This window comes from Ornithorhynchus anatinus, chromosome 6 (assembly GCF_004115215.2).
Source record: "Ornithorhynchus anatinus isolate Pmale09 chromosome 6, mOrnAna1.pri.v4, whole genome shotgun sequence".
NCBI lineage: Eukaryota > Metazoa > Chordata > Mammalia > Monotremata > Ornithorhynchidae > Ornithorhynchus > Ornithorhynchus anatinus.
In genome coordinates this window covers 41,382,133-41,670,490 of record NC_041733.1, presented here as the reverse complement: position 1 = coordinate 41,670,490, position 288,358 = coordinate 41,382,133, and the positions used below count along the sequence as shown (strand labels likewise).

At 47.8% G+C, this 288,358-nt stretch overlaps 2 protein-coding genes and 3 non-coding genes across 6 annotated transcripts; 2 read left to right on the top strand and 3 right to left on the bottom strand.

Annotated features, from left to right (window-relative positions):
• Positions 1-7,310: 7,310 nt before the first annotated feature.
• Positions 7,311-7,447, bottom strand: LOC114813116. The gene has a single exon (XR_003760727.1). It is a non-coding gene; the product is annotated as a small nucleolar RNA SNORA7 (small nucleolar RNA).
• A 33,871-nt stretch (positions 7,448-41,318) lies between these two features.
• LOC114813040 lies at positions 41,319-41,456 on the bottom strand. The gene has a single exon (XR_003760651.1). It is a non-coding gene; the product is annotated as a small nucleolar RNA SNORA7 (small nucleolar RNA).
• A 221-nt stretch (positions 41,457-41,677) lies between these two features.
• LOC114813021 lies at positions 41,678-41,815 on the top strand. Its single transcript, XR_003760632.1, has one exon. It is a non-coding gene; the product is annotated as a small nucleolar RNA SNORA7 (small nucleolar RNA).
• Positions 41,816-96,044: 54,229 nt separating this feature from the next.
• On the top strand, positions 96,045-212,927 carry AMMECR1 (AMMECR nuclear protein 1). Of its 2 annotated transcripts, XM_029067393.2 has the most exons (6): positions 96,045-96,587; positions 151,177-151,287; positions 194,321-194,435; positions 204,464-204,554; positions 206,370-206,466; positions 208,556-212,927. In XM_029067393.2, exons 1-6 carry the CDS (start codon positions 96,049-96,051, stop codon positions 208,668-208,670), a joined length of 1,068 nt encoding a protein of 355 aa, XP_028923226.2. In that variant the 5' UTR covers positions 96,045-96,048; the 3' UTR covers positions 208,671-212,927. The 2 variants fall into 2 exon arrangements, with proteins under 2 accessions (XP_028923226.2, XP_028923227.2); XM_029067394.2 differs by lacking the exon at positions 151,177-151,287.
• A 3,200-nt stretch (positions 212,928-216,127) lies between these two features.
• On the bottom strand, positions 216,128-287,814 carry TMEM164 (transmembrane protein 164). The gene is made up of 6 exons (XM_029067967.1): positions 286,943-287,814; positions 242,862-242,911; positions 232,520-232,586; positions 224,485-224,563; positions 220,062-220,162; positions 216,128-219,005 (listed from the first exon to the last, which is right to left on the bottom strand). Exons 1-6 carry the CDS (start codon positions 287,324-287,326, stop codon positions 218,799-218,801), a joined length of 888 nt encoding a protein of 295 aa, XP_028923800.1. The 5' UTR covers positions 287,327-287,814; the 3' UTR covers positions 216,128-218,798.
• Positions 287,815-288,358: the final 544 nt, after the last annotated feature.

Here is a 288,358-nt window from a genome sequence, read left to right as displayed (position 1 = left end):
ACCCATTTGTACATTCCAAGCGCTTAGTACAGTGCTCTGCACATAGTAAGCGCTCAATAAATAAATACTATTGAATGAATGAGCTTACAGTCTAGAGGGGGAGACAGATATTAACATACATAGCTTATAATATATACTTTAAAGATATATATGTGTGTCCTGTGGGGTTGAGGGTGGGGCAGATGTCAAATGCCCAAAGGTCACAGGTCTAAGTGCATAGATGATGCAGAAAAGAGAAGGAGCCTGGGAAAAGAGGGCTTAACTAGGGAAGGCCTCTTGGAGGAGATGTGACCTTAATAATATTTTGAAGGTGGGGAGTGTGGTGGTCCAGTGTATATAGAGAGGGAGGGAGTTCCAGACTAGAGGGAGGATGTGGAAAAGGGGTCAGTCAATCAGTAGTATTTACTGAGATACCTGTTTTGTGTGAGCACTGTTTTGAGCACTTGGGAGAGTACAATATAGTTAGAAGACATGCACTCCATGCCTTTAAGAAGCCTACAATCCTGTTTACAGAGTGGAAGAAAAAGAGATTGTAAGGTTGGATATATGGACGAGTAAGTGCTTGAAGTTAGAGTGTGGGAATTGATAGAAACAGAAAAGTGCTACCAGTATCTGAGTGCAAAAATGTTGAGGCAGCATTTGGGAGATATGACTTGGGGGAGAGAATTTAATCAGGGAGGGTCTCCTGTGTTTGAGAAGGGCTTTGACATTGAGTAAAGCGATGATATTGTAGATTTGAAGGGACGGGGGGTTCTGGGAAGGAAGAGTGACTTGGGCAAAGGGCCATAGGTGGGAGAAATGAATACAGTAAGTAGGTTGACTTGAAAGGAATGAAGAGTGCAAGCTGGGATGTAGTGAGAGAAAGGAGTGGGTGAGAGAGACAGATAGACCAAAGGACTTTAGAAAGATCCAACATAGGACTTTGGTCACCTCAGTTGGTTGGTGTGAATGAAAACAAGCTGGTGACCAATTCCTGGAGTTCACTGGGGTTACCAGGCCACTTTAGATATACCCCGCGGGTGTACCGATGGAGAATTCAAGCCTAAGCCAGAGGCTACTCGCTGGGGCAGTAATAAGCTAGTCAATCAGGAGAGAAATTCAAAAGCTTTGCCGTGAAAGAAATTGATCGTAAAAGACTCCTGGAGTGAGGAGCTTTATGTGCCAGGCCTGGCCTATGTTAAGAAAATTAAAACTGGGGTTCCAACATGAAAGGATCCAAGTGTCAAGTCACTAAAAACAGAAAACTCCATTTCCAATGCAGCTGCCCTTTCCCAGACTGCTTTATGGCACGGGGACGTGAAGATTTATACTTTGCTTTGGAAAAAGTCCCGACCAGTCCATGAGGTAGAGTGTGGAGGGGAAGACAGAGCAGAGGCACTGTTGAACTACACGGGGAAGAGGGTAAATACCAGGGAGAACTTCACACCATCTCCAGCGCTTAGACTAGAGAAGCTGGTCTGAACCGAAGGAAGAAAGGCCCAATTCCCTCTGTATGTAGGTGCCTCCACCCTGGACTTTTAGTTCGGGTACCTTGCATGACAGGCCACGGTGGAGGTCCCCTTCAGAAGCACACAGCTGGGCTGAGGGCGGCCCGGCTGAACCAGCGGGCTTGATCCCTGTACTCTGGAAACTGACAGTCTTAGCACCGGCAGCACCAGCATCATGAGAAGCAGCATGACCTAGTGGATAGAGGACGGGCCCGGGCATCAGGAGGACCGGGGTTCTGATCCCGGCTCTGCCACTTGTCTGCTGGGTGACCTTGAGCAAGTCACTTAGCTTCTATGTGCCTCCATTACCTCATCTGTACAATGGGGGTTAGGTTTGTGAGCCCCATGTGGGACAGGAACTGTATCCAATCTCTTTAGCTATCCCAGGGCCTAGTAATAACAGTAATAATAATAATTGTGGTATTTGTTAAGCGCTTACTGTGTGCCAGGCACTGTACTAAGCACTGGGGTGGATGTGAGCAAATCAGGTTGGACATAGTCCCTGTCCCACTTGGGGCTCACAGACTCAATCCTCATTTTATAGATGAAGTAACTGATGCCCAGAGAAGTGAAGTGAATTGCTCAAGGTCACACAGCAGACAAGTAGAAGAGCTGAGATTAGAACCCAGGTCTTTGTGACTCCCTCTTGGCTTTTCTTAGAGAATCTGAAGCGAATATAGGCTGAGTCCTCTTGCCCTTCCCATCCCCCATGAGAAACTCTCTTAACTCTCTGCTTCACCCAGGCCAGAGAACCAGCCCAGGGAGAAGGCTGTTCTTCCAGGAAAAAGCCCATAAACTGAGTGTGGCCTGCGGATCAATCAGCCCCCTGCTTCCAGATAATGAGGTCCTTTTCTTTATTACATTTTTTATAGGCTTATCAGGCCGGTTTGGGGTGGACTGCCCAGGCTGTCTGTCTACTCTGTCTGTCTGTCAGGAGGTAAATGGGTATTTAACAACGGGGATTAGAAACCGATGGAGTATAAAACTAATTGAGAAACTGCGCTCCAGCCCAACCCAAGGCCATAAAGGGGATTGTAAAATCAGAAAGGGTCAGCAGGAGTCTTTTCCGCTAATCCTAGACCTTGGAAATCAGTCAGATCTGTGCCGCTTCCTCAACTAGAACTATGTTTAATCTCAAAATGCCCTGTTCATTCATCGAGCCTGTTTACTGAGCGCTTACTGTGTGCAAGACACTGTACTAAATGCTTGGGAGAGTACAGTACGAAAACATGCAGACATATTCCCTGCCCACAACGAGCGTGGGTTGGTATCGTGTGATCCTTTCCAAAGCACCGTCCCCTGTATCATCAGTATCTCATCTTCACAGATTTCCTGGGAGGCAGAAAGGGACAGAGATTTTTTTCCTCCTTGTTTTAAAGATGTTTACCCTGAGGCCCAGAGAGGTTGAGTGACCTGCCCAAAGTCACACAGCAAGCTAGTGGAGGGCTGAAGTTTCAACCCAGCTGACTTTCTAACTCAGGGCTTCGACCATCTGAAACTGCAACCTGATGCAGTAAAGAAAAGAGCAAAGCTAAACCTAGTAGGAGTGGATTTGCCATTCATTCAAAAGTTTAGTACTGGGAAATTTACTATCCCTAAGCATCAAGACTCAATGTCGATTTGGTGGGCTCTGCCCTGTAAGTGGGGTGGGGGAAGGAGAGGGAGTGAGGGAATATGTACCCCTGGGTGGTGTTTTATCATTATACTCAACAGGAGTGAAAGCACTCTGATAAAATGCTCCTAAGGAGTTCCATAAAGCAGCACCCCTTTAAAGTCTTAATTCCTATTAAAATGAGTTATCCGGATTCTCTCCAGAAGGGTGTGTTTGGGCAAAAGCTTCCGCAGAAGATCAAATGTTGTTGATTATAAATTCATTAACAGCAGAGCTGCTAACATTCTGTAAATTAACTGGGCCCCTTTATTACATCCGACCAAGCTCTCGTTAAAGATAACAGCGTCTTTCTTTTCGGTCTTCAGATTTGGATCCCAGTCCTTTCTCTGGAACTCATCAGAGCCAGTTGGGAATGGAAGCCAAAGCACTTTTAGCAGTTTTCTTGGTTGGGATCGTGTTGAAATGCCGATTGCATTAAAATATTCCAAGCTCCGGGCTGGGCGTCCTATAGAATCTGGCAGCTGCTCTGCAATCTGCAGAGATGATCCTGCTTATCGCGTTGCCCTTAAAAGGATGAATTTTTCATGCTTTATTTCATTCTGTGAGGCTGGGGCAGGGTGGGGGGTGGGGAGAGGACCTTCACGTCCTCTTTCAGCAATGGGATTGTAAAACAGTGCTGACTCTCTGAGCAGCAGGATTTCACAGAAAAGTCGGAAAAACGGTTTCATACGATTTCCCAAAAATGATTAAATGAAGCACCTTCCTTTTTAACAGTAAACAATGGGCCCTGGAAGGTTTTACTTTAGCCTCTTTAAATAGAGCACGTTAGGCCAGGAAAGAGTTTTTAACCTGTTGCTCCAGACAGACATTTTAAGGGGCAGATTTACCAGCATCTATTAGATTGCCCCATGTTTTAAGTTAATTTCCAAATAAATATTTGTCTCCCTTCTGAAATCCAGAGTGACCCATAAGAAAGAAATTGTCTGGCAGTTGTCTTGGACAAGAGCTGTGACTTCTTTTTTTCCCTTTTGGGTAGGATGGGATTTGAATGAAGCAATTGACCTGGCGCCTAGTACAGTGGGTGGGTGCTCAGTGAACGCTCTGCTGACGACCATGAGGCCTGAAGGGTGAGGCTGGCTTGGTTTTCAAATCACAAGAGCAGCTGGTTGTGGGCAGGGAATGTTTGCTTTTTCTTGTATTGTACTCTCCCAAGTGCGGTATTGTGCCGTTCACTCAGTAAGCGCTCAGTAAATATGATTGACTCAGATGAGAGAGGGAGAGACAGGCAGGGTTTCTCTCCTAGGAGTAATGAGCCCGGAGAACAGCAGATCAAAGGGCAGTCTTCAACCTCCAGATTATTGATTTTTTTTTAAATTTCCCCCCACCCCTCCCACTTTTCCCCTTCTTTTAAGGGACAGAACTTATCCTATAGTCCAGGAAGACTAGAGGACACAAATTTGTATCCTTTTATAGGGATCATTCTAAACAAGGCCTCCCTGGAAAGCTCTTCCTTGTCCATTAACTTATTGGAGTCATTCATTCATTCATTCAGTCATATTTAGTGAGCACTTACTGTGTGTGGAGCATTGTACTAAGCACTTGGGAGAGTACAATACAGCAATAACAGTCACATTCCCTGCCCACAACCAGTTTACAGTCTAGAGTGGCGGAAACAGACATCAATACAAATAAATGAAGTTACAGATATGTACATAAGTGCTGTTGGTCTGGGAGGGGAGAGGAGCAAAGGGAGCCAGTCAGGGTGACTCAGAAGAGAATGGGAGATGAGGAAAAGTGGGGCTTAGTCTTGGAAGGTCTCTTGGAGGAGATGTAGTGGACTTTTGTGGGTAATGAGGACCGGCAGGAACAGGGCTGAAGGCTGGCAGACCATGGTGGAGTTCTGGGGCTCCGCTTCCTCACCTGTAAAATGGGGATAATCATCCCAGGGACAGGGAAAAGAGATAATTATGGAAAATTGTTTTGAATTGAACAGAAGAAAGGCCCTCTGGAAATTCTGGAAGTAATCCTCAAGGAACTGGATTTGGTGTCCATTTGTCGACCGAGCAGCTGACAGTATCCCAACCAGTCTCTCCTGAGTTTTCATTGCAATCGGAATGTTTTTTTAAAAAAGTGGCTCTTCCAAATTGAGACTGATGTTGACATAAGGGTTAGCGGTCTCCCACGGCAGCGGTTTGCCTTGTTCGTCCTTTCTGCAACCACACGGACCTCACTATAATGCTTAATTCATTCAGGATCTCATGAGAGCATTTCTGGTAGAGGAGTCTATTTCTTCTAGAATTTGGATTCCTGGCCCCAAACTACAACCCTTTCTCAGTGTAATGAGAGCCCTTCATGCTGCACACTGAGCACATTTTGCCTGTGTCTGCCCTAGCCAGGGGAACTGGAGAATTTACAGATCTCTGAAGGTCATACTGTTTTCTCTCCAGCACCACAGGTGACTCTCAGAAATCCTTCTCTGATCCCCAGTGAGTGCATCAACAATTCCTTCATTCATTCAGTCGTGTTTTTTGAATGTTTACTCTATGCAAAACACTGTACTAAGCACTTGTGAGAGTACAATATAACAATACTTTTCCCCTTATCAGGGCACCCCCACCTTTAGCGTTTGCTGCGTCCAAGGACCTCCTAGACTGTAAGCTTGTTGTGGGCAGGAATTGTGTCTGCCAACTCTGTAATAATGTTATGTTGTACTCTCACAAGTGCTTAGTACAATTGTCTACGCACAATAAGAGCTCAAGAAATACAGCTGATTGATTCCGCGAGCCTCTTGAGTAGAAAAATCCAGTCTGAGAGAGCCAAGTTTGTTCTCTGGAGCTGGTGGTCCAGTTCTCAACTTTCATCCTGCACCTCTGGAAGGTTATAAAGAGAGCTGGAGAAGGACCACTGAACCAGGCGGATAGAGAAGCTGGCACGTGGTGCCAGGTGGTGGGATACTGACCGGGAAGGAAACCTGGGCCTCTGAGATGTTTGCCTCACTCTGAACAATAATAATAATAATAATAGTACTTGTTAAGCACTTACTCTATGCCAAACACTGTTCTAAATGCTGGGGTAGATACAAGTTAATCAGGTTGGGCATAACCCCTGTCTCACATAGAGCTCAGACTCTTAATCCCCACTTTACAGATAACGTAACTGAGGTCCAGGGAAGTGAAGTGACTTGACCAAGGTCACACAGCAGACATGTGTTGGGGCCAAGATTAGAACCCAAATCCTTCTGAAGGAAACAGTCTGGAGGACAGAATTGAGCATCCTTGAAAAGGAGCAACAGGTTCTTCTAGCCCTCTTCACCTGAACTAAGGGAGCCCAGAGCTCTATTTAGGTTCTTATGGGGGAATCCACCACCTGCAAGACTCTAGACTGTAATCTCATTGTGGGCAGGGAATTTGTTTATTATTGTTGTATGATACTCTCCCAAGTGCTTAGTACAGTGCTCTGCACACAGTAAGCACTCAATAAATACTATTGAATGGAAGCGGTAAACCAACAGTTGGGTCTCTGAGATATGCCTTTCTCTCAAGAGCTGTGCATTCATTTCCAAAGCTCTCCAGTACCTACCCTCATCTAATCCTTCAGCAGGCTTTGATCTTGCTGGGGTAGATCATTTGGGAACAACTTCAGAGTTAACCATTTCTACCTTGAGTGTGGACTGAAATCAGTGTTTCATGTTTGAGGTTTTGCCCTTTCTCCTTTTCTTCTGGCAGTACTCCTAGAGGAAATTCAGTCAATTCTTGAGAAGCTTCAAGTGGATTAACCATCTTGTGGAGTATTTGCTGCATTATTAAGCCCTCAAAAGTCTTGAGCCTGTCTTCTCTGACCTCCTAGCTCAAAACTCTGGTTTTGAATAGCGTGCCTTTACCAGCCCAATTTGGGGTTACCCTGCTATGATCTAAGCTGCCTTTTTCTGTTTTGAATGATGTGTTGTCTTCTATTCTTGTCTTATGCCTTCGAGTCATATGTGTTGTCTTCTATTCTTGTCTTATGCCGTCGAGTCGTCTCCAATCCATAGCAACTCTATGGACACATCTCTCCCAGAACGCCCTTCTGCAATTGCACTGGAGGTGTATCCACAGAGTTTTCTTGGTAAAAATACAGAAGTGGTTTACCATTGCCTTCTTCCATGCAGTCAACTTGAGTCTCTGCCCTTGACTCTCTCCCATACCGCCACTGCCCAGCACAGGTGAGTTTTGACTTGTAGCAAATTGCCTTCCACTCGCTAGCCACTGCCCAAGCTAAGAATGGAATTGGTAGGCTCTGCTTGACACTCCCTCCCATAGTCAAGACTGGTAGAGTACTGGAAACTCTCCAGGTGTGACCCTGAAAGGGGATGTTTTCTATTAGCTACTAGTATTTCACCCCTCTTTCGGAGTGGATGAGTCCCCTGTTGGCGAAGCTCCCTGGTTTTGTCGGTCAGTCAATCATTTTTACTGAGTGCTTACTCTGGGCAGACCACTTGTACTAAGTGCTTGGGAGAGAGTACAATATAACAGATACATTCTCTGGCCACAGTGAGTTTACAGTCAATAGGAAGAGCCAGACATGAATATAAATAAATTACAACTATGTACAGGTATGTCGACAGGGGGCGGGGCCAAGATTAGAATCCAGGTCTACGAGTCCTCAATTCCTCCAACATCTTGAGGCACCCTTGGAGATGTATGGAAGATGCTCAAACCTTTGGGCTACCCTTATTTCTCGAGGCAAGTCAGGAAGGGGCTGCCTCCTCCCAAATGGCCCTGCCTGGGTTTTCCAAGGAGGAGCTGCCTCCAGGATTTCCTTGGGCCCACAAACCGTAGAAACCAGGATTGCATTCCCAACTCTTACAGCTGCCTGGTACTGACTGGTTTCTGCGGCAGTGGGATGTGGTTGCCTCAGGCTGCTTCAGACCTGGCTGTCACTGAGCACTGGTGGTCTCTGTTTTGGAAGTTGTCAGCCTTCGTTTTTATCATTTTTGAAGCTGGAATCCACAGCCTGCAGCCTGTTCATGCAACAAGAAAACGTTTAGGCGTTTCCCCTCCTGGGGCGTTGAGAAGAATGGTCTCCTGACTCCCAGACCTAAACCAAGCTATCTCTCGACACTGGTCTGAGCTTTGTGGCAAAATATTTACGCTGACCCACTTCAGAATGAATGGTTTTCTTCTACGGGAAAGTAACTCAAGAACCAACTGTTTCATCTGGATTTCGTAATGAGCACATAACTATAAAGCCTGGCTTTCCCTCCTTCTCTGGTTGTGCTCCATGTCCATCCAATTCTGGGGCTCTGTTCAAACACCAACAAACAAAAAAAAATGGTTTGAATGGTTGACTTACTGTCTGAAACCTGGTGGTAAACTGGGGAGAGAAGACAAGACTCATCAAATTTGGCCCCAGAAGCCACAACTGGAGGTCTCTGACTAGCTACTTGTGGTGGCCGGGGTGGAGGGATGCTTGGAAGAGTCTCAATCAATCAATCAGTGGTATTTATTGAGCATTTACTAATAAACTAAGTGATTAGGAGAATACAGTAGAATTAGCAGTCACATTCCCTGCCCATAATGAGCTTACAGTCTAGAATCTCCTTCCCTCTTCTGAACATTCCTTGTCTAAGGGTTTGCTCTTTATTTGTGCCTTCTGGTTTTCATCAAGCACCTGATGAGTGGCTTTTTCCTTTCCCACTACCGGAAGCAGCAGAATTCCACTGAGGAATGTCCCACCGGCTCCCTCCAGCACAGCCTCCCACTAGAGACTTGGGCCTGGTCTTCTCTGGATTCTAGCCTGCCTCCCATGCTCAGCTGTGCCTTGGATAAAGCAGGTGAAATCCTCCAGGCTCTTGTGAGCAAAGATGAATAGTGCTGACGTCAGCAGACAGTCAGTCAATCGTATTTATTGAGCGCTTACTGTGTGCAGAGCACTGTACTAAGTGCTTGGGAGAGTACAATGTAACTGGCAACTGTGTACTCATAGGGCAGACAAATAAAGTAGTTGTATGATGTTCAAGCTTGCCTTCAGCTTGCTCTCCCCAGTGGGAGGGGGGTCACAGTGGCAAAAGGCTTGTTCATAATGGGGTTAGCCGTCTTCCCCCGTCGCCTCAGGTGGACAATCACCCCGCTGAAACAGTTCCAATGCGCAGAGATAGAAAGACCGTCGTTTTCACGTGGTGGAGCTGAGCAGAGATCACATTATTCAGCATGGAGGCGGGTGGACTGTATTTTATCAGTTGACAGCTATTCCCTGGTTAGACAATCAAAATGCAGCTGTTCAGTGCAATTATGGGAAAATTCCACTAGCCGGAATATAAGGTGGGTCATCCTCAGATGAAAGGACTCAAAACTGGGGCAGATCCAGGCTGCAAATAAACACTGGATCCCTGACTCCTAAACAAGCTTTTCTCGCCTGCTTAAAGAGTCCAAAGCTAGATAACAGAGAGGGCTGGGGGTGAGGAGAGAGGTAGAGAAAGGAAGGACTTGCCTGTACCTTTCCACCGGTAAGGCCTCTGGACAAGGCTACAGGCTGTTCATCCTCTGTGGTTTTGGTGTGCGACTGATCTTCTGTCCGATCAGGTAGAATCTGGACTGTGGATTTTTAAGCAAACTCTAACCTGAATAGGACTTTGGCTAATAAGCATTAGGTGAACAGGTCCTTTTGGACTGAAATTTAGTTCATTCCAGCAGTGTTTATTTCTGGCATTGTTTTTTCATTCAGTCATATTTATTGAGCATTTACTGTTTGTAGAGCACTGTGATAAGCACTTGGGAGAGTACCATATAACAATAAACAGATGCATTCCCTCCCTTCAACAAGCTTATTGTCTAAAGTTTCCGGAGTTTGTGTTGTGATCCATATTGCCTCTGCTCATTTCAGTCCCAAACTGTTATTTCGGGAGAGGAAGTGCCTCTGCTCTACCTAATTGTACTTCCCAAGCGCTTAATACGGTGCCCTGCACACAGTAAGTGCTCAATAAATACGATTGAATGAATGGATGAATGCTCTTCTGGTGCACACTCAAGCTCAGCAGAGGTGGTATTGTCACTGGAGCAGTTGGATAGACTGCTCCAGGACACTAAGGGGTGGGGGCAGGGAGTCCTCCCCCCACCCCCTGTTTCAGGGGAGGAGGCCCTCCCACATCCCTTGGGGTGAAGATTACCATGAAGATTGGGGTCCCTAGATTAGCCCACCCAAAGGAGCACCTGGACTGCTGGGATTGTGATTTGGAAGAGGCGCTTGGCAATTAGTCTGTGCCTGGGAGTCCCTTATCTACTTGGAATTCTCCCCGTCTCCACAGAGGTCAGCATTGTAGCAGCAGCGAAGGGCCACTGATGTTGGAGGTAGTCATTTGTTGAGTGCTTTCTCTGAGCAGAGCACTAAACTCAGTGTTTGAGAGAGTACAATATAATAATATAACAGACATATTCCCTGCCCACAATGAGCTTACAGTCTAGAGGGGGAGACGGACAGTAATATAAATAAATTACAGATGCGGACATAAGTACTGTGGGGCTGGAAGAGGGAATGAATCAAGGGAGCTAGTTGGGGTGACTCAGAAGGGAGTGGAAGAAAAGCGAAACCTTAAGTAAGATCTCTTACAGGAGATGTGCCCTCAATAAGGCCTGGAAGGAGGGAAGAATAATTGTCTGTCAAACATGAAGAGGGAGGGCATTTCAGACCAGAGATGGGATGTGGGCGAGAGGTCACCGGCGAGATTGATGATATTGAGGGACAGTGAGAAGGGCAGCATTAGAGGAGCAAAATGAGTGGACTGGGTTGAAGTAGGAGAGTAGCAAGGTGAGGTAGGAGGGGGCAAGGGGATTGACTACTTTAAAGCCAATTTTGAGGAGTTTCAGTTTGAAGCTTGCCCCAGGGCCCGGGCAGGGTGAAGTCTGCCCCTGCTGTGCAGACACAGTGTCTCCCCGAGCCACATCTAGGTGGGGGAACCAGAAGTTGTCATTCACCATTTGGAATTGGAACAGTGGCTCAGCCTGTGGAGCTGGTCTCTGGGAAGAGGTAAACCTCAATAAACTGCACCTCCGCCTGTATCACCGGTGAGAATGAACAAAAGCCAATCATTGAGCACAGAGGGCTTGGGGCAGCAGGCGGTCCAGTCGCTTGGTTGTGTGTGTTGTAAACCTTTACGGGACTCATAAATCAACTCAGGTGACCTACCCATAACACCCTGTACCTAATTAGGGGCCCAGTGTGGCACACAGGCAGAGAGAAGGGGTGTCCTTTCTCTAGAGATTGTTTCAAAAGCCCTGAGAGGTGTTGGTAATTCCCAATTTAGATTTCGGCCCCCAGCAATACAGAGAGGTGAAGCCTCCAGCCCTGCATGAAATCCGTCAGTCAATCAAATTTATTAAGCGCTTACTATGTGGAGAGCACTGTACTAAGCTCTGGGAGAGTACCATATAACTACAGCCAGGCATTCCCAGCCCACAACAAGCTTATTCTAGAGGGAGAGACTCTCATTAATATAAATAAATGACAGATATGTACTTAAGTATTGTGGGGCTGGGGGGGGGGCGGGGGATTTGAGGCTTTAGAGTCATTGTTCATTTTGAGATGCCATACACTTTGTAGTTCTGATTTGGGGATGCTTTTGAAGGAAAACCTTGTAGTTCTCCTTTTATGGGATGCCCGAGAGGAAAACTGTTCCCCACACCCAGCATTTCTGCATCTTTATACATTGAGGTCATTTCACTTAAACTTTGGGGTAAAACTGCACTTCCATGTTTTATGGCACAGGCTTGACACTGCTTTTGTGAGAAAACCTGGTATACTTTTATGGTGTTTGGTAAGCACATACTATATGTGTCAAACACTGTTCAAAGCTCTAGGGTAGGTACAATTAATTAGGCTGGACATAGGCCCTGTCCTGCATGAGACTCACAGTCTAAGTAGAAGGGAAAACAGGTATCCCCATTGTACACTGAGGAAGCTGAGGCACAGAGAAGTTACATGACTTGCCCAAGCTTACCCAACAAGCAATTGGCAGAGCTGGGATTAGAACCCAGGTCTTTCTGTCTCCTAGGCCATGCTGCCTCTCCATTTGAAACCTGGAAGAAATGGCAAATATCTTTCTGGACTATAGTTTATAAGCCTATTACATCTAGGTCTTTCCACTGTATCAGTAACCAATCCAAAGAGCTTCAGCAAAGGAGGGGGGAGCACACTATCTCAAGGCCTTCTAATTTGGCCTTGTCCTCTCAGGATTCTTCTGCCTTCTCCTCATCCTGGAAAGGTGGGAAACCATCCAGGTGACCATGGGCCTATTATTCCACCTGAATCACAGCCACATTCCGGGGTGGGGAAAGAGCTGCGCCCTCTCCCCGCATTCTCCTAGGAGACGGGCTCTCCTGCCACTGACCAGATCACCTCCCCCGAGGAGAAGCCGAGGTCACAAGAGGAGATGTGCCCATACATCAGAAGCACCAGACAAAAACAGGAGAGAGAGACACACAGAGAGCGAGAAATCAAAAGGGTACCAAGAATGTAAACAGGAGAGAACAAAAATAGCCATGAAAATTCTATTACTCAGCACCAAAAAGGTCAGATTAGTCAAGTTTTCCAGTACCTTTCACAGAATATCCAGGCCTCCGTCATGAAACTGCTTTGTTCCCCGTTCTGGGAGCCTCTACTACCTGATGTTGCTCCAAGGCTGACTGGCTGTGCAGGCGATCTGGTGGTGCAGCGTAGTGGAAAGAGCAGAGACTGAGAGATGGGAGACCAGGATCCTAGTCCCTTCTCTGTTGCTCGCCTGCCAGTGGCCTTGGGAAATCATTAAACTGCTTGGTGCCTCAGTTTCCTCATCTGTAAATTGGGTATAGAATACCTGCTCTCCCACTTAGACTCTGAGTCCTGTGTGAAACAGGGAATGTGTCCGATATGGGTTGTCTTGCATCTATCTCAGTGCTTAGGATGGTGCTTGGCCCACAGTAAGAGCTTAATAAAAACAATTATTAGTATTATTTTTAAAATCATGTCTATTATTACTAGGCACCAGGTGAAAAAAGGAAGGTTTTGTTCTTCTGGACCTCCAAACATTCAATAGTATTTATTGAGCACTTATTAGCTGCAGAGCACTGTACTAAGCTCTTGAAGGAAACACTAAAAGAAGAGTCACTGTCTTTGAGTGGAGTAGTTGCAACTCAGCCTGAATAAAGGGGGATGGACAAGATGTTCTTTCCCAAGCCCTTTGCAACAGTTCAGCAGCAGTTCAGAGAGGTGAAAGCTAGAAACCTACTACCTAAAGAGCTGTAGGCACTAGTGACCTAATAAATTTTGAAGTAGCATATGTTTCGGGATACTCTTTGGAGGAATACCTTTGAAATTTCCTCTGATGAGCCCCTCTGAAATCTGCCTCGGGATTTTGTAAATGTGGAAGTCATCATAATAATCGTGTTTGTTAAGCACTTAATATGGGCCAACCACTGTAGGTACAAAATAATCAGTCCCTCTCTCACATGGGGCTCACAGTCTAAGGGAGATCAGGTCGATTGCTGTTGAATAATTTCCGGTTCATAATGACTCTTTGGACCCACTTTCTCCAGAACATCGTACCTACGCCTCATTCCGGCACAGGTATCCAAGAGCTTTCTTGGTAAAAATACAGAAGTGGTTTACCATTGCCTTATTCCTAAGAATGAGGGAGAATGGGCATTGAATCTCCATTTTACAGATGAAAAAACTGAAGCACAGAGAAAGGAAGTGACTTGTCAAGGTCACCCAGCTGCCAAGTGATGGAGCCTGATTGAGAATCCAGGTCATCTGACTCTCAGACCCATATTATTTCCACTAAGTCGTATTAGAGTTGGCAGTAATCGGGGCAGGATGGGCCAGAGGTTTTTTCCTGGGCTGTATAAGGACTGTAGTGGGTCTGGGGTAATGCTAGCCCTAGAGCCAAAGTCTGCCCTCTCCTCAACATCTCCATGCCCTCTTTCCCCTTTGGCAGGACTGTTGGAGAGGTGTTTGGCTCATTTTTCAACCAAAGCATTCAGTCTAAGTCTCCCCACACCTCAAGAGCCTCCAGAGGCTGCCCATCCACCTCTACATTAAACAGAAACTCCTTACCGTTGGCTTTAAAGGACTCAATTAGTTTGCCCCATCATACTTCACCTCACCTGTCTCCTAACCTTGCCTCATACTTTGCCTTTAGTGCCAGCTTACTCACTGTGCCCTGATCTCATCTCTCTCACCACCATATATGCCCAACAACCACTCTCTTCATCGTCATTTCACTTCTCTGTGGCTCATTTCCATCATCTGTAAAATGGGATTTAAGACTCTGAGCCCCATGCGGGACAGGGACTGTGTCCAACCTGATTTACAGTAACACTGTGGTGTCGGTAACTCTGTGGTCTTAAAAACCATTCTCATCTCTTTCCTCAGCCTGACAGGAAACTCTCTTCTCTCCTTTCGTGGTTGCTGATTGTGTTTTGGATCTCCATTATATGCTGACCACCTCCCCCTCGATCCGAGGCACCGAAGGCCACCCCTGACCTTTCCTGCAGAAAAATGGGCCCTCATCTCAAGTCCTGTAGGCTTTCTTTTCCCTTGCTCTGAGGCAGAGGACAGACCTTTAGGATAGGGGTGGGATGTGCTGGGCCTGATGTCCTTGTAGACTTGTTCAGTGAAGTTTAAAGGTGTATAAACAGAACCTGGTCCTCTTAGGCAGGTGCCATATGAAACGGGACCAGGAATGGGCCAGGGGAAGGGCAGACCAAAGGGGAAAGGGGAGCAAGGGGGAGAAAAGGCTACATCTTCTGCCTTCACTGCCTCCATGTCTCTGCCAGGCCTGATGGGCTGGCTTCAGCAGCCACAGTTTCATTCACTTTTTCAGTTGAATTTACTGGGCACTTGTTGTTTGCATAGCATGGTACCAAACAGTTGGGAGAGTACAATATAACAATAAACAGGCACATTCCCTGCCCACAACAAGCTTACAGTCTAGAAATGGGGAGACAGACATTAAATACCCTGAAGCTTTTGTATCCCCTCTAGATGGTAAGATCACTGTGGGCAGGGAACTTATTTACCAACTCTCATACTATACTCTCTCAAGCACTTAATACAGTGCTCTGCATATAGCAAGCACTCAATAAATATGAGCGATCTGTTGTGTCCCCAGACCTGCAGGCCTGGGCCTCTCCCAGCAGGCTCAGTCCATGGAGCCCTGGACCTTTAACCTGGAACCGCTGCTTTCTTTCCATCAACCAAGGTTGCCCCTGATTTCTTGGCTAGCTCACTACCACGTGGGATGAGGGATGCATGCCAGCATCCCAGGTGGCCCACTCCTTTCCCAGGTGGCCCAGTCCATTGGCTAAGGTGGGTGCTGCATCGAATCATTTATGTCGGATATTTCAGGACATCACTGTGCTCCAAAGAACATAAAGCAGGAAGCAAGGCAAATCCTGAAATATCGAGACATCTGGTCACCTTGTCCTTGGTTCTGCTCCTCTCCCTGGCTCTGTCCTTGTCAGTGTGTCAGTTCATTCATTCATTCAATTGTATTTCATTCAATTGTATTTATTGAGTGCTTACTGTGTGCAGAGCACTGTACTAAACACTCAGAAAGTACAGTACAGCAATAAAGAGAAACAATCCCTGCCCAGTGCAGGCTAACAGTCTAGAGGAGTCTACAGTCTCTCTCCCTTCTAAGGCACAACCCTCCTTAACACACAGAGCACTCGATGCTGATCCTGGTGGAGACAGGTTTTCCCCTGAATGGATGAGTGCGTGAGAGATCTTAGCCTCAGATTCCATTCACCTTCCCTGTAGGGGGAAAAAAGAGTGTTTAATTCTCATGTTTAACTTTATGTGTGAGGGGGAAAAACTTCTTTCGGATGTTATTCAGTGGAAAATACGCCTCTTTGTTGTTACTAATAAAGTTAGAGTAAGAGGAAATGAATGAGCTTAGGTTACAGTGCAAGAGATTTGGGTAGAACTTCCCAGTGGTTTAAGAAGTGGAGCCCAGAGTGGATTACTGAAAGAAGAGGAAGGATTCAGTCCTGCTAGAGGGTTAGCCTAAGTCACATCTGGAGGTCCCTTCCAATCAAAATGATTCCTTTATTCAGCAGTAAATCTCAATTGTTATTATTGTGTCATCATTATGTTGGATTTGACCCCTGACTGAACACAAAATTGTCTCCCTCAGACTGCAGCCATTTAATCCAGCTAAATAGCAGGTATAGTACGCACTCCCATCATAGAGAAGCAGCGTGGCTCAGTGGAAAGACCCCGGGCTTGGGGGTCAGAGGTCATAGGTTTGAATTCTGGATCTGCCACTTGTCAGCTGTGTGACTGTGGGCATTTCACTTAACTTCTCTGTGCCTCAGTTATCTCATCTGTAAAGTGGGGAATAAGACTGTGAGCCTCATGTGGGACAACCTGATTACCCTGTATCTACCTCAGCTCTTAGAACAGTGCTCTGCACATAGTAAGCGCTTAACGAGTACCAACATTATTATTACTGTATGCTTCTGAAACAGGGGAAAAATCTGTACTTAGCCCCCCAAAGTGCTCTCTTTTGGTTTTTGATGGCTAAGCTATTTCTCCCCCCCCTCCCCACCACCATTTTCTCTTTCCACTGAGGATCCCCTGAAAGGAACACTTGGTTCTTTTCTCGCTCTCTTTTTTGCACAAATCATGCTCCATGGGCAGTGACATCCAGGTCAAGTTTGTGTTGTGAAAGTCAAAAGCTGGTCTGCAAGACAATTAGCAACAGGGCTGTGAGAAGGCCGAGAGCTGCAAAATAGAGACAAACAGCTCCATTCCTGGCATACCAGGCTCAACTTTCTGCCGGGGGGACTGAAATTCACACTACTAATGATGGGAGACCACCAAGTAGAACCCCACTGGGAGCAGGGTTGTGGTTCAACATGGAGTAGAGGTGAGGATAGATTCCCGATCCCACTTAGTTTTCCCAGAAGGTTTGTTTTCACTACATGTTTCGGAGACCTGGTGGTCAATTCTGGATGTGGCACAACATGGTGTCAGAAGAAACAGTTGGCACTGGAGCCAGGCTGGTTGAGTATTGTCGTGGGAGTTTTCCTCATTGATAATAATAATAATTATGGCATTTGGTAAGTGCTTACTATGTGCCAAACACTGTTCTAAACCCTGGGGTAGATACGAGGTAATCAGGTTGTCCCACATGGGGCTAACAATCTTAATCTCTGTTCTCGGGGTTCTATAAGAAAATCATCCCTGGGTTAGAGGAGAACCATCTGTACCCATTTCTAGGGGGAAGAGAAGGTGAATTCTCCTGATTAACCTCAACTCCATTAGTATCAACCTCCCAGTCCAACTCACCTTTGCCTGGGGGGAGCATGGTTGATTTCATTCATTCATTTCATCGTATTTATTGAGCGCTTACTGTGTGCAGAGCACTTGGGAGAGTACAGTATAACAGTAAACAGACACATTTCCTGATTTGAAACTGTAGCCCCTTCCCTCTTCCCCTCCGCCACTGGGGGTGACAAGGAAGGGATAACACATTTCCTAATTTGAAACTGTAACCCCTTCCCTCTTCCCCTCCCACCTTTGAGGGTGACAGGCAAGGGATAAATCAACAGCAGGGCCCCGAAATGGGCCTCAAATGTGCGTCGAAAGCTGAGGGGCCAGCTGTCCCATGGATGGATTTCCACACGTGGGACAACGGTCCTCTCGGTCGTGAACCTCCCAGAACCGCCTGAACCTCCCAGTTGAAGATACAGAATTGCAGCACCTTTGAGAGCCGGCCTGTTTAAATTCCAAATGACCAGCTTCATCAAGTGGTTCTTCAGATTCTAGGTTCTTTCCCCAAATCTGCTGTACCCTCAGGCCTCCCAGAGGCTTCATGCGTTTGGACATAGACAAGATGGCAATAATAATAATAATGTTGATATTTGTTAAGCGCTTACTATGTGCAGAGCACTGTTCTAAGCGCTGGTGGGGATACAGGGTCATCAAGTGGTCCCACATGGAGCTCACAGTCTTAATCCCCTTTTTCCAGATCAGGTCACTGAGGCCCAGAGAAGTGAAGTGACTTGCCCACAGTCACCCAGCTGACAAGTGGCAGAGCTGGGATTCGAACCCATGACCTCTGTCTCCCAAGCCCAGGCTCTTTCCACTGAACCACTGTACTAAGAATAGCCAACCCCCAGTCCACCAATGCCATAAATGAGTGCTCAAGTGAGTAATTGGGTAATGAGCCTGATTAGCAGTAGTGGCCCAAAAGGAACCCAGGACATTTGACAGAATGAACGTCTGGGTTCTAATCAGATCAAAATCTGAGCTTTAATCCCAGTTTCACCATTTGTTTGCTGTGTGACTTTAAGCAAGTCGCTTCACTTCCCTGTACCTCAGTTCCCTCATCTGTAAAATGGTGATTAAATCCTATTCTCTCCTTCATAATTGGTGAGCCCCATGTGGAACAGGGATTGTGTCCAACCTGATTATCTTGTATCTACCCCAGTGATTAATAGTGCAGTGGCTGGCACATAGTTAAGTACCATAAAAAAGTACATTTCCTAATCAGGAGGCACTGACTGATTCCCTGCTTCAGGAAAGTCATGACACAAAGTTGGAGGGATTGGGGAAGTGAAGGGAGAGGATTTTGGCATGACATCAGTGTGTCATTCCATTCTTTGTGTCCATTCTCCCTCTCAGAAGCCTTTTGGTGCATGCACATGGTAAGTGCGTAATAAATCAGATTGAATGAATGAATGAAAAAAGGTGTTTTCCCGACTTTTCACAGGCAGAATGTCCAACAGCTCTCCCCTGTGACATTCGCTGTCATGGATGCCGCCTCTCTGTTACCAGCGTGGTCCGTCAACCGAAGAACTGGGCTCTAGAAGTTCGTCCAGTGTCAGGAACAGATTTCATCCGTGGATGGATCAGAGGTCTTTTCAAGTGCTTTAAAGATGAGAAGCCTTATGTAAGTGTGCTTGGTGTGATGATTATCTTCCTAATAACACTAGTTATTTCTGAAAACCAGTAATCTACTTGAAATTTTGCCGATTTCCCGTCCCCCTCCCTCCATCCTAAAAGCTTGAATTACACTCAAGATCATAAAACCTTTCTTACTATACAACCGTTAAGTATTTTATTTGGCTTCCCTTGTTTCTGTTAATTCATTTTGGTTGCTTTGAGTTACTCCCACCACAAGAATGCAGCCTAATTGGACTTATTCAGGACTTTGTGTCTTTGGTTGCATTGGGTTTCCAGGAAAATCAGTCTTCTTTTTTCTTTTTAACTGAGATCTAAAAGTGTTTTTCTGTTCTGCTGTCATGAAACCAAAAAATAGTGGTGTTTTTGAAAACCTATGCAAATAACTGAAGCTCTTTTACACGGGGGTGGTGGGGAGGAGGGGAGGATAAATGAAAGGAAACAAGGTTTTTTTCTGTTCCATTTACAACTGGGGTCGTCCCAACTGACAGCTCCAAATGGCCTCCGAGGAGGCTTTAAAACAAAAAAAAAGGGGCTTGTTGCATATCCACAGCACAGCCCCTCTTGATCCCTCTTCCCGAGACATGGAAGTTAGCTTTTGGCCTTTTCCTCGCATGTCTTAGCCTCTCTGTAGACTGAGGAATTGCTAGGGTTAGTGTTCTTTAAGAACCCACTTCACTGGGCTTGGGCCTGCAAACATGGTTCAGTGCTATCAGCATTTGAAGGCACTTCCTGCAGGCTCTGGAAGGTTTTACAAAGAGGATTGGTCCCTGGAAGCTTTGGATAAGCTTAAGGATAGCTTCGCCTAAACTAGGTGATTTTTCTCTCGGTGTCTTCAACCTCTAATGGTTAAGGCATAATCTTCTGGGATCATTCCCGAGTTTTTCATCCATAAGGATAAATTGGCTTCGGCTAGTGTGGCTAACCAGGCCCCAAAAGAGACTTGAGACTGAATCTCAGTGGTACAGTAATTGGCTATTGGAATTTCAGCCCTCACCAGGCAGGTGTGAGACAGTCATTGGGTTAAAGGAAGATCTCAGCCAAATTGAGTATGTGAGTTGGCTGGCTGACTTTACATGATTTTGGTATCAGACGCCAGCCGACAAGATTAAGGACTAACTGCTCAGTAACTTTCTTACTTCATTTTTTTTTTAATTTCCACCCGAACCTTTGGTGGAACTCTGAGGGTATCAAAACAAACAACCAAGCAAACTTAAACACCCAAAGCATTCAAGCTGGGTAAACTGATTTTGTAACTCAATTAAAAAAAATCTATAAATAGACTTGTTTTGGAGTTGACTGAAAACTAATTTGTTTCCCGAACTGACACCTTATAGTCTAAATTTCAGCCCAAAGTCTAGTTTCAAAGCCAACTAGTAAACTCATTAAGATATAAGTAAAGAATGGAAATATTGACACAGTCTTCCCTCCATGGATCCAAATCCATAGGGAGCCATAACTGCTGAGCAGAGAACAGAATCCAAAACTGATGCTATTTGAAGCCCAAGTTTCCATAAATCTTTTGCATATTTGTAATGCTGCTAAAAAGGAATTAAAAAGTAGGATCCAAGAGGAGAGAGAGAGATAGAGAGAGAGCACACTCGGTGTGGAATTCTAATTCTGGCCAACTTGGCTGATACGGAACAGTGCCAGATCTATAGACTTCAAGATTAGGTTGCAAACTAATTATTGCTTTCTGCTAACAAACAGCAAACCAACTGGAGAAAAACAAACAGCCTGTGTCCTGTAGCATTTCCTTCAGGGTATCCAAAACATTTCAGTGTCCCTTTTTAGGTTAATCCCACTTAAACCTTCCCTGCTTCCAATACATCAGTACTACCGTGTCTTGAAGCCGAAGCTAAATTGGCTTGGGCCTTGCTGTGTCTCAAGCGTGGCTGGAGGGAGACGATACGTGTGAAGGATCAGAGCACATGCACCACAGACTTCTTGGCTTTTAAACTCATGTAGACTCTCTCTGTAGGGCTGCGGGCTGCCCCTACATCACCCACAGCGTGATTCTTGGATTTAGAAATACCTTCCCTCTCTAGACCCTAGGCTCACTGTTGGCAAGGAATGTGTCTGTTTTACTGTTATAATGTACTCTCTCAAGCACTCAGTAAAGTAAGCGCTCAACAGATATGATTGATCGATTTACGGGGCATCCAAAATCAGGTTGGCTTCCCTGAGTAGCATTTGGATTGAGGAGAGGTACAGCACGGTGCTGAACCTGAAAGCCCTTGAAGCTGCAACAAAAATGACCTTCCTCCCTCTTCCTTTTTTGCCCCCCAAAGCAGAGCTTTGATCAGAGTAGAAACTGGAAGGGGATTCCTGGAGAGCAGGGATTTGTGGGGTTTGTGTAGACCTCCTCTGTGTGACATCCTCAACACGAAGCTCTCTGGATTCTCTGCATCTTCCAGATGGGTAGAGGGGACACCTCCCATATTCCAGGCCATTAAATATTCCAGAGTTACGGTTGTGGTGATCCCTAATAATAATAATAGTAATAATAATAATAATTGCCTAGAATCAGTCCTCGAGGCAGTGCTTGTTCTAGTCCAGAAACTACCACTCAAAGTTGGCCGGTATCAGACCTATAAACGTGGACCTTGCTCCCATCCAAGGAGCAGTGGCTAAGATGTACCTATTTGGTCAGGAGCTTTCACTGAGCTTTCTCGGCTGAGTCGAGAACATAACGTGGCTCCGTTTCAGACTCATTTGGCACCGTTTGTCTCTGCTCCGGTGTCTCTGAGGCGCCCGGTTGCAAGGCAGCGGGGCGCCCTTTTCTAAATAAATCCAGACCCCGGTAATTTACAAGAGGAAGAATCTGGCAGGGTGCGGGATGGAGGAGGTGTGACTCCTGGACCCAGCCTGAGCTGCAGAGGAAACGGCCTGCAGCTCCCAGCTGTGCCCGGGGAAGGGACAGTTCAGAACCCCACAGCTCACAAGATGTTGAGGGAAGACAGGAGAGCCCTCCAGTGAGCAGCCTGCCGGGACCATGATGGAACTGCTTAAATGGTGGAGAGACCCTCGCCCCACCTGGCACCCATCAATGTCTGCAAGTTCATCCCAGCAGCTTCACATAAGTTAAAACATGGAAGTCACGTGATCCTCCCCACCTTGTGGATGGGGCAGAACCCATGGGCCGCTCCGGTAGCTACTGCTGCCTCCTGTAGAAGTAACAGCCTGAACCTTGCTGGGGTATAATGTTCCCCAAAGGTATTTATTGAGCATTTACTAGGTACAGAGCACTGGACTAAGCACTTGGGAGAGTAAAATCCAACAGAATTAGCAGATGTGTTCCCTACTCATAGTAAATTTATAGTCTAGAGGAGACAGAGGTAGAAGCAGCATGGCTTAGTGGAAAGAGACTGGGCTTGGGAGTCAGAGGTCATGGATTCTAATCCCAGCTCCACCGCTTATCTGCTGTGTGACCTTGGACAAGTCACTTAACTTCTCTATGCCTCAGGTCCCTCATCTGTAAAAACAGGGATTAAGAGTGTGAGCCGCATGTGGGTAACCTGATTAGCTTGAATCTATTCTAGTGCTTAGAGCAGTGCTTGGCACCTAATAAGCGCTTAACAAATACCATCATTATTATAAGGCAACGCCTCAGAGATAGGGTTTTCTAGTGACTAGAGGCACTAAGGAAAACTGTCCCCTCTTTGCCTCAGACTTCTCACCCTTAGAAAGGGTGTAACAATACTTGCTTGCTTCCTCCTGAAGAGACTTGGGAAGGCACTTTCTGACCGCCAGAGGTGTTAGGCACTTGGAAAATTGACTTAGGGCCATGAGACGTCTCTGAGTGCTCACCTGCCCTCTCTGCCATTTTCCCCATTTTTCCTCTCCCTCCCATTGGTCTGGAAAGATTTAGGTGGTGATTCACTTGGAGTTGTGGGGATGGAGTAGACGGGTCTGGGTTGAAGGTGTGGAGGCTCCAGTGGAGAGCCCTAACCAGGAACCCCCCCCCGATCCCTGGTGTTGCAGTAATGGAGAATATGCTTGAGGAGGGGAATTAGGGGTGTCCCCCAAAGCCCCTGCTTCCATAGCTTCCCCACCACACTTCTGTTTTTCTCACCACTGCTCTCTAGTCAGCAAGGTTTAGGAAGCAGGTTGGCCTAACAGAAAGAGCATGGGCCTGGGAGTCAGAGGATCTGGGTTCTAATTTAGGCTCTGCCACTTGTCTGCTGTGTGACCTTGGGCAAGGCGCTTCACTTCTCTGTGCCTCAGCTACCTCATCTGTAAAATGGGTTAAAAGATTGTGAACCCCACGTGGGACATGGACTGTGTCCAACCTTATTAGCTTGTATCTACCCCAACGCTCAGTACAGTGCTTGCCACAAAGTAAGGACTTAACAAATACCATTAAGAAAAGTGGGGGAAATGGGGAAGGGGGATAGGGCGAGGGAACTGCTGGAGGGAAAGAGAGAAGTGGTGAGAAAGAAGGGCAGTTGTGTCACTAACCTAACCCTGATTTAAATAAAAGAGAATGACACTCAATGATTTACCCTCCCGGGAGTGTCAGAAAAGACATCAGCAGTGAAGATGGTACTCACTGTTCTGAACAGTTCATGCTGCTTTACAGCCCCATAAACTGTGTGTTATAAAGTCAAATGGCTGTAAATAAATAACACAAAGCAGTTGTTCTGTGAGCAAGAGTGTCTCTCTGGCTCCACATGTTGGAAGTCTGCTGCAGCCCAATCTCCCTTTCAGCGCCATTTCCGCCTTGGAGAGAATTGCTTTCCCCTGTTGAATTTGGGAGCCCGATCTGCTCAGCTAGGCTGCATGGTCCCAGTGGAAAGCAACAGCTGGCGAATTACCTCTCTTCCTCCCAAATATCCAGATTCCTTTAGCACCCTCTTCTTTGTTGGTTTCCTCCAAGGGTGTAGGAGTATCTCACTTTGGCAAGTCGGTGGTGTTACAGGGGCATCATTCAGAGGAATCGCTGCTTCAGGCAGCATCAAGAAAAAGAACAGTATTCGGGAGGTGACTTTCTGTTCTTGTGTAGCAACGGCCTTCCCCATATCTAGTAATTGGTCCTTGCCGTGGCCCCAGTGGATCAGTAATCAATCAGTTATATTTATTGAGCACATACTATGTACAGAGCACTGTACTGAGCACTTGGGAGAGGACAATATAACAGAATTAGCAGACAAGTTCCCTGACCGTAATGCGCTTACAATCTGGAGGGGGAGACAGACATTGATATGAATAAATAAGTGAATTATAGCATTTAAAGATATATACATAAGTGGTGTGGGGTTGGCGGTAGGGCAAATATCAAGTGTCCAAAGGTCACAGATGAAAGTGCAGAGAAGTTGCAGAAGGGAGAGGGAGGTGGGGAAAAGAGGGCTTAGAAGGGAAAGGCTTCTTGGAGGAGATATGACCTTAGTAATGCTCTGAAGGTGGAGAGAGTAGTGGTCTGGTGCATATGGAGAGGGAGGGAGTTCCCGTCTAGGGGAGGCCGTGGGAAGGGGGTCAGTGGCGAGATGAGAAGCAGCATAGCATAGTGACTAAAACTTGGGCCTGGGATTCTTGAGGTCATGATCATTCCAGCTTTGCCACTTGTCTACTGTGGGACCTTGGGCAAGTCACTTCATGTCTCTGTGCCTTGGTTCCCTTATCTGTGAAATGGGAATTGAGACTGTGAATCCCATGTGGGACAGGGACCATGTCCAACCCGATTTGCTTGTGTCCACTCCAGTGCTTAATACAGTGTCTGGCACATAATAAGCTCTTAAATACCATTGTTATTTTTATTATTATTATAAAAGACGAGATTGGAGTACAGTGAGTAAGCTGATGCTAAAGGAGCTGGGTATGCAGACTGGGCTGTTGTAGAAGACTAGTGAAGGGAGGTAGAATGGGGTGATCTGATTGAATGCTTTAAAGTAAGCGGCTTCAATCCCTGGGAAAGCTGCTGTGGTAAGTGGAGTGGGAGCCAAGGCCAGATGTGGAGTTCTCGGTCATTCTGCAAGCCCGTTTGGTGGCCGGTCCCCTCCCTCCCTCAGATCCCCTCCAAGAGATCCTCTTCACTTGTCTCTCTACACCCCCATCCACTGCAGATGCCCCAGCAGAAGACTTAACTCAGAAAGATGGCTTTCCTGTCATCAAAGAGACCTCTGGGGAAGAGTCGAAAGGAGAGGACCTATAGGATTGAAGTGGGAGTCAGAAGGACCTGGGTTCTAATCCCAGCTTCACCACTTGACTGCTGTGTGACCTTGGGCAAGCCACTTTAACTTCTTTGGGCTTCAGTTACCTCATCTGTAAAATGGGGATGAAGACTGTAAGCCCCATGTGGGACAGGGACTGTGTCCAAGTGATTTGCTTGTGTCTAACCCAGCGCTTAGTATAGTGCCTGGCACATAGCAAATACTTAACAAATACCACAATTATTATTATTATTACTCACAATATTTCTTCTCTTGGATCACTCTACAAATCAGTATCAGAGAAGGTAATTATCTCGAAGATCTGCGTGATTTTGATCTGGCCATTCCATCTCACCAGCACTTCCTTCCTCGAGGATCCTTTTCTTTGAGGAGCTCCCAGACCCTTCTACTAGATTTATGGATTATTTTTAGGGAGGATTTTGTGGTATTCTGGTCAGATTTTCTAGATCCCACCATCTTTCAGCAGTGGTGACCTAGGGGAAAGAGATTGGAATTCCGACTGAGAGAATTTGGCAAAGCTATCAAACATTCTCCATTCTTCGTTAATGTTAGATGAAAGATTTGAAATTTTCAATGTTTGTAGAGAATCCATAGTTGAATGAAAACAGGAATGGTGTTCAGTCAGTTTCCCTCTAATGCCGGAGTTGCATATTTGAAAAACCTCTGGTTAAGGAGAAATGACAAGGTAGTATGCCTTGACCCAAACTGCAGCTCCTTCTGACCACATCGTTTTCTATCCAGACAAGCATCTGTTGTCAGAAGAACATTCCCTAATTCCTCAACGGCATTCAGTCCAAAATGCCTTGTAAAAACATTGCTTATGGCAGAACTGTCTAATGAAGAATCTACTACAGTTTCATTGAAATTTTCACTTATTTTACGGAACAAGATTACGGAAACTCATGGTGGCCTTAAGACACTGCAAATGGTCTAAAACATATGAGGTTACTTTTTTAAAAGGGTATTTGTTAAATGCTTACTGTGTGCCAAGCTCTGCTCTAAGTGTTTGGATAGATACAAGGTTATTGGGTTGGACACAGTCTGTGTCCCTCACGGTCTAAGTTGAAGGGAGTAGAATTGCATCCTGGTTTTATAGATGAAGAAAGTGAAGCACATAGAAGTGAAGTGACTTGCCCAAGGTCACACAGGAGAGAAGTGGCCGAGCCGGGGTTAGAACCCAGGTCTTCTGTCTCCCAGGCTTGTGCTCTTTCCATTATACCAAGCTGATTCTTTGAAACTATTTTTCTATAGATCTTCCCAAACTATGCTAAATTGCAGGTGAAAATCCGGGAGGCAAAATAATGGAAAGGAATAAAAGACCTAATCAGGAATAGCCACCTCATCTCTGTAAATCAAAAGTGAGGGAAAAGACTGTAAACTAATCTGTACATTTCCCTGCTTTGTCGGTCAAGGATTTTGAAAAATGACCTGCATGTGCGCGTTTGCCAAATGAAACAAAGAAAGTGGGATCCAATTTTTATTGGCAATTAAAATTCAAAATATTCTTTTGTAATCATGTAGATGGCAGTCAGAAATTAAATTTGGTGCAGTCTAGTGTCTCTCTGAGCCTTTTTTATCTTAATAAATTAAACTGATTTTGTAATTGGGCTCCTCAGTGACCGAGCCACTATTAAGATAGGAAAATCCATGCTATAGTAGCCCTAAATTGTAAGTGTTTTATGGAAATTAAGGCCTCACCTCCAATATCTCATCTGTTGGTTATACAATGCTGCCCTCTAGCCCTCTAGTCTAGCATAATGAGCAGTTGGACTAACACCTTTTAATCCAAGCTAACGTCTTCCTCCTCTTGAGATGGCTTGACTTCTTCATTTGAATGCTTCGTGCAGGTCTTGTTCGATTTTGAAATCACTTGCAGGGTGAGGGAAAGGAAAAATCTCTTCAGGATACAGACAGCACTCCAGCTGTTTTGGGAAAGCTAATGAGGGGAAACCTAGAGCCGTGTTTTTTCTCTCCCTTTCCTCGGAATACAGAGATTTCCGCAATCCAGCATGAGCAGTCAAGGGGTAGCAAGACTCCTTCATGGGGAGAACAGTGGTGGGAACAGGTGAGAAGGGAAACTGAGAAGCAGTGTGTCTTAGAGGGTAGAGCGTGGGTCTAGGAGTCAATCCATCAATCGATTTATGTACTTACTGAGCGCTTTCTGTGTGCAGATCACTATACTAAGCAAATGGAGAGTACAGAACAACACTATAACTGACACTTTTCCTGCCCACAAAGAGTTTACAGTCTAGATTGTGGGAAGGCAGACATTAATATAAATAAGTAAATTACAGATATATATATATATAAGTGCTGTGGGGCTGGGGGTGGGGTGGTGGTGAGTTAAAGGAGCAAGTCAGGGTGATGTAGAAGGGAGAGGGAAAAAAGGAAATGGGAGCTTAGGGAAGGCCTCTTGAGGGAGATGTGCCTTCAATAAGGCTCTGAAGCAGGGGAAATAATTGTCAGATATGAAAAGCGAGGGTGTTCCAAGACCAGAGACAGGACAAGGGGGAAAGGTCTGAGATGAGATAGACAAAAATTGAGGAACAGTGTAGAGGTTGGCCCTAGAGGAGCAAAGTGTATGGGCCGGGTTGTAGTAAGAGGGTAGTGAGGCGAGGAAGGAGGAGGCAAGACAATTGAGGGCTTTAAAGTAGATGGTAAGGAGTTTCTATTTGATATGGAGGTGGATGGGCAACCACTGGAGGTTCTTGAGGAGTGGGTATATGTGGACTGAGTGTTTTTGTGGAAAAATGACCCAAGCAGAAGAGTTAAGTGTGGCTTGGAGTGGGGAGCAGAGGCAGGGAGGTCAGCAAGGAGGCTGATACAGTTATCAAGGTGGGATAGGATAAATAAATGCTTGGATTAGCGTAGTAGCAGTTTGGCTGGAGAGAAAAGGGCATATTTTAGCGATGTTGTGAAGATTGAACCGACAGGATTTAGTGATAGGTTGAATATATGGGTTGAATGAGTCAAAGATTACACCAAGGTTAGGGGTTTGGGTGACAGAAAAGATGGTGATGCTGTCTACAGTGTTGGGAAAGTTATGGGGAAGAAAGGGTTTGTGTGGAAAAATAAGGAGTTCTGTTTTGAACATGTTAAGTTTGAGGTGACGGCTGGACATCCAAATAGAGAAGTTTTGAAGGCAGGATACTGAATGCGAGACTGAAGAGAGGGAGAGAGATCAGGGAAGGAGATGTACGTTTGTGAATCATCCACATAGATGTCGTAGTTGAAGCCATGGGAGCTGTCAGTCCTTTCTTAGCTTTGCAAAGGGAGACTTTCAAGTATTTAAAATTCATCATTTTTAGAAACCAGTTTTAAGCAACGCAAATTGGTTCCCCTGTGACATGCTAATGACCACTGACAAATGTCAGACAAATGTCAGACAAATGTCAGAGAATAAGGGAGGTACAAGTTTTTGCAGGCCAGCATTTTTTCATCTTTCATGACTGAAGTATTGGGCTATTTCAGTTGTTTTCCAACTATCTGTCCCTTGATCTGCTGTTTCCCATGGAAACAATGGTTGAAAAAACATGATTTTTGAATATTGTGGAGACTTGCCAGCAAGCAACTCTGGGGTTGTAGGAAGAATGCCTGCATTATCCTCTCAAACATCTTGTTTTGTGTCATAAGAACCTTTATTTATGAAAGATACTGAGGGAGTTTGTTGTCAGTTGCTGTTTTGTGATCTCATTAAGTGACTTAAGGTGCGGGAAAGCTCACTGTTGGCAAGTAACATGTCTACCATCTCTGTTGAACTCTCCCAGACGGCTTAATACAGTGCTTTGCATACAATTAAGTGCTTAATAAATACTTTTAATTGATTGTTTGGAATGGGTGGGAGTCTAGGGTAGCTGACTGCCCCTGGCCCTGGCAGAATTCTGGGGGAAGGGCTTCTGGAGATATGAGAACTGGGATCCAGGATGAGCTGGAAGAGGAGAGGATCAGAAACTGGTAGTAGTATTTATTAAGTCCTTACTGTGTACAGGGTGCTCTATTGAGTGGTGGGAATTAGACACAGTCACTTCCTTCAGGGTGGAAGGGGAATCACAATCAAAGAATAAAAGTAGAGAGAAGGGTCTGGTGACAGTTCATTGGGAATGCTGACACAAAACACTTAGATGACATAAAGACATGGACAGGCTCCCTGATAAGCACAAAGATCAGTAGCGTACAGTGGTTAGGAAAACAGAATCTCAGGCTCCTAATGGCTCCAAGTCCACAATCACAACCGTAGCCACAGTGACCACTGTGGTAGCCACTCTCCTGCAGCTTTCCCAAGGTTTTGTGGAAGTGGTGCCGAGCTGCAGCTGCTTTTCTCTGCTTCGCCTGTGTTGGGTAGGGCAGACCAGGACAGACGATCCTTGGTGACCAGGAGGAGAGCCGGTATGGGATCCTTGGAGGTAGAGGGGTGGTCCACTAGGGGAGGAGGAGGATGCCGCGGTCCCTGAATGCACTGGAAATAGCCTGGGCCTGATAGAGGACTTGGCTTCTAGTCCCTGCACTAGCCCGTCTGCTGTGGGACCTTGGGCAAGTCACTTCACTTCTCTGTGCCTCAATTTTCTCAACTGCAAAATGGGAATTCAGTACCTATTCTCCCTCTGAGGGGGAGGGAGGCCCAGGGGTGTATGCTGCACCATCTTAGATGCTCACAGGCTGGGGCACATTGGAAGCAGGGCCCCTGGGACCTGCGATGAGAGGGCAGTGGGATTTTTTAATGGCATTTGCTAAGCACTTTTTATGTACCAGACACTGAACTAAGAACTAGGATAGATACAAGCTGATCAGGTTCGATACAGTCCCTGTCTCATATAGGGCTTAAAATCTTAATCCCCATTTTGCAGCTGAAGTAATGAGGCACTGAGAAATGAAGGGACTTTCCCAAGGTCCCAAGGTAGACATATGGTGGAGCCAGAATTAGGACTCAGGTACTTCGGACTCCCAGGACCCCAAATTCCACAGGATTTGCTCGGCCGCCGTGTGGAGAGAGAGGTCCAGGAGGTGCTTGACAGCAGTTTAGCTCTTTGTGATCTGGTATGCCCAGAGCATGTCGAAAGCAGAAAGCTCAGTGGAGGAACTACTGCAATCAATCAGTCAATCAGTGGTTTTAATTGAGCATTTAACTGTGTACAGGGAACTGTGCTAAGTACAATACAATAGACTTGGTAGATATACTCCCTGCCCACAAAGAGCTTATGGTCTAGAGCTTACGGCGGGATCCAGTCCGAGATGAAAGTCCATGAGAAAGTCCCTGTCACCTGAGACTGTAGCTTGTTGAATTTGGGCACTGGTCAGTGAATTTTGGGAGGGCTCTTGCAGGATAAATGCTTGATGGTCTGTAAGAAGAATTCACAAGGCTGTTCATCCCCCTCTAGGCTGCAAGCTAAATGTGGGCAGGGATTGTGTCCACCACCTCTGTTGTATTGCATTCTCCTGAGCGCTTAATACAGTGCTCTACACACAGTAAACGTTCACTAAATGATTTGACTGGTCGGTTCTGGGAAGAGTGAACAGACCAGATTCCATTTTCTTGCAGCATTTGATGACTCATGGACTACAGTACTTCTTTGAAAGAATAGCAGACTTGGAGGTCGTATGTGAGTTGGTCAATCGTATTTATTGAGCACTTACTGTGTGCAGAGCACTGTATAAAGCGCTTGGGAGAGTACAATAAAACAATAAACAGATACATTCCCTGCTCACAGTGAGCTGGAGGCCTCTTTGGAGTCATCAATGGTCCAACAGCCACACTCTCTGGTGGTGGTCGGTCACGTCAGTTAGGTTCCGTGGACTCGCTGGGAAACCTTTCACTGGGAAAACCCTGGAGAGAAGCTGGACAAGCCTTCCAGTCCATTCCCCTGCTTCCAGAAAGGACTACAGCTAAGCATCCATCTGTCGGCCTCCAGGAGAGGAAGCTCCACGTGGTCTGTGAATCATATTCTCTCACCCCTTTCCAAGAGGAGCGTCACACGGGCAGGAGAGGTCAGAGCACCTCTGCATTAATTTCACTTCCACCAAAAGGTCACAGGCAGGGCCTGGGTGGCTTTTGCGTTTTCTGTTGGGTGAAAAGTGTAGGCTTGGCCAGCGTACATAATAAATAATAATGGCAAGGACATCTGTGTTTTGATCAGCTGCCTTTTCAGATTCTTTATGTTTTTTGAACTGCAGAGCTCACTCCCTGGACTCCAGTCAAATCATTATAAGCTTCAGAGACTGCTTAATTTTACTGTCCTGCTCCTGACCCGGACTTTATCTTGGCGGCACTTTGGGGGAAATCAGATGATCAGGGTCCCGGGCTTTAACTCCTTACAAGGCCTTTCAGAGTCCAGGAAAGGCCCAGAAGCAGCATGACCTAGCGGAACGAGAACAAGCCTGGGAGTCAGAGGACCTGGGGGCTAATCCTGTCTCTGCCAATTGCTTTCTGTGTGGCCTTGGACAAGTCACTTAACTTCTGTGCCTCAGTTCTCCTGTTCTCCCTCCCACTTAGACTGTGAGCCCCATGTGCGACAGGGACTTTCAACCTAATTAACTTGTATCTACCCCACCACTTAGAACAGCGTTTGACACATAGCACTTAACAAGGACCATAAAAAAAGTTTGTGCCTAAAGTTTTGGCTTTTTGATCTAGGGCTTTTAGGGCTGGGTCAGAGGCAAAGGGGAGAAGGAAGGGAACTGAACGGTGTAAAACAGTCAGACCTCTGAGATTTGATTAGAGAGCCAGGAGAGTCCCTTCCCCTTTGGGCAAAGATGGGGAAATCTAGACCTCCCCTTGGACTCTTTTCCTCCTGAATGCAGTCAGCATAAGTTCCAGCTGAGCACCAGGACAGTGGAAGTTCTGAAGGTCTGCCTTTCCCTCCATCCTCCCTCCCTGTCCCAACAAAAGTTTTGGCTACTTATCTGGTAGCCACCTGCTCAGCCAGGTTCCAAGCCTGGAAGTTCATTCATTTAATTCATTCAGTTGTATTTACTGAGTGCTTACTGTGTGCACAACACAGTACTAAGTGTTTGGAAAGTGCAATTCGGCAACAAATAGAGACAGTCCCTATCCAACAAAGGGGTCACACTCTAAAAGTGGGGAGATAGACAACAAAACAAAACAAGTAGACAGGCATCAATAGCATCAATATAAATAGGATTATAGATATAGACATATCATTAATAAAATAAATAGAATAATAAATATCTGCATTACACAAGTGCTGTGGGACAGGGAGGGAGTCGGGGCGATGGAGAGGGAAGGAGGAACAGAGGAAAAGGGGGCCTTGTCTGGGATGGCCTCCCAGAGGAGATGAGCTTTCCCAGAGGAGATGAAGGGGGGAAGTGTGCTAGTTTGGCAGATTTGAGGAGGGAGGGCATTCCAGGCCAGAGGCAGGACGTGGGCCAGGGGTCGATGGAACAGCCGAGAATGAGGTCCAGCTAGGAGGTTAGCGGCAGGAGAGAAGCGGAGTGTACGGGCTGGGCTGGAGAAGGAGAGAAGAGAGGCGAAGTAGGAGGGGGCAAGGTGATGGAGAGCTTTGAAGCCAGTAGTAAGGACTTTTTGCTTGAGGTTCAGGCTTTCAGAGAAGAACCAAGCACATTTGTTGTGGCAGGGGTCTAACCGCAGCTCTCTGTGGGACATAAAACCCTCAAAGAATTCTGGATGGGTCCCTATCCAGGAGAAGGGACCCTAGTGGCCTCCCCAGGCCTTAAAGCAGCGATATTAGCTGGACCCGTGGGACTTGTACTCCTGCTACCATTTCAATCAATCGTATCTCCTCCTGCCTCCAGGACGTCTCCACCTGGATGTCGGCCCGCCACCTAAAACTCAACGTGAGCAAGACTGAGCTCCTCATCTTCCCTCCCAAACCCGGTCCTCTCCCAGACTTCTCTATCACCGTGGATGGCACGACCATCCCTCCCGTCTCTCGGGCCCGCAATCTCGGTGTCATCCTTGACTCGTCTCTCTCGTTCACCCCACGCATCCTATCCGTTACCAAGACCTGCCGGTTTCACCTCTACAATATCGCCAAGATCCGCCCTTTCCTCTCCACCCAGACGGCTACCTTACTGTTACGGGCTCTCGTTATATCCCGGCTAGACTACTGTGTCAGCCTTCTCTCTGACCTCCCTTCCTCCTCTCTCGCCCCGCTCCAGTCTATTCTTCACTCCGCTGCCCGGCTCATCTTCCTGCAGAAACGATCTGGGCATGTCACTCCCCTTCTTATACAACTCCAGTGGTTGCCTATCAACCTCCGCTCCAAACAAAAACTCTTCACTCTAGGCTTCAAGGCTCTCCATCACCTTGCCCCTTCCTACCTCTCCTCCCTTCTCTCTTTCTACCACCCACCCCGCACGCTCCGCTCCTCCGCCGCCCACCTCCTCACCGTCCCTCGGTCTCGCCTATCCCGCCGTCGACCCCCGGGTCACGTCCTCCCGCGGTCCCGGAACGCCCTCCCTCCTCACCTCCGCAAAACTGATTCTCTTTCCCTCTTCAAAAGCCTACTTAAAACTCACCTCCTCCAAGAGGCGTTCCCAGACTGAGCTCCTCTTCTCCCTCTACTCCCTCTGCCATCCCCCCTTTACCTCTCCGCAGCTTAACCCTCTTTTTCCCCTTTTCCCTCTGCTCCTCCACCTCTCCCTTCCCATCCCCACAGCACTGTACTCGTCCGCTCAACTGTATATATTTTCGTTACCCTATTTATTTTGTTAATGAATTGTACATCGCCTCGATTCTATTTAGTTGCCATTGTTTTTACGAGATGTTCTTCCCCTCGACTCTATTTATTGCCATTGTTCTTGTCTGTCCGTCTCCCCCGATTAGACCGTAAGCCCGTCAAACGGCAGGGACTGTCTCTATCTGTTGCCGACTTGTTCATCCCAAGCGCTTAGTACAGTGCTCTGCACATAGTAAGCGCTCAATAAATACTATTGAATGAATGAATGAATGAGTAAATACAGTATGCAATGTAATGAGTAATTACAGTAAATACTGTATGCAGAGCACTGTACTAAGCACTTGGGGGAGTACAACACAACAGTATAACAGACACATTACCTCCCCACATTCCACATTTCAGAGCAGAGCTAGGATTAGAAGCCAGATCCTTCTGACTCCCAGGTGTGTGCTCCATCCACTAAGCCATGCCATTTCCTCATTTCTTCTACAGTAGAATAGGCTACATGGCGAAAGGCATAAACAAGACAGTGTCCTCGCAAGATCAGAGCTGGGGGCTACTTCGAGTCCGCCGCCCCTATGGTTTTGCCTCTTGGTTCACACCCCATCCAAGAGCCTGGGGCATTAAGCAACATCCCACTTCAGAGAGCACAATTTTATTAATAATCATCATTATTATTATTATCACCATTATTGTATTTAACTTCTTACTCTGTGTCAAGTACTATTCTAAGCCCTGGAGTGGATACAAACTAAACAGGTTGGGCACAGTATCCCTCATGGGGCTCACAGTCTAAAATGGAGGATTTAATCTCCATTTTACAGATGAGGAAACTGAGGCACAGAGCAGTTACACAGCAAAGAGGTAGAGCTGATATTAGAACCCACATCTCCTACTTCCAGGCCCTTGCTCTTTCCACTAGGATACCCTGCTTCTTGAAGTTACCCTTTAAGCCCCAGTCCCGGTAGCTGGGCAACCCCATGGCTACCAGATGTTCATGCCCCTGGATAAAAGCAGTGGCTTCCTGGCAGGTGGCAAAAATCCCACCAGCGGTCACTGCAGCTGTAGCAAGTCTCCCTCAAGCATCATTGATTTGGGAGTCATCAAAGGGAGAACTCACTACTAGTTCAGGAAGAACTCTCTACTCATTCATTGCCACAGTTAACACGAACTCCCCCTGGATTGTTCTAGATCCTAGGTGATCAATTCATTCAATCGTGTTAATCAATGGCTTACTATGTGCAGAGCACTGTACTGAGAGCTTGAGAGAGTACAATACCGCAAAATTATATAATAATGTTGGTATTTGTTAAGCACTTACTATGTGCAGAGCACTGTTCTAAGCGCTGGGGGAGATACAGGGTAATCAGGTTGTCCCACATGAGGCTCACAGTTAATCCCCATTTTACAGATGAGGGAACTGAGGCAAAGAGAAGTTAAGTGACTTGCCCCCAGTCACACAGCTGACAAATGGCAGAGCCGGAATTTGAACTCAGGACCACTGACTACCAAGCCTGGCTCTTTCCACTAAGCCACGCTCCTTCTCTTATAATAATAAGGATAGTACTTGTTAAGCTAATGTTAACTCCTGTGTTAAGTTAACATGTGCCAAGCACTGTTCTGAGATCTGGGATAGATACAAGGTTATCAGGTTGTCCCACGTGGGGCTCACAGTCTTACTCCCCATTTTAGAGATGAGGTCACTGAGGCACAGCGAAGCTAAGGGACTTGACCAAAGTCACAAGCTGACAAGTGGCGGAGCCAATGGTGAGGAGTTTCTATTTGATGCGGTGGTGGAGGGGCAACCACTGGAGGGTCTTGAGTGGGGAAGCATGACCAAAATGCTTTTGTAGAAAATGATCTGGGCGGCAGAGTGAAGTTTGGACTGAAGTGGGGAGAGACGGGAGGCAGGGAGGTCAGCAAGGAGGCTGATATAGTAATCAAGTAGGAATTAGATAAGTGATTGGATTAATATGGTAGATAATTATATCAGCACTTGAGAAAAACCCTGATTTGTTTGTGGAGACATCAGCTTCCATTTTCTTCCATTTCCTCCCTCAAAAGTATTCACTGAGGGTCCAAGTGGGGCACCGCCTGGACTGGGAGTCAGAAGACCCAGGTTCTAATCCCGGCTCTGCCACTTTTAAAGGACTAGAGTAGATACAGTACCTCAACCTCTAAAGAAAAATGGTCCTGCAAGTGTTAAGTTGGATGGGTGCATGCACCCTGGGGGCACTTAAATCTTATCAGTCAATAATATTCATCAGGTGCTTACTCTGCACAGAGCACTAAACTAACTGCTTAGGAGAGTAGGTAGACACAATCTCTGCCTTCCAGGAGCTTACAATGTAGCAGAGGAGCAGCATGACACTAGTAGAATGGCCAGAAGCAGCACGTTGTAGTTGATAGAGCACAGGACCAGGAGTCAGAAGGTCTTGGGTTCTAATCCCAGCTCCAGCACTTGTCTCCTGTGTGACCTGGGGCAAGTCACTTCACTTCTTTGTGCTGCAGATACCTCATCTGTAGAATGGGGTTTGAGACTGTGAGCCCCATGTGAGACAGGGCCTGGATCCAACCCAATATGTACCCACCCCAGCACTTAATAAAGTGTCTGGCACATAGTAAGCTCTTAACAAATGCCGTAATTATTATTATTATTCCTAAAATACCTTAGAGGTTGGGAAAAGAAACAGAGTTTAAAGATATGGACATAAGTGCTATGAGGGTAAGTGCCCAAATGACACTTGGGGGAGTGGGGAATAAAGACAGGGAGACAAGATAAGCCATTATTGCACCTACGGGAAGCAGTGTGGCTTAGTGGAAAGAACACAGTCTTGGGAGTCAGAGGTTGTGGGTTCTAATCCTAGCTTGCCACTTTATCATCTGTCTGACTTTGGGCAAGTCACTTAACTTCTCGGTGCTTCAGTTACCTCATCTGCAAAATGGGGATGAAGACTGTGAGCCCCACATGGAGCAACCTGATAACCTTGTATCTATCCCAGCACTTAGAACAGTGCTTGGCACATAGTAAGTGCTTAACAAACACCAATATTATTATTATTATTATTAAGGATTTACTTTTGAGTCAAGAGGTGCTCACAGCCTTAATTCCTCAACAGCATTTTGTCCAAAGAATGTGTTGAAATAATGTTTTCCCACTGCATGTGTGTTGTTTGAAAGAAGGGCAAGGTTGTTTTGGGTTAAGTGTTTAATAAGAAGAATATCTACTTTGGTGGTGGAGGATAGGGGGACCCATGCTCAGATAGAACAGCTGCCCTTTGAATTCATTAGCTCTATTTATGCCCCTCCCTTTCAAATGGTGAATTCAGATTTGACTTTATTTCAACGTTCCAAGCTTTCTTAATCACCAGACTTGGATGGCAGCGACAGTCTGGAGGTGGGGTGGTAGGGAAACAATCCACTGGCTCTTGGTCTTGACTAGAAGATAATCAATCACTCCGATTTCATTTCGAAAACCCTACTCTTCTTTCGCTCAGCAGAACAGCTCAGCTCATGAATTTTGGACCATATTTTTTTTTAGTGGATAGATAGCATCAGTGCTCTTTCAAGTCCACAGAAAATCCCCCTCACTTACACAACACCCCTTCCCTCCCCTGCTCCTCAAATCTTGCCAGGGACACTTGCCATAAAACTGAATGTTGCAAAGAGTCATGAATTAATGTCTCCAGGGTGAAGGGCAGGCTTGAGGTTTCAAGGGTGGTCTTTGCCTCCTCCTAGGAGTAACTCTTCTACTCATGGTATTTGTTAAGCACTTACTATGTGCCAGGCACCGTACTAAGCGCTGGAGTAGATACAAGATAATCTGGTTGGACCCAGCCCCTGTAAAATTCCCATTTTACAGAAGAGGTAACTGAGGCACAGAGATGTGAAGCAAGTAAACAAGAAGCTGAGAAGTGACAGAGCTAGGACTAGAACCAGGTCCTCTGACTCCCAGGCCCGTGCTCTTTTCACTAGGTCATGCTGCTTCTGTTTATCTCTTCTAACTTGCTGAAATGCTTCGTCTTCAACAGCCCCAGCCCCCTCTGCAGAGGGTTGTCAGTCTTATCCAGATTGGGAGGGGTCCCAGCTCAACTCCCATTCCTGGGTTGTTTTTCATGGACTCCTTTTCACTCTTCCTAGAATTCTGTCTGAGCCGTCTTACTCCTGCCTGTCACAAGGCAGCTTGTTCCAGGAGAACCTCCAAAGAGACAACCCCCTGAACCTCAGGGTTCCAGCCTCAGTTCCCACCTCGCCAGTGGTCTCCGGCTGCACGATCAGGGCATAATCCTGCCAGATTTGCAGAGGGCGAAAGGGGCCAAACCAAAGTATTTCTATCATCAATCAATGGCTTTTACTGAGTGCTTACTGTGAGCAGAGCAACCTACTAAGCACGTGGGAGAGTACAGTATAACAGAGTTGGTAGACACGTTCGCTGCCCACAGCGAGCTTAAGGTCTAGAGTGGGAAGACAGGCATTAATATAAAAAAAATTACTATCGTGATGATATTCATTCATTCAGTTACATTTACTGAGCACTTTTTGTGTGCAGAGCACTGTACTAAGCACTTGGGAGATTAGAATATAACAATAAACAGATCAATTGTGTTTAATGAGCACTTACTATGTGCTGAGCACTGTATTAAATGCTTGGGAGACTACCGTATAACAATAAACAGACACATTCCTGTCCACAACAAGTCTGTGCTCTCCCCATCAATCACTCTCAGGTCTGCACCCGGGAAGATGGGGCCCCACAATGAACTTACAGTCTAGAGGAGGGAGACAGACATAAATCTAAATAAGTAAACTACTTTGATGTGAAGGTATTCACTGTCCCCTGTCTGTGCTTTCACCAAGGGTCACTCTCAAGGTAGGTAGGGGAAACCATTTTTCCCTTCATCCCCTGAGAAAATAACCATATAGCATGGCCAGAATTGCCTTTCAATTAGTGATTTAAAAGTGATTGACAGATGGGAAAAATGCAAGGATTCTTGGGCTTGCTTTCAGCTTGCTTGCACCCAGACCAGTTCCCTTCCAAAGGTGCAACGAGGGTCTCGGCTAAGCCTCTGGGAAAAACAGAAGAGAAGCAGCAAGGCCTAGTGGATAGAGCACGGGCCTGGGAATCAGAGGGACCTGGGTTCTAATCCTGATTCCACCACTTGTCTGTTGAGTGAACTTGGGCAAATCACGTAACCTATGAGCCTCAGTTACGTCATCTGTAGAATGGGGACTAAGACAGTGAGCCCCATGTGGGACATGGACTGTGTCCAATGTGATTAGCTTATGTCTAATTTGACATTTAGAAGATTGCCTGGCATACAGTAAGCAGGTAGTCTAGCCTGTAAGCCCCCTCTAGACTGTAAAGTTGTGGAAGCCTGGGAATGTGCCTGCGAAATTGTTGTGGTGTACCTTTCCAAGTGCTAAATAGTGCCCTATACACAGTAAGTGCTCAATAAATATGACTGATCGATGTGAGCTTTGTAGGCTTGCACGATCTTAGCAGTTCCTAAAGATTGCCAGCCTCAGGATAGCAACATCAACGTTGCTTATCAGAGCTCTGACTCAAATAGGCAATTCCCTGACCCTATAGGAACTTCAGAATGATTGGAACCTTCAACCCCTATAAGCAATCCTGCTTAACATCATAATTAGACTAATTAGTTCTAATCCGGGCTCTGCCACTTGTCTGTTGTGTGACCTAGGGCAAGTCACTTGACTTCTCTGGGTCTCATTTGCCTCATCCGTAAAATTGGGATTAAGACTGTAAGCCCCATGTGGGACAGGGACTGTGTCCAACCTGATTAGCTCGTATCTACCCCAGCACTTAGTACAGTGCCTGGCACAGAGTAAGTGCTTAGCAAATGCCATTTGAAAAAAAAATAGCCCCATGATGCTTTGTGTCTTCAGAGCCATGTTAGCCAGTGGATTTTGTCTTAGCGTTTACTATGAGGCAATTGCTGTTGTAAGCCCTGGGGTAAATACAAGTTAAGCAGGTCGGACACAGTCCCTTGTCTCACATGGGGTTCGCAGTCTAAGTAGGTTGGAGAATGAGCATTAGATACCCATTCGACGGATGAGGAAATTGAGGCCCAGAGAAGTGAAGTGAGTTGCCCAGGGTCACACAGCATGGAACAGACAGAGCTGCAATTAGAACCTGGGTTCTCTGACTCCCAGGCCCACCTGTTTCCACTAGGCCACACTGCTCTTCAATTCCCCTCAGACTGAAGTAGATTGATCCTGAGTTGGGTTGGGGCCCAATCCTCTGGAAAGGGAAGTTGAGCCCAGCTAGTTGAGAAACTAAAATAGGCGGTGAAGAAAGTTTAACCTTTACCCTTTATGAGTAAGTTGGGTTTGAGAGGGCCTGTTCCGACTTCGGCATTTCCCTGTGCCCTGTAATGACGCTGCCAATATGAAATGTTTTGCAAGTGACCCTAAGGAAGGGCGTCTGAAGAGGCTTTGCAAAACGCATTTGGAGACAAAGCAGAGCCACTGACACTGAGCGGTTTGGGTGGGAGCCCTTTGGTAAACCCTCTTTCGTTTGTTGTCGTTTGGACATGAATGCTATTATTATGTGGAGTCAGTGTTTGTTTAAAGAGGCCTGTCCAGATAAGTTTGGGAATACCAAAGAAGCTCCCCATGGACTGCTGACTTTTGGTTCTCATTTTTATTCCAATGATGCAACGCTTCCCCCCAAACAGCTTCAATTTTAACAGACATTGGCTGCTGACCCTCTCTGCCCGGGATTGATGCTCGTACATTGCCTGCCGCTATCACCGAGTTCACTGCCACCACAGACCCCTCTTTAGAGCGGTCTAGTCCCCCGAGAGCCGAGCGTTTGGATCAAGCTGCTTACCAGGGGACTGTTAGCACAGTGACTGGGGATCGTCAAAATGTAGAGGGGAAGGGAGATTTGGGGTTATTCCAGGAGAATTTCCCAAGGCCTTCTTTGTTGTCAAGACAAACTAGAAGCAGCGAGGCCTAGTGGAATGAGCACATGAATGGGAGTCAGAGGACCTGAGTTCTAATCCCAGCTCTGCCACTTGTCCCATATGGGTAGGAGGGAGAACAGGTTTTGAATCCCCATGATGCAGATGAGGGAACAGAGGCACAGAGAATTAAGTGACTTGCCTAAGATCACACAGCAGGTGAGTGGCAGAGCCAGGATTAGAACCCAGGCCCTCTGACTCCCAGGCCCGTGCTCTTTCCCACTGTTTCTCTAAAGAAATACAGTTGAGTGCTCTGTGTAGAGTGTTGCCTTATGCTGGTGAATCATCTCCAATCCATAGCAACACCAGGGACACACATCTTCCAGAACTCCCCATCTCCATCTGCAATCGTTCTGATAGTGTATCCATAGAATTTTCTTAGTAAAAATACGGAAGTGGTTTACCAGTGCCTTCTTTCACTCAGTAGACTTGAGTCTTCATCTTCGACTCTCTCACCGGCCACTGCTGCCCAGCACAGGTGAGTTTTGACTTGCAGCAGATTGCCTTGCACTTGCTAGCCATTGCCCATGCTAGAAATGGAATGACTATGCCTCTGCTTGACTCTCCCTCCTGTAGTCAAGACTGGTAGAGTACTGGAAACTCTCCAGGTGCCATCCTGAGAGGGGCTTGGTAGAATAAGCGCTCAATAAATATTATTTGATTGACTGATCCTGCCAACTTGAATAATGCCCCTCAGCCTCCACCTTGTCAGACTGAAGAGTCCTACCTGGTCTTTTCCATCTGACCTCTCGTGTTACCTGCAACTCTATTCCGTCCTTAAGATGTGGCAACTTGAATGGCCTCAATCAATTGATCAGTGGAGTTACTAAGCAGTAACTCTTGTGGTCCCCTCTCAGAGTCATACCTGGAGAGTTTCCAGTACTCTACCAATCTTGACTACGAGAGGGAGAGCCAAACAGAGGCATACTCATTCCATTCCTAGCTTGGGCAGTGGCTCGCTAGTGGAAGGCATTCTGTTGCAAGTCAAAACTCCCCTGTGCTGGTCATCAGCAGCATGGGAGAGAATCGAGGTGGAGACTCAAGTTGACTACGCGGAAGGAACCACGCCTGTATTTTTACCAAGAAAACTCTATGGAGACACTACCAGAACAATTGCAGGTGGAGGTGGGGCATTCTGGGAGAGATACATCCATGGTGTCGCTATGGGTCGGAGACGACTCGACAGAATAAGACAAGAAAACTCTTGTGGAGAGAAAACTACTGTGCTTGGAAGAGAACAGTAGAGTTAGTAGACCTGAACTCTGTCCTGAAGGAGCTTTAAATTGAGATGGGGAGACCGACATTAAAATAAATTGTATGTAGAGAAAGTGACCAAGTTGGAAGTCCATTAGAAGCAGCATGGTGTAGTGGATAGAGCTTGGGACTGGGAGTCAGAGGACCTGGGTTCTAATCCCAACTCTGCCACTTTTCTGTTGTATGACCTTGGGCAAGCCACTTCACTTCTCTTTGCCTCAGTTACCTCATCTGTAGAATGGGGATTAAGACTGTGAGCCCCACGTGGGACAGAGACTGTGTCCAACCTGGTAACCTTCTGTCTACTGCAGCACTTATAATAGTGCTTGGCACATAGTAAGAGCTTAACAAATAAGTACCACCAGTACTGTGGGGCTGGGAGTTGCAGTGAGCTTCTAAGTTCTCAGAGAGTAGGGGTTAGGTGAGAGATAAATCCCATCCCAGCTCCGCCACTTTTCTCCAGTTTGCACTTGGGCAAGCCACTTCACTTCTCTGTACCTCAGTTACCTCATCTGTAAAATGGGGATTAAGACTGTGAGCTCCACATGGGACAGGGACTGACAATGTCCCAACTTTTTTTTTTCATCTTTTTGACAGCCATCGCTCCTGGGGCTGATGACTGGAGAGCAGCCAAAAGGGATGGCAAGATTTGTGTCCTGAGTTGGGGCTGATAACTCCAAGCTACTCAGGTAATTTGGAAATTTTTTTATTTAGGCCCACTACTTTGTGCTGGATGACCTTGGGCAAGTCACTTAACTCCTCTGGACCTCAGTTTCCTCATCTTTAAAGTGGGGATTAAAAATCTGTTCTCTCTCCTACTTCAGAGGAGACATTGACTGTGACTGACCCAATTACCTGGGGCCTACATCAGTGTTTAGTACAGTGCATGGCACAGAGTAAGCACTTAACATTGTCTTTTCCCCGCCATCACCAATCTTAAAGTTTCAAAATGGCCTAGTATTCTCAGGCACTCCCTTGGGAAGTTGTTTTTTGAAATTTTGAAATTTTGAAACTTCAAATTTTAAAAGACTCAGGGGAAAAATTGCTTCACAATCCCCAGTGATTCACGGAGCTCCAGCTGGTGATTGTTCCTCTGTGACGTTAATGAATTGACATTTCCCGATGTTGCCGACTGAAAGAGTCCCCCTTCTCCATCTCCCACCCCCAGCTGTCTGGACTCAGAATTTCTCAGGTCGCCAAGAGTTATCTGAAAGAAACCTTTGCATAACCCCTTGTCTCTGCTTGTTGGCAGTGGAGAAAATAGGATGCGGTTTGTTCTCGGTTCACCCAAATAGACATTAGGTCTGGACAGGTGTCGCCAAGGCCTATGAGCTGTCCTCTCTCCCCTCATCCGGTCCCCTGGATGACAGGGTTAAGAGTTAAGGGGTAGGGCGAGCAGAGCAGAGGTAGGGTTGTGGCCTGGTGAACTTTCAAGTTACTCCTAAGCGTGCAGTTGTAGCCTGGATTCCTCCTGCCAGCAATCCCTCACTTTAATCACACACCCACAGCGACCCAGATCTTTAAATTCAGCAATTCTTTCTCAGGTTTCAGCAGCATTGGCAGCGGGAGCTATTTTGGGACATTTTCTCTACTGCAGATGCAGCTCAGGAAAACGCAGGGAGCATGCTAAAGACCTGCAGCTCTCTGCCCTGTAAGATTTCCTTCATTCTCTTGATTTCTGTCTTTTCCTACACTGATGACTCGGAGGACAGTCGCTCTTGCAAGCAAAATCCCAGGAGGCTGATTACCCTGTTTAAAGGCGCTGAGCGGAGGCTTGCCTGCCGGCGACAGCACGGTAAGCGGCACGGACACTTGGGTCATGGCAGAGTTGTTGTTTTTTTCCTCCTTCTTCTTCTTCTTCTCCTTACTTTTCACATTTTCAGCTTTGCTGAGCATTCTATCTCTGTGTCCATCGTCTCCCAAACCAGCTCTGCTGGCATGGCAGGGAGCCCTCGGCTCTGATCTCCATTTTTGTTTCATAAAACCCCTCGGCACTCGTAAGTAGTTCGGCTCATGCTATCTTTCTGTTTTTTAGAAAGTGTTGGGGGCGGGAGGGTGGCGAAGAAGGGGATGCATTCTAGAGATCATCGTCTGCCCCTGAAAGGCTCGGGTTAGACCTTGGCTTTTCACTCATTCAAGGCCGTTTGGAAGGTCTATAAACGTTCATCTGTTCACAGCCAGCCCCTCAGACATGCTTCGTTTGGTAAACTGAATTGCATTATTGCTGCGTCCTGACTCTCCCCGATGCCAGAAGAAATGATTGCCATTTCTGTGGCTTGGCTCAAATGCCACACAAGCCCGATTTTTTGGGTCCCAGAAAGCCCGCTCCGGGAAATGGGGGGCTTGCCTAGCGGTAGGTCTGAATGACGAATGTGCCCCTCTTGGATGATCGACATCTGAATTTTAAAACCACAATTGCAGCTGCCATTATCTCTGGCGCTGCCTCCTCCCGAGACAGCCGATTTCAATCGCATGGATGGAGCCCCTCGGTGCTGATGGCCACCCTGCGGTGCCCTTGATCGGGAAACAGAGGAGCACTGTACCTTCCCTGTTTATTTTAGCTGCCTTTGTGGGGGTCAGCTACTCTCCAACAATCCCGGGGAGAAGCCCCGCTTCCGGCCAGGATGGGGAGACCCTCAGGAGGCCGCCGAAATTCCCCTTCTGCCAGCAAGCCTTGGAATCGAGAGCCGCCGAGATGGTTAACCCTTGCAAGGGGAAGAGGGATTTTGGATGCCTAGCCAGGTGAGGGAGAGCGGCCTCTGACTTGCTGAGCGCAGAGACCAAGTTGAGCCACTGCCACTACCAACGCAGACCAAACCCCCTCTCTGGGCCTTCGGGAGACATGAAGTTATTTAAGACTGTCCCTGGGCTACAGAAGTCACCTTCTCTGCCCTTCCCTATGCCCTAAAGAGCCACAGGGTACCTGGATAACGTTTAGGCCCAACTGCAGTCCCCGGGGCTGATTTTCTCTTTCTAAAAGAGAGAATGGAAAGCTCAGCCCAGTCCTGAACAGAGAGGCCTCCTGACGGTCGGCCCACCCCTAACTGACCAAGGAAGGTAGGAACGTTTTACTGACACGAGCCGCTACCTGTAAGATGCTTTTCCTCTGACCACGACGAGCTCAAATGTGCCACGCATAGCCGATGCTTCTCTTGAGACTTTCGAAGGTAACCTGCCCTCTGAAGGTGACGGTGGGGTGACCGGGTACAGAACCGAAGGATTTCATCCTTCGGTTTTTCTGCTGGCTCCGCTTTTAGGAAATCAAAAATGTTGGGGCAGAAGGGCTCCTCAAACTTGAGGCAGAGGCTTAAGGGAAAGGAAACTCAATACATTAATAGAATGTTAAAATGTTTTTAATATAGAAAAAATATTCTTCTCTGGGCCTTAGTGACCTCATATGTCAAGTGGAGATTTAGACTATGAGCCCCATGTGGGACATGGACTGTGTCCAACCTGATTAGCTTGCACCTACCCCAGCGCTTAGTACAGTGCCTGGCACATAGTGAGCACTTAAATACCAGAAAATAAATGAGATAGGGATTGTCGGGGGTAATGGGGAATATTTTTACTGCAGGAGTCACTTAAATGAGGTAGAAGAGTGTTTCCTCTTGCCTTGATCACTAACTGGTTGTGTGGCTTTGGCTTTTGGTAACTCACAAAACCTCTCTGTGTCTGTCTTCCCATGGGAAGGAAATAGTGTTAGTGTTAGGGGCAAATCTTATGTGTGTGTCATTTGTCTGGTTCGATAGAGGCTTTCAGGTCATTGGATGTGAAGGGGGAGGCCAAATACTGTGCTAAATCAAATTTACATTAATAAGATTTTTGCATACCAAATAAACTCCTATAGAATCTTAAGATTAGAAAAAGCTCAAAAGTTTGTCAAATCCATTCTCCAGCCTCCAGGAAGTACCACCCCTCGTTCCTCTAATCTAACTGCCTTTCCTGACCTTGGGAAATCCTTAAAAAGAAAGGAATTCTCATTGTTGTCATACTCCTGTAAGCAACAATAATAGCAGGTGCCAGGATCAGAAGAGACATAAGGTCAGAACATCCAGGATCCAGACTTGAGTTGGGAATTCCTTTTTTGAAACATGCACGGGTTCCAGGTAGGAAGAGGAGAAAGGCTGCAGAATGACCTTAATTCATTGCAATACTTGGGAGAGTTCAATAGAAGAAAATACCCTCTTACCTTTCTCCTCCTTTTCCTTTCTTCCTCCTTTTTGTCTTCCCCACTTTTTTATTTCTTGTTCCCTTTATTTCTAGACTTAATCCCCATGGAATAGGCCCCTCTCTTTTGGGTGGTAAACATTGTGCGAGTTAAGTACTTGGAAGGCTCCTTACCCTTGACTCCAAACTGCCACAGATTTCCCTGGGTCCTAAATGTGGCTACTGGCTTCTGGCCTGCCTTGGCCTGCTGGAGGGATAGGGTCCTGCCCACACCCTAACTTGGCTCCACTGGACCACAGGTGGTCAGGCCTCAGATTTCATCCTGAGAGGTGGCTCTCTTGGGCCCCATGAGCCACCATCTGTCTGTAAGCAGAAGGGAAAACTGAGGCCAAGAAGGAGATTGACTGTAAGCAGACACCCCACTCTCATCATCCAGTGAATCAGAAGCTGAGTCCGGTTGGACCGGTCCATTGAGGAGTATAATGGGCAGTCAGAGGAGGAGCTTAAATCCTCAGTGGGGGAAATCCCCACACTTTCCTGGGACACATCACTGCTGGTAGGGTTTACTCCCCAAACAGAGGCAACATCGCTTAGTCGATAGAGTCCAGGCCTGGGCGTCAGAAGGACCTGGGTTCTAGTCCTGGTTCCACCACTTGTGCTGTATGATCACTTCACTTATCTAGGCCTCAGTTACATCATCTGTAAAATGAGGATTATGACTGTGAGCCTCCTGTGGGACCTGGACTAGGTCCAACCTGATTATCTTGTATCTACCCTAGTGCTTAGAACCGTGTCTTGTGCATAATAAGCGCTTAACAAATACCATAAAAAAGTCCCATTCTGGCCATTCCAGAAGCAACTCTCAATTATTTGAAGACTGATGTCCACTCCAGGGATTATCAGGTTCATTACTACTACTTTTCCCCCACTGCCTTCTATGGTTCTGTTTATCTATTTTGCCTACTTGTTCTGTTTCGTTGTCTGTCTCCCCCCTTCTAGACTGTGAGCCTGTTGTTGGTAGGGATTGTCTCTATCTGTTCCTGAATTGTAATAATAACAATAATAATAATAATAATGTTGGTATTTGTTAAGCGCTTACTCTGTGCTGAGCACTGTTCTAAGTGCTGGGGGAATCAGTTTGTCCCACGCGGGGCTCACAGTCTTCATCCCCATTTTCCAGATGAGGTAACTGAGGCACAGAGAAGTTAAGTGACTTGCCCAAAGTCACACCACTGGCAAGCGGCGGAGTTGGGATTAGAACCCATGACCTCTGACTCCCAAGCCCAGACTCTTTCCACTGAGCCACACTGCTTTTACTTCCCAAGCGCTTAGTACAGTGCTCTGCACATAGCGCTCAGTAAATACGATTGAATGAATGAATGAATGATTCACTGCCCACTTTTTCTTTTCTGGTATTTGTTAAGCAAATTATGGTATTTGTTAAGTACAAACCAAGCTCTGTACTAAGCAATGGGGTACATACATAATAATCTAGACTGTGAGCTCGTTGTGAGCAGGGAATGTGTCTGATGTTATATTGTACTCTCCCAAGTGCTTAGTACTTTTTGCCACTGAATAAATGACTCAGGTTGGAGGCATTGCCCTGTCCAACTTGGGGCTTACAGTATAACTAGGAGGGAGGTCTGGATTGAATCCCCACTTTATAGATGGAGAAAATGAGGTAAAGATAAATGACTTGCCCAAGGTCACACAGCAGACAAGTGGCAGAGCCAGGATGAGAACCCAGGTCCTCTGATTCCCAGACCTAGGCTCTTTCCACTAGGTGATGTTACTTCTGCAAGGGAGTCAGATGGGCCCCTCATTAGCATGAAAGCTTGGGTGTGCAGAGAAGGTTGACATCCATCAATAGTATTTATTGAATTTCTCCTAAGTGCAGAGCTCTGGACTGAGTACATTGGAGAGGACAATTAAGTAAAAACACAGTCTAGCAGGGGAGACTAACAGAATCAAGCCATTCCCAAAGATCTGAAGGAAAAAAAGTAATATTCCAGTTGTTGAGAGCTGAGGTAGGGGAAGTTAAACACAAATAAGTATGTTAGCAAGTTGAGAATATTCATATATGTTCTCCATATATGAAGAAGACACCCCTGACACTGGAGTTCACCTCAAATGTGGGAGGCTGAGAAGGCTGATATGGGACCCACAGTCATGGGAAATTGTTCACACAAAAAAGCCATCCCTTTGAGAAGCAGCATGGCACAGCAGATAAGCTTGGGAGTCAGAGGTCGTGGGTTCTAATCCCGGATCTGCCACTTGTCAGCTGTGTGACTTTGGGCAAGCCACTTAACTACTCTGTGCCTCAGTTTGCCTCATCTGTAAAGTGGGGATTGAGACCGTGAGCCCCACATGGGACAAGGGACTGTGTCCAACCCGATTTGCTAGTATCCACCTCCATGCTCAGTACAGTACCTGACACATACTAAGTGCTTAACAGATACCATAATTATTGTTACTATTGTAGTGCTAATGTTTAATGTTTGTCATGCCTGGTGCTTGTTTTTTTTGTTTGTTTGTTTTTGCCTCCTTGCCTCTCATTCTTTACATTGTTTTTGCTCAAAATGAGCCGCTCAATAGCAGTATGCCACGCTCGTCTGCCCTCAGCAACTGACTAAGATTTCATCTGGGATCAGTCAGTCAATGGGTATTTGTTGAGCATTTACTGTGGGCTTTAATAAGTGCTTTGGGCAGTATAATATAACCAAGTTGGTAGACACATTCCCTGCTGGCATCTTCTGAGACTGTGTCCTACCACATCCTTAAAACTTGTCCTCTGCCTTCCGTGATTTTGGTTTCCCGCTCTCAGCTCCCTTACAGGAGTTTTTTGAGTGTTCTGCGGCCACTCCTTCTCTTCCTATACTCCCCACCCAGTATAGGTTTGTGAAGGTGGGCCTCACTTCTTCGATGCTAGGAAACTGACTACTTTCCCACACTTTGTTGTGTGTTATCCGGATCTCACAGCCAATCAATCAGTTTAATGTGTGTATTGAGCACTTACTCCACGCAGAGCATTATAGGAAGTGTTTGCGAAAGTACAGTAAATTTGGGAGCCTACAATCTAGTGGGAGATAGACATTCAAATAAATTACAGGTAAGAGAAGCAACAGGGTATAAGAATATCAACTTATGTTTTGGGTGAGTATCAGAGGGCTTGGAGGAATGTACTAAACCCCTGGGAGAGTACAGTATAACAGAGTTGGTAGCCAAGTTCCCTGCCCACAAAGAGCTTACAGTCTAGAAGGGGAGACAGGCAAATTAAAATAAAATGATGGATATGTTCCCAAGTGCTTTGGGGCTGAGAGTGAGGTGAGTAAAGGTTACAAATCCAAGGGCAAGGAAACGTGAGAAGATGAAGCTTCCTTCAGGGAAAGAGTGGTGTTGGGGAGGCCAATAATGGTGTCGGCAGTTTTCCCATTCATTCAGTCATACTTGTTGAGCACTTACTACAGGCAGAGCACTGTACTAAGCACTTGGGAGAGTATAATACAATAATAGACACATTCCCTACCACAGTGAGCTTAGGACGGGGGAGACAAAAATCAATACAAATAAATGACAGATATATACATAAGTGCTGTTAGGCTGGGAGGGCCTGGGGGGTGGGGAAGGGACCAAGTCAAGGTGACGCAGAAGAGGAAAGGAGGTGCTTAGTCTGGGAAGGCCTCTTGGAGTAGATGTGCCCTTAATGAGGCTTTGAAGGAGGGGAGAGTAATTGTCAGATTTGAGGAGGGAGGGCGTTCTAGACCAGAGGAAGGATGTGGGCGAGGGGTCAGCTTCTGCCTTCTTTGTCCCCACACACCTCCCCTCCACAGGGAGCAAGAAGTGGATGGGCCAGCTCAGGTCCCCTTCTGCTTCTTTCCAGCCCCACAGGGATAAAGTGAATGACTTCACCCTGTGCAGGTAATCAGCCCCCTCATTCATTATTCAAACATTATGGTATTTCTAAAGTGCTTACTGTGTGCCAGGGACTGTACTAAGTAAGATAATCGGGTTGGACCCAGTCCCTGTCCCACATGAGGCTCACAGTCTTCATCCCCATTTTCCAGATAAGGACACAGGCCCAGAGAAGTGTAGTGACTTGTCCAAGGTCACAAGGTAGACAAGTGGCGGAACTGAGATTAGAAGCCAGGTCCTTCTGACTTCCTGGCCCTTGTTCTATTCACTAGGCCACGCTGCTTCTCACTTCCACGCAGCCATCATCTGAGCTCAGGGAATCTTTTCCACTTTCTCGAGAAAGCCAGGGGCCCCTGACAGCCACTTATACCTTCGGACAGCCCAGGGAGGTCAGACCCCAGCAGCGGTCTGGCGGGAACACCAACCCTTCTGATGTGGAGAGACCCCATCCCACTGCCCTCAAAAATCAGTTGCTGCCACCACCTTTCCCTCTGAAGCATCAGGCCTCACCATTCCCAGACCAGGGATACCAACTCCACACCTATGCCAGGGCCCTTTCAGCAGGTAACGCTACCTATTTGGGATGATGACTGTTCTCAGTATCCCCCAGGGCCCTCATCTAAATACTTAGTACAGTGCTCTGCACACAGTAAGAGCTTAATAAATATGATTGAATGAATGAATCAGATGGGCTAAAGAGGTAGCAGTAACACTCAATGAAACAGTTGGACAGGCAAAGTTAAAAAAAATGAAGAGATCAAAATCCCACATTCTACATCACGCCTGCCAGAAATTTGGAACAGGGGAACCCAACTTCCCCAAAGCCCCGTTTCTGGGTCAAGACAGGCAACGAATACTTAAAGAAAAAAACAGAAAAAAGAAATGGCTAACCTTGTTTCCTGTCCTCCTTCCCGTTGCCCGGTTCTGCCTCTCCATCACTTTGGAGTGAAACTCTCATTCTCAATGTTCAAAGTTTTGGCAAGCAGGAGTAGTCTGGAAATGCCAGTTGGAGAGAGTGAAGGACTGGGAAAGAAACCAGTAAAATTAAAGCATGTGGAATCTGTGGGCTCTGACTCCACTTCTTATTAACCAGGAAACCTGAGAGAGGGGAAATAAAGTTCCCCAAATCCCTTCTTTTGTCGGAGGGACGAGGGGGTCGAAGAATAAAACAAACATGGAGGGAGGAAGCTTACTCACTTTAGAGAAGCAGGTTGGTCTAGTGAAAAGAACATGGGCTTGGGAGTCAAGGGACTTGGGTACTAATTCCAGTTTTGCCACTTACCTGCTGTGTGACCTGAGGCAAATTACTTAACTTCTCTGGGCATCAGTTTCCTCATCTGTAAAATGGGCATTCAATACGTGATCTCCTTCCTACTTAGGCTGTGAGCCCCACGTGGGGCAGGGACTGTGTCTGGCCTGATTATCTTGCATGTACCTCAGCGCTTAGTACAGTGTTTGACACATTAAGTACTTAAATACCATAATTAGTATTATCTTGTATGCTGTGCTCCCAGTTCTACTCTGCACATAGTAGGCGTTAAATAGTATTGATTTACTAGACTATAAACTCTTTGTGGGCATAATGTGTCTATCGACTCTGTTTTGTATTCTCCCAAGCACTTAGTACAGTGCTCAGCACACAATAGGCGCTCAATAAATACCATTGATGAAGATGATTATGATGGGTCTGTGTGAATAAGTAGCCACCAAACTGGAATAGTCTGTGATGTGAAAAGAATTGTTGAGTACTATTACACATCTGACATTTTTGATTTGTGAGATTTTGATAGCATGCAGGATTTAATATGCAAAGAGTTATTTGGTGTGAAAGGGCATCCTTCATTTCTGTTGGCAAATTAACTGAAACTAAATGCTCTTTAGCAACCGTAATTGGATGACCAGGTTGTTCTGAGTCGAATTTGAAGATTTAAATGCATCATCAAGAGCTCCACCCAGAAGGTAACTGTACCGGCAAAAATATATTTGCAGTGCATTAGAACACCCTGCTGGATGCTGAGGCAATCAAGTGTTGCTGTATTAAAGCGAGCAGTTGGAGGCAGCAGAACTTTGGGTGGGAGTGGATTATCCTACTGAGTAGAGAGAGCATATGACCAGGCATCCCGAGATGAGCAGAAGCGTCGGTGACTGCAGGTGTATTAGCTTCAGTTAATATGCCAACAGAAATGAAGGATGCCCTTTCACACTAAATAACTCATTGCATATTAAATCCTACATGCTATTAAAATCTCACAAATCAAAAGAGTCAAATGTGTAATCGTATTCATCAATCCTTTTGACATCACAAACTATTCCAGTTTGGTGGCTACTTATTCACACAGACCCACCATAATCATCCAGAAGGTGGAGGACCTTCTGGAGCCAGTGGAGTGGGTTCTGCTTTCTCCCCTAGTTGTCCACTGGGGATTTGGATAAATAAAAAAGGGGAAAGTGAGCCGCGAAACCAACAGTCAGCCTGCCAGAAAGTGAAGTTGGAAGTGGATGAGAAGAATAATGATTCAGCAGACCAGCAAAAGTTAAGTTACTGCTTGGAGAAGCAGCATGTGTAGGAAAAACCACGGTTTGGGTTCTAATTCCTCTCTGCTGTTTGCTTGCTGTGTGACCTTGAGTGAGCCACCTCTCTGTGCCAAAGTTACCTCACTTGTAAAATGGCGATTAAGTTCCATTGTCTCTCCCTACTAAAATCATGAGCCATTTGTGGGACAGGGACTTTGATCATCCCAATTATCTGGTATCTAACCCAGAGCTTAGTACAATACTTAGCATGTAATAATAATAATAATAATGTTGGTATTTGTTAAGCCCTTACTATGTGCAAAGCACTGTTCTAAGCTGTAGGTAGATACAAGGTAATCAGGTTGTCCCACGTGGGGCTCACAGTCTTAATCCTCATTTTACGGATGAGGTAACTGAGGCCCAGAGAAGTTAAGTGACTTGCCCAAGATCACAAAGCAGACAAGTGGCAAAGCCAGGATTAGAACCCAAGACCTCTGACTCCCAAGCCTATCTGCTCTTTCCACTGAGCCACGCTGCTTCTCTCACTTAGCAAATACCATAATTATTATTACTAGTACTGGTATTATTATTAGTAGTAATAATACTTATATTTTTTAAGTGCTTACTATGTTCCTGGCACTGTATTAAGTGCTGGAGTAATTGGGTTGGACAGTCAGTGTCCCACACGGGGCTCACAGTTTTAATCCTCATTTTCCGGGTGAGGTAACTGAGGCACCCAGAAGTGAAGTGAGTTGCCCAAGGTCACACAGCAAACAAGTGGCAGAGCCGGGATTAGAGCGAGGTCGTACTGGCTTCCAAGCCCATGCTCTATCCACTAGGCCATGAGGTGGTCCTTGGGGCAACTCCCGCGAATGGGGAAAGGGCTAGAGGGGGAGGGACAGGGCCCCTGGGGCTTCTACCCTCTCTCTAGTGTCCCCAGCTCTAGAGAAGTGGGTCTTAGCACCTAACTGGATCCAGTTTGGCACCCTATCTCCTGACTCCTCCCTCCTCCAGCCCCCTGTGGCCCCCTGGCCATGGCTCTCTGAAAGACAGCTTTTCCAGATCTGCCCTCAGGGGTTCTCTGAAACCATCCCAGTCTTACAAGGAGCAATTTCTAGGCCCGTGGCTTAAAACTCCCTTCCTCTACAGCAGCTACTTTTCTTTCCTGGAAAGAGGCGACTGGGTCGTGGGTACCTAGTTCCGTGGCTGCTGGGTGCACGATCGGCAGCATGGAGTTGGGAGGGGAGAGGGTTAACTGTAGCCTCAGGCCCCTAGCTCCAGCCTCACGGGCTGGATTCCCCCTCCCGCTCCTCCACTGACTGTGGGGTTTTGTGTCATGATCAATGCCCTCTAGAGCCCGACTTGGAGCGTTATGCCCCAGGGTACTTAGCAGGTCCATTGTACTTCAGGGGACGATGATTGACACACTATTATTCCTCAGGTCTAGATCATAGCTTAGTAGCTTGCCAAAACAAAATCACGTGGGTCGGCTGCTAGTTATGCGGCTGGGTTACTTCCGTGGGCTGGTTCTACCATCCGGGTGCCCTATCTCCCTGTTGCCCTTTCCCTGGTCCAGAAAGTCAGCGTTGGATGGATGCCTTGCCAGAAAAGATACCTAGAGTCCTCTCTCTCCCTTAGGAAAGCACCCACTAAAAAAACTGCCTGCTTCCCTGGCAAAGGGGCACCTCATGCCGGGACCCGGTGGCTTTTTCCTTGCCCGCTAGCCCACTTGGATTCTACAGAAAGGTCACAGGGTGAGCGATGGCAAAAGCTGAAGGGCAGAGAAGGGACTTAACAGGCTAACTGGTAGCTAGGAAAGACCTGGGCATAGGGCGATCCTGCAGTGCTGACGCAGCCTGCTGTCTGTGGGAATTCGTAGGCAGAGGCCCATGGATTAGTTGAATACCTTTGGTAACTGTCTAATTAGAGAAACCAGAGGTTGGAAGAGGGAAGGGAGGGAAGGTAGGAGAGAGAGGAAGAGAAGGAGAGGGAACATACACAAACACCTGGACTCCAGGACCTAGAGATCCTGCGTCCTTCTGGAAGGACATAAACCAATTCTGGTGTCCTTGGCCAAAGCCTCTTTTTCTCCCAGACAATCGCAAGGCATTATTCTGGCCTGTTTACATCCCTACCCGAGCACAGTATGTTTGCAGTCGCCAGTCTCGAAGGCCATTGCTATTGGTAGCTATTGCTATTGCTAGCGGCAGAGGAGAGGGAGAGTTTTGCCACCCTTTGTGAGGATTCAGCCTCAGAGGAATTTCTGGCTGGCATCAAGTCTGACAGCCACGGGCCACTGCAGGGCAGAGGGTGACTCCCACCCACAGGACCCTTTCAGTGCATTCAGCTTCCTTCAAGACCTATCAAGGAGCAACATCCAATTTAGTGAATCAGATTCCACAGGCATATTGCTTTGGTCTGAGAAGCAGGCAGCCCTCCAGAGGTTTGTGGAAACCCCATTAGAATTAGAATCATCCTTGGCCTGGTTAGAATCTGTTTGAACAATCCATCTGTCTGGAGGTGCATAATCTGATTTACCTCTTCCTCAGAGCAAAGTATAATCCAGGGGGAATGGACATATCTAGGAATATCACTTACTGCTACAAGCCTGGGAGGCAGAAGGACCTGGGTTCTAATCATAATAATAATAATAATGTTGGTATTTGTTAAGCGCTTACTATGTGCAGAGCACTGTTCTAAGCGCTGGGGTAAACACAGGGGAATCAGGTTGTCCCACGTGGGGCTCACAGTCTTAATCCCCATTTTACAGATGAGGGAACTGAGGCACAGAGAAGTTAAGTGACTTGCCCACAGTCACACAGCTGACAAGTGGCAGAGCTGGGATTTGAACTCATGAGCCCTGACTCCAAGGCCCGTGCTCTTTCCACTGCACCACGCTGCTTCTCCATGCTTCATCATGCTTCACCACTTGCCTGCTGTGTGAAGACACTTAACTTCTCTGGGTCTCAGTTATCTCTTTTGTAAAATGGGGATTTAAGCTGTGGGTCCCATGTGGGACAGGGACTTTGTCCAACCCAATTTACTTGTATCTACCCCAGAACTTAGTACAGTGCTTGGCACATAGTAAGCACTAAACGAATACCACAATTACAATTATTATTATGAACTGATAAATCTTTCTTCCTGAAATCTTTTTTTTTTCCTTTACATTTCCCTTCTAGGTTGGGATTCCCATTAATAATAGTAGTATTTGTTAAGTGCTTACTGTGTGCCTGTCCCACATGGGCTCCCATTCTCAATCCTCATTTTACAGATGAGGTAACTGAGGCCCAGAGAAGTGACTTGCCCTAGGTCACATAGCAGACAAGTGGCAGAGCAGGGATTAGAACCCATGACCTTTTGACTCCCAGGCCTGTGCTCCATCCACTATGCCCAGCTGCTTATGAGATTGACCCATTTCTGGCTTTGGGCCCAGAAATCAGGAGGGCTTGACTGGGAAAGGATGGGAAGCGGAGGAAGGAGGGAGAGGGCCAGACTTGGGTTCGAAGACCAGAATTAACAGAGTTTTCCCCACAAAGATATCAGCACTCAGAATGAGGTCCAGATAACGCAGAGTAGGCCAAGAGTGCTGAATCCTCAGAGGCAGCGGGGTCAGGTTTGACCGATAAGCTGGCAGAGCAACTTGGAGAAGATGATGAGTTTGGTGGAACCCTGCCAGACTGATCCTCCCGGGCCTGAGCTGGCATAAAGTGCCCAGGAAACAAGGTCAGCATGCGCTTCTTACTGTGGCCACATTTGGGCAGCGCTTAGTACAGCACCTGGCACATAGTAAGTGCTTAACAAATACCATAATTATTATTATTTTAGGAGATGTTGATGGCCCTGATGAAAGCCTGTTCCCTAGTGGATAGCAGTGGTGTGGCTTAATGGATAGGGCACGGGCCTGGACATCAGAAGGACCTGGGTTCTAATCCCGGTTCTACCACTCCTCTGCTGCGTGATTTAGGGTAGGTCACTTCAGTTCTCTGTGTCTCCACTATCTCATCTGGAAAATGGGGAATAATAATAATAATTATGGTATTTGTTAAGTGCTTACCGTGTGCCAGACACTGTACTAAACTCTGAGGTAGTTACAAGCAAATCAGGTTGAACACAGTCCCTGTCCCATGTGGGTCTCACAGTCTCAAGCCCCATTTTACAGATGAGGTCACTGAGGCACAGAGACGAAGCAGACAAGTGGCAGAGTGGGGATTAGTACCCATGACCTTCTGACTCCCAGGCCCAGGCTCTATCCATTACTCCATGCCGCCCCTTTGAGACCGTGAGCCCCATGTAGGACCAGGACTATATACAACCTGAATATCTTGTTTCTACCCCAGTGCTTATTAGTGTGCCTGGCACAGAGTAATTGCTTAACAAATACCATTTTTTTTAAAAAAGAAGAATCAGCCTGACCCTCTAGGGGCTAGGGCAATTTGCCCGGTAAACCCTTTCTGTAGTTTAAGGACCTTAACTGTTAGGGTGGATGCCCACAGGAGCCCGAGACCAAGAACTTCGGGATCGTACTATACGAGCTTCACTAACTTTTCTTTGAACGTTTCTTTCTTGGGATATTGTTAGAGTCAAATTTCTCATTTCCTGAAGGGTTCTTTTATGTACTTTTCCCCTCCTTTCCTATTTTCCATCCCCTGACCCCTTAGACTTATCTTCTTGAGGGCAGGGACCATGTTTTCTTCTTCGTGTGTAATGCCATCTAGCTTTTAAGACTAATTCTACACCCATTTGGAGCTTAACAACCGGCGGGATGATCAGAAAGTTTCCCATCCTGTTTTGACTAAGGCACCTTACCTTCCCCCCCCGGCTGAACTCCGTAAGCTGCTGCCAGATGCCAACTTAGCTGTTTTGTTTTCTTTTTTGTGTGATATTTGTTCTGCACTTACTATGTGTCAGACACTGTTCTAAGCACTTGGGTAGTTACAAAATAATCAGGTTGGACACAGTCCCTGTTCCATTTTCGGGCTCACAATCCTAACCCCCATTTTACAGATGAGGTAACTGAGTTGCAGAGAAGTGAAGTGATTATCCTTCTTCACTTGCCTGCTGTATGATCTTGGGCAACTTATTTAATTTCCCTGTGGCTCAGGTAGCTCAACTGTAAAAATAGAGCCAAGGTGCCCATCTGCTAACACTTTCTTTTAGGCTTATGTATATATCTGTAATTTTATTTGTATCGGTGCCTGTCTCCCCTCCCAGACAGTGAGCTCATTGTAGACAGGGATTGCCACTGTTTATTGTTGAATTGTACTTTCCCAAGTGCTTAGTACAGTGCTCTGCACACAGTAAACACTTAATAAATATATTTGAATGAGTGAATGAATGGTTGCCCATGTCAGGCAGGGACTGTGTTCGATCTGCTTACGACGACTCTACCAGCACGAAATAGAGTGCTTGATACCTGATAAATGCTTACCTGGTAAATACACCTCTATTTAAAAAATTATCATCACACAACTATTTCTGACCTATATTATTGTTAAAAATTATTATTCTTGTATTTATTAAGCTCCTACTATGTGTCATGCACTGTATTAAGTACTGGGGCTAGATCCAAGTTAATGAGGCCAGATACAGTACCACTCCCACATTGAGCTCCCAGGTTTTCCCCCCTTCTTTCTCATCCCTCTTTTCCTCTCTCTCCACTATCTGAAGCACACTCAGGATGGATAGCACAGAAATCCTATGATTTGCTGATTTTTTTGGCTTAGGACTCTCTCAACCTGGATTCTGGCCCTGGTCCTATCACTTATTGGGTGACTTTGGGCAACTTAACCTTTCAAAATCTCTTTCCCCATTCCATTAAATGGGTATAATAGTCCCTGTCCCTCTCTCACAAGGGTGTCGTGAAGCAAAAATGTGACAGGAATTTGAGATCTTAGGAAGAAAGACCCTATAGATACCCATGAGATGAACCTCAACATCATTATATTTAGGAAAAATAACAACTCACCTCCGCATCCATGCCTGTCAAGAAACAATGATCCAACCCCTTTCCTTCTTCCATGGGAATAAGGCCTCAGAACCTGATGTTGTGCCTTCCTGCCCAATTGAAACTTGTATGGAAATCCATATATTATCATTAAAGCACATCTCAGGTAGAATCCTGTTTGCCTCCCCCTCATCTCTATGAGGGTGGGAGGTCAGGTTCTCTTCTCCCTTGGAAAAACTTAGAGCCAAAGAGCTTAGGTGACATGCTCAGCTCACCCAGCGAGACCAACAAGCACCAGAGACCAGAACTCAGGTTTCTGTCTCCTAGCCAGAGATCTTTTCACCACACTACCTAGAGGGGTGAAAGTCCTTGGCCCAAGTCGCATCAAATGAGTCCTGGGTACCATTCTGTGCTTGGGGTGCTAACCTGATTCATCTCCCTAAAGCCCTTTCTCCAAAGCTCTGGTGGAGTGAGACTGAAAACAGGCTTCATTCTCAGCCTGTAACATCTAGTCTAAGAGAAGGAGTGTGGCTTAGTGGAGAGAGCACAGGCTTTGGAGTTAGAGGTTGTGGGTTCTAATCCTGGCTCCACCACCCATCAGCTATGTAACTTTGGGTAAGTCACTTGACTTCTCTTTGCCACAGTTACCTCATCTGTAAAATGCGGATTAAGACTGTGAGTCCCACGTGGGACAACCTGATTACCTTGTATCTATCCCAGCGCTTAGGACAATGCTTGGCACGTAATCAGCGCTTAACAAATAATAATAATAATGTTGGTATTTATTAAGTGCTTACTATGTGCAGAGCACTGTTCTAAGCACTGGGGTAGATACAGGGTAATCAGGTTGTCCCACTTGAGGCTCACAGTCTTATCCTCATTTTACAGCTGAGGTAACTGAGGCACAGAGAAGTTAAGTGGTTTGCCCACAGTCACACAGCTGCCAAGTGGCAGAGCCAGGATTCAAACCCATGACCTCTGACTCCCAAGCCTGTGCTCTTTCCACTGAGCTACACTGCTTCTCCAACAAATGCCATCATCATTATTACTATTGTTCCCGGGGGACTTTTATAATTGTGCTGTGGGAAATCTTGTCTGTTTATTGATCTATTATACTCTCCCAAGCGCTTAGTACAGAGCTCTGCACACAATGAGCATTCACTAAGTACAATTGAATGAATGAATAAATCCCATTCTTCCATCAGTGGCATTTATTGAGTGCTTACTAGGTGCAGAGCACTGTTCTAAGCACTTGGGAGTATAGAAGAGAATTAGCAGACACGTTCCTTGCCCATGGTGAGCTTACAGTCCTAAAGAGGGAGACAGACATTAATATGAATAAAGTCCAGACTTCTCTGAGAAGCAGCTCCTCTGTTCTCACTTAGAAAGAACAACAGGCCCCTCCCCACTGAGCAGATCACAAAATAATTATGGTATTTGTTAAGTGCTTACTATGTGTCAAGCACTGTTCTAAGCGCTGGGGTAGATACAGAGTAATCAGGTTGGACTGAATCCCACCCTGAATGAACGTGTGGTTGGGGTGGAAAGGAAGTGAAGGGAAAGAGAGCACTTCCCAGGATGAACATAAGCCTGCAAGACCAGCAAGAGCGTTGTAGTCTGGGATTCCCAGAATGATTCCATTTAAAATATTCATGCCGCCAGCTCTCTCCCAGGCCACATCATGATTAAGCATAAAATTAATCCCTGGCGACTCTGTGGCTGGAGGCTAGACTTCATTGATGAAATGAAGCTTGTTTTCAGTCTCACTCCCCCAGGGCCTTGGAGAAGGGGCTTTAGGGAAACGAATCAGATTAGCCCCCCAAGCACATAAAGGTATCAGTGACTCATTTGATGTGGCTTGGGCCGAGTCCCCCCCTTCAGACCGGAAGCTCAGTGTGGGTGGGGAACGTGTCTACTGACTCTCTTATATTGCACTCTCCCAAGTGCTTAGGACAGTGCTTGGCACACATTAAGCGCTCGATAAATATGATTGACTGATTTCTTGCATCCACCTATAAAAATCAACTTCCTGCTCTCCTCCATGTGCTCATCCCATCTCCCCAGGGCAGTGGCTTATCCAAGAGGGTTGCTGATAGGGCGCAGATTGGCGTCACCTCCAACTCAAACACTTCAGTTCCCTTGCAGCAGAGCGGCCTGGAGGAAAAGAGTACAAGCCTGGGGGTCAGATGACTTGGTTTCTAATCCCGGCTCTGCCATTGGCCTGTAGTGTGACCTTGAGCAAGTCACTTCACTTCTCTGGGTCTCAGTTTCCTCTCATACTGTACTTTCCCAAGGGTTTTGAGCAGTGTTTTGTACACAGTAATAGATACCGCTGATTGCTTATCTGTAAAATGAGGATGAAATGCCCATTCTCCCTCCCCCTTAGCATGTGAGCCCCATGTTGGGAAGGGACTGAGTCTGAACTGATGATCTTGTATATATCCCACCATTTAGTCCATTGCTTGGCACGTAGTGAGTGATGAACAGTCAAATGGATTAAGCACTTAGTACAGTGCTCTGCACATAGTAAGCACTCAATAAATACTATTGAATGAATGAAGTACTTACTGTGTGCAGAGCTCTGTACTAAGCATTTGGGAGAGTACAATACAGCAGAGTCTGTAGGCACGCTCTCTGTCCACAACAACCGTACAGTCCTGAGGGGGAGACAGACATTAATATAAATAAATTGCAGATGTGCACATAAGTGCTGTGGGGCTGAGGGAAGGATGAATAAAAGGAGCAAATCCAAGTACAAGGGTAGCACAGAAGGGAGTGAGAGAAGAGGCGGTGAGGGTTTAATCAGGGAAGGCCTCTTGGACGAGATGTGCCTCTAGTAAGGCTTTGAAGCAGGGGGTGGAAATCAAGAGGGAGGGCATTCCAGGCCAGAGGCAGGATTTAGGTGAGAGGATGGCAACAAGATAGACAAGATAGAGGTAGAATTGAGTAGCAAAGTGTACGAGTTAGGTTGTAGTAGGAGAGCAGCAAAGTAAGGTAGGAGTGGGCAAGGTGGTTGAGTGCTTTAAAGCCAGTGGTCAGGAGTTTCCGCTTGATGTGGAGGTGGATGGGCAACCACTGGAGGTTCTTGAGAAGCGGAGAAACGTCGACTGAATGTTTTGGTAATAAAGCGATCCGGGCAGCAAGTGAAGTTTGGACTGGAATGGACAGCTCAGGAGGCAGGGAAGTCAGCAAGTAAACTGATGTAGTAATCAAGGTAGGAGTGAATGAGTGCTTCTATTAACGTAGTAGGAATATGAATGGAGAGGAAAGGGCAGATTTCAGTGATGTTGTGAAGGTGGAACTGACGGGATTTGGTGATAGATTGAAAAGGTGGGTCTGAATGAGAGAGCGGAGTCCGGGATAATGCCAAGGTTATGGGCTTGTGAGAAAGGAAGGATGGTGGTGCTGTCTGCAGTGATGGGAAAGTCAGGAAGAGGGCAGGGTTTGGGTGGGAAGATAAGGACCAAATACCAGTCATTATTTTTAGGTGAGTGCTCTTGTTACTGCATTGTCTCAAGGGTGAGGCTGCCACACTTCCGCAGCCCTCTGCAAGGCAAGGAAATCATACTAAATAAGTGGGTAAGAATAATGATAATTATGGTATTAGTTAAGTGCTTACTATCAGGCACTATACTGAATGCTAAGGTAGATACAAGCAAATCAGGTTGGACACAATCCCTGTCTCACATGGGATTCACGATCTCTATCCCTCTTTAACAGATGAGGGAACTGAGGCCAAGAGAAGTGAAATGATTTGCACAAGGTCACGCAGCAAACATGTAGAAGATCTGGGATTAGAACCCAGGTTCTTCTGACTCCCAGCCCTGGGCTATATCCCCTAGGCCTTGCTGCTCCTCGGGGTTTCCTGTGTCCCTTGTTTTCCACATTACTGAACCTCTGGAAAGCCTTTTACAACTGTTGTTAATTTTGGCCTGAAATCTGGGGTGAAAATGAATGATAAATTCAGAACTTCAGTTTTAATTCCATTACCGGTGAGAAGAGCAATGGAAACTAATGATAAAGAAAAATGAGTGGAGCAAAGGGGAGCGTGTGATTTAATTTCCTTTCTCAGCTTTCATGAGAAGCAGTATGGCTTAGTAGATAGAACCCGGGCCTGGGAGTCAGAAGGACCTGGGTTCTAACCCTGGCTCTCCCACTTGTCTGCTGTGTGACCTTGGGCAAGCCACTTCACTTCTCTAGGCCTCAGTTACCTCATCTATAAAATGGGGGTTATTCATTCATTCAGTCGTATTTATTGAGTGCTTACTGAATGCAAAGTACTGCACTTAGCACTTAAGGGATTAAGCCTGTATGCCCCATGTGGACAGGGACTGTGTCCAACCTGATCATCTTATATTTGCCCCCGTGCTTGGCACATAGTAAGCGCTTAACAAATGCCTATTATTCCTATTATTACAACTTGTATCTACTCCAGAACTTAGTACAGTGCTTGGCGGATAAAACAAGCAAACACAGAAAACTTCGGGTTAATTCTTAATTCCTCCGATTAGGTTTCTGTCCCGCAGAGTCACCCTTGGTGGGTGTGATGATTGCTTTCCATTGCCCAGATATTGGATAATGCCACCTCCTGCCACTAGAGTGTAGAGATGTCCCGCACGTCGGAGACCAGTCCCTTCCGTGGGTATCAACCCTGGCAGAATGCTCCCCACTGTCACCGGCATGAATGGGGTTCGGCAAATAGCGTTTTGTGTCCCAAATGGCTGTGGCAAGTCTTAATGATCACAAAAATAGAAGACTGGAAGGGGTGTTCGAGCAGGTCAAGGGACTGTCAGCGAAGAATCACAAGGCAGTAACCTTCCAGCCCCAGATCCCTAGAGATCACGATTGCCTCGACTACTAAATCTCAATGAAATAAGCCTCTCTTGAAGGTAAAAAAGTGGGAACCCTATCGTTGCCTACTTCCAGGGCTGCATCTCTCTCTCTCTTTTTAAATTTTTTTTTTGAACACTTACTGTGTGCTAAGACTGTACTAAGAGCTGGAGTAGATACAAGGTAATCAGCCTGGACATCATCCGTGTCCCACATAATAATATTAATGATACTTGTTAAGCACTTTCTATGTGTCAAGTACTGGTCTGAGCACTAAGTTAATCAGGTTGGACACAATGCCTGTCCCATTTGGGGCTCACAGCCTCAATCTTTATTTTATAGATGAGGTAACTGAGGTCCAGAGAAGTGAAGTGAGTTGCCCAAGGTCACACAGCAAACAAGTGCCAGGGTAGGGATTAGAAATTCTGACTCCCAGGCCTGTGCTCTATCCACTAAACCAGCTCACAGTCTTAATCGTCATTTTACAGGTGAGGTAACTGAAGCCCAGAGAAATGAAGTGACTTTCCCAAGATCACACAGCAGACAAGTGGCAGAGTTGAGATTAGAACCCAGGTCCTTCTGACTCCCAAGCTTGTGCTCTATCCACTAGGCCATGCTACTTCTCATCTCTTCCCTAAATGTGCAAGTGCAGGGCCCTTGGAATGATGGATGGGATTTAGCAAGGAGCTATCTGGGAGAAGCCAGATTACTGCAACCTCCTTGCTGACCTCCCAGCCTCCTGTCTCTCCCCATTCCAGTCCATGCTTCACTCTGCTGCCTGGATCATTTTTCTACAAAAAACGTTCAGGACATATCACCCCCCTCTTCAAAAAACTCCAGTAGTTGCCCATCCACCTCCATATCAAACAAAAACTCCTCACCATTGGCTTTAAAGCTCTCCATCACCTTTCCCTCTCTTACCTCACTTCGCTTTTCTCCTTCTACAACCCAGCCCACACACTTAATAGCAATAGCATTTACTGAGTCCCCACTTGATACAGTCCACTGTAATAGACATCTAGGAAGGACAGGCTAAAGAAGTGACAGATATTCTTCCCTCAAAGAGATTGCACTCTACCATTCTGAGATGATCAATACAGTCTAGGTGATTGAGTAGTCACTGGCTGGATTTGAAAACCCATATTTGTATGCAAAATCTACGCTTATTAAAAAAAATACAAAATGCTGATGGTTTTCATTGATGCCTACTTGTTCACGTGGAAAAATGAATCAGCAAGTGGAAACCTTGCTCATTTAATTTCAGAATCAGGCTGTATCAATTGGTGGGATTGGATTACTTAATAATTATTGTTATTGTGTTATTTAAGCACTTAAGCACTTGTGTTATTTAAGTGCTTACTGAGTGCCAAGCACTGTACTGAAAGCTAATCATATTGGACACAGTCCCTGCCTAAGGTAATGCAGCACACAAGTGGCAGAGCTGGGATTAGAACCCAGGTCTTCTGACTTCCAGAACCGTGTCCTCCCCATTAAGCTGAGCTACTATCTCTACCTAGTTGGCCAAACAAGTTGGATGGGTGGAGAATGGCATTTCTGAAAGTTGGTGATCCCCTGAGTGACATCTTTAGGGGCAGAGATTGGGGCAGAACAAGAGTGCTCATGGTACCTTTTTAAAAATGATATTTGTTAGGTGCTTACTATGTGCCAGGCACTGTACTAAGCATTGGGGGTAGATAGAAGCTAATCAGGTTGGACACAGTCCCCCTCCCACGTAAGGCTCACAGTCTTAATCCCCATTTTACAGATGAGGTAACTAAGGCACAGATAAATGAAGTGATTTGCCCAAGTTCACGCAACAGACGAGTGGCAGAGCCGGGATTCCTTCCATTCTTTCCCTCTGGAAAAAGCACTGCTTTCACTACAGGCCACTAAATAAATGTCTTTTAGGATATTTGGACCCTGCCTGTTGGACTCAGGACAGGCGCACGTGGAGTTCTTGACCAGAAATGACATTCACCCTGTGAGAAGCAATGTGGCCTTGTGGATAGACTGTAAGTTCATCTCTAGATTCTAAACTCATTATGTGCAGGGAACGTATCGCTAATTCTGTTGGATTGCACTCTCCCAAGCACTTAATACAGTGATTTTTGCCCTGGGCATATTTGGGTCACAAGAGGAATTTTCCCCTGGAATAAAATCTCCCAGAAAGTACACTTTGCCCAGCGCAAGGTCAGCCTTTTCATTGTGTCCTTTACAGTAGCAATCATTCATTCATTCAGTCTTATTTATTGAGCACTTACTGTGTACAGAGCACTCTACTAAGTGCTTGAGAGAGTAAAATACAACAGTAAACAGTCACTTTCCCTGCCCACAATGGGCTTACACCAGTCTAGACTTACCTGCATTTTAAAAGTCGGCCTTTCACATTAAACTGACCACCCGTGGTGAGAAACATTTTTTACTTTTGTTAAATGCTTACTATGGGCCAGGCACTGTACTAAGTGTTGTTATAGATGCCCAACCTGATTTCCTTATTTCCACCCCAGTGCTTAGTACAGTGCTTGACAGATAGTAAGTGCTTAATAAATATGATTATTATCATCATCATCATGATGATGATTATTTTATAGGTGCATGATAATCAGGTTGGACACAATCTGTGTCCCATGGTCTTAAGCCGCATTTTACAGATGAGGTAATTGAGGCACAGAGAAATGAAGGGATTTGCCCAAGAAGCAGCATGGTCTAGTGGATAGAGCACAGGCCTGGGAGTCAGAAGGTCATGTGTTCTAATCCCCACTCCACCGCTTGTCTGCTGTGTGACCTTGGGTAAGTCACTTCACTTCTCTGTTCCTCAGTTATCTCATCTGTAAAATGGGAATTGAAGGACTGTGTCCAATTCGATTTGCTGTATCCACCTCAGTGCTTCGGAAAGTACCTGGCAAACTGCGCTTGCCATCATCATCATCACCATCATTATTATTATTATCATTATTATCATCACAGCAGGCAAATGGCAGAGCTGGGAATAGAGCCCAGGTCCCCTCATTCATTCAGGAAGTGGAAGAAACTGAGAGGGAGATGATTGTTTGGCTCATTCTTCTCACCTCTACTTTTCAGGAGACTTTTCAGACCCAAGTTTAGCAGTCGCCAGTTTAAAAGGCATGGAATTAAACGTATAACACTAGATGGAGCTCCATCCCCTTGGAGTGTCTGAAAACTAGGGAACATTCCCCTTCCGCAATCCTACACCCTTTCAGTGGGAAAACAGCTGCCCTTACCTGCGGCCTAGCTACCATTTCATCCATGGGTTAAGCCCTCTGACTTAGGTTTCCAAGACTAGAGAGGCAGCCGATGATCCACCGTGAATAAGCAGAGTTTCCATTCATTCAATAGTATTTATGGAGCGCTTACTATGTGCAGAGCACTGTACTAAGTGCTTGGAATGTACGATTCGGCAACAGATAGAGACAGTCCCTGCCCAGTGATGGCTACTGGAGTAGCCAGAAAGGAGAGGCTCTTTCAAAGGGACAGTGGATATGGAAGATAAAAGTTTGATGTTTAGCTGCCAAAAGTGGGAGTTGTCCCTTCATCATCATCAGTGGTATTTATGGAGCACTTACTTTGGGCTGAGTGCTGTACTAAGTGCTTGAGGGAATACAATGAAACAGCTTTTAGACCTGTACTCTGCCCACCATGAGGTTACAGTCTAGAGGGGGTGACAGACATTAATGTAAATTTCTAAATATGGGAAATTAGCCTATATATTGTCACATCGTCCTGCTAAGGGAGAAGCAGCATCTTTTAGAGCCTTCTGAATGAAGTCAAAGAACAATAGGTCTCAGGACTTCAATTCTCAGTGAATAGCAATTTGAAGCCCCTCTGCCCCATCCACCTGGAGGGTGTTAGCACTGTGCTAGGTGCTTGGAGCACATGTTCAAGAATAAGCTCTTCGTTGCACTCCAGGAGTTGGTAACAAATCGGGGAGACGGGTGTAAATATGTATTGACCTCATGGGTGTACTGGGGGTGTTGACCCCTCGCAGATTTTTGAGCTGGACTTCCAACCTTGCTCATCCTAGGACTCTGACAAGCCCTAAGTGGTCCCAGTCAGGGCTGAAAACACACTAAATGGTGGCTTTTTGACCCGGTAGCTCTCTGAAGCTTGCCTCTTCCCCGTCCCTTCTCCCCTAATCCTGGATATCCCTGCACTCAAATATGAATGAGTTGAAAAGAGAGGAGTGGTTCATGGGTTTTTGCTGGTTGGAAGGAGAAGAGGAAAGTGGGCCTTGAGCTACGATTTAAGGGAGGAAGGAGGTGGTATAGCAGATGGGAGCAGGGAAGTTGTCCTATGCATGCGGAGTTGCAGCTCGGACATTGATGCGGAGGTTAGCCGATAGCCTTGGCTTGAGGACTTACTTCCAACTGTGTCCGGCAAAATCATAAGATGACAGCCCTGGGGAGTAACTGAAATCATTGCCAAGGCCCCAGAGATAGATCCAAAAGGTTATCTTAAAGGTCAAGAGATAGAGCTGTCTGAGAGCAGGTTGACCTCATTTTATATTTGGTTTGTACTTTAGTGTCCAGTGCAGTGATGTTAGCTATCGAAGGCCAGAGGAGCCACCTTTAGGGGTAAACTGCTGAAGGGTTAGCTGGTCCAGCTTCACCAGGAAACATACCTCTGGGAGTTAGGTGAATTATTATTATTAATAATATCTCAGTGCTTACTATGTGCCATCCGTTGTGTTAAGCAGTGGAGCAGTTACAACACTATCAGGTTGGACACAGTTCCTGTTCCCCTTGTAGAACTCAAAATTTTAATAGGAGGGACAGCAGATATTGTATCCTTGTTTTATGGATGAGGAAACTGAATCATGGAGAAGTGAAGTGACTTGCCCAAGGTCACCCAACAGTCAAGTGGCAAAGCTGGGATTAGAACTCACGTCCACCTGGCCAGCTGGGTGGCGTGGTACAAAAAATGCTGGTGGGCCACTTCACATCAATGCCCCCATTTTGCCCCACTCCCCACCAGGTGTTGCATTGCTGAAAATTAAACTGGGCCATGCAGATTTTAGATAACATCCAAGTCAGATGCTGCTGTTTGGTTCTCTAGTGCAGCATGTGAGGAGGTGAGGGAAGAAGTTCATGCAGGAATGAGGGAATGGAGAGGACAGCTAGAAGATCTTCATTGGGGAACACCCCGATTACATGCATAACCCCTGAAACACTAGAGTATTGATATTTTATTACTACCAATAAACCATGCTGAGTCTCTCACAATCCATGGCCTGGTGGATAGAACACAGGCCAGGGAACCATAAGAATCATAAGGTCATGGGTTCTAACCCTGGCTCTGCCGCTTATCTGTTGTGTCACCTTGGGCAAGTCACTTCATTTCTCTGTACCTTGATTCCCTCATCTGGAAAATGGGGATTAAGACTGTGAGCTCTGTGTGGGACAGAGACTGTGTCCAACTGGATTATCTTCTTTCTACCCCAGCACTTAGAAGAGTGTCTGACACATAGTAAGTGCTTAACAAATACCATTGTTATTATCATTATTATAGTAAGCACTTAGTAAATATCATCATCATCACCATTACAGGCAGTCATCCCTGGGCTTTAATAAAGGATAAACACCGAACTAACCCAGAATTAAGAATTTGCATATAAGTCAGGAGAAGGATTACCTGGCTGATTAAGTGCAGCTGAAAGGACCTCTTTGTTTCTTGAAATTGTTCTATGCTGAGTTTTGTCTACTGCCTCGTGACAGCTGACACAGCCAGGCCAGTTGCTGTTGGTGCTTTTTCCTTGCACCTAGTAACTGGCTTGATGCCTGCCTTTCACAGGGGCTTCTAAAGAGTCTTGTAATATTTCCTCAGCCCAGCCCCTTGCTTGTAGGATCACCAGACCCTTCGATAGAGCTGGGGCCGAACCGGTCCGTGGAATGGACCAGTGACCGGGTTCCCAGAGGTGGGGCTGACCACCTTTTTGCCATTTTCCTTGGGAAAATGTTCAACTGGGAAACCTCCCAAGTATTTGCAGGCCTTTTTCTCAAACTGCCAACAGAAGGCCTTGTTGGACCTCGCCTTTGAAAGGAAAAAAAAATTAATAGCCCAAAGGAAAGATTTTTAGAAAGTTCCAAGAGGTAGAACTTGAACTTGAGCTAGAACTTGACTAGAACTTGAAGAGCATTTCCTGCTTAAAAGCCTTTTCCTTGGTTGTTTTGCAGGATTGAGAGACGGACAGGATGTCAACGGTGATGGGAGAGTTGGGGGGGAAGGGATAATTTGGGAGGGAAGGCCAGGAGTTCAGTTTTGTACTTGAGGGGTCCCTGGGGCATCCTTGTAGCGATGTTTAGGAGGCAGGAGGAGTGCAAGATGGCAGAGGAGAAGAGAGTTTGGGCTAGTCAGGTAAATTTGAGAGTCATCCATGTAGAGATGGCAGTTGAAGCCATGGAAGTGGTTGAGCTCCCCAAGTAAATGGGTATAGTTTGAGACTAGAAGGAGCTTCATTTATTCAATTGTATTTATTGAGCACTTACTGTGTACAGAGCACTGTACTAAGCACTTGGGAGAGCGCAGTGGGACAACAGACACATTCCCTGCTCACACATGCTCACAATCAAAAGGGGGAGACAGGCATTAGCATACACAAATAAAAAAATTACAGATATATGCAGATATATATATATGGGCTGGGGTGTTGGGAGGGAGGATGACATAAAAGGAAGTGGGAGGAGAGGAGGGATTAATCAGGGAGGGCTTCTTGGAGGAGATGGGCCTTCAATAAGGCTTTGAAGTCAGGAAGAGCAATTATCTGCCTGATATGAAGAGGGAGGGTGTTCAAGGCCAGAGGTAAGATGTGGGCAAGAGGTCGGCAGCGAGAAAGACAAGATAACAAGATCCCGAGATCCCCAATTGACCATTGAGGTGTACCACCATTTAGGGAGACAGAGCAACAATGGTAGCTTTCTCTATCAAAAGTATAAACTGAGGCTTGGTGATAGTTATTCGTACTGGAGAAATCACCTTTAAGGCAGTCCGAGTGGACTAACAGACGTAACATTTCAAGAGGTATGAAACACTTCCCCTCTAGCATCCTGAGCCTCACCATTTTTCAGGATGCGAGTTGGAAATGTCCCTTTTGTGAGTTATTAGCAACTCTGATTTGGTGTTCTATGGTTGAAAACCAATGAGACTTGCTCTTTAGTAGTAAAATAGCAGATTGAGGTCCCTTTGTCTACCATGGTGGTGATGAAGACTGCTGCCATTTTCATTGCCTGTCGACTTGACTTCCATCATTTATAGTGTTGTATGATTTAGCAGCTCTGAGTTTTCATTAAATAGTATTCATTAAGCACTTACTGTGTGCCCGTGGAACATTGTACTAAAAGCTGGGGAGAGTGCAGTACAACAGAGTTGGTAGGTACATTCCCGGCCAAAGAAGTTTACAGTCTGGAGGGCTTTATTTGATGTCGCCAGCCAACGCGTTAATGAGAGGCTGATTCATTCATTTTCAAGCTGGAGCTCTTGATCCTGGCAAAATGGCATTAATTAGACCAATTAAGCATGGTAATAAATGGGTTGCATCAGTGTAAGGGTTTGATGAACTGAAGATTCCAAGTTCTTTGAGCTGAGCGACACAACTTCAGAATAACATGAAGTGCTTGGAGAGGGTTGAGAAAAGAACGGCGATGGGGATGATTAAAGGATTGAATAGGCAGAGCTCTGAGACAAGGTTGAAGGCGTTGGCATTGTTTCGCCGGTTGAAGGGAAAGCTGAAATTGGAGTAACCCTTGAACAAGTCCAAATGATCAATGTCACCATATTCATTCAATCGTATTTATTGAGTGCTTATTTTGTGCAGAGCACTGTACTAAGCTCTTGGGAGAGTACAATATAACAAGGAAGTACCTCTTCCTTGGTACAGAGGAAGAGTGTTATTACAATGAGGGGGTTGAGGGCTGTTGTGCATCTCCAATGAGGATATAATGAGAGGGCAGAGACAAACTCCAGGGTGAATAATTAAGGCAAAATGAAAGGGAAGAGGAAATTAAATTATCAGTCTAATATGATAGAGGCAGCCAAAAACACCAGCAAAACACCGGATGTGATCTGGAAGGACACAGAAAACAAAATAAGACAGTTTTTAGCACGGTAAAAAACAGTGGGTCTCTTGTGCCCAGAATTCTACATACTACTGGGTTGCATCATATATAATAAAGTTGGAGAAGGGACAGAGAAGACCAGTCGTCAAATGATGGCAAGTGTACATGTGTTTCGGGGTAGTGGGTAAGTGAGCTATCCTTAGACACCAGTGGTTAAGAGGGTTCTGTTCTATTTATGTCATTTGTTACTTACTATGTGTCAGGAACTGTACTAAGTGCTGGATTATGAGAAGGAGTGTGGCCTAGTGAATAGACCACAGTCCTGGGAGTCAGAAGGATTTGGGATCTAATCCTGGCTTCACCCCCCATCTGCTGTGCCATCTTGGGCATGTCACTTCACTAAAAGGGTGTGTACATTAGTACTGTGGGGCCGACAGTGGGGTAAATAGCAGGGACTTAGATTTCAAATGCATAGGTCACTCCTAAGGGAGAGCGAGCAGAGAAAATGATTTTTGGCACTCTTCTTTGGACCCTCTTCAATTTCTCCACATCTCCTTTAAAGTGCGGGGACCAAAATTAGATGCAATACTCTTCTGACCCGATAAGATCTATATTAGAGTTAAGTTGCTAACTTTGTCAAGAGCTTCTAAGGCTTAGGAAAAGAAGGTGCAGCCTCCACGGCTTTTTACCTTCCTTCTCTATTTTAGCTCCTCTCTTCATTACACCTCTTCCATGTGTGCTGCCTGGTCCCTTTTTTTTCCTGTTCTCTTTTTTGGCTGTTTTTCTCCTGTCTTATTTCTCGAATACCCTCCCTTCCCTTTTTTCATATTCAGTCATATTTACTGAGTGCTTACTGTGAGCAAAGTACTGTACTAACCACTTGGGAGAGTACAGTCTAACAACAGAAACATTTCTTGCCCACAGAGAGCTCTTTTTTGAACCTAAAATGGCAAAAAGTGGACTAAGCTGTTGCCTGGGTAGCCTAGGAGAATGTTTGAGGGATTAGGTTTCATTTGGAACGAGTCCAAATGATCAATGCCACCACATTCATTCAATCGTATTTATTGAGCACTTATTTTGTGCAGAGCACTGTATTAAGCTCCTGGGAGAGTACAATATAACAATTAACAGACCGATTCCTTGTCCACAACTGACAGAGTCTAGAGAGGGAAATGGACATTAGATAAATAAATGACAGATATGTAAATAAGTGCTGTGGAGCTGGGAGGTGGGGATAAATATAGAAAGCAAGTCAGGGTGATTCCAAAGGGAGTGGGAGAAGAGGAAAGGAGGGCTTAGTCAGGAAAAGTCTTCTGGAGGAGATGTGTCTTCAATAAGGCTTTGAAGCAGGGGGAGTAATTGTCAGATTTGGGGAGGGAGGGTGTTCCAGTGTATTTAAATTGGTGTTTTTTTCCATGAAAAACCTCAAAACACTCAACTGCCATCTCTTCAGTCCTCCTAGGAGGCCTTGAAGGTCAACAGAGATCTAGTTGAAGCCCAGCCTCTCTAGGAGGTACTGAACAGTCTTGTCACAAGAGGGTTCGAAGATGAAGCTGCCACCACAATCTTTGAGACATGACCTCTTGTGCTCTTGAACATTTTGTCCAGGCAAATGCAGCAGAGCACATTTTCTGGCCCCTTTGTCGTTCTCGAGAGCATTGATCAGACACTGATGGTTAGAAAGGACAAATTAAGTCTTATTGTCAGTGGGAAATGCGCATTTGTTCTTTTGGCAGTCGTGGGGATGATTTGCATGGAGTCATCCACACTCTCTCACCCGCGACCAGCGGTTTGCATGGCAAGGTGGAAGAAAGGGTGAATTGGTGCAGTGTGGGCCTATAATAATAATGTTGGTAGTTGTTAAGTGCTTACTATGTGCAGAGCACTGTTCTAAGCATTGGGGTAGATACAGGGTAATCAGGTTGTCCCAGGGGGGGCTCACAGTTAATCCCCATTTTACAGATGAGGGAACTGAGGCAAAGAGAAGTTAAATGACTTGCCCACAATCACACAGCTGACAAGTGGCAGAGCCAGGAGTCGAACCCATGACCTCTGACTCTGAAGCCCAGGCTCTTTCCACTGAGCCATGCTGCTTCCCTAATTCCCTATTTGCTACTTCCCTATATTGTAAGCCCACTGTGCGCAGGGAATGTGTCTGTTAGATTGTTTTATTGTACTCTCCCAAGCGCTCCCAGTATTCTCCTAGTACTCTCCCAGTGCTCTGCACACAGTAAGCATTCAATAGATCAGATTGAATGAATGAATACAGAACAGAAGATGTCTGAGACCTTAATATTCATTCATTCATTCATTCAATAGTATTTATTGAGCGCTTACTATGTGCAGAGCACTGTACTAAGCGCTTGGAATGAACAAGTCGGCAACAGATAGAGACAGTCCCTGCTGTTTGACGGGCTTACAGTCTAATCGGGGGAGACGGACAGATGAGAACAATGGCAATAAATAGAGTCAAGCGGAAGAACATCTCGTAAAAACAATGGCAACTAAGTAGAATCAAGGCGATGTACATTTCATTAACAAAATAAATAGGGTAATAAATATATATAGTTGAGCGGACCAGTACAGTGCTGAGGGGATGGGAAGGGAGAGGAGGAGGAGCAGAGGGAAATGGGGGGAAAAGAGGGTTAAGCTGTGGAGAAGTGAACGGGGGGTGGTAGAGGGAGAAGAGGAGCTCAGTCTGGGAAGGCCTCTCGGAGGAGGTGAGTTTTAAGTAGGGTTTTGAAGAGGGGAAGAGAATCAGTTTGGCGGAGGTGAGGAGGGAGGGCGTTTCAGGACCACGGAAGGACATAGCTACACGCACCATGTTGTCCTCAGGCATTGCTTATTGTATACCTGGGCAATAAGTCATAGAAGCAGTAAATCACTCAGTGATATTTATTGAGCGCTTACTCTGCAATCAATCAAACAATGGTATTTATTGAGCACTTACTGTGTGCAGAGCACCGCACTAAGCACTTTGGAGAGTACAGTCCAACGGAATTAGTAGACATGTTCCCTGCCCATGGAGAGCTGACAGTGTGGTTTAATGGATAGAACACAGGCCTGAGTGTCAGAAGGACCTGGGTTCTAATCCTGACTCTGCCACTTGTCTGCCATGTGACCCTGGGCAGGTCATTTCACTTCGCAGGGCCTCGGTTACCTCATCCTTAAAATGGGGATTAAGACTGTGAGCTCTCTGAGACAGGGACTGTGTCTAAACTGATTAGCTTGTGTGTATCACAGTGCTTAGTACAATGTCTAGCGTATAGTAAGCACTTAACAAACACCAGGACATTTTCAGCTGAAATGAGCTAGAAATGGCATTTAGGTCTCCCCAACACCCCTACCACACCAGCTCAGACCATATTGATTCTTCCCGAGGTTCATTCATTCATTCAGTTGTATTTATTGAGCGCTTACTGTGTGCAGCACTCTATGCTAAGTGCTTGGAAAGTACAATTCGACAACAAATAGAGACAACCCCTACCCAACAACGGGTTCACAGTCTAGAAAGGGAGAGACAGACAACAAAACAAGTAATCAGGCGTCAGTAGCATTAATATAAACTAATTATATTAATTAATTATAGGTAATTATAGGTAATTACTAAATGTAATTATAGGTATATGCACATCATTAATAAAATAAATATAATAATAAACATGTATATAGATACACAAGTGCTGTGGGGCAGGGCCGGGATAGAGCAGAGGGAGGGAGTCGGGGCGATGGGGAGGGGAGGGAGAGCAGATGTTATCTTCCTGAACCAGGCCCAGGCGATATCCAAAACAGAACTAACTTGTACTGTGACTGGGTGTAGTTCCAATAAGCAACACCAGATATGAAAACCTTGTGGGTGGAGGGGAGTGGGGAGTGGGAGATAAAGGAAATGAAACTGTGATAGGTAATTTTGGAGCTCAAGAACCATACAAGTTTGATTAGTAAATGTAGGTTAGAATCAGAAGTCAAAGGCACAGGTCCTTGAATTTTCTATTCACATCAGTGGCCCTTTTCCTCCTCAAACCCACTTCTCGAGCCCTCACTTAGTCCTCCAGGGTAATCCTTTATTTTATGCTTCATACTCTAAAATCCACAGACATCTCCTGTAAACTACAGTCATAATAATTCCCGAACACATTCAGGTCAAAACAATGAAAGCAGGCCCGAGTCTTTATTAAGTGGGTAAACAATCGATTGAGATTTTGTGTCTGATGGCCAAGCACTTACTGACTCCTGTCCTCAGTTTTGTGGCCTGGCTGTCGTTTCCTTCGACTTATATCAGCACCTTGAAGGTGAATAACCACCAGGTATTGTACATTTTTAGATGGGTTATTTCAAATGTCTAATCATTACAAATTCATTTGCCTTTCTTTTTATGGGCACAGATCATAATGGATTCTGCTGTGATTCATGTGGTTGTCAAAAATGCTCTCGTGGGACTTTTAATTCAGCATTATTGGTCTTTCCAAATGAAATGCTGTGCCTTCCTTTTGAACCTATAGATACATCAGTTGGCAGTTGTTCAGTCAAGAGGGGTGAATTTTTCCTGGATTTTTCGATTAATTTTCTCGGTCCTTGATAAAAATTGGAGATTGAGTCCCAGCGTAGGCTGATCGGGCACACTTGTTTTTCAGCATTTCAAATGAGGGATGTTCTGGTCGTTATTAAGGGTAGAAAAAGGGCAGAGGTAGATCTAAAGGGAAGAACTGTGATCATCCAAGTATTTACTCTAAGCAAATAGTAAAATAATCTTTATGGCCTAAGCATGCCAGGGTGCCAGTGAAGATAATGGATTGGGAGACAATGCAAAGGCCCATGAATTCAGCACTTTCAGTAGCCACGTGGAAATCACATGTTCTCTAACACAGCTGGTCCATTGTGGCTTAGAATTCAGCCTGTGGACACTACTGTGAGACATTGTGACTATAGAAGAATGAGGACTGCAAACTAAGGGGAAAATTACCCCACAAAATAAGCTCCGAAGAAAGGGTGAAAGGATTCAGGGAAGATGCTTTTTCACTGAAGACTGAGTCCTGACAGAGCCGCCCCAGAGTGATGTTAGTAGGAATAATAGTAATAACGTTCATTAAGTGCTTACTGTACTAAGCTCCAGGAGAGACTACATAGGTGGGGATTAGACCTGGTCCCTGTCCCTTGGCAGGGCTTAGGATCTAAGGGTGAATCGGGACTTTGTGGGGTGGGGGAGACCATCCAGTGTGCTCAGATACATTTAATCAGTGGTATTTACTAAGTGCTTACTCTGTCCAGATTATTGTTCTAAACACTTAGGAGAGCACAGGACAGTTGGTAGAAAAGATCCGAGTTTTCAAAGATTTGTAATCTAATGAAATTGGGAAGCACGGTCGAAGGAAAAAGTGGAGCCAGATCTACGCGTCAGGATGGGGCTTAGAGATGCTGCTTCATGCAGCCTTGATTATGGGCTGTCTCTAGGGTATGGTAAATTGTCCAGGAAGCGGCCAGACAATGAAGGCTATTAATAAGTAATAATAATAATAATTGTGATATTCGTTGAACACTTACTATGTGCCAAGCACCTTTCTAAGAACTGGGGTAGATATAAGGTAATCTGGCCGGAAACAGTCCCTGTCCCACATGGGGCTCACAGTCTAAATCCCCATTTTACAGATGAGATAATTGAGGCCCAGAGAAGTGAAGGTCATTTCCCAAGATCATTCATTCATTCAGTTGCATTTATTGATCGCTTATTGTGTGCAGAACATTGTACTAAGCCCTTGGAAAGTACAATTGAGCAACAGAGACAATTCCTGCCCACAATTGGGCGCACAGTCTAGAAGTGGGGAGACAGTCATCAAAACAAGTAAACAGGTCTTCAGCAGACAAGCGGCAGAGCCGGAATTAGAACTCAGGTCCTTCTGACTCCCAGGCCTGGGCTCTGTCCACTAGGCCACGTTGTCCACTGTCCTATCCACTTGGATATCTTTGAGAAAGAGAAAGGCCCTAGGGAAAGATATTAGAAAAGAAACACATTGAGTAGAAACTGTAGCTTGCTTCAAATAGCTTTTGTTAATAAATGTTTGATAATTTGGGCATTAAAGATTACAAATTAAATTTTCAGCTGGATTCTAATTGGGGCCAGTGACCTCTCAATATTGGGACAGCCCTCTTTTGGATGTCCTTAGCAAAGACAGGAGCTTTCTGTTTCATCTATTAGTGGCTCTTCATTTCCTTTTTAGTTAAGACCAGTTTTTACAACTTCCCTGTGTTCTTGGTGGTTGTGTGACAAATATAAATGATTTGAATAGATCTGTAGGTTACAATGAATTGGTTCCATAGGATTCGTTGATTGGAACATCTCTTCTGTCCATCTCACAGACAATCATTTTTCATTCTACACTTGATTATGTGAGTTTCTCATTTCTGGCAAGCTTTGCTTTTTGTCCGACTCAGATCCGCAATAAGAAAATTCCTCACTAATGGCTTAGTGTTCAATCAGCTCGCTTTCACTCCCTGATTTCCTACTACAGCCCAGCCTGTGCTCTTCGCTCCTCTAGCTCCAACTTGTTCACTCTGTCCCAATCTCATCCATCTCACCGCCAACCCCCTTCCCGTGTCCCTCCTCTGGTCTGGAACTCCTTCGCCCTCCGTATATACCAGACCACCACTCCCGCTGCCTTCAAAGCCTTTTTAAGGTCACATCTCTCCAAGAGGCCTTCCCTGATGAAGCCCTCTTTCCCCAATTCACTCTCTTTTTTGCGTCATTTATGCACTTGGATATGTACTCTTTGGGCATTCAATATTTACCCCACCTTCAGTCCCACAACACTTACAACAACGATAATAATAATAATAATAATAATAATAATAATAATGGTATTTGTTAAGTGCTTAGTGTGTGTCAGGAACTGTTCTAAGCACTGGGGTAGAACAAGATAATGGGGTTAGACACGGTCCCTGTCCCACATAAGGCTCAGTCTTAATCCCCATTTGACAGATGAGGGAACTGAGACCTAGGAAGTAAAGTGACTTTACCAAGGTCACACAGCAGACAAGTGGTGGAGCTGGGATTAGAACCCATGACCTTCTGCCTCTCAGGTCCGGGCTCTATCCTCTAGGCCATGCTGCTTCTTTATGTAAATATATATAAACGTGTATATATTTATGTATTTTTCCATAAGGTATTTATATTAATGTCTAGTGCAGGGCTCTGCACCTAGTAAATGCTCAAATTCCATTGATTGGTTGATTGATATGGCTCGAACTCAGGTCTCATACAGTTACATGAAAAACGTGACTATTAAGGTCCTTACTAAAGTGAATTTTCTACCGAGATCACATCATGTAGCCTCAGCCCAGAAGTATTTTTGGCTGCTCTGCTTTCTTTGTGTTTGCTGTTAACTTTCAGGCTCTGGAACTCTTATTTGTTGAGGACCCTTTAAGAGGCGTTTGTGGGTGTTTTTATTTTTTAATCGAACTCTGTCATAAGCCTTCTCCACCCATCTTGGCCTACCATCTGTAAGGGGGATCAGTTTAATCTGGAGGAACAGAGAGTTTTAGTAAAGTCAAACACATTTCACCCAGGTCTCAGCTAATATGAATCATACTTTGTCCTTCTACGAGTGAGACGTGTGGAACTTGAAAGCACTCTGCAACATCAAACCTGTTTTTCAAGTCTCTCTGTTAATGGGAACTGGGAGGTGGATGAGGAACACGAAACACTGACACTGGAGGGTAAATGGGGAGCAGCGAGGCCTGGTAGATAGAGCCCAGACCTGGGAGTCAGAAAGACCTGGGTTCTAATTCCGCTTCTGCTGTGTGACCTTGTGGAAGTCATTTTACTTCTCCATACCTCAGTGTTCCCTTCTGTGAAGTGGGGAATAAGACTGTGAGCCCTACATAGGACAGGGACTGTGTCCAGCCTGATGAGCAAGTATCTACCCCAGAGCTTAGTACAGAGCCTGGCACATAGTAAGCACTTAACGAATACCATAAAAAGAAAATGGGGAGGCAGATAGCACCCTGCCCTCTGACCTCCAGAAGTTGGTTAGGTGCTCGGCTTAGGCCCAAGGTGCAGGTCTGGGCTAGGGTTATCCCGGGGGTAGGGAGAGTCTGGGTCATTGTTCTGGGCCCCGATACAAATAAATCCCTAGGAGCCCTTCAGCAGGTACAAACCATGTAAGGGAAGACACCATCATTCTGGGCAGGGAATGTGTCTACCAATTCTTGTTGTAGTGTACTCTCCCAAGCTCTTGGTGCTCTGAGAGAAGCTCTGCGAGAAGCATCATGGTGTAGTGGATAGAGCACAGGCCTGGGACTCAGAAGATCATGGGTCCTAATTCCAACTCCGCCACTTATCTGCAGTGTGACCTTGGGCAAGTCACTTCACTTCTCTGGGCCTCAGTTACCTCTTCTGTAAAATGAGGATTGAGACTGTGAGCCCCATGTGGGACAGGTACTGTGTCCAACCTGATTTACTTGTTGCCACCCTTGGTACAGCATCTGGCACATAGTAAGTGCTCAACAAACACTACAATTATTATTATTACTTCACTTCCCTGTGCCTCAGTTACCTCATCTGTAACTAAGGTAACTCCCAATTACTCCCGGCCTTGGAGTTAAAGGACCTGGGTTCTGATCCTGACTCTGCCCCTTGTCAGCTGTGTGACCTTGAGCCAGTCATTCAACTTCTCTGAACCTCGGTTCCCTAATGGGCAAAATAGGGATTCAATACTTGTTCTCCCTCCAACTTATTAGACTGGGAGCCCTATGTGGGGACCTGATTATCTTGTATCTACCTCAGAGCTTAGTACAGTGCTTGGCACATAGGAAGCACTTAACAAATAACAACACAATTTTTAGAAATGTAAAGATCGCTGTAGCTTGTGTCCAGGTATTATGCCAAGCCCAAGGGGTGGATTTTACCTTGTTCTCTGTATCTCAGCAAAAACTAGCTTCATGCTGGTCGTGTCCAATTACCGAGTGAGAAGTGTCTGGAGCACCGTCCTAGTTATCGTTCAGGTACGTGCTGGAGCCATGGAGATGAGGTTGCAGGTTTGCCAAGAACCGTAGTTGCCGCGCTTTGCTTTTGCTCTTCTCCCCCATTCCCTATTTCGGGTCCACCTCTCAGCTGGGAGAGAAGAATGTGCCTCATTCCTGGCAGGATTGGTCAGTTAACCAATCACTCGTATTCATCGAGCACTTAGTCTGTGCAGAGGACTGTACTAAGCACTTGGGAGAGGACATTAACAGACACATTCCTTGCCCACAACTAGCTTACAGTCTAGAGGGGGAGAAAAACATTAGTGGAAATAAATTACAGATGTGTATATAAGCACTGTGGGGCTGGGTTGGGGGATGAATAAAGGGAGCAAGTCAGGGCAATGCAGAAGGAAGTGGGAGTAGAGGAAAGGAGGGCTTGGGCTTTGAAAGCACTTCTTTCAGGCTCACTGTGACTTTCCTGCCACCCAGCTTGGAAATGGCGGGAGGGCAGAAGGTTCCGGAGGTGGGCAGGCTCTTTACCAGGGGTGCAAAAATGACTGTTCAGCTCCAAGACCAACCTCCAAACATCCAAGCCCATTGTAAGTTTGGAGGCTTGCAGGCTCCTCTGACCTTCCCGATCAGACCCTGTGACCTGGGAAAAATGAGTGCGAATGGAAAGGGGTAGGGGAAGATGGCTTAGCAGAAGCCATTCTACATGCTATGAGGGGGGTTGATTTCTCACCCTTTAGGCTGTCAGTCCACTTTGGGCAGGGAATGTGTCTACTCTCTCAAGCACTGTTATAGTGTTCTGCATACCGTAAACTCTCAGTAAATACCATTGATTGTTTCAGAATAACCTGCCACCTTTTCTCTTGCAGCTCAGATTAGAGGGTTCTGAGCACCAGTGTTTGGGAAGTGTGCCTTCAAAACATGAAGCAACATTCCTTTTTGCCATTCCTATTCGCTATTGCTTTAAGGAAAAAAAAAATATTTTGTCCCTCAGAGGCCAAATGGTGGTTTTAGCTGAGAGAAGACTGGGAAAAACAGGGAACAAGGACACTGAATGAATATAAGAAATGATCAGACCAATCCCCTGAGGAGAAAAAAGAAGGTTGTTCAGCTGCTCCCCGTTTCTGTTGAGATCCAGAGACAACAGGAGGTCATGGAAGGACAGCAGAGATGGAGAAAGCAGGTTGAAAGAGGGTTATGGGGCTTGAATTTGAAATGAAGACTTTGCCTTGCGATAACAAGGATAGATGGAAGGGAGATTCAGGGGCTTTTTTTTCCCCAAAAGAAGAAGAATAAATATCAAAAGGATACCAGGACCTTACCAGAGCAGTTCATTAGAAAAGGAGGACATGGAAAGATGGCCTCCAAACACTGTGCACACTGTGTCAGACATCTGAAGTGGTGAGAGATGAAGGGCCACCGGGGAGATATATTTAAACTTCAGAGGAAAGACTGGAAGAATAGGTGATCCAGAGAGCAGTAGCAGAACAAATCCATTTGGAAAGAGAAATGCTAGACTTGGAAGTTCAGTGTGAGCAGGGGGCAGGACACTGGAATCACACCCCCAGAGACCTGCGGGGGAGTATTCTGAAGGTACAATTAATTCATATGGTGCCCAAATCTGACAAATGGGTTTGAAGAGAGAACCCAAAGAAAGTTCCAGGTGGAGAGTAGCTGTCATTGTTTATGTGCGTATGACTCTTGGGACAATGGTACTGCTGGACACAAAAGAACCAGAGGCGTAGAGTGCTCTGCACACAATAAGTGCTCAATAAATATGAGTGATGAATGAATGAGTGAATGAACTGGAAAAGCAGTGTGGCCTAGTGGAAAGAACACAGGCCTGGGAGTCAGAGGTCCTGGGTTCTCATCTCAACTCAGCCACTTGTCTGCTGTGTGACTTTGGGCAGATCAACTTCTCTGGACCTCAGTTCTCTTATCTGTAAAATGGGAGCTTAGACTGTGAGCCCTATGTGGGACAGGGACTGTGTCCAGCCTGATTAGCTTGTATCTCTCTCTCTATGGCTCTATCCGCTAGGCCATGCTGTTTGTGCGTGGATAAATATTAAATTCTAGACTCCCTAAGTTGAGTAAAGATAAGTCCAGATGCACACAATTTTGGAAATCTACTGCTAAGAGAAGTGAGCCCCTGGAGATTCAGAGACTATGTCTCTCTCCTGGGGATTTTTTCCCAGCTCTTTATCCAGCGCTCTGCACACTTAAAAAGTCCTATTTTAATTACTGCTACAACTGATCTGGTGACAAAAAAATTACAATGAAAGGAAATAGTCCATCCGTCATCTATAAGAAGGTGATGGGCAGCACATTGATGCAGAATACACTTCAACCCTTAAGGAACAAAGGCTTGAGTAAAAAAGAAAAAGAAACAGGACTGTTCTGTGACTCCCTCCTCTCACACACATATTATTCTTTTGGCACTCAGAAAGAACTGTGAGCATCTCTGGACTATGGTGTGTTGCAAACAAGTTCACCGAAATTAGACGAGGTATCGCAGAGTGCAAGAGAAGAATACATGCTGTTTAAAATGGCTGAAGCACTCAGCTTGGCTGGCTTGGCTGGGAGGAGAGAAGAAGGGGGAGGTGGTGGGTAGCAATTGCTCTTCTAGGGAGGATGAGAGAAGAAGAGAGTGTACTGCTCACTCTTGAGAGGTAATTTAACTCTCCTAGGGATCCAGGGAGACTCTTTAGAGCCGTGGAAAAGATAATTTACTGAATGTTGCACTTGAGACCAGAAAACAATTCATTAATATATCTCACACGAGGGAGCAATTCACTGTTTGAGTGTTTTATGGCCATAGGGGCAAAATATGGCCCACCACAGGCTGGATCTGGGCTGCCAGTTAATTAATGGAAGGGAAGCAGCACGGCCTAATGGAAAGAATTTAGACCTGGGAGTCAGAGGACCTGGGTTCAACTCTCGGTTCCACCACTGGCCTGCTGCATGACCTTGGGTAAGTCCCTTCACATCTCTTTGCCTCAATTTCCTCATTTGTAAAATGTGGATACAAAACCCCATTCTCCATCCTACCTAGACTGTGAACTCCTTGTGGGACAGGGACTGTGCCCTATTAACTTATCTTGTATCTTCCTTAACGTTAGAACCATTATCCTCATCATCAAAGGTATTTATTGAATGCTTACTATGTGCTGAGGGCTGTAGAAAGGGGTTGCGAGAGTACAGTACAACAGAGTTGACAGACAAGTTCCCTGCCCTCCTCGAGCTTACAGTGTAGAGGGGGAGGCAGGCATTAATATAAATAAATAACTTATAGCTATGTATGTAAGTGGTGTGGAGTTGGGGGGTGGGGCGAATATCCAGGGCCCAAAGGTCACATATCAAAATGTACAGACAACCCAGAAGGGAGAGGGAACTGAAAAAAAGAGAGTTTCATCGGGGGAAGCCCTCTTGGAAGAGATGTGATCTTTATAAGGCTTTGAGCCTGTGAGCCCCAGTTAGGACAGAGACTGTGTCCAACCCAATTTGCTTGTATCCACCCCAGTGATTAGTACAGTGCCTGGCACACAGTAAGTGCTAAATAAATATGACAGTTATTATTATTATTTGATAATGAAGAGAATGGTTGTCTGGGGTTTATGGAGGGAGAGGGCTTGTGAAAGGGGCGATGGCGAGAAGCATGCTTGGCACATAGTAAACACTTTCATTCATTCAATTGTATTTACTGAGTGCTTACTATGTGCAGAGCAGTGTACGAGGTGCTTGGGAGAGTATAATATAATAATAATAATTATGGTATTTGTTAATGCTTACTATGTGCCAGGCATTGTACTAAGCGCTGGGGTGGATGGACACAAGAAAATTGCATTGAACACAGGCCCTATCCCACTTGGGTCTCACAGTCTTGATCCCCATTTTACAGATGAGGTAACTGAGGCACCAAGAAGTAAAGTGACTTTGCCTAAGGCCACACAGCAGACAAGTGGCAGAGCCAGGATTAGAACCCATGACCTTCTGACTCCCAGGTCCACGTTCTTATCCACTATGCTATCCTACTCCTCTATTGCCCTGCTGGGGCACTGTTTATGACAATAAGTAGGCGGATTGTGGTGTGCAGTCGAGGTGCTGAATGAGATCCAGGTTCCAGGGGTTGGCATGGAGGGGAGAGGAGCTGTCAGCCGGGCAGGGGCTGCAGGCGGGGGGCCTCAGGTGCACACAAGGGCCCGACTGGTGTGAGGGGAGGAAGTCGGGGTCAGGGGAAGTCTGTGTCATTCAGTCAATCGTATTTATTAAATGCTTTTCTATGTGCAGAGCACTGCACTAAGCACTTGGGAAAGTACAATACAATAATAAACAGTGAAAATCCCTGCCAACAACAAGCTCACAGTCTTGGGGGGGAGGCAGATATCAGTAAAAATAAAATCACAGATATGTACATAAGTGCTGTGGGGCTGGGGGTAGGGCTAGGCAGGAAGAGCAAAGGGAGCAAGTCAGGGTGTTGCAGAAAGGAGTGGGAGATGAGGAAAAGTGGGGCTTAGTCTGGGAAGGCCTCTTGGAGGAGATGTGCCATCAATAAGACTTTGAAGCAGTGGAGAATAATTGTCAGATTTGAGGAGGAAGACCATTCCAGGCCAGAGGCAGGACGTGGGCTAGGGGTCGGAGGCGAGACAGGCGAGATGAAGGCAGAGAAAGATAGCACTAGAGAAACGAAGCATGCAGGCTGGGTTCTAAAAGAAAAGTAGTGAGTTAAGGTAAGAGGGGGCAAGTTTCCCCTGTGCTCCAGAGTGACTCTGGGGGGATCGGGCAGTGAGATAGGCTAGACTCACCCTGGGGAGGGGGAGGTGGGTTGGTGTCTGCCCATTTCAGGAGCTGGATCCTGGCCAAGTTGTGGCTCTGTAGTGGCCAACCCTTTTGTCCCCTGGAACTGAGAGGAGAGGGGGAAGAGGGTAAGTTCTAGACTGTAAGCTCACTGTGAGCAGGGAATGTGTCTGTTTATTGTACTTGCCCAAGTGCTCAGTACAGTGCTCTGCACATAGTGAGTGCTCAATAAATACAATTAAACGAACGGCTTATGGGAGGCGCTGTCTGCGTGCTTGCCTGAGATGGGCAGGACCAGGGAGGTACCCTCTGTGGCTTTGGCTAGGGCAGTCTCCATCTTGGGAATGTCTGAATCTGTTCACTATGGGTCCTGGTCATTACCTTCCCAAAGGAGGCACCGGGGAAGAGAGTGGCAGGTGTCCCAAACGCTAGTTGTCCCAGCCCAGCTGCCCGTGTGCTGCGTGGCCGCAGGTAAGATTGAAGTCTCTGGCTTCATGGTCTCATCTTCTAATAGTACTTCCACCTGGACCTGCAGAAGTGGAGTGTGTTTTCCTAGCCGTGAAACTCATTAAGACAGATATCAGAAATTAATGGCATGCCCCTATGCTGGCAGGGTTACCGGCTGGCAAAAATGGTCCTGGAAAAATTACTACAGCAGTGGCCGACTGTACTAACAATAATAATTGTGGAATTAAGTGCTTCCAAGTGCCAAGCACTGTACCAGGTGTTGGGGTAGATACACATGATTGGGTTGGATGCAACCCCTGGCCCACATGGGGCTCACAGTCTTAATCCCCATTTTACAGATGAGGTAACTGAGGCATAGAGAAGTGAAGTGACTTGCTCAAGGTCACACAGCAGACGGGTGGCAGAGCTGGAATCAGAACCCAGCTCCTCTGACTCCCAGGTCCGTGGTCTTTCCACTGGGCCCACGCTGCTTCCCTTGCGACAGCATCACTGCAGAAATGTGTTGGGGATGCTAACTTGGCCACGGATAATTAAATTACTGTTGGATAATGTATAAATCAATCAATCATACTTATTGAGCACTAACTGTGTGCAGAGCACTGTACTAAGCACTTGGGAGAGTAAAACAGAGCTGGGAAACATGTTCCCTGCCCACAACGAGCTTACAGTCTAAAGGGGACGACAGACATTAATATAAATAAATAAATTATGGATATCTCCGTAAGTGCTGTGGGGCCGAGGGAGGGGTGAATGGAGGGGAGTAAATACAATTTCAAGCACAATGCAGAAGGGAGTGGGAGAAGAGGAAAGGAGGGCTTAGTCAGGGAAGACCTCTTGGAGGAGATGGGCCTTCAATAAGGCTTTGAGGTGGGGAGAGTGATCATTTGTCAGATATTAAGAGGGAAGATGTTTCTGGTCAGAGGTCATGGATAAGAAGTTGGCGGTGATATAGACGAAATCGAGGTACAGTGAGTAGATTGGCATTAGAGGAGCAAAGTGTGTGGGCTGGGTTGTAGTAGGAGAGCAGCGAGGTACGGTAAGAGGGGGCAAGGGGATTGAGAGCTTTAAAGCCGAAGCTAAGGAGTTTGATGCAGAGGTGGATGGGCAACCACTGGAGGTTCTTGAGGAGTGGGGGAACATGGACTGAATGTATAAAATCATTAAGCATCCAGTTTTGTACTTTTATACTATGTTAAATTACATCAGTAAAAACGTTCCAGCCAGTAATTTTTGTTCTCATTGTTTCGTAAAACCACTTTCAGCAGTTAGCAACCCGCAAAAGCCGCATAAAGGTTTTTTACACGTAAATTCATTCAGTCTTATTTAGTGAGCACTTACTGTATAAATAATCCCTGCTTTCTGGACAAGTCATCCCCAGAATGTTCTGAAATCAGCAATCAAATCTTTCATAAAATGTCATCTTTTGAATGATTGCCTATGTATGATGCAGACAGTCCTAAAGAACTGCCAGAGTCTTAGTCGAAGAAAAGGCCCTCTCTTGGAAGGAATTGGTTGGATGTGATTTGTTAAGAATCGTGAATGGTTCTTTAAATTGGCCCACACCAGAGTGTTAACCTCCGTTTAAAGAGGTGCAAAGGATCATGTGAGCTGCAGGTAGGGAGGGTGAGAGCCACTTTCTAGTCATCCTCTGTGATTCCACAGAGAAGCAGGGCTGAGGATTTGGAAGTTTTTTGGTTCCTTTTTTTTTTTTTCAAAACCCAAAGGAGCCCTCTGCCCCGGTTTTAATTTCTATTCTGTGGTGTGACTTTGGAAGCACGATTCATCTGTTTCACTTTCTGAGAATAGGAGGCAGAGCCTTCAGAGCCAGGTGTATCCCTTGCTGGGGTTTTCAAACTGGGCCTGTTGGATTTTAGAGGGACTGTCTTTGTTGGGAAATTCAGCTGGCTGAAGGATTGAACAGCTGCTTACGCTCAATATAAAAACACAAGGCATCTAGTTTTTCTTTCAGATATACCTTTATTTAATCCGATTGCATCTAGAAGGTGCCCACTCAATTTGTTCTGTTGTCCTATTTGCACGCAGAGGGGAGGGAAGAAATGGGGGAGACAATCAGTGTTTTTTTATTTAGTACTCACTGTGTGCTGAGCACTGCACTGAGTACTTGAGAGAGTACAATACAGAAGAGACTAATTCCTTAGGAGGGGTATAGGCTTCTCTGTCCATTTACTGTAGAATTTGCATTTCTTCAGGTCAAGCTGAATGAAAGCCTCTCTATCTGGACTTGCTTCTTTCCTAATCCAGTCCTGGAAGCAGAAGAGTTCATTTAAAAATCACAGAATCTCAAAGCTTGGCTTCAGTTACCTCATCTGTAAAATGGGGGTGAAGACTGTGAGCGCTGCACGGAACGGGGACTGTGTCCAACTTGATTTGCTCGTATTCTCCCCAGAGCGTAGCACAGTGCCTGACACAAAATAAGCGCTTAACAAATACCATAATTACTGTTATTATTTAAATTCACACATTGTCAAAATAGCACCATTTTTTCCCCCCAAGTATCCTAATTTTTTAGACACAACCTGTCCTGATTCCATGCCTTAAATCAGACAGAATCTTGGGTCTGTAATCCTTATAGTTATTATAGTATTTGTTAAGTGCTTACTATACGTCAAGCACGATTCTAAGCTCTGGGGAAGGTACAGATTAATCAGGTTGGTCACAATCCCTGTCCCACATGGGGCTCACGGTCCAAGTAGGGGAAGAGAATAGGCATTGGTATGGGGAGAAATAGCAGAACATTAGGCTGGCCTACAAGGTGGAAAATCTAGCAGTATTGTATTTTAGAGACTAGAAGCTTCCTCACCTCTGTATTTCAAAGCCATCATTTTCTCCTCTGGTCTGGCAGAAAGGAAAGGGAAACAAATACTAATCAGGTTTGCGACCGTTTCTATCAAACATATTTATTGAGTACTGACTAAGTGCAGAGCATTACGCTCTTGGGAAAGTGCAACACAACAATTGGTAGACATCTTCCCTGTCTACAACAGGTATAAAGTCTAAAGGGGGAGACTGAAATTAACAGACAGTAATAAATTGTAGATCAGTACCTAAGTGCTGTGGGGCTGAGGGACCGGTGAATAAAGGGAACAAATCCAAGTGCCAGGGTGACACAGAAGGGAATGGGTAAGGAGGAAATGAGAGCTTAGTCAGGAAAGGCCTTTTGCAGGGGATGTGCCTTCAGTAAGGCTTTGAAGGTGGGAAGAGGAATTTTCTCTCGATTATGAAAAGGGAGGGCATTCCAGGCCAGAGTCAGGACGTGGATGAGAGGTCAGTGGCGAGATAAGTGAGATTGAGGTATATTGAGGAGGTTGGGAGTATGCAGGATGGGTTGTAGTAGAACAGGGAGGTAAGGTAGGAAAGGGCAAGGTGATTACGTGCTTTAAAGCCGATGGTAGGGCGTTTCTGTTTGCTGTGGAGGTGGATGACAACCACTGGAGGTGCTTGACAAGGGGGGAAGTATGGACTGAACATTTTTTGTCGAAAAATGATCTGGGCAGCAGAGTGAAGTATGGACTGGAGCGAGGAGAGACAGGAGGCAGGGAGGTCAGCAAGGAGGCTGATATAGTAGTCACGGCAGGATAGGATAAATGCTCGGATTAACATAGTTGCAGGATATAAATCCCTAAAGTTATTTTTATTGCGGGAGGAAAATAAAACCCTAAAGTTCTTGTTCAAGAAAAGTAGTGTCTTCTGAACCTTTCCTTTCAGGGGAGAATGAATTGTGATTCAGCAAAATAGTGGCAGTGCTACTCGAAGGTCTTCTATCATCCTTCTATCATTCTATCATCCTTTCTTAAATCTGGACTGAGATTGGCTCACAAACCAAGGTCTATCTTAAAAAAAATTTTTTTTGGTATTTGTTAAGTGCTTACTATGTGCAAAGCACTGTTCTAAGCACTGGGGGGATACAAGGAGATCAGGTTGTCCAACCTGGGAGAAGCAGCGTGGTTCAGTGGAAAGAGCATGGGCTTTGGAGTCAGGGCTCATGAGTTCAAATCCCAGCTCTGCCACTTGTCAGCTGTGTGACTGTGGGCAAGTCACTTAACTTCTCTGTGCCTCAGTTCCCTCATCTGTAAAATGGGGATTAAGACTGTGAGCCCCACATGGGACAACCTGATTCCCGTATGTCTACCCCAGCGCTTAGAACAGTGCTCGGCACATAGTAAGCGCTTAACAAATACCAACATTATTATTAACCTGGGGCTCACAGTCTTCATTGCCATTTTGCAGATGAGGTAACTGAGGTTCATAATAATAATAATGTTGGTATTTGTTAAGCGCTTACTATGTGCAGAGCACTGTTCTAAGCGCTGGGGTATACATAGGGGAATCAGGTTGTCCCACGTGGGGCTCACAGTCTTAATCCCCATTTTACAGATGAGGGAACTGAGGCACAGAGAAGTTAAGTGACTTGCCCGTAGTCACACAGCCGACAAGTGGCAGAGCTGGGATTTGAACTCATGAGCCCTGACTCCAAAGCCCGTGCTCTTTCCACTGTCTCCTAAGTGAAGTGACTTGCCCAAAGTCACACAGCTGACAAGTGGGGGAGCAGGGATTAGAACCCATGACCTCTGTCTCCCAAGCTCAGGCTCTTTGCACTGAGCCACGCTACTTCTCTATCTTGGACATAGGGATGGGAGAAACAAAGTTTCAAGGGCAAACAATAGTTTAGCGGAACTTCTCTTGAATATTCGAAAAGAAAGGTATAGGAGAAAGAAGCAAGATGCTAAAAAAACTGCACCTAAGAAAAAAATGACCGCTATAAAATTTTTTTTCCAGACTTTGCAATTTTCATCAACTCTTTCCCAATGTACAAAGAGATAGAGGCAAGCATTAGTAGCCTATAAAAGAAGGAGTGTGACTTAATGGAAGGAAAGAACTCGGGCTTGGGAGTTAAAGGATCTGGGTTCTAATCATGGCTCTGCCACTTACCTGCTGGGTGACGTCGGACTAGTCACTTAGGTTCTCTGTGCTTCCGTTTCCTCATCTGCCGAATGGGGATTCAATGCCCGTTGTCCCTCCTTACTCTGTGAGTCCCATGTGGGACCTGATCTTATATTTACCCCAGCATTTGGATAGTGCTTGGCACATAGTAAACGCTTTACAAATATCAAAAAGATCATTATTATTACTACTAATACTATTATATTACTATTATATTATATTCTTATTATATTACTACTACTAATAAAAAAAGTCAGGTTTTGGAAGTATGTTGAACTTTCACAGGCTTTTTCGTTTTTCAAGTTTTTCTTGCCTGCAGACTGATTTCTTTCATGCTAGAGGGGCTGTATTATTTTATCCAGGAGAAGTAATCCCTGAACTCTTTGGTTATTTAGGCTACTTAACCCCTACAGTATTCCTGTGGGCCGAGGTTGGGGCTGTGTGGGAAGAATCTGTATTGTGCACAAGAAGGGGGAAGGGTGCTTTAAAAAAGAAAAAGGAATTATAGTGCTCATTTATCAAAGAATGAAAGGGGGTTCAACTCTACCAACCTATATGCACAGATTAAATGATGGTGAAGGTTTATAATTCAAAATTCCATCATTTTTTTTTAAAGCTGACATTTGAGAGAGTCTAATAGGAAGGGATAAAAATAACAACCATTCAAACATAAATGGCAATTTTTTCCTTTGAACTGTGGAAACTTTCCTCACCCAAACCTACGCCCCCAGAAACTGAAGAATCGCTGTCTGTAATAAAACATGTTCTCTCTGCTCCACTAAGAACACAATTATAATACTCATTGTCATCTGGGAAGAAAATAATAGCTAGTGTAAAGTTACCATCAGAATCATTTTGAGGAATTGGGTCAAAAGAAAAAAAGAAAAGTTGGACTGAGTACTTCTGACGACCGTACCCCAGTATTGGTAACTTGCATATCATTTGATCCGATAGACCATCTTTCACGTTTTCAAGGTAGCAAAATAATTTATGATGAGTGAGGAATTAGCAGGTGGCCGCGAAGCTTAAGCAGTAGGAAGTCCTCTTCTACCACCTTTATGACTGACCTGTTCACTTTCTCTGTTCAAAATGGACAGTGTTCTTAGTCTGGTAATTATCTGAAGTGAGCAGAAGGCACCTTGCTTGTGGTGAAGGATATGGCCTCTAACACTGCAGCACTGTACTGGCACACTGCAGTGCAGCAATAGTAAGAAGTCAGAGCCCACGTCCTGGGTCAGACCTTGGACATTTCTACTTCAGAGTCTAGAGGCTTGGAAGCTGAGACCCTTTCCCCAAACTCTGCACTTGCCCAGACTGTAAGAAAACCTTATTTCTTTTTCTTCTCCTGGATTTGGGTGTCCGAGTATATTTTTGTCCATATTAAAGCCGAAATATGACAACTTCCATCCCGGGGGCCTTTTCCAGGCTAGATGGAGGTTTACAATAATAATGATAAGAAGAATAATGGTATTAAGCACTCACTATACGCTGAGCATTGTACTGAGTGGCCGGGAGATACAAGGTAATCAGGTGGGGTACAGTTGGACCCAATTACGAAGGGGCTTGAGGCTTGTGTTTTGGGTGGGAGAGGGGCCAAGCCCAAGAAAAACTCAGCAGAGAGAAATAGGTGGGGGTAGTTGTAGGGCACAGTGAGAAGCAGTGTACTTCACCAGAGAGCCTTTGAGGTGGGCCGTGTACTCAGTGGATGAGTATCGATGATAATGAATTTGATTGCTTGCAATTGAAGTGCTTGCCTTTGTCCGTCTCCTTTAACCGAGGGCGTGTTAGTGTTCAAGTGGGAAGTCTTTAAAGAGAAGGTCCGCCCGTGGTGTCCTCCTCTTCGGGGTCACCATTGTAACAGTAACCCAAGCCAGCGTCAGGGGCGGCGCTGAAGGTTTCCTCTTTCAAACGGATTGTGGAATCGAGGACATGGCAACTGATGCTTTATTAAAGATTCCTTGCTGGTTTTCAAAAGAGTAGGACGGCGAAACGCTTGTCTTCTGGCCAAATTCTAAATTGGGAGGTTGCATTCTGGCTTTCCAGTTTCTCCCTGCAGTAGTAGCCATCTATGGTATTCGGTCTGGCTTCCTGTTGTAAACCATTGTGTGTTCGTTAAGTGACTTGGGTCCTTCACTCTGGACGGGACTGCTTGTTTTCTGGGAGGCGAATGAGGGCGTGTTGTCCGGCATTCTCTCCAACCAAGTTTTAAATAGCTCGGTGGGGTGGGATTCCCCTCATCTCCCTTGGGCAATCATTCATTCAGTCGTATTTGAGCTCTTACTGTGTGCAGAACCCTGTACTAAGAACCTGGGAGAGGACATTACAATAAACAGACACATTCCCTGCCCACAACGTGCTCACAGTCTAGAGACGCACCTGCAGGGCTAGCAGACTGCCTCAGGAGGGAAGAATGAAAGTGTAGTTTCCTGCCCCCCCTACAAAATACTTCAACCGGAGAATCTACAGATTCTCAGCCTGCAAAATAAATAAAAACAACAATGATTTTCCTACTTCCACTGGTCCGAGACCCATGACTGGTTGCCTCGCGTGCAGCACCTTTGCAAAGACGCTGATGTAGGCTGTGCAGAACCCATCAAACCCCAAACCACTGGCATGGCCATTTCAATATCCTGTTGACCCTGTACCAGTTTGGAAGGGGCGGCCTTGTCGGTGGGCAGGGAACGTGTCTACCAACTGCTATACTGTACTCTCCCAAGCGTTTAGTCCAGTGCTCTGCACACAGTAAGCGCTCAATATGATGCATTACTGCCTTTCCTTTACTTTCACTGGTGATTGGGTTCCCTTGGCTTTTACCCAGAAGCCCAGATGGTGCACGTGGATTTAATGTTGGCATTTGTTAAGTGCTTACTATGTGCAGAGCACTGTTCTAAGCGCTGGGGTAGATACAGAGTAATTAGGTTGCCCCATGTGGGGCTCATAGTCTTCATCCCCATTTTACAGATGAGGTAACTGAGGCACAGAGAAGTTAAGTGACTTGCCCATAGTCACACAGCTGCCAAGTGGCAGAGCCGGGATTCGAACCCATGACCTCTGACTCCCAAGGCTGGGCTCTTTCTGCTGAGCTGGGATTTCAGAGTATCAGGAGACCGTGGCTTTGGCAGAGTGTGTGTGCATGTTAGAGGGGTGTTTGCTGACCCTTCAAGCACTTAGTACAGTGCTTTGCACACAGTAAGTGCTTGATCAATACAATGGATCAATTGATTGCTGCATTGCTGCCTTTACTCTCACCCAAAAGTCCAGATGGTGCATGGGGAAGCACGCACACACGTGAGTGTGTGTGTGTGTGTGTGTGTGTTGGGGGGAGTGTTTTCTGGCCCTTCAAGTTCTTAGTACAGTGCTTTGCCCATAGTAATCGCTCAATAAGTTCAATTGATGGAATGAATGAAAGATGTTTAGTGACCTGTTGGTAATATAAGCTCGTTGTGGGCAGGGAAGGTGTCTGTTTGCTGTTCCATTGTATTCTTCCGGCGCTTAGTACAGTGCTCTGCCCACCGTAATCCCTCAGTAAGTACAACTGATGGAATGAATGATGTTTAGTAATCTGTTGGTAATATAAGCTTGTGTGGGCAGGGAAGGTGTCTGTTTGTTGTTCTATTTTACTCTCCCAAGCGCTTACTACAGTGCTCTGCACAGAGTAAGGGCTCAAACAGTACGACTGGATGACCGAACAACTTGGGCCCTACTTCTCCATCTCCCTCCGTCCCGTCGTCGGAGCCAGTCCCGTTTCCTTCCCCCTCGGATTCCAGCGCGGCTTAGTGGAAAGAGCACGGGCTTGGGAGTCAGCAGTTGTGGGTTCTAATCCCGGCTCTGTCACTTCTCAGCTGTGTGACTTTGGGCAAGTCATTTAACTTCTGTGCCTCGGTTCCCTCATCTGTAAAATGGGGATGAAGATGGTGAGCCCCACGTGGGGCCACCTGATGACCTTCTATCTCCCCCAGCGCTTAGAATAGTGCTTGGCACCCAGTAAGCGCTAAACAATTACCATCATTATGATTATTATTCTCTGTGCCTCAGTTCCCTCATCTGTAAAATGGGGATGGAGATGGTGAGCCCCACGTGGGACCACCTGATTACCTTCTATCTCCCCCAGCGCTTAGAATAGTGGTTGGCACATAATAATGTTGGTATTTGTTAAGTGCTTACTATGTGCAGAGCATTGTTCTAAGCGCTGGGGTAGATACAGAGTAATCAGGTTGTCCCAGGTGGGGCTCACAGTTAATCCCCATTTTACAGATGAGGGAACTGAGACATAGTAAGCGCTTTACAAATATCATCATTATGAGTCTCTGTGCCTCAGTTCCCTCATCTGTAAAATGGGGATGGAGACAGTGGGACAACCTTATCACCTTCTATCTCCCCCAGCGCTTAGAATAGTGCTTGGCATCTAGTAAGCGCTTAACAAATACCATCACTGAGTCTGTGCCTCAGTTCCCTCATCTGTAAAATGGGGATGGAGATGGTGAGCCCCACGTGGGACCACCTGCTGACCTTCTGTCTCCCCCAGCGCTTAGAATAGTGCTTGACACCTAGTGAGCGCTTAACAAATACCATCATTGAGTCTCTGTGCCTCCGTTCCCTCATTTGTAAAATGGGGATGGAGACGGTGGAACCACCTGCTGACCTGCTGTCTCCCCCAGCGCTTAGAATAGTACTTGACACCTAGTGAGTGCTTAACAAATACCATCACTGAGTCTCTGTGCCTCAGTTCCCTCATCTGTAAAATGGGGATGGAGACGGTGGAACCACCTGCTGACCTGCTGTCTCCCCCAGCGCTTAGAATAGTACTTGACACCTAGTGAGTGCTTAACAAATACCATCACTGAGTCTCTGTGCCTCAGTTCCCTCATCTGTAAAATGGGGTTGGAGACGGGGAGCCCCACGTGGAGCCACCTGCTGACCTTCTGTCTCTCCCAGCGCTTAGAATAGTGCTGGGCACATTTAAACGCCCCCCCCCCCCAGCCCCTGGCACCTAGTGAGCGCTCAACCCAGCCCATCGTTGGGATTCCTTTTATTATGACCGTTCCTTCTCCCTCCCCTTTGATCCCCGGCCACCCCTCAGGCCCCGTGTCTCTGTCGCCCACAGGGCCGGCGGCGCCGGGAGGCGGGAGGACCGGACGCCTGGCGAGGAGGAGGAGAAGGAAGAGGAGGAGGAGAAGGAGGAGGAGAAGGAGGAGGAGGAGGAGGAGCAGGAGGAGGAGCAGGAGGAGGAGCAGGAGGAGGCCGCGACGTGCGCGCCCCCGACCCCCGGCGTCCCCGGCGTGCGCGCCCCCGCCGGCGACGCGCGCGCCCCCGCCGCCGCCGGCCCGCCTGGCCATGGGTCGGAAGCGCGGCGTGGGGGGAGAGGCTGCCAAGATGGCGGCGGGCTGCTGTGGGGTGAAGAAGCAGAAATTGTCCAGCTCGCCCCCCTCCGGCGCGGCCGGCGGTGCCGGCTCCGGCGCGGCCAACAACTCCTCCTCCTCCTCCTCCTCCTCCTCCCACTGCAGCGGGGACGGCCAGGCCCGGGCCGGGGAGCCGGGCCTAGGGGGCCCCGGGGTCCGGCTCAACGGGCTCGGGGGGCTGGCGGGAGGAGGAGGCTGCACCCTCTCCCCCCCGCGGGGCTGCGGCGGGGCCGGGGGGCCTGTCCTGGCCGCGCCCCCGGCCTGCGTTGGGGGGACGGTCCTGGCCGCCGCCGCCGCCGCCTCCGCCTCCTCCTCGGCCTCCCCTTCCTCCGCCGCCGCCTCGTCGTCGTCGTCCCCCGGCGGGCGGAAGATGGTGGTGTCGGCGGAGATGTGCTGCTTCTGCTTCGACGTGCTCTACTGTCACCTCTACGGATACCAGCAGCCCCGGACCCCCCGCTTCACCAACGAGCCCTAGTGAGTGAGTAGGCGGGGCCCGCACCGGCCAACGGGGAGGGACGGGGGGACCGACAGACAGACGGGCGCACACCCTCCCCTCACACCTGCCCCGAGAGGGTGGCCCCCCGACACCAGCCCGGGGTGACCCCTCACACCACACTAGGGAGAGGATGTTCCCCTCGCACAAATCCAGGGTGACCCCTACACACCTGCCCGGGGAGGGTGCCCCCCAACACCAGTCCGGGGTGACCCCTCACACCACACTAGGGAGAGGATGTCCCCCTCGCACAAACCCGGGGTGACCCCTCGCTCCTGCCCGGGGAGGGTGTCCCTCTCACACCGCACCAGGGAGAGGATGGCCCCTGGCACACCCCCAGAGTGACCTCTCACACCTGCCTGGGGAGGGTGCCCCCCAACACGAGGCCGGGGTGACCCCTCATACTACACCAGGGAGAGGATGTCCCTCTCGCACAAACCCAGGATGACCCCTACACACCTGCCCGGGGAGGGTGCCCCCCAACACCAGTCCGGGGTGACCCCTCACACCACACTAGGGAGAGGATGTTCCCCTCGCACAAATCCAGGGTGACCCCTACACACCTGCCCGGGGAGAGTGCCCCCCAACACCAGCACGGGGTGACCCCTCATACCACACCAGGGAGAGGATGTCATCCTCGCACAAATCTAGGGTGACCCCTACACACCTGCCCGGGGAGAGTGCCCCCCAACACCAGCACGGGATGACCCCTCATACCACACCAGGGAGAGGATGTCATCCTCGCACAAATCTAGGGTGACCCCTACACACCTGCCCGGGTAGAATGCCCCCCAACACAAACCCAGGGTGACCCCTCACACCTGCCTGGGGAGGGTGTCCCCTGCACACCTGCCCAGAGAGGATGGTCCCTCGCACATACTCAGGGTGACCCCTCACACCTGCCCGGGGAGGGTGTCTCTCTCACACCACACTGGGGAGAGGATGGCCCCTTGCACAAACCCAGGGTGACCCAGGGAGAGTGTCCGCCTCACACCTGCCCGGGGAGGGTGTCCCCTTACACACCTGCCCAGGGAGGGTGTCCCCCTACATACCTGCCCGGGGAGGGTGTCCCCCTACACACCTGCCCAGGGAGGGTGTCTCCCTAACACCTGCCCGGAGAGGATGGCCCCTCACACAAGCCCGGGGTGACCCCTCACACCACACCAGGGAGAGGATGTCCCCCTCGCACAAACCCAGGGTGACCCCTCACACCTGCCCGGGGCTGGTGTCCCCCAACACAAGCCCAGGGTGACCCCTCACACCACACTGGAGAGAGGATGTCCCCCTCACACCTGCCCGGGGTGGGTATCCCCCTCACACCTGCCCAGAGAGGATGTCCCCTCACACAAGCCCGGGGTGACCCTTCACACCTGTCCGGGGAGGGTGTCTATCTCACACCAGCCCAGAGAGGATGACGCCGCACAGCTGCCCCGGGTGACCCCTTAACACGAGCAGGGGGTGCCCCTTCACACCAGCCAGGGGGGCTGTCCCCTTCCACCTGCCTGGGGGGGGAAGGGGGGCTGTCCCTTTACACCTGCCCGGGGAGGGATGTCCCCTCACACCAGCCGGGGTTGCCCCCTTAAGCCCGCCGGAGACACCTTCCCCTTGGTCTGGGTCGGGGCACCTCCAGGGCAGAGAGCCTCTCTGGGGGGTTTACTTTCCCCTCACCCCTTGTCTGGCCCCGACTCCGGGTCCTCACTTGCTTTCACCTCCTGCCCTCTTTTAGGGAGGAAGCTCCCAGATCTCTAAAGATGACCCGTCCCCCCAGCCCTCCTCGTTTTCATAATTCCCTCTACTGGGGTGAAGCCCCTCCCAGCCATTTCAGCCCAGCTGGTGATGAGGCTCCAGGGGCTGGCTGGCTTCCCCATGCATCTGTCCCCTGGGATGACTTCCTGGCCCCTTCCTCCTCCCCAAGGCATCTTCTCCTTCCAACAGGTAGGTTGCATCTTTTTACCCCCTTGCCACCTCACCCCAGGTCCTACCAGTCCGGTTACCCCTTGGTACCGAGTTTGGGGCAGGGGACGACAGTCCGCATGCATTCAGTCTGTGCACTCCCGTTTTTGAAAATGATGATGAGCTTAAAAATGGACATTATCCTTAAAAAGACCCAGCCAGTATAAGTTGATAGTCTGTAGCAAATACCGAGGGTTTTTTTTTCCTTTATAAACACCAAAAACCTACACTTGTGCTGGGTGTTTTTTTGTTTTTTTTAGAACGTCGTAGTTGTTTTGCATCACCGTTCACTACTTAGTCTTGGAGCTGTATTTTTTAAGAGGATAAACTTTCAGCCAAAGAGTGAGGGAAATACTGCCTGGGCAGTTTCGTGGGTGAGGTTGGAAAGGCTGTTGCCCAGTAAAGTGATGTTTCAGATTGTTTTGGCTGCTGATGCGAATGTTTGGATAAAAATTAAATCGCCGAGAAGAACAGAACAAGAAGGGAGGTAACTGCTTTAATGTGATTACGTAGCATGCGATCAGCCAGGGGAGCCGCCTGAACAAAATCCACTTTGAGGTCACACTGACAGGAGCGGCCTTTTTCCAGCTAATCCAAATGACCGTTGTGGTTCGTTCCCAATACAATGCCCAGTGTCCTCTAAAACAATTCTCTTCATTTGGGGAGGTAGAAGTGGACTCTCTTTAATGCCGAACTCATAAAAAAGTTAGTGGAACTTACGGTGAAGTGTAATGGATTCTATAAATTTATATTGCTCGTTTTATTTAGCTTTGAAACCCAAAATGCGTGTGTTCTTTTGCGTGACTTTTCAATGCTCTGTGTGCATTTTATTTTTTCCTCAGACATTGCCATCCTCAGGCATCGTTTCACACACAACAGTATCCTAGCTGGCTTGGTGCCATACTCATTAAATGACTTTTCTTTACAAGTTTTTGAAAGCCTAAAGGTTTTGTTTTGGGGAATATGCTAATTTGACTTTAGTTTTTAACATTACAAACTTGCCCCCAAATTGTGTGTTTTGTTTTGTTTTTTTTTTAAACCTGAACATGATTTAGTACTACTCTCTATTTAACTAAATTTTTGACTTAGGTTTTGTCTTTGACCATCCTGTCTTAATGAAGCCTAGCCAACTTATAGGTTGGCTGTGCACTATCACAGGCCTGAAAAAACCAAACTCGTGTTTACCTCTTGAACTGATATATATGAATTTGGCAAAGGTTGCTCTAGCATTCACACTCCACTGCCTCAGAGCAGGTGAGAACTGCACTTTCAGAAGGTGCTGTTTTCACACGTTTTTAAGTGCATTTGGGACAACAGCAAATGTAATTTGAACTTTAAGAGGAAAAAGTGGAGTTTGACCAGTTCACCAAAAACCTTTGTAAATGCTTTTGACATGCTCCTTAGATCACACTTCAAATGTTGGCCTTTTTTCAGTCTCTCACAATTTTGGGATATCATTTATGAACATTCCGTTTGACTGTGAAACTCTAGTAATGATCCATACTTTTGGCCCAAGTGCGTGAAGTTGGTGTTCTTTGAATATGGCAGCTCCCAAAGCCCTAAACAAAGAGCATTTTTCTAGTCCCTTGCTGTCTGACCATTACAGTCCAGTAGATTGTAAATTCCTTGAGGACAGGGATATCTCCCTACTCTACTGTAACCCCCCTCTCCCCATACAGTGAATGCTAAAAAAAAAATACCGCTGTCTGAGCAGAGAGGCAATGTGGTCTAGTGGATTAGAGTATTGACCTGGAAGTCAGTAGGACCCGTGTTCTAATTCCGGCTCCGGCACGTCTCTGTTGTGTGACCTGGGACAGGTCGTTTAACTTCTCTGTGCCTCAGTTACCTCGTTTGTAAAATGGGAATTAAGATTGTGAGCTCCATGTGGGACAGGGACTCAGAGGCTGTGTCCAACCTGATTATCCTGCATCTACCCCAGTGCTCAGTACAGTGCCTGGCACCTAATAAGTGCTTAACAAATACTGTAGATCAATAATAAATAGTTCTTGGCTGAATATTCATTCATTCATTGGGCTGTATTTAGTGAGTGCTTACTGTGTGCAGAGCACTGTACTAAGCGCTTGGAAAGTACAATTCAGCAACAAAGAGAGACAAGCCCTGCCCACATTAGGCTCACAGTCTAGAAGTGGGGGGAGAAAGGCATCAAGACAAGTAAACAGGCAACAATAGCATCATATAAATAAATAGAATTATAGATATGTATACATCATTTATATAAATAAATATAAACATATACATATATACACAAGTGCTGTGGGGGGGAGGGGGTAGAGCAAAGGGAGCGAGTTGGGGCGATGGGGAGGGGGAGCTGAGAAAAAGGGGGGTATAGTTTGGGAAGGCCTCCTGGAGGGGGTGAGCCTTCAAATCAGCAGTGTCCTAAGCCGCCCCAGTCTATTACAGTTCATTTTCTAGTCTCTGAGGCATTTATATTCTGAAAGAGGGGTGTGATGTTTAACAAACAACTCCAATACTCTTGCACACAAGAGTAGGTTGGAAAGAGCACCTGTTTATTCCCTGACACCTCCAGGGTGGAACCCACTGAGTTTTATGAGGTGTTGAATTATTCAGGTAGACCCTGGGAGAGTTACCTAGTCTTCACCTGGACAGTACATTTCTTGTCCTCCTCTTTAAACTCGTCCACATTTCCACAGCACGTGGGGGTGGCAGCTTCTTGAAACGACACATTTTTCTGAATGCGGCTATGTTTGGTTCCGAGCGAATCAGACCGTAAATGAATGGAATGGTGAAGGAGTGACCAGCTTTTAACGACTAGCACTTTGATAAAATTCAGAGCAGGAGTCTCCAATTAGATTGTAAATGCTTTGAGAGCAGGTAGGGTTGCCTGCATACTGTCCCCCTCTCCCAAATGCTTAGCAAGGGGCCTAGCACTCTGTCAGTGCTACATAAACATCATTGATTGGGGATGGTTAGGAAATATTGCCCAGCCACTAACTTTAAAATCTGGTACCAACTCCCAGTACTGCTAGGAGAGAGAGCCCTAAAATGAAAACAGATGGGGTGGGGGGAGGAGGAGGGTCCCTTACTGAAATGAAAGGTACATGTCATGGCAAGTTTGTTAGGGTATTTGTTAATTGCTTGCCATGAGCTAAGCACTGGAGTAAATGCAAGAGAATCATATTGGATACAGTCCCTGTCCCACATGGAGCCCCATGATCTCAGCACACAGTTTTTCTTTGTCCTAGTAAATTTAATTTTAGGAAGTTTTTTTGGAAATTATTTGTAATTGAAGCATCAAATGCCATTTCTTAATATCAACTTTTCAAAGAAGAACATTAAATATTTGCTTGGGATTTTTTGGGGGGGGGATCTTGGGGTTTTTTTTGGGTTTTTTTGAGATGGAGCAAATACTGTAGGCCCAGCAGCACTGCTCTTTTCACCGGGGGAGGCCATCTGTGGATGCTGATGAAAGTGATAACTTGCCCTGGCATGTTTGGAAACAGGATTGTGAGTTTTCGTTAATAATAGTATGGAAAAAGAGATGTGACATCATTAACAAGCTGTTCAAACAAGCTTAAAAGCCAGGTACTGGAGACACATGAGAAAGGGCTGGGATGATAAAGTTATTAGGGTTTGAGTTGGAGTTCATTCCACCCAGGTTGCTGAGGCAGACATCAGCAGGTAGTCTGGGGGTATTTTTGGCGATCAGGGTTATATGGGTTTATTGTCTTCTGGAAATGTAAAGTTTAATCAAACCTTATGGCAAGTAGTTGCTGCTTATAATAACCTGGGAAAAGTCAACTGTCCCTTTCCTCTGTGGTCATCTTTGTCTGTGGTCTTCTTGTCTACCTTTGGAGCCCAGGGTTTGTTTTTTTTTATAATAATTGTGGTGTTAAAGTGTGTACCAGAATGCTGCTAAATGCAAGATAATCAGATCAGACTCCAGTCCCTGTCCCATATTATGCTAGGATGTTTTTCCTGGAGAATTTAGGCTACCCAGTCAGAAAATGGTAACCATATGTTTATAAAATTTCTTGAATTATTGCATTAGTGTCTCCAGGATTCAGTGAGGTGGTATTTTAAGAGTGACGAATCTCAGTGCATTTTTCATTTTGAAGATGAAAATTGCAACCTGTTAGGACTTTGCCTAGGCAGATAGATAATGAAATGTATTTGGGTGACCTCTGTGTTTTCTAGGATTAGAAATGTGTGATGAGTATTTGTATAAACTAAGAAGTATCCTGTCATGCCCCTAACTTCATAGCATACTATTACCCCTTTTGTAGGTTTTTCCTCATTCCTGGCATTTATGTAAGGGAAAACCTCTTGTTCCTGTTACCTTATCTACCCCTCCTCCTCAAGATCCACTTACTCTGCTTAGTGACCGGAATAATTTTCCTTGATGATGCTTGAAGTTTCTGCAAGTACAGATTTATAACCTGCGTTTTTGTTGATGGCATGTTCACCGGTTTTGGACTCGCCTATTAGATTTTTAATAAAAAAAGTGCTTTATTAAAAAACCCCAACAAAATCATAACCGTAATACAACCTGATGTACTATATGAGCCACTAAATGTTGAACCAGTGACTTTATTGACTTTCCCTGTGGTCTTTCCCAGCACAGGTTCTAAAAGTGTGGTAGGATTCTCTGCCTTTTGAATGAACATCTTTCCTCTACCATCTCGTGCTGTATTAAGCAATGTGTTTTCAAGAGTCACGCTGGACAGTGACATATTTTTCAGTAGTTCATCATTTTTTCATGGCTTCCCACATGTGCTTTAATCCTTTGCCAATTAGATGCTAAGGAAAATAAGGTTCTCTGCTTTCCTGGAATCATCTTTTGCTGGCAGTCGGCTCTGGCTAATGAAGTACCTTGACTGTCCTCCCAACTTTTTGCATCCTCCAGCCTCACGGGGTAAATGTTGAACTTCCCTGCAGGGTCTAATAAGTTACCCATGGGTTCCATCTGCCAGGGAGTGACCCCAGTTGATAATGCAGGAAAGGAAGACCTAAACTGGGTCATATGTGTGGAGGCCAGCTCTCCAGCAGATGACCATCAGTCTGTTTCAGTTTTGAGAGAAGTATTGTAAGCCAATCCCAAACCCAGGGAGGCTGTTCTCTTTTCTGACCATTAGGAACAGAGTGGTATTTAGGAAATAACCAAATGTCTCTAGTGTTTCTAATAAAAAAGAAATAATCCATGAGTAGTATCCCGGTTTAATTATATACAAAAGTCACTGTGGAACTCACACGACATTCACATTAGCAGCGTGGCCTAATGGAAAGGGCACAGGCCAGGGAATCAGGCAACCTGGCTAGCCTGCCACTTGCCTGCTGCAGGTGACCTTGGGGGAGTCTCTTCATTTTGGGCCTCAGTGTCCTCATCTGTTCTCCCTCCCACTTTTGGGAGCCTCGTTAGGGACAGGGACCGTGTCCAACCTGATCATCACGTATCCACCCCAGCTCTTAGTGTAGTGCTTGGCACATGGCAAGTCCTTTAAATATTATTATTATTGTCATCATTATGACCATCACCGTTATCATCCAGATAATGTTTTCTGGAATGAGATGTTTGCTTTTGGCTCAGGGTCTTTCTCAGAACTACTTCAAGGTGTCACTCTGACTTCAGAAGTGGTCCGTGTCTTTAGGCACGAGTGAGGTACATTTTAAGGACTCTCAGGATTCTGCTTTCCCACTCTGAACCTGAAATCACACCTCTTGCATGATCATATGTGACACAACTCCTACCTCCTATTTCATTGGACATTGGTACAATTTATCTTTAGATAATGGTGTTCAGCTGTCAGAGTAATAAGGATTTTTGAAAAGTGTGTTTTGGGAAGTGGAAATGGCCCTGGAGAATCCTTGACTCCTGAGGCTGGAAGGAACTCCAAGAGTCCATGCAGTCTAGCAGCCATTTCAAGGCAAGTGAAAGGACCAGGGATATTCAAACAGATGGCATTCTCTTCGAGACCTCCAGTGACAGAGACTACACAAACCTCCTTTGGTCATGTGTTCCAAAGAAGAGAGGTAATAAGTAGGGGAATATATTAATAATATAATAATAAGAGTATATGTTAAGTGCTTTATACCAAGCACTGTTTTAACTGCTGAGGTAGATACAAGGTAATCAGGTTGCCCACAGTCCCTGTTCCACCTGGGACTCACAGTCTTAATCCCCATTTTACAGATGAGGCAACTGAGGCCCAGAGAAGTGAAGTGAGTTGCCCAGGGAACACAACAGACAAGTGGCGTAGGCGGAATTAGAACCCTTGTCCTTGGATTCCCAAGCCTGTGATCTTGCCACTAAGCCATGCTGCTTTCCTTAGCCAGGACTGGGGTAACGTGCTATGCCTTCTGCCCCGTCCATCCTTCTGGAAGGCAGTATGGGGTTGGCAATGTGTATTTCTGGGTGCAGACTCACCATTGGACCTGATGAGCTGAGCTCCAAGTCATGGGCACGTCTTTAACATTAACCATTTTGCTAGCCACACAGCATGTGAACAGTTGGAGACTTTCTTCTTAGCTTCTGTCTTTATAATTAGCAGTTCAATTTTGGTTAAAAGAATTCTACAACCTAACTGTAGCTATATTTAACCAGTCTCCTTATTCAGTTCCCCAAAGTGCAGGAAAGATATTTTATTTAAATCAAGCTACTGGTATTGACAGAGCAGAATAATAACTATTATTATTATTATGGTATTTAAGTGCTTACTATGTGTCAGGCCCTGTACTAGGTACAGTGGCTAATTTTTAAGCAATAGAGTGGGAACCCAGCAGGCAACTGCTCTAAGAGCCTTATGTAAAGTGGATTTTACGTAGCCAGTTTCATGATTGATGCTTAGCCACACCTCATTCCTTGTCTTTTCCCTCCTTTCTCCCCAAAATGTGTGCACACACACACACACTCCTCCCCCCACTACACGTTTCAGAACTCAGAGCCATCCAAAGGAAAGGTGAGTTTTGATCTCACATAGGGAGCTTTTGTTTGGCACTGTGGTTGGCCAAAGCATCAGTAACTGGGGATTTCCTGGTATTCCAGAAAGCAGGGAACGGTAATTAGGGAAAGCAGTGGGAACATAGAAGGGAAAGTAGAAATCTTCCTGCTTCTCTTCAGATTCAGAGACAGAAAAACTCAGGTGAGAGCAGAGACAGCAGTAAAGGTGAAATATGGGGACACAGCTCCCAAATGTAGAAAGTTATTCACCTGCAGATAGAGGTATCAAATATTTGTATTTGCGTAGAAGTAGGATCCATTTTATGTACTGTTCTAAAACCCCTGAGAGGCACGGGGTGTCCCTCTAGACTGTAAGTTCGTCATGGACAGGGAACATGTCTGCTTCCTGTTATATTGAACTCTCCCAGGCGCTTAGCACAGTGCTCTGCACACAGTAATTGCTCAATAAAGGTGACTGAGTGACCGACTGACAGATAAGTGAAGTGCCTTACCCAGGGTCCCACAAGCAGGCAAGTGATGGACCCCTGGTGGGAACCCAAGTCCCTTGACTCCCACGTTCATCATCCTTGTGCCAGGTCCTGCTGCTTTACTGGTGCTTAAACCTTTGAGTTGGCATGCAGTCTATTTCAAGCGTAGTTTCAGGAGTGTTAAGTAAAAATAGATTCTTGAAAAAAGACGTGATTAATATTTTAAGAAACCCAGTGCAAATATGGCTTCTCTAATAGGTTTCATTTTCTTCTGAATTCCTTTCATCCCCACCCAAGTTTTCATGAATTCATTCATTAAAGTTGCTTCTCATTGGTTTGTATTTGGTTGTGCTCCCATGTTACATGCTATTGGTTCATTCTAGAGGTGCTTAATGTACCATAATGTGCATTTTATATTTCCTTTGTCAGTAGAGAAGCAGCGTGGCTCAGTGGAAAGAGCACAGGCTTTGGAGTCAGAGGTCATGGGTTCGAATCCCGGCTCGGTCACTTGTCACCTGTGTGACTTTGGGCAAGTCACTTAACTTCTCGGTGCCTCAGTTACCTCATCAGTAAAATGGGGATGCAGACTGTGAGCCCCACTTGGGACAACCTGATTCCCCTGTGTCTACCCCAGCGCTTAGAACAGTGCTCGGCACATAGTAAGCGCTTAACAAATACCAACATTATTATTATTATTATTATTATTATTATTTTTCAGTTTTGCAGACTGAACACAATGCCAGTAATGGAGGTCTTTGAGATTGTGTGGTGTAGCACCCTTAGCAGTCTGCAGGTGTTCGATAAATATTCAGTTCTAATAAACAGTAGCGAAGTTTCCATGAGAATGAGTAAAGATCACTTAAAAATGGCTTCTTTGTAAACAGATTTTGCTGGGAAGCTCAGAAGTTGTGTGAGGAATTTCTCTCTATCCTGCCATTTTTATCTATTGCTCCAGGACTAGAATTCAGTAGAAGAATTTTTTTGTCATCTGTGTCTGAAGGAGACCCAAGAATTTTCCTTGAACGGGGAGTTTCCAGTGGGGTTCTAGATCTGTAATAACAGTCAGTGACATAGAGGTGCAACAGTGGAAATACATTTATTTTTAGTTGAAGGTGTATTATTTGTTTACTGTTTGTCAAGCATTATTCTTGATAAGCTGGATAAGGTGTAAATATAGTTCAGCAATTAGAAATGCTCCAAGTTTATCTTGGCTTTCTCTCCCACCCACCGAAGAAATAACAATTTAGCCCTGCATTTTCCTAGCAACTATGTTTGGGCCATTATTTAACTATAGCTGGACCCTGGTGCTAGTGGGAAAAGATATTTCTGCCGACACCTTTGAGACTACTGGAAAACCAAGGTAGAATCATTGCCGGAAATGGAAAGTGCTGGGTTTTTTTTTCCTTCTACTCAATTGTTTTTCCTCTAAAATGTGTAAATTTCCCAGAAGCAGAGTAGGTTTAAAAAAAAAACTATTGCCAATTAGATGCTAAGAATGTACACTTCTTCAAACTACTTTGAGCTAGCAGATGAGAAATGGTTGAAATTGGACTTGTATAATCAAAAACATTTTCACGATTTCCATCTGCTCATTGGTGCTCAAGACAGAGCTTTACTACATCAACTCTAGGTAATTTCATATTTCAGGAAGTCATTTTGGGACATCTTTAATCAAACTCCAAAGTCTGTAGAGCAAAATGCACATATTCTCATAAATTATTAGTCTTTCAGCTTATCAGAGTGATGCAGGTTGCTACTTTATTGTCTCTTGTCCAAAAGTTATCCAGATTTTTAAGTCCTTTGTCTGCTGTCTTGGAGGCAGATATATTTCCTTGAAGAATGGTGACAGGAATTCTCAATTTAAATTGCTCTTTCCGATCCCCACCCCCTCACCGTTTTTGGTGATTCTGTGCCTTTTTCTGGGGCTGTTCTGAATCAGGCTGAGTAAGCGGGGAGCACCAGAGGATGTGAGCTGACCGACGGCACGCCCAGGAAAGGCTAAGAAAGTGGTTCGTTTTCCTTTTCAAGGCTCCCTCGTTTTCCATCGGGGTCACATCCTGCAAACAGGTGACCTAGTGGAAGGGGCCTGGGTCTAGAATCCTAGTCGTGGTTCTGCCACTGATTTATTGGATGACTCCATGTAAGTCACATAATCTCTAATGGTAATAATGACTGTTGTGTTTGTTAAGCCTTCTCTGTGTACTAAGCACTATACTAAGCAATGGGGTACTTTGAAGATCATCAGGTCAGACACAATCCTGCCCCAGTTGGAGCTTGCAGTCTAAATTGGAGGGAGAACAGATGTTTCATCTCGGTTCTACCGTTGAGGAAACTGAGGCACAGAGAAGTGAAGCGACTTGACCAAAGTCACACAGCAGGCAAGTGGTGGAAATGGGATGAGAACCTGTGCTTCTTTCCTCTAGGCAACATTACTTCTTTCTAGTCCTCAATTTTCTCACCAGTAAAATGGGGCTGTTAATAATACCCGCCCCTCCCTATTTTTCCAGCCCTCTAAAGTTCCCCTGACTAATCCTTGGACATGTCTCTGTCAAAGCACCGGAAGCCCAAGCCAAGCAAACTGAAGCCTGCCAGAACCCGAATCCCGAAAGCAATAGCCAAACTTGCCTCCTGTGAACCCTCCATGTGAAGAGCACATTTTTGGAATTGCAGGGGAAGTAAAAGATATGTCTGAATTCAAGCAGAAATCTCATGTAACGGGAAGAGATCTTTAGTTAATATAGTCAAAATCTCTAGATGGCATGGCTTGCCTCTTAGCCCCGGGGCGAGTGCTTGTCAGTTCTTCTGGAATGGAGGGCCCACCTGACCAGCAGTTTATCCTAGGATCCTGGAAAACTTCGGGACCTGGAGCCCGGGATGCACATTGGACCGTGGAGGGCTTGGGGGACCTGTTCTTGTCTGGGAGCACCCTACCAGGGAGCTGGTCCTTCTGGTCACAAGAACCTCTGAGTGGGTGTGGTCATTTTCTTTTAATTTTATGGTGTTTTAGCGCTTACTATGTGTCAGGCACTTTTCTAAGCACTGGGGCAGATACAAGCTAGTCAGGTTGGACACAGTCTGTGTCCCACATTGGGCACACATTCTTAATCCCCATTTTACAGATGAGGTAACTGAGGCCCACAGAAAAGTTGAAGTGACTTGCCCAAGATCACACAGCAGACAAGTGGCAGAGCCGGGACTAGAACCCAGACCCTTCTGACTCCCAGGCCCATGCTCTAGCCACTAGACCACACTGCTTCTCGTTCTACCAGCTTCTGTGTTTCGTCTTTTGGGGGATTGGAGGCCTCTGGGTTAGCCCAAGGTTTCCAAGAGGATCAGAATTCCTGGCGGCATCACAGAATCAGTCTGCTGGCTCGGGTGTTTCCAGAATCCCTGGGGTGACCTAGATCTGGAGTAGAAACCAGGGATTGGCGCCAATAAGAAACTCCCGGGCCTTCAGGCCTCGAAGCTGGTCAGCGGGGCAGCAGGAAGAAGTGAGACCGACGTAACTCACCATTTCCCTGGAGAACCCTTAGCATTGTAGAGCCTCTTGGTTAGGGGGATGGTGGTGATAGAGTGTTATACAACAGCTAGAAAATAGGACTGCGTGAGAAGCAGCATGGTGTAGTGGATAGAGCACTGGCCCGGGAGTCAGAAGGTCATGGCTTCTAATTCCGGCTCTGCCACTTGTCTACTGTGTGACCTTGGGTAAGTCACTTCACTGGGCCTTAGTCCTCCTGTTCTCCCTCCTTCTTATGCTGTGAATCCCATACAGGGTGGGGACTGCGTCCAACCTGATTAGCTCGTATCTACCCCAGCGCTGGGGTAAGACAGATTGCATCAGCAAGATTGAGTTCGTGCGGTGTGTGAAACACTTGGCTAACCGTTCGGTAAACACAGTAGAAGTTATAGAGTCACTCTTGGCCATTGAGAACCATACAGGCAAGCGGTTGTAAGTTGCCAGTGATAGTCTCCCATCCGTAATGGTGGATAAGCCTTAGTCCCTGACCAAAGGAGTTGCTTTTAATGCTAGTGACTTACACACCTGTGCTCTTGGCCCGAGCTCTTGGCCCTGTCAGTCAAGCATGGAGTGGATTGAGGTGTGGATGGGGTGCATGCCTTTTGCCTACAAGGGGTTTGACCTTTTGGAGGCAGAGGCGCTCTTAAAATACTCTAATAAAGCCAGAAAGAGAAGTTAGTTCACTAAATTATGCCCAGAGTGTGTAAAGAGTCCAAAGCTAGATTTATAGGAGAAGCCAGTTTCCAGTTCCAGGTCCTTGGTTTTCCCAAGTACTTGGAAATTATTATAGCATTTCCCAGACAGGTCTCCTGTCAAATTTTCAACCAGATAACATTCTAAGACCTGGTATTTACCTGGTTTTTATCACTTGCCTCGTTAGCATATCCGCATTTGATTAAGTACCTTCTTTTGTCATTTTACTACTTTAGTGAATTTCATCCCAGGTTCTCCTGCCTGCTTTCTGTTGATTTTACTAATAAAGTGACCAAGCGCCTTTACTAGGTAGATGCCATGCATGTCAGATCCTATGATGAAGAAAGGGGTGGGATTACAAGGAGAACGTTGGATTTAAGAATGATGGAACCTTTCAGCCTTTTACAATTCTACCAAAAAGCAAAAACGGGCCCTAAATCAACATAAATGACATTTTGGAAGGGAATCTCTCTCCTAGCATTGAAATTAAGCTCACTTTAACATCGCTGCATTGGGTGATACCCAGGAGGAGAATGTGGGGACCTAAACAGTTGCTGTACGGAGAGCTGAAATGGGGAAACCAAAAGCAGGTCATGCAGAGAAAATGTGTATGGACACAGTAAAGCCGAGTCTCAGGCAATGCTGCGTCCCGGTTCAAAGCTGGTAGACCAGCGTGGCATACTGCTGTTAAGAAAGGAGCTGCTCTTTCTCAGCAAAAGCTTTGGAAGGAACAAGAGGCTAGGAGGTAGAAGAGACGTCAGCACCGGGCGCCACAAACATTAAACATAACAGCCCTGCCGGGGCAATTTTTTCTGTGCCTGTTGTGGTCCAGGCTGTGAGTCCTCCTTTAACCTTTTAGCTGCCCACGCTCTCGTACTCCTGCTGGGACACGGAAGGCCACGTAAGAGGAGGTGGATAGGGTGCAGTCTGTTGCTCGGTGTACACTGTTGTTTCTTACGTGCAGGACTCAGACAATTGTATCTTTTGAGCACTAACTGTGTGCAGGGCACTGTACTGAACGCTTGGGAGAATACAACACAATAAAGAGACGCATCCCCTGCCCACAATGAATTTATGGTTTAGAGGGACTCATTTATGGATTCCCAACTATCATAATTTTCCCTCCCAAACTCCCAATACAGTGCTCTGCACACAGTAAGCAATCAATACATGCCAGCAATTGTTTGATTATGGCCAGCTGGCATCTCCCCAAAAGACAGACAATTGCCTTGGTAACTGCTATGGTCTTCAGGACCTGTCTTAACCATTTTTCAGGATTGTCGCTAGGCCTGCCCACCTCATAGAAGGGCCGAAATATTCCTCGGTCAGAAGGGTGCCCTGTTTTTTTTTTCCTTTTTCCCTTTTTTCCTATTTTAAATACTTATTAAGTGCTTACTGTGTACCATGCACTGCGGTGGATACAAAATAATCAGGTAGGACACAATCCATGACCCATATTATAATAATAATAATAATGTATTTAAGGGCTTACAATGTGCCGGGCATTGTACGAAGCCCTGGGGTGGATACAGGCAAATTGAGTTCCTGTCCTGTGTGGGGCTCCCAGTCTCAAACCCCATTTTGCAGATAAGGGAACTGAGGCACAGAGAAGTGAAGTGACTTGCCCAAGGTAACAGCAGGTAAATGGCAGACCCAGAACTAGAACCCAGGCCTTTGCACTATCCACTAGGCCATGCTGCTTCTCGTTGTTGTATTGTGCTTTCCTATACACTCAGTACAGTGCTCTGCGCATAGTAAGCACTCAGTAAATATGATTGATTTCACAATACAGTACAATTTATGCTTCTGGGTCCCTGGAGGCCCTCATTTAGTGAAGCAGCCTGGCTTAGTGGAAAGAGCATGGGCTTGGGAGTCAGAGGACAAGGGTTCAAATCCCTGCTCCACCAATTGTCTGCTCTGTGACCTTGGGTAAGTCACTTGACTTCTCTGTTCCTCAGTCAGAATCCCCATTTTCCAGATGAGCTATGAGCCTCATGAGGAACAGGGATTGTGACTGACCTGATTAGCTTGTATCTCCCCCAGGGCTCAGTTAAGTCCCTGGTACGTAGTAAGGGCTTAACAAATACCATTTTTTAAAACTTTTTTTAAATTAGCATGGATGACATGTTTTGATGGCAGTGTAAATTTAAAATTGAGTGAAAAAACCTGCAAATTTTCATCCTTCACTTTGCTCGTTGCTTTTGCTTGCTTGTGCTTATGTATTTAATTTGGGAAGTAGTTCAAGGGCTGTCCATTTGTCTTTATCACCATAATATTTCTGCCCACATCACTGTGGAGATCTCGGTCTTAGATTTTAAACTCTAAAAGGTTAGGAACTCTGTTTCTTGATATCCGAAGAGTTAGCCTGACCTTCGTACCTGTTTAGGGCAGAGATAATCTTAGGTTTTAAGTTCTAAGAGGTCAGGGACTGGGTTTCTTAACTCTTTGAACAGTGTCCAACAGTGCCACAATCAGATGTCTAAATCTTTTAGCAGTGAAAACAGTTGGAAATCACTAACTAATGGATGGTGAATTGCCACTTCCTTAGTAAAATTACCATTTTGCCAGTTCATTATGCTTAGCAGTCTCTTTATTTAGTCAGGAAGGAAACTGTTTTGAGTTATGGAAAATCACAAATTGGGAAACCATCTTTCAGGGCAGAGCGTGTTCCTTTGTGAAGATGTGTTGCTTTAATCAATGGGATAAGCCGATGACATGCCCCATCTCCCTCTCCACATTAATCTTGGCCTGAAGACTGTTTGGATGGGTCCTACTTTCCTCAAAATAATCTGTTTTGGGGACAGACCTTGAGAACTGATCATCTGGAAAGCATATGTAGTGAAAAAATGACACTCAGTTCAAACATTCAGAAACTGGGAACTACATAAGCATTAAGGGAAGCAGCGTGGTCTAGTGGAGACAGAAGGTCATGGGTTCTAATTCTGATCCACCTCTTGTTTGCTGTGTGACCTTGGACAAGTCACTTCATTTCTCTGGGCCTCAGTTCCCTCATCTGTAAAGTGGGGGTAAGACTGAACCTCACATGGGACAGGGACTGCGACCAACCTGATTTGCTCGTATCCACCCCAGTGCTTAGTACAATGCCTGGCATAAAGTAAGAGCTTGACAGATACAACAGTTATTATTGTTATTACATGTTAACTGTCAAACCATGCCATTTATTTCTGTATGGGGCTTTCAGAGAACAGAGCAATGGCCAAAACAGTCACTCAATAAATACCATCAATGATGATGAGACTAGAATAAAAGACATGGCAAGTGGGGATTAAGACTGTGAACCCCCTGTGGGACTGGGACTAATAATAATAATTGCCATATTTGTTAAGTGCTTACTGTGTGCCAGTCACTATACTAAGCGCTGGGGTGGATACAAACAAATCGGGTTGGCACAGTCCCTGTCCCACGTGGGGCTCACAGTCTCAATCCCCATTTTACAGATGAGGGAATTGAGGCCCAGAGAAGTGAAGTGACTTGCCCAAGGTCACACAGGTAAGTGGCAGAGCTGGGATTAGAACTCATGACCTTCCGACTCCCGGGCCCCTGCTGTAGCCCTGCTGCTGATTAGCTAGTATCTACCCCAGTGCTTAGAACAGTGCCTGGCATAGAGTGAGCACTTAACAGATACCATAAAAAAATAAAGTTCTAGCTCTCCTGTGGCTAATATCTCTAAGGTTCTGAGGCATGGGCTGAAATTGTGAATATACAAGGGTAAAGGTAAACACATTTTTCCAACTGGAAAGCCATAGTGGTGGCGAGAGGATGTTGCGGAGTGGATGGGGGGAGGTAGTTGAGTGAAATGGGAGAGGCGGGGCTGGGCCGTCTTCCACAGCAGCCACAACAAATCCGTTTTTGTACCAGGACGGTCATTCCGGGATGTCTTTTAACCAGAACCAAGTTCAGATTTACTCCCACCCCTGTTAGAATGGGTCTTTAAGGTTTTCGATGTAAATGAAATCCCAACCTCATTCCCAAAGTGATACTAAAGCAACAGTTTTGCAACTGCGGTCTCTAGGAGGAATCAGAGTATCCAGCTAGTTGAAAAATGTAATTGGTTAAGTAGCAGTTAGCGTGATTTGATGTCTTTGAGCCATCTGTGTTCAAGGGAGAGTATCTTGGTTTCCCAAGCCATGTGCTTTTAATCATAACTTTTACTATGTGGTGTAATTAGAGGCATACCATATCATTATAAAAAAAAGTAATACTAAATTACATTTTTTTCTTTACAATGGCAAGAAAACTATTGGATGAAGAACTACAACAGATATTGGAAGAAAGCAGTGGTAGTGAAAATGATTTTGAATCAGATGTCATAGATGAGGAAGAGACGGAGCTTGAGGCCAGGATTGAAGGAGTGGTCGTAAAGAAGGTATTAGCTGAAGACTTAGCAATATTGACAAAAGGTGAAGCACCAGGTAACCCACGAAATGACGGTTGTTCTGAAACCAAGATGAGGGCTTGGGACTATTTTCAGCACTCAAAAAAGTAAAGGTTGATCTTGAAGTAGCCTGAGCCATTGTGCTCAAATATCCCACTCCTTGTTTCCTTCTTTTCTCCAGTTAGTTTGAGGGCTAGATGAAGGCAGAGTCTAATAGTAATAATGATAATTGTGGCTTTTCTTGGGCATTTACTCTATGTCAAGCACCATTCTAAATGGTGGGGTAAATACGAGTTAATCACATCGGGTGCAGATCCTGGTCCCACACAAAGCTCATGGTCTAAGCCGGGGAAGGACAGGAATCGACTCTCCATTTTAGAGATGAGAAAACTGATACCCCGAGAAGTGAAGTGACTTGCTTCAGGTCACACAGCAGGCAAGCGGCGGAGCCGGGATGGGAACCCAGGATGAGAATCCCAGGTCCTCCGACCCCCAGGCCCGCACTCTTTCCACTAGACCACGCTGCTTCCATAACATAAGCGCGTTCCCTTTTCATCTGCCTCCTGAATGTCACTGTCTTTAACTGTCTCCCACCCCATGTCACTATCTTTGGTCTGTCTCTTTGTTTTGGTCACCTTTGGTTTCTGGACATGATTCTCTTGGATCTACCAGCATTATATGTCTTCAGGCCTGGACTCTATCCACCTCCAGAGCTGAGTCCTGTAAAAAGTCTGGGTCATGCAAAAGCTGCACACTCTCAAAGGGATCAAAAGGGGAAAGATCCAGGGATGCCAAACGAGCATGTGGGGCAGGTTTTTTAGGTGGGGCATGATGACTGGGAGGGGACAGACTTCCAAGAGCTAACAGTCAAGAAAGCCACCACTGGGGTTATTGTCAACCATGATTGGAAGTTCTTGGGATGATGAGAGGGATGATGATGTTAGAGGAGGAGAGGTGGCATGGCCTGATGGAAAGAGCGTGGAACTGGCAGTCAGCAGACCTGGATTCTAGAACAAGCTCTGCCAATTACCTGCCTTGTGACCTTGGACAAATCAGTTCACTTCTCTGTGCCTCATTTTCCCTAAGCTATAAAATGGGAGTGAAGTTTCTCTCCCCTCATTAGACCGAGCCTTGTGTGTCTGGGCCTATGTCTGGTCCGATTACCTTGCATCTACCCTAGCGCAGTCTGTGGCCCATAGAATGGGCCTGATAAATACAATTCTAATGATAATATAAAGAGGGAATGGTTATCATTTTAAATCTAGTCTATTTTATTACGTCGTAAATGATAAGAATGGAAAGCTAATTTACCTGTTGCCCCAGAATATAGAAACAATCTTAATTCTGAAATTTCTGTTTTACAAAATTTAAAGAAATATTACATTTACTACATTTTCATATGTGTGTGTGAATATATATGTGTGTGTGTGTGCATATATATATCTACACTTGAAAATATGAATCAAAAGTAGTCATCAAGGTCAAAGTATCCAGTAATTTTGAATTGTGGATAATCCTGGAAAGAAGTCAAACTGGATAAAATCCCTGATTTTGTAGGACTGCCTAGCAGCGAAACGAAATTCGGGGAGAAGCTTTTCAATGGAAGGAATCTATTGAAATTGGTACATTCAGAAACGGTTTTATAATATGTTAGAGCAAGCTAAAAAGAAGCCGCTGAAGACACCTTGCCAAGCAGTCAGGCCTATATTTGATCCATTTTTCTGTGTTTGCTTCCACGATTATTCTTCTAATGCAACGGTAACTAGAGGTCAGAAGTGAGCAAAATAGGCCCTGCTGACCAGATCTGGGGCGTCAATTGGAAAACCACACAGCCCTCAAAGAAATCAGGAGCCACTGCAGATTGAGAGGCTACTGCTTCTGCCTCTTAAGCATCCACACCCTCTATTGCTTCTGCCTCTTAAGCATCCACACCCTCTCCCCACACCAAGACATTGGTGTGTGTCTCCCAGCAGGCTCCTCATATGTGGGTAAGCGGCCCTCAGGCCAAAATCATTTTACTCATCAATGCCTCTTCCGAGTCGAGACAGAGTAGGAATTCTAGACTTGTGCCATTTCATTGCTTGAGAAAAGGCCCATCTATATTCCACCAGTCCTTATAGTGCAGACCTCAGCAAGGGAGCCTGGGTTTCCACATTGTTGTTATTTTTCATTTTTCATTTCCTTTTTTTTTTGATGATTTAACCCTCCAAATCTTCCCCCCAGGTGGCGGCTTAGATCCCAAAGCTTTTTCAAAGCATCTTTACATTTACAAATCAAAGCCTCAGACATCTCAGGGCCCTCTCTCTTCCCACATGTTGGTTATCATCCAGAAATGGAGAAGTGCAATCTGTCATTCCCCAGGCAATCAATAGTTCAGAATGCAGTGGTCCTGAGGCCCAGAGAAGAAAGTCTGAGCACGTGTGGTATTGAAGCTGTGTACCCAGTGCTGCCTTGATGCATGCTTTCACTACACATTTTGGCCAAGGCGACTCCGTCTGACAAAGTGAGCCTATTGCGATACAGTGCCGTAGTGTCGGAAGAAAAGCCTGTGGCATGCATGTGGTATTGGTCAGAGTGGCTGGGGGCTTCAGTGGAAGTTTTTCTTAACACAAGGTCTGGCAAGCATGCAACCCCAAATTATGAGAGCTAGGTGTATTATGTTGATCAGTGGATCAGTGATATTTACAGGCTTGTTGTGGGCAGGAAGAGTGTCTTTTGTATTATACTCTCCCAAGCCTTAGGACAGTCCTTTACACACATTAGGCCCTCAATAAATACATTGGATTGACTGACTATTGAGCACTTACTTGTGCAGTAAGTGCTTGGGAGAGTACAATACAACAGAGCGGTTAGACATGTTCCCATTATATTTTCTGTTCAAATTTTTACTGGAATGATGAGCACAAGGAAGGTAAATCAAGGGGAGCTATTGTCCCTGATTTGCTTCACTCATATTTTTGGATTTGAGAAAAAGGAATAGACTATTTTTCTTTTATATGAATTAATTAATCCACGGTATTGAGTGCTTACTGGGTGTAAAGCACTGTATCAAGCACACGGAGAGTATAATAGGGTAGGTAGATACGAACTGATCCTTTTCAAGGAAAGATTCTTTTTGGTGAATCTATCTAGTACAGTTTGTCACTGAGCCTTTGTCTCCCCTTTTGTAGGGAGAAGAGGACTGTGAAAACCACAGAGCGTTTATCAGGAGAATTCAGTTTCTACCCTTGCATAGGGATGTTACACTCAAGAATAAATCCAACACTTTCCAACACTTTGAGGGTAAATTAATTTGCAGTTCCAACATATCAAATAGTTAAAGGATCCATGATTCTGTAAACTTCATGATTTTAAAGTTTCCATTGTCCCAAAAGTTCAGTGGAAATCAAACAGCAAAATCTGACAGTTATCAAACCTGAAGTGACACTTTATAATGTAATTCAGGATAGAGTTGTCATGGGGGAATTCTCTTGTTTATACTGAATAGAAAATTGGCTTTTATGTATTTTCTTGGAAAAAAACATGTTCTAAATGTATATTGAATATTGATGTAGATAAACTCAGAGTAGGGGAGAAAAAATAATTGAAGCCAACGGAAAACATTTTTCCGTCATTTGGTCTCAGGCTTACTAAACTAGATAAACTGAAGAGCAAAGAAGCAGAGCCAAAACAGACTCCACAGCTCCTTCAAAGCGATAAATATTTCTAGCTGAAAATGAACATTATAGAAACAAATGAATTACAATAAGCATCCAACAGACTTTTTTTAACCAAAGAAATCCCAAAATGTCATTAGCTTTATGGGTTCCCTCAGTGCAGAGTGACACATGGCTTGAAAACCAGGAAATGGTTTCATTATTACCATTTTAAAATCTCAGTTTGGCATTCCTTTTTTTGAAGAAAGACTATGGTGGAAAATTTCTTTAACACTCATTGGGCCAGTGTCTGCTATTTTCTCCCAGTTGTGCCCTACTTGGGGAAGAGTTTAGCCTGCGTCCACACTAGAGATGCCACAGCTCTGGATAGAGTATGCAATCAGCAGCACTCAACCACCAGTGACATTCTTTGAGTTGATTCCCAGGAAATGCAGCCCACTCCTGTGGCTCAGTGGAAAGAGCCCGGGCTTGGGAGTCAGAAGTCATGGGTTCTAATCCCGGCTCTGCCGCTTGTCAGCTGTGTGACTCTGGGCAAGTTGCTCAACTTCTCTTTGCCTCAGTTACCTCATCTGTAAAATGGGGATTAAGACTGTGAGCCCCACGTGGGTCAACCTGATCACTTTGTGGTCCCCCCAGCGCTTAGAACAGTACTTCGCACATAGTAAGCGCTTAACAAATACCATCATTATTATTGATTAGACTGTAAGCCCATCAGTGGGCAGGGACTGTCTCTATCTGTTGCCCAAATTGTACATTCCAAGTGCTTAGTACAGTGCTCTGCACATAGTAAGCGCTCAATAAATACTATTGAATGAATGAATGATAAAAATAACTGTGGTATTTGTAAAGTGTTTACTATGTGTCACACACTATACTAAGCGCTGGGGTGGATCCAAGCAAATCTGGTTGGACATAGTCCCTTGTCCCACGTGGGACTCACAGTCTCAATCCCCATTTTAAGATGAAGGAACTGAGGCCCAGAGAAGTGGTGATTTGCACCAGGTCACACAGCAGACCAGTGGGAGATCCATCTAGTAATCCCGTAGTCCAGGATAACTTGATGAGGTGCCCCAGTTTAGCCACCTAAGGGGTCCAGGATGGGCATGTCCCAGTTTTGGGAGTTCTGGATGGCTTCTTAGACTGTCTCAGCCCCCCAGTTCCATTCCACCCATCCCTGCCCCCTTGGGGTGCCCCAAGATTGAAGCCTCCCAGGGCTGCCCAGCAGGCCTGGCATCTTTAAAGCCTCTCTGGATTGGGGACTCCCATCAGGCTGCTGCGCTATTTAAGCTCATCGTGGGTAGGGACCATGTCTCCCAACTCTATTATATTGTTATATCGTACTCGCCCTAGCAAATTAGTACGGTGTTTTGCACACAATAGAGAAGCAGCATGGCCTAGTGGAAAGAGCATGGGCTTGGAAGGCAGAGGACGTGGGTTCTAATCCCCGCTTCACTACCTGTCTGCTCTGCGACCTTGGGCAAGTCACTTCACTTCTCTGTACCTCAGTTACCTCATCTGTAAAATGAGGATTAAGATTGTGAGCCCCATGTGGGAGTGGGACTGTGTCTAACCCAATTATCTTGTATCTACCCCAGTGCGTAGAAAAATGCTTGGCACATAAAATGTGCTTAACAGATACCATTATTATTATTCCAGCAAGCACTCAATAAATGTGATTGGTATTACTCTAGCCAGAGACACCTAGGTTGTTAGGGAGTGTCGAGGGGGTGGGGGGCCGGTACAAAGTTCTCCCGGCTGCCCCACACAGTTCTGTGCTTGAAGGGAAGAGTTGCAGGGCAAGTATGAAGGGGTTAAGAGCCTAGGTAAGTTATTCCCCCAAAACAAAGATGTGCCACTACAATTAATTATTAATTGCACTGAAGAGTGAGAAGAGTTCATCCTTCAGATAAACCTTCCACAATGGGGATTCCAAACTGGTATGGCTTTGGTAAAATCCCAGATGTACCCTGGCGAACGCCTCTATCATTCATTGTGCAAACAAGGGGGTGACCCTGAGCTGGGTTGTGAGTGTAAAGGGGGAGTCCAAGCCCTCTTTTGTTCAGAATCACATCAAAGACCTGAGCTGTCTGTGAACTTTTCCCCATTCTCTCCTGCTCCCCTCTCTTTCCATAGTCTTGTTTTGGAGTCAGGAGCAGGGGGGTTTACCCACTGTCTGCTCCTTACATTTTTGGCCAGACTTGAAACAAACCAAGTTGGCAGGTTCAGTTCTTGAACACATTGAAGATAATCTTCAAAGGACCATTGCTTCTTTTCTTGGGAAAGTGCGCAGAGGGTAGGAGATGGTAATAATTCTATTCTCACCCCAGGAGTGAAATCTGTTCACACAAAGTAGGAACTCTCAGGGTGTTCAGCAAAAGCCGGGGCAAGAGGTCCATAATGGATCATCAGAGGGCAAGCTACGGACCTGTGTCGAAACATCTCCGGAGAGACGAGAGGCCTCCCGGCCAAAGTGATTGATAGAGTTGCATGAGTTGCTCCACACCTGGACCCCAGGTGTATCACGCCTTTCCATTCAACAAGTTTTCAGTTTTCAAGTGGCTACTCTGACATTTTGGATCCATTGATCTCCAGTCGATCAATCAACCAATCAGTGGTATTTACCGAGCACTTACCGTGCACTAAGCACTTGCTATGGAGATGGTAGATGCAATCCCCGCGTGCAAGGAGTTTTCTGATTGACAGCGTACCAAAATTTAGTGCGCCATTTGGGGACACAGAGAGGTCCCGTACTGCGAGGACGCAGAAATTTTCTATGCTAGGTCTACAGACTACACCCGGCTTTCCGATGACAACCCCAAACATTGGTATGGTGATTGTGAATGTCTCCCTCCGCAAAGGGGTACAGACAAGATGAGGGTAGACTGTTGTATGGCCAAAAACCCCAAACCTACCCCAACCGCCCTATTAGATTAGAAAGTAGGAAACCAAATGAAGAAGACCAGCCCATCCTTCGGGAGAATTTCCAGCAGAGTGTAGTGGCAGTGCGGAATCAGACTCCAGACCAAACTGAAGGTCTGCAATCAATGAATATTAATCATATTTATTGAGCACTTACTGTGTGCAGGACACTGTACTAAGCACTTGGGAGTACAACAGCACAGTAGGACAGACACATTCCCTGCCCGCTACGAACTTACAGTCTAGAGGGGGAGGCAGACATTAAACAGATAAGTTGCAGATATGTGCCTAAGTGTTGGGGGGTTGGTGATTAAAGGGAGTAAGTCAGGGCGATGCAGAGGGGAGGAGGAAAAAGAGGTAAGGAAAGACCACTTGGAGGGGATGTGTCTTCAGTAAGGCTTTGAGGCGGGGGAGATAGGAAAAGGGAGGGGGTTCCAGGCCAGAGGCGGGGCGTGGGCGAAAGGTTGGCGGCGAGATAGATGAGATGGAGGTACAGGGAGAAGGTTAGCATTGGAGGAGCAAAGTGTACGGGGCTGGGTTTTAGTAGAATAGAGAGGTGAGGTAGGAGGGGGCAAGGTGACTGACTGCTTTAATACCAATAGTGAGGAGTTTCTGTTTGAGGCGGAGGTGGATGGACAGCCACTGGAGGTTCTTGAGGAGTGGAGAAACATGGCCTGAACCTTTTTGTAGGAAAATGATCCGGCCACCAGAGTGAAGTGTGGACTGGAGTGGGAGAGACAGGAGGCAGGGAGGTCAGCAAGGGGACTCTTGAGTAATCAAGGCGGGATAGGATAAATGATTGGATTAATGGGGTAGCAATTTGGATGGAGAGGAAAGGGCGGATTTTAGCACTGTGATCTGCTGCGCTGTTTCACCTGCTCTGTGGCTTTGGGATGTGTATCCGGCTCCCTGAGCAGTTCCATCAGCATCACGTATGGGCTGTGCGTAGTACCGTATGGCAAGACAGTATCACGAACGACGAAGTTCTGTTAGCCTGGAAGTTAGGCTCACCTCAACACAGCTACACTGGGTGGACCATGGGAGAAGAGTGAGAGACAGTAGGGTATCCAAGCATCTATTGGAAGGAGAGCTGAAAAAGGTTTCTTAATGCAGGAAGTTCGGAGAAAATGTTTTTGTGACTTAGTGGTATTTATTGAGCTCTTACAACAATGTGCAAAACACTGTACTAAGCACTTGGGGGAGTACAGAACGTTCCCTGCCCATAACCAGTTTACTGTTTAGAGGAGCTAACAAAGCTTCAGACAGTGTTGCAGCCCCGCTGAAAACAGAGTAAATTGCCAGGCATAGAACCAGCATGCCCTACTGGTATTTTGAGCAAAAGCTTTGGCAGGGAAGAGAACCAAGGAGACAAAAGTGAAAAAGTGCCAGGTACTCAGTCAAAGACTCAGTACAGTTCTCTGCACACAGGCGGAGCTCAGTAAATACCACCGATAGCTGCAGAGATCAAGCAACACAACACAAGGATCAAACTTTTTGTGTGCTCAGTACGGATGGGACTCTGGATACGGACCTTTAGAGTCTATTCACCCTGCCCCTGTAGTGAATAGAACCATCAACCATTTCACCACTGCTGGCTCTTTTGAAATGATCCCCCTCTTGACCAAGGGTCTACTTTTCCCTACTGAAATGGTTACTTTGTCAATTCCGTGATATCATACTCCCCGAAGCGCTTAGTACAGTATTGTGCACATAGTAATCAGTAAATAAATACGATTGATTAATAGATTTAGATAAGTAGAGCAGATCCGAGGTGAGCTTTTTGAGGTCATCTGGTTTAGATTGGAGGTTTTCCGATCTTTTCTTTTTAACACCAAAACTCCAAGGACTTCAGAAAGTCCCCGTGCCCCCACACTGTCATCTGTTATCATTTTGTTAGTCACCTTCCCCAACCAAAGGCCACGATCCCAGTCTACCACACTGGAAGAGTGGGGAGCAGAGTCAGATGCGGCAGAGCAGAAGTGGCTTCTGCTTGTTGCTGTGTGAACAGAGAAAGAGAGGCTGAAGCAGAAGAGCATCTTTGAACAGCTGGGATCCAGCAGATTCTGTGGTGCCCACCGCCCCAAACATATCTTCTACCTCTTCAGAATTCCTCTTTAAATCTTTGTAGAAGAGCCCATAGTTTAAACCTTTGACTTCTGGTTGCGCTCATCTAGTGATGCACTACATCAATGGAATTTGATTGCAAGGCATTGTTTCTCTTCACATTGAACAATGGCTAATGTTGAATTGAAATTCATTTTTAGAATGGTGATTGCATATTCACATTCTTCAAAAACAAATGATTATGTAAAGACTAGCTTTATATTTTTTTCCATCAGTGAGTACGCACAATATTATAAACTTCTCACCCTTTCAACCAGTAATTGAGAGTCAAAACTCAAGATGGCCTTCTTGCTGTATTTCAGATTTTTGTCAGCGATTATTGAGACAGACTGATTTACCCGTCATGTTTCAGTGTCCCAGTACGTTTGCATTTATAATTCCAGTACATTTCTTTTTACAGAAGTTGTACTAAGATTTGAAATACACCCATGTGTTTCTAACAAAAATGCCCATTTGGGCATTCACTACCCCAAGAGCACATTTGTTTTCTTGTAATAACCAAAGGCAAAAAGGAGAGAATTCCTCTGAATCCATTCTAATCACACAATGTCATATATATATATATAGATATAAATATATATAGATAGGTAGGTATAGAGATATATAGGTTTAGATATATCTATCTATATCTATATATAGATGGTCTAGATATATAGATATATATGTATATGACATTGTGTGGTATATATATATATACATATATATATATATATATAATTATGACATTGTGTGATATATGTACATATATTCACACACACACACACACACAAAAACATATACACACACATGTGCATGGTTATGAGTACTTTAATCAAGGAACTCATTTGGACTCCAAAAAGCAAATCCTTTTACTTCATATATTTCTAAGTTTTAGAGGCAGTGAATTCTACAAAATCCTTTTACCTGCGAGGAAAGAGCTGATTTAGCTTTTTTAGAAATTACTCTGTCTTCATTAAAGAGATTAGATACCGAGAATGTGGGCCTAGGTTTCTCTTTTGAAACAAAAATTTACTTTGCTACAGCTCATTTATTTTGTTGATTTAATAATTTTTGGTTGTTTTAAACAATCGTTGGATTATTTGTTAATTATATCTGATTTGTTAAAATAGCTTAATAGAACGTAGAACATGTATTTAAAGAATGGCCTTTTCCCATTCTAGATCTCGTGTTTATCTGAACTGTTTATGCAGTATTTGAACTTAATTATATTTATTGGAATGAATATACAATTATACAAATACTTCTCATATAAACATTTATATGGGAAAATATTCCCAGTGAAGCACACATGGACTCACAGTGATACATTAATAGGCACAAACATGGGACAGCCATGAGCAACTCGACACACACTGGGAAACATGATTTATGGATAAAGGTGAAAAGATATGTGCACAGAGGTGTGCATAGTACTTTGGGTCGCATACAAAGGAACATACAGTCAAGGCCCTGCTGAGATTTATTATTTATTTTTCCATTAGCACCTATTTGCCAAGCACTCTGCCAAGCGCTTGGGTAGATGTAAAATAATCAGATTAACAGAGTCCCTTCCCTTCGTGGGGCTCATAACCTAAGGTATAGAGTAAGCGTGTATTTTACAGAAGAGGAAACTGAGGCTCAGGAAGGTTAAGTGACTCTCCTTAGGTCCAACAACAGGCTAGTAGCCGAGCTGGGACTAGAACCTGGATCTCTCCTAGTCCCATGTACTTTTTATGAAGCTGCAGTGTCTCTCTCAGATTCTAGGACACAAGGAAGTCAGCCATGGAGACAGAAGTGGACGGGGTGTAACTAAAATAACAGGAGCATAGGCTAAGGCATCCTTCATTCTGAGAATGGGTGGTTTGGGGTTTTTCCCTTGTTTTTATTCTTCCTTCCTCCCCGTCCTGCCCGAGGGACTGGAATTTGCTGCCAGGAGTCCCCCTGCATAGTGAAACTCCAAGTGGCATAGAGAAATCCTAAAAGGCCCCATAGGTGCACCTTGGATGCCCTCCCTGGCCTCCATCTGCTCTGTTGTGAAGGAGTCAGGTTTTGGTGGGAGATGCACAAGAAGCAGAGTGGCCTAATGGAAAGAGCACGGGCCTGGGAGCTGGAGAACCTGGGTTCTAATCTCGGCTCTGCCACTTGTCTGCTGTGTGACCTTGGTCAGGTCACTACACTTTTTTGTGCCTGTCATCTCATCTGTAACGTGGGGATTAAGACTGTGAGCCCCATGTGGGACAGGGTGTCTGTCCAACCCAATTTGCTTGTCTCTACCTCAGCATTTAGCATTTGCTTGCCTCTACCCCAGTGCCACGATGCCTGACACGTTGTAAATGCTAACAGGCACCACAATTATACAGTTGTGAACCTGCTGAACTTGAAATCGCTTGCTGCCCCGCTATGGTGTGGTACTGAGCCTTTGTGACTTAGCAATATCTGAAACAGGGGGCGGTTTTATCCAATATACTTTCAGTCCTGTTCCTGGGAGCTCGGAACCTGCAGACCCCCTTGAACCTACATGGGACTCACTCTCTCTCTGTCTCCTGAAACTCATCCCTGGGGCAATTCCCCGCTCCTCTGTCCGGAAGCACTCAACGGTAGGCTTTGGAGAAGAGGAGTATGTGGTCCAAGTGGCTGATGCTATTTCCGATAGATTGGAGGGCGGAGAGTTTTGACTAGGGCCTGGACAAGAGATTTGGCTGTGGAATTGGTTTGGAAAGGAAAGGATGGGTCCAAAAAAGCTGTGAAGTTATGCGGGATACCAGTCCAGTGCTCTGCACACAGTAAGCGCTCAATAAATATAATTGAATGAATTTGGCAGTGGATTGGATGTTAGAAGTGTGTGGGCCCAAAGGCCTCTGTGAGATCAGCTTTGCCTGGCCAAAGCAAAGTGAAGGGTTGTGTAATTTCTCAATAAATTCAGGAGGACTTTGGTAATCCATTCAGGGGAGTGGTTTGTTGTTTTTTTAAAATAATCTAAATTTACTTTAAAGCGACCTAAAATAAGGAAAAATGCCATAATGAATACCTATAAGCTTCAGCTGTGGTGACTCTTATGATGCAGTTCTTTCTTGTGGTCAGCATTTAATAGTCAATTCTCCCAGAGCATGCATTTCCACTCCACGTTGAGGATGGAACGCGACCGTGCATTTAAGGAATGTGTACTGACAAATCCCACATCTTGGCAAGCGATGAGGCGAGGTGTGGGAAGAAGCTGTTGGGGGCATGTCGGGCATGGCCTGAGCATCATAAAGCGAGTTTTACATAATACCAGGGTTAATCAAGAAGGGAAGCCCCGTGATCAGAAGAACTGACTCTATTAGTGATCTTTTGCCCTGTGGCTGGCTGCGTCAGGATCACAGGTAATGTGAGAGTTTTTTTTCAAATCTCAGCTTCTCTGATGGTAAGCGAAGAACCATCCCCAACTCTCTCAAATTCTACTTCTAGGATCCAGTAAGGGAGTGAGCCTTTTTACTCACCAGTTTTTCAAAATGGACACCAATCTCTAAAAGTTTTAGCGTGCCAGTTGGGAAGATGAACCATTCGTAATCACGAGGGAACATATTTGATTTTAATTTTGAACCCAATTTATGACTAAATCAGTTTTCATTGTGCAGTTATAGTGTTCTTTGCGAGACATTTTTAATGCAGCTGCCACCAATTATAATTGACCTAGAAATGCAAAATGTAAATCGAACTCTGAGCTTCAATTCCATCAACTCAACAATCTCCTTTTCATTTTCTTCGTAGTTAATTACGCAGAATAGTTTGGTTAAGCTGAAAAATCATTTTTTAGAGATAAATAGTACCCCATTAGGCCGTGATCAGAAAGGCTTTACCCTAAGGCTTTTTATTCCGTCTCCCTCACGTTGTGAAATCAGACTCTTTGAGTGTGCTTTGTCTGGAGAGGAAGCATTGGGAAGAGTGGGATTTGAGAAGTCTGGGCTGGGCTCTATTCTCAGCTTCATTGCTGACATGCTGTGACCTGTAAAATAGAACTGCTAATTCATTCCACCCACATCGGAGGTGGTGTGAGGATTAGTGAGTCTGTAAACGTCTGTCAAACATTTGAAGAACTTTGGATGAGTGTCTCTTTGTCAATGCAATATTAATAGTTTTTATGATTTTGAATGGTTCCTAGAGACGATAGGAAGGGAAACGTACTCCAAAAGGGGTATAAGTAGGTTTGTGTGTTGGCAGGGGTGGGGGAAACTGAGCCCTGGAGGGATTTGAGGGGCAAGCTATTTTGACTTTGCCTCTGAAGGAAGAGATCAGTGTCAGGCACCTGACTTTTGTTAGGGTTCAGGTTTTGCTTTATCCCGTTTGACTTTTTTTTAAAAAAAAGGTCATTGCTTTAATTCTTTAAGCCTTGTATTTTAATTTCTGGAGGTCTTTTGGAGCAGTGATTCCCTAACTTCAAGCTTAGCCACTGTGACATGTTTCCCCACTCCTCAAGGAACTCTGGTGGTTGCCCGTCTACCTCCACATCAAACAAAAACTCCTCACCATTGGCTTTAACACACTAAATCACGTTGCCCCCTCCTGCCTCACGTCACTACTCTCCTACTACAATCCAGCCTGCACACTTCACTCCTCTAATGCCAACCTTCTCACTGTACCTCGAGCTCGTCTTTCTCGTCACCAACCACCTCCTGCCTCTGTCCTGGAATGCCCTCCCTCCTCACATCTGACAATGACTATCCCTCCCCTTCAAAGCCTTATTGAAAGCCCATCTCCTCCAAGAGGCCTTCCCTAAGTTCCTCTTTCCTTTTCTCCCACTCCCTTCTGTGTTGCCCTGACTTGCTCACTTTATTAATCCCCTCTCCCAGCCTTTATGCTCATATCTATAATTTATTTATATTAATGTCTGTCTCCCCCTCTAGACTGTAAGCTTGTGCGGGCAGGGAATGGGTCTGTTTATTGTATTGTACTCTCCCAAGCACTTAGTACAGTACTCTGCACAGAGTAAGCACTCAATAATACGATTGAATGAATGAACAGAATGAAGTTCTTGGAAGATATCACTGCCCTTCCCCCCGAAGCTTCAAGGGCCATATTGCTGTAGGTTTTCTGCCCTGTACACCTCCTTCCACATTATGACTAACTTTTATCCTCAGAGGTAAACCTAGTTCAGGTTCAGGAAATGCTGAAAGACCAAGGTCGTTTCCCTACCTGAATTTTTAAAGATGCTCATGGTTTGGAGAAGAAAAAAAAAAGGATGGAGGGCATAGGAGCAGAAGGTGTGTAACCCTTTCTAGTTCAACTGGCCTGCGGTATTTCTGTGGAAAAGAAAACTTCCAAAAGTATTTGTTAATCATATCGCATATTAAAAACATTTTCTTATTCAGTTTGCCCAGCAGGAAAGTGTCTTGCCTGATTTTAATAATAATAATAATTGTGGCATTTGTTAAGCGCCACAAGCGCTTAAATGCCTATGTGCCAAGGATTGTACTAAGCGCTGGGGTGGTCTCGTCTGTCTGTCTCCCCCGATTAGACTGTAAGCCCATCATAGGGCAGGGACCGTCTCTATCTGTTGCCGACTTGTTCATTCCAAGTGCTTAGTACAGTGCTCTGCACATAGTAAGCGCTCAATAATACTATTGAATGAATACATGCAATTTGGGTTGGACACAGTCCCTGTCACGCATGGGGCTCACAGTCTTAATCCCCATTTTACAGATGAGGGAACTGAGGCTCAGAGAAGTGAAGTGACTTGTACAAGGCCAGACAGGTGGCAGAGCCAGGATTAGAACCCATGACCTTCTAACTTCCAGGCCTGTCCTCTGTTTATTATGCCATGCTGCTTCACAGCATCCTTAATTTTACTGTTTGGCTTGTTTTCTTAACACTTTGAATGGCACTTGAGGCCTTTATTTTTTACTATCAAATAATAATTGAATAGTTTCCATTCCCATGTCAGTTATTTGGCTTTAATCATGCGGGTTGCAAGACTTTCCAAACCGCATTTAGCATATTGACTTTTTATTATTGAAACTGGAAATCACATTTATTATTAAAACCATAGCAATTGGGTTTAATACCTTAGGGTCCAGTTGTTGTGAAGTCTTGGATGTATAAAGGATGTACTCCCGAGACTAGGATTGTCTGACCATCTGTAGCTTAGTTTGCCTCGTGTTGAAATTTCCAATTTTACTTCCGCTTCAAATACAGGTATCTCATTGAACCCAAAAGGGGGGCCTCCTGTAGAGCTGAGGGGTGGGAGGGGCAAGGAGGGAGCTGGTGACATCGTAAAAATAAATAAATATCCTCCGTACTCCTGCTTTGGGGCGCATTGAAAAGCCTAGCACAGGATTGGATCTGGGGGAAGGGGTAAATCTGCTGTTGACCCCATTCCTGCCCCTCTCATTTGCCCACACTCTTTCTCAGTGGGCCGTCCCCTGCCTTTATTGGATGCTGCTTGAGTGGAAATGGGGCATCAAAATGTAGCTCTGTTGTTCATTTTGGACCTGGGAGTTCATTTATCACCCTGGACCCCCCGGGGAAGCACTCCATCGCCATCATCTTCGTCGTCCTCTTATTGCATCAACGTGGCTCAGAAAAAGTAAACACTGCAAACCTGTCATGCTTTTCCAATACGCGCACTTTTACAGATCTACATTTAAGGCTCAGGAGACCAAAACAATGAAACCAAAACCTTGGAAGAAAGCACATTTCCCAAGAGTCGTCGGGTTTCAATTAGACTCGCTGTAGATCCCAGCAGTTTGGGCTTCAAAGAGATCATATGGCTCCTCCCATTCCAAAATTGACAGAACAAAAGAGATTCCTTCAAGTCCATCCGAGATGGCTGGTTCCTAGGTTCTGGACATCCCTCTTAATTTTCAGAAAGTGATGTTTCCGACCTTCCCGCGCAGTCTGTAAGGCTCAGAATTGCCGCCTCTGCTCCGGGTTCTGCCAGTGACATTCGGGAATTGCGTTTGTGGCTCTATTCCTATTTCTTGGTAGATGGGGCAAATGCCCTAAAATGCTAGGTAGTCTGGCAAAAATAAAAAATCTGTTCTTTTAAAAATAGCACAGATTAACAAATCCAGCCAACTGGGCGCTAGGCCCAGCATAAAGATAGACACTTCCCCTACTCCAGAAGACTTTATTATTTTAAAGGAGACATCGTGTACAAACATGGGCACAGAGAAAGCATTTTGTGAATTGCTTTCTTTTTCAAAGTTCCAAATGTTTCCTCTCTACATTCTATTATCTTGGCTGCTGTGGGAATAAATATCTTCTGTCTTTTTTTTTTGTCCTGCTCTCATTTCTAGTCTAGACTGGCTGACGGTCTCCGAAGAAAAATAAACCTTCCACAGCGAGTGTAGGGATAGGAACATACTCCAGGGGAAATCCAGTGCTGGCTTTGGCCTCCTGTCCTTAACAGCACCCTGCCAAGCGTGATGCTCTAGGTGCGGCTTTCCCCTGCTGTCAGCAGTGGCTACAGAGGGGCAGGTTTGGGGGTCACCTCTTTTGGGTTCACACCCCCTTTCCCTACAGCGGCAGCCTCCTAGTCTAATCATCATAATCAGCGGTATTGTTGGAAGGCTTACTATGTGCCAGGAACCCAGTACAGAGCACTGTACTAATCGCTTGGGAGGATACAAGGCTTAGTACAGTGCCTGGCACATAGTAAGCGCTTAACAAATACCACAATTACTATTATCATTACAATGCAGCAGAGAAGTTAGACACATTCCCTGCCCCACAGTGAGAAGCGTTGTGGGCTAATAGAGACAGTATGGACCAGGGAGTCAGAAGGACCTGGGTTCTAATCCCGTCTCTGCCATTTGTGTGACCTTAAGCAAGTCATGTCACTTCTCTGGGCCTCATTAAGCACTTAACAAATACCATTTAAAAAAAAACACCCCAAACCCCACAAGTTTACAGTCTGGAATGGGAGATAACACCTCATTCCTCGCCCATTTTGCCCTCCCTTTTGCATCGCTCATGCATTCGGGCCTGTACCCTCTTAATACTGTGATAGTCACCTCACCCCCACAGCATTTGTGTTCTCTATATTCTGCCATTTCCCCTAAGTATAATTTTATTTTAAAGTCTGTTTTCCAGTCGTACTACATTGACCTTTCCCAAGCATTCACTTATATTTCTTTAAATTACGTCTTGTAAATTATTCATATTAAAGTCCGTCTCCCCATCTAGACTGTAAGCTCATTATGGGAAGGGAACGTGTCTGCTGATTATGCTGTGTCGTACTCTCCCTCGTGCTCAGGACAGTGTTCTGCACATAGTAAGTGCTCAGTAAATACCATTGAGTGATTACATTGATCTGAACACAGTAAGTACCCAATAAATATTGGCCATTGATTGATTTGTTTTGCTGAATTTCTTCTAGTATTAATTCCTCTCATTAGATGGAAAACTACATTTCAGCCTTGAAATATTGAACAATTGAACTGTTGGAATTCATGTATTTCACTTGGTTCTAATAAAAATAACGATAATGGCATTTGTTAAGCACTTACTACGAGTCAAGCACTGTGCTACGTGCTGGGCTATATATAAATTAATCGCAGTGGACACACTCCCTGCCCCATATGGGGCTACAGTCAAAGTAGGAGGGAGGACGTGTTAAAAAGCCCATTTCACAGATGACAAAACTGAGGCACAGAGAAGTCAGTTGCCCAAGGTCATACAGCAGGCAGTTGCAAGGAAACAAACCAGATTAGAACCCAGGTCCTCTAACTCCCAGGTCCAGGCTCTTTCCAATGGGCCATGCTGTTTCAAGTTCTGAAGGTTTTTGGTTTCAAGGTCTTCTCTCCCCTTTTCCGCCCTTCCCAGAGACCCCTGCAGTCCTCTGTGCTTCACATGGCCTTCCATTGAATTAAAAAATGAAATAAAATAGATTGACCACAGGTGATCTTCTTGGGCTGATAGAGGACATGAGATAGATGATGTTTAATTTTCCTTGGTGTTGTAAATTCAATCTTGGAGTTCCAAGAGTTTGAAGAGTAATTAGTTGTTGCTCTTGAGAGAGTACAGTAGAGTTAGTAGATATGATCCCTGCCTTCAAGGACCTTTCCATCTAGCCTGGAAGACAGACACTAAAATTAATTTCGGATAGAAGGAAGCACCAAGAATATATGGATACGTACAAAGTACAACAGAAAGGTGTAAATGCTTTGATGATGCAGAAATGACATTTGGGTGGGGAAGTGGGCATGAAGATGAGAAATTAATCAGGGAAGGCCTCGTTATAATATTAGCGGTATTTGTTAAGCATGCACTATGTGGCAAGCACAGTAATAAGCATTGGGAGAGAGACAAGATAATCAGGTCCCCCATGGGGCTCGCAGTCTAAATACGAGGGGAAACATTTTGAAGATGAGGGAACCAAGGCACAGGGAAGTGAAATAACTTGTCCAAGGTTTCACGGCAGCTGCATGGTGGAGGGGGATTAGAACCCAGGACTTCTGACTCCCAGGCCCATGCTCTGTCCATTAGGGCCATGCTTTTCCCTGGAGAAGAACTGATTCCCTGGAAGATGAGTGGTCATTGAAGGAGAAGGGAGTTCAAGGCATGTGGGAGGGAATGAGCAAGAGGTTGGTGGCGAGAGAGATGAAAATGGAGTGTGGTGAGTAAGTTGGCGGAGGGGAACGAAGCAGACTTGCTGGGGTGACGAGGGAGAGGAGCCAGGATTAGTTAGGTTACGTGGAAAATTGTCCTGAATGCCTAGGCTTTTTAAGGTTAAAGCAAAGTCTCTGTTTCCAGGTTTTACTTCTCCTCTCAAGTAGTGTAACCGGAAAACTTAAATTGGTTCAAAAAAGGTTTAGATACAGTCACCATCTATGGTAGTGGGCGTTTGGAAGGGAAAGTCTAGGCTTTTTAAAGGGGAAAAGTTAAGGATATTAAGAATGCAGAAGAAAGAGATCCTTGAGCAATAAGGTGATTATGAGTTAAACTGTGGATCCTAGAAGATACCTCTCTTCCATGAAGATGGATGTCAAGCAAGACATCTCACAGTGCTCTTCCCGAGTGCCCTTTGTGCCGTTTCTTAAATTCTTGTCCCTGATGTATTTTTTCAGTGTGTTTAGAAGTGTGAAACAGAAATGCTAGTTTACTTCTAATTTTTTTCATTAATTGGTTGAACAATGCATAATATTGTGGTTATTTTTCCCGCGTTTTTTTCATCACAGCTAAACATTAGATTGTAAATGTACTAGATTGGATTTACACACCCTAAAATGGGAACTAGAAAGGAAACATTTGTTTGGCTTGTAGAATTATCTCACAGTCGTGGCTTTCTTGATCTAGGACCTGATTTCGTACATTATGATGAAAACTTTCCTCCCTCTTACAAATTGCTGTGTACATAGGATCTTCTTAACATTTATTTAGGCATTGTTCTTTTTGTTGGTAAAGTAACATGAAAAAATTCATATGCAGTCTTTTGAAGATTTTTGAAAACAGGTTTCCATTACTGTTTTCTCTTTTCATGATTCTTCTAACATTTTAAATAACTGTAAAAGAGCACTACCTGTAAGGTGTATATTTAAAATGTTTGAGCATTTATTTTAGATAAGTCAAAATTTATACTGAAATATAATTTTTTAGTTCAGATAATTATGTTTTCCTTTAAAAAAAGTATGCCTAAAGCCCTTTTTGCACAAGTGCATCTTGAGATAGCCACAATAAATTTTTGGTGTTTATTATTATTATTATTATTATTATTATTATTGTTTTTATCATCATCACCTTTGTGGATTTTTTTAAGTGCTTACTACATGTCAAGAACCATTACAAGCCCTGGGATAGGTAAAAGAAAATCAGGTCAGACATGGTCCCCATCCCACACTGGGCTCACCCAGCATGGCTTTGCGGAAGAGCAGGGGCTTGAGAGTCAGAGGACATGGGTTCTAATCCTGGCTCTGCCACTTATCTGCTCTGTGACCTTGGGCAAGCCACTTGATTTCTCTGTGCCTCAGTTATCTCATCTAGACAATAGGGATTAAGATTGTGAGCCCCACCTGGGGCAACCTGATTGCCTCATATCTACCCTAGCGCTTAGAACAGTGCTTGGCACAGAATAAGCACTTAAATACCATTGTGATTATTAAATATTAATAGGGAGAACAGGTATTTGATCCTCATTTTACAAATGAGGAAAGTGAGGCATAAAGAAATTATGACTTACCCAAGGATACAGCTGGCAACCAGCAGAGGCAGGATTAGAACTCAGGTCTTTAGATTCCCAGGCCTATGCACTTTCCACAGCTCCACATTGTTCCCACTCTTTTTCTCATAGGATTCTTCATGTGTGATGCAAACGTGTATAGTGACTCCTTTCCCCCCAGACTGTAAGCATGTTGAGGACGTGGAACGTGTCTACCAATTCCGTTGTACTCTCCCAAGCACCAAGTTCAGTAAACACTCTGCACATAGTGCTCAATAAATGCCATCAATTAATAATGGCCTCATGAATCATGGAGCATACCTTTCCTAAACAGCATTTTTCCCAATAAGGAGGAAAGGAAGCAACTGTGATGTTGCTCTCATTTGTGGAATTTGCAGGAGGTTGGGATTGCAAATTTTTAAATACCACAGAAAGTTAGATAAGTCCCATTTAAAAGTGCAAAATATTTTATCATTTGCAGAATTTTCCTTAGAGCTATTTACCTAATAAGCTTGCTCTGCTAGAATTCTCAGACATGGTTTTATTCCCAGGTGGTAACTGTTGTATTGGAAAATAAAGTATCTCTTCTCTTTGGCAGGTCTATATTGCAGCAATAAGGGAACAGGGAGACGTTGCTAGGGTGGGAAGTTGCTTCATTGGCCTTTAGTTTTTGGCCACAGAGGGGAGTGGGAGCAGGGACACTGAGGGGTTTCGGGATGTCGACCTTGGCCATGACTTTTACGTACTTCCTGATTGCTTCAGCTCTGCTAACACGAATAAAAATTTTCTTATACAAATTACAGTAAAACTTGGGTCTCTGGACACCATGTAGGTGGAAACAGAATCGATCGGTGAGTCATCTTTGGATGTAGAATTTAATGCCTCACCCTGCCTATATTCCTATCATACCATAGAGCTCCTAGAGATTTGAAGAGTATTTACTCAAGTACTGAATTAAAAAATGCACCTACTGGACACACACAGTCCCAGAACAGCGCTGGATAATTATGTTTTTGCATTTCCAGGTCAAGTAAGAGCATACAAATCCTGCTTGTAGAACTCTCGCGTTTTTTCCGTTGTGTACATTTTCTCGATACACGATTCAAAAATGTAATTAGCTTTCTAGAAAAGCAGAAAAACAACAAATCATTCCATACATCTGCATATTAATACTTGATGGCCTTGATCGCGTGAATTCTGACTCATTGACTTTATGTTCCCCGGGCCCTTGAGGGCCATAATGATATGAAGTGAGCTATGCCCACTTTAATCAAATTCATGGCTTGTTTATGGAGCAATACATTAACACGGGAGAACCACTATTAGTAGTAGGGAATGATGAGTGTATTGTCGTTTGTGCTGATCTCTTCAAAGCTTATACTGATCTCTTCAAACAGACTCTTTTCCATGGAAATAGGCAGGAGGTAAATGAGAGCATGACACACTAAAGAGCCCCAGGCCAGAGAGCCAGAGGATCTGGATTCTTATCCTGGCTGCCCTACTTGCCTACCGGATGACCATTGGGCAAGTGACTTAACTTCTATATGCCTCAGTTTCCTCCGCTGTAAAATATGGACATAGTACATCCTCTCCTTCCTACTTAGATCCTTAGCCTCATGTGGGACAGGGACTGTGTCCAACCTGATAATCTTGTGTGGACAGGGACCTGTGTCCACCTGTGTTTAGCAGAGCATCCAGCACCTCGTAAACGCTTCACAAATAATACAGTGATCGAGGGCACCTCCCCCACAGTTTAGGAAACTAGCAGCAAAGCCAGTTCTCTTCTAAACTCGGGAAATCAAATGATCCTTGCAGCTGCAATTCATTATTGCGTCCATGGTCTCTTGTGTGAAGTCTTCCTCCTGTAGACGATCAGGGTCTGCAAGAAGCTCTTTGTAGGCAGCGATCGTGTCTGCCAACTCTACTGTATTGTCCTCTCCCAAGCGCTTAGTACAGTGTCCTGCACACAGTAAGCACCGAAAAGCTACCGTCGATCAATTGACATGCGTACGGATCCTACTCGGTGAACAGCAAGGGCAGAGGTAATTTCATGCTCGTGAAATTGTTAAAAAATACTTCGTGAGATGGTAGCTCTCCCAATCAAACGATCATATTTCGTGAGTACTTACCGTGTGCAGAGCTCTGTGCTAAGTGCTTGGGAGAGTACAATGTAACAGTTGGTAGACATGTTCCCTGCCCACAGCAAGGTTAGTTGAATTTATTGAGTGATTACTGGATGTGGGGCACTGTATTAAGCTCTTGGAAGAGTAAAATCTAACAATATAACAGATACATTTTACGTTACAGGCTAGAGGGGAAGAAAGACAACAGAAATTAATAATGTATATGGACATAATTGCTGTGGGGCTCAGGGAGGGGTGGATAAAGGGAGCAAATCCAGGTGCTAGTCTAATGCAGAAGGGAGTGGGAGAAGAGGAGACAAGGGCTTGGAGGAGATGTGCTTCAGGAAGGCTTTGAAGGTGGAGAGAGTGATTGTCTGGATATGACGAGGGAGGGCGTTCCTTTACCCGGCTAAATCCTGAAGCTCCGAAAGGTATTTGCAATTTGGAGAAATGACAGTTTTAAATCTCAAGCTGTTTGAAAGGCCCTATTACTGAACTGCAAGCTCATTGTGGGCAGGGAATGGGTCTGTTGTCGTCTGCTCTCCCAAGTGCTTGGCACCGTGCTCCGCACACAGTAAGCACTCAATAAATATGATGGACGGACTGACTGAGCCAGGAATGAAAAAGCGTGGTGTTTCTGAGGAAAATTTATTTTATCAAGAAAGATGAGCAGCAGCATCGAAAGCTTTCATTAGTACTTCCCACTCCTTTTAGTCCTGTGAGTAACAGTTTTCTGTCCTCTTTTGACTCTGATCGTGTAATATGGCTTCTCCCCTTTGGGATTTGTGGTACAGTTGTGATAGTCTTTTATTGGTTTGCAAGGGTTTGGCTGATGAGGATAATTTGCAATTGATCAGTCCCTTCTGCCACATGCGTCTGCCAAGATTGCCTTGTACTGTGCATCCATGCATTTGTTATCCTGTTTTGTCTCTTTGTGGTATCGCTGTCTTCCCAAAGCCTCTACTCCAAGACCCCATTTCTGGTTTCTGCGGGCTAAGTTGCTGTCTCCTAACTGTCCCCCTGGGCTGCTTTTGCTGTCAGGTCTTTAAAATGTTTCTTCTGCCCATCCTGTTTACAGTTAATTCCATTTCAGTTCTCTCACAAGCAGCTATTTGGTATCCTGTGGTGGTCCATTTTTTTTTACATTTCATTCATTCATGTTCATTGAGTGCTTATTGTGTGCAGAGCTTTGAACTAAGTGCTTGGAAGGTTATTACAATAATAGACACATTCCCTGCCCACAGCGGGCTTACAGTCCAAAGGGGGAGGCAGATATTAATATAAATAAATTACAGATATGTATATAAGTGCCCATGGGACTGGGAGTGGGGATGAATAAAGGGAGCAAGTTGGGCGATGCCAAAGGGAGAGGGAGAAGAGGAAAGGAGGGCTTAGGGAAGGTCTCGTGGTGGAGATGTGCCTTCATTAAGGCTCTGAAGGGGGAGAGAGCAATTGTCTGTTGGATCTGAGAAGGGAGGACATTCCAGGCCAGAGGCAGGATGTGGGCAAGTGGTCGGCAGCGAGATAGTTGAGATGGAGATAACAATGAGAAGGTTAGCATTAGAGGAGCAGAGGGTGAGGACAGGGTTGTAGTAGGAGATAGGTGAGGTAGGAGTGGGCAAGGTGATGGACCGCTTTAAAACCAACGGTGAGGAGCTTTTCTTTGATGCGGAGGTGGATGGTCAATCACTGGAGTTTCTTGAGGAGTGGAGAAACATGGCCCATCAAAGAGTTATGTAGTGAAGATTGTTTGGGGGCTGGTGGTCTGATTGCATTCATGGTCCTCATTACATGTACTAATGTGTTGAAGCCTAATATTTTATGTAAGGTTAGTGGTGGGCGAACTGCCTTTGAATTGAGATATGGCATCCATACACAGTAAATTGAGTTTTCAAGGCTATAGTTGAACACTACAATAGCCTTAAATTATTTCAGCTTAGCCCGAATCTTGGTGGCTTGCTGGACCATCCTTTTTTTAAAAAATTGTATTTGTTAAGCATTTACTATACGCCAAGCACTCTGTTAAGCACTGCAGTAGATACAGGGTAGTCAGATTGGACTATCCCTGTCCCACATGGGGCTCACAGTCACAGGAGGAGGGTACTGAGGCCCAGAGAGAAGAAGTGATTTGCCCAAGGCCACACAGCAGGCAAGAGGCAGAGTCAGGATTGAAACCCAGGGGCTTCTGACATCCAGCCCCATGCTCTTTCCTCTGGGCTACGCTGCTCTCCCAAAGACTATATTGGCTTTCTAGATTCTGTTTTCAACCTTTCAATTTTAATGCTTGCTTCATTGACTGCGTGTCCAGGTAACAAAATCGACAGCACTCAACTCTCTGTTGGTGAAGGAGATCCTCGGTGGTGTTTACAGTTCACCAGGAGCGAGGCGGTACGTTACCTCAGCCCTCTTCAGAGTACTTGTCGAGCCATAACGCTTGGCCGACTTGGAGACGTTGGTTCCCGATCATTTGCGTATCGTCTCATTCGGGTGCTTCAGAACACCGCCATCTGCATATAAGCGGTCCTCTTGTGCGAGTGATTCAAGGGCTTTTGATGATGCTCCTCCAGTCTGCAGAACGCTTGCCAGAAGCTCAGAGTTTTTATTCTCACCCCTGCTTCCAGATTCTTGGTGGCATTCCAGAGCAGGACTGCATAGAAGATTAGGTTGAATAAGATAGGGCCTAATAATAATAATTGTGGCATTTGTTATGCACTTACTATGTGCCAGGCACTGTTCTAAGCACTGGAGTAGAATCAAGTTGGGCACAGTCCACTGTCTCATGTGGGGCCCATACGCTTCATCTCCATTTTACAGATGAGGGAACTGAGCCACAGGGAAGTAAAGTGACTTGCCCCAGGCCACACAGCAGACAGATGGGAGAGCTGGGATTAGAACCCGGATCCTTCCGACTCCCAGGCCTCTTCTCTATCCACTAGGCCGCACCGCCAGCACAGCAACCCCACTCTGTTCCATAAACAGTGAGAGGGAGGGCCTGATAGGCCTTTCTCTTCCCTCACAACTCTTAAGCGACTGAACATATATCATGAGGGAATAGTCTGAAGATTTTTATAAACTGCTGAGAGCGGCCAAACTTTGGAAGTAGTTGCCAAAGCCTAGATCTGTTGGTGGTGTTAATTCCTTTCGTGAGGTCTGTGAACACAGTCAGAGGTCTCATTGTCATTCCGTGAATTTTTCCTAATCTGCTTACCATCCGTTCTGTGACAGCTTGTGATTAACAGTCTTCTTCAGAAATCAGGCCAGGAGAACTGTAGGTTAGGGTCTGACCAGCAACAGAAAGCAGTTAAGATCCCTCATGTGTTTCCCCAGTCAGTTCCCTCTCATTTCTTCTCAAAGGAGGTGATAATAATGGCATTTCTTCCATGTTCCTTAGGAAGAGCCCATGCGGACAATGAAGCTTAACATCCCCTCTCTGAGCACTTACTGGATGCAATGTCCTGTAATAAGCACTCGGGAAAGATCAGTAGAATACCAGCACATCTGTGACATTTGCTATTTTTCATGGTTCTGGCCGTGAGGTAGATTTCATTAAGGTTTGGAACATGGACCCTGTCTTCGCATGTTGGCAGGGAAATTATCCTTCCTAAGCCATCATTGATTTTTTTAAAATGGCATTTATTAAGTCCTTAACATGTGCCAAGCACTGGGCTAGAAATAAGGTAATCGGATGGGTCACTGCTCCAGTCTTGGGGCTCATAGGGACTCCTAGACTAAGAGGAGGGAAAGGGATATTTTACCCTCATTTTACAGATAAAGAAACTGAGGCACATAGAGCTTAAGTGTCGTGCTCCAGATCACCTATCAGGTAAATTGGTAGTCAGGATGTAGCCAGGACAGGACTTGCCCTCATGATCCCGTCTTGTGCTCTTTCCCTTGGACCTTTCTGAGTAGTTAATTATGACTTTAAGACTCTACAGGGTCCGTTGCAGGGATTAAGACTGTGAGCCCCATGTGGGACAGGGACTGTGTCCAACCTGATTATTTTGTATCTACCCCAGTGCTTGGTGTATTCATTCATTCATTCAATAGTATTTATTGAGCGCTTACTATGTGCAGAGCACTGTACTAAGCGCTTGGGATGAACAAGTCGGCAACAGATAGAGACAGTCCCTGCCGTTTGACAGGCTTACAGTCTAATCGGGGGAGATGATGATGTACAGTCCCTGACTCATAGTAAGCGCTTAGCAAATGCCATAATGTAAAAATAAATATATGGGCTGTCACAGGACACTGACAACTCTGGTAGCCCTGCCTTCCAAAGCTCTGCCTAGTGATGTGACTTTTCGGAGCCTTGCCTGACATGTGGGGCCGCAAGAGACCAACCGTGTCCCCACCTCGTCTGGAAAATAGCTTTTAATTGCCAAGTGGAACCATGATAAGTTGCCAGTCAGTCCCCTAGCCAGGGAAAATCAGTGTTGTGTTGGTTTGAGAAATGTCAAATCTTTTGTTCTCCAGAAGAAACCTCTCCAAGAATTTGAAAGTGAAAGGGCATAAATTCCAGAAGGGTTCTTTCTGCCATCTTTCCGCTCAACTCTCAATTTTGGATACAGGCAATAGAAAAGACCGACCAGATGACTTTTTTAGCCTCGTTTTTGTATGTTCTTTGTTACAGATCTTGGTGGCAATCTGAAATCTCTGCTGATTTTTGGTTTAAAGATAGGGCCTGGAGATGATCAGTCCCTAGGAGACCATGTGGCCTAGAGGAAAGAGCAAGGGGCTGGGAGTCAGGAGGACCCAGGTTATAACCCCTGCTCTGGCCCTGGTGTGGTGTGTGACCTGGGGCAAGTCACTGAAAGTCCCTGGGCCTCAGTTTCTTTCTTTGTAAAATGTGGATAACAGAGCAGCTCTTCAAAACCTCTGCGGTTGTGAGTCCCCTGGGGAGCGGGAACTCTGTCTGACCTAATTGTGTTGGACTTGCCCTGGGGTTTAACCTGTAGTAAGCACTTAAGAAATATCATAATAAAATATGGAGAAAATAGATTGGGCATTGTCCCTGTCCAGCACAAGTTTCACAGTCTGATAATCTTATCTACTCTGGCATTTAGCTTATAAGGGCCAGTGAATATCACTATTATTAGACATTTTTGTGTGACATCTCTTGATTCTCTTCCTCTCGCTCTGATTTTCTGTCTCTCTCTGATTTTCTCTGTCTCTCCATACCTCTCTACCTCCTGGGATCTTCGCTAGTACAGAGTGCGTATGACAAGGAATGGAAAACAGGGAACATGCCCAAGAGGAAGGTGAAGGTGAAGCCTCTGATGTTACTTCCTCCTGCCACGGCTCCTCCACTTTTTCTGGCTTCCTGAAGAAGCAGCATGGCTTAGTGGAAAGACCCCTGGCCTGGAGTCATGAAGACCTGGGTACTAATCCCGGCTCTGCCAATTGCTTGCCCTGTCACTTCACTTCTCTGGGCCTCAGTTTCCTCAACTGTAAAATGTAAGGATACCGGTTCTTCCTCCTACTTAGATTGTGAACCCCGGGTGGGACGGGGCTGTATCCGACCTAATTAACTCGGACCCACCCCGGCGCTTAGAACAGTGTTTGACACAAAGAAAGCGCTTAACGAATGCCATAAAAAAAGAGAGGTGAGAATGCTGGAGAACTCACCAAGCGGTGGGAAAGCCTTGGCAGGAATGGGCAAGAATAGCAAGTTGTTCTTGTCCTTTTGGCCCCCTGGAATGCTCACCTCTGCTGGGCACCCAGCAGGAGCATGGGACTGGAGCCAAAAAGAAATCCCATCAGGTTCTACTGCCCCCAAATTTTAAAGTACTAAAAGTATTTAGTGCTATACTGATGGCAGAGCACTGTGCGAAGCACTGGGAGAGACTACACAGGTGGGAATTAGGCGTGGTCCCTACCCCTCTGGGACTCACAGCCTGAGGGTAGAAGTGAGGAGAGACTGGAGACAGACAAATGAGGAGGGAAGAAACAGTAAAATGCAACCCAAGGACAAGTAGTGAAAATAAGAAAGAAAGTGAAAATAAGAAAGAAAGCTCAAGGCAGAACCAGGGCTATCTCCAGCTTTTTGCCGTGGTGGCTAAGGAGGCCAGGGCAGGGGCTACTATGTTTTTTTATTGGCTCCTTTGCCGGAGGTTCTCTTCTTGTGGAGCTTCTGCTCAAACCGTGAGCACCGAGAAGGCCAGCAAGAAGGGAGTGGGTGAAGCACCCAGGAATAAAAACTGCTATGACCTTGAGGAAGTCACTTCACTTCTCTGTGCCTCACTTTCCACATCTGCGAAATGGAGATTTGGTACCGCTTCTCCCTCCCAATTATACTGCGAGCCCCATGGGGGACAGGGACTTTGTCCAACCCGGATTATCTTGTGTCTACCCCAGTGCTTGGCAGAGGGCGTGGCCCATGGCCCTCAACCAATACCATCGTCGTCATTATCAGTGAACGTGTCTACCAACTCTGTTGTACGGTACTCTCTCGAGTGCTCAGTAGAGTGCCCTACCTACAGTAGGTGCTCAATAAATACCATTGATGATGATGATGCTCCTGCCACAGCCTTCATGCCCACTGTGGGCATGTGGGTTTTCTCCAACTCTGATGTAAATTTCTGTTTCCCTCTACCCACACGTCTCTGTTCTGTTCCAGTCCCCAGTTCTTTGATTCTTTCTTACTCCTCCAAGGCTTCCCCAGTCTGTAGCTCTCTAACCCCAGCCAAAGCCAGGCAATTGGAGTAATGTCATCCTGTCTTAATAAGCAAGTTAGCTGGAAGAGAAACATCAAATTGGAAATCTAATTAGTGGACTTCCAGGTAAAAGTGAAATTAGGGTCAGCTAATTAGGAGATTTTGTGGGTCTCGTAAAAGAATATGGAAGAGGGATAGTATACTTTGGATAGAATTAAATTTACCTAATATTATAATGGCCAAAGCCAACCAGGAATCCAAATTTTGAAGCTCTTTGAAAGATCCTTCCTAAAATGAAGATCTATTGGTTATATTAGATGAAGTCATTGCACATGTTACTAAAGGTGTTAAATCAATAACAGACTATCCAGAAGGGAAAATGTGTAGTTAATAACTTTGAAACAGCCAAATGTAAGTCAGAAAGCAAAGATAAGGAAAAGTAAAGACCAAGCCAGGCCCCCTTGATATATAAGTGGGTTGTTTTTTTTAAATTTTGGTGGGCTCTTAAGGTTGTCTGCCAATCTGTGGCTCATAATAATAATAAGAATTATGTACTATGTACCAGGCACTGTACTAAGCACTGGGGTGGATACAAGCAAGTTGGGTCGGATACAGTCCCACGTGGGGCACACAGTCTCAATCCCCATTTTCCAGATGAGGTAACTGAGGCCCAGAGAAGTAAAGTGACTTGCCCAAGGTCACCTAGACAAGTGGTGGAGCCGAGATTAGAACCCATCACCTTCTATCAAGCCCATGCCCCAGCCACTACGTCTTGCTGCTTCTATGAGCCGCAAACGTGGCTATGTGGCTTACAGTGTGTTTTGCAATGAAAAGCTGGTAACATATGCTAGGTAACTGAGCCCCCTTCTATTCTCCATCTACGCCCACTCCCTCGGAGAAATCCTTCGCTCCTACGACTTCAACTGCCTTCTCCTCGTAGATGATTCCCAAATCTCCAACTCCAGCCCCGATCTCTCCTCCTCTGCAGCCTCACATTTCCTCTGGCATTCAGGACATCTCTACTTGTATGTCCCATTGACACCTTGAGTTTAACGGGTCCAAAACAGAACTCCTTATCTTCCCACCCAAACCCCATCCTCCCTGTGACTCTCCTTTCACTGTAGACAGCAGCACCATCAGCAGCCTCTAAGTAGCTTTGGCGATATCCTCGACTGATCTTTTTCATTCAACCCACATATCCAATCTATCACTGAATTCTGTCGGTTGTACCTTCACAACACTGCTGGAATATGTCCTTTCCTCGCCATCCAAGCTGCTACGCTCCGATTCAAGCACTTAAAATATCCCACCTTGACTACTTGTATCTGCCTCCTTGCTGCCCTCCCTGCCTTCCATCTCTCCCCACTCCAGTCTACACATCACTCTGCTGCTCGGAACATTTTTCTAATAAAACGTTCAGTCCATGTTTCCCCATTCCACAAGAACCTCCATGGTGGCCCACCCACCTCTGCACCAAACAGAAGCTCTCTACCTTTGGCTTTAAAGCACTCAGTCCACCTTGCACCCTTCTATCTTACCTCACTGATTTCCTCCTACAACCCAAGCCACCCGTTTCTCTCCTCTAGTGCCAACCTCTTCACTGTACCGCAGTTTTGTCCATGTCCTTCCGCTGTCCTGGAACTCCCTCCACCTTCCTATCCAATCGATGTTTACTCTCTCCACCTTCAAAGCCCTGTTAAAGTCACATCTCCTCCAAGAGGCTGTCGCCTTATTTCCTCCTCTCCCACTCCCTTCGGCGTTGCTCTTGCAGTTCGGTTTGCACCCTTTAAGGCCTTGATGTTCAACCTTCCCTCAGCCCCACAGCACTCTGTACATCCTCAATTTATTTCTAATAGAGCCTGCATCCCTGTCTAGACTCTAAGCTCATTGTAGGCAGGGAACACGTCCACCAACTTGGTTGTAGCGTATGGTTCCAAGTGCCTAGAATCGTGCTCTGCACACAGGTGCTCAGTAAATACCGTGGATGAATTGATTGGTATCTGTAATTTATTTAGAGGTCTTTCCCCCCTCTTTCACTCATTTATTGAGCACTAATCCCCTAATATTTAGAAGCAGTGTGGTTCAGTGGAAAGAGCCCGGACTTGGGAGTCAGAGGTCATTGGTTCAAATCCCAGCTCTGCCACTTGTTGGCTGTGTGACTGTGGGCAAGTCTCTTCACTTCTCTGTGCCTCAGTTACCTCATCTGTAAAATGGGGATGAACTGTGAGCCCCACGTGGGACAACCTGATGACCCTGTTTCTCCCCCAGCACTTAGAACGGTGCTCTACACATAGTAAGCGCTTAATAAATGCCAACATTATAATTATTGTTATTATTATTTATGGAGTCTGCAAAAAGGGTTGGGTTTGATGTAGAGGGATCATGATTATAATTCCACAGTTGCTCAAGTAAACTTGTCCTTTCAAAACTCAGGGATAGATTCTTTTACCTCAGGTTGAATCATTTAAAGGTCCAGTGACATCTGAATGGAAAAGCCAAGGTGGGTGCCACTTGGAGATTGGACAGGAACCTTATTTTGTCAAGTCCTTTTTGTGCTCTGGTTTAGTCACGTTCCTTGCTTCCAACTAGTGTGAACCAAGGTGTTTGTGTCCTCGAGGCTCATTGGTAATTTATTTCTGTGCTTTGGAAAATGGTGTATGCTTTGGAGTTGAGGGAGAAGTAGCATCTTTTGATGGTATTTTATGGTATTTGTTAAGCGCTTACTTTGTCAAACACAATTCTAAGCGCTGGGGTAGGTGCAGGTTAATTAGGTCGGACACAATCCCTATCCCACATGGAGCTCACAGTCTAAGTAGGAAAGAATACAGATATTGAATCCCCATTTTACAGTTGAGGACACTGAGGCACAGAGAAGTTGAGTGACTTGTCCAAGGTCATAAAGCAAGCAATTGGTAGAGCCAGGATTAGAACCCAGGTCCTTTGACTTTCAGTCCCCTGGGTCTTTCCACAAGCCACATTGTGGAAGAAAGAGTTCCTTTGATCTCTCTGGCCTATGGTTTCAACTAGCATTTTTATGTGATGGGTTGAAAGAAAATGTCATTATTCTTCTGGCAGTTTTAGTTCCCTGCACGTACCTTTATCCCAGAAGAGTGGGTTGATGAAATTCTTTTTTTTCATTTTGGAGTTTTTGGACACACATAGCATGTTAAGAATGGTGATACTTTGCATCCCTATTTCGTTGAGATTCTTCCATTTCTGTGTGACTGCTGTCTAAATATGTTTTAGCACAACTCTGCACATGCCCACGTTGTTCAGTCAAGGCACATATTCCCATAGCATTAATTTTTCTCACTCCCTGGAGGAGGTTTGACAAAGAAAATTAAAATTTCTGTAAGCACAAACATATGAGTCAAACATCACGTATTCATTAGTGAGCTTAAGTTTTATCTGTGAACATCGGTTTGGCATCCTAGGAAATAGAGGCGCTTTCAGAAGTTACTTTCCATCGTCCCTGTCTTGCACAGCGGAAATACGTAATGCACGTGGTTGCAGGACCTGAATTGTTTGAAAAAATGTTTTTCACTCTTTTCTTTTTGTTTGTCCAGTCGGTCACTGTACCCCTTCAGTCTTCACAAAAATGTTTTTCAACTAAAAAATACATCCAGGTGTGAAACTGACAATACAGTGGGAGTCAGAGGACCTGGGTTCTAATGCCTGCTCTGACACTCGTCTGCTGTGTGACGGTGGCCAAGTCCCTTAACTTCTCCGGGCTCCAATCACCTCATCTATAAAATGGAGGTTAAGACTGTGAGCCCCACATGAGACATGGACCGGGTCCAATGTTATTAGGTTGTATCTACCCCAGCACGTAGTACAGTGCCTGGCACATAGTGAGCCCTTAACAAATACCACTAAAAAAAATACGACTGGTTTTTGTGAGGAACTAAGTAAAGTGTTGTATTCTTATTGAAAACAATGCGACATGTTTTCAGCAAAATTACTTTGGTCAACTTGCTATTTAGATTCCTTTTTAAAAACTCGGCCACTTTTAGAAATCATTTGGGGGAATCCATTCTGGATTGTAACAGATAATAAGCTGCATGCAAACGTTTTCTAGTTGACGTAGGGAAGAAATACTTCGTGACTCATTCCCAATTATGATAGGATATGGATCTACTTAGGCTCCTGGCCCATGTGTTTGAGGGAAAGAACATTGAGAGTCAGCTTTTACTTCATTGAAAAATATTTTATTTCTTAGGTTTTTGTTTGTACTCACTCTGTGCCAGGCACTGTTCCAAGCACTGGGGTAGGTACAAGCTAATTAGGTTGGATGCAGTCCCTGTCCCACATGGGGCTCACAGTTCCCATTTTATAGATGAGGTATTTGAGGCACAGAGAAGTTCAATGACCTGCCCAGGGTCACCCAGAAAACAGCACAGCTGGGATTAGAACCCAGGTCCTTCTGTCTCCCAGCCCTATGTTCTGTCCACTAGGCCCTGCCTTTCTATATAATAATTCTGGGCATGTCACCTCCCCTTCCTCAAAAATCTCCGGTGGTTGCTTATCAACCTTAGCATGAAGCAAAAACTCCTCCTTCTTGGCTTCAGAGCTCTCCATCCCTTTGCCTCCTCCTACCTCACCTCCCTTCTCTCCTCCTCCAGTCCAGCCCGTACACTCTGCTTCTCTGCCGCTCACCTCCTCACTGGCCTCGTTCTCGCCTGTCCCGCCATCGTCCCCTAGTCCACGTCCTACCTCTGGCCTGGAATGCCCTTCCTTCTCTATCTGCCAATCACACTCCCCCCCCTTCAAAGCCCTACTGACGACTCACCTCCAAGAGGCCTTCCCAGACTAAGCCCCCCTTTTCCTCAGCTCTCTCTCCCCTCCCCATCGCCCCGACTCACTCCCTTTGCTCTCTCTACCCCTCCAACAACACTTGTGAATATATGTACATAGCTATAATTCTGTTTATATTAATGCCTGTTTAAGTGTTTTGATGTGTATATATATAACTCTATTTGTACTGATATTGATGCCTGTTTACTTGTTTTGTTGTCTGTCTCCCCCCATCTAGACTATAAGACCATTGTGGGCAGGGATTGTCTCTCTTTATTGGTGAATTGTACTTTCCAAGTGCTCAGTACAGTGCTCTGCACCTCGTAAGTGCTCAATAAATACAATTGAATGGATGAATGAATGAATGCTTCTCTGAAGGTGTTCATGATATTGGGAGGAAGGATGTATTAAAGCCCCAAAACTGCCCCTGCCATCATCTTCTCAGCCAGTAAATAATACTATTGCCATCCTTTTTGCAGATTCCTTTGTAAGAATCCATGGAACCTGACCTTTTATTTTATTTTTTTTACATTTAACAAAGTTAAAACCTAATTTCACCTTTAAAAAAAAAGGAAGCCAAAATTACAAACTTTTTTTTTAACATCTGAAAAATCCAGGTCCCATTAACACCCTGCTTTACCCAGTTAGTTATGGAAAACAGATCAGATTATGGAGAACACCCAACCGTGCCATTGTGGAACAGTGTCAGGATGTTAATGAACATCCCAGGGCAGCAACATACACTTATTTATTGCCAGAGCCCTAAAGAAAGCCAGGAATAGTTTAGGTAATCAAAATTAGAGTAAGTGATCAAAATCTCCAGTGAGCCTTTGCTGACCAGTTCAAGAAGGCAATCCGTGCAGCATCATGTAGTATGGACTGCTTGTTGTATTGTTGTATTGTACTCTCCGAAGCGTTTATTACAGTGCTCTGCACACAATGAATATGATTGAATGAATGAAGTGGGGAGAGTCTAGGGGCAGGAAGACAGGTGAGGAGCAACCTGGCCTATTGGAAAGAGCACAGGTTTAGGAGCTCGGAGACTGCACCTGAGTCTCACCGCAGCCCTTGGTCTTCTGGTAACTTTTGGCAGCAAGTTCCTTAACCTCTTGGGGCTCAACTTCCTCATCTATAAAATGGGGGTGAAATAGATTTTGAGCCCCTCATAACCTCGTACTCACCCCAGCACTTAGCATGTGGGGAGTATTTATTAACTTTGCGATCTGAGAAGAGCTTTTTCCCCAGAGGAAGGGCTGAATCCAGTTGATATTGTGTAGGAAGAACTGGCAGGGATTGGCAGTAAATTGAATGCGAAAAATGAGGAAAAACGAGTTGAGGGTGACACCATAGGTTGCCGGATTCTGGGACCTGGGGGACGAGGTGTTTTCCACTGGGAGGGAAAAGTTAGGAAGGGGAATGTGTTTAGGAGGAAAGATGAGAAATTTTCAGATGTCAGCGGGACATCCAAATGGAGGTATCATGGAGGCAAGAGGACACCCGGGATTGCAGGTTAGAGTAGAGGTCAGGGCTGGAGAGGTAGATTTGAGAGTTATCTGCATAGGCGAAGCCATCTGAATCCTTGAGAGAGGAAGTGCAGAGCAAGAGGAGAACAGGAGAAGAGCCTTGGTTGAGGACAAGGGAGGTGTCTAAGCTTTGCACTTTTTGTAAAATCAAAGCATCATCTCAAAGTGCAAGAGCACTGTAAGAAATACTGGTACTGAAATTCAGTAGTGCTTTTGGGAAAGATAACTAAAACCAGTGTTATAATCATTGTGGGCAGGGAATGTCTCTGTTTATTGTTGTATCGTACTCTCCCAACCTCTTAGTACAGTCCTCTGCACATAGTAAGCACTCAGTAAATAGGATTGAATGAATGAACGAATGGGATAATCACTGTATATTCCATACCGTGCTTTGCTCATAGTTGGCTTTTACTATATATACTAGAAAGGAACTCAGGTTTTAAATTTTGCTTTGGATTGCAGGTTTGCTCTGCTGAGTCCAATCAATCCATGGTATTAACTGAGCACTTATTGGGTGTCAAACACCATATTAGGCGTATTAGAGGTTGAGGGGATCAAGTTGCAAAATTCCAAATGGAAGCAAGAATGAGTTTTGGGTATAACCGGTGATTAAAGGTTAATTTCTGTGCATTTGTGGCATTTCCATTTAAAGCAGGTCATCCATTTTATGCCGGGGGGTGTCTAGGAAGTTTAATCTGTGATATGGTTTATAAGTGGTAGTAAGAATTACTATGTGCCAAGCACAGTATTAAGCACTGGGCTAGATGCAGGTTAATGAGTTCGGACGCGGTCCCCGTCCCACTCAGTTTCTGATCTCAGTGCATCACTTGGTCACTTCTAGCAGCACAGATTGAATCCCTCCCCCGTCCCTACCCCCCAAGAATACTGAAAATGAATTCCCTCAGAGTCCAACCCACATCTCACTGTTGTGAGGGAAAAAGGGAGCTATGAAGAAACCTCATATGTTGGGGGTAGGGTGGGGGCTGCTCAGCCTCGGCCACCAGTGGTGCAGTAGTCATCTGTAAAATGGAGATTAAGATTGTGAGCCCCATGCGGGACAACCTGATTACCTTGTATCTACCCCAAAGAACCACCTTGGGGGCTTGCATGGTGGAAGATTCAGCAGGAGTGTGGAAAATAACTAACCGCATGGCTACCAGAGTGGCTATCCTGGCAACCACCTGCTGGCCTCGAGTGCAGGGATCAAGTCTGCCGACTCTGTTCTACTCACCCAAGTGCCTGTCAATTGGTGGTATTCTTTGAGGGCCCACTGTGTGCAGAGCCCTGTAATAAGCACTTGGCGAGCATGGTGCAATAGAGTCGGTAGAGACGATCCTTCGCCTCAAGAAAGTTAGAGTCTGTAATTGGTCTGTGGTGTGATGGTACCAAGAGTCAAATGCCAGGAGCATCAGCACCTTGGTGCCCTGAGTGGACTCGGTACATGTAATTCGTGCTGGAGTTGAACAGTGTCTTACACCCCTGCCCGCCTATTTGCCTGTTACCCTCCACGGCCCAGTAGGAACTCGGCTGGCAAGGAAGAGAGAGCGGGAATGCTACCAGGACAGACACTAGCACGCTAATGAATCCCTCGGCACAAGTTCCTGGTCATGCAGTCTTCCCGACCTGGTCGAGGCCCGCTGACATTTAGAATGGGAGAGTCCACTGTAAATTAGGTAACCTGTGTCTTCTGTCTCCTTTACAGCCCACTATTTGTAACGTGGAAGATTGGTCGAGATAAACGATTGCGTGGATGCATAGGTACTTTTTCTGCCATGAACCTGCATTCAGGACTCAGGGAGTACACACTTACCAGGTACAGGTCCATTTTCATAATCTCTCTTTCTTCCTTCACATCTCAGGAAAGCAGAAGCATAAAGCCGATATTTTGTAGCTTCCTTGCCGTCGAGGGTTGGCTAACGTTCGAAACCCCGAAACCCTAGACACTTTTACTTTTGTCTGCGCTTGACCCACCTTTGGGGTTGTTGTTCCACAGTCAGGCAGCACTCTTGAATTGCGATCCGCTCACCTTACCTACTCGGGCCTAGTAGTGGGAGCAAATCTGGGTCCCTCCTTCCGGTGGACAATTGCCATTCGATGTTCAAACTTGGGATCAAAAGACCAGGTGCCTTTTTTTTTTTCCCCCCGGAGGGCCAAAGTTTTTTCCTCTTAGTGGCAGCTGACATCCTCCCCTCCTCCCTTCAGAGTCTTCAATTCGGAATAGCTTTAGCCTCCCAGTTTAGATCCTGTACTTCTAGTTGAGGGCCAGGCTTTTGAACTTGAAGGAAATAATTCTGCCTTGTAAAAGCATGATCATTTGTAGCTGCTGTTCACCCACTGTGCCTCTCAGGAGCATTAGTTTATTTCATCTTACACAATGGCAAGCTAACGAGTGCCTCGGGAGAGTCAAAAGACCCCGCGCTTGGTTGCTGATAGTCTGGGTAGCTGCTGTGCCATCTGCTGTTCTGTTCAAGTTGAGATTTCCAGCAGATCTCTGGCTTCAAAGTAATTCACCCAAGGCAACAGGTGATGGGCTTTCCTGTTACTATTAATATTGTAGGGTGATTATTCTCCCATTCAATTTATAGAGATAACAAGTAGGCAGTTTGGACCCAGGACTGTTAAAGGAGGGAATAATCTCACTAGCTGACTTACTTGGGGTATTTCGCTTCTCTTTCGCTTTCTTCATCTGTTCATTTGGGTTAACCATATATGAGCTCCATATATATCTATATCTATAAAAACCCGCTTTAGGCTTATAGGAGAAAAGGTGCTTTGCAGATTCAGTTTAGGAATTTAAGTAAATATGGCAACTTGTGTTCCTACTCTATTTTGATGTCAGTGCCCCACATTCCTAGTTATTCCTAGTGATTTATAGGCCATAGGCCTCCCCTAGGAATTTGTCTCATAGTTTTTTCGGTCTTCTACATTCTTGCAAATTTAGAATGGCCCAGTTTAATTCTGGAATATACACGCCCAGGACTAAGAATGTAGTTTGTAACTGCAGTGACTGAAAGAATATTACCCTTGCATATGTAATTTTATACATATATTTTAAATTGCAGATTCAAGTTAGGACTTCAACTTCTTAAAAGAAGAGCCACTGAGATCAGAGATGAAGTTGGAAAGATTTGGTAGTACCTATAAAGTGCTCAGTAAATCACAAAATGTACTGTGGGTTTTGAAGCACAACTGATGCGCGGATATTGAAATACTGCAGCATATGAGTTCTTTTATCACGAAAAAGATCAAATGCAAAAAATCACTGAAGCATTAATTTAATGATCTTTTCTACTCAGTTCTACTCAGCAGCGTGGCTTAGTGGTAAGAACACAGGTTTGGGAGTCAGAGGTCTTGGGTTCTAATCCCGCCTCCGCCACTTATCTGCTGTGTGACCTTGGGCAAGCCACTTAACCTCTCTGTGCCTCAGTTCCCTCATCTGTAAAATGGGGATTAAAAGTGTGAGCCCCACGTGGGACAACCCGATTACCTCGTATCTCCCCCAGCGCTTAGAATGGTGCTTGACACATAGTAAGCGCTTAATAAATACCATAATTATTATTATTATTTTAAGGATTCTCCTTTCAGAATGAACATTCCCTCCCAGCAGCCTAACAGTTTCATTAGATCACAATCTCAGCGGAATGTTTAAACCTAGAAAGAATGACCAGGGGTAGGTGGGTTCGAACAGAGCTAATTTAGGTAAATCACCATCTTCTGAGTCTCCGGAGTTCATGGCCCAAAATAAGAGGCCACCCAAAGTGGCCTCAGAACGTAGCAGATGAAAGAAACAAAGCCCTTTTGGAGGTGGTTATCTCAGCCTGGCTGAGCTAGATTCCTTTTAGTTGGAGATGGTGGTCTAACATTTTGGAGCCCTAGTGGGCTAGTTTTTATCACGGTTCTGCCGGTGGCCTTCCTTCGGCTTGTTTGAGGGTGGTGAGCGGGGCATGGTTGCGGTGTTTGTGCTGCCAAAATAATCCTAGAGCGTCCGCCAGGTCAAAATTGGACCCTTGGGAAGACAAGGCCCCTTATTCATGCATGACAGGCGGGGAGTATGGGTGGGATGTGGTAACCCAGCATTTTTACACTTCATAAATTCTCACTGGTGGAAGTTGCCTAAATTGTGAGGGAAGAATGAGACCCATCTTGCCAGGTGAATGAGTCTGGTTCCTAAATCCAAGTTTCTAAAGAAACTGCCCTGTCCTTCTCCAGGCAGGTCACAAAGCGACTCTGGATCAGTTGTTCAGTGGACCAGCTTAAAAATCTTGGCCCAAGTTTTGATCTCTTGTTTTCTCATTATAGCTTGTGGCTCTTCCAATTCATTTCGGTACCTTTTTCCTCGCCATAATGTGCAACTTGCCGAAAATCCAACATAACACATTTTTACAAGTGCATATTTTGCCTCGTCTTCTTTGTTGATTTGAATCCTGTTATTTCACGTGAAAACAGGAGTTAAGTTTTTAGAAGGAGTGAAGGGGGGTATTGTGCTGTTGGTTTTAAAGTTTTAGGATTTTGACCTACTTTTGACATCTCCCCTGAGTAGTGGGCAGAAGATTATTTCAAAAACCACAGTTATACTCACCTATCCCAAACGTTTTGCAAACTTTCCTTCTCCTCGAATATATAAAATAGGTAAAATTAAACAGTGACCTAGATTCAGGATTGCATGCCCCACCTTATACATGTAAACAAAATGTAACTCTGATGATAGAAAATTACATTGTTTTTGCAGTTCCAACAGGAGCATTTACTAAGCGCAAAAGCAGGTTGCCTTAACAGTTCAGAGGCAGTTGTTCACAAATTCTTGTCAGCAGTAAGAGTAAGATTTTGGCACAGTCTTTAAACCCCTGAAAGTGTAATAAAAAAGAGTTATACAGACTTAGGTGGTTAGGAAAAATCATATTGGTAATTGTATAAAGGAAAGAATGCCCCCCTGATAAAATACATCAATTTAAAATTTGAAAAATAATATTGATTTTGCATCTCCATCAAAAAAAAGAGAAATGGAAACCAATTACATCGACAGTTATTGAAGTCTGGTCATCCAAACTCAAACCCCCATAAATAGGAAACCATGCAGTTTGACCCAGATGGTTAGGGGGACAAAAAAATTGAAAGAAATGGCTATTTTGGGGCAAGGTAGGTAGGAGAGAGGGAGAGTTTTGTTAATTAGTTGGTGATTCTTGGCCCATAAGTCTGATTAGCTAACATGTAATTTGCCTTTTTGGTGTTCACTTGGGTTCTTACATGTTCCTTTCCTTTCTCTGAGTGCTTAACCCTTTTCAGAAAACAGTGCCATGACTGTTTATAGCGTATTAGTCACTTAAAGCTAACTTCCAAAGTGATGTATATTTTTACCGCAATATACTAATGACTAAAACAATGGATTAGTGTAAGTTCCAGTGCTAGAATTGTACTCTCCAAGCACTTAGTATAGTGCTCTGCACACAGTAAGCACTCAATAAATACGATTGAATGAATGATAGAGGTTGAAGCAGAGAAATAGATATGGAGAAAGTTCTGGCAGAGTAGAGGACAAACAGGAGAACACAGAATAATGGCTAGGGAGTTGATTAGGTTTTAGCAGCAAACTTAAGGTCCTCGCTCCCTGGATTGATTGTAAAGTCCTCAAGAGCAGGATCAGGTCTCAACTCTGCTGTACTCTCCCAAGCACTTAGCACAGTGCCTCGCACACAAAAGGTGATCAGTAGGTACTACTGATTAGTGCTCAGGACCTCTGCTTGAAGGAGAAATGTATTTGCTATACACAAACCCCCTTTCATCCATAATTTTTAAAATGCTCTTCCAATCCTAAATGTCCTTTTTGTATAGATGAAGTTAAGTGATCTACCAGCAGTCAGGCAGTTGGGCTAAGTGCCAGAATTGTGCATCTTTTTTCTGAAAATGAAACAGGAGTGGAATAAGTTGTGTGGCTGGTGACTACGTGCATCCAGTCAGTGATGGTGATATTTATGATAAGCTCTAACTATGTGCCCAGCACCATGCTAAGCACTGGGTTAGATCCAAGATAATCAGCTTGGATACGGTCCTGTACCCAGGGAGCTTGTGGTCTTAAAGGGAGGGAAGAATAGGTGTTGGATCCCCATTTTATGGCAAGGAAACCAAGACACAGAGACATGGAGTGGTGGAGCCAGAACTGGAAACTGGGTCTTCTGACTCCCAGGCCCTGCCCTCTTTTTTTCCTAGGCCACAGCCCCTTCTGAAATGTGGGGGTCGCTTTACATTCTCACAGAAAAAACTCATAAAGGGGAACACCTGCTGTAGTGCCCATCTGTCCCTGGGCCGAGCGCATGCCTGCACACGCAAGGACCGTGAATTCTGACACCACGGCCGGCTCTATCCAAACAGGCTTGCATTGACAAATGTTCCCTAACTCTTTAAATGACATTCCAGCCAAAACATAGAGTGAAAGCACATTATGGTGGAGCTGAGTGTATGATGGTTTTAGAATATTTAAGAGGGAGCAAGGCAAAGCACGCTCAAAAAATGAGAAACACTCTCTCATTCTCAGAAAAAAAAAAGGACAAGACTCCCAAGGAATTGGCTGCTAAATTACCCAGCAAGATAGAGGTCTCTTTCTTGCATAAATTCAGCCTGATGGTTTATGTTGAAATCTCCTGATTAGTGAATTAGGTGTACTCTCTTTTTTGTTATAAAGAGCAATGTGCCTAGCCTTCCTTTCCTCTAACCCTCTTCATGGTGCAGAGACCTCCTGACACTCACTTTTTCAGCTGCAGGCTGAGATATGAACTTCATTCAGAAGCTCGTAGCTACTGCTGGGACCACTTTCTCAAGAGACGCTGATAACTGAGGTTCGTTCTTTTCTCCATGGAGCAGGGTGTCGGCACAGTGGTATACCCGATGGTCTCAATTCTAAAAATAAATTTTGAATCGAAGGCTGGATTTCTTTTCTAATCACTCATGATCATGACATGGAATATTAGATCGGTCAGGTTCCTTTGAGGTAATTAGAAGGCTGATATACTGTGATAAACTCAATTTTGCCTGAAGTGGATTTTTCAGTGAAATTTATAGATATAGCGGAACAGAACATGTTGAAATCCATCTTTGCTTTGAAATGTTTCTGTGTCTAAGATGCTTTGTAAAGAAAGAATAACCAAGAAAATTGAAAGCAAGTCTGCCCTCATCTTTTGTTTCTTGGGGTTGATTATTTTGTGGCCCCACCAAGCCCCGATTGTCTTTTGACCTCAAAACACCATGACCCTTTCTACCCATGCCCTCCTTAAAAAAACAAAGGTCGCCTGTCAGTTTAATTATGATCTTGATGGTAAGATCAAGTAACCCTGATTATGGAAATGAATGGAGGGTGATTACTGTAATGAATAGAGAATCTGACACACTTTGGTCTTCTCACCGTGATCAGTGTAGCTCATTCTGAAGACACCAAAGCAGGCTGTTGTTGAGCCACTCTGGCAGGCGATCTGAAACTTTCACAGTTAAAGTCAGTGGATATACAAATATTATACACCATTTCATGTCACTCTTCATTTTCCGTAATGCTCAGGTCTTTGCGCAAGCATCTGTGGTGGAGTAGGTCCCGGGCTTTCAACTGGAACATTTGGACACACAAAGACCGATAAAGATTGCTTGCTGTAAAACTTTGAGTCTTATAACTGGGGATGGGTTGGGAGCTGAGTGTGGGGGATGTGGGGCAGTTGAGGTGGGGAGTGGAATCTGTCGCATGGCAGTTCATGGTGATGGGGTAGCGAGGGTTTGACTCAATCCTCAAAAAAGTGAAAACCCTTATTTTAGTGAGTGGCTTTAACCTTCCTTCCCCATCACCTTTGGGTATTGGGTTGGGCAGAGGGTGGGGGTTATATGATTCTGTACAGAGGCATGGGCAGGAAGAGAGGAGAGAAGAGAAATTCAGGCCGTAAATAACCCCCCAAGTGTGAAGTCAGCCCTGTAGTAATCTAGAGTTAGTTGAATTTGTAACACAGCTCAGTCAGTCAGTGGTATTTATTGAGCGCTTACCATGTGCAGAGCACTGTACTAAGCACTTGGGAGAGCACAGCACAACAGAGTTAACAGATAAGTTCCCTGCCCAAAATGAGCTTACAGTCTACAGCCTCACCTCTATAGTCATGGGCATAATGGTAGAATCCAGTTATAGCTTTGTTTCTTAGTAATCAGTCAATCAGTGGTATTTATTGAGCTCTTACTTTATGTAGAGCACAGTGCTAAACACCAATCCAGGTGAGATGGTAGGTACGATCCCTTCCCACGAGCGGCTTCCAGTCTAGAAGGGGGCAACTGTACTAGAAGATCAAGGGAAGCCAGGTCCTGGAAAATTCATTCCACATTGGGTGTAAGCTTTAGGGCATGATCTGTCTTTTGGTCACTGTTAGGGAGCCATTCATTTTCTTAGTGGCGGTCTTCATCAGCAATAGCTTTCATCAAGCCCTTCTTGTATGCAGGTGCTTGGGAATGTATGCTAGAAGTCAGAGACACAGACCCTGCTCTTAAGGACTTCCAGTCTAACGGGGGAGAGATTAACGGACACCAGGACCATTAGGTAAAAAAAAAAAAAGCAATGAAAAAATTGGAACAACTAGATAATTAGACACGTACATGAATGCTGAGCCAGCTGGGGCATTATAGAGTGTGTCTCCGAGGCGGCAACTCGTCTCGGGGCTCAGCAGACGGGGAATAGTGTGTCTCGGTGAATTTGAATGGAGAGGGAGTTGTGTGCGGGAAAGAACGTTGTGAGCCATGGGGCAGGGCCGGGGAGTTAACCGGTTGGCTTGATCCCTGGAATGATGCTAGGACCGAGTTCTTTCTGTGTTATCGCCTGTGTTCTTTATCACATCAGTCAGCAAGTCACTCAGTGGTATTTATTGAGCGCTTACTGTATGATTACACAATCCACCCCTAGGGCTATCAACTGTCTGCTCCCGGTCACATTAGAGAGGGTCCAGTCCAGTGTCCTTTGGTGGATCAGGCCACCAGTGAGTGATAGGTAAGGAATTGAAAGCAACCAAAAGTCGACTAGGCAATGGCTTGCCTATGGATTTTAGGCCCACACTGAGATTTAGCTCCCGTTCTTGTATTCTGCTCCCACCTGAACTCTACACTAACCTCTTGGTTCGTTGACCCCATTTGGTAATATCTTGCAATTGGAATTATTGCATTTAAGCATTTAACCAAAATACTCAGTTTAGCCTATCTGTACTTCACTTTGAGAAAAGTTGCAACCCTCTGCTTGCCTAACTCCTCCCCTCCACGCAGCAGAAAACGTTAAAAAAGTTCCTTGGGCCCAAAAAAAAAAAGTTTCTGGGCTTTTGGGCCTACATTGTGATTTATTTATAAGCCCTTAGCACTACCCAAAATGTGATGAGAGACATACATTTCAAACGCAGAAATGAACTTGTGAATTAAAAAAAAACCCAAACTTCAAAAATTTGGCTGCAAGGAAGCTAAAAAGATTTTTAGGTCGCCAGCAGGAAGTTGGGTTACCAAGTGACTTTTGAAAAATGAAGGGACTTGAAAATTATGATTTACAATCCCTTCTCATTTTACCTGTTATAGATAATTCATATCTGTGTCACTTCATTTTGGGCCTTGCCCCCTTTTCTGAGAATTACTGCTCTTGCTCTGCTTTTTTTCAGTGAGCAGAATTAGATGGTGTGTCATCTTGAACAGTGGGGTGAAATTTCAGAATATAAATGTTGAGTAAAATAATTATCGTAGTAATGGGATTCTAAAATAATAGAATTTGTATTTTGAAATATGGTGCTTTTATCCGAACAGTCAAGAAACATTTTCAAAGTAAGCTCTGGAACTGATTCTGCTAAATTGAAGGTGGAAAATGTGGGGTCCTTTCAGGGCTGGAAAATTCTCCAGTTGAGATAAACGATATCCTAGTGATCTGAGGGAATTTATGGCAAAGATAAGAGGTCGTGTCCCTATTCATCAATATCAATTTTCTCATATCTATTTTGCATCTGCTAGAAATGTAAGCTTTACCCCGGGGAACAAATGTGGTGTTTAAAGGACTTAAATATTTGATTGTTGGGCTTCTTACATAGCTGTTCGGTTTATGATTGATTTGTGTTCACTCTCTGAGTTTGAGAAAATGTTTTCAGGCATCTCCGTAAAATTGGGAAGCAGTACTGTGAAAGTAATAATGGGATGCTAGGGCTACCTCAAAAAGGGATGGATATCTAGGAGAGAGGCATTTCTGCAGGGGTTTTTTTCTAATTATATCGCGGTCTTTGATACCCTGAAGTTAAAAACTAGAGAATTTCAATTCCACCTCCCTTTCTTTTACTCACTATCTCCTTCACCAGGTACCCACTTTTTAGAGCTATTAAGAGTTTTTCTCACATCCTCTTTAATAATGGCAGTGCCCTGCTTTAGCGTCCTTAAATTCCGGGAAATATAAAGAAACAACAACTTAAAACCGGCAGCCCTCAACTTAAGACATTTGGAATTGAGAAATGCCTTTACCACCTGCCTGAATTAGCACTTGTGTTTCAGCTTGACAAGACATTGGTTTTGACTTTTACTCCACTGACCTTTGTGGCTCTCGCCCTGAGCCGTGGACGTTGAGGGCAGATGAATGTCGTGGGGAAACAAGGAAAAAAAAAGCACACTGAGAGAGAGGAATGTGAGAAGTTTAAAGTCAGGGTGGGGAAAGAGGTGGGACGGGAATGGCTGGGAGTCCAGACAGGAGTGACAGTGGGTGAGGATTACCCAATCTCCAAGTGGTCCCTGGGGATGACGGACAAGTCCACTTTTACTTCCAACGAAGTGAAAGCTAGCCGCCGTCACCACGGAGCCTCTCTGCCTTGATGTAAATCCGCTAGCTCTATTACTGATCTATAATTGAGTAGTCAATTCCGGGTCATTTTGGAAAGGAACCAAGCCACCCATATGTTCATTCCTTTGTTCCCATGGGGAAATTGCTTCCTAACTAGGCTATGGCCTAAAACAGTTTTTCAGGAACCATTTGTGTCGTAAGTCTGAGGACTGCCTGTGTAACAGACAGGCTGAATTGTTATTTTTGTCATCTCTTAGACCATCCTGGAAAAAAAAAAAGCAATTGAAAACACCAGGGTACAAAGTATTAATTATTTGGAATTTTGTTGGCAAGGGCACAGAGTATGGCGTTGCTTTCAGAAAGTATATAGTCTATGGAATTATTGCTATAGCGTTAGAATGAAACTTGTGGTAACAGATTTTCAGGGCCCTTCACCATTTCCAGCATCTATAAAAAGATAAAACATCAGGGAGATGGTGCACCGTCTTTTAGATCTCTGCTTGCGGTCGTTTGGATGACTTGATTGTAACCCATGGAAATAGGTTGGAATACCCTTCAAGACATTTATTAGAACGCCAGACCCCCTCTGTTAAAAGAGATTGGGAATGTCCTCTGTATTTTATTCTTTTAACTCCCATTTTTTCCTTCTGCTTTCAAATGCTGGCTCTTCCCGTCGCTCCCAGAGGTTGGGGAGAAGAGAGGAAAGTCACAGAATCAGTCTTCAGAAGCTTTAATAAATAAGGAGGCTGTCGCCTTTAGCTCCCATTTCCCTTTCTGGACTTAGTGATTCGCAGGGCCGTGTCTGTGAAAGCTGTTGCTTCGTCACTGAGGGAGGGAGAGAGGGAGGAGGTCTTCTGGTTGGTAGGGCTGCCTTCAGCCTGAGGTTTCCCCATCGGCGAGCAGATGACCTCTGCTGCTCCTCTGCCCTTCTGACACTGCCGGACGTTGAGTGGTAACGGCAGACCCCCCAGATAGCTCAGACCCTCTACAGGGGTGACGCCTCTGGCCAGTTAGTTTGGAGCACTTGCCAGCAAGCCCTTTAAATGCATTGGAAGCCTGCTGCGAGGTCAGGGGTGAGTGCTGCCGGACCGTCCCCTCGATCCCGCACAGGTCTTTGCGAGAGCCCCTAGAATTCAGAGGGAACAAACTAGAGAAAGGAAGAAGCAAAGCTGCTCATTTACCAGCAGCCCCCTTAACCCGCCATCCATTTGAAAAGAACCCCCCCCTCCCTTTTTCTGTAGAAGAGAGCAGCCGGGATATTAGAAGAAATCTTTTGAAGCGGCAATGGGAAGGGCAGCCCAAGTTGGGTGCCGACAGCCCTGAAAGTACTAGTGGCAACGGAGGACGTCCGCAGTGGGGACTCTGGACTCAGAGCACCCCGAAGAACTCCCTGGCAGCCCTCCTTTCCCACTTCTCCACCTCCAATAACGTATCGCAGTTAGAAGTGGCAGCCGTTCCCAGATCACACCGGATTTCGGCTGAAGCAACTTCTTAAGTACTTGGAAGCTGGAAGGATGCCTGTGTGCCCACCTCCCAGGTTTGTAAACCCAGCGTTCTCAAATTAATCGTGTTTTCTTAAACGTGTATGGTTTTAAAAGGGGGCTGCTTTTGAAAGTTCTACCAAAATGCATTTCAACTGACTCTCTAAATATTTAAATATTTTAGAAGCGCAGTAACACTCCAGGGTCTGTATTCGTCAGTCAACCAATGTGTGTTGAGACACTCCTTCTATGCCTTAAGCGTCAGCCCTCTCCAGGTATGTGTCCACCAATGTCTAACGAACGCACACCCTCTCGTGTTGTTGCCTCTTGCCTATAGACAGTTGTTTTCCCCATTGGCTTGGGCCTGCAGAATCTTCATTTCAGAACCCCCCGAGCTGACATGGCATTCCCAGAAACAGAATGGGAACGTAACTCGAAACTGACACCGCTAGACTGAAAAGATAGGAACACTTTGAGGTTAAACTTTCAGTGTTCTTTGGGGTTCATGAATGAACCTTTGTCTTTAAAGGTTACTTTGTCCCATTATTCTAAATGACTTCACCTTGTGATTTTCATTTTAACATTTGATATTTATGCTCTCGTAGGGCACTCTTCATTGAACTATAGTGCAGACTACATTTTTCTTGAAAGTGGTGATTTGCTTTCCATCTCCCAAATGGGCAATAGGGAAACATGAAAAACACCAGGATAATATTATTTTTAAAATGGTATTCTCCTGAACATCTAGATCTCTGTTCACTCAGAGTAAGTGATATTCATTTTTAATAAGCACGCCTCTCAGTAGAAAAGCAGTCTAGGGCCCCATAAACATGTTGAATGTTTTCTTTCTGGTGTGTTCTAACCAATTTTAGTCTTAATTGGTGATTCATCAAAGGAGTTAAGAAGACATATCAGATGATCACTTTTAGTATTTGCTCACAAGTGACCTCAAGACCCATCCCTGCTGAGCCACTATGTTCTGCTGGGGACAAGATGCAGAAAGCCGAACCCAGATGGATTCAGGCTCATCCCCTAGCCTGGACAGACCCTTTCTGTTGGTATTATTTTTTTTTTAAATGGTATTTGTTAAGTGCTTACTATGTGCCTCGCAGTGTACTAAGCGCTTGGGTAGGTACAGGCTAATCAAGTTGGACACAGTCCGTGTCACACATGAGACTCACAGTCTTAACCCCCATTTTACAGATGAGGTAACTGAGGCACAGAGAAGTGCAGTGACAGCAGAGAAGTCTTTCTAGCCTACTATTTGGTTAGCCGATCTTTGTTTCACCCAAAATAATAATAATAATAATGTTGGTATTTGTTAAGCGCTTACTATATGCAGAGCACTGTTCCAAGCGCTGGGGTAGATACAGGGTCATCAGGTCCCACGTGAGGCTCACAATCTTAATCCCCATTTTACAGACGAGGTAACTGAGGCACAGAGAAGTTAAGTGACTTGCCCACAGTCGCACAGCTGACAAACTCAGAGTAAATGCAAAGTTGTTCTTTTGCATCAAGCTACAAGGTCTTCAGTCAGATTTTCATTTTTACCCATTATTTAGGAGCCAAAGTTGGCAATGCAGAATATTGATCACTGTGTAATGGTCTGTTTTCTTTTTAATAAGCAAGATGTGACTGCTTGATCTATTCAGTCATATAGTTGATAATATAGCTGTCTTGAAAAAAAAATGTTTTGGGAAATGTTGAAGCGATTTACAGAGAGAATCAGTTTCTGAATATGTGAAGGACTACTGAAAAAAGAGTCTTGAGGATTCATTTTAGTTAAATTGCATCAAAGATTAAAATAAACCTGGAGAAGGAACTGGAGAAAGAAAGTGTAATCAAAAACTGTCCTCAGTAATACTAATAATAGTGACAGTAACTCATTTGCTCCAACCTTAAGATCTTTAAAGATTTTTCACTGCTTAGATTTAAGTTATCCTAATTTGTATCCAGAAAAATTTTTTAAAACCGCCCAGCTTTTTCTCAAGCATTAAAAATTCCGGCAGCTGTTGCGCATATGAGTATATGTGTTTGTGTGAGTGAAAGTGTATTTTTGGTAATCACCAAAATCAATCAGCAGTTAATGGCACCACTCTTAGATCTTTGCTGTTCATAAATTGAAGTCACCAAATGCCATAAAACAGCAGAGAGAACAAAGTGTAAAACAGGATAAGAATGAAACTATATATAATGTTGTCTAGCTGGGTCGCCGGCCTGACCGTTCCACGTTCGCTTGAGAGTGGTTTCCCATATGTCTGTCCATCGTTACAATGCAACATTCCCAGTTGGACCATCTCTTTGGTAGTAGTGAATTCTGTCTCCTTCAGTCTTTTCATTTAAGAGTAAAAGACCCTTCCTAGACTACTGACTTGCCTGGAAGAATCATTAGTCTTTGACAGTGCAAAAATTCTCAGTAATTTTCCCCCAAAGAGTCTGTACGTACAGGTTTTAGTTAGGATGTCTTCCCATCCTTCTGCCCTTAGTTTTTCTGTCGCAGGAAAACCATGCATGAAGTGTTTTTTTATGTGTCCATGATCTAGCATTAGTAGTGGAATAAGACCATGAGCCCCATGCGTCAAACCTGATTTGCTTTATATCCACCCCGGCACTTAGTACAGTGTCTGGCACACAGTAAACGCTTACCAATTACCACAATTATTATTAGTTAAATCTTACGAATGAAGAACTTGTTGCTAAATTGCGTTATCGAAAGTTTCAGCCACTATCAGAACTGGATGTTAAATCTTTCTGCGATAGGCGGACCCAGAAAAGCACACCTGGAAAGGTCTTGCAATTAATTACCTGTCCACCTCCTCCAAACGAAAAACTCTCCGAGCAATTAAGAATGCTGATTCTTTCAATTTTGCTAACTATGCCCCTTCTAGAAAGAAATTAGGCCAGGATTTTGTACTTTTTACAAGACTGTTTAAAGTTTTTCACTTTAACCATTATTATTATTATCATTATTATAACAAATACTGCCCAGTTGTGTACTAAACTCCGAGGCTATGATAAAGGAATGAAGTCTTGCACCTTATTTAAACAGAAGCAGTGCACAGTACTTTAAAACAAGGCTTGGCAACCTTTTTGTGCAGAAGAGCCGTTTAAAATGAAACGTCAGAGCATTTGGTGTCCAAAGTCCTACCATTTAAGTCTACGTAAACAGCTTGCTGGCTGTGAACCACATGGGTTTAAATGCCCAGTCCCTTATCCTGCCTGGCAGCACCACCCACCCCACTCCCATCCATCATCCTCCTGGCTGTAGCTGGACGGGATTATCCTGCCTCTCCCGCCCTGGGGGCCTGGGGTTACTCGGTTTTAGAGGGCCCCCACATGACATCATCTCAGGAAGCAGCTGCTACATCGCCCCACCTGTTGCTGCCAGTTGGGTTGGGTTACATGACTACATTTCACAGATTTTATTTTTTGGGGGGAGTAGAGAAGATTCATGCCTCAGTGATGTGCAAACCAGAAACTTTCATCTCTTCATGAAACATTTCTGTTGATTTTATATTCAAAGTTTTTTGACTAATACAGAAAGAAATTCCCAGTACAACACAACAAGAAACAGACACATTCTTTGCCCTCAGTGAGCTTAGAGTCTGGAGGTTGCCATTTTGCCCGTGTATCCCAGATCAATTTAGGATTTCCAGGCATTTTACTAGCCGAGGCTATTTTCACTCGGCGAGTCTCAGGCCCATATTAGGGACTGAGGCCTAGATCAAGATTATATAGTTATGTAGCATAGATGGGCCATGCATCCAGGACTTGTAGGTCCCAAACTATTTCTGCAGTTGCTAGAACATTCAGGTTTGATATGATAGCAGTCCTTCTCTTAAAAAAATTTAAGAGAAATTTAGAGCCAGCTTAAGCTCTTCAAGCTGCATTAACAGAAGGGCTTAGACCAGATCCAGAAGAGGTTGTGTCTGAATTGGCAAGCTTGTTGAAGATGGGGAACAAGTTTCCTAATTCTTCTGTGTTCGCTCAAGCGCTTAATACAGAGCTCTGTACACGGTAGGTGCTCAATAATTACTACTGACTGCCATAGAAAGTGAAGAAAACAAAATCTATATAAAGTTTGGAGGAATTAAGGTGGCAGAATATTCATTTTTATCAATTAATGGTATTGAGTCGTTACTGTGTGCTAAGTGTTTGGTAGAGTACATTGCAACAGAGTTAGCAGACAGTGAGTGTCCAGTTTAGAGTCTACAGTCATTCACCCCAATTTCAGCTAGTGGGGTTTATTTCTATTTAAAAAAGGACTTTAAGGTATTTAAATATTTTGTAATCAGAATAAAATAAGAAACCCACTGATATTTTGAGGGAAACAATTTTCCTGTTTTTGTGACTTGCCTGCACTGTTTTAAGTTTCTCTTCAACCTATTTCCCACTAGTTATCAGCCTTCTTGGTTCAGTTGTGTCCCCTCTATGTTTCTGTATTTCTAGCCCTTTGCAGCCCTTTACTCTGTCGGTTTTATTTGATGTCAGGTCAGGCGTAAATACTAAATTAAGGCCCTTTCTTTTGTCCTCTACTCCCTTCCCCCTTTATTGCTAGAACGGGATGCCAGAGAGAGAGAGGTTATAAAGAAACTGTGTCTTGTTTCCTGGAGCCAATCAGTCAATTCTAACTATACAAAATGAAGTTGATTTTAATAAGAGAATGAAAAATAAGAATTCTTTTCAGCTCTTAATGACTCACTGTCATAAATCCAAACATCACCTTTCAGGTGCCCATCCCCCAAGAGTATTAGATTAAATTGAAAGAATACGCAGAGCTTCTTGCAGTGCCTTTTAAAAATAACAAAACACTTTACGATGGGGAGCTGTCATTAAAATATCAAACCTGCACCCCACAGGTGGAGGTGTCCTTTTTCAGTCAATCAATCAGTGGTATTTATTGAGCACTTACTATGTATAGGGCACTGTACTTAGCATTTGGGAGAGGACAACACAGTAGACTTGGTAGACATGCCCACAGGGAGCTTACATTTAGTGAGGAGACAAGAATAAAATAAATTACGGCTGTGGGAAGTAACTGAGTATAAGGATATATACAGAAGCGCTCTGGGGATGGGCATTGGGTAAATATCAAAGTGTTCAAGGGTTACGAACACATGTTCTTAGGTGATGCAGAAGAGAGGGCGCACAGGGAAGGGAGGTGAGAGGTTAATTAGGGAATGCTTCCTGGAGGAGATGCCATTTCAGAAGGGCTTTGAAATGGGGAGTGTGGTGGTCTGTTAGATATGGAAGGGGAGGGAGGGAGTGAACAGATCATCAATGGCGAGGGTGACGAGATTGAGCACAGTAAGTAGGTTGGCATTAGAGGAGGGAAGCGTGCAGGCTGGGTTTGGGAAAGAAGAGAGGATAGGTAGGCAGGAGATCGCTCACTGAGTTCCTTGGAAGTTGATGACAAGGAGTTTCTGCTGTAATTTTTTGCTATTAATATCCATTTGAAGTGTTCAAGTAACGACTTCATTTTACCCTTGTAGTGGACTGACGCTATAAGGGCCAGAAGGAGTCATTTCAAGGGTGGTTTAAACAGAGTTGGTTAGATTAGAAAAGATTGTATTTTAGACCAACCCAAAGAATGGTTTGCATCTCATTTTCTCAAGGTGTAAAAAAGAAACTGCGGGCATTTGTTGCCTTTGGGGTCCGATTTGTTCAAAAGTATTAGATTTTCTAGCCATGAGATAGCAATCTGTAAAATCAGTAAAACACCTGGTAAAAGAAGATTTGAGTGCAAGCAGATGTTCTTTTAAACACAGGTTTCATTGTCTTTAAAAATTGCCTACAATGCAATCCCCTCAAATTATGATCAGTTAATCTCAGAAGACCATCAGAGTAAAGTTTTCTCCATAGGTCAATAGAAAATATGTCAGAGAAGCAGGGTAGTCTAGTGGAAAGATCACGGCTTCCCCAGCTCCATCACTGTCTGCTGTGTGACCTTGGACAAGTCACTTAACTTGAAGACTGTGAGCCCCACGTGGGACAACATGATGACCTTGTATCTCCCCCAGCGTTTAGAACAGTGCTTTGCACATAGTAAGCGCTTAGCCGATGCCATCTTTTTTTTTAACTTCTCTGTGCCTCAGTTACTTCATCTGTAAAATGGAGATTAAATCCCTCTCCCTTCAACAGGGGACAGGGACTCTGTCCAACCTGATTACCGTGTGTCTAGCCCAGTGCTAAGAATAGTGCTTGACAAGTAAGTTCTTAACAAATACCATTATTATTATTATTGTTGCTGTTATTATTAATAAAGCTCAGCCACAGCAGAGAAGAATGGTTCAGTATTACAGTATTTAAGAAGTTTCATTTTTAAAAGAAATGAAATTCCCCTTGCCTGCTTCTCATTAGTGAGATTAATGTTCCTTTTTTGTGTTCTGTGTAAGAAACTTTCTTAATGGTTTATTGCTTGAAGTTCTACAGTTGGTTATACTGTAAAAGATCCCCCTTTAAAAATAGAATTTCCACTACTGCAAGTTTCAGTACATTTGCTGTTCCACGTAAAACATAATTATGATCTCAAAATAATTCCAACTTAGAATTGTTACCATTTTCAAAGCCTCGTTGAAAGCTGCAATTTAATATTTTTCCTAAACACCCAGCAATAACAACACAGCTGTATTTAAAGATTGAGTTCTATTATAAACCCTGATTTTCACTTCACTTCTCTGTGTCTCAGTTACCTCTTCTGTAAAATGGGGATTGAGACTGAAAACCTCATGTGGAACATGAAATGCATCCAGCCTGATTAGCTTGTATCTTCAGTGCTTATTGCAGTGCTTGGCACATAGTAAGCACTTAACTTGGGAAGCAGCATGGCTCAGTGGAAAGAGCATGGACCTGGGAGTCAGAGGTCATGGGTTCTAATCCCGGCTTCTCCACTTGTCAGCTGTGTGACTTTGGGTAAGTCACTTCACTTCTTTGTGCCTCAGTTATCTCCTCTATAAAATAGGGATTATGACTGTGAGCCCCATCTGGGACAACCTCATTACCTTGTATCTACCCCAGTGCTTAGAACAGTGCTTAGCACATACTAAGCGCTTAACAAATACCATTATTATCATTATTATTATTATTATTATTAACAAATGCCATTTAAAAAATTGCATCTAGTTGAATTTGGTATATATTTGCCACCTTCAGTCTTTATGAAATGAAAATTGGATGTCAATTTTAATTTTTAGATTTTTCACAATTTATAAAAAAAGGTTCAATGCTTATAATTGAGATCATTTTGAGGGAATTCAGGTGGTGGTCTGCTCTGTGACTTCAGGCAAGGGGCCTCAATTTCGTCATCTTTACAATAGGGTTAAAGTGCCTGCTCTATTACCCTTATATTGGGAGCCCTGTTGGGGGCAGGCACGAAGAATGATGTGGTGGTAATAATAATAATAGTAGTAATAATAATAGCAGTGTGTGTTAAGCACATACTGTGCCAAGCATTGCATTTAACCTTTGGTGTGTGTAGGAGATGATCAGGTCGGAAACAGGTTATTTAGTTTCTGCCCCAACACTTGCACATGCCCAAGCACTCAGTCAGTAACAATATATTTTAAACTTTTCTTAAGAATGTAATTTTGGGAATAGCGTGTACCTCACGCTCAAAAGTGTAGCAAAAAGTGATGGAAACCGCAACTCACAGGTGAATTTATTTATTTTGCCTGACCCCTTGATAGAATAGAAAGCCAAGGATAGAAGAAAAGGTAATCTGGCAGAAAACTCTGAGGAGAAAAAAATTAAGTTGCAGAATTCCAGATCAACAAACAATTCCAGGTCTCCTCTCTAACCAAGTATGCCTTTTGTGGGGAGGGACTGTAAAGGCATGACAGGAAAATGTTGGGAAGCTTTTGAATAGTTTAAATAAATGAACAATTCAAAATACTGTACTTGAAGATCAAGGCAAGTGCCAAAATACAGGAATTTTTTTTTTCCGGTTCCAAATGCCAGAGTTATCTCTTTATGTTCATTCTTCTGGGAGCTTTCTAGATGCCTTGAAAATATTCCGTTTGTGCAGGGAGTGTTTTATTGTTTAGTGTGCACTCTCACTTTTGCGGAAATTTTGTTGGTATAGAGATGGTATTAACCAAAATAAGCTTTCAGGGTTTCTGGGAGGTTTATGTGATTAATTTCCCTTTGAATCCTGAAATGTCTTCAACTCAGACTTTAGGCATGGCTGTGAGGCAGAAGTAGAATGAGTTTACTTAAAGTTGAATTAGAGGACAGACTATTCTGAAAGTCAATGGAAATACTGGTGGTATTGGTGGCAGATAAAATCTGGGGAATAGTTCCTGTTCTAAATTAAGTAAACCATCTTTTAAAACACCTGAATATCTGATACTGAGAGTAACATCATTTTAGTAGGAGTAATGATAGTTTTTATTAAACACTTGTGCAAAGCACTATACTAAACTCATGAAAAGAATACAGGGGTGATAGACACAGGTTCTAGCCCTCAAGGAGCCCACAATTTAAATTAGTGATAGCCAGTCAAGATCCAAAACGTCACCTCACAGTTCTCCATTTGTGTTCTGATCTGTAGGGGTTTGAAGTCCTTCTCTAGATCCGTAATGCTCTCCAAAAAAGGTAACTTTTTTTTAACACTTTTCCCCTCCTCGCACACAAATTGTTGTAGAGCATTAATCCACAATGGCTGGATCCATCCCTCTTTTCTCCCCCTGCCTGAGACTCCTTCTCCCTTCACATCTGGCAGACCACTGATCTCCCCCTCTACAGAACCACACCTCCTCCAGGATGCCTTCCCTGATTAATTTAGAATCTCCCCACTTTATAACCCACCCCCCCACTCTCATTATGGCATATTCTCATCACCTATTCACTTGTGCACTTCCCACTTCCCTACTCTATTCCCCCCTCCCCACCGCCAGCCACTTCAGCAGTACCTAAGTACTTATCTTTAAGCTCCATTATTTACTTCATCTTATCTGTACTTTCTTTTACTGCCTGTCTCTCCTGCTAGATTGTAAACTCCTTGAGGTTGGATATAGCTTGTCTGCTTATTCTAGTGTGCTCTTCCAAGTACACAAAAGTGCTCAATAAGTATTTTTGATTGATTATTTTGAAAGGACTTGGTTTTAGTGCTCTGGGTTTTTCTTTCAGAAGCTCCTCTGGTGGTGCCAGTGATTTTGTGGTCATTAGTTTCGACTCTAGTTTCTCTTTTATGGTGAAAAAAATCTGAAGGCAAATGAAATTCTGAGGTCATTCTTCATTTCGGATTTATGATTTTTTTGGAGAACAAAAAGGCTTCTCTCACTTAAGTGAACCTGGGAAGTTATTCTCAAAACAGACTGGCCAGAGGAAACATTTTTAACGTATTTACTTTTGCATAAATAAGGTTTCTGAAGGAACTGGATGTTTCTTTTGTAGAGCTTCAAAGAAGTTGGTATTTTGTTGTAAATCTATAACTTCAAAACTTCCTGTTGAAGTAGCTATTGCCTCTTTTATTCAGATAATGAGACCAAGTACTTCCTAAGTTCAGACGGCAAATCAGTAGTGAAACCAGAAATTAAACCCAGTTTTCAGTAGTTTTCCTGACTACTGGTGTACCAATCGATTGATATTTATTGAGCATTTACTGCAGGACACTGTATTAAGCACTTGGGAGAGCACCGCACCACAGTATAACGGGCACATTCCCTGCCCACAGTGAGCTTATAGTCTAGAGAGACATTGATATAAATAAATAAATTATGGTTATGTACATAAGTGCTGTGGGCCTGGAGGGGGGTAATGAATAAAGGGAGCAAGTCAGGGTGACGCAGGGTGGGAGCGGGAAAAGAGGAAGTGAGGGCTTAGACATGCAAGTCTTCTTGGAGGGAATGTGTCTTCAGTAAGGCTCTGAAGGTGGGGAGAGTAATTGTCAGATATGAAAATGAAGGGTGTTCCAGGCCAGAGGCAGGATAGGGGTGAGAATTCAGTGGCAAGATAGACGAGATCAAGGTACAATGAGTAGGCTGGCATTAGAAAAGTGAAGTGAGTGGATTGAGTTGTAGCAGGAGAGTAGCGAGGTAAGGTAGGAGGGAGCAAGGTGAATGAACACTTTAAAGCCGCTGGTGCTTTATAGAGGGCCGGCTGACTCTCACGAGGCTTGTTATACCATTTGAGTCACGTCCAGGGTGGTTGAAGACTCAGGTTGGGCGGAGAGCAGATTTTGCCCCTGGTGTTTCTGGGGCCAGTAGATCCAGTAACCCTGCCTGACAAGTCGAATGCATTTCTAGAACTATGTGTTCCCGAAATACCTTGGGTGGGGAGCCGGCATGACAGTGGAGGCGTGGAAGCCCTGCTTGGCTCGGAATCTGGAATGCCTACTTGACTTTCCTCCCACTGGGTCCCTTCTCCCCTGCCACCTCCAGCTCCGTTTGGCTAATGCAGTGGTTTCACAAGAGCATCAGATGGATGAACTAGGCAAGTGTCTCTCGTTCTGTTGCCAAGGCTCAGTGACCTACAGTGAGGATTAAGTAGTCCATGCAGTAAGAAGGGTGAAGTGTAACAGTATCTCTCAACCCCCTCCGCCACGTAAACAAACGTCAGGGTTATGTCAAAAGCCTAAGACGGAAGCCTATGTCAGGCCTTTTCCCACTTGCTTACAGCATTCATTCATTCATTCATGCAAACATATTTATTAAGCGCTTACCGTGTCCAAAACACTGTACTAAATGCTGTTAGGAACCAGCAGCCACAGTCATGGTCTTTGTTGGGGCATCTAAAGAGAACTCGAACCCGCCACCCCGGGTCAGACTGGTGTTCTGAAAGCCAGACATTCCAGGTGGGGTGGTTGTCCTTTTGGGATAGGAGTGGATGAGGTGAAACCACTGGCTTTACCCTATCTGTTGGTAGCCTCCCTTGCCCCTGAGAGCCGTAAAGAAATAGCCTGCTTCAATGGAAAGAGCACAGGCCTGGGAGTCAGAGGACCCGGGTTCTAATCCCGGCTCTGCCGCAAGTTTGCTGCTTGACCGTGGGCAAGTCACTCCACTTCTCTAGGCCTCAGTTCCCTCATCTGAAGAACTAGGCATTCAGTCTTTCTCCCTCCTACTTAGACTGTGAACCCAATGTAGGACAGGCCTTGTGTCCAACCTGATTAACTTGGAGCCATCCCAGCACTTAGAACAATGCGTGGCACATCGCAAGTGACTTAACAAGTACCATAATTATTAAAGGGGCAGAGCTGGAGCCCAAGTGGCATCTCCTGCTCTTACCCCTGGCAGCAGGAGGAGGAAGATGGGGAGGGGTCTGCAACAACTTTCCTCGTTCTCAGGGTGGGGGCTTTTTTAATGGCAAGGAACGGGCTCACTTGGGAAACGTGAAGAAAAAACAGAAGTTGGGGGACACGCTGAAAGTGTGAGCCAAACCCCTCTTGAACCTTCCACAGTTTCCTGCCGGCACAGCTTCCTGGGGGAGCAAATTCCATATGTGTGAAGAAGTGAATCTTTTTGTTCGTTTGCCCCTGCCGCATTCAGGCGTCCCTGCGGGCCGTTTTTACCTGTTATTGGGATTTTGATAAATGACCTGTTCACATGTGCCCTATCCACAGCCTTCAGAACTCTATATAATCTTCTCCTCTTTCAGCCCATGTCATCCCAGACTGCACTGGGCACTTAATGTAGGACTCTGCACATAGTCAGTGCTCAGTAAATACCACTGATTGAAGAGTCCTGACCTTAGAAGCCCTGAAGAGCTTATCTTCATAAGAAGCGTCTTCATTCCCCTGATTATCGCAGCTGCCTTTTTCCAGGCCTGTTTCCAAAGAGTAGAACTGGACTCAGTTTTACAGGTATGAGCGTTTCCATGGTCTTGTAGGGTGGCGACACTAAGCCCTTCAAAAAGTTGTGATGTTCATGTCACTATGTCTGTCATTTGACTGGTTATTTTGACTGCTGTCTCCCATCATCAATCAGTCAGTGGGATTTATTGAAAACACTTACTGGGTACAGAGCAGTGTGCTGTGTGCTTGGGAGAATACAGTACAACAGGGTTGGTAGACACGTCTCCTATCCACAAGAAACTTGCAGTCTAGGTGAGGGGAGACAGGTGTTCATATAAATAAATTATGGCTATAGGTAAGTGCTGTGGGGTTGAGGGTGGGATGAAGAAAAGGTGCAAATTCAAATAGGAGGGCGATGCAGAAGGGGGAGAGAGAAGAGGACATGTGCTCTTCAATTTGAAGGTGGGATTAGTGATCCTCTGTCAGATATGAAGAGGTTCTTTTAAAAGGACAGCAGACATTTAAAAGGGCAGTCAACATTGATTCTGAGATCTTCCCTAAGCGATGACGTCTAGCTCGGAGTCCATCATCAAGTAGTCGTGATTTGGATTTTATTCCCCCGGAGCTACATTCCTGCCAACCTAGGCTCCTCCACTGTTGCTGACGGGAGACTTCATCCCTCTTCACTAGCTTGCCAAAGCTCACTGGCACACACATTAGGCTCTGTGGTATCTCCCTGCAGTTTATCCCATTTCAATTACCAGCCAGAACTGCTGGTGTCTTTTTCTTTTTTTTGAAATTCCTTCCTGATGATCTTTCTTGTTGCCTTCCTCTCCTCATTTCTTTTGTAGCCTTGAGACAGTTTGGTGCCAGGGTCTCTTACTCTTTACCCTGGTAGTCTTATCTTCCCAATTTCTACACGAGCACCAGGCTCTTTTAACACAGCCTGACTACAGTGCTATTTCTAAAAAAACACACACAAAAAAACACGAAGATTGGATTGCAGGCACTGGAAAGGCACACTGAGTGCACATTATATGATGTGATTTGAGAACAAACACCTGACAGTTCTAAGAAAGTAAGCATACCCAAGAGTCATGTGAATTGAGTGGATAACCCTTTTAATGTAAAGTGTGAATACCACACTTCAGTCAATGGTATTTGTTAATCAGCGGTATTTATGGAATGCTTACTGTGTGCAGAAAACTCTACTGAGCGCCTCTGATCATACACTGTCCGATTCACGTGGCCTAAATGCACAGCTCCCTCAAGGCTCATTGCGCCACAGGTCTGCTTCCCCTCAGAAATGTTCACCTCTAGGTAAAGCTCACAGGAATTTTCTTGATACTTTTTAAACTTTGCTTGAATTTTTGTTCCAAGAAAAGCAAGAGCTATAAGCGAGCTTTAGCGATTTTGAGGAGCTACCATGGGCAGTTTACGGAAAGCTTGAGTTGTACTACTCACTCTGAGCCTCGCTGCCCTGTCGGAAAAGTATCCCCAATTTTGTCGACAGACACTCCACCCAGAGGGCAGACTAAGAGCCTGCATTGTATCCGAATGAAGAATATTCAATTGGCACCGACCCTACCCATAGATTTACCATTTAATCAATCTGTGCCATTGATTGAGCACTTATTGATTGCTCAGAAGAGGACAGCACTAGTAAGATGTATTCCGCGCCCTCAAAGAGTTAACATTTTAAAGGGGGAGATGGAGAAAAATTTATTTATAACAAGTGAAAGCCAGAAGGAGAACAAGTTTGAAGCAGGACAAGCACAGCAGGATGCTACAGCCTAACTTAGTACATAGAGGTAAATACATGAATACAGACATTTGTACATAAAGGCTGAGGGAAGATTAAAGTTCCAAAGTCAACCCTTTCAAGACATCCCCTCCTCTTCCTACTGTAGTGTTTGTTAAATGCTTACTACTATTACAAATAATAATAACAATAATAATGGTACTTGTTAAGCTCTTACTATGTGCCAAGCACTGTCCTAGCCACTAGGGTAGATACAAGTTAAACAGGTTGGAAACCGTCCCTGTCCCACGTAGGGCTCCCAAATCTTAATCCTCATTTAAGAGATGAGGTAACTAAGGCCCATAGAAGTGAAGTGACTTGCCCAGGGTCGAACAGCTGATGTGGTGGAGCCGGGATTAAGACCTAGGTCCTTCTGTCTCCCAGACTCATGCTCTAATCACTAAGCCACGCTGCTTCCCCACTGCGCCAAGCACTGTAGAAAGCCCTGGGGAGGATACAATGTATACAGATTGGACACGGTCCCCCTCTAAGGGCTCCCAGTCTAAGAAGGAGGGAGATCAGGTAGAGAATCTCCATCTTCTATATTAGGAAACCGAGGCCCAGAGAAGTTGAGTAACTGGTCCAGGATCACACAGCAGGCAAGTGGCAGAGCTGGGATCAGAATCAGTCAGTGAGTGGTATTTATTGAGCGCGTACTGTGTGCAGAGTAGTGTATTAAGTTCTTGGAAGGGTACAGTACAATAGAGTTCATAGACAGATTCCCTGCCCACAACGAGCTTAGTCTAGAGAAGGTAGGTATTCTGACTCCCAGGCCCGGGCTCTTTTCAGTAGGCCAGAGCCCTGCCCCAGAGCTGCTTGACCAAATCTGCCTTTAACCAGCTTAACTCAGAATTCTTTCAGAAGCATCTATTATCGTGAAATCCAAACAGACTAGAGAGGAGAGAGAGGACATTACATTTTATTTAGATTTTTCTATCCAATTTCCTTTAGACCCAACAAATTTCAGGGGCCATTGGTATGTGTTTATTGAGACTTTCCGAAGCCTTCTGTGACTGAAAAATCTTAAATGCTCAGTTTACTAGGGATGTTCCCAGAACGTAAATACCCCCACACACTTAGAATCTGATAAGGAACTTATTTATGACTTCATGACTTAAAGTGTTTTTACTAAAAATGGGAAGAAATCATTTGGAGAAAAAGACAAGACTCTAACTCTGACTGTGGGTTGGATGGTAACATTTAAACTGGTTTCTGTAGTTGTTTAAAAAAAAAAAAAAAAAGGGTGGGGCGAACAGTTTTTGACTGCAGCAGACTGAGTTGAACTAAACTGGGCTGCCCACCCGAAGTAATTTACTAAAACCCGTTCCAGTTGTGGATGGAAGAGCAAGTGGCCCCAAGTCTAAGATCTTAGGCAATTCAACAGACACAGATACTCTGAGCACCCATGTTGTGCCGAGCACCGAACTGCGTGCTTAATAGAGCTAGGATAGTGTCCTTCATTAAGGAAAATAACCCCATATCCAACCGTCGGCAAATATACAACGGGTAAATCAGCGTGGTTTAGTGGAAAGAGCATGGGCATGGGTTTGGGAGGCAGAAGTCATGGGTTCTGATCCTGGCTCCACCACTTGTCAGCTGTGTGACTTTGGGCACCTCTGTGCCCCAATTATATGCAAAATGGGGATTAAGACTGTGAGCCCCATGTGGAACAACCTGATTACTTTGTATCTTCCCCAGGTCTTAGAACAATGCTTGGCACATAGTAAACGCTTAATAAAATACAATCATTATTATTATTAGAGAAGTGATCACAAAATATTTCACCAGGCAGATTCATATTTCGTTAGTCTGTCTAACATGGGCAGGCTATCTGAAAGTTATTTTTCATTATAAAATATTGGTACATCCCTTAAGCTTCATGGAGGCACACGTCAATTAAATCACCCAAATGTTAAGCCTTCCTCCCAGGCTTGCTTCCACGAAGACTCACAGCACGATGTGTGTCTTTTTTTTTTTTTAATATGGTATTTATTAAGCACTTATTTGGTGTCAGACACAATTCTAAGCACTGGGGTAGGTACAAATCTACCCCATCCCTCTCCCGTATAGGGCTCACAGTCTAAATGGGAGGGAAAACGGATATTTATTCCCCATTTTACAGGTGGGGAAACTGAGGCACAGAGAAGTTAAGTGACTTGGCCAAGTTTACACAGCCCACAACGAGCTGGATGGACACATAGAACGTTAACAGTGAGACACCAAAAAAATAAACCAAATGCAGCAACAGTAAGAGGGTTACACTGAGCAATTAAATGCAGTACTTAGAAGGGAATCCTCTTTCCTCCCTGCTCCAGACAAGATCCTCGGCGTCCTCTTCAGCCCTGCTAGTCCTGCCTTTGGTCCAAGTGGAAAGAGCACTTTTCTGGTTTTCGGGAGACCCGGGTCCTAGTCCCGGTTCTGCCTGCTGCGGCTCTGCCATTGGTGCTGAAGGGTTTTGTCCAAAAATACCACTTAGGGCATTTGTGAGGTGGACAAGCTTAGCAGACGTACTTGGGGGAAAACCAAAAACAAACCCCGTCTGACTAATGCAAAGGAAGAGAGACCTTGAGTTTACACCTCTGAACTTGGATTTGCTCCTTTTTTCCACCCCTCCCTTAACCCCACAGCACTTAGCATCTATATCCATAATTTAATTATATTTATGTCTCTCTTCCCTTCTAGACTGTAAGCTTATTGTGGGCAGGGAATGTGTCTATTAGATTGCTATATTGTACTCTTCCGAGCACTTAGTAGCTTTGTATGCAGTAAGTGCTCCATAAATATGGCTCATTGATCGATTGATATAGGTGATGACCACAGCAGCTACTGTGGCAGTCACCTGCCGGGTCATGGCACCACATCAGCACTATGCAGTAGTCACTTAGCCACCACTGGGTCCTGCAGATTAATCGGTCTGCCAGTCAGTGGAATTTATTGTGCACTTGCTAGGAGCTGAGCCCTAGGCTAAGCACTTGGGAAAGTACGCTATAACCAAGTTGGTAGGTGTGATCGATCCCTGCCCACAAAGACCTTACAGTCTTCAGGGGGAGACAGGCATTAAAGTAGATAAGTAGATAAGCCACTTGGCTGTGTGACTGTGGGCAAGTCACTTAACTTCTCTGTGCCTCAGTTCCCTCATCTGTAAAATGGGGATTAAGACTGTGAGCCCCACGTGGGACAACCTGCTTCCCCTATGTCTACCCAGCGCTTAGAACAGTGCTCGGCACATAGTAAGCGCTTAACAAATACCAACATTATTATTAGATAAGGATTAGGGAAACTTAAAAGCTTTCCAATGCAATTTGCAACCTTTTGCTCCCTTGCCTGCCTATTTTTTTAAAAAATATTTAAGTGCTTACCATGCGCCAGTCACTGTACTAAGCGTTGGAGTAGATACAAGTTTGTAAGGTTGAACACAGTCCCTGTCCCACGCAGAGCTCACAGTCTTAATCCCCATTTTACAGATGAGGTCACTGAGGCACAGAGAGGTGAGGTGACTTGCCCAGGGTCACACATCAGACACGTGGTGGAGCCAGGATTGGAACGCAGGTCCTTCTGACTCCTGGGTCCATACTCTATCCATTAGGCTACACGGCTTTTGTGGTTATTGTTGGCTGCATTTTGCGCCCAAGTAGGAGGGAACGAGAGGCAGCAGAGGCTTCAGGTTTGAAGTCTCAGAACAAAGGCCGTTCCGGGATTCCCGATGGGAGACGCCTTCATCTTCTCCAGTGTCAGTGTCCATCTCTGTCACCCCTCCTGCCTCTGACCATCAGGCTGCATGGCTACTGTGGCCAGTTCAGGCTGTCTCAGCATTCCAGCAGTTCCACGGCCAGTAAATCCTGGCCTTGGCCCCGGCCCCATATGGACCACCAGCTAGTGTTGAATTGGGCTAAAGCGAAGGAAGAGAGGCTTTGGAGCTTACGCCTCTGACTCTTCATCCTCATTCTCGATTTTCCATCATTTTTAATTTCCTCGTTTTTAATTTCCTCATTTTTAATTTCCAGGTTATGCTGGATGTTCATTGGTTTTCCAAAAGACCTCTCCTCACGTGGTAGTTTTTGCTTCTTGTGTGATTCATTGGGACGGATATCGTCCTGTGAAGATAGCTAGTTTGAGTTCATCAAGTAGAAAGATAGTTTGAGTTCATCAAGTAGAAAGACTTTCAAAATTGAGCGATTGCAGAATTTGGAATGGGGGGAGGGCAGGATATACTAGCAATGGCAGTGATGAGTGGAAAAGAACTTTGGAATGCATGGAGGATTTTTTGGCTTTAAAATAGATGGTTTGGCCCTCTCAGTAAGTGGTAGTGATGAAAGTGGAGAGCGTTAAGAAGAATGAATTGCATTGTTGTGAAAGAGGTTGTTTATTCCTGCCTGCCTGATCAATTCAAAAGGCCATCAAGCCAATTTTTTTTTCACAGCCCACAAAATCTACACTGACTCCACTCTTGTTTTCCCAATACCATTAATTCTCTTCGTAGCCACCCCCGATCCTTCCCATTACTCTCCCCCAACATTAGGTCCATAGAAATATTTGTGTATTCCTGAGCAACAAACACGACAGCACAAAGGTCAGTCTTTGTGTGTGCATTGTGGTCAGACCTGTGCGTACTGCATTGGCCTTTTTAGCCATATGTCAGCTAAAGGCGAATTTCACCTCAGTGGCGCCTTTTCTATCACACAGAATATCCATAAGTTGCTGAGCCCCTGGGAGGCTATGTTTCTTAGCCCTCTTTCATCCCCTTCTGATTATCTTGTATCTATCCCAGCACTTAGTGCAGTTTTTGGCCCATAGTAAGGGCGTAACAAGTGAGAAGTGGTAGCTACGTTCTCTGCCCACAACAAGCTTACAGCCTGGAGAGGAAGCCAGACAATATTAATAAATAAATTACATAAATGTCATGGGGCAGAGGGAGCGGTGAATAAGGGGAGCAAATCCAAGTGGGAGAAGAGGAAATGAGGGCTTAGGGAAGGTCCCTTGAAGGAGATGTGCCTTCAGTAAGGCTTCGAAGGTGGGGGTGAAGAGGGAGGACGTTCAGGCCAGAGGCAGGATGCGGGTGAGAGGTTGGCAGCAAGATAGACAAGATTGAAGTATAGTGAGTAGGTTGGCATTAGAGGAATGCAGTGAGCAGGCTGGTTGGAGTAGAGAATCAGAGAGGTGAGATAGGAGGGGGGAAGGTGATTGCTTTAAAGCCTATGGTAAAGAATTTCTCTCTGATGCCGAGGTGGATGGACAACCCCTGCAGCTTCTTGAGTAGAGAAAGATGGACTGACTTTCTATAGAAAAGTGATCTGGTGTGAAGAATGAAGTCTGGACTGGAGTGGGGAGAGACAGGAGGTCAGCAAAGAGCCTAATAGAGTAGTCAAGGCAGGATTTGCACACAGTAAGTGCTCAATAAATACGATTGAATGAATGGATGAATGGAATTAGGAGAAATGCTTGGATCAGTGTGGAGAGGAAAGGGTGGAAAAAACATAGATGAGGCACTGTCTCTTAGTTTTGTGGCCTGGTACTGGCCGCGGGATTAATCGAGTCCTATTGCTGAATACCAACTGAAAAGGCATTGATCCTTGAACCTGTGGGTCACTAGGAATGAGGAGGTTTTTAGGAAACACATTTTTTTTCCCCCAAGAAGGCTTTAAAGATACTGGAGGCCCCAAAGTGTTTCTCTCTTTAGATGGATTTTCAGAAAGTCCAATCACTAGAAAACTTTTATTTCCCTAAAATCTGACGTTTTCCCAAATATTGGATCTAATTCTCACAGTGGCTAGGAAGTGCCCCTTGGGTGTTTCAGTGCCTTAGGCTGGAAGCATCAGTGTTCCATCCAAAATTCTCTGCTTCCTCTCAGGAAGCAAATTTCAGTGATGGGAGATTTGTGCTGAATAATAAGTGCCATAAAATGAAAAGAACAATCTTCCTGACAGTTAATTTGGGATAATTGTTAATTGCTCCTTGAATATAAATGTATTTTTGTATCGTACTTTGTTCTTCCCAGAATTGTATTTTATTTTTGTGGTATTTAGTAGGTGTTGACTATGTGCCAAGCACTGTACTGAGTTCTGGGAAAATATATCCCAATACCACATAAGACTCACAGACTGAGGGAGAAAGGAAAGCAGGTATCTTACCCCCATTTTTACAGATAGGGAAACTGAGGCACCAAGAAGCAAAGTAACTTGCCCATGGTCATAGAGCAGACAAGCGGAGGAGTTGGAATTAGAACCCAGGTCTCTTGAGTAGGCCTGTGCTTTTTCCACTAGGCCAAGCTGTCTCTCTCAAATCAGCCAAAACCTTTTGGGAAAGAGGAGTGTGAGTGAAAGATGGAATTGCATTTGTTAGGGTAGTTGGGAATCAAAGTTTTGTAGACTCATTTGTCGAACACAGGTCTTTTCACTGTATATTCCATAGAAATGATCTGTAACCGCTGAGAGAATTTGTCTTACATGTTAAAAAAAAAAAAAAGCCTTCCCAAGTCTCCCAATTCTGAAGGGCCTCAAGTATTTGAACTGCTTAGGTTTGAGCATATTTTAGGCAGTCGATAATCCTGATAATCTAGAAAGGCATTTAAGAGGTCTTTTAACTATCTGACCGTTTTCTGAAATCCAACGGCTAGAGTCTTTGAGTTCCCGAAGTAGTTGAGGAGACTTGAAGGTTCTCACAAAGGTGACACGGACTTCCTCACTGCTGTCCCAGAGCCATGGGGAATATTTCTTGTTCGACTGCTAGAGAAATCCATTCTGCTGTATGGAAGGAAGCTCCCAATCGAACTGATCTTGCTCAAGGGCCCGGGGCTGCTTGTTTCCTCAAAAACAAATACTGGACCAAGAGCCGTTGAACCCAGAATGATCAAGATTTGGAAAATGGAGGTTCTGGTGTACTTGACACGCAGACACACAAAAACTATTTTGAAAACAAGCTTATCATTTTCCAAATGAGTATAATGCATGCCTTGCTTGGTAATCATAAATTCCTGTCCACGCATCAGGAGTTTCTAACCATTCTGCAAAACAGCCAGGAAGGAAAGGCAACGTCTAGCTAAGAGACTCACTCAAGAAGCAGTGTGGCCTACTGGAAAGACCCCATCCGTGGAAGTCCGAGGACCTGGGTTTTAATCCAGGCACTGTCACTTGGCCTGCCCTGCGATCTTGGGCAAATCACTGAGCTGCTTTGTGCCTCAGTTTCTCAGTCTATAAAATGGATCTTCAGTACTTGCTGTCCTCTCACTTAGGTTGTGAAACCCATGTGGGACAGGGACTGTGTTGAACCTAATGATTTTTTATCTACCCCAGCACATAGTGCAGTGCAGAGTTAATCCTTAAAAAATATTTTATTACTACTATCATTACTGTGGGTTGCTAGCCCTCTTTTAGGCAACTTTCTGGATCACCTTCTGCTTCCTCACACCTGGGTTTCTCCCTAGCTCAACAAGAAGATTCTCACCAGCCTTCCAGTCTCTCTTACCAAAGGCTCCTTGAACAGGATTTCCTCAGCCTCCACTAGAAATTATATTAATTTAATAATGTTATTTACTAAGTGCCTACTCCATGCGGAGCGCTCCTTTGTACAGTGCTTGGCCCGTAGTAAGTGCATAGCGAATATCACAATTATCACCGCAGGTAACTCAAGAACCAGGTGCCTTTTCATATAAATAGGCACGTGATCAGTACTACTTGAGCACAGATATCTTCCTTTATTTTCTTGTGCGATCATTGTTTTTGGACCAGTCCACTTGTGACACCTTCCTAGCTGCCTTCCCCCATTAAAATGGCCACTCGGCCCCATTGAAGTGTGAACTTCTGTGGGCAGGGGACTTGTTTTACGCTTTCTAAATGGTTAGTAGAGTGCCTGGCACACAGTGGGTATTCAATATACTGCTCTCCTCTGCAATCCTAGAGGAATTCTATCAAGATACTTACAGGTGGATAGTTTGTTGAGCTGATAGTTTTCTTCCATCGTCCTACAAAATCAGGTTTTTTATCATGCAGTTTCTATACTTGCAGTTGTCCTTCGTGTTCAGATTCGATTGCATAACCAGGAGCCTTTCCCATAAGAGGCACAAGCCCCCACATCAGTCAGGTACCGTGACCCATCTGAGTACTTTCTATCTACCCCAGGGCTTACCACAGTGCTCGGCACATAGTAAACGCTTTAACACATTCCGTCTAGTGGGTGGGAGGAGGGGAAAGCATCCAGAAGGAGAGGAATGCCTGCAGTGGAGTACAGTGCTCTGCGCAAACTAAGCTCTCAGGAAATACCAGAGAAGTGGCGTGGCTCAGTGGAAAGAGCGTGGGCTTAGAGTCAGATATCATGGGTTCTAACCCCGGCTCCGCCACCTGTCAGCTGTGTGACTTTGGGCAAGTCACTTAACTTCTCGGTGCCTCAGCTACCTCATCTGTAAAATGTAGACTGTGAGCCTCACGTGGGGCAACCTGATTGCCCTGTATCTACCCCAGCACTTAGAACAGTGCTCGGCACTTAGTAAGCGCTAAACAAATACCGACATTATTATTATTTTTATTCCCATTGGTTGATTTACCATTAGTAGTGCAGTTTCCAACTCAGGAACCACATAGGCATCTCATGCAGTGGGCAGATTCATCAGAAATCCTGAGAAATAGCTGGCCACTGTGGTTGGAGAATACCAAGGTGGCTACCAAGATGCCTACCCTGGCAACTGCCTACCGGCCTGTCTGTCACGTTAACTCTCAGCATTAGGCTGTGACCCCTGGGCTGCACCAGAGTGACTCCTGACCCACCTCCTCATTCGTTAGTCCCATTGCCCCAGCGGGAACATGCCTGGCACAGATGAGAGAGAGAGTGTGAGTGGCACTGTGCAAACCTCTAGTATTAGAATCAGTTCCTTTTGCACAGGTCCTGGCCCCAGAGACCTCTCCACTGGACTGACACTCTCCGTCATTTCCAGTGAGGGGCTCCATTTTGTGCCCCAAGTTTTTCCTTTGGTTTGTGGCGACAGCCACGCTCATTATGGGTAGCAATGTGGTGTAGTGGATGGAGCCCGGGCCTGGGAGTCAGAAGGTCATGGGTTCTAATCCCCGCTCCACCACATGTCTGCTGTTTGGCCTTGAGCAAGTCACGTCACTTCTCTGGGCCTCAGTTCCCTCATCTGTAAATAGGTATTAAGACTGTGATCCCCAGGCAGGACAGGGACTGTCCAACCGATTTGCTTGTGTCCACCCCGGAGCTTAGTACAGTGCCTGGCACATAGTAAGCGCTTAGTAAATCCGACAATTATTATTATTATGCTCTACAGGAAGTGGAGCCGGTAGAGCCGACAGTGGTAGTAACAACTAATAAAAATGAATTTTCATCACTTCTACCGGTATGTGCCCCACTGGTATTATTACGGCTGTCCATCATAGATGGTCATTCAGCAGGCCAGCCCTTTGGTACTGGGTTTTTATGTCTTCCTGCCAGAAAATGTCTTAGCTGATAAGTGATGGCTTCTGATAGGAATACATGTCAGCTAAGGATTGTCAACTAAGAACAGACCTACGATCAAGTTCACATTCCTGCAGTTCAGTTTGGATCCTTCTCATTCAGCAGTCGTCATTAAAATTTGGTTTACTGTTAAGCATTGGATCTGCCCGAGACTTTTATAGAAGATCCAAAAGAGGGAGGGACTCTTGTATATTCATAAATGTCTTCTTAAAATTTATTTTCATTTGGGCATTTTGGCCTTTTTTCTCTCTGGCCCTAAAAGATTGGGAGTTGTACAAGAGCTATTGCTCCCCAAATTCTTAATTTAGTCCCGGAGAATAGAAACTGAAAAATGTGGGAAATTTAATTCTCTAAGACCCCAATCCCAGTTAGGACAGGTGCTAATTACAAAACAGACAGTCACCTTCCGGTTCAGTTGAATGGAGCTTCTTGTAACAGACTGAAGTGTTCCTAATCAATCTTCCCATGTGTAAATGAGTCTGGAGAGAGCTTGGGGAAATGATTGAAATAACGTATTTGAGCTACATAGGCTGGCTTATTCTCCTCCTCCCAGTCCTGAGTGCTTTGTTGAGTCATGTGGATGTTTTCTCTAATTCAGTACCTTGAGTTTTTATGGGGATACTCTTGTTTTGCATCTGAAATTCTAAAGGCTTGACTGGTGTAGTTCATTCGTTTGTCAAAACCAGTAAAACCAGACTTTCCACCTTTTAGTTGTAGGAGACTGTATCCTGATTTTAAATGATGCTGCTTTTAGTATTGCCTCATTTAGTAGGGAACTTTTATTGCACAAATTGCACATCTAGAATTTTTTTCTTTAGACATCTGTATGGCTAAATGTGTTTTTAGGGGTACAGCCCCTGATATTGAAGTGTAATACAAATTATTATCCCACCATACCAAATTGAAAAAAGAACATCAAATCTGAAAATATTTTACTTTAAAAAAAACACCTTTGGGTTCTTCCAGCTCCCTTCTTAAACTTTCCAACTTTTACCTCCAAGTTCTGAAAAGCTTCATGATCCAAAGGGCTCTCTCAGATTCTCCTGTGCTGTTCAGTCCAAAACGTGTTCTGGCGGAACTGCACAACTAGTAACCCAGGTCTCTCTCAAAGGTGGATTCCCTCGCGTTAGTATAGTAAAATGGTTGTTTTTGGTGGCTGTGAAGGAGGGGAGGGTGGTGCTCTAGCATATATGGAGGGGGAGGAAGTGCCAGGCCAGGGCGAGGATGTGGGAAAGGGGTCGGCTGCGAGATGGATACGATCAGGGAACAGTGAACAAGCTGGTAGTAGAGGAGTGAAGGAAAAAATGTAAAGCAGTGTGGCCTAGTGGATAGATCATGGGCCTGGGAATCAGGTGCACCTGGGTACTAATCCTGGTTCCGCCACTTGTCTGCCGGGTGACTCTGGGCAAATCACTTAACTTCTCTGTGCCTCAGTTACCTCATCTATAAAATGGGAATTAAGACTTTGAGTCCCATGTGGGACGTGGACTGTTTCTAACATGATTAGCTTGCATGTACCCCAGAGCTAAGTATGCCTGGCACATAGTAAATGCCGAACAAATACCGGAGGAAAAAAAGAGTTAAGGTAGGAGGGGTTGAGCTGATGGAGTGCTTTAAAGGCAGTGGTTTCTTTTTGGTGCAAAAGTGTATGGGCAGCCACTGGAGATTCTGGAGGAGTGGGGTGACATGGAGTGATATAAAGATTAATATCCACAGATGCTATCTTTATCCAAAGGATAAAGTGGTTATAGGCAGAGTGAATTTCCCCAAAATGGATAGTATTTACTGTTTGCAGAGTACTGTGTGCTCAGCGCTTGGACGAATACACCGTAGAGGTAAAAGGCATATTCCATGTGCTCAATGTGGGAGGGAGGCCCAGCGTGATTTGCAACTGAAAGGAAAAAAAACGGGAAGATGGAGAGATGAACAGATGACTGCTTAAATAGACCATGTAAATCCATGGGTACAGAATTAATTGCAGAAAGATGAATTAATCGAGAAAACCCTTCTGGGCGGGGATTACTGAAAAAATTGAAGATAAGGAGCACTGTGGTCTGGCATTTTAGAAGGTAGATAGAGCCCTCAGCAGGGGTGAAGAGCGCAAACAAGGAGTCAGAGTCACGAGATTCAGAATGAGGCACCGTGGGAAGGTGAGTTAGGGGGGAACAAAGAGTGGGAGCTGCAGGGTAGTGAAAGAAGAGGGTGGATAAATAAGAGGGATATGGCCGATAGACTACCACTGATCTGGTGTTCCTACTTGAGATGGAGAGGAATGGGAAACCTTTGAAGGTTTCTGGGATGTAAAGAGACATGTGCAGAGTGACATTTTAGAAAAATGTTCTTTTTAGCAAAGTGAAATATGAATTAGAAGAGAGAGGCTGCAGGCAGGGAGATGAGTGACAAGCCTGATATGTAGTAATAATGATAATAGCAGTAATAATAATAGTATGTTGTTAAGTGCTTACTCTGTGCCAAGCATTGTTCTAAGCGGTGGGGTACATACAAGGTAATCAGGTTGTCCCACTTGGGGCTCACAGTCTTCATCCCCATTTTACAGGTGAGGTAACTGAAGCTCAGAGAAGTTAAGTGACTTGCCCTAAGTCACACAGCAGATAAGTGGTGGAGCAGGGATTAGAACCCACAACCCCTGACTTCCAAGACTGTGCTCTTTCCACTAAGCTACGTAGTTAACCAGCATGGTCTGGTGGAAAGAACCCAGGATGGGGAGTCAAGAGACCTGGGTTCTAATCCCAGCTCTGCCACCTGCCTGCCCTGATAACTTGCGCAAATCACTTCAGTGCTCTGTTGCCTCAGTTTCCTCATCTGTGAAATGGAGATCATTGCCTTTTCTCCTGACCCCTTAAATTTTTGGAACAGGGGCTGTTTCTGCTCCGATTGGAATGTGTCTATCAACTCTATCATGTTTGTCACGTCTACGGTACTCTCCCAAGTGCTTAGTACAGTGCTCGGCACGCAGTAAACAGTCAATAAGTACCATTGCTTCCCAGCACTTAGCACAGTGTTTGACCCATAGGAAATGCTTAACTAATACTATCATTATTATTTTCTTTCTACTTTTGCAAACTAGCATACTTCCCTTCCATAGTACTTCAGCAGGAATTAGAATTAAAAGCCCCAGAACCTAAGAGGAGGAATCATTTTATGTTTTACCCAATTTTGTACTAAATATAAAATTGTGAATTAGTGCACCTGCTTCCAGTGTTCAAGACTGAGTTTTGTTCTCCATTCAGTTACTCTTGTTTAAACAGTGTTGTATGTATTTTGTAGACACAACCTAAGGATAATGATAATATGAAATAGTGGTTTAAATCAGTTTGATATACTATTTTGAAATTAAATATTACAGATCACTAGTATTTTATATCTAAAGTATTTTACAGTCCATCTGCCTCAGAACTTTACGGTTTTAGATAAAACAGAAATTTCTACTCAACTATTTCTTTATTTGCCAGTAAGCAAACTTTTCTTCTCCACCTGTTTATTTTTGAGTGTGAGTTTTTGTAGGGGGGTGTGTGTGTGTATATGTCTATGTTTGTGCTTGGTGATGGGGCTGGAGCGATATGAATCTGGAATTTTCTTGTCACACCCATCCCCTTAGATATCCATTTCTGTTTAATAGTCTTAGATAACACATTCTCATATTGTAATCATGATTCAATCCCATAATCTAAGTGGGAGGGATATCTTTAAACCAGTCTTCCATCAGGATTAATTCTTTCTGCTTTAAGTAAAATAAAATTGATATCCTTTTGCCTAGCAAGTAAGCCATATCCTCTTGCAAAGGATCTGACCAGAAAAGCTAGTCATTTAAAATTATTTTGACCTCTTATATGGAAACCTCGACTTTTGGCCTCTCACATCCACCTTTCTGTATCACTAGGGTAAAGGACTGTGTAGCCTGAAGAGACTTAAGGCTCAAGTTTGCATTTTGTACATTCCTCTGGAAAATGATTTTAAACACCAGCCTTCCGGCTCAGCCAGCACAGCCATTCTGTTCTCAGTGATTCCCGGATGGTCTCTGCCAATTCACTTTTGGTGCCCAATTAAGTTTTCCTAGACACATTTTGTACTTTTACACCAAGGCTGCTTCTGCTGGTCTTCCAGTGGTTATCGGTATTTCTTATCATCAGAGCATCTTTCCATCCTTGGCCTATCCCAACTTGCTCCTCATGACCCCCATTCCCAAAAACTCCTTTGTGAACTTGGGAATTTTTTGGCGTTTGCTTCGAGGTTTCCGAGTCTGTTTTAGGAAATGGTGGTTCTTGAAAAAAAGGTAGTGAATCCATCAGTGGGTAAAATCAATAAACAATAAGACAGGGGCCCAAGATAGCTCTTGATGAGTCACTGCAGTCCCTGCCCTCAAGAGTTTGAAGTGATTATTATTTTTTTTTAATTATTCCCTAGTCTGCTTCTGATCTTTCACAAATCTCTTCATCTTCAGGCCAGGCTCCACATCTGTAAAAGGATCATAAGATCTACCTGTGCTTCAGGATTGGTGGAGGGACTCATTAAATGATGTCAGTAAAACATTTAAAGTTCTTAGGGAGAGCCACTCTGGAACTCCTATAAGGTATTATTATGCACTTACAAACTAACCACGTTGTTTATTGCAGACTTTCTGTCTACAGCTTCCAATTTTATTGTCGTTCATCTGCCAAAGCAAATTTTGAAGCCCTTCTCATAATTTCCCATCTTGTAAGCCTCTCTCCTTACCTACTAATCAGTCACACGATTGCATTTCCAACTCCCTTAGCTTGGAAGCTCGTCTTCTTTTTTATGGTATTTGTTAAGGGCTTATTATGTGCCCAGTGCGGTATTAAGCGCTGAGGAAGATACAAGCTAATCAGGTTGGACACAGTCCATGTCCCTTGTGGGGTTCGCCATCTTAATCCCCATTTTCTACAGGTGAGGTAACTGAGGAAGAGAGAAGTTAAGTGACCTGTCCAAGATCACACAGCAAACAAGTAGTGGAGCTGGGAATCCTTCTGACTCCCAAACCCGTGCTCTATCCACTAGGTCATGCTGCTTCCTTCTGTCCATGTTATTAGGTGTTTACTGGGGAAACACTGATTTGAAGGCATCACTGAACATTGAAAACTGCCTCAGCCCTACTGTCTGAGTTTGGTGTGCCAGGACCTCACCATGTGAAAGGGAAACTCGTTCAATCTGGCATTAAGACTTGGGACCCAGTTGTCCGGTCGTCCGGGGGCAGCGTCATTGCGGAACCCCAGAACACCCATTACCGGACGCATCGATGCGACCCGCGGGCGTTCAGTCGCAGCTCCGCACCTCATGTCCCACAGTTGCCCATGTTCCGAAGGGCTCTCTCTGATTCTCCTCTCCTCTTTGGTCCAAAACGTGTTGTGGCAGAACCGCACAACCAGTAGCATAGGTCTCTCTCAAAGATGTATCTCTTCACTTTAGTGGTTATTCACGGAATAATCAGTGAGGTATCCCATCCAGGGGGCTTGAAGATTCAGAGTCGCCATAAAAAGCCTCAGGACTGAAGAGCAGGGCCTGGCAGTCACTGCAGAAGCGCCCTTTAAACAGCTGGATTTGGAAACCGTAGGTTACAGTGACCCCCATAAAAAGAAATTGCTTTTGCCTCAGCCTTTGTGTTCAACTGGTTATTTTCCAGCCTGTTCAAGGAAGGATTTGCTGGTCAGTTTTAATTAGTCTCCACTTATCCTGAAAACTGATTGCCTGGTAATTGGAATCTTTTTGGTTAGATGATTGAGGTGGTCAGGCAAGGTGAGGGGGTTGATTACTTCAAATAATCTCTGCTAAAATGCAAATGTATTGTTATAATGAGTTTAGAAGTATTTCACGCCTGATTCCTTTTCACCTACCTCTTGTCCAGAGTTTCCAGACCCAGCGTTACTTGAACTTCTTCATATTCCAGTGCAGAGTTTAAGTTTTTTGCCCTTTTCCTTAATGTCCAGGCACTCCATAGGAACAATGTTATTAATTGGTAGTTGATTTGTTAAGCACTTACTATATGCCAGGCAGCGTACAAAGCACTGGGATAGATACAAGCTAATCAGGTTGAGTGCAGTTGCTGTCCCGTCTGGGGCTCACAATTTTGATCCCCATTTTATAGGTTAGGAAGCTGAGGCACAGAGAAGTGAGGTGACTTGCTCAAGGTCACATGGCAGACAGATGGCAGAGCCGGAATTAGAACCCAGGTCCTTAGGACTCCCAGACCCATGCTCTCTGTCCACTCGACCATGCTGCTTCACAATAGCATTTTGTGAAGCATTTTGTTACCCAAATGATTGAGAATGCGTAGTTGCTCCCTAGTAGATGGGTATCATAGCCCCATGAATGATTTTATATTGAGCCTGTGAGGGTCCATGACAAGGTAGCCAGCCGACTGTTACGTCACTGAAAGTAAAGTGACCTTATGACGATTCTCTGTTGGCTCTGCCTGTGATCAAGTAGCCCACCTCACTGTCTCTGGCCTCCCGTGCTCTCCCCCGACCCGCTTCTTTGCTCTTCAAACTTTCTCCCCCATTTCTCCCACCCTCACGGCTTCTTAATTCGTTCCCTGTTCCTCTGTGGTTCCCGCCGGTCCAACCCATCATCCTCACCTCCCCAACCACCATCCCACCCCCAGAGTCAGTGCCCCATAAAGGAGACCAGCGTCGTAAAGTTGAAACCGGTGTTTTGTAAAGCTGAAATGGTGTAAATTTAGTGCCATTCATCCTAACTTGAAACATAAATGGAGGGTTGCTGGGATCTTAATTTTTCTGAGTTAAGGAGATTCTTGGGAGTGCACCCATTTGGGATATAATTGTTTATTCAGGTCTTTCTCATCTATCCTTTGCACTGGAGAATAGACTAGCTTATGGTTAGACAGCAGTGGAAATAAGAAAGGGGTTTCCCATTTCCTTAGCTGAATGAAGGCAGCCCATTCCATTTGATTCGTGATTCACATTTGCAGGTCCTGTGCTGGTGTGGAATGTGCCCTTTAGATGCTAATTAAATGCATAGCTAAAGCCATTGGGTCTGTTAAAAATCTTTTTACAACTGTAGAAAGAGTTTCACTGTAAGTCAGGTATTCTGGCTCTGCCTAATCTCTGCTCCCTGTTCTTCTGATAGTCACAACCAAGGTAACATCCCTTTCCTTCAGAGTTACACAACTATGCTGAACGAGACCTTCTGTCATCTTTTCCCATTACTCTTGCAATGATGACAATGAGAGCTGTTCACCTATTAGGATTTTTTGGTGCTGTTTAGTATAATGAAAAGTCCTTGGCTCAGGAATGAGTATGCTGAAAAGAAAGGCCTTGCCTAAAAGGGAAATATCTCCCTGATGATGGACCTGTTTTCTAATTCTCCTGCCATAAAGCCAGCTCAATTTAATTTTGGTATTACCTAACTGGGTATTATTTAGGGCTCTTTTTCAATCCACAAGGGATTGAGCACTATCGTAGCTTGAGACAAGAGAACCTTTGGAGTTTGACATGCAGTCACATTTACTTACCTGTAATGTATTTATTTATATTAATGTCTGTCTCCTCCTCTAGACTGTAAACTTGTGGGAAGAGAATGATTGTACTCTCCCAAGCACTTGGTAACAGTGTTTTGCATATTGTAAGCGCTCAGTAAATACTATTGAATGAATGAATAACATTGCATATTGTCTTAAAGATGTTCTTTGTTTAGGAAGGACAAATGGAAATCCCCTTGTCCCCACTTTGTTCTTCTGTCCTGTGTGGAAGACTCTTCTTCCCGCTCTCTCTCTTTCCTCACCTTTCTGTGGTAAATGATTATGAAAATACATGGTTAATTTGCAAATGAACCCAGGCCCCAAAGGCTGGTAAATAAAGTCACTAAATTTCAAGTTAGCCATAGTTTGCCGAGTGTGGAATTTTACCGCATTTACTTGCAGAATTGTCTGCTCCCCATAATTGCCCTTACCCCATTTTTTGAGGGGGAAATTAAAAAATTATTTTTCGTGCCACATAACTGCATGCAGTGAGAACAGCTTGCACCAGGATGGTGGGTGACTAGGAGTCATACCTTTCTAAAGCCTGCCTTGGATGAGGGAAGAACTGACCAATACAGCAGAGTGAGGGACATGGTAGTTCATGGGGTTTGCAGCATCTGGGAGAGTGCAGTTCAAGTAGGAGATGTTGTTTCAAGTGTCTTCTACCTTCCTAGTCCCCTCCCTTCCTCCTATTTTTCTTCTTTCCCTTTTTCTCCTCCTTCCCTTATTGCTAGACCCAATTCTCATCTGACCCCACTTGCAGCCCCACCTCTGCTTGAATGTTTCCAAAATCATGGATAAAGTGCGGCAATTATAGCCAAGTGAATAAGGTACCTTTACTTACTAGCCTTTCCCTTGTCGATCCTGGCCCCTCTCTCGGCAGAAACAGTTTCAGCGTAGTTGTGCACAGGATGGAATGAACATTCCTCCTGCAGTGAATTCTTGAAAGTGAGAGATGGGTGTGGGGAATGAATGAATCCAAAAAGTGGAGCAAATGAGGAGGAAGTCAGCAAAGAAGGGAGGGATATAGAACTATTTCCAGGGGCAGTCATTCCTGGGGTTTAGTCATTCCGGGTCTGTTATAGCAATGTTGAGGTTTCTGCCACCCAGGCCTGAAGTTGGGATCATTCTTACCCAGTGACAGATGAATGGTGCTGGAAGCTTTTGTGTAATGAGATTTCAGGGGTGTGTCTGGTTTAGGGTTTACCAAAGTGCCTTTTTGGAGATTAAAAAGACAGAGTTGAAGTTACTCTCCCATTCTGGCAGGAAGAAAGATTATGGTCTAAAGCCTATGACTTTTATACCACGCACCCCAGAATTTGACACTAGTTTCAGGACCACAGAAGAGAGAGGCTTATTGTTCTGTGTTACTTCTTCTGTTTCCCAAGATAGCCCCAGCTTCGTGAAGTTTACCAGTTCTGAGATGCATCTTAAAATGTTTGTAAACTGCATGAATGTTTTGTTTTTCTCCCGAGATCTTAGTGTACTTGAGTCAATAGCTTCCTTTGTTTGAACAAATTGACTTCCTTTGTTTGAACAGATCCAAATTAAATCTTTCACCAGACTCTTTTTGTGCTCTGCTCTTGCAACTGGCTGGCACCACATGAACCTCTGTTTTCCTAGCATGACATATATTTTTTTTCCCCCAAAACGAATTCAGAAATCCTTCCTTGTTCTAGTAAGCTAGTCCCACTGGACCAACTCCCAAATGTGCCCTATAATGTCATAGCAAGTATCATCTGATTTCCTCATTAACGAGGAAATCCGTGGAAGTGACTGCCCGGGAAATGTAATTAATCTGTCACTATTTACAATCAAAGAGGCCATCGGAGTTGGCCAGCCAAGAAGTCTGCAAGCAGAATCTCTTTAAGCAGGGAGGGGAGGAGAGATGACTTTAAAAAGTCCATATATTACTCTTAGGCCCAAAAGTCATGTGACCATTAGCAGTCACTCAGGCGCCTCACAATTGATGATCTCTTGTCTTTTTAGAATAAATTCTGCATTTAAATGTTCAACATGAGACATACGCAGTGGTACTTTTAAAATCTGTTTTGTCTCCACAGTGCCCTTAAAGATAGCCGCTTCCCCCCGATGACAAGGGACGAACTGCCACGGCTCTTTTGCTCAGTGTCTCTGCTCACTAACTTCGAAGATGTCTGCGATTACTTGGATTGGGAGGTAAGGCCTCAGAAATCTTTTCACTTAGAAAAGGGTGGAACCAGAGAGAGCCCTGGCCAGAAGATATCATCTTTCGGCCACCATTTGATTATTTTGATGGTTAAAAATCCAAGGCCTCGTTTTAATCGTTAGCCTCAACCTTCTCTCCTGCCAAACTTTACCCCACTCCTAAACCACAATGTTATTTCTCAGCGTTTTCCTGTGGCTTCCTGCTGACAAGCTTTGGGGTGACCATAAGGGTGGGGAGGAAAGGAGTCTGTTGGTGGAGAAAAGGATTGAGAGGCTCAGATCCCCCAGCAGCTAAATAATTAGCCTTAAGATGTTCGAGTGCTGCCGGGACAGGGCTATGTCGGTGGTTTCCAAATCTTCCGCCGAAGCGAGGTAGCCATTTAGCAGTGTCAAATTTGCCAAGAAGGGTCAATCGTAGTGTGCTCAACAGATTGGCTCGATTCTAGACTGGCTTTCCGTTCTCATGACAAGGCCTTTTCTGGTGATTTGGACCGTTCCCCGTTTCAGGAGGCCCTCGACCTCAAAAACTGAGCACCGTTGGCTTTGCCCTGGGAGCTGCCATCAAGACAGTCCCTAAACCCAAATTGACCCTGTCTCTTAACTCCTCGTGACCCATTGGTGATGAACTGTTAAAGCTCATTTGAAAAACTATAATACAGAGGATCGGCCCTGGTCCAAAAGATTCAAGAACCTTTTCGAACATGCAGATGATTTGATCTAATAGGTGTATGTCTTCCCCTCTTTAAGAACAGACTGTGTGACAGATTTTCTTCAGAATTCAAGTGTCTTTCACTCGGATAGTTAGCATGTTTTAAGACCAACCAGAGCTCAGACCCCAGGGCTATCCTTAGTGCGATTTTTTTGTTCTATCGTTTCTCCTTTTCTGGGCCTTGAGGCTTAGCGATGTGACTTCTGGGAGGGAAATGTCCCTCCTCCCCGGTTCCTTCGTTTGCACTATTTGAATCTCCAGGGGTTCCCCTCCTCCCTCCCTCCTGCCCTTGGACTCTCTGGAATGGATCTCATTGCTGTCTTCGGACCCCCGTAGCACTCTTCTTCTTCCAGGCACCCCACAATTAGAGCTATTTTTGGTGAGGCCACTTGATGGGGTGAAGCGGCCTGATGGGGACCAGTCATTCATTACCAGGATTGAATCTGGGCCACACTGAGTCAGCCGGGGTTCTGTCTCCGCCTGGCAACAGAAGGTGTTTGGAGGAAGAGTGTGATGATTCACCTTCAACATCCCTAAATTTTTCCCTCTAATAGTCACACCCTAGCTTTTTGCCTCCCTCCTCCCCCAAATCCTTTAAAAAGCCACATCGAATCTTTCCCTCCCCGTGAATTTATCCCGACACTTTCTGAACCTGTTGGCCTTTTCTGCCTGCCAACTCTCGTAGAAATGAATCCCATGACTGTGACTTTCGGGGCAGCGGTGAATCCCTTTTTTTGTTTTCTCCTCCCCCACTTCAGGGTCCCTCCAAGTCCTGAGGAACAACAGTTCCTCGTTCGTCCTGTTCCACACCCTTGAGCATTTTGAAACTCTCGTTGATGGCATCTTCCTCTTTCATCTTTCCAGACCAAAAAGCCCTAGTCTATTCAGTCTGTCTTCATGCCAAAGCTGATTCATTCCCCTGATCATCCTGGTTTGCCGTCTTTGCTCTTTCTGCCAGCTCAGTTTTGTCTGACATTGGACTGACTGTGGTTAGGGAGAAATTCCATGGTTTTGTTCAACATTGTGAAATGTACAGTTAAGGATGTTTGTCACCAGGAGTCGATGATGAAAAAGTGCACTTGAAATGACAGCCGTTGTGTGACCAGGCTCGGGTGACCGACCGTACGTGACAAGGGGCAGCCACTGATACTGGATTATCCAGTTTTAGCAGTTTGGTGTTCCAAGTCTCCTGCCTGTCAGTTTTGAGACAGATTGCCACTTCTAGTGCAAGGCATGGAAATGCAAAAGGTAATTAAAGTTTTCTAAATTATTTGACAGGTGCCCCCTATTGTGTGGAATTTCCTATTAAGCAAAAGAGCTACAACTTTGTTTCCAAGAGTGGGCCAGCACACTTCCATTATAAACACTTATTTTTCCTAACTTAATGAAGTAACTAAAGGTACTCTCTAAGAGTAAATTTGCTATCAGAAAAGTCACTTCATTATTTTAAGCTATTCCCAAAGTGATTTTCAGGGATCCGTGAAACTAGAGAGCCCGATACCTGTGCTTTCCCTTTATCGCTGGGAGTTTGCCATCTGCATTTCAGTTACATGTCCAGAAATTTTATCAAACGTTCAGAAATGTGGATCGTACTTGACCCAAGATCAGCTTTTTAGCTGTTCATTTTCAAGTTGAGACAAATGAGCATCAATGCTGGGAGCAGAATTTAGGATGCGATGTAGGTGTCCGCCCCCGGATTGTGGTGGAGCTCATTTGTCAATTTACCGAGACTAGTCAGACTATTTCCTAAGTACAGATCCAGGCAGCTTGCAGTGATGATATTTGAAGACCTGACTAAGGAGTGTGTTCTGGGCTCTGAGGCAGACAAGTCTCATTTCTAGGTTTCTTTCCAGCTGAAGAGGGTGATTTTTCAGTGGTGACTTCTCCTCAAGGGAGAGTAAACTCTTGGCCGGGATCAGGAAGGACATAGAAAGCAGAGATCTGCATCATGTGAAAACATGAATTCACCCACGCCTGTAATCCAAAGTGCAATTCTGTCACTGGATCCCAGAGTGGCCGGAGTAGAGACGGAGAGAGAAGCTGTTTCAAAAGAGACAGCCACAAGAATCAGAGGCCAGATCAGCTCCCTTCTGGGGACATCTGGCCAAGGTTAGAGAAGCCAAGGCAGAAAGAATCTTGATGATAGGTACAAAACCCTGACAGGTGGGGAAGGGAAAAACACAGAAAGGTTTCTCACTCCACCCCGCAGCCTCCAGACTTGGTGGGGTAACTATTGACCAAAAGGTTGACAGGTTCTCCCCAACCCAAAGGAAGATTTTTTTTCACAAGTTTGATAACCACTAAATATTGTGAAGTTGGGAAGTGGCGTTTGGAGAGAGGTTTTTAGGAGGTATAGTTGGCAGAATGAGAGGGAAAAGTTAGGGATGTTAGGAGGTTAGAGAAGGGTTTGGCTAGAGTCTTGAAAAGGTGATTCAAAGGAGAAGTTTGGGATTTTAGATGACCCATCCCTTACCCAGACTGTGGAGTCACTGGCAAACACACCGTTTCCCCAAGTAGCCTCATTTTTGTCTCCATTGGCAGTAGAATTCAGGGCTGAGGGGAGAATTCAGGGCTGAGTGGACTATTGCTTGGCACTGCTTTATGGTCTTTTGGTCTCATGTGATTTTTTTTTCCAAATTGATGCTTTCTTTCCCTTTTAAAGGAACTTTCTTTTTCTAACTGTTCTTAAATTAAATGCCCCCAAATATGCCCAGGTAGTTAGGGAGACACCATCATGACATTATGAAGCAGGTTCTGAGCCTTTATATTTGACTTTTCCCTCATCTAATTGATCGATTGCTCCTAGATTTACTACCTTGTCCCTTCTTAGATTCCTAGGTGGCTTTCACCAAGGTCAGGCTTTTCCCGGAAATCCATCAAAGGGTTTTCACGGTAATTTCCAGGGGTCGGAGTTTCTGTCTTTAAGTTTCCACTGTGCATTCAAGAACTCACTCCTTGGCATATCATATCCCCTTCTCCCCCCGACCACAACCCTCACTGTGCTAAAAGAGAGGTTGCAGCAGTCTCCTTCAGGAACTCTCAGGCAGTGAGGAAGAGTGGCTCTTTGCTTCCTGAAACTCTGTAGATAGAATACATTTACGATAAGCACTTAATGTATGAGAAGACTGGCGGAGAGGCAGGCCCAAAAGAGCAAAGAAAACCACCAGTTCAGCCATCCGTCTGCTCCAGGGGTGACAAAACGGGTAGTGTAAGGGTGACTCTGGAGATAGGGGTGTACCTTCGAACAACCCCAACTTCTCCCTCTCTTAATAACCTCCAGGAGCGGGGCTTAGAAAGCCATAAGCCTTTAGTCTCAAGTAGTTTTGCAGAGAGAAGCCGCTTTTTCAGCCCATTCTCATCTCTTTCTCCAGCCAAATCCCCCACTTCCTCACCCCACGCAGGGGAGATTTTTTCAGCATCCTTCTCTACTACCGTCACAGCCGGAGCCCTCCCCAGGGCAGTTTGCCTGTTTGTCTTCACCCTCTTCTGTCAAAAAGTTCTTGTTTGATCTTGGTTCCGAGAAAGCGTTATCTCAAGTCTCAATAGAGGGCCTTCATCAGGGGGCATTTTCTTGAAATTGACCTGGCAAAACATGCTGGGCTACAGGATTCTTCCTAATGCAGAGCCCCAAATTCTCCTTTGGAAGATATTCTGCTTGTATGTGAAATCCTTAAACTGAAAGGGATATTCCACCCTGGATCCCTGGCAGGTCTTAATATTGAGTCAGGTATCTGAAATGTATATCCAGGGAGACACCACAAAGGCAATTACATTTAACACACGGCTAGTCCGAACAAAACCAAGATAATGATACTAAATTTTCTGACTGAGCCCACTTAAATCTTACAGGCCAAATGTGCTCGGCAGAGGAAAGCTTTTTAATGACTCTGCAAGGCAAACCTAAACTGCTTCCTTTCTTTCCTTCCATCGTTATTCCTTCCTCATTCCCTTGTCAAAACAATAGGAATCATTTGTAAGAACTCTGAATATGTACCAGGTGTTTTATCCTGAAGCAGCTCGTCCTATGTGATTCCAAATTGATTAAATTTCCGATAGAAAATAAAGAACGTCGAGTTTTCAGAGAGATGCACCCTAAACTCTTGCGACAATTGGTATTAAGCAGTTTTTTTAGTTCCACTCTCTACTGTACAAAACGAGAGGACTGGAAATTGACTTGGATCCCAGCATTTGGTGAGCGTGCTTGTCCTTCTCCCTGGCCTATTGAAAAGTCCTCTTTGTTGGCTGTTCTCTGTTCAAATTTTGCCCGTGTTTTTTCGTTTGTTTGTTTGTTTGTTCTTTTAAGGTCAGGGATGAGGGATGGGCGGATGAATGGATGTTTCAGATATTGCCTAAAGTGGCCTTTCTTGCCTAGCCACCATGTGTTTGACTAGTCCAGCGAAGAGGGTTGGTTAAAAGGAGAGACCATCAGATAGATTCCTGTTCAGTGAGTGGCCCATGTGAAATAAATTGGCAGTCTGGGGTTCCTGGCGAGCAGAGGTGAACATCTTTGGCGCTAATTGGTCCTTCGGCCGAGAATCGGGCCATGGAGACTGAACGACCCAGCAATCTCAGGGTGATCATGGAGAGGCAGAGGCGGTTGGGGGCTTGGGTTTCCCTCACTGACGGGGACACACTGACAGCCACCCTCAAATAGTAAGCTCCAGAAGGAACTTCTGAGTCTCTTTTTTTTGGAGAGCAAAGAACAGTTTGTAAGTAGCTGTTATAGGGGGTGGGTTTGTGTGAGGAGTGTCATTTCCCTTACCTTTTATGAATTGTGGATGTACGTTTCATCTCAATCCCTACAAACTTCCCCAGTTAGGCACTGGAAGGAAAGCCACCCTATGTTCCTCTTGAGTAAAAGCAGAAAAGAAACAGAACAGTTATTCTGCTTTGGCTCTCAAAGCCTTAATGGTTCTAAAATATCTTCTCTGATTTCTAAGACTGTAAGACTGAAAAAATGGCCTAAAGGGGCCCACGGTCTGAAGGGGAGGGAGAGTAGGAAGTACCCATTTTACAGCCGAAGAAACGGAGCCCCAGAGAAGTGAAGTGACTTGCCCGAGGTGATAACAAGGGCAAGTGGCAGAGCCCAGACTATAACCCAGATCTCCTTACTCCCGGCCTGCGGCTCTTGCCACTGGGCCGAAAACATCATTTAAGATCAAAGATGCCCTTTTTTTGTCCCCCTCCAGATATTGTTCCAAAGCTACTGACTAGAAGCAAGGCAGACTGAACTGAGTTCTAACTCAGACAGGAGTCTGCTCTCTAAATCAGAGCTTCCGAGAAGCAGCATGGCTCAGTGGAAAGAGCACGGGCTTAGGAGTCAGACATCATGGGTTCTAATTCTGACTCTGCCATCTGTCAGCTGTGTGACTTTGGGCAAGTCACTTGACTTCTCGGGGCCTCAGTTACCTCATCTGTAAAATGGGGATTAAGACTGTGAGCCTAATGAGGGACAACCTGATTACCCAGTATCTACCCCAGCACTTAGAACAGTGCTCAGCACATAGTAAGCGCTTAACAAATATCAACATTATTATTAAACGGTCTATAGAAAATCAGAAAGTTAGGTAGCAGGAGGAGACAGGAACAGGCCTTGATGATCCACGAACTGAACTGTCGGCCTCGGAATATTTTTTAAATTACCTTTTAAACCCTAGGAGTGAACTGATCGTTTTAAATAGTCAGGCACTGTGAAATGTTAATGATTTTAATCATTCAAACCTTGGGAAAACTATAGATCATAAAGTACTTTAAAAATCAGGTAGGCAATAGTTCAAAGTAACCCCGAACTTGTTTCTAGTCCAGAACTCTGGAAATCATTCCTTCTAAATTGATCTCAGCACACGTAAGTTCAGCCTCTCTGATTCCACATTATTTTATCTGGATGTCTTATCTTGGGTTTTCCTCAGATTTTGTTCATTCATTCAATCAGTCATTTATTGAGCGCATACTATGTGCAGAGCACTGTACTAGGACACATTCCCTGCCCATTTTATTTATAGTTCTGCTTAGCTTTTGAATGAAAAAAAAGCCTCTTATCTTTTGGCAGGCTCTCAAGGAAGTTGTATTTAGAGTTGTGTGCCTCAAGAGAGTCCTGATTAACAGTAATAATAATTATGGTATTTGTGAAGCACTTACTCTGTGCCAGGCACTGTACTAAGCACTGGGATGGATACAGGCAAATCGGGTTGGACACAGTCCCTGTCCCACATAGGACTCACGGTCTCCGACACCATTTTTCAGATGAGGTAATTGAGGCACAGAGGAGTAAAAGTGGCTTGCCCAAGGTTGCACAGCAGACTGGGGGCAGAGCTGGGATTAGAACCCATGACCTTCTGACTCCCAGGCCTGTTCTCTATCCACTACCCCATGCTGCTCCTCTCTTAATGGTTTTATTTTGAAGTTTAACACCTGCCCTCATAAAACAATGAGAAGTGAATCTGAGGGCAAACTGCGTATTCCAGTTTGGATATGTGGCATGGCCTTCCTTCATACATCTGCTCCTTTTCCAGCCCCCAGCCCCGCCCTCTTGCCTTTACCTTGCATGAGATTCTGATTACTGGCTGGTTTCCTTCCTCCTCCTACTGATAAGGAGAATCATGTTACTTAACAGTTGCTAAGAGCCAAATCAGATTTTTAAAGAACAGTCACTCCCCCATTCCACTAGACTAAAAGTCAGTTAATATTGAGTTAGGGATCCACCAGAAAACAAGCCCAGTTGATTCTGCAAACAGTATGGAGTGGGGGGGATTTAGGGTTCCTGCCCAACTGTAGTAGCTTTTATTTGTGATTGTAGGGACACCGGGAAGACTTAAAAGCCATGAACGTAGTCCCGATTGGGTAAGGAAGGTATTTGACAGAGGTTTTGAAGAGGTGAAATTCCCGACCTTCTCAAAGCCCAGAGCCTGGGAGATGGTCTCTCCTAACTCTGCATCTGTAAAGAGGCCCCTTCTGGGCTCAGCTCTCGGTTGCGCCTGCCGCCCGATGTGGGGCAAAGAATGAGCCAGGATTTCGATGGCGAGGCATTTCTTAACAGATGCGGTATGCCCTAAGACGGCCGTAAGTGTAACCCCCTCCCTAGCACACAGGACACAAAGCGTGGTGCTGGGGCCAGATGTAATTAGGAGTTTCAGGAGCCCTCCTGTGGTGACGTTCACATATTGTCTCTGCCCCAACTCCCCGCAGAAGTGAAGTTGGGTCAGATTTATCAGCCCAGGGCAAGTCTGTAGAAAGCCTTCCCAGAATAATAGTAACAGTTCTAGACTCCGAACCCCTTGTGGGCAGGGATTGTCTCTATTTGTTCCAGAACCGTACTTCCCAAGTGCTTAGTACGGTGCTCTGCACGCAGTAAGCGCTCAATAAATACAACTAACCGAATGAATTAGTAATAACAATAGTATTTGTTAAGCACTTACTATGTGCCAAGCGCTGTATTAAGTGCTGGAGTAGAGACAAGATCATCAGGTCCACATGGGACTCACAGTCTAAGTAGGAGGAACAACAGGGACTGACTCCCCATTTTTGAGGGAACTGAGGCACAGAGAAGTGAAGTGACTTGCCCAAGGTCACATGGGAGATGTGGCCCAGAGTCTTTCCACTAGGCCATGCTAGAGCAGTATGTAAAGCAAGCTGAAGCTGGGGCAGAGCAGCAAGAGATGAAGTATTTTTTTTAAACAACTCACATTACAAGTGAATGATCTGTAAATATAGGTTTTGTGGTCCTTAATTCTAAAGTACACTTTTACCCTTTCTTAGCCCCAGAATTGTGTAAGTAGTCCATGGGAGTGCACAATCCAGCATTTATTTGATGGGTAAAAGGTAAATGCCACAGTGGCTTATTTTTCTAAAATTGGCCGGACATTTTGCCCTAGTGTCTTGAGGTGAACTTAGCGCCCTTTGCCCTACCTAGACTGGCTGGTGGTAGTCAGAGCTGTTTCTCACACTTTCCTGTGGGGACCGTTTTGTAGAATCCCGTTTTTGGAATGTGTTGGAAGGCGTTCGATGGCCCTTCGCATTTGTCATTCGAGTGCATAGAGAAGCAGGGAGGCCCGGTTGGAAAGAGCCCGAGTCTGGGAGTCAAGAGGACCTAGGTTCTAATCCTGGCTGTGCTGCTTGCTCGCTCTGTGACCTTGGGCAAGTCCCTTAACTTCTCTGGGCCTTGGTTACCTCATCTGGAAAATGAGGATTAAATCCCTCCAGTTTAGACTGAGCCCCATGTGGGACAGAGACTGTGTCCAACCTGATTAACTCCTATCTACCCCAGGGTTTAGAACAGTGCGTAGCGCATAGTAAACGCTTAAACACCTACTTAAAAAAAAATTAACCTGTAATCCCTGGGGGCTGATGGTGTCTGCTGTGGACTGTATCTTTTAGTTCCTCTTACTTTAAAGATCCTCTTATTTTAAAGGTCTTTACAGTAAAGGCGAGTAAATCAGGGACTTAGTTCGAAAGAGTCTGGGTCCCAGGAGCCAAATAATAGCTAAGAACAGTGCTTGGAAAATAGTACGCACTTAATAACTACGATAATCATTATTAAGTGCATACTATTTTCCAAGCACTGTTCTAAGCAGTAGGGAAGATACAAGTTAACCAGGTTGGACACAGTCCCTGTCCCACATTCAGCTCACAGTCTTAATCTCCATTTTTAAAAAAATTTTTTACAAATGAGGTAACTGGGGCCCAGAGAAGTGAAGTGACTTGCCCAAGGTCCCACAGCAGACAAGGAGCGGAGGTGGGATTAGAACCCATGACCTTCTGACTCCAAGGCCCCGGCTCTTATCCACTATGGCCTGCTGCTTCAGGGGCAGATGACTCAGAGGACTGGTCCCGAAAGGGGGGGAGGTTTCACCCGGGAGTCTCGGGTTTGAAGCCTGTGGCTGCCAATCCGATGCCCCCGTTGAAGTGCATAGTTGAGTGTTTTGAGTGGTCGGGTCCCGGACCTGCCGGGATCTGGGAATGGCAGTGAGACTCGGGCCTCCGGCCCCACCGGCCCACACTCTGCCCAAAGCAGGTGGGGGCTTCTCGGAGCGGGCAGACAGGCAGGCTGGGAGGGAAGAGGTCCCTTCAGCCGCCGGCCTGGCAGGGTACGGTCGGCATCTGGCCGATTTCAGTCTCCAAGGCCCCGTTCTGGTGTCGATTTACCAATATCCAACTCAGAGCTCTGCGGGAAGGGGAAAAACCCAAAACTGTTTTCCCCAGATGAGAGAAGCCGATTAAGCGCACACCCTGGGAGGTAACTGTGAAACGGTTTATTTTTTTCTTTTCTTTGCTAAAGACAGAATATACTAATGAAACTGCCAATTTCTTTCAGGTGGGTGTACATGGCATTAGAATAGAATTCATCAATGAAAAAGGATCAAAACGCACCGCCACCTACCTCCCGGAGGTTGCAAAGGAGCAAGGTCATTGTTGCGCTTTATTTCATATGATCTGGTGAAGAATTTACACGTACATAGAAACCTAAAATGCAATATTTGACCTTGCGCTGATGTCAGATGATGGACCAGTATTCAATTGTAAGGATCGATTCTTATCTATAAAATACGCCCCGTTCCATGTTCATTAGGCAGATGTCCCAAAGGCGGATCTGTTGGTCGCCACTGAAGGTGGCACGCACGGTGGAAATGGAAGAACAGGGCGGCCCTCCCTAGAGATGGGGAGAACATGTCCGGGTCGGGCCATCACATCAGCCCGAGGCGGCGTCTCCTCCTCTGCCACCGCTCTGGGGTGTGACCGACCAGTGGAAGCCACCCCCTGATTTTCTGTAAATCTGCCATTCTCTCTCCTCTCTCTGAAATGGCTCCTGCTCTCTCCTACCCCTTTCGTTTAAAAAAGACTTGGCTTTCAACCTGGGGGAAGATCTCGCTGGGGTCATTTTGCTCTTCCGTACCTCTCCGTTCTTTCCGAGAAGCTTGGCTGTGGCACATAGAACAACCCAGGCCCGTCCGTGGCCCAGTCCCCCCCCAAAAAATGGCAAAAAAAGACCCCAGACTCGGAGTCGTAATGTTCGCTAGCTTGTGGGGCGACACGGTTCGCTCGGGCAACCTGCTGACGCTTGTCTTTTCCAGCCATGACAAAATTCCCATGCCGTATTCTTTATCCCTGTGACTCTTTGCCATATCAGCTATTGCGGTGTCCTCTGAGCCAAGTGTGTGTGTGTGCGTGTGTGTCTAAATACGCTTCCACGTCTATACCTTTTACCCAGGCTCTCAGGGAAAACAGCTATCTCGTTTATTTTTGTCTTTAATATCGACTAAAAGAGTTTGTGTTTAAGATAGCGGCATGAATGGCTATATCTGTTAAAAGGTAAATCGCTCGAGCCTGCCGTTAATTCGAAGGGCGTATATGCATTCGGGTGCTTGGACCGTGTGGAAGAACCTGCTGGTGGTGATTGGTGGCTTCGCACCACCCGATCCCATCAAACGAGCCGTCCCCACCCTTCTAAAGGGAATCGGGCCCGGGACTGTGGAGTCCCCAGAAGTCACTCAGCATATGCTGGGTAGTTCCTTTAAGAAAGAGGAAAGTCTCGACTCTGCTGCGTATCTGTGAGATGATGTGAACGGTTCCCCGGAGAGATGGTGGGAAAGGCCCCGATAGCTCTGAAACCCGTGTCTTTGATGAACGGACAAAAGACCCTATTAGTAACGGCACGGAGACCCATGCAGGGAGTGGGGAGCCTTGCTCCTTCTCCCCCCGACCCCCAAACACACACAAACGCACACGCACTCAGGCTTTCTTGAGCCATGATAATATTTGGGCTTCCTCCCTCCACCCAGGTTCTGCCTTCCGGGGGAGAGCAAATTTACCGGCATTTCCCGACTTTCCTCTTGCATTGATCATCATCACAGAGAATAAGGTTCAGGTCTTCGGTTCAGATCTTTTTTCTCGGATGCAGCTCAGGGGCTACAGGCTCTCTATAAACAGTCTTCTTTTTCCAGATGTGCCTTTGGAGGCTATCCTTCAGAGTTAACGGGGGAAAGGTCACAGTTACGGGGCTGTGCCTGGAGCAGAACATAGACTCGAGGTGTTTGCCCCCCCAGCCCTTGAAATGGGATGAAGCCTTTTAAGTATTTCGGCCCAGACCCCCAAAATTGCGTAAGGGTACTAGGGTGGCACTGGGTAGTCTTTAAAGCCAGGGAGTATTATTGTCTATATTGAGACCGAGTCCGTCCTTTTACGCGCTTTGAGTGACATTTCATTTGGTTGGCTCTCGATAGGATGGGACCACATTCAGACCATCGATTCGTTATTGAGGAAAGGAGGATACAAGGCTCCGATTACTAATGAATTCAGGAAAACCATAAAACTGACCAGGTACATGGTGGGGTGGGGGTGGGCCTTCGCGCATGTGTGGGTGTGTGTATGGAGCGGGGAACGGAGGGGTGTGTCGACTTTTGTTTCGGTATGGTCTCCAAATACGAAGATGCATTTCCTTCCTCACTCCCATAGACAATCCCCGACTCCTCTTTCCAGATCCTAGCGGGAAGGGTTCTCTGTCCACAGCGGCTTGCTTTAGGGCCTCAAACTTTTAGATTGGTGACCGCTTAATAATGTGTGAAAAATGCACCATGCGGCCACTTGGAAGGAAGGAGACCACCGGGACTCGATTGTCCCCTGACTTGACTGGCCACGGGGCTCTCTTGCCCACACATTGGACCCAAAGAAAAGTGGCAGTGCTAAATTGGATGATGACAGAAATCATGCTTTCTCAAACTACCCCCCAAAATACCGTCCACCGTGACGAACCAGACCTAGTTACCAAGGACGGGCAGACCATCAGACCAAATGGGGTGGAAGAGGCTGGCGGGGATTCCCCAAGTGGCATTTTCTCCCTCTGGCCTGGCAGAGGGGGAGGAAGGGATAGGGAAATGACAGTAATAAGAATAATCATAATAATGGTGATGTGTTTTCTGTGTGTCGAGCACCACTGTAAGCCGTGGGGTAGATACAGGTTAACCAGGTCGGACACAGTTCCCATCCCACAGGGGGCTCTTGGTCTAAATAGGAACGAGAAAGCGGCAGCCTCCTCCCTGGCCGAGCAAGCTTCCAGAATCCGTTGGCCCTTTACCTGGCCTTCAGCATGCTGGCTATAGGGTCTCCACAAGGCAGACAAAAATCCTACCATTTTTAAGAAAATACCTGCATTCTCTGTGCCTCGGTTTAACTGCCCCGCGCCCCAACCACGTACCTAGCAGTTTTAGTTGCCTGACTCACGATCGACTCGAGTGGTCAGGACGGAGTTCTAGGAGACCTCCTTAAAGGGCGGCGAGTGAGATGGCAAAAGCAGGATCCTCCCGATTCAACGAGAAACGTTACTGCCTCTGTGGGCAACGTGAAACGGTCTCGTGGCTCTGCTGAGGAAGTGGACTGGGACGATCCTGCCATGTGACTGGGCCCGGCCCAGGCCCGCCCGGAGTCACATTGGCTTTATCAGGGTGGGGGTTTAGGAGGGATGGAGAAGCGGTGTGGCTAAGTGGCTAGAGTCCGGGCCTGGAAGACGGCCGTGGGTTCTAATCCCAGCTCTGCCACTTCTCTGCTGTGTGACCTTGGGCAAGTCACTTCACTTCTCTGTGCCTTAGTTACCTCATCTGTAAAATGGGCATCGAGCCCCACGTGGGACAGGGACTGTGTTGAACTCAATTTGCCGGTAACCACCCCAGCGCTTAGTACAGTGTGGCATATAGTAAGCGCTTAACAAATGCCACCGTCTCCGGGCGGCCGGGGCTTCCTCTCACAGAGGAGCTTAGCGGGGCTGTGGGAGTGCCGGCCGTCAGACCGACCGGAGCGGGCAGCCCGGGCCGGGCAACCGACACATTAGGATTGGGGATTGCACGGGGCCGGGGACTCCGGGCTCCAGCCCCTTGTCGCCAGCGGGGAGGGACCCTCCTTCGGAAGACTCGCCTCACGGGGTCAGCCGAAGGCCCTCCTCTTCCTTGTCGGTCGACAAGCATTCATTCGTTGGGCACCCAGGGAAGGTGGGCGAGCTCGGCCCCGATGGGGCCGTGGGGCCGGGTGACGGGCGCAGCTTGGGCCAGCCCTGGTGCCCGCTCGGGACGCTCTCTCGCAGTGAAGGAGAAGCCCCAGTGAGTAACTTTGGTTTCCCTCCCCCCTTCCCTCCATGCCTCCTCCCTCCGCGAGCCTTCGAGGCCATACCGCGCACACACCCCGCCCCTGGTTCAAAATCGCTCCCAGAATCGCTCCCGTCTTCCCGGGGGAGGTGGGATGGATAGGTCGAGATAGATTGGTTAAGAGGTGATGTCAGTCACGGATCGTGTCAGGGGAGGGACCGTCGGAGGATGGGATGGGGTTTTGGGGAGGGGCTTCCTGGAGGAGGCGGGCCAGGCTCCCGCTGGGGTACCCCTTTTATAACGGGGCTGTCTTCTCTCCGCTGCCTTCCCCGCAGGTACCGTAGTGAGAAGATGACCATGAGCTACGCTGAGTACCTGGCCCACCGTCAGCATCATCACTTTCAGAATGGCATCGGACACCCCCTCCCCCCGTACAACCATTATTCCTGACACTGAGCCGCATGACCAGCCCCCTGACCCCTCTGTAGACCTCTTCCCGGGAGACCCTGCCCCTTCGTGGTCTAGCTATCTCTATTACTGTACCATTTTATGATGATAGTTTCCGTTGCCACGGTGGAAGGGACTTCTCCTTTTAATTGGCATAGTGCACCATGGCAACGGAGATGAAAATTATGAAGATCCCATAATTCTTTAGGGTTTTTAGGTCCCTTGATTCCCAGCCCCCTCCCACTTTTTTTTTTTTTTTGCAGCATATATAATCACCCTCATTTTTTTTTAAATGTGATTTACTTCATTATATCGATCAAGATTTTGTGGGACTGTGGATGGAAGGAAAAGTTTAGAGGTTTTTAAGATTGGAATTAGGGATTGGATTTTTCTGAAGGATACATGTGCTTGTCGAATTTTAGGGGACAGGGAGTGTTACGTATCCAGGTCAGGGAGTTAAATCATGCCCTGAATTTTGTTTGGGATGGGCCTTCTTTAGTACTATACGCAGGGCTTCATCCCTCCCGTGAAAAGAAAAAGTCCTGCAGCCGACCCATCCAGGATCCGTGACGGGACGACCCGTGCCTGTGAACGGAGTCGGTCAAGGATCGCCAGGAATCTGTTTGCCTTCCGAAGCGGCTGGGTGAGCCGGAGTCTTCCCTAGTCTGTTCACAGACTTGATCTTCATGCTAAAAAAACCCGCAGGTAAAGGAAAACGACTCCTTTTCAGATATGCTGTAGGAATCATTTTGGAGAGCACTGACTACTAGGAAGAGAGCAGACGTAGAATTTAGTGCCTTTGACTGGGAAAGGAGTGTGACTTGAGTGGAATGCTAGGGGAAAAAATAGGAAAAAGGGCCATTTGGAGAAACGTGTTTGGTAGCCACGTATTGTTTCAGAAAGAGAAACGGTCATAGCTTATACCGTTCCCTGACTCCTCTGAGGTTTCTCTTTAACGGAGACGATGGTGTTTCTGCGCACACAGCCAGAAAGAGACTGTTTTCTCTGTAGGTGTATCCTTTTCATCGAAGCGTGGAGATTTTAGGAAGCATCGGGTCATGATCGGCAGGGATGGAGAGTAACTGCCGTTTTAAGAAATAGTAATGATCATCTGGTGAAACATAGGATTTGTGTTGCCAGGGTTTCAGATATTTTCACCTGGTATAGGGGGCGGGACTGGAGTTTTTATAAATACTTATGAAATAGGTGGTTTGTATCCCTTTTTTCTACACTACAGATAGTGGTAGAAACTCATTCACTGTGTGGCAAAGATTTTTATTTTTTCAGCTGTAATTAATGGAGATGGGGAAGTATTCAAGGTTTACGATGTGTTTTGAGTAACCCTGATTAGGGGAAGTGGGGGTGGGGGGGGCCTAGGGGCAGCCGAGGGAAATGGAGATGAGTTGGGTCGGGCAGGAAACCGAAGGACCTAGTGACCGTGAGGGATGGAGGCAGACCACCAAATTTACAGTCCAGGGAAACAGTGGGTGCAGTTGAGGCTTAGATCATTAATAAACTACCCAGTTGACGGGACAGGCGGCAGGCTGCTAGTTCCGAATTCTAAAAACGGGCACCGATACTTCAGACGGTAACCGGCGGAACCGCTGCCGCCCGCCTTCTGGAGGGAAGCCAAGCCTAGGGCGTCATGGTGTGGTTTGTGGAAGGTTTTCGGTGTTCCTTCATCCACAGCACCCGCTATTTGCTTTCGGTCGTGATGCCTTAATTAACGAGCTGACAGCTCAGGGCCCTTCCTGTGCGGCCAGGCAAAGCCCTAGGCTTGGGCCCCGCCCCCTCCCGCCGGCCCTCGGGTCCCAGCCTTTCCTCGCTGAGAGCCATCTGGAAAGCGGACTCGCCTTTCGGGGCGTGGTAAGTGGCGACCCGATGGAAAGAAAAAAAAAAGAAAAGAAATTTTCTTGCCCTTATAGGGAAACTGAGCACAAAGCTAAATAATGTCTGTCTGCTGCAAAAAAAAAAAAAATTTTTCTCACTTGTCGCGAAACCCATCATCTCGTTCCAGTGTGCTCGGCCTACCGGCTGGGCTCATTTGTTAAAAGTTTTTTATGAAAAGATTTATTCTCTCTCTCTATATATACATATATATATATATATATATACATATATATGTGCATCTATATGTGTGTGTGTGTCTATATATGTAGATGCAGGTATATATATATATATATACATATCTCTCTCTAAAGGTGCTAATCAACCTGGAGCAGGTCACGTGACTGGTCATGCGGACTCTAAAATCATATCAGATTTTTTTAAATCCTCGATATATGCAGATGTTATATGGAATTTTCTTACCGGTGTAATAATGATATACTGATGAAATAACCATCCTGCAGGCTTCAGAGGACGGAGGTCGGCAATACCCCCCACCGTGGCATGGAGGGGAGGGGAAGGGAGAAGGATCTTCTGTCCCCTTTTGTACACAACAGACTGCACGGTGCACTGTTGTTCCTCCTCTCTCCTCTCTCTCTCTCTCAGTAGCCGTTGACTACAAAACAGCCATGAAACAGAAAGGGTAGGGGAGAGACTGAACGGCGTGGGTGCCGGTGCGGGTGTGGTGAGCAGGGGAGGGCGGTGGTGGCTGGGCCCTCCAGACTTCCGCGATTTACCTGTACCGTTGATTAAAAGGCTGATACCGATGTGGCTGGAATCCACTTTTGTCGGACATGGCGAGAGGCAGCACGGGTTTGAAGTCAGGTTGGCATCCCGAGAGCCGGGGGGGGTGTGGGGGGGGTCGTTATCCGTACATCGGCTGCATGCTTCACCGGTGCGGCTCGAGTCGGAAGAATGCTCGGTTGATCGCTTTAACCTAAAACAGCTCCGAAGGAAATACTTGAACTCGGTTTGAGCAGCACAACGTTTACAGAGCCGGACCCTTGGGTGTGTTTAGGTGGATTTTCTTTTTTTGCCCCCTTACGAAAATGCAACTGGAAGGCGCGGACTCCCTCCCTCCCCTCTCTCCGCCCCGCAGAAGTACCCGGTTGCCCCGGTCGGGTGGGCAGCGGCCGACCCCCCCCCCCCGAGGGAGACGATCCCCGTTGTCGGAGGCTTTCGCTCTGGGGGCTCCCCGGCCAAACCCCAGGGCCGTTTACAATCATATGGATACAATCTAGTGGCCCTCTCCTCCCCGAGTCTGTACCTTGGCCTCTTTCCCTTGTCTACAAACGTGCGGGTGTTTTTTTTGACGTCGTTATCTGGAGTAGATGACATCTCTCGTGTTTGTCAGATCAAACCAAAGACGCCTCCAGCCATGCCCAAATGCTGCTCCTTTATTAAAGGCCCGCCTTCCGGCCCTTAGGAAAACCTTGCAGGACTACATGTGTTAAACTTGTTGATTTTTGTACAGTTTCTAACTGGTTTTTTTGCTAGTGCTGTTAATTGAATTTAAATCGATCGGAGGAGTTGGAGCGCATCCTCCATCGAAATCAACTGGTGACTTTTCCTTTTATTTTTTTAAGCCGATGGAAGCCCGCCCGTGTGCCTCTGAGATTTCAGGGTTTCCTCGTTACATTTATTCTTAAAACCAGCAATGATTCTTTATATACGAAGGTATGTTTTCCTCGTTTTTTTATTACTGTTAAGGAAAAGCAACAAAAAAAAAAACCCAACCAAAAAAACAAAAAACAAAAAAAAACCAAAAAAAGGAAAACCTCTTACTTTGCTCTGGACCCAGTGACCGCGCTGGTACATTAAACGCACTGAGAAAACAAAACTTTTGTAACAACCTATATGACTGTTTTTGTATATCAAAGTTGATTCTTTTGGAACTATTTGGATCCAGTTTCTAAGTTATTTTAGTGTTTTATACGTTTAAAAAAAAATCCTTTGCATTAGTCACCAGCAGAATGAGTTATATCGGTGATGCGGTGGAGTTAATACCCAGCAGGGGCAAGGGCTACCTGGAGTAGCTCGGAGGCTCCTCTGTTTCCTTCTTTCTTAGTACCTTGATTACAATAATGACATCACAGATTACCTGAAACCCCCCTCCATTCCAAAACCAGATCCTCCCTCCTTCCACATTGAATCTCTATCAGTGTGAAGAAACTGTTGAAATGGGCAGTTTAATAGGATGAGTAGGGGCTTTAAAAAAAACAACCAACATTATGAGCAAAAAGCCAAAAAAAATTAAGGGGGGGGTGTGTGTTATCTGTGGGTCTGTGAGATATGGCTGTGGAAAGACATTGTAGTAGTTTTAACACTATTGTTATTTGAAATCATTTACCCAATAAAATATCACAGAGAGTCCTCCGTGATCATTGGTGCTGTTTCTTTCGGGGAGTGCGGGGGTGGGGGGGCAGGGTGCCAACCATCAGACGGGTCGTGCCCCACCACGTGGCTGGGTTCCCTTTCCAGAAGGTGGAGATGGATCGTTCTCCACCTCACATCTGGAGAAGGATGAGGGTAAGGGTGTGGTGGTTTTTTTCTTCTCCGGGGGAACGGAAACTCAACTGAAGAGTTTCAAAGTGAAGAGAATGAGTGTATATCTTTGGAAAAAATCCCTCTCACGCACCTCTTCTTTCTTTCAGCAGAGCTGGGATTAGAACCCTCAACAGCCAGCACCTTTACCTCTCGCAACCGGCCGCCCCACGCTCGATCACTTGTGCCGCGAGAGCCCGTAAGGACCGTCCTAACACACGGGCAGGATGGTAGGGTCATTTGGAAAGCTCGCTCATGCCCACCCCCCAACAGGAAGGCTGTTGACTGAGTTGTCCCCTTCCAGGGGTGGAGCTGACTACAAAGCAACCATTTCCATTCACTCTTTCGCTCCCATTTTTTAAGCTGTCTAGTTCGGCCAGTCAGGGTGGGATTAGAACCTGTGACCTCTCACGGCAGCACAGGGGGGAGGGGGCTGGCCCACTAACGTGGACTTGACTTCAGTATTTACCTCTCCAGGAGGACCATCAACCACAGATGCCCGCTCCCCACACCAGGTGGAGGCTGCTACCGTTACGATGGGGTGAAAATCCTTCAGCGGGGACACCAGTCATCGCTATTCTGCACTTAGAGGAGGGAACTCCTGATATGAGAAAAAAAAAAAGTGAGGGCTGACTTTTGTTCTTTAAAACTCACAGCTTTAATCGATAGCTGAGGAGGAAGAGGTGGGCCCGGGGGGCCCCACCTGCAGTCTGCCTCAGCCGGCCCCGGGGAGAGCGGTCCTGCTGAGATGGGGATCCGGGCCCGGGGCTCGGCCCCCGTCCAATCCGCTCCACTCTCCGGGCAAGGTCCACCCCCAGGGCTGTGGAGGGCAGTGGGGGGTGCCCGTGCCCAGTGCAGAGGGAGGAACTGCCCTCAGCCGCTGATCCCCCACACTGGCGGAGGGCAGGGGTCCTCGAACCTGTGGGCCCCCGGGGCCCTTCCCGTGTCTGTATCACGGATGCCGAGCATCTCAGGTTCCTCCCTGCCCCGGCGGACTACGGGTCTTGCAAGCCAAAAGCGCAGCCCCCGCGCCGAGCATGGGTGGAGCAGCAGGAGTGGGCCACTCTGCCCCTTGGCCCGAGGCCCGGACCCGGCCAGGGCGCGCTGCTCAATCTGGACAGAGGCGGGGTGCCCACCGACCTGCCACTTCGCTCTCCCGGCCCCCTGCCCACTAAGCTGTCTCGTCAGCTTGACCGGAGGCAGGCTAAGTATAAAGCCCCGTGATCCAAATAGGCCACCTCCTTAAACTCACTGTCCCAAGGTGGCTTTAATCGGGGTACTAATAGGGAGGCTGCTCACCCTGCTGCTCCTCACCAGCTTTCCGGGACGGCTGGCGAGGGGGGGACCGGGATTCATTCGTTCTTTCGATCGTATTTATCGAGCACTTAATGTGTGCAGAGCACTCTACCCGGCACTTGGAAAGTACAATTAGGCAACAGACAATCCCTACCCAACAACGGGGGATAGGATGGTGCCACGGACTCCAACCGCGTCTCGGGCCCGGCCCGCCCTTGAAACCCAACGAGTTTGGAGATACAGAGCACGGGACTTGGGTATAGCCCCGCTCACGCCACTTGCCTGCTGCGTGTGGCCTTGGCCAAGTCATTTAACTTCCGTGCCTTAGTTTCCCCACCTGTAAAATGGAGGGAAGATTCCCTGCTTTCTCTCTCCCTCAGACCGAGGTCCCCCACGTAGGACAGAGAGATGGGACGGACCGAATCATCTCACCTCAGCCAGATGCCCGACCCATTCTTAATGCTTCGAGAAAGCCACAGTAACTCTTTTTGCAGAATGGAGGTTCGACACCCATTTCCTCTCCTGCTTTGACCGTGAGCCTCATGTGGACCTTTATCTGCTAGACCTTTACCACCTCCAGTGCGGAGTAAGTTGCTTGGCACAGAGTGAGCGCTTAACAAACAGCACAAGTGAAAACGATCAGGTTGCCCCAGGGGCCGGGGTCTAGGGTTGTGAGAGAGCGGTGAGTTGTGGGATGGGGACGGGCTTGGCCGTGGGCCTGGAGAACACCCCGGCACATAAACGTGCTCGGCGAGTCTGCCCTAGCAGGCAAAAGCCAACCACCCTGTAACAGGCCACTGCCGGCTCAGCGCGTGCTTAACTGAGCCCCGGGGTCGGGGGGCTTGGACCGTCCCCACCCTCACTGTCCTCAAACTCGCCTCCTCCCTGAATGGGATTAGTGCCCTCAGAGGGAGCTCAAAAAAATACCACCAGTCGGGGCAGGGAAGGACACTCCTCCCCCCGGGGAACCCCCCTAATCTAGATCCCATCCCCCGGCAACTACTTGGGGGATAAGGGGGTGGGGGCAGAGCCCAAAATCTGGGGGCACAAGGTCGCCCGCTCCACCACCCTGGCCCTAGACCTGGGCCAGGGATGGGGGTGGTGCCTGGTGGCCTCCTAGGCTGCCCTCCCTGAATGCCAAACAGCCCCCGGGGTTTCAGAGAAGCAGCGTGGCTCAGTGGAAAGAGCCCGGGCTTGGGAGTCAGAGGTAGTGGGTTCGAATCCCAGCTCCGCCGCTTGCCAGCTGTGAGACTTTGGGCAAATCACTTAACTTATCTGCGCTTCAGTTCTCTCATCTGTAAAATGGGGGTGAAGACTGTGAGCCCCACGTGGGACAACCTGATCACCTTGTTTGCCCCCAGTGCTTAAAACTGTGATTTGCACATAGTAAGTGCTTAACAAATACCACCACCATTATTATTATTATTATTATTATTATTATTACCTCGCTTGGTGAGATGACTTACCTAGGGTCACACAGCGAGCAGAGGCAAAGCCGGGGGAAGAACCCAAGTCTCCTGCCTGCCGGGCCCGGGTTCCTGGCGAGGGCCCGTGGCGTGGGCGCAGGGAGAGGAAAGTGGCCGGCTCTCAGGGTGGGGGCGATGCCTGCGGCCCCAGAGCCCGGTCCCACTCCTAAGCGTCTAATGCAGAAACGTCTCCGCCAGCGCGGAGCCCCCCATGGCCAGGGAACGTCCAAGCTGAGTCCCCCGCAGCCATCCCACCAGGCAACTCCGTTTACATAAATGACTCTTTATTGGCAAATGTGACCTGAAAAACAACTTGAGCACATCCAAAAGGTTTACAAAGTCAAAAACACCGTACAAAAGACCCACAACCGTGAGCTGCAGACACAGTGGCGGGCGGAGGCCCCCCGCTCCGCGGCCGGGATCTGGGGGTGGTGGGAGGGTGGGTCCCATGGACCCTTTCCTCCGGGTAGCTTTTAGTGGTCCCAGGCCGGGGGTGGGAGGGAGGGCAGGAGGCTGGCGAGGCCCACCCCGTTCTCAACAGTCGGGCATCGCAACGGGCATACGGGGAAGGAAGGAATGAACGGTAAGAGATCCGGGGGAGAAGCGGGACTTTGCCAAACCTGCCCCCCAGAAACAGTGGGCAGCAGGACGGAAACACCGGCGGCCATATCGTGTCTGTCTGTTGGCCTCCCTGCCCCTCCCCCACCGACACACACACACACACACACACACACACACACACACACAACACTCCTGTGGCACCCCCAGGGGCTCGCTCAGCCGGTGCCGGGCCAGGTTCCTGCGGGCAGCCTGGCCGCGTGCTCTGGGACTCGAAAACCTCCGCCTTTCCTCCCCCCACACGCGGAAAGTTTCACCGGTGTGATGACAGCCCCCAGAGGGGTGGATGGACCAACCCGGGTCCCACCGGGGACCAAACTCACCCGGGCGGGACGCCAGGCCCGGGGATCAGCCCATGCCTTTCCTTGAGGGGAAGGAGTGAGGCTTTACTCAACACTAGAAGACCAGAGATGGCCCTTAAGTACCCCAACTTTGACCGAGGTTGCAGCAAAGGGAGGTGGGAGTGGCTGAACCGAGGCACTGTACACCCAACGGTCCAGGGGCTCGGGCCCACTGGGGCCCGTGGCCCTCTGGCCACCGTGGACAAGGCTGGGGGAGGTGGGGCCATCCTCAAGCAGTAGGACCGGCTGGGGGCGGGAGAGAGGGGGCGGTTGCCGAGCTGCCGGTGCCACCGTGCACCCTGTCTCTGCAGCCCGTGGCCGACCCTGGAAAGGGCAGGCTCCCGGCCCCTCGCGGCCCGGCCCGGCTCTCTCACCAAAGCCCAGGAAGGGAGGAGGAGGGAAGCGGGAAGGGAAGCGGGAAGGAAGGCGGAGGTGTCAGCCCTTCACCAGGTCCCCAGGTAGACGCGAGGCACAAAGTGGCAACACAGAAGGTGGAGGGGGCAGGTGAGGGAAGTCCAGGAGCACTTGGCAGTGACGTGGAGGCAGGATGGAACGGGGGCAACGAGGAAGCAGAGGGCCGAGCTCTCAGCAAGCAACCGGACATCCCCCCATCTGGGGACAAGTCAATGGGCCTGAGCCCTTTCCCGGAGGGGAGGGGAGAGGAGAGACGAGGAGAAAGAGATCGCCGCAAGAGGCACCGTTGCCCCAGCGTGACCCCGGCTCGCGTAGCGACCCGAGGGGCTACTCCAAGGCCTCGGAAGGTGGCAAGCGGGAGGTGGCGAGAGAAAGGCCCTCTCCACCCAGCCTCACCCCACGGACCGGACTGAGACCGAGCCCTAACCCCCAAACTCGGCTGCCGGGGATGGCCCATCCGGTCACCCAGGCGGCCTGAGGCCGGCCCAGCCGCCCCTGGACCAGCAGGCTGACCGATGCCCCTCCCTGGGATCGTGAGTGGCGCCGAATGAATCGCCGCTCCTCCTGACCCCCAAGACCCCACGCCCTGTCCTCACACGGCCTGCCGGACCGGGCCCCGGGCCGCGAGGGACGCTTGCCCACTTCTGTCCTGGCATGCCTCTCACAGGAAGCCCTGGGGTGAGACAAAAGCGGGCGGGGTGGTGGGCAGCCAGCCCTCCCAACCGATGAACGACTCCTAGCGGGGCGCAGGACCTGGCTCGGGAAGCCCCACCACAGCCCCTACCCCTCCGCCCACCGAGGCCCCCAAGACCTCCGGTGGCGGCGAGGTGAGCACACGACCCTACTGATGACATGGCTCTGGCCCAGACTCCTGTCCTCCACAGAGATTCCCAGAAGTAGCCACCGTCCTCTGAGGCCCCATCTTCCCTCTTCCGCAACGCCTCCCCCGTGCCGCGGAACATCCAACCCTCCGACACCGGCACCGTGGCAAAAACAAGAACCTGCCCCCACCCTCCTCCGACCATCCGCCCCTCTGACCATCCCACCCTCTGACACACCTGGAACAGGAAGTCATTGCCCGCTCCCACGCTGAAACCTGAAGCTGGGGGCAGGCGGGGCAGGGGTCTCCCGCTGGCAGAGGGGAGAGCGCAGAGCTGAGGGTGGAGGGGCCCCGGCTGGGGCCTGCATCCCTGGCAGTGAGGAGTGGGGGGCGCCCACGGCCCCGACGGTAAAAGCAGCTACGCCGAGTTTGTCCCAGGCCACTAACCCTCAGGGTCCGAGAGGCCCTGGCCCCTCCTGTCTCAGGCCCCCACCTCTGCTAAGGCCACTGATCTTCCCCTGTGACCAGTGAGAAAGACGGCAGAGGGCGAGGGGGAGAAGACGGAGGCCACCGGAGGGCCCGGAGGGCCGACCGGGAAGGGGGACGGTCTGGTGGGAGAGAAGAAGGGGTGGGAGGGAGAGGCATCGAACAAGCTACTCTCCCTCCCGTGAGATGGTTTCCCCAGGCACCGGCCCTTCCCCCGGGGGCGGGCGGGCGGCCACGACGACGATGACCAGTCCCTCCCTCAGTCTACTTTCTTGGCGGGCAGTCGGAGCGAGTCGGCCAGGTGCTTGGTCACGGGCCCGGCCGTGTAGAAGAGGAGGATGACCAGCTTCCCGTGGGTCAGGGTCATCAGGGTCTGGTGGCCCGAGGCCCAAACCCGGTACCAGGGGCCGTAGAAGGGGTCCGAGACAGCGGGGCAGAGCATGTTGTTCAGATTCACCTCCGTGACCTGCAACGGCAGGGAGACCTTTGACCGCCTGGCCCTGGCACCTCCCTTCAGCTCCCCCGGCCACCTCCTGCAGCCTTTCTGCCCTGGGGGGGGGGGGGAGGGCAGGCCCTCAGACCTCCGTCCCTGCTCCCTATCCAGGGTCAAACCTGACCTCGATCTTTGAGCTCCTGCCCAAAGCCCGGCCATGGGCTTTGGCCTTTAGCTGGGCTCCGCACGGAGCCGGGCCCTCCCGTCTCGTCTCTCAGCACCCTGGGGATACCGCGAGAGCCGACCGGTCTCTCCCCTCCCCGGGCGGGGGAAGCGCCAGGAGGGCTGTCCCCCGTGCCCCGTGCCAGCCGCTCCCTCCAGGTTAAATTCAGCATGGTCACCCACGGCATCGGTCGGCCGACCGACGGGCTGAGGCCTGGGGCCGCCCAGCACCCTGGAAATCATCCGGTTTGGGGCCAGGAAAGACAAGAGTCTGCCTCAACGGGTCCCGGGGCGCGCTCTGACCGACTGACCCACCCCGGGGGAGCCGGAGAAGCGACTGGCCCTTTGAGGCTGGTGCCGAGGCGGGCAGCTCTTGGGGCAGAGCACCCTGTCCAAGCTTGCGTGCCCCAGGAGGGGACCGGAGCTGAAGCCGAGAGGTGGGCTCCACCCGACCCCCGTGGGCAGTGGCAGGAGGGCGATGACGGCGATGACGGGGACGAGGGTCACCAGGCACCTAGGCCGGGAACGAGGGGTTCCTCATGCCCGCCAGCCACGCTCCGCTCACCTGGGCGGCTGGTGGATCTGTGGGGGCCGGAGTCCCAGAACCACGGTGGCGACAGCTGGCCACCACAGGGCAAGGGGACCGGGTGGCCCATTACCTTCGGCTTCCTTCTCCTCCCCCTCTTCTTCCTTCCTCCTCCTCCCCATCCTCTTTCGCCCCGCCCGGTCGAGTTCAGATTCGAAGAGGGGGCAGCCCTGGCTCTGACGGCCCTGGCGGGGAAGTCGAGACCACCCGGGACCCGTCCGCCCCCCCTGGCCTCGGTCCGCTGGCTCGGAGCCGCCGGTGCCCGCCCCTCGCTCGCTCACCAGACCCAAGATCTGCAAGACGCTGAAGTGGTAGAAGAACATCAGGCCGGTCGACAAGAGGGCCCAGCGGAAATTGGACAGGGGCTCGGGGGTGTAGGCTCCTGTTGGAAAGCAAAGGACAAGAGTCAGCCGCGTGGATCATCTTCTAACCATTTCATCCCTTCATTCAGTGGCATTTACTGAGTGCTTACTGTGTGCAGAGCACTGTACTAAACACTTAGAAAAAGCACACTACGACAATAAATACAAAATACAACAATAAGTGGATGAGCGCTCTCTATCCCTAGGCTAACGAGGGCTCCGGACGGTGTGGCTGGGAGCCCGTGCTCTTCACCCCACAGCCTCCTCACCTCTGCCCCGCTGCCTTTCTGACGTGCCCGTGGGGCTCCGCAAGGACGGCTTAGTGGAAAGAGCCTGGGCCTGGGAGCCACAAGTCGTGGGTTCTAATTCTGGCTCCACCACTTATTGGCTGTGTGACTTGGGGGCAAGTCACTTCACTTCCCTGAGCCTCCGTTACCTCGTCTGTAAAATGGGGATTGAGACTGTGAGCCCCACATGGGACAACCCGATTACCTTGTATCTACCCCAGCGCTTACAACAGTGCTTGACACAGAGTAAGCGCTTAGAAAATACCATCGTCATCAACAACAGGTCCAGCGGCACGAGGACCTCAGCCCTCCCTGTCCCAGACCGGGGTGAGGTAGGGCAGACCGTGGCCGTGGCTTTTGGAAGTTTGGAGAAGTGAAGTTATAATCCCTGCTCAGTCACTTGTCTGCTGTGTAACCTTGGGTAAACCACTTAACTTCTCTGCACCTCAGTTACCTCATGTGTAAAATGGGGATGAAGACTGTGAGCCCCGGGTGGGACAACCCGATTACCTTGTACCTTGTATATACCCCAGCACTTAGGGGTAGAACAGTGCTTGGCACATAGTAAGCGCTTAACAAATACCATCATTGTTATTATTTATTATCTCCCCCGCTTGTTCTTCAGTCTCATATTTCCTTCTCTCTTTGGGTCAGCTGCACCTGGAAGTCCTTTTGACACCTTAAACCTATTGTGTCTGAAATGTAATTTACCTGCCTTTCTTCCTAAATGCCCTCCTCCTTCTCCTAAGTCTCTCATCACTGTGGTGCACACCTCCTTCCTCCCTGTCCCCCAGGGTGGTAAATTTAGCTTTGCTCTGTCCTCTTTCTTACTGCAACCCAGTCCCCCTCCCCTACGCCCCTAGCCCCCACAACACACACATTTCCCCTCCCTTCCCTGTGCTCCTCCCCGTCTCCCTTCCCCTCCCCTCAACACTGTGCTCATTTGTATATATTTTTATTACCCTAAGTATTTTGTTGATGAGGTGTCCATCCCCTTGATTCTATTTACCGTGATTATGTTGTCTTGTTTTTGTCCATCTGTCTCCCCCGATTAGACTGTGAGCCCGTCACTGGGCAAGGATTGTCTCTATCTGTTGCCAATTTGTCCATTCTAAGCGCTCTGCACATAGTAAGCGCTCAATAAATACGACTGAATGAATGAATGGGGTGAGTGGCCTGGGGCCATGGGGCAGGATGGATGGCACAGTGCTGGGGCCAGAACCCAGATAGCCACCAGCAATCGGCAGCGAGCGCTCCTCCACTTCCCCAAAACGGGAGAGCCCCCTAGTGCGTCCCACACACAACTGCTCTAAGGCCCCGATGACAACCACCACCTAGTCAGTCAACTGTATTTATCGAGTGCTTACTGTGTGCAGAGCACTGTACTAAGAGCTTGAGAGACCTGGGAGTCAGAGAGTCACGAGTTCTAATCCCAGCTCTGCCACCTGTCGGCTGCATGACCCTGGCCAAGTCGCTTCACTTCTCTGGGCCTTGGTTATCTCATCAGTAAAATGGGGACTGAGACTGCGAACTCCAGGTGGGACAGGGACTGTGTCCAATCCCAGGTGCTTGCAGGCACCCCAGTGCTTAGTACAGCGCCTGTTAGATAGTAAGTGCTAAACAAATGCCACAGTTATTATTATTGCCGCAAAACAATATAACAGACACGTTCCCCGCCCACAACACGGATGTGCATCTGACCAAGAAGGGAGGCCCAGGCCCCTGAACCGGCTGGTTCAGCTGAAGCCGGGCTGAAAAGGCCACAACTAGCCCAGACCTCTTAGCCCGCCCGGGGTGTCAGACACTGCACCCTGAGACACGGGGCCCAGGAACGAAGGGAGATATCCCCCCATTCTCCAGAGAGCCAGAGGGCTACTGACGTTCAGTAAGGACCGAAGGGGGCATAGAGTCATTCTCCTGCCGAGAAGATGCTTTCCGTGGATTGACTGTGACGAAGGAGCGGAAAGGGAGGAAGCAATCCCGAAGTCAACTCTTCAAGAGAAGCAGTGTGGCTTGGTGGACAGAGCCCACAAGGGCCTGGGCTCTAATCCCCGCTTCATCACCAGTCTGCTGTGTGACCCTGGGTAAATCACTTAACTTCTCTCTGCCTCAGCTACCTCATCTGGGAAATGGGGATCAAGACCGTGAGCCCCATGTGGGACCGGGATTGTGTCCACCCTGATGAACCTGTACCTCTTCCAGCATTTAGAACAGTGCCTGGCACGTAGTAAGCGCTTAACAAGTACCATAATAATAATCAGAATAATAATTATGATTATTAGAGGCCCCCCCCCAGCACCACCGCAAGCCATCTGCCATCCACCCGTGAGGCGGCCATCAGTTGAGGGCGGGCACGAGCCCTCAGACAAGAAGCCCGGAGGTGCAGGGCTGAGCCTCCATGGGGAATAGCTCTCCCTCTTGCCCGTACACATACACAGATCCTCCAGTACCCGGTGGCTCAGAGTCCAGGGACTAGATGGCTTCACCCACCTACTCCTTCTGCTCTTCCTTTCCCTCCTGCTCAATGCCAAGGAGGAGAACCTGGGAGGGCAGGGCACGTTCACCTGTCCATTCTGCCTAATGCCTGTAAGCTCACTGTGGGCAGGGAACATGTCTACCAACTCTGTTGCACCGTGAACTCTCCCGAACGCTTAGTACAGGGCTCCGCACGCAGCAAGTGCTCAGTAAATATAACTGATTGGTGCCGGCGACTCAAGGTGTAGTATGGGGAGAGGGGGAGGGAGAAGAAAGACAGGGTGGAAAGGGGGATGGAAACTCCCAGGTTAGTACGGGCAATGGGATCGCCGAAAGCAAAGCAGTGGGCAGAGCACTCGGGAGAGTCCAGCAGGAGGAGGACCCTGAGGCTGTTCGGGGGAGCGCGCAGGGCCCCTGGATTCCCAAGCCCAGTGGGAAAGGCCTGTCTGCACGGAAGCAGGGGAGCCCGGCCCACAACAGGGGGCAGCAGATAACCACGAGTTGATATCAGAGATCAGAGCGCAGAGAGGAAGCTTTGGGAGAGCATGGGGGAGGTCAGAGACCGCAGGAGGTGTGTCCTGAAGACTAGGCCCCGGGAGCTCAGGATGAGCGACGGCTGACTGCTCTCCCACCAGGCTCAGGACAACCCTTGGGGCTTCGGTCAAGCCCTCTGAGGAAGCCCCGGCATAGAGCGCCATCACCCGCGGATGGGTTTGCTGATGGGGGCGCCCGTGCCCGGCTGGGGGCCCCGGGGTGGTGAGAAAGTGGGATCCTGGCCACTTACAGGGGGAGGCATCTACTGTAACAGAGGTCCCCCCAACCCCATTTCCCCAGACCACGCCCTGACACTGCAACTGGCTCCCCCAAGCTCCGGCAGGGACCAGACCCCGGAATTCTCACGCACCTGCCAGCCTGCACTCCACTTCCACAGAGTCCAAGATCCCAGCCTACCAGGCCGGCGACCCCCTGCCTCTGCCCAAGGGGCGCAGGGAAGGCCGGGGTCTGGCCAAGGCTTCCTCTCCCACCGCCACTAAACCGACCGTTCCCAAATATCCCAGCAAGAGTCCAAGCCGGCACCTGACGGCAGCAGTTCTGAGCGCCGGGCGCTCATTTTGCACTTCCACCCCTTCGAATCCCACTCCTTCCTGCTCCGGAGAGGCTTTGCATCCTCGCCACCAAGGCCCTGGCCTCAGGTCCTACCCATAACCCTCCAGTGGAGGGTGCTCGGCTCCACGTCTCCCCGACCCCTATCCCCGTCCATAAGGTAGGCTCTGCCGCCGACAAAGGACTTGGCCGCAGGCCCCTGGCGAGAGGAAGTCGGGGTAGGGGAGAGTCCCTGCCCGGGGATACGTGGTCCCGGGCATGTGTCGACCAACTCTGCCGCGTTGGACTCTCCTAAGTACTTGGACTCTCCTAAGTACTTAACAGAGCACTCTGCACACAGTCCGTGCTCAATGTATGCCACTGATTGGTTGCTGCATCCTGGGCAGCACTCCCTCTCTCACCTCCTTGGTTGGGAGGGCTCGGGGGAGGGGGAGGAGCCCCTCCAGCCGGGGGCCAGGGAGGAGAGGCCGCCTTACCTCCTTGGCGCAGCAGGTAGACGGGCACCACGTAGAGCATCACATGCTGGATGTAGTAAACCTCCAACTCAAACGGCAGCTAAGGGAGAGAAGTGGGGAGAGAGTGAGGATTGGGGAAGAAACTGTTCAGTCAGAGGTCATGAGTTCGAATCCCGGCTCTGCCACTTGTCAGCTGTGTGACTGTGGGCAAGTCACTTAACTTCTCTGTGCCTCAGTTACCTCATCTGTAAAATGGGGATTAACTGTGCGCCTCACGTGGGACAACCTGAATTACCCTGTATCTACCCCTGCGCTTAGAACAGTGCTCGGCACATAGTAAGCGCTTAACCAATACCAACATTATTAGTGTGGCCAGCTGACTGCCCCCAGGCCACCGCACACAGAACCGGTTCAACCGCAGCTCGAAAATACTGACCGAAAACCTTCCCTAAGGAAGGTTCCCAAAACCCCCACAGGAATCCGTCCCGCAGCAGAGCTGTGCTTTGCGCCCTTCTGAGGCCGGAAGCGCTCGAGGGAGATTGGCCTCCGAGGATACCGCCCAGTTAACGCCGACACGGAACGGTTGGAGGGGTCTCTGCCTCCTTCCCTTCCGCCTCCCCCCATGCCCGGGGAGCAGGGAGGGGCAGGTCCAGTGAGCTGACCGACGGTGTTAGCGGCAGCCTCACGAGCCCCGCGCCACTAAGCTGGAAAAGAGCTGAAAGGGCGCGTGGTGCCCCCAGGCACAAAGCCACCCCGCAGCCGCCTGGGCCCGAAGCCCGTCCTGGCCCCTGAACAGACAGTTTCCCGCCAAGGGCCTCTGGTTGGGCACAGCCCTCACAGGGTGGGCGGGCGGGGGGGCAGCCTGCTGCCAGAAGCCTGGGGCGGTCAGGGGATGGGACCCAAGGCACAGGCCTGGGACTTGGAGAGGAAACTTACCTGAGGGCAAGCGGAACACAGAAACCCAACAAGATCACTCACTAACGACAGCCACCCCGGGCCCGCCCGCAGCACGGCCCACGGGCAGGGGGGCCGACCCCGGGGTCTTCCAGCCTCCTCCCCCCCGGCCATCTCTGGGCCTAAGCCCCGACCTTCCTCAGCTCCGAGGCAGCACGAAACTGGGGCTCAATCAGTCAACTCAATAATCGCATCTACCGAGTGCTTACTGTGTGCGCTAAGCGCTTGGGAGAGGACAACGTCATTAATGGTAACGACGTCACCCCCTCGGATTGACTGCAGTGGACTGGCTACGTCTCCGTGCAGGGAATGGGTCGGTTGCCTGTACTCTCCCCAGCACTTAGTACAGTGCTCTGCACATGGTACGTGCTCAATAAATACCATCCATCGATTGATTCAGGCAAAAACGGCCCAGAGAGGGTAGGCAACTGGCCCACGGACACAGTGAGTGAGCGCGTGATTGTGTGGTGGGGCTTAGGGGACAACTCAGGGATCTGGGCTCCCAGCCTGGGGCTCCTGCTACGGTGCCCAGCTCATTCATCAAGGGAATGAAATCTGCGATTTAGAGTCCAACCAGAGCAGAGATCTGACCCATACCACAATTCCAGCAAGCACACTACCAACACCCTGCCACCTCCTCCTCCACCCCTGCACGCCGACCCCAGCCCTCCGTGCGCTCTGCTGTGGGCAGGCCGGGGCGGAGAAGAGGCTGGGAGGGGGCTGGGAGCTCGGGGCCGAAGCTGGCCGGGGCGGGGGGGGGGGGTCTCCGCGGCCTGTCACGCAAGGCCCTCCGGAGAACAGAGTGGGGGTTGTTGGGTGGCGGCGGGGGCTCCCTGAGGGAGTAACCCGGCCTTCCCGGCCCATCAAAGATGCTGTTTGTCCTGGGCCTCAGCTGCGCGGTGTCCCCACAGTCCCAGCTCGGGGCCGGGAGCCAGACGCTGGGAGAGCCCAGGATGGGGTGTCCCTACTTTTGGCCCAGGAAACAATGGGGCAGCAGCTGGATGCTGACCTCCGTGTGAAGGCTGGGGGGGGGGGGGTGGAGGCAGGGCCGTGGGGAGCCCCGGGGCCCTGATCTCAGATCTGTTCCAGGCCCAGAGGCTTGGGAGTTTCACAATCCCCAGCCCGCAATGGGCTCACATCTCCGCTATCCTCCCAGTCTCCCGTCCTCGCTCTCTGCAGGGGACTCAGCGTAGACTTCCTCGGAAGCCCCGGTCGAGTCCCGTCCACAACGGAAGGAGGCCGAGAACCTTCCCGAACCCCAGCCGGCACCGGGGACGGGAGTGCTTAGAACAGTGCTTGGCACATAGTAAGCACCTAACAAGTACCCTAATTATTATTCTTTGGGGACTTGGGCGGCTGCCTCGGCTACTCTCCCCGATCGGGCGGACCCAAGCCCGAGTCAGGAGAGGTCTCCCCATTCCCGACCCCGCCGCCCCTCTCCCCGGGAACTCGGCGGGGGCTACGCTGTCTCTCCCTCCCCACCTGCCCCCGGCCTGCCCAAGACCAAGAACAGCCAGGGTCTGGGGCCCGGGAACGCCCAGAAGGCCCTTTGGGACCTACACCTCCAGGCTCTAACATTACACTGTTGGACTTCAGTTGGCCAGGTGGAGGGGAAACAAAGATTGGTGCCACCGTCTGGGCAGAAGGCAGGGCAATTCCAACAGCAGCAACACGTGGGAAAAGTGGCATAGCACTCCCATTTTAGGGCCTGATGGGTGCCCCCTTCCCTGAGCATCTCAGGTCCCAGGGCTTCTGTGGGTGCAGCCCTGCCAGCCCAGGCCCTCTAGCCCCTGAGGTGAACGGGTGTCTCCCTCGGGTTTCAGGCCCAGCCCCGGGGCTCCCGGCCTGCTGGGCTGTACCAGGACAGACCCCGGTTCCTGGCCGAGGTCCCGAGGGTGACGGGGCCCAGCTGCAGGGCGAGGACGGCTGCTGAGCGGCGCGTGTGGCTCTCCAACAGCAACCGCCTCGGGAAACCATTTGGGCAAGTCTCCGAGAGGGGGGTAATCTCTCTCTCCCAGATGAGCCGGTCCACCTTCCCTCCCCCAGCCGGCGGCGGGTGCGGTCCGGCTGGCCCGGCCCGAGGAGCCGACGCAGGACTAGACTCCGAATGTGAGCTCTCCCTGCCCATCGGCCAAGAGAGGAGGAACTTCCGGGCGGTCAGAATGTGCCCAAATGACACGGGCAACGGCCCAAGGAACAATCGGCGTGGCGTGGTGGCTCGAGCGCGGAACTGGGAGTCAGAAGGTTGTGGGTTCTAATCCCAGTTTTGCCACTTGCCTGCTGTGTGACTTGGGCAAGTCACTTCTCTGGGCCTCAGTTACCTCATCTGCAAAATGGGGATTGAGACTGGGAGCCCCACACGGGGGACAGACTGTGCCCAACTCCATTTGCTTATATCCACCCCAGGTTTAGTACAGTGCCTGGCACTATTATTATTTCCACCCTCACTACCTCCCCCGAGACTGCTGGTCTGCACCTGCCCTTCAGCCTCCGGGCTACCCCCCCATCCCCAAAACCACAGCCCCAGAACGACAAAGGGCCCAGAGGCTCATTCCAGCACAGCCTCACGGCGGGGAGAGGTGTGCTGAGGGGTGGGGGTGCCACTTCCCTGGACCAGTTTTGGCCCTGGCCACCCTCCCGACCTACCGGCCCATTCCGGGGCTCTGCGGGATAATGGGCTCAGCGGCCAGGCCCGGAAAGGCTGGGACGATGGTGTCACCCCTCGCCTCTCCCTCCTCACCATCACCTACAGTCTCCGTTTCCTTGCCGTCTCGGAGGCTGGAGGTTCAGAGCAGAACCCCAGCGACACCTCCCTTCTTTTGCTTCACAAGTCCCCTGGCCTCTTCAGAGATCTCCCTGGGCCCTCAGCAAGCCAGGTGCACCTCTGCCCTGCACCCCCTCCCCCTTCCACTCAGCAGGTGCCGGCTGGGAAATGGGGCTGCTAATGGTCTCCTCACTGAATTTTCAGTCCCCGCAACACTGTTTGGTGTTAAAACAGGCAGCTGCCGTTCTAATTGGAGACCTGAGATCATACCGCTCTGGGGCTCATTCCGCCCCAGCCCCAGCTATGATGAGCAAACTCCTGGGCACCACGAGAAACATTGGTGAACCTGGCTGGCACAGAGAGGCAACATGTACTTTGGAGCAGAGAAGCGGCAGCAGAACGGGGGGATGAAGATAGGATAGAAGCACAGGACCTGGTTCATCCCAAATGGGAAAACCAGCCCCCACCAAAACACACACACTCACACTCAGCCCTGCCCTGAGCTAAGTCCTAGCCTGAGGTTGCCACCTTCTAAAATGATAAGCAGAGAGAGCAGCTGGCCTGGAGCAGAGGGAGGAAGGGGAAATGGAGACGAGTCCAGCAGCACACAATTACCAGGGCCCAACCCCCAGGCGCACTCCATCCCCTTGTCCCCTCCTATCCCGCCTCATGTCTCTCCTACTACAACCCAGTCCGCACACTCTGCTCCTCTGATGCCAACCCTCTCACTGGGCCTCCATCTCGTCTACCTCACCGCCAACCCCTCGCCCACATCCCGCCTCTGGCCTGGAGCGCCCTCGCTCCTCAACAGATGATTACTCTCCCCCATTTCAGATTGAAAGATGCCTTCAAGATCCTCAAGATGCCATCCCTAAACCCCTTTTCCTCTTCTCCCTCTCCCTTCTGCATCGCCCTGATCTACTCCCTTTGTTCTTCCCCTCCTCCCAGCCCCACAGCATTTACGTACAAATCTGTAATTTATTTATTTATACTAAGGTCTGCCTCCTCACATTCTAGATTGTAAGATCGTCGTGGGCAGGGAATGAGTCTGTTTATTGTTGTATTCTACTCTCCGATGCGCTTACTACAGTGCTCTGCACACAGTCAGTGCTCAATAAATACAGCTGAATGAATGAAAGCATGTGGACTCCTCTTTCCTGGAGATCCACTCAGAGTCACCTTGGACGTGAGTGTCTACCTGCTTGGAGGCGGGGGACAGGACCAGGTAAACCATGAGGTCCTTTCCAGGTCCAGGATTCCACTTCCCCAACTCCCCTTATCCCCTAACACGAGACCTCACCCAACCAAACTTTCTTTCATTCATTCATTCATTCATTCATTCATTCAATCAATCGTATTTATTGAGTGCTTCCTGGGTGTAGAGCACGGTACTAAGCACTACTAACAACAAACAGGCACATTCCCTGCCCACAAAGAGGTTTTGGTCTAGGTTTGTTAGAAGAGGTGACAATCCAGCCAGTAATAAAGTACAGGACAACACGGGCCTGATGACTCCCAGCTGCACTCTGGAGGGCCAAGCAAAAAGCAAAGGGGAGAGGGAAGGTAAAGAGCTAAGAACCTCATTCTGCTTTGTCCCACTGAAATCCAAAAAATGAGGTAAAAGTCATGACCAAAAGCGCAGAAAGCAGGCTGGCCTAGTGGCAAGAGGATGAAACTGTGAGTCAAGAGACTAGGGGTCTCATCCTCTGACCAGCTATGAGTGATCAGGTCCTAGTCATTTTTTTTTAATATTTGTTAACACTTACTATGTGCCAGGCACTGGACTAAGCACTGGGCTAGATACACGCTAATCGGGTTGGATACAGCCCCCGCCCCAAGTGGGGCACACAGCCTTAATCCCCACTTTACAGATGAGTCACTGAGGCACAGAGAAGTTAAGTGACTTGCCCGAGTTCACACAGCAGACAAGTGAAGCCAGGATAAGAACCTAGGTCCTTCTGATACCCAGGCCCGTGCTCTATCCACTAGGCCATGCTGCTTCTAACATCCTCTCTGGGTCTCAGTTTCCTCATCTGTAAAATGGGGATAAAATGCCTCGCCCTGCCCATCACACCCATGTCTTATGAGCCCCGCAGGTGACAGGGTCTGCTTTTGATCTCAATATTCCGCTTCTAGTAAATGTTTAATGAATGTCATAATTATTATCATCATTAACCTAAAAGAAATGAGCAGGGCCAGATCAGACCAGCCCATGCTCCTGACAGGACAGGTCAGAGAGTGATCATACCTGCAGAGGGGAGAGTGACAGGGAGTGGGACAGGTCTTTGACACAATCAGGAGGCTTCCATGGCCAGGGAAAGGGACAATGCTGGAAGGAGCGGGGTCTGGCTCACTCTCCCGCCCAGCGGGCAGGGAGCAAGCCCAGGGGTTGGGGAAACCTAAATCCCTTTGCCTTCTCCTTACTCCAGGGCCACTGCAACTGGGAGGTAAAGATCCAGAACACTCAGACAGGTTCAGGGAAACCGGTCAGGGGTGGGGCTCCTTAGAACCCAGATGGGTTCCAGCTGGGTCTTCAATCCCACAGTGCCACTGAAGAATTCAATGCTGCCCACCCCAGAAAGGGTCTTGGGCCTTAGGAGGGCAGCCCCCAGAATTAAGCTGGTAATCAGCTAGGTCATGTCACCCTCTAACTGGAGATAAAGGCAGCCCTCTGCACACTCCCTCCCTCCTACCAATTTCTAAAGGCAAACAGCCTGACAAGATGCTAACGAGGCCCCACTGAACTGTCCATTCCACAGCTTCCTCCCAAATGGGCCCCTTCCCCAGACGCTGGCCCTCGGTGAATGCAAACTCGTTGAGGGTAGGGAATGTGTCTGTTCATTCTTGTACTGTAACCTCCCAAGCGTTTAATACAGTGCTTGGCACAAAGTACTCAATAAACACGACACTGAAGGAATGAGATGTTTCTGAAATCTGTGCTCCACAGAGAGCCACGCCCCATTACACCTTCTTGGGGCGGAGGGGTGCTTGTGGAGGGCCCATCACCAATAGGGAGGAGGTGACATGGGAGATGAGGGACGTCGGTGGGGCGGGGGGAGGAGCAGAGTTCTACTCCCAGCTCTGCTCCTCCAGGCTGACCATGTGAGACCCCGGGCTGGGACTTAACTTCTTTCTGAGACTCCTTTTCCTTTTTCCTAAAATGGGGCCAACTGGAAAGCCTGGTCAGTCTTTCCTACCTTCCGCTCCCAGTGTGAGGGTGAAAAAAAGCAGAAGGAAGAATTGCGCTCGATTATACTGCAGATACCTAGAGCAGTGGACCCTAGTGGAGAGAGCCCAGGCCTGGGAGTCAGGGGACACAGGCCGGCCGTGTTAACTTTGAGTCACTTACTTCCTGTGCCTCAGTTTCCTCATCCGTAAAATTCAGTACCTATTCTTCCTTCTGCTTAGACTCTGCTCCCCTTGTGGGAGAGGCACTGTATCTGGCCTCATTATTCTGTATCTAATACAGTGCTTGACACATAGTAAATGCTTAACAAATGTAATAATAATAATTATAATAGTAAAAAAAAACACCCAAAAAACACCAATCTGTTTGGGCCAGACAATTTTTACCTATCGGCGCGTCCTCCACCTCTCAGGGCAGGATCACAAGACTGCAGTTGCTAAACTGCAAAGACTGTCAACCACTGGCTAGTTTCCAGGCCGGCTTCCTCCCCAGAGTGGCTAAGTAGCATTCGCAGGTCCTCCTGCACTCCTGACCACTGGCTTTAAGGCACTCAGTCAGCTCCTGCCCTCCCATTGCTTCCTTCCATTCGGGAACTCAGCACTTCTCTATCAATGCCTCTTCCAGTCTAGGACCACTAATGGGTGGGGAAGGGGGGTGGAGGCGGCAGCAGCGGTGAAGAACCCAGCTCTCAGATCGACTTCTCGCCTTGCAGCCCTGAACAGGGGCCTCTGGGAAACAGCCAGAGTTTACCTTCTCTGTGCCAAACAACAGGGCTGTCCCTCCCCAGCTCTCAGCCCGTCGGCTGGCTGGGCAGAATGAAAGCTCAGACCACAAGAAGCACTCCCCGAGAAGCTGCTGGGAGGGGGCAGGAGTCCCGATGGGGATCAAGATGCTGTCACGGCTCACTCTCCTGCCACTTCCGGCCCCGAGGTACCTCTCCCGGTGCCGCATCCCCGGCAGGCCCTCAGGAACCGGGCGTTACCCTCTTCCGTGTCTAATCTCCCCTTGCCAGATCCCGCCGCTCAGAAAGCACAGAGTGGTAGCGACAGTCCACAAGCTCCGGGACCAGTGAAAAGTCCGCTTGGGACCGCACAGATCGAAACGCCCTTCCGGTGGTCGGGGGAGGGAGGTGGCGGCCACCCATCACTTACCAGGCGGGTATTCACCACAGGAAACAGCAGCGCCAGGAGAGCCCCGTTCAGCATGTGCATCTGCAACCTAAAAGGGAAGAAAATTCTCTCAGCACCCAGGCCTGGGAGGAAAATGCGATTCGGAATTGGCACGAGCTGCATCTGCACTCACACCAACCCTGGGGACAGGCTTGTAGGGAAGGGAGAGGAGAGAGGGAGAGGAGGCCCAAATTCCGCTGACGTTTGTTTCGGCTTGTTTGCTGCTCAGTCTGTGGGCTGTGTAGGCTGGACTACTGGCATCGGTGACTTTAAAAATTCTCTTTGCAACACTCATCCCCGCTGGGCAGTCCCATCTACTGTTAACGCTGGGGAGGCCCCAGGCCAAAATAGGAGCCCAAATCCTTGGGGAAAAGCTGTTGGGGAGATTTCTGATATGTGGGGTGTCGTGCAGGACCCGGAACATTTACTAAGGGGCTAAAAATGGGGGGGGGGGGGAGCTTTCTACTAGCTGGGTGCCTTCAGTAGGGGAAAAGCTGGACCGCTGAGACCTTTGCTATTTTTCACAAGGCCAATTTTTAAGTCACGAAAGTCAATTACCAGCTTCCGTTGAGTATCGACTGCCTGTAGGGCACCACATTAATCACTGATCCCCACCTACAAGGAGTTTACAGTCGAGTAGGCCAGACCCAGACGCCGAAGTAGATTTCAAATAGGAGGGATCAGAGAGTAGATATGTACAGAAATGCTACAGGGGTTCTGAAGTGCTGCAGTGGAAGTTGAAGAGATAGGAAGGAGGGGGGAGAACTGAAATCAATCAAGGAAGGCCTCCTGGAGGACGTGTGAGACTTCGGAGGAGTGAAGATGGTGAACCAGGAGGTGAATAAGAGGAAGAGAACTCACAAACTCACAAAGCTGGCACCACAAGTTTCTGCTTGATGAGGAGGGAACCGGGTTTTTGGGGAGACTTGGGTGGAACATCCCTGTAGAAGACTGATCCTGGCAGCAGAGTGAAATATGGACAGGACAGGGGAGGGACTGAGAGGCAGTAGCCAGGCTGGGACACGACACACGCCAGGATCCAGGGGGTGGCCGTCTGCGTGGAGAGGGAGGAACGGATCCTGGGAAAGTGGAAGATGAGGAACTGTCAGGGTTTGAGGACAGACTGGAGATGGGGGGGGGGGGGTGGAAAGAAAGGGAAGAATCAAGGAAAATGCTAATTTTACAGGCTAGAGAGATGGCAGTGGTTTCGCTTATGACGGCAAAAGTTAGGTGGAGAAGGTATGGGAAGGAAGATGAGGAGTTCTGTTTTGAACATACTGTGCTTGAGGGGCATGTGGGACAACCTCGGAGAGAGAGAGGTCCTGGAGACAGGGGGAAATGGGAGATTACAGAGAAGAAGGGAGGTCAGGGCTAGCAAAGTTGATTTGGGAGACATCCGCATAGAGGCAGTAGTTAAAGCCACAGGAGTGGATGTGTTTCCCAAGGAAGCGACCGTGCAACTCAGAACCGAGCCTTGGGGGATGCCTGCAACCCAGAGGTAGGGGGCAAAGGAAGAGCCGGGGCAGGCAAGGCAAGACCAGCCTGGTGTGGACAGGATCTACTCTTGGGGAGGTGCACCCATGCCACCCCCTCCCAGAAAGCGAACCCCAGGTCCCTTCTCAGGCTGGGGCAGGGGGAGATGAGGAGGGGGGAGGGAAAGGGGTGGTAGAGAGCCCTGAGCCACACAGACCCACCAGAACCAAGGGCTGAGGACCTAGAGGGCCCAAGCTGACCAAGTCCTGGGGGCCCAGACTAATGATAAAAATGATGGTATTTGTTAAGCGCTTACTATGTATCAAGCATGGTTCTTAGTGCTGGGGTAGATTCTCATCCCTCTGGACTGTAAACTCATTGTGGACGGGGAATGTCTCCGTTTATTGTTATATTTAACCCTCCCAAGCACTTAGAGAAGCAGTGTGGCTCAGTGGAAAGAGCCCCAGGCTTAGGGGTCAGAGGTCATGGGTTCTAATCCCAGCTCCGCCACTTGTCAGCCGTGTGACCTTGGGCAAGTCACTTAACTTCTCTGGGCCTCAGTTACCTCCTCTGTAAAATGGGGATGAAGACTGTGAGCCCCATGTGGGACAACCTGATGACCTTGTATCTACCCCAGCGCTTAGAACGGTGCTCGGCAGATAGTAAGCAATTAACAAATACCAACTTTTTCTTTTTAAATACAGTACACTGCACACAGTAAGCGCTCAATGAACACGACTGAATGAACTGAATGAATGACACAGTCCCTGCCCCATTTGGGGCTTACAATCTTAATCCCCATTTTACGGATGAGGTAACTGAGGCTCAGAGTTGCCCAAGAAGTGACTTGCCTGAGGTCACACATTAGACAAGTGCTGGAGCTGGGATTAGAACCCAGGTCGTTCTGCCTTCCAGGCCCCTGCTCTAGCCACTCGGCCACGCTGCTTCCCCAGGCCCGGCCGCAACAGAAACCAACCACGGGCCCGGTCAGACCCAGCGAGAACAAAAAGCTGACAGCCCACACCACCTCCGGCTGCCGTGGGCTGGTGGAGCTGTGGTCTGCTGACCAGGGGAACTGGCATGTGGGCACTGAGCCGTCCACTGGACCGTGCACAGTGCCGCTCCTTGGTGGGCAGCAGGAGCCAAGGGCTATAGCCCCGGGGCCCGGCTTGGGGCCAGGTGACGGGCAGGACTCCACCCTTTCGGGCGAGCCTCTTCTGACCACTTGCAGCTTCACTGAGGGGAAAGAGCTGAGAGGGTGGCCCAGATGCTATCTCTCCCCGGAATGCAGAAAAAGCACAAACATCAGGCTCCTTCCGCAGGGAGAGTGTAACTCCAATTGCAGCAGCTGGTGGTTTCCCACTTCCCGGTTCAGAGACCCACAGCCACCAGATAACAGTTCCCTAAACATGCACTGGTTGCCCAGTCTCCCCTCCCTCCACCCACCCTGGAAAGCAGCGGAGGTTCAGCACAGGCCCTCGGGGACTTTTATGTGTGGGAGTGAGTGTGAGACAGCCAGACCTAGGCGAGAAGGTGTCGAAAGGTGAGATGAAGTGTTTGTCAGTACATCTGGTACCTACAGATAAAATCTCACTCAGTTGGATTTAGGGAGCAGGGGAGGGACGTGATTGAATTCTTTTTTAAATGTCCCTTTATTACAGTCTGGTGGGTGTCCATCTTCCCTGAGTCCTAAGCTTAGCCCCATCCCATTGTCTCTATTGGCCTAATTGGCCTACCTCTTTCTCCCGCTGTCTCTTTAAATCTCTCCAAGGCAGTAGGGATGACAGGAAGTGCTTTACTTCTAATGTTAATCACCTTAACACCTCTCGACACTTATCTCTGAAATTATATGTTGTAAATTGCTTATTTATTTTAATGTCCACTTGCCCCTCTAGACTGTAAAGTCATTTTGGGCAGGGAAAGCATCTGCTAACTCTGTTGTGTTGTACTCGCCCAAGTGCTTAGTACAATGTTCGGTACATAGTAAGCACTCAATAAGTATCGTTGATTGGCTGACGATAATGTATTATGCGCTTACTATGTGCCAAGCCTTGGGTCCCACACACTACGATCAGACTGAACAACATTTCTGTCCCACATATGGCTCAGTCAAAGAGGGAGGGAGAGGCGGTATCTTCTCCCCATTTTACAGATGAGGAAACTGAGGCACAGAGCGGTTAAGTCTCCTGACATTGGGTCCCGTGCTTCTTCCACTTGCCCCCTGAGGTAGAGGCCTCTCTCCTACACCTTCTCCAACAATCCAGCCCAACAATCGGGCTACTTTTGCATTATTTCCTTGCAGCTTTGTTAACCCCAATGCTGTCCCAGGATAGCCTATAGAAGACTAAGACCTGGCTTACTCTGGCATCTGCAGAGGGAAAACTGGAAGGTGCAGAGGATAAATACCACGCTAATCAAAAGGCCATTTAGGCGGGGGCTGATTTAACGAGGTTTCACTGAACTCCGGTTCTCCGGCTTGGGCTGCAGCCCTCAGGGGGCAGGGAAGGCAGGTGGTTGGCAGGGATTTGCCAGCACGATTAAAGGTGGCCACTGGCCTTCTTGCCCCAAGGAGATTCGGGTGGGAAAAGGAGGCTTCTTCAAAGCCGCTTTAATCACTGGGCAAACGGGGCAGCTGCCCAAAACCTCGGGGCTTCCGGCAGAGGCGGAAAGAGGAGTGCTTGCCCAAGGGCTGAGCCTGGCCCATGGAGGGGCGAGCACTTCCTTTGGGAGGTCTGCCAGTCAGCCCCTGAGCCGGGCTCTGGGTGCGGACTCTGAGTCCTCTCCAACCTCCCTCCATAACCCAACTGGCAGCAGCGTTCAAGAAGTACCTGTGGTTGCAGTGGCTGCATTCTCTTGGGCTGAATGGGAGGCTGTTCGGCTAAGCCCGTCCAAGGGCAGGGACTGTTTCTATCTGTTACCGATTTGTACATTTCAAGCGCTTAGTACAGTGCTCTGCACATAAGCGCTCAATAAATACTATTGAATGAATGAATGCAGCCGGTGCTTGGCAGACGAGGCTGCCCCGTGAGGGGGGAAAAAAAGAATTCACTCTTCACTGCCTTGTTCCTTTGACACTCCCTGTTGCAGAGCTCTCCAGAGATGGCCTTCACCACATCTTCCACAAATTCCCAGGGTCGTAGCCCTCAACAGCTGGAACTGGGCAGCCCACCTAAGGTCCCAGGACCTCCCAGGTTCACGTCAGGGACTAAGGGGAGTGGCCCCTAGACCCTGATCTCTTCCCGACAGTCAACTGGCCAAGTCTCAGTGGGCTAGGAGGCTCCTGTTGGCTTTGCTGGACTCTAGACTGTGAGTTCGTTGTGGGCAGGGAATAGGTCAGTTATACTGTTAGATTGTATTCTCCCAAGCGCTTACTACAGTGCTCTACACATGGAAAGTGCTCAACAAATACAACTGACCGACTCTGACATGAGCAAAAAGTGACCTTAAACACGAAGCCTCACTGAGAGCCCATCTCCTCCAAGAGGCCTTCCCTGACTGAGCCCTCATTTTTCTCCCACTCCCCTCTTCATCACCCTGATTTGCTCCCTTTATTCACACCACCCTCGGCCCTATAACAGTTATGTCCATATCCATAATTTCTTGTTTTATACTAATGTCTGTCTCTCCCTCCATATTGCACGCTCACTGTGGGCAGGAAATGTGTCTACCAACTCTGTTACATTGTGCCTACCCAAGAGCTTTCTACAGTGCTCTTGACACAGTAAGCGCTCAACAAATACGATTGATTTGAAAGTTTGGAGGTCGTGGGCCATCTCTCTCTCTCTCCTCCTCTCCCCATTTCTCCCCCGCATCAGAGGCAGCGAGCGCAATGCAGTTTCCAAGGAGACGCTGGCTTTGCAACAAGCCCAAGGTGTAGGGCGAGGGGACAAAGGCAGTTTTGACAGGCGGAGTTGCCTTTCTATAGCTCTTGGCTTAAGGGCACCTTTCTGGAGTAGGACAGGAGGGGACTCAGGGCCAGACTGGACACCGCATGAACATCAGACCATCCTGGGACCAGGGACGCACCTGAGGGGGAGAGGAGGTTCTCGAGGGTAGAAGCCGCCAAGCCCCTAGGCTGCTGGAGGCTGGCTGAGCCCGTCGGGCACATCTGTCCTTGGTGGCTTCTGTGACAGGGGCCCCAACCTGGGAAATGGCCTCTGCTCCCCCACCGTCACCTCCCTCTGGCCTCGGTCCCCGTGCCAGGTCCACAAAAAGACCCTAACTCTTTGGGGCTGGGACCTGGAGATGAGGGGTTTTGGAGATGAGGGGTTTTCAACTTCTTGCAGCAGGATTAGAATGGCCCTCCAGCTGCACTCCTGGAAGCCCTTGGGCAGCTGATCGATCCAGAGCGGGAACTAACACCTCTTGCAGTGGTTTAGCAAACATTTAACAGGAAACAACCCTTATCTTAAAGAGACCCAACATTTGCCTAAAGCACACAAAAAGATTACTTTGACCTCTGCAAACGTGACAGGTTTGACCTTTGGTGGGTGCCTGGATCAAGAACTTTCCCAGGAAGTATTTTTTTTAAAAAAACAGTATTTTGTTAGGCGCTTACTATGTGTCAGGCACTGGGGTATATGCAAGCTACTCAGGTGGAACACACTGCCCGTACCACATGGGGCCCACTGTCTTAATCCCCATTTTACAGATAAGGTAACTGAGGCACAGAGAAGTGAAATGACTTGCCCAGGGTCACACAGCAGACCAGTGGTGGAGTTGGGATTAGAATCCAGGTCCTTCTGACGCCTATGTCTGTGCTCTATCCACTAAGTCGCTCTGCTTCTCACTCAGCAGTAATAATAATAATAATAATGATGGCATTTGTTAAGCGCTTACTATGTGCAAAGCACTGTTCTAAGCGCTGGGCAGGATACAAGGTGATCAGGTTGTCCCATGTGGGGTTCACAGTCTTAATCCCCATTTTACAGATGAGGTCACTGAGGCGCAGAGAAGTGAACCGTGTGCCCAAAGTCACACAGCTGACAAGCGGAGGAGCCGGGATTTGAACCCATGACGTCCGACTCCCCAGCCCGGGCTCTTTCCACTGAGCCACGCTGCTTCTCTAGCAGTACAAGTAGCATTCCTTGCAAAGCAGAGCTCTGGGGTCACAGCTCCCAAGGGCAGACGGGGGGTATGGCTCCCAATCATTTCCCAGTATCCTCTAGGATTCTCCTCACTGCCCCTCCACGCCAACTGCTGGAAAAGCTTCTCTCGGAGCAAATCGTCCCGACCCACTGAATCGAAGGAATCGGCCTGCTGGGAGGCCCCTCTCCTCCCTCAAGAAAGGAAGCTCCCGTTCGCATCCACCAGCTTAGCCTTAAGAGGCTGAGGTCGGCCAGAGGCCCCGGGGCTCCACCAGGAAGCCCTGCCAAGTTTCCCTGCCAACTGTGCCGGGTGCGGGGCCGCCTCCAGACGCTACGCGAGGGCGGTAACCGCCACAGGGCACAAAGCCTGATGGGATGGTGGTGAGGCACGGCGGGAGCACGACACCAGAGGGAGGTGGACATGGCATGTGGATGCCACGTCGGCAGGGGCAGGGGCCTGGCATGATGGGGGCAAGGGCACAACGGCAGAGGGGGCAGAGAGAGTGACATATTTAAGACGATCCAGCCCAAGTCCACGCCGGCCCCTGAGTTAACAGAGACATGGCGGGGGGCGGGGGAGAATGCGATGGCTCTGGAGCAGTCAAGCTCTGGGGTTGGGTCCGGGGTCCCCCCGGAGAAACGTCCCAGGGTCAGGGGCTCGGCCAGCTTTCCACCTGACGTCATTACAGTCTGTTACGCGGCACGCATCCCGGCTCAGCCACTTGTCAGCTGTGTGACTTTGGGCAAGTCACTTAACTTCTCTGTGCCTCAGTTACCTCATCTGTAAAATGGGGATTAAGACTGTGAGCCCCACGTGGGACAACCTGATTCCCCTGTATCTACCCCAGCGCTTAGAAAAGTGCTCGGCACATAGTAAGCGCTTAACAAATACCAACATTATTATTATTACTATTATTATTAACATGGCGATGACGCCCTAGGCCCCAGGAGAAGGTGGCGGCCAGTGTTTCCCTGGCTGGAGGCAGCCAGGTGTCAAGCCAGCCCTGAGCAGGGAACCGCCGGGGCCCGTGGGGGGCAACGGCTCTCACTGCCCCTGACTGAGGGGAACACGGCCAGCTCCATCCCAGATCAGAGGGGTCCGGTCATCCCAAGGACTGACTGCACCGCTCCCAGCTCCTCACACTGCTCAGACACCCCCTCCTGCCCGCCCACCGCCGCCCACACACCCCAGGACTACTCCCACCCTCAAATCGGGGAAGCCTGGGCTCCTGCTTCACATGGAATCGTGGGCAGGGGAGCGTGTCCGTTATATTGTTGTGCTGTACTCTTCCAGGAGCTTAGTACACTGCCCTGCACACGGCAAACACTCAATACCACTGACTGACCGACTGATTGAATCTGACACTCTGAGTCCGACCCAGCCTAGGCCTAGAAGGAGATTAGCAACAATGGGTCCCACTGGGTTGCTGGCATTAAGCAACTGCTAGTCACCCCACTCTCAGCCCCAGAGCACTTACGTCCAAATCCGTAATGTATTTTACCCTCTGTCTCTCCCTCTCCACAGTAAGCTCCATGTATATCTCCATGATTTGTATATCTCCATGATTCTATTTATCTTGCTGATGTTGTCTTGTTTTGTTCTGTTTTGCTTTGCTGTCCGTCTCCCCCGTTTAGACTGTGAGCCCATTACTGGGCAGGGATTGTCTCTTTCTGTTGCCGAATTGTCCATTCCAGGCGCTTAGTATAGTGTTCTGCACATAGTAAGTGCTCAATAAATACTATTGAATTAATGAGTGAATGAAAAGCTCATTGTAGGCAAGGAGTGTGTCTTGTTTATTGTTGTATTCTACTCTCCCAAGTGCTTAGTACCGTGCTCTCCACGTGGCAAGCACTGACTGACTCACTCTCCCTCTCAACTGTTTACTCTTTGTGAACAGGGGATGTGTCTACCAACTGTTATATTGCGCTCTCCCAGGAGCTCAGTACAGTGCACTGCACACAGTAAGTGCTCAATAAATATGACTGACTGATGGTAGATCAGTCTCAATCAATAGCTGGTGAATGCAAACCCTGAGATTTACGGGACTTGGAGACACTTATGCATACAACAAAATCACGCCTTAGGGAACAGCCAGAAATCCATTTCCTCCATATTAACTGGGAATGTCTCTCAGTCACTAAAGAACTCGTGCCCAAGGTGGCAAAGGGAGCATCATTTACTTTCAGCAGTCAACCATGATCCCGGCCTTTGTCTTTTTTTTTTTTAATGGTAATTATTAAGTGCTATGTGCTAGGCACTGTACTAACTGCTGGGGTAGATATGGACAAATTAGGCTGGACACAGTCCTTGTCCCACATGGGGTTCATAGCATTAATCTCCCATTTTACAGATGAGGTAACTGAGGCACAGAGAAGTGAAGTGGACAAGTCACTTAATTTCTCTGTGCCTCCGTAAAATGGGGATTAAGACTGTAAACCCTATGTGGGACAGAGACTGTGTCCAACCTGACTATCTTGAATCCACCCCAGTGCTGAGAATAGTGCCCACCATATGCTACGTGCTTAACAAATACCACATTTATTATTATTATTACTTGCCCAAGGTCACCCAGCAGACGAGTGGTGGATCCAGGATTAGAACCCAGGGCCTTCTGACTTCCAGGCCCATGCACTATCCACTAAGCTATGCTGTTTCTTATGGGCCAGGTCATTCTCTGCCAGTATCTCCCCTAGAAGTGGAGCCCAGGAAATCGGCTCCTTGTTGGCAGCTCAGATAAAAACCTTGAGCTGGGAGGGGCTCTCGGGACAAACGGCTTTTCAGAGGCTCGAGGCCTGGTCTGGGCCAACCTACTCACTGCACCTCGATCTCGTCTATCTCACAGCCGACCTCTCGCTGGTGTCCCGCCTCTGGCCTGGAACGCCCTTCCCTCTTCACATCACTCTCCGCACCTTCAGAGCGGCCCACTTCCTTCAAGAGGCCTTCCCTCACTTCCTTATCTCCCACTCCCTTCCCCTTGCACATGGAGCACCTTCAGAGCCCTATATGAGGCCCACTTCCTTCAAGAGGCCTTCCCTCACTTCCTTATCTCCCACTCCCTTCCCCTTGCACATGGATTTGTTCCCTTTATTCACCGCCCCCTCCCCCCAGGCCCCACAGCACCTATGTATGTAACCATAATTTATGCATTAATATTAATGTATGCCTTCCCCTCTGCACTGCAAGCTCGTTGTAGCAGGGAACTTGTCTATGAACTCTGTTATACTGCACTCTCCCAAGCGCTTAGAACAGTGCTCTATACATAAGTGCTCAATAAATACAATTGATTGACTAGGTGCTCTGTTTATCGGGGGTTCCCTCCTCCTCTACAGCATCCTTAAAACTTGTAGTCTTCATTAAACCTCATTAAAACAAAAGACCGCAGCAAAGGATTGCCTCTGGGGACCAGTAAGCCCACTGAGATCTGGGAAGGGTCAAGAGTTGCTGGGGCAGGAGAGGCCGGGGAATGGCCAGGGGAAAGTCAGGAGGGACTCTCCCTCCAACCCTGTCTTCACCTTATATTGTTATATTGTACTCTCCTAAACTGTCGGTAAATGCAATCTGATTGCTGGATTGACCTTCCCTGCCCCGGGGCAGGCAGGCTCTGTGTGAGCAGCCCAGAGAAGGGGCCGGATGGGAAGACTGAGGCCACCGGGCTTGGGGGTGGGGAGGATACACCACACCAGGGACCACGCAGGAGGGAGCCAGGAGGGCTTCTCTGCGGATTGTTTTAAAGCACAAATCCAAACGTCGTTTTTCCTCTTACCTGAAAAGGACGGCTGCACTCCGGCAGGGAGGACAGGCCAGGAGGAAGATCTGAAACCAGAGAAGGAAGAAGTGAGCATGTTTGTCAGGAGAGGCTGGGGGGACAAGAGGGAGACCTCAACCTCCCAGAGCCCAGAACAGAGGAGATAATCTTCCCTCGGTGGGGTGGTCTGGCTCCTAACCCTGCTTCCTCTCCTCCTCTGGGTCCAGCCGTCACCCGACTGGAAACAGTTATAGTAATGTAATAATAATAATGTTGGTATTTGTTAAGCGCTTACTACGTGCAGAGCACTGTTCTAAGCGCTGAGGTAGATACAGGGGAATCAGGTTGTCCCACGTGAGGCTCACAGTTCATCCCCATTTTACAGATGAGGTAACTGAGGCACAGAGAAGTTAAGTGACTTGCCCACAGTCACACAGCTGACAAGTGGCAGAGCCGGGATTCAAACCCATGAACTCTGACTCCCAAGCCCAGGCTCTTTTCCACTGAGCCACGCTGCTTCTCTATCCAGAATAGTGTGTAACTACACTGTCCTCTTCCAAGCACTTAGTACAGTGCTCTGCACATATGGTAAGCGCATGATTGACCACCCACCAGGACCAGAGTTCCCCTCTTTGATGAGGAGAGGCGATGCAGAGCCCTCTGGATAATGACCCTAGAAGGTCATGGGTTCTAATCCTGACTCGGCCATGCGTTTGCTGTGTGACCTCAGGAAAGTCACTTCACGACTCTGGGCCTCAGTTACCTCATCTGTAAAATGGGGATTGAGACTGTGAGTCCCATGTGGGCCAGGGACTGGGTCCAAACCTACCCCAGCGCTTAACACATAGTAAGCACTTAAATACCACAGTTATTATTATTAAGTGGACCCCTGATGAGGGTCTCATCTTCTCGGTCCATGCAGTTTGCACATGATCTCACAATAACTAGGTCAATTTCAATCATTTTATCCCACTGTGGCCTAGTGGAGAGAGCTCGGGCCTGGCAGACAGAAGGATCTGGGTTCTAGTCCCGGCTCATCCACTCATCTGTTGTGTGTGACTGGGGGCAAGTCGTTTCACTTCTTTGGGTCTCAATGATCCCATCTGTAAAATGGGTTAAGACTGTGAGCACCACGTGGGACAGTGACTGTGTCCAACCCACTTTGCTTGAATCTACCCTAGAGCTTATTTCACTACCTGGAATATAATAAGCACTTAAATACCACAATTTTTTTTTTATCATTATCATCTCCCCAGTGGGGGGGGGTGGGGAAAACTGGCCACCCCTCCTAAGAGTGGCCACCCTGGCACTCGCTATCCTGGACACAGGGTGTAACTTAGTGATGTCCTACATCAATCAATGGTATTTCTTGAGCTCTTTCTGTGTGCAGAGCACTGTACTAAGCACTTGGGAGAGGACAGCGTAATAGAATTGGTAGTCACGTTCCCAGCCCAGGATGAACTTACAGTCTAAAGTCATGTCATGCCATGTATGTAAGCCCACCCAATCCTATGTCAAGACTATACTAAAAATAAGCACCTGTGGATCGAGGCCATCAGGCACAGTGTTCGTCTTCGCAGTGAGCAGATCTCAAACTGTCCCTGTTTCAAAAGTCCCGGGTGCAAAGATTTGACAGAGTTGTGAGAGCTTCTGATTGTCTACCCTCCACCCCACCCCCGGACATGGGCCCCAAGGTAGCTGCCTCTCACGCTCACCCGTAGAAGCCACCCTGAATCATGCCCTGGGCGGGGGGGCGGTGAGAGCTGAACGGATCTGCTCGCCTCCTCCAGAAAGCCTTCTCTGACTCCGCCTGCCTCTCATCACCTCATCCATTTCAGTGCTCCTCCAGAAAGCTCAAGTGGAATTATTTCTCTACATCCAATGCCTCGGTCACTCCTCTCTTGGGCTTGGGCATGCATATTTGTCCCCTCTCACCCAGGAGCACTGTACAGGAAGGTGCTGAGCCTCATTCTCCCTCTCTAACTGGCCATACAGTGTACTGAGCTCCAGGGTAGATTTAAGATCATAGGGTCCCACATCGGGCTCCCAGACTAAGGAGGAGGGAGAACAGGGACGGAATCCCCATTCGGCAGGTGAGGGAACTGAGGCCCAGAGAAATTAAATGCTTCGCCTAAGGTCACGCAGCAGGTAAATGGCACAGCCGGGACTAGAACTCAGGGCCTCTGACCTCCAGACTCTGGGCAATTTCTTGACCAGCTGCTCTAGAGGAGCTCGACCTGGATAGGGCTGGGTGTGCCCTTGCGGGCACTGATCCTACCACTGAGTTAGCCGTTTTCCAACCTCGGATGAGTGCCGCCGTTTAATCCTCTCCCCAAGGCCCGATACCCGCCTCAAAAAATCGCAGGCTGGAGGAGCCGGTTACCAAGGCAACCAGACGGGAGCACAAAGAGGGAGATCCCGTGGGCTCAGACACCAGAAGGGATGGGAGAGAAACAGACAAAAAGGGGGGAGGAAGGAGAAGGTGCGAGGTAATCCACTCCACACATCCCCACGCGGTGGGTCCAGCTTCCCCATCCTCCAGTTAGCACTTCCCGGCACAGCCCCTCCCAACTGTATGAGCCACTGCCCATTCTCGGCCCAGAGGAGAAATGGAAACATAAATCCTTCCATCAGATTAATAGAACTTCCACCCAGCAGGGTTTAAAGAGGCAGTTGCTAAACCCGTTTTTCCTCCCAGCCACTGTTTCCCCAAAGGCCCAGGTCCTGGTTGCCAAGCAGCATGAAGTGGGGGAAGGGTTGGGGGGTGGAGGGGAAAAGTCACCCCAGAGGTGGTATTCAATCAGTGTTATTTACTGAGCACTTACTATGTGCAGAGCACTGTACTCCGCGCTTGGGAGAATATAATCATGAGGTAGGCAGACCCCGGGCCCACCCTCAAGGAGCTGACTGGTTTCCACCATGGCTGGAAGCAGCACGGCTTAGTGGATAGACCACGGGCCCGGGAGTCAGAAGGTCATGGGTTCTAATCCCAGCTCTGCCACTTGTCTGCTGTGCGACCTTGGGCAAGTCCCTTCACTTCTCTGGGCTTCAGTTACTTCACCTGGAAAATGGGGATTAAGACTGTGAGCCTCACATGGGACCAGGGTCTGTGTCCAACCCGATTACCTTGTATCTACCTCAGTGCTTTCCACCAGCCTGGTGTGCGTGAAAGAGACTTTGAGCTGCCTTGGGGGGCTCCACGGTCTGTGGATCCGGCAGCTCCCTGAAACGCCCGCCCGTCCTGACCCGAATGGGAAAGTGGCCTTCTTAAACCTCCTCTAAGGCAACTTTGCCTGCTGAATTTGAGCGCTGAGGATTGAATGCCTCGGGTCCACCAGGGCAGAGTTAAACTGCCCCTGCAAATACGCAAGAAAGGAACTCTTCCCTGGCCAACATATCCCAGTCTGAAAGAACACAGTCATCAGGTCTAAAGAACATCAGGTAGTGGGAGTAAAACAATGGGATTTCCTTTGACTCTTTTTTTCCATGCTCTTTTTGGCTGCCTTCGTGGGGCTCCATCTGGGGTTAGGGGGACTCGTGAGCGGGTGACTTACCGCCAGACGCTGGGCCTGAGACACAGGGGAACAGGAGAAGTCGGGGATGGGGGGTGGCACTTAGGAAAGGGGTAGGAACGGGGTAGAAAGAGAGGCCGTAACTGGTTTGCCAGGTTGCCCTAGCCGGACTCTAGATTCTAAAAGAATACTCCAGCCTCAGTTTTTCTTCCATCAAAGAATCTTACAGTCTTCATGGGGGCAGCAAAGCGGAGGTCGGGGGGGGGGGGGGAGGGCCACATTCTGGGGAGATTCCACCCCAGTCAGACCTCCATATGAAAAAAGGAGAAGGATCACACAGTCGGGCCCTGAGGTGTGGCCGGATAAACCTTCCTGATCAGATAAAAGCAGGGGTCTTGGTGGGGACTTGAGGCAAAGCAGACCCGGTATATGCCGGACCTGAGCAGGGACCGCTCCACGCCTGCTTCGGGGCCACATAAACCACAGTCGAGGGGTGCTCTGGTAAAGTCTCCAGCTAGGACACCCGCATTATTGGAGGGTGGACATTAACCTGAGAACTGAACCGAGAACACTAAACCACCCATCGTCTCAAACCCTTCTTTCCTCCCGGCTCCGAAGTGGAGCCACTGCCTTGACCGGGAACTCCCAGACTGATTTTATATGCGACATTTTCATCCTCCAGTCCCCAACAACAGTCCCCTGTCCGATACCTTCCGCTCCACAGGGCGGGTTTTCCATGACAGCTCCAAACCCAAAGGGCTAACAATTATAAAAATCATAATTAAGGTATTTGTTAGTTTACTGTGTGCCTGGCACTGTACTAAGCACTGGGGTAGATACAAGATAGTTGGATTGGGCACAGTCCCTGTCCCACATAGGGCTCCCTGTCTCAATCTCCATTTTACAGATGAGGTAACTGAGGCACAGAGAAGTTAAATGACGTGCTTAAGGTCACCCAGCAGCCAAGTGGCAGAGCCGGAATTGGAACCCACTCCGTGCTCTATCCAGTAGGCCATAGAGACTCACCTAGCCCTTCCTAAGACTCTCCAGGGCTCAAATGGGAGTCTCACGAGTCATCCCGAACCTCCATTAGCTGCGTAATTCCAGCACAGCCCCTCACTTACCATTCCCACTCAATCCTCATTAGGTTAAAACCGATTACTGTGCTCCCACACCCCATCACAGCACCTCAACTAATCACTCCCACTCGACAATTAAGTAAAAACGGATGTCTGTGTTGCCACAGAAATTCAATAACCTGGCTTCGATGGGGAAGGTTATATTTAGCGGCGGCCTCTCAAGGACAGGGAGAAGCCTCCGCAACAAATCTACACTTACTACCTTCCCCTCCAAGTCGAGAAAACACCGAAAAAATCATCAGGGTAATATCACCTTGAACTGTGGAGGGCTTTTTATTTCTCCAAAACCCTCTGGCCTCAATTATCTCAGTGTGTCTTCAAAACAGCAGTGAGCTAGGAAGAGACCAAGTATCGTGATGGCCTTTTTACAAATGAGGAAACCGAGACCCAGAGAAGGCTCAAGTGATTTGCCCTCCTCGGGGCTGCACCAGTAACTGCAGCAGAACTAGAAGCCAGGTCTCCTGACCTTGTCTCCCAAACTCAGTTTTCCACTGAGCAGAGAATGGTCTCAGCAAACTCCAATCACAAGGACTCCACAAAGACTCCCTTGGTCTTTCCAAAAGAACTTTAGATACACCCAGCCGTTCCCTTCTTTGGGCAAAAAGTGGAGCAGCATGGCCTGGTGGATAGAGACCAGACCTGGGAGTCATAAGGACCTGGGTTCTAAATCCTGTCTCTGCCACTTGTCTGCTGTGTGACCGTGGGCAAGTCACTTCACATCTCCCGGCCCCACAGCATTTTGAAAAGAGCACAGGCCTAGGAGTCAGAAGTCATGGGTTCTAATCCCGGCTCTGACACTTATCAGCTATGTGACTTTGGGCAAGTCACTTAACTTCCCTGTGCCTCAGTTACCTCATCTGTAAAATGGAGATTAAGACTGTCAGCCCCACGTGGCACAACCTGATTACACTGTATCTACCCCAGCGCTTAGAATAGTGTTTGGCACATAATAAGCACTTAACAAATACCATCAACAGCCCCTGGCACATAGTAAGCGCTTAACAAATACCATCATTATTATCATCATCTCTGGGCCTCAATTCCTTCATTTATAAAATGGGGATTAAGATTGTGAGCCCCATGTGAGACAGGGACAGTGTCCAACCCAATTAGCTTGTATCTACCCCCGTGCTTAGTAACATGCCTGGCACTTAGTAAGCACTTCCTTACCACAATTATTAATATTAGTATTATTGTAAGGATACAGACATGGCCACTAGTTTAGCGAGGTGACCTGCCAAATGGTGCCTGGGGGTCGTGACTCCCCCAGACCCAGTTCTAAGTAGCAACTGGCCAGCAGCAGAAACAGCAGGAACAAGGGAGAAGTCAAAGGCTCAGAACCCAGAGCTTTTACTTACTTAACTCAAGTCTGGCAGGGCCTGAAAGCTTCCTGGAGAGTGTCACCACCCAAGCTCAACGATCCCACTCATCGGACCAGGTCCCCCATCCCCCGTCCTCCCAACCCCACTTCCTTCATACCCCATTCCTTCATACTAATGGGAAGATATTCCAGAGAGAATCCTTAAATCAATCCATCAGGTTATGTATCACGTGCTTAACGGAGGCAGAGCACTGCATGCTAAGTGCTTGGCAGAGTACAATGCATAGTTGGGAGACATGTTCCCTGCCCACAGTGAGCTTATAAACCTAGAGGGGGAGAGTGACATTAAAATAAATTATGGCTATGTAGGTAAGTTCTATGGGGCTGAGGGTGGGGTGAATAAAGCATACAAATCCAAGTGTGAGCACAATGTGGAAGGGAGAGGGAGTAGAGGAAATGAGGGCTTAGTGTGGGAAGGCCTCTTGGAGGATGTGATTTTAATAAGGGTTTGAAGGAAGGGACAGTAGTGGTCCACCAGGTATGAAAGGGGAGAGACCACCAGTCCAGAGGCAGGACGTGAGCGGGACATTTGGCAGCAAGACAGATGAGATCGAGGTGCAGTGATTAGATTGGCGTTAGGGGAGTGAAGTTAGCGGACTGGGTTGTCATAAGAGATCAGTGAGGTGAGGCAGGAGGGGGCGAGGGGGTCGAGTGTTTTAAAGCTCTGGGGTTAGTTCCCCATCACCACAGGGTCTATCAAGATGTGCTTCAGAACTGGGATTGGTCACCCCCGAAGCACCTGGCAAAGTTTGTCAGTCCCCTAGAGCCATCTTGCCACAAGCCCCCTGCATAATAATAGTAACTGAGGTATTTGTTAGAAGCTTACTGAGTGTCAAACACTGTTCTAAGCACTGGGATAGGTACATGTTAATTAGATCACACACAGTCCCTGTCCTGCATGGGACTCACCGGTCTAAGTAGGGAAAGAACCAGGTATTGAAACCCCACTGTACAGTTTAGGCAACTGAGGCACAGAGAAGTCAAGTGATTTCCCCACGGTCCCACAGCAAGCAATTGGCAGAGGCAGGATTAAAACCCAGGACCTCAGACTCAAAAGCCCGTGATCTTTCCATCTAGGCCACGCTGCTTCCCCGCATTTACCCTGAGGGACACGCCGCAGCCGCGCCATTCCTACTCTCCTCTAGCCAGGATCGCCCTGGCCCCCCAGTCATGCCTACTGGTCTGGTCGCCACCCCCCCACCTCACCAACCTTCTGGTTCTGCCCTCTTCCTCCTCCTCCAAATCCCTCTAAGTGGTAGCCGCTGAGAGCGGGGATGTCAACCCTCAGCAATAACTGATCAGCAGGATGATTCGTTCTCCAGGTGGTTCATTTTCTGGAGAGGCAGCCGCAGCAGAACAAAGGCCGCTGCTTTGGCCAGGAATGACCAGGACCAAGTCCATGACTTTGGATCTTCTGAGGTGTGCTCAACTCCCCTTCCCTTTCCGACGACTTGACTCTAAAAACTGCTCATCATCACCTCACAAGGAAGCCCTGTGAGCCATACAGACAATAAAACCCATATAAAATGATGATACTAATAACTGTCGTGTCAGTTAAGAGCTTAATACGTGCCAATCAATCGATCAATAGTATTTACCGAGCATTTTACTCTGTGTAGAGTACTGTACTAAGCACTTGGGAGAGTACAATATAACAAAGTTGGCAGACACATTTCCTGCCCACAACGAGTTTACAGTCTAGAGACTGTACTAAGCCCCAGGGGAGACAGGAGACTGGACACAGTCCCCATCCCCCATGTGGTACATATGGTCTAAGGGGGAGGAGGGAGAGCAGGTACTTCATCCCTACTTTCTAAGGAGGAGGAAACTGAGGCCCAGAGAAGAGAAGTGACTTGACCAAAGTGACCCAGAAGGCAAGTGGCAAAGCCGGGATTGGAACCCTGGTTCCCTGGCTACCAGATCTGGGCCCTTTCCACTGGGCCACGGGGCTTCTTGGGGCCACTACAGTGCTCCGTGAGGCAAGAAACACTGACAACCGACAAGGACTGTCAAGATCTACTGGGACAGCAAGAGCCAAGGCAATGAAGAGAAAGTACAGCAGGGTATGGGTCTCAAAACCAACAGGGAGGTAAAGAGAGACATCGAGGGGCTGGGATTATTTCTTCTAGAACAATAATGAAAGTGTCTCTCCGCCTGCTGACCCCTCTTTCCCATCACCTCTCCCTCCCCCTCCCCAAAAGATGCTAAGGCTGCCTTAGAAATGCCTATTTGCTTAATTTTTCAGATTCACGCCAGGCCGATGGAAGACAATGCCAATTTCACTCATTTCGTCATTTGAGTCACATACCAGGCCAGTACCAAATCTGTGGGCTGGTACATTTTGTCCTTATTTTCAAGACCGTGCTACTATAGAGCAATAATACCGCCCATTCTGACCTTTGCTCGGACAAGGCACCCAGTGAGGGAGAGGCACAACCAGAGAACACACTGGGAATTTGGAAAAGTAGACTTTTTAGAAAGATCATCTGACAGGCAGGCCAGGAGACAGGACCTCACAGGAGAACCCTCTGTGAACTCAAGTCGGCTGAGGGCTCGTTGGACCAGCTGAACTGGCCAGGCATGGACTCCCGGTGCTACATATATACAGTGCATCTAAGCTCCTTGAGGGTAGGGGTTGGGGCCGCCAACTCTCTTGTGCTCTCCCAAGTGCTCAGTACAGTGCTCAGCACACAATAAGCATGTGATAAATACCACTGATCGGATGCCTGAGAGATTCATGGGTGCCTGGCCTCCCCAGCGGGCTACTCAAACTCCACGTCGCAGCAACACCTTGGGGCAACCACGAATGGGCAAACAGAGGGTTCTGCCCTTCCAGAAGTGAGGACCGAATCCCTGCCTGGTCCCGGTTAGACCGAGCCGAGCTCAGACTCTGCAGTCCTGGGACTCGGTTTAGACCATTCATTCATTCACTCGTATTTATTGAGCGCTTATAGTGTGCCGGGTACCCTACTAAGGGCTTGGCACAGTACAGTTCAGAGACACATTCCCCGCCCCCAATGGGTTTACAGTCCATGCCAAGTGGGCTAGGCGGCTACCTAATAGACACTGCCCTTCTAAGATTCCAGTCCCGCCCTAGACCGCTCTATCTCTACGGGGTGAAACGAGCCCAGCCAAGGGTTCCCAGGAAGGGCAGGCGGCCAGTCACCTGGAAAGTACGGAGGCAGACAGAGGCAGAACCGAAATACACTCAGGGCTGCTGTAATGCCCGTTTTCCTGCTGCGTTTCCGCTGGGACGTCGGGGGATTGGGCAATGTTCACCCAACACTATGAGCCCGGACAGGTCCAGGGCGTCATGCTGTTGGAAAACACAGTCCGGGCGTGTGCAACAGGGCGTTGGACACCCTCCACACCACGGTGAGAGTGTCATGAATATGCTACCCCCGGGGGGTTAGGAGAACTGGGTGGAGATCAGTCTCCCCTACCATCTCTCTCCCCACTAAAGAATAATAATGATGGTATTTGTTAAGCGCTTACTTGGTGCCAAGCACTGTTCTAAGCACTGGAACCCACACGCTGAATAATGTGGGTGGCCCTAGGGGAAAGAGGACATCCCAAAGGCCACCCTGTTTAAGGGGCAAAAAAATCCAGGGGACGGAACAAGGGAAAGAGGGGGCAGAGTGGCCCCCTTGGAGGAGAGGTACTTATCTCCAGTCACCCAAGTCAGTCAGCTGTATTTACTGAGCACTTTCTGTGTGCAGAGCCCTGTCCTAAGCGCTTGGGAGAATATATTATAACAACAAACAGACATATTCCCTGTCCGCAATAAGCTTACGGTCCGGTGGCGGCGGGGGAGACAGACACTACTATAAATAAATAAATTACAGATATGTACATAAGTGCTGTGGGGCTGGGAGTGGGGGGATGAATAAAGTAAGCAAGTCAGGGTGACGCGGGAGGAGAAATCTTCTCAGCTGTAAAATGGAATCGGCACTCAAGGCTCGCCATCCGGCACATGAAGGCAGCACGGGTGCTGACAGGGTACCAATAGCCGCCTGTACCGGCAGTCTCCGAGCCAGCAACCCCCATCCCGGCTCGGCCACTTGTCAGCTGTGTGACTTCGGGCAAGTCACTTAACTTCTCTGTGCCTCAGTTACCTCATCTGTAAAATGTGGATTAAGACTGTGAGCCCCACGTGGGACAACTTGATTCCCCTGTGTCTACCCTAGCGCTTAGAACAGTGCTCGGCACATAGTAAGTGCTTAACAGATACCAACATTATTATCCCATACGAGGAGCGAAGGAGCCGGCAGACTGGGGAGAGACCGGCAGGAAGAACCAGGCCCTCTCCAAGTCCCTTCCTCCCGCCGGCCAGGGCCCTTAGACCGGCAAGAACCACCTGCGCTCTCCAATCCGATCCGACCTTCGCGGGGATCTGAAACCATCACCCCACGGAGGCAAAGAGGCGGGCAATCTCGCCAGGTGGCTCCTGGGGCCCTTGTGCCAGTGAGTTGAATTTTGTAACACCCTAGAACAGAGTTTTCTTTCGGGTCATCACCATTTTGCCCCCGGGGATTCAGTAACAGTAAATCGGTCCCCTCGCAGTTTCCCGGACTGACACGAGACTATGAGACTGTGCACTGAAAGGCCCGGAAGGAATGAGCATAGGCTCTCTGGCCTGGCGGGTGCCGGCTCCGATGTCGTATCGTTCCTCTCCACCCTTCCTCTGAAGGAAACCTGCTCCGAAAAGCAGGAAGTGCCAAACATTTCAGTTGGCCGGAAGCAGAGGGGCATCCCCTCCTCCCTCACCGGGGCGGCACAGGGCAGGGGGTGGTCGCTTTCTGAATTACAGGCAGGGGACGAGCCCGTGGATCTCGGGCTGCTGCTCTAGGGACGGCCCGAACGCCTCAGCGGAAAGGCAGGGGAAGCCCCACGGCTCTGCTAATTAGACCCATGCTCTGCAGTGCAGCTCCCAGGAATCGGACTCCGGGGGTTGTCGCTGAATTGTACTGTCCAAGCGCTTAGTACAGTGCTCGGCACACAGTAAACGCTCAGTAAATACAATTGAATGAATGAATGAATGAATGAATGAATGAATGAGGGACTTCAGAGTTCACTGAGGAGGGGTAAATCCGAGGGCTTCGTAGGAGGAAGGCGCTGCTTACAGAATTCTCCTTGGCCTCAAAGAAGGCACCACCATGGAGACGGAAAGCCAGAAGATGGTGGGGAGGGGGAAGGACGGAGCTAGACTGAGGCGATAGAAAGGCTTGCTCGATGGCACCTAGCCAGTCGATCAAAGAGGATCCTGCTCCTCTCCATTGCCAGTGTTCCCCTGTTGCTTACCCGAGGCAACTTGTCTGCTAACTGCTCTGCTCTTAGTCTGTTGTGCGCAGGGAATGGGTCTGTTTATTGTTCTCTTAGTACAGTGCTCTGCTCACGGTAAGCGCTCGATAAATACGACTGAATGAATGCTGGCTGCCGTGATCAGGACCAGGCGGAGGAGCCACCCGAGGGGTAAGGTAATCTCACTCAGGTGGTCTTGGGGGTAACTCTGGGTAAGCCCGGAAGCAGCCAAGCAGAAGTCTGTCCTGAGCCCCCCATTAGGTGCAGGGTGAGAGGAGTCCAAGAGGAAGGGCTCTGAGGGATTTACAACCTACATGGGGAAGCAGAGCGATCCCAAATATACAAATGTACACAAATGTACAAGGGCACAAACCGCAGTGACATCAAGCCATATTTAAAGGCACAGACCGACTGGAGGTCGGCAGAGGAAGTGCGGAGGCTTCAGGGAGGAGGGGGCGGGAGGAGGAGGAAGTGAACTCTTCCTGGCCAATCTGGACCGGGACAAATTCTGTAAGACTTCCCGGTTCCGGTAACATCCCGACTTGGAAAGCTAGAAGGGGAAAAAGCTCCTCCCTGGGCTGCTGGAGTCAGGGTCCCTGCAGTGAGCACCAGGCTCCAGGAAGCTCATCGTTTCCCCCTTGTCCCCGGCTGGGATTTCCAGGGGTTCCTCGGATGCTTTCCTTTGTTGGCCAGTGCCCGGGGTGCCTAGGGGGGTCCCCAATGTGGAAGACTAAGGTCAGTAAGGTTTCGAGGTCATTGGTTTCCTGAAAGGAAAGCACATGACCGCTGTCTGAACTGAACTGCTCGGCCTGACTGTAATCACTCATCCTGCTCTAAGGCAGAAAGAGCCCTGGAGCTGCCCACCCCCTGCCTTTAATAAAAACAATAACAATGATCACATTACTGATATTGTTATAGTATTTGTTAAGCGCTTACTAGTTACGAGGTACTAAGCGGTGGGATAGATGTAACCCGATCGGGTCGATCACAGTGCCTGTCCCAGAGAAGCAGCGTGACTTAGTGGAAAGAGCACGGGGCTTGGGAGTCAGAGGACATGGGTTCTAATCGCGGCTCCATCACTCGTCTGCTGTGTGACCCTGGACAAGTCACTTAACTTCTATGGGTCTCCATTACCTCATCTGGAAAATGAGGATTAAGACGAGACAACCAGACCCATGACAACCTGACCTTGACAAAGTGGATAGAGCACGGGCCTGGGAGTGAGAAGGACCTGGGTTCTAATCCCAGCTCCGCCCCATGTCTGTGTGACTTTGGGCAAGTCACGTCACTTCTTGGGGCCTTGGTTACCTCGTCTGTCTAATGGGGTTTAAGAGTGTGAGCCTCATGTGGGTCGGGGACTGTGTCCAATCTGATTCTCCTGTAACTATCCCAGGGCTTAGAACAGTGCTTGGCACATAGTAAGCACTTAACAAGTACCGTGATTATTTTAAGCACCGTCACAAGAACTAAGGGCGGTGGGCTGGGGTTGGGAACAAGTGAGCATCAGGCCTCCACGACGTCGTGCGTATGTATGTCGGATGGGCATCACAACTCGACGACGACCTCTGCCCCACCTGGTGGGAGTTGGTCTGAGGCAGCGGACTTGAGGGTTCCCCCCAGAACCGCTACGTTCCCCTCCCAGGCCTCCCCCAAGCCCATCACAAGTGTCAGCCACAGGAGCCGAGGCACAGGAAGTCGGGGCGCTCAGACGGAGGATAGTTGACCGGGGCAGCCCGGCAGGGGACAGAATGGCTGAAGACCAGACCGTCCAGCGTAACGAGCCGAGAGCCGACACTGCTGAGGGCCGGGACCCTCTTTCCACGAGGGAACTCTGGTCAGCCACTGGGCTGGCGACCCCACGAGGATGAGGCGGCCGAGTTGTCTCCTCAGGCAATTTTGAGGGTCAGGGAGAGGCCCTCAGCTGCTCACTGAGTTTTGGAGGTGGGATCTGGAGGGAGTCTCTTTGGGATTAGGATCGATCCTTAGCCTTTCCCAAGGACACCACACCTTGAGGATGGGGCAAGAAATTTAACACTGGGGTGGAGGAAGGTGTTAGGGTGTTCTGAACCCCCTCCCCCCCAAACCTTTGAGGTCAGCATGATGGAGCATGGGCCTGGGAGTCAGGAGGAGCTGGGTTCGAATCCCAGCTTCGCCACTTGTCTGCTGGGTGCCCTTGGGCAAGTCGTTTCACTTCTCTGGGTCTCAGTTCCTTTATCTGTAAAACGGGGATTAAGACTATGAGCCCCATGTGGGAGAGGACGGTAGCCAACCTGACTAGCTTGTATCTGGCACACAGTAAGCACTTAACAGAGGCCATAATTATCATTGTTATTATTATTATTATTGTTACTATTATTAAATGTCTTGCTCACCGTCTCTGGCCCCGGAAGAAAACGAGCAGCCAGCAGGGAGAAAGCTCCAAGCCAGCAGCTGGTCGGGGGCAGGGGCACCGCTCCCACAGATACCGGGAATCAACGGGGATTCCCCTCGCCTCCCGGCAGAGGCCAGCACCCCTCCGCTAGCCGACTAAGATGCGGCCGGTTGCCCTGTCGCCGTGGCTACACAGGGGGCCCTTTGCCGGGATGTGTCCAAGCCACAGGGAGAAGGGCGGGAAGGGGAAACAAATCTCCAAGCTGGTTCTTCTGCATTGGCCTGCCGGACTGGGTTCCCGGCTCATAGTGGGAAGGGAATGGATCTGTTAGACTGCTCTACTGCCCTCTCCCAAATGCTTAATACAGTGCTCCACACAAAGTAAGCGCTCAATAAATACGATTGATTGATTCAGGAGCCTCACTCTCCAGTGCTGTGCTGGTGGGGAGGTGGGGTTGGCAGGAAAGAGATGAGGGCCCTGTGGGCCGGGCCCAGTTCTGAGGAGGTCTGTCTTGGGTCTTGGGACGGGGGGGCGAGTAGAACTCGACCGTACCATACATGGTGGCTCCCCATGAGTCCTGGGCTCCTCTTGGAACCTGGAATGGGCCGGAGGCACCACCCAAGGTGGCCAGAGGACCCGATCTGCTGACCGGAAGACCACAGGGGTGTAGTCTAACTTGGCCCCCGGTGCTCCGCTGGCGGTGGGGAGATTGTGCCACCCGGCATTCCTGCAACTCTGGCCCCTTGGCGGGGGCTGGCACTACTTTGGGACCAAGGCTGCTCTTGGGCAAAACACACACACCCTCTATCCCTCCTCCCGCCCTTAATTTCCTCTCCCACACCCACCATGGAATCCCAGTCCAGAGCAGCCCGGTGCCAAAATCTCATTTTCCACAGATGTCCCCTTGGAAACAATTCCAACCAGGCCGGGTGATCGGGCAGATGGTGCAGCAGGACTGCAGTCGTCCAGTTGCCCCTGTGCCGCCCCTTAGAGCTGCAGCCGGGACCCAATCTGCACCCCGAAAGCCCCCTTCTTCACCACACTTTGAGCTCACTGTTTCAGGAACCTCCACCGCCAAAGCAAACCGAGGGAGGCCGGAGTGGAAATCTGAGGACTCGGCCACCCCCAACAATGAGCAGCAGGAATCTCTGTGTGTTTTCAACATTCATCTTGTTTACTTCTGGCCCTTTCAGTTCTGTCACAAGGTGGCCACGTTTTTTTGGTACCGTACACTGCACCTCGCAGTTTAGGCTCTCAGGGCGGCCCCCCTGAATACCACTGGCTGCTTTAGGGGCTGGACTGAATCCTCATAGTATGCCCATTAATGAGAGGGAGAGAGAGGAAACTGAGGTCCAAAGCAGGGGCTGGAGGGGTTTAGAGGCTGGGCAATCAGCCCAAACCATTCCTACGGAACTTGGAACTAGAACTCCGCCTGGTGCCCTGCCGGCCAGAGCCGCCTCGCTCCACCCCCTCCAGAACCTCCATATTGACCAGTTACCTAGTGGCTCGATGGATCGGCCTTCCTAACCCACTGATCACTATGACAAGAGACGAAGCCCAAGGGCAACCGGTTTTCAAAACGGAAGCAGAAACAAGGTGGAAAAGCCCAGGGACCCCGGACAGGCTAGATTCCCTGGGAAAGTGGGGCTGCAACTGGGGGATGGGGAATGCCTGAGATGGAATGGCTGGAGGCTATCATCCTCCTTTGAGGCCCAGGCCCGGCTCTACCTTGGGCCTTCCCGCTAGGGCCCTTAACCCCGCTAGGGCCCTTAACGGGAAGTCCAATCAATCCATCAGTAGTATTTACTGAGTGCTTACTGTGTGCAGAACACTGAACTAAGCGCTGGGGAGGGTACAACATGACAGATTGGTAGACGCCTTCCCTGCCCTCAACGGGCTTCAGGGAGACTTTCCTGGGGCATTTTCCAGTTCATATTGCCCTGCGGGAACCCCTAAGATGATGCATTCAAACTTTGCTCCTCTTCTTCTCACCCATTACATTGGTGCCCTCCGCCTCGACGGGTATCTATCAATCAGTGGTATTTATCGAGCACTTACTATGTACAGAGCACTGACCTAGGCACTAGGGAGAGTTCGATACAACAGAATCAGCAGACATAGTCCCCGCCCATAAGAAGCTTACTGTCTAGAGGGGGAGACAGACATTAATGGAAACCTCAGCCTCAGGGAGGCCCAAATCCAGCAGATGTGGGGCGGGGAGGGGGCGTGGAGCAGTTTCACACCCCTTGGTCTAAGGTTCCCTGGGGGCAGAACGATCCTTCCATCTCCAGGTCTCAGCCGGAAGCTTCCCTCCTCTCCATCCCTACACTTCTCCAAAATCTCCTACTTGACTTAACTCCGCTTTCTCCCTATCAGATGCCTCCCCACCCCCAACCCCAAGTGCAGTTTTCATTACTCTAGGCAGGAACCTGTTTGTGCGGAAATGATCCGGGAACAGGTACTTCTTTTCAAAATCAAAAAATCACTATCAACCTAGGCTCTTCCTAAGGAACAATAAGACTGCCCAAAACTGGTGGGTCAGGGACTTGGGCCAAGCCTGATTGTCTTGGGTCTAGTCCAGTATTTAGCATAGTGCTTGGCCCCAAGTCAGTGCTTAATAAGTACCATTAAAAAAAAAAAAAGAGGCAGGCTCCAGATGGACTAATAAAGAGGTGCTTTTTCAGTCATCCCCAGAATTAGGGCTCAAGTAATTAAAGCGGCATCAGGTCCACGGGAGTGCATCTTTATGCAGGTTACCTGCAGCGCTGGCCGGTTCTAGTCCCTTTGGCCAGTTCCGGCCCATTAGGTCCACGCTCCTTAGAGGGGCCAAAGGACCACCTAGAGGACCACCAATACATTATGTTGGAAGGCAGCCAATCTCCAGCCAATCTCTTACCGAGGGCTTTGCATTTACTATGCGTAGAGTGCCGGATGATTGTTCTCAAGGGGCTTTTTGAACCATTAAGCCCCACTGCTCTCTTTCCTCTGAATCAAATACAAGTCATTTGTTGTCATGGCGATACACTTCCCACTCTCCAAAATAGTTCAATCCAGGCTTTGTTTCAGCAGACAACGGCTCTGTCGACTAAAAACTGGTCATTATCCTCCGCCTCATCTTGAGACGGCTTACTACATCGGGCGCCGGGCTTTTTCGGTCTTCTTCGAGATCGTCTTCCTAAAGCATCTAGGAACTCCTCCGGCGAACGGAAGAGATGCGGCTCGTTCTGACTGGCCGAGCACCCCTGGGTACAGATACTTGACTGTGGGAGCTGGAGAGTTGACTGGCAGAATTGATGGAATTTGAGGGAAGAAACAGGTCAGAGCCATCCTGGCAAAGCAAAAGCATTCTGCTCTCCCGTCTGGAATGGAGGACCCTGGATTGTCCTCCTCAGGATCTGGGGAAAAGTTAGCAGCCACACGCTTTATTTCCTCCTCCTTGTACGACTGAAATGTCGCTGTTTCTAGAAGCGCTGGACTGTCATCACCGGTTGCCCGCCTGCTCTACGTCCAACCAAGACTCCTCGGTTGGCTTTAGGGCTCGTGCTCTCCACCTCACATATCTGCTCTCTATACCCACTGCTCCCCAGCTCACGCTCTTCTCTCTGCCCAAGCACACCCGACTGGGATCCATTCTCCTGTCTCCATCTTCCTGCTTGGACTGTTCCCCTGACCTGGAACTCCCTTCCCCGGCTCCTGTATATAATAATAATAATTATTATGGTATTGTTAAGGGCTTACTATATACCAAGCACTGTTCTAAGCACTGGGGTAGATACAAGGTAATCAGGTTGTCCCATGTGGGGATCACAGTCTTAAACCCCATTTTACAGATGAGGTAACTGAGGCATGGAGAAGTTAAGTGACTTGCCCAAAGTCACACAGCTGATAAGTGGCGGAGCCGGGATCAGAACCCACAACCTCTGACTCCCAAGCCCGTGCTCTTTCCACTAAGCCACGCTGCTTCTCTATGAACCCAGACAGCAGTCTTCTCATCTTCAAAGTCCTCCTAAAATCTGACCTCCTCCAAGAAGTTTTCTCTGATTAAGCCCTAACACACCAAGTTGAACTAATCCATCAGCCATTCTTATATCTTAGGTGTTTATAGGTATCCTCAGCACTTATATATTTGTATATATACATATACATATATGTGTAAATATGCACACACACATGCCTATTCAAGTATACTTCCAATTATTTACTCTGACATTTCATCCTAACTGATCTACTTTACCACCTATTCCGTCTTGGTTCTTCCTCCTACCCCCATTATCTGAAAACCATTTTGTATGTCCATCTCTTCCCACCCCGCCCCACTCCCTGTTGACAGGAAACATCTATTTTGCTTCTGCTGTACTTTTCCAAACACAGAATGGTGTTTTATACCTAGTAGGGGCTTAATAAATACCACCGATCGGTTGATTCAAAGTGAAAGAGACAAAACAAGGGCCTCAAGGCCACCCGCTTCAACCTGTCTGCTAAGCCAAATGCTTCTCAAAGCCCGAAGATGATAACAATAATTACAGCTACTACTGTCGTGGTACTTGTTAAGTGCTTGTTATGGGACAAGTGCTGTACTGGGTATTGGGGCAGATACCAGATAATCAGATGGGACACAGTCTCTGATCCCACGTAGGGTTCACAGTCTAAGTAGGAAGGAGAACAGATAATGAATCCCCATTTTATAGATGAGGAAACTGAGGTCCAGAGAAGGGAAGTGACTCGTCCAAGGTCACATGGCAGGCATGTGGCAGGCTCAGGATTAAAATCCAGGTCCCCTGGAGCTATTTTCATTAGGCCTCAGTGCTTCTGGGGGACCTGCCACTTTCAAATGGAGGCTTTTAGTACAGATACAAGGCCTTCCTCGTGTGTTTGATTAGTCCAATCAATAATACATATTGAGTGCTTACAGTGTGCAGAGTACAGACATTAATATAAATGACAGATATGTGCATAAGTGCCGTGGGGCTGGAAGGAGGGGTGATAAAGAGAGCAAGTCAGGGCAACGCAAAAAGGAGAGGGAAAAGAGGAAAGGAGGGCTTAGTCGGGGAGGGCCTCTTGGAGGAGATGGGCCTTCAGTAATAACAATAATAATGTTGGTATTTGTTAAGCGTTTACTATGTGCAAGGCTTTGAAAGGAGGAAGGGTAATTATCTGTGGGAAATAAGGAGGGAGAGCGTTCCAGGCCAGAGGCGGGACGTGGGTGAGAGGTTGGCGGTGAGATAGACGAGACTGAGGTAGAGTGAGAAGGTTGGCATTAGAGGAGCCAAGTGTGTGGGCTGGGTTGGATTAGAAGAATAGTGAGATGAGGTGTGGTCTGCATGAAACCCAGCAATGGACTGCCTATCTAGCAACAACAGAGAACTGGCCCTTCACATTAGGGAACTTTCCTCCTCCTCGGGCTAAACACATTTCATTCCCTTTGCCCAAATTACAGCAGCTCATCCTCCCCACCTTCTCCCCTTGCAACCCACTGCACGCCGAGTAAAGCCACTTCTTCTATCACTATGAACAATCAGGGTGCTGGTGTTTGTTAGGTGCTAAGCATGTCTCAAACACTGTACCGGGGGCTGGAGTAGCTGATACAAGACAGTCACGTCGGCCACGGCCCTGGCCCCTCACCAGGCACCCAGTGTAAGTGGGACAACGGGGTCTCGAATCCCACTTTTGCAGAGGAGGAAACTAAGGCACAGAGAAGTGATGCGATGACTTAAACCCAAGGTCCCACAGCGGGCAAGTGGAGGAGCCGGGATTAGAACCCAGGTCTCCCGATTCCCAGGCCCGTGTTCTTCCCACCAGGCCGCGCTGCTTCTTCCTAGTTGGTCCCAACCTTTCCCCACTGCTCCGCGGCCCCCACCCAGCTTCTGTTCCTTCTTAATCTCTGTTCCTCAGCTTTCTGGGGCCCCTTTTTGGTTTCCTTCCCCATCTATTGCTCCTTGTCGGCCAGCGAGTCATCCCAGGTGGTGACCTTCCCGACTCCGCCCCTTCCACAAGCCTCCTGGAAGAACTGAACTCTCTGCTCTCGGCAGAGAGGCCTCTCCCAGGCTTGGCCCCAAGCCACACGACGCTTCTTTGGTTGCTTAATGTTCCTGCTAGATTGCTGTCTAACTTCCTTCACCTTCCTCCCGCTGACAAGCTGCTCTCAGAATATTCACCCCAGATATGTTTCCCTGCAACTATGCAGATTCAAACACATTGGGTTTCCTGCTTGGGTTTACCTCCGCAGCCGGCTCGAATGTCGATTAAAAATCAGTCAGCCCAAGATCCATATCCCTGACATGAACTAATGTGTCACGTTCACCTACTTTGATCTGCCAATCGGTTGGTCCTATTTATACCGTGGTAGCATTTGGGAGAGATTACCAGAAGCAAGACCCACCATTTCCTGCCCTCAACGACCTCACAGTCTAACCGGGGAGATGAAAATTACCTACAGATAGTAGGAGCGGCAGTTTAACTCTATCAGGACAAGAGAGCACAACGAGTAATTGAACTTACAAAAACGAGGCCGAAAAAAAATACCCATAAGAGCTCAGGACCGTCACCACTGAGGTCTTGTGAACAACTAGGGGCTTGTGAATGATTTGGGACAGTGGGGTTTTGTTGGCTTTATGTTTGCCTTTTTTCCCCTGGTAGAACGGTCTGTTTCTTTTTTTATCGTAACACGGTCCCTAGGGTATCGGTGTGTGAGAATTTTATATATGCTTATTCACAGGTGTCGAATGAAAAGGCGGACACACAACCCACAGTCCCTTCTGCACTCCAAATGTGAACATTGTCATTTTGTTGTGCACCTGCATCTGCGGGCTGAAACACCTGCTATTGTCTGTGATTCTTCCATTCGCCCCTCCCGGTTCCAGCTAAACAAAGCTTCACAGGGGCATTGGGAGAGGGAGGCTCGGGGGGGTTGGCACACTCCCAGCTGGTCCGCCTGTCCCTATGCCCCCCTTCCTAGCCCCGACCCAACAGTCCGCTGCTCTGTCATCCTGTTTGAGACTGGGCTTTTTTTTTTTTTAAGTGGTATTTGTTAAGGGCTTACTATATGCCAGGCACTGTACTAAGCACTGGGGTAGATACAGGATCATCAGGTCAAACACAGTCCCTGTCCCACAGAGGGCTCATAGTCTCAATCCCCACTTTGCACATGAGGCACAGAGAAGTTAAGTGATTTACCCAAGGTCCCACAGCAGAGAAGGGGCAGAGCCAGGACTAGAACCAAGGTCTTGCCAGGCGGGTGCCCTTTTCACTAGGCCAAGCTGCTTCACCTGTGCTTTGAAAATGTCTGCTCTGTCCAACTCTGCTCTCCTCTTTCTCACCATCAACTCCTTGCTCACACCCGCCCTTCTGCCTGGAACTCCCTCCCTCTTCCCATCTGACAGACCACAGCTCTCCCCATCTTCAGAGCCCTACTAAAATGACACCTTCTCCCGACTCCCTTACTCATCTCTCCTCTCCCCCATCCTATTTTCCCTTCCCTATCATTCATTCACTGAATAGTATTTACTGAGCACTTACTCTGTGCAGAGCACTGTACTAAGCACTTGGAATGTACAATTCGGCAACAGATAGAGATCACATCGCGCTCATAATCAACCGATGGCATGGACTGGGCATTTATTGTGGGCAAGAGCCCCGTGCTAAGCAGCTTGGAGAGTACAATCAACAGAGTTAGTAGGCATGACCCAGGCCCTCAAGGAGCTTACGGTGTAGCGGCGGAGACTGACGCTCAAATAAATTACAGATAGGGGAATAAAGAGATGTAACTAAGAGCTGTGAGACTGAAGGTGGGGTGTGCGACAGTGTTCAAGGAGTACAGACCAAAGGGTACACGGTGGCACAGAAGGAAGGGCATTTAGGATGGAGAACCGAGAGGGTAGTTGGGGAAGGCGTCTTGGAGATGTGATTTCAGAGGGGATTTAAATGTGATTTCAGAACATGGGGAGAGCAGCGGCCTGTCAGATACGAAGCGGGGAACAGAGACCCGGGCCAGGGGGAGGTTATTAGCAAGGCATCGAAGGTGAGATGAGATAGAGGTACAGTGAGTAGGCTGGCGTTAAAGGAGTGGAGTATGTGGGTTGGGTTGTAGCATAGTGGGAGATGAGAGAGGATGGGTAGGAGGGAGAGAGCTAGTCCAAACACCCTCAACTCTTGCTTCTCATATCACCAGCTTCACAGCACTTACACATACCTAGCTGGCTACTGAGTTGCTTCCAGTCAGTCAGTCGATTGTATTTATTGAGAGCTTACTGTGTGCAGAGCACTGTACTAAGCACTTGGGAGAGTACAACAGAACAATAAACAGTCTCCCTGCCCACGAAGAGCTTAAAATCTACAAGAAGCCTAGAATTTATATCAATGACTGCCTCCCCGGCTAGACTGAAATGTCCCGGATGGCAGGGATGGTGACTGAGTAGTGCCCTCTCCCAAACGCTTAGTACAGTGCTCTGCACACAGGAAGTGCTCAGTCAATACTATTCACTGCCTGTCCTCCCTGTTTGTGAGGGCCCCTGTAAGTTCACCGCCGTTGGCTGCTGGGGTAACCGACCTGCTCCCAAACTGGTCACCCGGCCCGCCCGCCCATCCGTCCGATGAAACTGTGCGGCCACGGGCGCTGCCTCAGAGCTGCTAGCCCGACTGCATTCCAATCCATCCATTGCCGTTCCAATCCATCCATTGCCGTCGATTCGGTCTCGCCATTTGCGGTCGAGTCCGGCTCGAGGATGCTGCCCAGCAGCAGCCCAGGATCCCGCTGGAGCAAGGCCATTTGTCCCAATATATAAGGAGGGTGGACAGCACTGCTGCTCTTTTCCCAGCCCCACGGCCACTCGCCAGGTCCACTCGCACAGGCCGCCATCCTCAATTTGGGGGCTTTTGTATTTGGTTTGGTTTTTGGTTTTCCTTTATGGTACTTGTTAAGCTCTTTCTCTGTGCCAGGGACAGTACTAAGCACTGGGGTATATTCAAGGCCTGTCTTGCCGCCAACCCCTGGCCCACGTCTTGCCTCTGGCTTGGAACGCCCTCCCTTCTCAAATCCAACAGATAATTACTCCCCCTCCACCCTTCCAGTTCTTACTGAAGTGGCTTTCCCAGCCTAAGCCCCTCCTTTCCTCTTTTCCCACTCCCTTCTGCTTCCCCCTGACTTGCTCCTTTTATTCTTTGCCCCTCTCCCAGCCCCACAGCACTTATGGACCCATCTGTCATTTATTTATTTGTATTGATGTCTGCCTCTCCCCCCAGAATGTAAGCCTGTTGTGGGCAGGGAATGTGTCTATTGTATTCTCCCAAGCGCTTAGTATTGTGCTCTGCACAAAGTTAAGTGCTCAATAAATACGACAATGAAGATACTAATGAACAGAACCCTTCACTGTGAGAAGCAGCATGGCATAGTGGATAGAGCATGGGCCTGGGAGTCAGAAGGTCATGGGTTCTGCTGTGTGACCTTGGGCAAGTCGCTTCACTTCTCTATGCCTGAGTTACCTCATCTGCAAAATGGGGAAAGAGTCTGTGAGCCCCATGTGGGATAGGGGGCTGTGTCCAACCCGATTTGCTTGTATCTACCCCAGCGCTTAGCACAGTGCAAGGCACACAGTGAGCGCTTAACAAATACCACAGTTATTATTATTAGAGGTAGAGATGGTCCCAAAGCTGCAGGGGGAGGAGAGGTTTGCTTTCCCCCTTTCTGGTCTCTGCTCCCTTTCAAGGCAAGGGGATGAGGTTTGGTCCCTTAACCCCTCTTTGTTGGAGGTGGAAAGTGCTTTCTCTGCACTCTTCTAGTGTGTTACAGCCCACTTCCTTTCAGTCAGGCTGTTGGGAACCACATCCCTCCGGGCACTGCCCTGCCCTGGAAGTTGCCATAGAGATGGAACCCAGCGGGAGCCGGAGAGTGGCTAGTTTGAAAGTTTCCTTCCTGAGTTTCTGGGTTTAGCCTGGGTCCCACAAGAGTTCACTGGCAGGGGGCCAATCAATTCTTTAATTATTCAATCAGTGGCATTTATTGACCACTTACTGGGTGTAAAAACACTGTACTAAGCCCTTGGGAGTCACGTCCCCTAACAAAGAGGTTCTTACAGTCCAAACTGGGGAAACGGGGACGGGAGCTATGTTCAACCTGATTATCTTGCATCTCCCCTAGTTCTTACCACAGGGCCTGGCACATACTAAGTACTTAATAAATACCACAATTATTTTTACCACCCAGCAGCCTATTTCTGGCTCCCAGGTGGAGACCGGTACCCACTGCCCCAGAGGGACCGGAGAGAGGGGGCCAGGAAATAGAGGTGATGCCTGCAATTCTTCCCTGGGGATGGAAAGGTAGCTTGCCTTTGATTTGAGAAGGGAGGGAGCTCCAGCTCTGCCTGCTACGGGTTCTCCGAACAGTTCAGCTCCTCGGGTCCCCATTGAGCCCCCAGGGAGATCTGTACACACATTTCCACACTCTGCACTATGACATCTTTAAGGCTTCCATCACACTAGACCATAATATCACTGCAGGATGGAAAAGTCCCTGTTATATTGTACTCTCCCAAGCTTTTAGTATAGTGCTTTGCCCTCAGTAAACAAGGTTTAACTGATCAACTTGCACTTTATAACTACTTGTAGGTTCTCCAATTTGCCCTTCTACTCCCCTGTGTTAGAGAGTCATTTCCCTCAATGAATCGTATTCACTACGCACTTACTATGAGCATGGCACTGTGCAATACGATAGAGTTGATAGACACATTTCCTGTCCACAAGGAACTAACAGCCTAAAAGGAGAGAAAAACATTAATACGTATAAATGACAGATATTTAAGGTAAGTACTGTGGGGCTGAAGGTGGGGTGAATATACCCAAGTGCAAGAGCGATCCAGAAGGGAGAGGGAGTAGGGGAAACAGGGAAGGCCTCTTGGAAGGAGATGTGATTTTATTAAGGACATGCCCTGTAGACTGTAAGCTCATTATGGGCAGGGAATATGACTACCACGTCTGTTATATTCTAATGATAACAATGGTATTTGTTAAGCGCTTACTATGTGTCAAGCACTACTCTAAGCGCTGGGATAGATACAAACTAATCAGATTGGACACCATCCCTATCCCATATGGGGCACCCAGTTTTAATCCCCATTTTCCAGATGAGACAACTGGGGACCAGAGAAGTGAAGTAACTTGCCCAAGGTCACACAACGTTCGAGTGGCAGAGTCAGGAATAGAATCCAGGTCCTTCTGACTCCCAGGGCTGTGCTCTATCCGCTAGGCCACGCTTCTTCCCCTTATTCTTCCAAGCGTTTAATACAACGCTCTGAACACTCTAAGTGCTCGATAAATATGACTGATTGGTGTCTCTTCCTCTCAGTGCTTGGTGTGTACTCTGGATGCAGAGGACTCACTTCTGCTAGGGGACGGGGTGAGGTAGAGAATGATGCCACCCTCAGCTAGCCTGCCCCAGGAAATCGCCAAGGTCCCTGCCCCAGATCTGTGGCCAGAAAGCCCGGAATTTCTGTTTACAAAAGGAGGACGACGGATAAGTGCGATCCCAAAGCCACCTCCATGCCCGGGAAGTGCTGCACCCAGCCTAAGCAGTCTGAAACTAAGAACGGGGACAACCAGAGAAAATGGTCACCTTCCACAAAAGGGTATCACTTTGCTGTGGTTCAGAGCTGACTGCAGGAAGTATATGGTATAAGGAAGATGACTAAACCAGCTCAATCGAGATAAAGGCAACTCCTTCCCTAAACCTTCCTCCCAAACTCTTTCTACCAACCCCAACCTATTAGGTCTGGGTCTAAGGATGGGCTCCCGCAACTTCAGGAATAACTTATTGTGCTCCAAAATGAACCGTTCATTCTGCTTTCTACTGAAGCAAGGCATCTCTGCAGCAGTTTCAGTCTTCCAAAGCAATGTCACATTACCTTTCATTTTGTCCTTCAATCAATCAATAAATGGTATCTATCGAGTGTTTACTGTCTGCAGAACACTGTACTAAGAGCTTGGGATAGCATATTGTAAAAGAATTGGTAGATACGTTCCCTGCCCACAGCGAGCTTATAGTCTAGAGGAGGAGGCAGACATTATTAGAGATAAATTACAGAATTGTACATAAGTGCTGTGGGGCTGAGGGAGGGGTGGATAAGGGTGAAAATCCAAGTGCCAGGGCGATGCAGAAGGGAGTGAGAGGGACAGATATTCCTAGCCTCATCATATCTGTGTGTGTGTGTACACATATATGTATCTATATAGAAAACATATTAATAGACACATATTAAATGTAGATACACACACACAATATGTGGAAGGCTGGGGCATAATGTAAGGAGGAGGAGGACGGGTGGGGCAGTTATGAGCAGCAGCAGGGAAGTGAATAAGCACAAAAGGCAGGATGATGGGACCAGGGCAGTCACTGATGCAGCAGAAAAGGACAAGAGGACTGCAACAAGAAGAGATAATGCCATCATCTCCAGAAAAAGTACTGAAAACAGCAATATCAGAGGGATCGGAAAACTCCCCCTCTATTCTCCAGGCGATCAGATACAAGTTCTCTTCAAGGAGGGAGGTCACATTAGCTGAAAGGGCCACACCCTTTTTTTTGTTTGTTTTACAGTATTTGTGCAGGGCTATGTGCCAAGCACCTTACTAAGCGCAGGGGTAGATACAAGGTTGGATACTGTCTATATCCCATGTGGGGCTCACAGTCTTAATCTCCATTTTAAAGATGAGGAAACTGAGGTACAGAGAAGACAAGACGTGCCCAAGGTCACACAGCAGGTCCTCTGACTCCCAGGCCTGTGCTCTTTCCCCTAGGCCATGACCTTCTGCAAGGACGGTGCAGACTCTCAACCAGGGTATGGCCTTAAATATGTGGACTTCCCTCAAGAACTCTGGAGACCACCCACGGGGCTTTCAGAGGTGAGAAAGCCCACTTTCAGGGAGAAGCCAGGAAGGGGTGGGAGGTGTTGAAGGGAATAAAAAGGGGCAGTGATCTTTCCTCTACTGGCCAAAGCCCGGTGGTCTGTGCAACTGAGTAAAGTGAGCCAGTAATCTGTGCCCTCCTGGTCCTGCCGATGTGCTGTTGTTGACTGTTAGTCATCTCGGGACATCAGGTGGGTTCCTTCTCTTCTGGGGCATTTCTTACAGGAACCGTAGTCCGTCGGTGAGGGCAGAATTTACTGAGCTCTCGGTTCAACTTAAAATGATTAAACAAGTGTGACCCCCATCTCTCTCCCCAGGGTCACACTGAAACAGAGGGCGAGAGTGGGGGGGAAAGGGAACGGAGATTTCATTTACCAGAAACCAACCGGTCGGCGGGGGGAAAAGAAGTCCTGAGGTGGGCCAGGCCGCGATCTGCAAACCCCTTTTCTAAGAGAACCTAGGCGGGGTGCCTGGCTTTGAGGAACTCGGGCAGCCTGGTTGAAGGAGGGAGAGGGAAGCCCTTGGAGTGACACACAGAGCGAGGCAGGCTTCCAACTCTCTGAGCTGCTTCTGAGCTAAAAGGCTCCATCAAGCAAGGGCGGGGAGGGGAGAAGTGGAGATCGCCGGCTCGGGGAAATCTGAGAGAGAAAACAGGAAGATCTGTGAGGCGCAATTCCTCTGCTGCCGATCCAAGCAGCTTCTCTTGGCCCCTCTCTGCCTCTGTTCTTCTGCCGTTTGATGTCGATTGGCCAGAGGCCCCTTTAGTGATAGTAGTAGTAGATTATTTATTAATCTTTAAGCATCTGACCTCCCTGCCTCCTGTCTCTCCCCACTCCAGTCCGTACTTCACCCTGCTGCCCGGATCATTTTTCTAAAGAAACGATCAGTCCGCACACCCCCGTTCCTCAAGAACCTGTAGCGGTTGCCCATCCGACTCTGCATCGAACAGAAACTCCTTACCATCAGCTTTTAAGCACTCAATCACCTCCTACCTTACCTCGCTGTTTTCCCAACTACAACCCAGCCCGTACACTTTGCTCCTCTAATGCCAACCTACTTCCTGTACCTTGATCTCGTCTACCTCGCCTTCGACCTCTCGCCCCCGTCCTGCCTGTGTCCTGGAAAGCCCTCCCACTCCATATCCAACAGATGACTATATCCCCACCTTCGGGCCCTTATTGAGGGCACATCTCCTCCAAGAGGCCTTCCCTGATTAGGCCCTCATTTCCTCTTCTCTCACTTCCTTCTGTGTCACCCTTCCCCTTGAATTTGCAACCCTTTATTCACCCACAGCCCTTACGTACTTATCTATAATTTATTCATTTTAATGTCTATTTTCCCCTCTGGACTGTAAGTTCATGTGGGAAGGGGACGTGACCACCGACTCTGTTATACAGCACTCTCCCATGTGCTTAGTACAGTGCTCCGCACACAGTAAGTACACAAGAAATACAATTAATTGATAGTTGGCACCTCTGCTGTGACTGGCTAGTCAACCAATTTTTGTACTGACAGTCTGGATTTGGAATTTTAGGTCCCCAGTCTCTTTCCGCCTCAGCTCCGGCTCCAAATCCTGCTTTGGAAGTGACACCTCTGTTCACAGGGACTGGCAAGGGAATATGACAGCTTTGGGGCGGTGGGGGTAGAACCGGGGGCAAGGTGTCCCCAGAGAAATGCTCTAGGGTCCAGCGGGATTCTGAAACTTGTCCCTGAAGATGCCATTACATTTTGCTGCATCCCGGCGTCACCCCAGCTAGCATCATGTGCATTTGGGGGGGTGCTTCCCTCTGACACCGTGAGCCGGGGGTGTGAGATGGACTGGGTCTCATCTTCCCTAGCATTTAACACAGAATAAGCATTTTACGACCATCAATTTTTTTTCAAATGCTGGATGGCCACCCTATCAATCAATCAGTAGCATTTACTGAGCAACTGGTATGCAGAGCACTGTACTACGCACCTGGGAGGGTACAATCAAGTTAGAAAACATGATGCCTACCCTCAGGGATTTTATAATTTAGCAGAGGAGATAGACACAAATAAATTACATCTGTTCCCTGATCCTATCATGGAAGAGATTTTTCTCTTCCACAAGATTGCAGTCTGGGGCCCAAATGGAGAGGAAACCCCCTTTCGCTGGACCTAAACAGGACAGTCAGACCCTTTCTGGAGACATTTTTTTCTGTTCCAATTCCCCTAAACATCACGATAAAGCCAAACCAACTTGCCCGAGTACTTAATACATTGCTCTGAACACAGTAAAAATACCCTGATTGATTGATTGTGATTAAGTAGCCCTAACTTTTCCCTCTGGATCTGGGCAGCCCCAAAACTAACTGCACATAGCTTAATAAATACCAGAATTATCTTTTTTGGCAATAATTACCATTAGCAGTCTTGGGTGTGGTGGGGGAGAAAAAAATCAGAGAGAGTGTACACACACACACACACACACACACACACACAGGAGAATACATCAAAAACTGAGACACACAGATGGAGAAGTCATGCTTCTGCAGATCAACATATTGGAGTTCTTAAGGGAATAGGTTGTAGACAGCCTCTCTGAATTGTTCTGCATGGCCAAGCATGGCTGGTTTGAGGTGAAACTTTTAGAGGAAGAAGATGAAAAACCGAAGAAATAATGGTGCAGAGATGACAGCTCTGATGACAGCTCTGTTCCAGCCTCCACAAAATACTCTCCCCGGCTTTATCAATGACCTTCGCTGCTCTAGCCTATTTTCTATAGACTAGTTTTGTTTTCCTTCTGAGGGGGATGCATGTAGGCTCAGACTGGTTCTACGGAGCCCTGGTCTGAGTGACTCCTAATTTCACATGGGGTTAGGGGAGTTGAAGAGTCACCCCACCCCCTGGCTTGGGCCAGGGAGACAGGAAGGTTACGGCCACAGCCTGGGACGGAGCGGATGGCAGCTTAAGACATCCACGCCCAGCTCTGACCAGGTGACTGTTAGAGGGACCTCAGGAAAAGTCTTTTAATACTGCCCCCAGCCCCTCCCGGGTTACATTTATCCTCCTCCCCGAGGGAAGCGATTTGCAATACCGTTGGCAGAGAAAGAGGGATAGTTATCTAATGTAATTCTCCCGTTCTGCAGATGGGGAATCTGAGCCCCGGAGAGGTTAGGTGATGTAACCCAAGTCACCCAGCACATCAGACCGAGTCCCTGGATGCCTGCCCTGCTAAAGGTCCTGGAGTCCCCGACTCACTCACTCCAACGCTCTTTCACGCCCCCTCCCCTCTGCACTTCGCTCAGCCTCTGGGGCAGCAGCAGGCCTGGCACTCCCCTCCTTGGTTATTACTATTTTGAGGAGCACTTTTTTTATGACATTGTTAAATCCCTAATACATGCCAGCCACTGGACTATGCACTGGGGTAGATACCAGCTAATCAGATCACACACAGTCCACGTCCCACATGGGGTTCACAGTCTTAAATCCCCGGCTGGGCCAGACAGAGAGCTGAGCTTTCCACTGCGATCCTTCACAGGGAGTTCATCTCCTTCCAGTGCACCTACTTTGCCGATGCAGACGGGGAGTGGATGGTTGTCCAGACCTCTCAGCTCAGGGGTCTGGGGTTTCTGCCCCTCCACCTAAATCCCTTGAGCAGCTAAGAGGGGATCAGGTTCAGAGGCCGCAGACAGATCTGGGGACGCTCTCTCCTCTCTCTCCCCTGCCCCCCGGAGCCTAGGAGATGCTCGCTCAGTTCTGACTCTGGCAGCCCGTCCCCTGCTGCCTTAGTGCCAGGACTTGCTGTTTCCCAATCTGGGTCTAGAGCCCCAGCCTGCCTCTCGTTACCACCTGAGCACCCAGCTGCCCACCCCCGGCATGGCAGTACGGACTGGAGAGCCATTACTTAGACTCATTCCTCTCCCGCCTCTCCTCCTCCCAACCACGCAGTGTCTCTTCTCCATTCCCAGTCCTCCTCCTCTCAGACATCTGGGAAAAGAAGGGGGCTCCGCCACAACCCCAAAACCCCACCCCTATTATGGCCCCAGTGCCCCCGTTCCTAACGGGCTTGGTCTCGAGGAGGATATGGTGAGTGCTTCTGGGAAAAACTGATGTAAAAATCCAATTCTCCCCCGAAAGCCGAGCCGAAGCCGGACTGGGCCCCCGGTTGATTGATTTTCCTTCTGCCCCATTCCCACGCCCCTCTCCTGGCAGAGCCCCCAGTAACACACTGCTGCGGGGGCTTTGAGGGTCATGGGGAGCGGCTCCCTGTCCTTGGCTGGCACCGACAGGCCACCCGTCTGGATGACTGAGTTGCCAGGCCCCAGAGAAACATACGCAAATCTGGGCCCAACGAAGAGTTTTGGCCGCGGGCCTTACATACCAAAGGGCGACTCGGGTGGAACGTGGGACTGACAAATAAATGGCAGGGCTCCCCACTCCGTCCCCCATCCTTTGTCTCCACCTCCATGTCCCGGAGGACTCTGCTAGTCCTCCGCACAGAGCCCCTCAAAGGGGTTTACCCAGAGCACCGGGAGACCAAATGACAGGAACTGAACGTACCGTCTGGCTCTGAGCCGGATTCAATCAGCACCTGACAGCTCCCGCTCAGAGCCCTTCTGGACGCACAACCTACCAACCGGTCGGGCCTGCCTTACTTTTAGGCAAGGGCAGCCTCAGGTAGGAGATGACATAGGGAGATGACAGGAAGAGATGGTGGTGGGTGTGGCTGTGTGTGTGTGTGAGAGAGAAAGAGAGAGAAATAGAAATTACTTAATAATATTGGTCTCAGAGACAGGGGGCATAATGGCCTAGAGAAAAAAGCATGGGCCTGGGAGTCAAAGGAGCCGGGTTCTCCGCCACCTGCCTGCTGGGTGACCTCGGACAAGTTACTTTACTTCTTTGTGCCTCAATTTCCTATGTAAAATGGGGATTCAACACCTGTTCTCTCTATCTAGGTTGGGAGCACCATATGGGACAGGGATTGTGTCTGACCTGATTTTCTATATCCACCCTAGAGCTCGGTACACTTCTTAGCACATAATGCGCATTTACCACATACCACATACCACGGGAGGGAAGAACGGAAGCTGGGAGCGGAGGGGTGACATGGGACAGAAATTCAGTGAACGTATGAGATCTGACCAGCTCCCAGTTCCTCGGGCATGTAAAATCCACATTCGAAACAGCAGGGTTGGCCTTCACTGGGTTCTTTCTGCTCAAAATCCTTTGCCGCTCTGAAGCCAAGAGAGCTGCAGACAAGAGTTAGCTGGGGCGGCGGGAGGGGGTGGAGGTGCTTCTTCAAGCTGCCTCAAACATGGCTCTGCCCCCTCACTGAGGGGGCTCCTGCCCAAACAAAGCGTGAGCAGGGAAAGTGTCTGTTATAATGTTGTGCTCTGTGCTCCCTAGTGCCTAGTAGAGTAAGCACTCAATAAAAATGACCGACTGATCATTTCTACAAACAAGCTATCTGCTGGTCAGTGGTCTCCCAGCCTTCACTTCCAGCTCTGGCCCAGCTCATCTTCTCTGCTTCTGCTCCCAGACCCCCTAAGCCTTTCTAACCAACTTTTCTCCTTTGAAATTTTAAAACCGGCTTCCGCCAGGAAGACCTCCCAGAATCATTCCAGTTCAAGCTAGGCGCTACGACCAGCCTAGAGTGCATCACCTTCGTGAACGGTTAAGGAGGAAAATGATACGTTTTCTTTGGTTGGATGTTCAGGGTCAGGTTTGAGGCGAACAGGGCGGTTTCAATTCCAATTCTAATGACCCCGCTCATCATGGGCTGGCCTGAGGACTCCGACTCTAATGACCTGTCTGAGGACCTCGGTAGGAGAGGAGAGATCGAGCGGACGGCAGGGTTAAGGAAGGGTCTTCGGACAATGAGCTGGATACAGAACCCACATGGAGTAGCAAAACAGTTCCGGGATGAGAGCTATCAAACAGACTTCTCTCGGCAAGGGGTTCTAGAAACCCGCAATCCCCATTCTAATGGGAGAACTGGGTGCCCTATAACCTTCCTGAAAAAAAACGCCGAACTTGCTTCGATACACGAAGTTCTGAATACGTCTACTCAGAGGTTAGTACGCAGCAAAGCCTTCAGCCAGGCTAGCAGTGCAAGTAAGGAGACAGAAGGAGAAAGAGAGACATAGCAAAACACAAACAAGGCTCCCTCTCCTGAATGTAAGAGGCTCTGCCCAATTTGCTGATTGACTCTCATTCCCAGGCGATTCGGAGAAATGGAATTTCCGGGCTATAAATGCTGCAAGTATAAATGTTTCCTACCTTCCCCTTCAGTCCCTTAAACTCAAATCACTTCCAGTGGAAACCCGAACACAATCCCAAAGGGAATGGCCTGTCCAGAGAGCGGACAGTCGGATGACAGCGGGATACCCAACAGGAGAAGAGCCCCACATCCACATACATTCTGGAGTTGGGGGAGGGGAGAATGCACATTGGTGATAAAGCCAAGTCCCAACCCTGTGGTATCGCAACAGACCGCTGGGGTTTAAGGTAGCCTGACAGGCAGAGATCGGGAGAAGAGCGGTTCTCCTTGAGCGGAGGTTTCTCAAACATTAGGCCGCAGAGAGGCAGGCTCCAAAACAGATACTAGCCCTAAATGGGCCCAAGTGGCCAGCACGGCTAGGAGCTGTCTTCATACAATCTCGGATGGACAGCTGGCTGCACCTTGGTCTTTTAAGCCACGCTCAAACAAGCGGCTGAGATTTCACATCAGTAATATTGTCTATGAGAAAAAAGGCCAGCTCTCACTTCACCCTTAGACATCTACACACATCTACTCGCCTAGAGACATCTGTTTGTTTATACTGCTACTGCTGTGGGTTCCAGCTATCTTACTGTGTCCGTATCTTTATTTATGTTTGTGTCTCCGGCTTCTCCCCTTCCTCAAGAGCAGGGACCGGGTCTCATTCCCACTAGGGTGGGGAACCTCCGCAGGTTACCCTCATCCTCCTTTCCTCCGGATCAGGGCCCCTTCCCGCTTCAAAGAGCCCGGCCTGCTTTCTTCCCTACCACACACATCAAACCCCAGCTCTCCCACCAGCATCCCCCAGACCCTGGCAGGTCAGGGTGAGAGGGACAAGCCGCCATTCTGAGGGAATGCTACACCTTCCCCAGCTTCAGGGGGTTGGGGGAGCTGCCTCTGGAAAATCAGTCAGAAAGGGATGGCAATTTATTGCCATTGTTCTTGTCTGTCTGTCTCCCCCTATTAGACTGTAAGCCCGTCAAACGGCAGGGACTGTCTCTATCTGTTGCCGACTTGTTCATTCCAAGCGCTTAGTACAGTGTTCTGCACATAGTAAGCGCTCAATAAATACTATTGAATGAATGAATGAACTGTGGAAAATTTGAACCACCCCCAGCCTCTCTCCTCCTGTGTTAGCAGGAACCAAGGAAACACAATGGCTTTGGAGCCTGGGGGGGTGGGGTAGGTGTACCTCCAGAAAACATTCTAGCTGCCGGAGGGTTCGGTCAGACTTGGGCCTGACACTGTCACATCCGGTGTGATGACCAGCAATGTCGTGGGTGTGGGTGTGCATCGGGGCAGGGAGGGGTAGTAGGTTTTTTTCCAGCCTCGGGAACGCCCAAACGTCAGAAGCCGACCCTGCAAAACGTGAGCATCTGAGGTCCCCGGGTTCGCGGCTCCCTTTTCCCACAGACCTTTATAACCTGTCCACTTCCTGTTATTCAATAACCGAACAACAGGAATGTGCAAGAGAGGACACCCACAAGGACTGGTGACATCTGGCTCTTTCCGCTTCTCATAATTTAGTCGGAGGCCAGGAGAGCGCACTCCCCACAGGGGAACGTCGGGTCCTCCCTCCCTCCCTCCCTCCAGGGGTGAGGCAGAGATGAGCAGTGAGTCACTAGCTGGCGAAGTCTTTTTGGCTCTTATTAATATATTTTCTATTGAAAGAGCTAAGGAGCAGGGGAAGGGGAGGCCCATCGAGAGAGAGAAAAAGAGAGACATGAAGATCTTGGAGGCGCAATTTCCTGACAAATGAAAGCTGGCTGTTCAGCCTGGGCAGGGAGAGATCCAGCAGGGGCAGACGGCGGTTCTGGTGATGAGCTCTTTGTGATGCAAATCGAACTAAAAGGTCCATGAGCCAGGGCAGAGATTTATACTCTTTCCTTTGGCTATTTCAAAGGATGGTCAGAGAGGTTTGCTTAATGGGCACGAGGTACCCTGGATCAATGCCCACAGCCTTCTAGGAAGGCGGGCAGAGCCTCCAGAGGAGCAAGACAAGAAAAACCAAAAACAAATCGCATCCACCGGGGGGTCGATAATGTTGCTGGAGCCCAAAGAGTCCTTGACTAAGCATTTTCCATAGTAATGGAGGAATGAAAATATTACAATCCAATGGGGTTGGCAGGACAAATATGAATACACACACACATATAGATGTGTGTATTTCCTGAGAAGCAGCACAGTTTAGTGGATAGAGCGCAGGCCTGGGAGTCAGAAGCTCATGGGTCCTAATCCTGGCTCTGCCACTTGTCTGCTGGGTGACCTTGGGCAAGTGGCTTCACTTCTCTGGACCTCGGTTACCTCAACTGTAAAATGGGGACTAAGACTGTGAGCCCCATGTGGGACAGGGAACTGTGTTCAACCTGACTGGCTCGTATCCGCCCCAGCACTTAGTTACAGCGCCTGACACGTAGCGAGCGCTTAACAAATACCATTATATCATCATCATTAGCATTCCCCTACCAATGAAAACAAGGGGCGGAAAGGGATGTACAATGGATTAAGCTGTACAAGCACCTCCCGAGTATTTCAGGATTGAAGGACTGGGGCCGGGGTGGCTGTCACTAGAATGTCTGGATGCTGGAGATAATGTGGGAAGGCTTCGCTGAGGAGTGAATCTTGATCTGTTTGGAAGAAGCGGAGGGAGAAGCAATGAGGCCAAAAGGAGGGAGCACAAGCTATCAGGCAACTTGGGTTCAAATGCCGGCTCTCCCACTTGCCTGCTGGGGAATGCTTAACTTTCCTGTGCCTCAGTTGCCTGTGTCCTCCTTAGGGGACAGGGACTGTGTCCAATCTGCTTATCCTGTAGCTACCTTACTAAGCACTCCCCTAGAGGGTACACCATTTTCTGGTCCAGGGCAGCCTCTCTCTTTGACGGGGAAGGAATGAAACCCCAGCCCCTCAGCAGGGAAGGATGGGCAAGCAGCTTGAAACTGCCCAAGCTACTATCAATCTATCACATTTACTGAGCGGTTACAGTGTGCAGAGCACCGTACTGAGCGGTCGGGGAGTACAATATGACAGAGTTGGTAGGCGCATTCCCAACCCACGATGCGAGGGCATTCAGTTCACGTCTCCCTGTTTCTCGAGAACCTCTGGTGGTCGCCCATCCAACAGAAACGCCTCACCCTTGACTTTAAAGCAATCAGTTCACCCCATCCTACCTCACCTCACTAAGCTCCTAAAACAGCCCAACTCAAACACTCCAACTCCTTTAGCGCCGGGTTACTCACTGGACCCCGATCTCATCTATCTCGCTGCTGACCCCTTTCCCATCATCTCCCCTTAGCCAGGAACTCCCTCCCCACTCCGTATATGCCAGACCACCATCCTGCCAACCTTCCGAGCATTACTAGGGTCACATCTCCGCCACGAGGCCTTCCCCGACGAAGCCCTCTTTTCCCCGGCTCCCTCTCCCTTCTGCGTCGTCCACGCACTTCGATCTGTGACCTTTGGACATCTGATATTCGCCCCGGCTCCCAACCCCCCAGCACTTAGGAACCTATCTTTAAATTATGGATTAAAAATTATTTATTCATATTAATGTCTGTCTCCCCCCTCCAGACAGTAAGCTTGTTGTGTGGGCAGGGACCGTGTCTCCTAAGTCTGTTGTATCATGCTTTGCACATAGTAGGTGCTCGATAGGTATGATTAATTACAACTAAAAATTATAATACAAAGTGTGATATTTGCTATGTGCCAAGGATCTTACAAAATGCCCGAGGCACACACAAGATCATCTCGGGGGGACACTGTCCCTGTACCCCTTAGAGCTCACAGCCTAGGGAGGAAGGAGGAGAGGCACTGAATCCCCATTTCAGGGATGAGGAAACCGAGGCACCATCGAGGTAAGTGACTTGCCCCAGGTCACCCAGCAGGCAAGTGGCAGAGCTGGAATTAGAACTCTGGTCTCCTGACTTCCAGGTCGGGATTCTTTCCATGCTGCACCGTTCAACTTGCCTATTGTGCTGTGTTATGTTAGAGGGTTGAGTTTTAGCCTGCTTTCGCTGTGGGAATTTTCTTCTTCTTGGGGCATGTCTGGCCCTCCCCAGCTTAGTTCGCCAGTCCTTAACAGGGTAGGGATGAAACCTCACTTTATTTTCTTGTAATTGCTCCAACTACTTTCAACAGCGGTCTGCCCATTGTAAGTGCTCAATAAATTTAGTGATGATGATGACGATAAGGGTGCAGTGGGAGGGAGGTTCAGGAGAATAGGAAGTCACACCTCTAAGGAGACGTGAGGGAAGTAACTTATTCTCACCTCCCCCCTCCCGCCGCCATAAGTCAGTTCCCCTTTAACACCAGTTTTCCTTGAACAGTCTGGCAGGCCAGTCCTGAAGAACAAGGGAAGTTCCTTCTACAGCACACCCCTTTCTGGACAAATGCGATCCACGGGTGAGTTCAAATAAATGTGTGTGACCTGGTGGAAAGAGCCCAGGCCTGGGAGACAAAAGGCCTGGGTTCTGATCTTGGTTCTACCATCTGCTTGCAGCGCAACCTGAGGCAAGAGCCCTCACTTCTCTGTGCCTCAGTTTTCTCAGCTGTAAAAGGGGGATTCGATAGCTGTTCTCCCTCCATCTTACACTGTGGTCCCCATGCGGGGCAGGGCCTGGGTCAAACTTGATTGTCTTGTATCCGCCCCAGTGCTTACTAGTGTTACTGGCTCGCAGAAGACAGCGGTCTAGTGGATAGAACACCGGCCTGGGAGTCAGAAGAACCCGGGTTCTAGTCCCAGATCCGCTACTTGTCCGTTGGGTGATCTGGAGGAAGTCACTATACTTCTCTGTTCCCTCACTTACCTCATCTGCAATATTATGAGCCCCATGTGGGACAGGGACTGTGTCCAACCTGATTAGTTTGTATCTACCCCAGACCCAGAATAGTGCCTGGCATGAAGTAAAGGCTTAACAAATATCATAAGGAATACTGTGATTATTATTACTGATTATTATTACCCAAAACGGTGGCCCCCATCACACGATATTGATCAAGGTGTGATTATTATAGCGCAATTCCCCCCCTCCTCCCATAACAGGAGGTTCTTCGAGGACCCTATTGCCATTGTAATTGGGGAATTGACTGTATCTCCCTTTCCACACCCTGGAGCCTGAATGTTCCCTGAGCTGGGATCAGAAGTCACGATCCTTGAGCGACCCGGGAAGCTGAGGGGAGCCCATTAATGACCTCTCTAGCCTCCTGGGATGACCAGGACCCCCAACACGGGGGTTTTCTGGGGGTGGGAGGGGCGAGGTCGTTGTTCTCCCCTCTACCGTCCCCACCCCCCCAAGGTCTCAGGAGCCAGACCATCTGCTAAATGCCATCGGCAGACGGCTGGGTGCCTGTCGCAACCCCCGCCTGCAGACCCTGGAGTTACAGACAGCAGATGGGGAGTGGAGAGGCGTCGGGTCTGAAGCCGGAAGAGAAGACTAATGACTTCATGGGTCCTTTGGGTTTTTCCTACATCAGATCCTCAGTGATCATCGGCATCATCCACGGATACTTCCCGAGCCCCTCTGCAGGCTTTTCACACTGTAAGGAGCCGGTGGAAAGCATGAGGAAATCTGGGACCCAGAAAGTTCTGAAGTCAGAAACCATCAAGCTCCAAGGAAGAGTTGGATACATTCCTGAATAAAAAGGGCTACTGGGGAGCACATCTGTCCCCCCACCCCGGCCCTTTCGACTCTTGTGGTTGGATGTCCCAGGGATCTCCGGGTAACCGAGTTGCTCCAGTCGGGAGTAGCATCCTTGGCCTCATTTCCTGGATCTGCCCCTTCTTCTCCCTCTAAATGGCCCCCAACATTGCCCCAACCATTAGGTCGTAGCCCATCTGGACTACTGCTTCCGCCTCGCTGGTCTCTCTCCTGCCAATCTCCCTTCCGCTCCCTCCTCCGCTGCCCCGATCATTTTCTAAAACGGTCTGCCCACATCACCTCATTCGCCAAACACTTTCAACGGTCACCCATTCGTCTTCGCACCAAAAAGAAGTTTCTGACGGCTGAGCTTCGAGGCCCTTCCTCAGCTCTCTCCCTCCTATGTATCCACTCTTCTTCCACGACACCCTCCTCGCCCTTTGTTCCTCTCCAGCCAACCTACTCGCTGGGCGTCGTTCTCTTCTCTACCGTCGCCGCCAGAAGCTTGCCACCTCCCCCCTGCCCAGGACTCCCACCCGCTTCAAACCCAAATCCACAGGTACTGCAAAGCCCTCCTGAAATCACAGCTCCTCCGGGAGGGCCTTCCCCGTCTTATCGTCTCATTTCCCCAGGTAAAAGCTCTTCAACCGACATTCCGCCTTTTTCCCAGCTCCCAACACCTCTCGTCTCCAATGACACCCAGGGAGTAATTGTAAACTTGTTATGCGGGCAGGGAACGCGTCTGCTAATTCTGCTGCATTGTACTCTCCCAACCACTTAGTACAGTGCTCTGCTCAACACTTCCGCACCACCTGGGTGTTTGTGTATGTGTCTGATTCCTAGAGCACCAACTTATGGACATCTCCTCTCTCCTTCCTTTCTCCCATCTGTAATTTATTTTTGTTTCTGTCTCCCCCACTAGACTGTCACCTCCTTGAGAACAGGGTACATGTCTACTAAATCCAAGTGCTTAGGGCAGGCCTCTGTCCAGGGTAATACAGAGTATTCGCTAATTGGCTCACGGTCTTTCTCTGACCCAAAGACCCACACTGAACCAGGGGGGGTGTTTTCCAACCTCATCCAGACAGAATAATATTAACAATGTATTAAATTACAATATAATTATTATAAGAGTCATACTTGTTGTTAGGGGGGATAAACCCCATTTGCCAGGCTCTCTGGGAGAACACGAGATGGTCTTTTCGGGGACCACGGGGCCAACGGCTACCAACTCATTCCTCCGCCCTGAATCCATAGGCTTTCATTCCCGAGAGTCCCATCAAATAACGCGTGAGGGGTGCCCGGCTGCCCAGAAGACCCAGCCTGGAAATGGAGAATGCCAGCTCAGCCACCAACTTGCTAGTGACCTTCGAAAAGCAGCGTGGCCTAGTGGGTAGAGCACGGGCCTGGAAGTCAGGTCATGGGTTCTAGTTCCGGTTCCGATACTCATCTGTCGTGTGACCTTGGGAGAGTCACTTCACTGGGCCTCAGTGACCTCATCTGCAAAATGGGGATCGAGACTGTGAGCCCCACGTGGGACTGGGACTGCCTCCAACCCTATTTGCCTGCATGCACCCCAGCGCTCACTACAGTGCCTGATGCATAGTAAGTACTTAAACACTATATTTATTTTTTATTAGGGTACTGTCCCCAGAGCTCTGTTGTCCCCTTCTGCGAAATGGGAATGGTCCTCACTGACCAGCCCTTGGTCTCCCGGGCGGGACCATCAGGAGGGCTGAAGCTATTCCGTCATTCTTCCCAGCTCCCAACATCTCTCTCGTCTCCAGGGCCGCCCGGGAAGTAACCGTAAACTCGCTGTAGGTAGGGAATATGTCTATTTATTGTTATACTGTATTATTCCATGCGCTTAGTATAGTGCTCTGCATACGGTGATAAATATGAGTGACTGCTCGGGCGTAGCCCGACTGTGTCAGTTCAGTTAGTACTTAATCTCTTTTCTGCGTGTACCCAGGCAGAAGAGGTTTCACATGTACCGTGTCATCCCCCACCCCCCATCCGATCCTCCCACCCAGAGAAACTCGTGCATATGAAAAGTTGCGTTCCAGGCCACGGGTCCATCCCATCTCCTCTAGCACTATCACGGGTCATCACGTCCGCCGAAACCGAGTCGAAAATCTCGGCAGCTGAAAAGATCACGCTCGCGCCTCCGTTTCTAGGTACGCGGCAGCTGGGGTTGATTCCTTAAAAAGGCCGCTGAGTAATTCCCACCTTCCTTACTGGTGTGGCTTTGCTCCCTCTACTCGATGCCCGTGTGCGTCTCAATAATCCCAAGGTAGAAGCAAGCCGCTGAGAAGTCGGCTCTGGGAAATCTAAGCTCCCGGGGAGGCCTGCCTGCCCCTGGGTACCACCAGGGTCTGCCTGCCTTGGCCCGCGGCCCCGCCCTGATCCCACCCGAAGAGAGCCCGCCACCCCGACCGCCCCCACCCCAACGAGAAGAGGCGGGGAGGCTGCGGCGAACAGAGGGCAGCCAGCCACACGTCTCTAAGACTTGGCTGCCTGCCCTCTCTGGAGGAGAGAGTTGGCCGGGTTTCCGCAAACAAGACGACGAGGGGGTGAAGGTGTCCCGGCCTAGAAAGACACTGCTCCCTGTCGCCTTCTCTACCCCCTCACCCCAGAGGGGTGGACCGCGGACCCCACGTTCGGCTCAAGCCCGTTCCCTCCGTCGGGTTCTCGTTGTCTGGCCGCTCGCCCCGAGAATCAATACCGGGAGGGCACCCCCCGATCGGCACCTCCCACAGGACGGAGGGAAAAAAATCACTGACCCGGGCGGCCCCGCTGCAGCAACAGCAGCAGCGGAGACCCACTATTTCCTCTCGTTCACAGAAAGTCCATTCATGAGGGAGAAAGAAATAGGCGCGAAAGGTCTGGCTCCAAAGAAACAGATGTGAGGCCAGTCTTGCTGCCGACAGCATCACTTCCAGACGGGCGTCCTGACCGTGCTCCCCGCACCGGTCGCTGAACCAGCTGCCAGACCCCCCCACCCCAGACCCCCAGAGAGCCGGCCGGCCCTCGCCTGCACCCCAAGCTTCGACACCTCATCCCGGGGATGGTCATGTCAGCGAGCGTGGCGCTCTCCCACAGCTCTGGCCCTCCGACCGCGGCAGTGGGGGGCTGGGGGTCTGGTTACCAGCCCCAAGTTTGCCTCAGTGGGTCCTGCGAGGATCTGTTATCGACCGGTCAGTGCCGGTTATTAGTGCCAGGCGTCGGGCACAGTACTAATCACCTGGGATTCTACCGCACAATAGATCCCTGCCCACGGAGAGCTTACACTCTAGCATTCGGAGCCGATTTCCAGTGGGGACCCGATGTCTGCTCATCAACCCCATCAAGCTGGACGCTGCTTGGGGGGATGGGGGTGGCAGGCAGGGAGCGAGGGTCTTCCTGCCGGCTTCGACCCCGCTCCATTACTCTCGCTGCTGCTGATGCTGCGTTGGTTACACGGTTCCAAACTCGTCTTGCATTCCCAGCCTATAAAAGGGGAAGGGCGGTCGACCTCCCCTGCCCAGAGTCGTGCGGAGCGATCTTGAAAGCACGGAAAAAGCCACGAGGCTTCTAGTGAAGACTACGGAGGTACGGATGAATTACAAAAACACACTCCATCACCACCCCGTGGCCTGCTGTCTTATAATCCAAAGAGATGAATCTCTCTTTTACCTCGTCCCCCCCGATACACACACACCACCCTCCACTGGATTTTCATTGGATCAGAATGTCACTCCATCCAGGGTGAGGAGAGAGAGGGAGGCAGTCCTCCTCTTGGCCCTACCCTGAAAAATGTTGTGTAGCCGCCAGGGCTCGGGGAGGCCGAGCTACGGCTTTCTGAGCTCCGGTGTACTGGGATCCCAAAGTGAATTCAAGTTCAAGATGCCCTATCTATCCATCTGCCTCGCCCTTGTTCCCCATGAGCAGACTTCCCCGGCCCTCACTCTCCACTCTTCCGATGCCATTCCCCCCTCGGTTTTTTGGTTTTAAACCACATCCATCCTGCTCCTCCTAAAAAAGGTCACTCCCTCTGGGAGTTCTTCCCTAATGAACCCCCTCACCCCTCATCCGAAAGCGCTTCCCACGTGCCAGGCACTTTACTAAGCACTGGGGTAGATAAAAGGTAATCGGGTTGGACGCAGTCCCCGTCCCACAGAGGACCCACAGTCTTAATCCCCATTTTAGAGATGAGGCCACTGAGGCCCAGAGGAGTGAAATGACTCATCCAAGGTCACACAGCAGACAAGCGGTCGAGCCGGGATGAGAACCCAGGTCCTTCTGACTCCCAGGCCTGTTGCTCTAGCCACTAAACCAGGCCCCCAGACGAGCACTCCGCATCCAGCAGCCACTCACTAGCTATCTGTTATCGACACTTGACTGACACTGAGCTCCACACCCTGAGCCAGCTCCAGGCCTTGCTCTGCCCAGCACTTGCCAAGAGGTCAGCACCCCGTTGGTACATCCAGATGATAAGGGCCACGACGCACGGAGCTCGGACACAGAGGCCAAATTCCAATCACGGGAGCGATTACGGGGAAACCCATGCAGGCGCTTCCCGGGGAAAGGGACAAAATGAGGAAATTAGGGGTCTCCAGTCCCCAAGGCGGGGGATATATTTCCCTCTGGCGTTCCAGGCGGCTGCCCAAGCCCCCGGGGGAGGGGTCAGGAATCAACAGTTGCCCCGTCCTCAGAGGAGGGACCCTGGACCCCGTAAAAATGTCCCTTCCGGACAGCAGAACTTCTCTGGCCCACCGACGGCAATTGTCTACAGACAGACCGACCCATATGACCTTCTGTTGAAAACTTGGCCGCCATGGCGCCCTCCCTTAGCGACCACACCTCCTCCTTGCTCGGAGACTGTCCGGGTGGAGAAGAGAGGCTGACAATCCTACTCTGTACAGTCGTCTCCGAATAAAATATGCTCGCCGAATAAAAAATACACAACATTGGGGGGATCAAAATGAAGCAGGGTCTGGCCCAAATGCAGAGGTTCAAGCAGGGGCAGCGGGAGGGTCGGATGGGTTAGGGCGACCAGTTCAGCTGCTCCAGAACCAACTGCAGGACAGTCTATCGTCCTGAAAATCGTAAGGGACGGCCAACAGAAGCCCGGGACGCCCCGGTCCTGAAAATCGTAAGGGACGGCCAACAGAAGCCCGGGACGCCCCGGCTCACTCAGGATTTCCGGGCAGCCCTCTAGCCTGTCGCGCACAGGGAACGCGTCTACCTACTCTGTTCTACTGTGCTGTTCCAAGCGCCTAGGCCAGTGCTCTGCCCACAGTAAGCGCTCAATACACAGGACTGACTGATCCTATCAGATCCCTCTTCACAATTGGGAGATCTCTGGCCCGGTGCTGCCTCGCAGGGTGACGGTGGTGGGAACGGTGTGGGAAAGGCTAACGCCCCAGCAGCCGCAACCAGGTATCTGAGAGGCCCCCCCGGCCTTTCACCGAGACTGGGAGCTCGCGGTGCTCGCTTAGTACAGTGCTCTGTACACCGTAAGGGCTCAATCAACGTGACCGAATGACCCAGCCCCCTGTGGTTTCGATGCCCAGCCCGTTGAGCCGGGGGGGGCGGCGCACACATTAAGCAGGACGTTAGGGCAACGGAAGGGCCGGCCCCAAGGGTCCCGGGACCGGCAGACTCACGTGCATCATGGTGACCAGGTGGCAGGGGTTGAGCAGGTAGATGACGGTCTTGGTGGCGAACTTGAAGCCCACCTCCACGCCGAAAGTGAGGCACAGGGCCACCAGCAGCAGGTTCTTGGCCGGGCTCTCCTCCTGAGCTGGACGGGGCAGGGCGGGCGGGTCGGCTCGGGTCCGCCGGCCATCCTCGGGGGGCTCCCGCCTCAGGATGTGCCGCAGGGCCACCCGGATCTCCAGCAGGGCCAGGGCCAGGACCACCACGCTCTCCAGCAGCCGCTGCTGCCAGGGCAGGAAGGCGGCGCAGTCGGGGCCCCCGTTGCCGGCGAAGCGAGGGTCCACGCCCCCGTACAGCCAGTCCAGGAGGCTGGTGAGGTTGTAACGAGACATGCCTTCCGAGGTGGGGGGCGGTGGATGGGTGGGGGGCGGCGGGCTGTGGGGGGTGTCCTTCACGGGCCCGGGCCGGGGCCACGGCACGTGGGACGGAGGCCCAACAGACGACGTCCGACGGCAGGACGGGACCGGGCGGGGGTAGGACAGTCCAGGTGCAGGACAGTCCGGGGGCAGGAGCAGGGAGGACCAGGTCAGTCCGGGGCAGGACAGTTCAGGGGCAGGAACGTCCAGGGGCAGGAGCGGGCAGGAGAGTCCAGGGGCAGGACAGGGTTAGGGACAGGCCAGTCCAGGGGCAGGAACGGGCAGGAGCAGGACAGTCCAGGGGCAGGACAGTCCGGGGGGCAGGAGCAGGGAGGAGCAGGTCAGTCCGGGGGGAGGACAGTTGAGGGCAGGACCGTCCAGGGGCAGGGACAAAGCCGGGCAGCTACATGGGAGGTCCTGGGAGCCGCTGGGTCCTTCTCCCACCTGCTGCTGCGGGGGGGGGGGGGGGGAGGGCGCAGGCCAAGGCCCGATAAGCCTGCGGGGGGGGAGAGAGAAAAAGAGGAGCACAAAAACACAACGCTCATTCAGCGTCCGAGCACGGGGGGCGGGGAGGGGGGAGGGACAGGGGAAGATGGAGGGAGGCGGGGGAGGGGGGGAAGGAAGGGGGGAGGGAAGGAAGGGGGGAGGGAAGGAAGGGAGGAAGGAGGAGGAAAGAAAGGGAGGAATGGATGAAGGAAAGGCAGCCCCCTACCCCTGCAGGCTGCTGGTCCTGGTGCTCCCCTCGCCCTCCCGCTCTCTCTCTCTCCTCGCGCACGCACGCGCCGGGCGGCCTCCCTGCTCCCGCCGGCCCCGCGCGCGCCCGCGCGCGCCCACTCGCCTCCTCCTCCTCCTCCCCCCCCACGTCCCCCAGCGCGCCTGCGCGGCTCCGCCCCGCCCCGCCCCTCCCCACGCGCGCGCGCTCCGGACGCGCCGCGCGCCCTACGGCCACACCCTCGCGCCCCGCCCGGCGCGCGCCCGGGCCACGCCCTCGCGCCCCGCGTGGGGGCG

Excerpts from the sequence above, each read along its gene's own strand:
- AMMECR1 (XM_029067393.2), top strand. The coding sequence starts at position 96,049 with ATGGGTCGGAAGCGCGGCGTGGGGGGAGAGGCTGCCAAGATGGCGGCG. Across the intron at positions 151,288-194,320 it reads AGGGAGTACACACTTACCAG|TGCCCTTAAAGATAGCCGCT; the intron begins GTACAGGTCCAT and ends TTGTCTCCACAG. Across the intron at positions 194,436-204,463 it reads GCGATTACTTGGATTGGGAG|GTGGGTGTACATGGCATTAG; the intron begins GTAAGGCCTCAG and ends AATTTCTTTCAG.
- TMEM164 (XM_029067967.1), bottom strand. The coding sequence starts at position 287,326 with ATGTCTCGTTACAACCTCACCAGCCTCCTGGACTGGCTGTACGGGGGC. Across the intron at positions 242,912-286,942 it reads ACCTGGTCACCATGATGCAC|ATCTTCCTCCTGGCCTGTCC; the intron begins GTGAGTCTGCCG and ends CTCTGGTTTCAG. Across the intron at positions 220,163-224,484 it reads CTACCTGCTGCGCCAAGGAG|GAGCCTACACCCCCGAGCCC; the intron begins GTAAGGCGGCCT and ends GCTTTCCAACAG.